We start from the raw sequence: 288,358 nt of genomic DNA, 5'->3' as shown, positions 1-288,358 counted from the left end.
CTGACTCACTGACAATCTAAGTTATGGGCATGTGAGTAGGTCATGCTGCCAATGGGTCACTATAGTTCTGGCTGTCTTGTCTAATTATCATTTGAAAAAACCCTGCTAAAATGGAGTAAATATCCATAGTGATTTTACAAAGAGGGCCATTTCAATAGATGCCTCCTACAGTAGAACTCCTGCCACATTATATAACAACAAAAACAAGCCTTTAGATACTTTTATTTAGTGCATTCCATCCTTCTTGATGAAATAGGGACAATACAATAGCAAGGAGGCAGCAGGTCACCCCAGTATTTCTAATATTGACAGTAATTTATGATGCGTAGCTAAAGCATTACTCTCAAATTTCCATAAACTAATTTTTACCATGCACCTGACTGAGCCTTGAATACCTGTGGCTGATCCTGTGTGCCTTGATTTCAATCGATATAGTATCAGGACCCTGATGTCTTCCCTCAGAAAGGTAAAGAAGCCTCCTGAAGGGAGAAGAAACCTTTTTAATGTGAATATTAGGTTTGTAAGAAACCTAGAGCCTGGAATAGGCAACTCAGTATTAAAATGAACAATAAATACTCATGAATCCTGGGACACCGTGTTCAGATAGGCTGCCCAGGGAATCCCAGCAAAAACAGCAGTCATTTGCCATTATCAATATTTCATGTTTGAGTTTTGATATGTGTCATATGACAATGGTAAAGAATTACAGTCACTTTCTTCTAACACTGAACAGTGAAGTTTATTGGAATAAGAAAAGCAACCTGAGAACATTCTCTCTCTCTCTCTCTCTCTCCCAAGTATCTACTGCCTGGCTTACTGTTACAGATAGAAAGAAATAGTACATATATTTTCACACAGTTGCACAGATGAGATGTGAGTAAATGCTTCGCAGAAGCTTGGCAAAGTAATAAAAAGACGTACAAGTCTGAAACATTTGTTAGAGAGATATACTTGTGTTACATCTATACTTCTTTCAGTATTTAATCTTCCAGTATTAAAGCGGAGAAATTATGCAGAAATGATCTGTCTGTATCAATTATATGGAACTGCTACATTATGTCCAGAACAATTATGGTAATGGTTTCCCACTAAATTATTTTCAGAGTCAGTTAGTCCTTGGTCGTGGTCATCATTTGTGAAATAATCATGGACTGGAAATATTGTTCACTCCTGGATAACTGTGACTTTGCCACGTTTACTACTGGAACTAGGGAATCAAACCCTGTGAAAATCTCACTTCTGTTATTTAAACAATAAATCATTTCTACTCATTAGCTGGTGCTTACAATAAGAGAAACATTTTCAGTCGGCCTCCTTAATTGTATCTGCAATGTTTGAGTTCATTGTGTATACAAAACTTTACTTTTGTGTAAGCAAACTACCACTTCTATGTGAACCCTGAGTGAGCACCTTTAGCTCCAGCTACTTGATACATACATACGTATATGTCGTAGTTTTCATGCACAAACACACATGCATTCAATATTGTGGACAGCGTTAAGTATATTAATTAGGTCGTGAGAGTGAATCCATGATGGAGCTGAAGAAAGTATCAAGCTGAAGGAGTTCATTTACTGAAATATGAACAGAAGGTATTGGTATGGTGATGTGATTAGAGCTGGTCAAATTATTATTTGCAAAGAATATTAATCATGAATACTATTTGTTGTAACCTCAGTTATTTTCCATTCACAAACAAATCCCGATTTCTGTGAATATTACATTTTGTTTGTTATTCCCAAGCATTCATCAACTAGTTTATGTGAACAAATTTCAGATTCTCCTTTGTTCACCAAAGATTTGATCCTGCACCCTCTGAATCAATAGGAATACTACCATGGAAGTCAATGAGAATGCAGGAACAGACCCCCAACAATACACTTCAGCTATTTGCAGTGTTTAATTTGTAATGAAAGAGATGCCAAGGCTCAAGCAATTATATGCCAGGGCTCAAGCTATATTTTACATTCATAACTGATGCAGTAAGTGCAGAGGTGCGGGGGCTCTGAATTGCTAAGCCTAGCCTGGCAAGACCTGGCATAAATTAAGCATTGGCTATTTGGTATTTGTAATTAATTATATGTGACTGGTCAGCTAAATTCCATAATATTTGTTTCTGCTCCCTACCAAATAACAAACAATACATTTCTGGTATGAATTTTTCAAGCATGCTAAAACTCAATTTTGGACATTTACACATGTATGTAGCAGCATCTAAATATGAAATATATGATCCTACAAATAGGAGTGAAGCAAAAACTTTGCTTCCATTTATGAAAATATTTTAAATCACTTATTATTCAACTAGATCTATACAATTTGTCATGTGTTTCTGCAGTTTTCTTCCCACATCATCATTCTGAGGAGGAAAAAGCTGTACTATATAAACTTCCATTTTCTGTAGATTGTATTACATCTTATACACTCAGTGTCATCTAATCCACTTACTAACCCATGGATGATGGTCCTTACTGAATATTTCCCAGTGTTATTTCTAGCCTTCAGATGTAAAAATATTTAGCTACTAACCCCCTTCCCACGCCAAACCCTCCCCCCCACACACACACTTCAGCAGTACATTCTTTTCAGGAAAACACATGTCTGAAGTTAAGCACCTGCATAAGTGTTTTGCTTCATAGGGATGGACTTCAGCATGTGCTTAAATTGCTTTATTGGAGTAAAGACACAGGAGAAAGAAATACCTTTTGAAACCATTCACTGTGATTCTTTTGCTGGCCATAAGCTAGATGTGAAAGAAATTTTCAGAGCTATTTGAAAAGAATAGACAATTGAAGGAAACAACTTTTCTAAAAAACAACGAGGGGTCCGGAGACAAGGAGACTAACAGGTTTTTCTAAAAGTTCCTAATCAAGAATAGCTCTGGCCAAAATAGTTCTAGGTCATATAATGAAACAAATATGCACTATATAGCAAAGAGAAAATAAGGGATGAATTTTTTTAAAAGAGTGATAGATGCCAAAAAGTCTTTGTATCTTATGTTTGTTTCCTTTCATTTCTGCATGATTTGACAGCACACATTTGTTTCTCCTCTGGCAGAAGAATGTCCAATGAATGCCAAGTTGCTTACAATTGGAAACTATCCCCTACCATCCACCTCCCAATAAAGCTACCCTGCGGAATTTTAAACTAGAGACTTCACATCATGAAGAGCCATTGTTCAGATTAGATTACCACATCAAAGCATGCCCCTCTAATTTATTTGTCATGCTGCTTTAGCCTACACAAATTCCATCCTGAATGATATTAAGCACCCTGGCTCCATTATGTCTGCATTTTTTAAAAAACATTTTCAAGAAAAATGGAGTCATTTAATGTAAAGATTTGCTCATGTAGCACAGGGTAATCCATTAATGTAAATGATTTGTTACTGCACTCCCAGTGGGCCATCATTAACACTGATGATTTGTTACCACACTGCAAGTATTCCAACCCCCCTGGCAAAGTGATGGTAACCTTGGGCATACAGTGCTGTATGGGAGGAGGCCAGATCATGAAACAGGCACTGTGGAGACTTTTTTATATGCAAAACAGATGCAGTAAGGCAGAGTGTTTCATCATCCTAAAATTAATCATTTTATGGCCTACATCCTACTGCATGCTATTGGTACAATCAGACATAAATAGGGGAGTAATCATACCCACCTAACCACATATGCAGGAAGTGTTATTGTGAAACATAAAGGGGACATTAATCTAAGCCATATTATGCTGTACTTTCAAGATACAGATCCCTATTTCAAGTATAAAGAAAAGGAGTACTTGTGGCACCTTAGAGACTAACAAATTTATTTGAGCATAAGCTACAGCTCACTTCATCGGATGCCACAAGTACTCTTTTTCTTTTTACAAATACAGACTAACACGGCTGCTACTCTGAAACCTATTTCAAGTATAATTATTATGCTAACTAAATTCCTACACAAACATTAATTGAAAAAAGAAAGACAGACTGTGACATCCTCTAGCTCACTTCATCCTCCTACAGCAAAAGGAGATGACAGGGAAGGGATGTGGCGGCTAGCGGACTGTCCCTTAGGAACTGCTGTCTGCTGGTACAATAGACTTGGAGCTTCTTGAGCCTTCTCTAGGATAGAGCTTAGGAAAAGAATAAACAGTGTGAACAGTTCTCTAATATTCCCCCCCCACCCCCCCAGTCTGTGCTCAATTAAGTGCAGCAGAGACTCCACACTTAAATCCATAGTAAGGTTAACTAAAGAAAGATTCTAGCATGCAAAACCTCTTAAAATTCAAAACATTGTTGCAAAAAAAAAATCCATTCAGTTACATGAATCTCTTTTGTTCATGGTACAGTAGCAGCTACTACTGAGTGATACAGTCCCTATGGTATCAGATGTCAGTGCAAATAAGAACATCCCTGTCTCACCTGCAAAAGAACATCTCTCTATAAGATGAGCACAATAAGTTTCAGATGAGGACACTTTAACATCCTTGTAATGGGGTGGTCATCTACCTCTGCCAGAGGGGCTGAAAACAGCCCAGGAGAGGGCTGTGGCTGGGGGGGGCCAAGTAGCTCCCAGGCTGATTGGGGAAGTAGGCACAGCTGGGGCCATGCCCCAAACAGACCACAGCTGGCCCTTATAAAAGGACTGTGCCTTAACCATACAGCTAAGGGTAGCCTAGAATGCCTTTTTATCTGTAAGGGGTTAAGAAGCTCAAATAATGTAGTTGGTCCCTGACCAAAAGAACCAATAGGGACAAAAGATACTTTCAAATCTGCGGGGGGAGAGGTTTGTTTTGTGCTCTTTGTTTGTGTGTTCTCTAGGGAAAGCAGAGAAGTATCAGGTCAAAAAAACTCCTTCTCCTGTAAACCATCCTGTACAAGTCTGATATTACAAAAAGAGTAAGTAAATAAGTCAAGGTGTGTTAGATTACCTTTTGTTTTTAACTTGAGAATTTTTCCTTTGCTAGAGGGAGGTTTATCTTTTTTTTTTTTTTTTTCCTCTCTCTCTGTAACTTTGAAACTAAAGCTACAGGGGGTTCCTCTGTGTTTCTGAATCTGCTATTCTGTGAAGTATTTACCATCCTGACTTTACAGAGATGATTCTCTTACCTTTTCTTTAAATTTCTTTTAAGAACCTGATTGATTTTTTTCATTGTTCTCAAGATCCAAGGACTTGGGTCTGTGTTCACCTGTACCAATTGGTGAGGATATTATTCTCAAGCCTTCCCCAGGAAAGGGGGTATAGGGTTTGGGGGAATATTTTGTGGGAATAGGACTCCAAGTGGTCCTTTCCCTGATTCTTTGTCTAAATTACTTGGTGGTGGCAGTATACTGTTCAAAGACAAGGTGGAATTTGTGCCTTGGGATAGTTTTTAACCTAAACTGGTAAAAATAAGCTTAGGGGGTCTTTCATGCAGGTCCCCACATCTATACCCCAAAGTTCAGAGTGGGGAAGGAACCGTGACCAGCTCTGAGCCAGACGCTCAGACAGAGCTTCCATCTGTGGAGAGAGATGGGCCTAGTTGCTAGGGAGCGTACCAGGGTACCTGAGGTGAAGCAGGGCTGGGGAAGGCCAGAGGAGCTGGGTGGCTCCAGGCTGGAAAAGCCCCAGGCTGCAGGCCTGGCAGATGGCCTAAGACAGGGTACCGGGGTTGCAACAGAGCAGCCCAAGGGTAGGCGGAGGCAGCAGGTACAAAGCCCCCTTGCCTGTGATGAGTGGCTTGTACACTGCAGTCCATCCCAGTGAACAGGGGCTAGGTGGTGACTGGCAGTAGCCATATACTGAGTTGAGGTGGGGATAGGGGGTTCCCTGGGGAGGGAGACCCCAAGACTGGGAGGGTACTGCCAGGGGGCAGGACCCAAGGGAAAAGGGCATCAGGGCCCAAGAGGGATATGGGGGCAGTGACAGGCAAGACACCGGCTGACGGAGGGCACTCCGGAGGCTGGCGAGCTAATCCACTGGGTGATCAGCAGGAGGTGCTGCCGGGTGAGTCTCAGGCCGCTACAATACTGATCTGATGGCTCAAATAACATGTTGGAATGTTGCCTTCTTGCCCCACCACACTTCCACCGTAACCTGCTTAGTGATAATGGCTAGGTAGGTAGCTTGTTCATGATTCATTTATATCTCTTGTTCACTTATCTCATTTAAATTGAAATAGCTCAGAAGTCTATTCTGAGAACTACTAAAGCTGATACAAGCCAAACAAAATCTGTTACAGATTTGATTCAGACACTGCTGCAGCATCCTAGGAAACCTGTTGCAAAATTGAACTCTTAGAAGAAGGCAATGTCCTCCATCCTCTTTATCTGTATAAAGGTTCACCTTGAGCTTTGTATTAACTCTGACAGAGAGCATTCATGAATAATCAAGTAGTTAGTTAATTACTCTTTCATTAACCTTTAGTCTCAGTTTCCTTCTTCCGGTGTATCTAGAATAATGGATTTTGTGGTCAATTCTGTAGAATAATGAAGGCACCCTTTACTGTATTAATACCAGGATTCTACAATGACTACGGAAAATGGATGGGTAATACTAAATGTCTGATGTTCATGACATTCTAGTTCAGATGACTGCACAAAATATCACATGAGGAAACTAATATTCAAGTCTGCAGCTATTAATCTGCAGAAGACTCCAGGGTGAAGAGCTGTTCATGACTCCTATCTCTCTGAATACCCAACAGGTCAACAAGCATAGCTAAAACAGCCTCATCCCATCAACTAAGCTGGTGACATATGAACGACTGTCCTCTCATCCAAATTAAAAAACACAAGTAATGAATAAATTTTGGAATTATTTAATCAAGATAACATCCTAATAATCCCACTGCCCCATCCCCTGAGGAAAAGAACTATTAAACCAATAAATTTAAAGATGGATGAACAAAAATGTTTTGAATAGAAGTGTTCAGTAGTTGGAAACAGCCCACATAATTATCTGCCACACAGAATTGTTGGGAGGATTAATTAGTTATTGTTTCCAAATCACTTTGAAGGAAGAGGACTAAATTCTGTTCTTAGTTACACCAGTCAATTCCACCAAATTTAGTGGATTTACACTGACCTAACAAAGCAAAATTGCATCCTGTAAGCACTAGGTGGTTTGGCATTCAATATGGGTGCATGTTCAGATGTTGGTGGTTCTGATTTTGTCTTTCCTAGTATTACTAGGAATGTGTTTGTGGTTCAAATAACAAATTAATTATGTAAATATAGATTTATCTTACTTACTTAAACTGAGAAGTATAGCAGTTTCCTTTAACAAGCGTCATAGTCAGTTCTGGGATGTGTGACAGAATACACTGCTATACTTACCCCCTACACACTATTGTAATCTTTGAACAAGATATGCATTGTAAAGTATCATTTGAAAACTAATAACTCACTGGCCAATACTATAATGGTGAAATGTATGTAGCAATATTATAAGTAAACTTAAAAACATAAGCTGAAATATGACTGAAGTGTGTTTACTAGGCAAGTCTGGTAAGTGGATAAACCTATTTTTCCAACACAAAGGCAAAGTTGATGCCATCAAAGCTGAGTGGCCCTTCTTTGGCAAGGAAGGGGGTCAGGAACAAACAAACAGATCTGATCTTAGCAAATACAAGCATGAAACCTCTCCTCCACCAGATTCTATGTCTCCTTGCTCTCAGTTGGAAAGAACTTCATCTAAGGAGTTCCTTCCCCACTCTGAACTCTCGGGTACAGATGTGGGGACCTGCATGGAAACTTCCTAAGCTTACTTTTAGCAGCTTAGGTTAAAACTTCCCCAGGGTACAAACTATTTTACCTTTTGCCCTTGGACTTTATCGCTGCCACCACCAATGACTTAGGCTTGAATAGAGACTGGGAGTGGCTAAGTCATTTATGCAAGGTAACCTATTTCCCCTTGTTTTTTCCTACCCCCTCCCCCGATCTTGTTAAACCCTGGATTTGTGCTGGAAATGGCCCACCTTGATTATCATACACATTGTAAGGAGAGTGATCACTTTAGATAAGCTATTACTAGCAGGAGAGTGGGGTGGGGGGAAGTATTTTTTCATGCTTTGTGTGTATAAAAAGATCTTCTACACTTTCCACAGTATGCAGCAGATGAAGTGAGCTGTTGCTCATGAAAGCTTATGCTCAAATAAATTGGTTAGTCTCTAAGGTGCCACAAGTACTCCTTTTCTTTTTCCCAAAGGGTTGTGACCCTATGGTTTCCTGGTGTCTGACCAGATAAAGCCATCATTCATTTTTGTGTTTGATAATGAACCAATCATTTTACCAATAGTGAAAGAAACAGATGATCACTTCTAAAATAGACAACCCCTATGCAACAAACATCATTTTGTGGGCCAACTGTTCTTAGTTATCCTTACACCTGTTCTTATAAAAATAGTATCTTAAATACACAGATTAGCTGGATCACTAATAACCAACATCAGCTTATTTTTAGTGGTCCTAACCAACTTATCATGATTCTGCTGTGGCTACCTTAATAGCTATCTGTCATTAAGGGCCTTATCCAACTCAAATTGAAATCAGTGGAAAGATTTCTGCAGGCTTCAAAGGAAATGTTTTTGGACCCATCAAGCTCATATTGGTGAAAGGGTAGAAACGGTGGTAAAGAAAGTTATTACTACAGAGAAGAGAGGAGCAAGGAAGAAAATAGAAATAAAACTTTGTGTAACCTCTGTTATTTCTCATCTTCTATATTTATTTAGATTTATCCTAAGCAACATTATAATAACTAAAATATCCAATACCAAACCAAAATTGATAGTACATATTAAGCTACCCCTACAATATCACGACAATAGCACCCACCATAATAATAATGTTAACAACATGACATCTGACCACTCAATAGGCCTCCACCTACCCAAATGCCTGAGGAAAAAAGGTAAGGTTTGTAACATTCCAGGAAGATCTAGGTTGTAGCAAATTCCAAAACTGAGGATGCGAATCATAGAATCATAGAATATCAGGGTTGGAAGGGACCCCTGAAGGTCATCTAGTCCAACCCCCTGCTCGAAGCAGGACCAATTCCCAGTTAAATCATCCCAGCCAGGGCTTTGTCAAGCCTGACCTTAAAAACTTCCAAGGAAGGAGATTCCACCACCTCCCTAGGCAACGCATTCCAGTGTTTCACCACCCTCTTAGTGAAAAAGTTTTTCCTAATATCCAATCTAAACCTCCCTCACTGCAACTTGAGGCCATTACTCCTCGTTCTGTCATCTGCTACCATTGAGAACAGTCTAGAGCCATCCTCTTTGGAACCCCCTTTCAGGTAGTTGAAAGCAGCTATCAAATCCCCCCTCATTCTTCTCTTCTGCAGGCTAAACAATCCCAGCTCCCTCAGCCTCTCCTCATAAGTCATGTGTTCTAGACCCCTAATCATTTTTGTTGCCCTTCGCTGGACTCTCTCCAATTTATCCATATCCTTCTTGTAGCGTGGGGCCCAAAACTGGACACAGTACTCCAGATGAGGCCTCACCAATGTCGAATAGAGGGGGACGATCACGTCCCTCGATCTGCTCGCTATGCCCCTACTTATACATCCCAAAATGCCATTGGCTTTCTTGGCAACAAGGGCACACTGCTGACTCATATCCAGCTTCTCGTCCACTGTCACCCCTAGGTCCTTTTCCGCAGAACTGCTGCCTAGCCATTCGGTCCCTAGTCTGTAGCGGTGCATTGGATTCTTCCGTCCTAAGTGCAGGACCCTGCACTTATCCTTATTGAACCTCATCAGATTTCTTTTGGCCCAATCCTCCAATTTGTCTAGGTCCTTCTGTATCCTATCCCTCCCCTCCAGCGTATCTACCACTCCTCCCAGTTTAGTATCTAGTAATTTAGTACAATTTAGTAATTGTAACTATGGCAATGTTCCACAGGCACAAAGAAAGAGAGGGGGAGATTCAGGTAATGATCTCAGAATAGGGCTCACTTTACACTCTCCCCCAGGACTGCATACAGTGTTGAAGCCATAGCTCCACACGCAGTATATTACCGCAGTCTAGTGCAGAGATGACTGCAGCAAGGTTTACATCTGAGAAAAAAAGTTGCACTATTCTTTGAATCTCTGTTACAATAACAGATGCGCTTCCTCGGTCAGGTAAACCAACATAATCTTTGGGAGCTTTTCGGTTTGTTCCTCCAAACCCACCAGCATTATTAAAATCTCAAGCAGTTAAATCTCATCCAAGTTGCAGCCTCATTCAGATACTTCACCATTCATTCTGCCAAACTCACCTGATTCCACTTAGTAATTTTGTCCTCATTGAATAGAAAGTGAAACAAACGGTTGCTTAAAACTGCCCTCTTGGACATCTCTAAAAGACAAGAGTGGAACAATTCAAGAGTGACTCCATCTACACCTGGTAGCACTGCAGATATGTCAACAGCATTGCATGATCAACAGCACCAGAGGCAGCTGACAAATCCAAAAGAGTGTATTCAGTTTGAACAAACACATGGAAATATATTGCTCTTGGCACATCACCACCCATTAATCCCAGCTTGATTATTATTATTAATTATTATTATTGTTGTTGTTTGTTTTAAGTAGCATCTTAAGGCCCTAAATGGGATCAGGGCCTCATTGTGCTAGGCACTTTACAGACAGAGTGAGAAACCACCTTTGCCTTGAAGAGCTTATAATTTTAAATATACAAGAGAATGCAGGGCTGGTGCAAGGATGTTTTGCACCCTAGGCAAAACTTCCATCTTGCACCCCGCCTCCACCCTGAAGTGCCCCCCCTGGGCAGCTCCCCTCTGCCCTGAGGCGCCCCCCCTGTGGCAGCTCCCCACCATCCCCTCTCCCCTAAGGGAGCCATGTGGCAACTCGCCGCCCCAGGTCACCTCTGCTCTGCCTCCTCCCCGAGCACGCCACCACTTCTCCCACCTCCCAGGCTTGTGGCACCAATCAGCTGTTTGGGAGGGAGAGAAGAGAGAGCAAACCTGGGAGGGAGAGAAGCAGAGCGGGGCAGTGAGCTCAGAGGAGGTGGAGCAGAGGTGAGCTGGGGTGGGGAGCGGTTCCCCTGTGCGCCTGCCCCCACCCCCAGGTTACTTGCTGCAGGCGGCCCTCCCTGTGCCCCTCTGCCCCAACTCACCTCCACTCCACCACCTCCCCAGAGCACACTTTTGGCTGCCCCAACCACTTGGCGCCCTAGGCGACCACCTAGTTTGCCTAGTGGTTGCACCGGCCCTGAAAGAATGTGATAGTTGGCAAATGTTTAGTTAATTCTATGATTTTTTTCTGGTGGAGTAAGCTTTATTCATTTCTATTACTGAGGGAGTTTTGTTGGGCTGGGGTGATCAGCTGAATGGAAAAACAAAAGGAAGGGAGGGAGACATTGAAGGGATAGACATAAGAGGGATATTGAGCGTAGAAGAGAGAAAGAAGGGAAAAGCAGAGGATGGAGGGCATTAGAAGTTAGGTTGAGCTGAAGAGACTGCTAAGGGTAGATGTTTGAAAAAACCCACCAATCAGCATATGGGAAAGAATATTTGGCGTAAACTTTATCCATCCATGCTAAACAACAGTTGTAGATATTAGAACATTAAAGGAGAGTCAGATTTTCAATTTTTGTGGAGAAAGAATTAGCAGGATTTGGTGACATCCTAATAATGGAGAAGAGTAGTTCTGTCAACACTAACAGGAAAAACAGAAGAGAGCTTAGGAGAGGAAATGATGAGGTCAGATTTTGTCATGTTAGGCTTGAGTGAATGGCCTTTGAGGATGGGGCAGAAAGATGTGCAGAAGCAGATTTGTGAGACATCAGCACAGCATGGAGATGACAGTTGAATCCTTGTGAGCAGTTGAAGCCACGCAGAGATAAAGTGTAAAGGAGAAGAAAGGGAGACTGACAGCCCGAGGAGAAAGAAGGAGGAAGTGCACATACTATAGTTTTGTTATCATGTGATCAGGCAATTAATAAAGTGCACAGTGTATGCCTCTTGTTCTGAAAAAGGTAAGATTAGATCTGGTTGGAAAATGGGGACAGTTTAACAAAAATTAATCAAAATAATTCATTTTCAGCAGAATTCCAACTTTGTGTTATAACCCCCAAAACTAAAAATTTGGGGGTTTTCTTTGTTCAATGTCAAGTCATAATTTTTTACATAAGGCAGACACTCCAGCAGAAAATTTTGTTTGGCCAAAACACAATTTTCTAACCAAAATCACTTTTGACATAAAATTTTTGACCAAACCTATGTAAGATAAACAGCTGACCAGAAGAATTGTTGTCTAATGGACAGAGCAGGAGACTGAGTCATTACTCCTGCTTTCTCTTCCTGGATTCTCCACCAAGCAGCTATATAACGTTGGACAAGTCATATAACCTCTGAGTATCTCAGCTGACCTACCTGTAATGTATTATTAGGTTATTTGTAAAGCGCTCTGTCATAACCATACAGCTAAGGGTAACCTAGAATTCCTCCTTACCTGTAAGGGGTTAAGAAGCTCAAATAACCTGGTTGGCACCTGACTAAGAGGACCAATGCGGAAAGAAGATACTTTCAAATCTTGGGGGGTGGGGGAAGGCTTTGTTTTGTGTGTTCTCTTGGGAAGCAAAGAAGCATCAGGTCAGAAAACTCCTTATAAACCATCCTAAAAGTCTCTCATATTACAAAAATTGTAAATAAAAGCCGGCAAGGCATGTTAGATTATCTTTTGTTTTGCTTGTGAATTTTTCCTTTGCTGGAGAGAGGTTTATTCCTGTTTTTTGTAACTTTGAAACTAAGCCTAGAGGAAGTTCTGCTGTGTTTTTGAATCTTTTGTTACCCTGTAAAGCTATTTTCCATCCTGATTTTACAGAGGTGATTTTTACCTTTTTTCTTTTTAAATAAAATCCTTCTTTTAAGAACCTCACTGATTTCTCTATTGTCCTAAGACCCAGGGGTCTGGGTCTGTGATCACTTGGTAACCAATTGTTAGGATATTATTCTCAAGCCTCCCCAGGAAAGGGGGTGTAAGGGTTTGGGGGGATATTTTGGGGGAATAGGAACTCCAAGTGGTCCTTTCCCTGATTCTTTGTTAAATCACTTGGTGGTAGCAGTGTACCCTCCAAGGGCAAAGAATTTTTGCCTTGGGGAAGTTTTAACCTAAGCTGGTAGAAATAAGCTTAGGGGGGTTTTCATGCAGGTCCCCACATCTGTACCCTAGAGTTCAGAGTGGGGAGGGAACCCTGACACACTCAGATCCTCATATGAAAGCATGATGGACAAATCTTTAAATTCCTACTCTGAGAAAAGTATCAGAGAGAGCTTTTCCTGAAAGGGTCTCAGTGAAAAGTGAATAAGAACTTCATAATTTGGCCTTATAATTCTAAATTACCACCTTTTTTGGATTCAGGCTGCCATTAGAATTTTCCTGGTAAAAAAAATTACATAACTAAAGGCCAAAGAGGAATATCCTGTATGGTTAAATTTATACATGCTGTTCAAAAAGGATGATCTTCCAGCAATCAATGTTGAAACATCACAGAAACATGGTTTTCATTTTACCTTTTAAATAAGGATCAAATGGCAGCAGGAAGGAATGTGACATTTCAGGTTTTGGAGCATCTAGATGTAACCATAGAAGCAATGGTGCTTCTTCTGCTATTATTTCTGCAGCAAGATTTCCATTTGCTTTCAGTTCCAGATTAGTTTCAACCCTCTCCCCACTCCTTCCGTCCTCCTGGCAAGAAGTGAAGATATCTGATAAGTGATAATACCTGGTTTAAAGATGTGTCATTCATTTCAGAGTGACTAGCTGAAGAAGATAATGCTTGTGAACAAACTGGCTATCAGATTTCCAATAAGTGAAGGTCAGGCCAGCATCCCTTTGTACCTAGGTGCTGTGCAAACTTAGTGACAGTTTGAACAAGGATGCTGTTTCAAAATAAACCAGTCTAGTGGATTAGCTAATGTAAATATTTTGAATAAACTGGTCTATGAGTCAAAAGAAGCAACTTTGATTAGAAGGATGTTTTAGTGTGGAGGGAAAATATTCATTCTCCCCAATTAAACATTATATATCTATTTTCTGCACTGTCCTTCCATTTTTGCCAAAAGACTTTTGATTTTTTTGTCATCATTCTAGAGGTTTCTCAAGAGGAAACATGAATCTCTTTTCTTAAAATATAGTGAAGGAATACACAACAAGAAAGATTGCTTTCCGGTTCTGAGCAGAAACTGTATTTATTTTACTCTGAGGCAGAAACCTTGTAGCACACTCAAATCCACACTGCAGTTAGGGCTTCATGTGCAGCTGCTTCTTTCAGCTTTAATTTAATTTAATTTTGGTTAGAACAGACACTCCACAGATATAACCCCAAAATGCCATCTTTAATTATTCTCGATTTAAACTTTTTCCTCTGTGGATGTCCAGTTTAAAATCAGCACCTTTTGCATATTTGGAACAGTCATGAATTTTCCTCCCTCTTTCGTCTCTCTGTTTTTCCTCCATTCCCAGAATCCCTGGTAGCTTTGGTAAGAGCTGACACACTGAAAATTAATTATCTTTCAGACATAGTCTGCATGAGGAATTAAGACATCAGTTGTGGGCTGGAAATCCAGCACTTGCCAAACCATCAATTTGTGCCCAAACTCTTGACCTAGCTGTAGTGCATAAAGATTAGACATGATATTTGTTAGTGTTTTAGTCACACTGATTGACAGCTATGACTTTTGCACATGAATTGTGTTTGGGTACTCATACATACAGAACAATTACTTTGACATTCTCATTAACTGGTTTAATTTTAAAATGTTGCTTTGCTAAAAAAAAAAAAGCCTCTTGTGTATTGTAATTTCTCTTCTCTGTCATTCAGAGTGTCAAATGTGTTTCCCCCCCCCCCCCTTAGCACCCTATTCTCTCCAACTGCATAATTAAGCTTCTTTTAGGGAATTAAACCTTTTACTTTACTGCACTTAACTCTACCAGCTCACGGTGGCTGCTGATGACTGTCATTCCTGAGACTATAAAGAGGCATAGCCCCAAGACATCCTATAACAAGAGAAAACAAATGGGACACCACAGATAGCAGAAAGTACGCTTTCCACTCATAAAACTGAAGATGGACAGGAGTCACGCTTAGCTGTGGCAGCAGAGGAAGGATATATAGGAGGTATTGAAGGGGTGTAGTGTACTTAGTTTTAACAGCCTCCCACTTGACACATACACTGAAATTGTTCCAGTGCTAACATGTCGCATTACTCCTGCCCTGGTAAACCGCAGGGCAACACTATAATCTGAAATCCAAATTCAGCTTTATTCAGTAGTTCAAGTATCCCATTTCCTCTCATCCAACAAAAGAAGGCACAAGCAAGATCTTATTTTAAGCTAAGTATTGAATGACATAGACTCCCAAGAATGGAACACCATGGTACAATGAGAATCATTACGTGGAATAGAGGGCAACTCCTTGAGGTGAAATTCTGGCTCCAATGAAATCAGTGGGAGTTTTATCACTGATTTCAATGGTGCCAAAATTTCAGCCCAGATATCTCACCATTGGGGAACAGTCCAAGAAGTTACAAAACAACCTTACAAATTTAGGTTGATCCTAGTCGCTGGTAACTGGGCAGAAATACACATTGCTTGAAACACAGACGAAAGGACGACGTAAAAATGTTCAACCATATCTGTGTCCTGAACTCCCCCATAGGTATGATTAGCTGGTAGGTTGTGACAAACTTGGTTGACATACACTCTGTGTAAAATGTATTCCTGTGTGGAAAGCCAACACAAAGCCTATTAAGTGAGATTTTTAATTGTCTCATAAGCCTCCTTCTATCTGTCTGTATGGGGTGAATTTCACTCTTTCAGTCTAATGATGATGGGCACATTCTGGAATACAGAACGGTTCCATATAGACTTTTGCAGTCTTCTTTGGAGGATGCATTGGATGCAGGACCTTATACCTATGTACACACCGTTTGCTACAACTCTGCTTTCAGCCTTAGGCTCTTATATGTCTTTGTACAATGTAGCTTCTGGTGATTATGACGATATAGTGTTTGTACACTTCTGCGGGCAAAGTTTGTTATCCTGCTGCTGGTTTCTTCATAGATAACGCTGCAGATTTTTCAGCTTGCTAGCTCTTCTTCATGTATTAGCGTCATCAAACCCTGACTTAGTATTAAAGGGATGTTTTCTTAGGATCGTTCATGTTTGGCCTGATTTTGAAATAAAACCAGCTGATGCAGCAGCTTGTTTTTTTCACTATCCAGAGATGAGATTTGGCTTTTTAGCTATTATTTTACAAGTGCCATAATAAAAAAAAAAAGTCATGTTATCTGTTCGGCTGTCACACAGCTATGGGGAAGCATTAACACAGTGGCCAGTGCCCCCTCTACCTAGCAAAACCACAAAATACAGTTGGGCTGCCATAAAACATTTGCTAACAAGCTTTTTCTCAGGCTTTTCAGGTTTACGATACAGAGTGAATCCAGTAATGAAAATGAAAAAGCTCATATAACAGCAGTCTTGGAAGGCAATGAAATCCTGAAGATACCCAATGCCTCATTAGGTGTTTCTTTAAAAGTAATATGTAGAGGACACTTAATTATAGAAAAGATTCAATACATATTTCTCACAAAGTCAGTGTTCAGCAAAAGCTGATTCCCAATAAGCCCTGTTTCTGTAGGCTCAGTAAAAGTTATATGACTGCCTGCTAGAGAAATTCTTAATCAAATCTATGACATATAGTAAATAATTCAGAGAGCTTTCTGTAAATTTTTCAAAAAAGGGACGCTACAGTAAGCTTATGATTGTGGTTCTGCATTGTAGTCAACTCTTTCTTCCATGACTGCTGAGTCCAGGCCAGGACTTCTGCTGAAGGATTTGGGGTGTGACACTAGGCAGCATAGGTTGTGTTTTATAAGTCAGGAAACTAATAAGAGCCAGAAAGAACTATGGGTCTGTCCATACTCCGAGTAAACAAGACCCTCTGTATTAATTATGGGACAAATGAGTCTCATCTCATCTCTACCATGAGCGACACTACAGGTTCCTCTAATAAACTGAAATCTTCAAAAGTGATTTTCTGTTATCCTGGTAATATTTGCTAAGGAAATGTTTGCTAAGGTCATGGGCACTCTTTTCTGTGTGTGGGTGCGGGTGGCAGGTATGCATATACCACAGTAATGAAGGCCTTATAAGTACTTGCATAGGTAGAGACACTTATTGCATTTCCGACATGTCCTGTTGCTCAGGACCTTTGTATGTTAGCTCTCAGCCCAGCCCAATTAAATGCTTTAACACTGTACACTAACTAACATTAAGATCAGTACCACCGAACAACTGGTTAATACCTAGAGGTTGGACGATAACTTTGAAGGGGATGTTGTGGCAGGGAGGAAACCTAACTGCAGGCCTGAGACTGGGACTTCTGAGAGAGCTTACCCTCTTGCGGTTACCTCCCCAATTCTATAACCTGCACTCTCTCATCATAACTTGCCTCTCCCTTCTACCACTTCCTGTTGCCTCCCTCAGGCTGGGAACCAGAATGGGGAAAGTGGCACACAACAGAAACTGAAACTGGGATTGAAGAGCTACTAGCATTGATCTCAGAGCAGTCCTGTGGAGAAAGGTCAGCTAGCAGGTAAGGTTAAAATTTCCTGCCGGGAGGAGAAGGACCTTTTCCATTGCTCATGAAGGTGTGTGGGTGGCTAGTGAGAGGACTGCATTTCATGATAATGGAATATGGAGCCTTTCATTTTAGGTCACTGATTCATATCCAGCCCTGTTTGGCAGTAGCCAATAGTCAGTACCAGCTGGTAGCTAAATGAATTGGTCCTCTGTCTGATTCCTAGTGAAAACTAGTGATTCTTACAAATAAAACCACATTGTATGAGGTGACACCTCAATAGAGTGGCCAAGGACTAAATGGACGTTGATAATAAATCACCATTTCTCCTGTAGAGGTGGTCCCTGCAGTAGGAATTTGAAGCATGGTAGTGGGAAAGCTTGCCCTGCTGCTTTTCATATTTTATCTGTTGTCCTGGTAAATAAAGGCTGTCAGTCTCCGGGGCTGCCAGTTTGGCACCTTTCATAGATTTTAAGCACAGAAGAGACCATTATGATCATCTAGTCCGACCTCCTGCATAACACAAGTCAGTAGATCATCCAATAATTTCTGCATCAGTGTGACAGCTGCTGTTTGAGCTCAAGCATCTTTTAGTGGATGAGAAGCTGGACACGCGTCAACAGTGTGCCCTTGTTGCCAAGAAGGCCAATGGCATTTTGGGATGTATAAGTAGGGGCATTGCCAGCAGATCAAGGGACGTGATAATTCCCCTCTATTTGACACCGGTGAGGCCTCATCTGGAGTACTGTGTCCAGTTTTGGGCCCCACACTACAAGAAGGATCTGGAAAAACTGGAAAGAGTCCAGCGGAGAGCAACAAAAATGATTAGGGGTCTGGAACACATGACTTATGAGGAGAGGCTGAGGGAACTGGGATTGTTTAGTCTACGGAAGAGAAGAATGAGGGGGGATTTGATAGCTGCTTTCAACTACCTGAAAGGGGGTTCCAAAGAGGATGGCTCTAGACTTTTCCCAGTGGTAGCAGATGACAGAACAAGGAGTAATGGTCTCAAGTTGCAGTGGGGGAGATTTAGGTTGGATATTAGGAAAAACTTTTTCACTAGGAGGGTGGTGAAACAGTGGAATGCGTTACCTTGGGAGGTGGTGGATTCTCCTTCCTTAGAAGTTTTTAAGGTCAGGCTTGACAAAGCCCTGGCTGGGATGATTTAATTGGGGATCGGTCCAGCTTTGAGCAGGGGGTTGGACTAGATGACCTCCTGAGGTTCCTTCCAACCCTGATATTCTATGATTCTATGATTCTATGCCCTGGTCTACACTAGGACTTTAGGTCGAATTTAGCAGCATTAAATCGATGTAAACCTGCACCCATCCACACGATGAAGCCCTTTATTTCGACTTAAAGGGCTCTTAAAATCGATTTCCTTACTCCACCCCTGACAAGTGGATTAGCGCTTAAATCGGCCTTGCCGGCTCGAATTTGGGGTACTGTGGACACAATTCGACGGTATTGGCCTCCGGGAGCTATCCCAGAATGCTCCATTTTGACCGCTCTGGACAGCACTCTCAACTCAGATGCACTGGCCAGGTAGACGGAAAAGAACCGTGAACTTTTGAATCTCATTTCCTGTTTGGCCAGCGTGGCAAGCTGCAGGTGACCATGCAGAGCTCATCAGCAGAGATGACCATGATGGAGTCCCAGAATCTCAAAAGAGCTCCAGCATGGACCGAACGGGAGGTACGGGATCTAATCGCTGTTTGGGGAGAGGAATCCGTGCTATCAGAACTCCGTTCCAGTTTTCGAAATGCGAAAACCTTTGTCAAAATCTCCCAGGGCATGAAGGACAGAGGCCATAACAGGGACCCGAAGCAGTGCCGCGTGAAACTGAAGGAGCTGAGGCAAGCCTACCAGAAAACCAGAGAGGCGAACGGCCGCTCCGGGTCAGAGCCCCAAACATGCCGCTTCTATGATGAGCTGCATGCCATTTTAGGGGGTTCAGCCACCACTACCCCAGCTGTGTTGTTTGACTCCTTCAATGGAGATGGAGGCAATACGGAAGCAGGTTTTGGGGACGAAGAAGCTGATGATGATGATGAGGTTGTAGATAGCTCACAGCAAGCAAGCGGAGAAACCGGTTTTCCCGACAGCCAGGAACTGTTTCTCACCCTGGACCCAGTACCCCCCGAACCCACCCAAGGCTGCTTCCTGGACCCAGCAGGCGGAGAAGGGACCTCCGGTGAGTGTACCTTTTAAAATACTATACATGGTTTAAAAGCAAGCATGTGAAAGGATTACTTTGCCCTGGCATTCGCGGTTCTCCTGGATGTACTCCCAAAGCCTTTGCAAAAGGTTTCTGGGAAGGGCAGCCTTATTGTGTCCTTCATGGTAGGACACTTTACCACTCCAGGCCAGTAACACGTACTCGGGAATCATTGTACAACAAAGCATTGCAGTGTATGTTTGCTGGCGTTCAAACAACATCCGTTCTTTATCTCTCTGTGTTATCCTCAGGAGAGTGAGATATAATTCATGGTCACCTGGTTGAAATAGAGTGCTTTTCTTCAGGGGACACTCAGAGGAGCCCATTCCTGCTGGGCTGTTTGCCTGTGGCTAAACAGAAATGTTCCCCGCTGTTAGCCACAGGGAGGGGGGAAGGTTGAGGGGGTAGCCACGCAGTGGGGGGAGGCAAAATGCGACCTTGTAACGAAAGCACATGTCCTATGTATGTAATGTTAACAGCAAGGTTTACCCTGAAAGAGTGTAGCCACTGTTTTATAAAATGTGTCTTTTTAAATACCGCTGTCCCTTTTTTTTTCTCCACCAGCTGCATGTGTTTCAATGATCACAGGATCTTCTCCTTCCCAGAGGCTAGTGAAGCTTAGAAAGAAAAAAAAACGCACTCGCGATGAAATGTTCTCCGAGCTCATGCTGTCCTCCCACACTGACAGAGAACAGATGAATGCGTGGAGGCAAATAATGTCAGAGTGCAGGAAAGCATAAAATGACCGGGAGGAGAGGTGGCGGGCTGAAGAGAGTAAGTGGCGGGCTGAAGACAGGGCTGAAGCTCAAATGTGGCGGCAGCGTGATGAGAGGAGGCAGGATTCAATGCTGAGGCTGCTGCAGGACCAAACCAGTATGCTCCAGTGTATGGTTGAGCTGCAGCAAAGGCAGCTGGAGCACAGACTGTGGAGCACACACCTTTACCTCGCTGCAGCCCCTCTGTAACCAACCGCCCTCCTCCCCAAGTTCCATAGCCTGCACACCCAGACGCCCAAGAACGCAATGTGGGGGCCTCCGGCCAACCAGCCACTCCACCACAGAGGATTGCCCAAAAAAAAGAAGGCTGTCATTCAATAAATTTTAAAGTTGTAAACTTTTAAAGTGCTGTGTGGCATTTTCCTTCCCTCCTCCACCACCCCTCCTGGGCTACCTTGGTAGTCATCCCCCTATTTGTGTGAGGAATGAATAAAGAATGCATGAATGTGAAGCAACAATGACTTTATTGCCTCTGCAAGCGGTGATCGAAGGGAGGAGGGGAGGGTGGTTAGCTTACAGGAAAGTAGAGTGAACCGAGGGGCGGGGGGTTTCATCAAGGAGAAACAAAGAGAACTTTCACACCGTAGCCTGGCCAGTCATGAAACTGGTTTTCAAAGCTTCTCTGATGCGTACCGCGCCCTCCTGTGCTCTTCTAACCGCCCTGGTGTCTGGCTGCACGTAACCAGCAGCCAGGCGATTTGCCTCAACCTCCCACCCTGCCATAAACGTCTCCCCCTTACTCTCACAGATATTGTGGAGCACATAGCAAGCAGTAATAACAGTGGGAATATTGGTTTCGCTGAGGTCTAAGCGAGTCAGTAAACTGCGCCAGCGCGCCTTTAAACGTCCAAATGCACATTTTACCACCATTCTGCACTTGCTCAGCCTGTAGTTGAACAGCTCCTGACTACTGTCCAGGCTGCCTGTGTACGGCTTCATGAGCCATGGCATTAAGGGGTAGGCTGGGTCCCCAAGGATACATATAGGCATTTCAACATCCCCAACAGTTATTTTCTGGTCTGGGAATAAAGTCCCTTCCTGCAGCTTTTGAAACAGACCAGAGTTCCTGAAGATGCGAGCGTCATGTACCTTTCCCGGCCATCCCATGTTGATGTTGGTGAAACGTCCCTTGTGATCCATCAGAGCTTGCAGCACTATTGGAAAGTACCCCTTGCGGTTTATGTACTCGCCGGCTTGGTGCTCCAGTGCCAAGATAGGGATATGGGTTCCGTCTATGGCCCCACCACAGTTAGGGAATCCCATTGCAGCAAAGCCATCCACTATGACCTGCACATTTCCCAGGGTCACTACCCTTGATATCAGCAGATCTTTGATTGCGTGGGCTACTTGCATCACAGCAGCCCCAACAGTAGATTTGCCCACTCCAAATTGATTCCCAACTGACCGGTAGCTGTCTGGCATTGCAAGCTTCCACAGAGCTATCGCCACTCGCTTCTCAACTGTGAGGGCTGCTCTCATCTTGGTATTCATGCGCCTCAGGGCAGGGGAAAGCAAGTCACAAAGTTCCATGAAAGTGCCCTTATGCATGCGAAAGTTTCGCAGCCACTGGGAATCATCCCAGACCTGCAACACTATGCGGTCCCACCAGTCTGTGCTTGTTTCCCGAGCCCAGAATCGGCGTTCCACAGCATGAACCTGCCCCATTAGCACCATGATGCATGCATTGGCAGGGCCCATGCTTTCAGAGAAATCTGTGTCCATGTCCTGATCACTCACGTGACCGCGCTGACGTCGCCTCCTCGCCCGGCATCGCTTTGCCAGGTTCTGGTGCTGCATATACTGCTGGATAATGTGTGTGGTGTTTAATGTGCTCCTAATTGCCAAAGTGAGCTGAGCGGCCTCCATGCTTGCCTTGGTATGGCGTCCGCACTGAAAAAAGGCGCGGAATGATTGTCTGCCATTGCTCTGATGGAGGGAGGGGCGACTGACGACACGGCTTACAGGGTTGGCTTCAGGGAGCTAAAATCAACAAAGGGGGTGTCTTTACATCAAGGAGTATTTCAGGCAGGACTTCATGGAGGGTTCCAATAAGAAATGGTACACCAAAGTTATTGTTCTTATTGGAACAAGGAGGTTAGCCTGGCCTCTGATTGATAAATGGCTAGATTTACCTCGCTGCACCTTCTCTGTGAGTGACTGCAGTGTGACCTAGAAGAATGAGTCCCCTAGACAGGGGAGGAGGCAAATGAGTACAAAACAAATCTGGTCTATTTCTTGTTTTGATCCACTCCATCTATCTTTTACATCTTTGGCTGGCAGCAGACGGTGCAGAAGGACTGCATGCCATCCACATCTCATGGCTGCTCGGCAGATGATGGTACAGTACGACTGCTAGCCATCCTCATCTGTTGCCTGCCTGGCAGAAGATGGTACAGTACGACTGCTAGCCATCCTCATCTCTTGCCTGCCCGGCAGAAGATGGTACAGTACGACTGCTAGCAATCCGTAACGCCTGCCTGCTCACCATAAGACGGTTCAATAGGACTGACTGCAGGACTAAAGAGAATGACCTGATCAAGTCACTCCAAATTTAGTCCCTGTGCCCATGTCTGCCCAGGTGCTCCCACACGACGTGGCCAGGAGCACCTCAGACACGATGAGGATGGCTACCAGTCATATTGCACCGTCTGCTGCCAAAAGGCAATGGGTTGATACTACTGTGTAGCAATGCCGTACCGCGTCTGCCAGCACCCGGGACACATAGGGTGACGGTTACCTGAGCGGGCTCCATGCTTGCCGTGGTATGGCGTCTGCACAGGTAACTCAGGAAAAAAGGCGCAAAACAATTGTCTGCCCTTGCTTTCACAGAGGGAGGGAGGGAACGGAGGCCTGACAATATGTACCCAGAACCACCCGCAACAATGTTTTAGCCCTATCAGAGTGCTCCATTGTGACTGCTCTGGACAGCACTCTCAACTCAGATGCACGATTGTCTGCCGTTGCTCTGACGCAGGGCAGGGCGATTGACGACATGGCTTACAGGGTTGGCTTACAGGGAGTTAAAATCAACAAAGGGGGTGGCTTTACATCAAGGAGTATTTCAGGCAGGACTTCACGGAGGGTTCCAATAAGAAATGGTGCACCTAAGTTATTGTTCTTATTGGAACAAGGAGGTTGGTCTGGCCTCTGATTGATACATGGCTAGATTTACCTCACTGCACCTTCTCTGTGAGTGACTGCAGTGTGACCTAGAGGAATGATTCCCCTAGACAGGGGAGGGGGGGAAGCAAATGAATACAGAACAAATCTGGTCTATTTCTTGTTTTGATCCACTCCATCTATCTTTTACATCTTTGGCTGGCAGCAGACGGTGCAGAAGGACTGCATGCCATCCACATCTCATGGCTGCTCGGCAGAAGATGGTACAGTACAACTGCTAGCCATCCTCATCTGTTGCCTGCCCGGCAGAAGATGGTACAGTACGACTGCTAGCCATCCTCATCTCTTGCCTGCTCACCATAAGACGGTTCAATAGGACTGACTGCAGGACTAAAGAGAATGACCTGGTCAAGTCACTCCAAATTTAGTCCCTGCGCCCATGTCTGTCCAGACGCTCCCAGCCGACGTGGCCAGGAGCACCTCGGACATGACGATGACGGCTACCAGTCGTACTGTACCGTCTGCTGCCACAAGGCAAGGGGATGCTGCTACTGTGTAGCAATGCCGTACCGCATCTGCCAGCACCCAGGAGACATAGGGTGATGGTTACCTGAGCGGGCTCCATGCTTGCCGTGGTATGGCGTCTGCACAGGTAACTCAGGAAAAAAGGCGCGAAACGATTGTCTGCCCTTGCTTTCACAGAGGGAGGGAGGGAACGGGGGCCTGACGATATGTACCCAGAACCACCCGCGACAATGTTTTAGCCCCATCAGGCATTGTGATCTCAACCCAGAATTCCAATGGGCAGCGGAGACTGCGGGAACTGTGGGATAGCTACCCACAGTGCAACGCTCCGGAAGTCAACTCTAGCCTCGGTACTGTGGAAGCACTCCGCCGAGTTAATGCACTTAATGCACTTAGAGCATTTTCTGTGGGGACACATACACTTGAATATATAAAACCGATTTCTAAAAAACCGACTTCTATAAATTCGACCTTATTCCGTAGTGTAGACATACCCTATGAGAAAGACAGACCATCTTAAAGACTGCAAGTGATGGAGAATCCACCACATTCCTGGTAAACTGTTCCAGTGCTTAATTATGCTCATTGTTAACAATCTGCACCACACTTATAGTCTGAATTTGACTAGCTTCATCCCCAACCACTAGATTTCATTTTGCCTTTTTCTGCTACATTGAAGAGCCATTTACTATCAGAAATCTCTTCCTCACATAGGTATTTGTAGACTGTGATCAAGTTTTTACTTAATCTTAAACTAAATAGATTGAGTTTCTAATGTCTCACATTATAAGGCAAGTTTTCTCGATCTCAAATATTCTTACTGCTTTTTTCCAACCCTTTCCAATTTTTCAACATCCATTTTGAAGTGTGGACACTGGAACAAGACCCAGTATTCCAGTCGTGGTGTCACTAATGCCACATACAGAGGTGATACAAACTTCCTTACTACTACTTGATATTTCTCGCTTATGCATCCAAGGATTGCATGCCCTCTTCAGCTACAGCATTGCACAGAGAGCTCATATTCAGATGGTTATCTAACATGACCCTAAACTCCTTTCTAGGGTCACTGAATTCCAGGATACTGTATCCCATCTTGAATGACCTACACTCTTTGTTCATAAATATATTACATGGCATTTAGATTAATTAAAACACATATTGCTAAATGAGCCCCCCTTACAAGCAATCCAGACTGTAAATCCAGACCTTATTATTACTGGTCATTATTTGCCAATGCACCATTTTTTTTGTCATCTGCAAAATTTACCAGTAATTATTTTATATTTTTTCCAGATCATTAATAAAGATATTGAATAGCATTGAGACAAGAACAGAACCCTGTGAGACCCCACTAGAAACACTCCAGTATGGTGATGATTCCCCATTTAAAATTATTTTTTAGATGTATTGGTCAGACAGTTTTTAATCCATTTAATATGGGTTATATTGTTTTTATATGGTGTTAACTTTAAAAACAAATCACTGGCATAGAATCATAGAAGATCAGGGTTGGAAGAGACCTCAGGAGATCATCTAGTCCAGACCCCGCTCAAAGCAGGATCAACCCCAACTAAATCATCCCAATCAAGGCTTTCTCAAGCTGGGTCTTAAAAACCATTAAGGATGGAGATTCCACCACCTCCCTAGGTAACCCATTCCAGTGTTTCACCACCCTCCTAGTGAAAAAGTTTTTCCTAATATCCAACCTAGATCTCCCCCACTGAAACTTGAGACCATTGCTCCTTATTCTGTCATCTGTCACCACTGAGAACAGCCTAGCTCCATCCTCTTTGGAATCCCTCTTTCAGGTAGTTGAAGGCTGCTATCAAATCCCCCCTCACTCTTCTCGTCCACAGACTAAATAAGCCCAGTTCCCTGAGCTTCTCCTCGTAAGTCATGTGCTCCAGCCTCCTTGTTACCCGGGGTTCTTTCAACCCAAAGCTCTCGGTAACTTTTACTCTATGAGAGGTGGTGTCAGGAAATAAATCAGGGGAGTCACGGCCGTCCGACTGATAGATGGCTGGCACAAATAGGACAACACAAGCGTGCTTTCACTTAAAGCTGCACTTTACTTAGTCTCAAGCACTTACACACATGTCTGCAACAGGTTAGTAAAACATCCCCAACTCTCGATAATTACCAAAGCTGAGCATGGCTCTCGAGTGGCACAGCAGCAGCCCATCTGCTGCCGGGGACTGCAAGATGTATCCAGAGGGAGAGTCCAGAAGAGTCCAACTACCTCAAACTTTCCCCCCTTATTTGTACATTAGTAATAGAATTACATGTCTCTTAAAGAAAACTTGTTAAGCAAGCAGTTCCAATGGTCAAGCAAGAGGTTCCTTCTGATTATTGATTAACCAGATGTGGGTTTTTCCCAGAGTTTGCAGCCTTGAGATCCTGTTAGACACATTCCTGAGGAAACATCCTGCTCTTCTAAGATGCATGTATCAGCAACTTCAACACAGTTCTTATGAGGAAGGACGCAGGGTTAAGCTGCCCTTTCTGTGGCACCCAAAACCCCCTCCCCTCCTGCCTTGGTCAAGTTGTGGCTGCGGCATGGCCAATTTACAGCATGCCGACTTGGCTGCTTTTAGCAATAAGCAATGGTTGGTTTCAGGCACTTTACTGGTTTGCTGACATCTCCCTGTACACCCTAATCATTTTTGTTGCCCTCCGCTGGACTCTCTCCAATTTGCCTACTTCCTTTCTGTAGCGGGGGCCCAAAACTAGATGAAATACTCCAGATGTGGCCTCACCAGTGCCGAATAGAGGGGAATAATCACTTCCCTCAATTTGTTAGCAATACTCCTACTAATGCTGCCCAATATGCCGTTAGACTTCTTGGCAACAAGGGCACACTGTTGACTCATATCCAGCTTCTCATCCACTGTAATCCCCAGGTCCTTTTCTGCAGAACTGCCGCTTAGCCAGTTGGTCCCCAGCCTGTAGCAGTGCATGGGATACTTCCATCCTAAGTGCAGGACTCTGCACTTGTCCTTGTTGAACCTCATCAGATTTCTTTTGGCCCAATCCTCCAATTTGTCTAGGTTACTTTGGACCCTATCTTTACCCTCCAGAGTATCTACCTCTCCCCGCAGCGTAGTGTCATCCGCAAACTTGCTGAGGATGCAATTCATCCCATCATCCAGATCATTAATGAAGATGTTGAACAAAACCGGCTCCAGGACCGATCCCAGGGCATTCCACTTGATAATGGCTGCCAACTAGACATCGAGCCATTGATCACTACCCGTTGAGCCCCACTATCTAGCCAGCTGTCTATCCACCTTATCGTCCTTTCACCCAATCCATAATTCTTAAACTTGCTGGCAAGAATACAGTGGGAGACCGTATCAAAAGCTTTGCTAAAGTCAAGGTATAGCACATCCACTGCTTTCCCCATATCCACAGAGCCAGTTATCTCATCATAGAAGGCAATCAGGTGTGTCAGTCATGACTTACCCTTGGTGAATCCATGTTGACTTTTCCTGATCACCTTCTTCTTCTCCAAGTGCTTCAAAATGGATTCCTTGAGGAACTGCTCCATGATTTTTCTGGGGACTGAGGTGAGGCTGACCGGTCTATAGTTCCCTGGATACTCCTCCTTCCCATTTTAAAAGATGGGCACTACATTAGCCTTTTTCCAGTCATCTGGGACCTTCCCCAATCACCATGAGTTTTCAAAGATAATGGCTAATGGCTCAGGAATCACATCAGCCAACTCCCTCGGCATCCTCGGATGCATTGCATCCGGTCCCATGCAGGACTAAGTCAAATACCTTACAGAAACCTAAGTATATTATCGTCACATAGTTATCTTTATCAAACTGGAATTTCACTGAAAAACAATATCAAGTTTGTTTGAAAAGATGCATTTCTCCATAAATCTATGTGGACTAGTATTAATTATGCTACCATCCTTTAATCTTTTACACATTCTGTCCCATATCAGCCTATGATATTCTTTTAATACTCTTGTGTGTACATTATCTGGTTCTCATGATTTTAAAATGTTTAATAGTTGCTGTTTAGCATCCTCCTGTTGTTACTGATGGAAAAGAAAGTATTTCTGAATCACTGGATGATCTGACTACACTATCCTGATTCTTTCCAAATACAGAATAGAAATATTTATAGACTTCTTGTCCCTTTTCTGAATGGTAATTGACAATTTTACCATCCTTATCTAGTATCAGATCTACAGGATTTTTATAGTAGATTAGTATTTCATTAGTTCCCAGTATATTAAAATAATTCATTGCCCTTAATCTTACTGGCCATATACTTTCATTGATGCCTTTAGCTTATCAATTATCTGCATTTCCGAATTGGCAATTTGTACTCATCACTATCAACTATGCCTTTTTTACATTTGTTATATATATATATATTTTAAATAATTGCTATATTCTCTTCCCTTCTTAGCCAAAATATTCTATTCATTTTTAATAGACGACTTCTTATATGATTGCTGAATTGTGTTTTTATTTTCCCCTGGAATCTAATAAAACACTCTTAATCAATTTCCAATTATCACTCACATTTTTGTTTAAACATTTCCTCCTATTTAGTTTTACTAATGATTGTTTTCAGATTTGGGAAATCGGCCCTTTTAAAATATCTAGTATCTCTATTATGGGTTGGAGTATATTCTGTTTGCACATAAGAAATGAAACTAGGCCATGATTAAGGCTATGGTTTAGTCACGGGTAGTTTTAGTAAAAGTCATGGACAGGTCACGTGCAATAAACAAAAATTCATGGCCCGTGACCTGTCCATGACTTTTACTAAAGGTACCTGTCTTTAAATGGGAGGGGGCACTCTATGTGTGTGGGGGGGCTTCTGCTGGAGGGCATGTCATGGGGGGCAATGCTGGGGGAGGCGTGCCTGGGGCCAGCGGCTCTAGCTGCCAGGGCCCACAGACTGCAGCTGCTCCAGCTGTCTGGGAGGGGATTGCTGCCCAGAGCCATGGACGCTCCGGCCAACTGGCTGGGGACCACTGCCCGGGGCTGTGGATGCTCTCGTCAGGGACCGCTTCCTGAGGCCACAGACCGCGGCTGCTCTGGCCAGCCGGCTGGGAACTGCTGCCCGGGGCTGTGGACTGCGGCTGCTCCAGCCATCCAGGAACTGCTGTCCCGCCCCCCTTTATTTTCAGAATGTTTTGTCCACTCTTCTGAATGTCACAAGCTCTAAATGTATAAAAAGAAAAAAAAAAGAAAAAAGAAAACATGAATTCAGTTGCAGAGAGAATCTAGAGAAATAGTGAGCATGTATCTTCTTAGCTGATACCTTTTTAAACAACCTTTCAGTACATTAAGTTGTTAGCATGCTTTCTTTCATATTAGACTGGACAGAACATTACTTTGTGGGATTTTAATGAGTCTTGGATTTTAGCTTGACCAATTATTGAGATTTGGCATCAGCATGCTATTCAGGGCCAGCTCCAAATTCTGAAAACTGCCAAAATTCGGGGTGTTTGGATCTGTGGGGTTTGTTTGAGCCAACATTGAATGAAGACTTGGTATTTTCTACAGTAACATTCACAACCGGAGGTAAGCAGATATCAGCATGAATACTCCATAGTATATACTCAGTCAGAGTGATTTACAGGCCTGAAAAATTAGGCTTTCAGTGTTTGCACTGAACTAAAGGAGAAGCTCCTGTAGTTGACACCAAGAAACACTTGTCTCTTCTGCACTCAGCTCCTCATAAAATGACAAGGTATAACGACAAGGCTGAATCTTTCAGGAAGATCTCAGTCCATGGGAGGGAGTTACATCTCTAACTAAACAGTTCAGGATTCCAGTGTGACCCTGATAAAATGTCATGAAAATAATTAACGGTGTAATATGTGTCTTTTAAAATTAAACTTTCAATCATGTTTAATTCCTGTGTAATCCTGGTATTTAGACATGAATTCATGAAATTATCTTCAGAAATACAAATGCAGATTTTCATTACAAATTATCTTACTACATATAGTTTATAGTGATAGAAATTAATGCACTATGTTTTCCTTTGTTTACATGAAAATTGATCACCATGCTTAGACTATTTAAGTATCACTGAATCTCTGTTCTATTAGCTGGAATTCTTCATGATGACCTTCCTTCTAATAACACCTCTAAATATGACATATTCTGAGGGCATGTCTACACTTGCCATTTAAAGTGGAAAAAGTCCCTTTTTTGCACAAAAACCATGAGAGCGTCTACACTTGCCAATGACTGTTTGGGGTGAAACTCAGAAGTTTCACCACAACAAGGAAATCACCTCAATGAGAGGTGCACAGCCATTACCAGTGATGCTTTTGCAGTGATATGCAAGTGTAGACACGTTCTTCCTGTTTACACAGCTTTTAGCCTCCTGAAAATATCCCCACAGTGCCTAGGTGACCACTCTGTCCAGCAGTTCTGCTGCTCTGATGCCAGGTAAACAGACACCCCCCCCCCCACTCCCCCTGTAAAGCCCCAGGAACTTTGAAACGCCCCTTCCTGTTTTCTCGGCAAGTGCTCACTTATCCGGCCAGGTGACAATGCCTGCTCCATGGAGCAAACGATCCCCTGCTTGGAGCAGTGCTGAGCTACTGGCAGGGGTGAAAGTAAAATGTGTCTCTTACTGGTATGGGGGGCCTAGGGTGGAAGGGGAAGAGCGGGGGCGGGAGGGCGAGCGTCTCCCAGCCAGCCCACTTGCGCCGCTCGAGACTCCAGCCCGGGCCCTTTAAAATCGCAGGCCCTGAGGTAGCTGCTCCTTTTGCCCCCACTCCTGTTGGCAGCCCGGGGCGGGGAGCGGGGGCAAAAGGGGCAGGGATGTTAAAGTACTTCTGCGGCAGTGCTTTAAGCAGAGTCCTTTTGCCGCAGTAGCGTTTTAAAGGACCCTGCTTATAGCGCTGCCATGGCAGTGCTTTAATGTCGCTGCCCCTTTTGCACCCCCCCTTCAGCGGCCCTGCCAGTAGGGACCCAGCAAGGCCGCCGATAGGGGGGCGCAAAAGGAGCAGCAATGTTAAAGCACTGCCATGGCAGCTCTTTAAGCAGGGTCCTTTAAAGCGCTGCCATGGCAGTGCTTTAAAGTCAGCGGTACGGGCCAGTACAGGCGGCCACTTTTTACCGGTACGCTGTACCGGCCCATACTGCCTTACTTTCACCCCTGGCTACTGGAGCTGACCAGCGTTTGGGGAGAGGAGGCTGTGCAGGGACCCAGGATGCCCTGTGATCATCCCTCACTTCCCACAAGACCCATTATCAAAATGGAGAGAGCTGCACTGTGAGATAAGCTGCCCTCAGTGCACTACTCTCATCCAGGATGGAAGTGCTGCAAATGTAAACACCCTCTGACGCCTGTGGAAGCAAGTGAGTACACAAACCAGTGCTTTTCTTTCACAGGCTCACTATCACTGTTGAAACTGACAGCACAAAAACTCTGCAAGTGTAGACATAGCCTAAGTCATTTGTTGCCAAAGAGTTTAATTAAACTTTCTGAGGTCAACAAGAAATATGTAATTTAACACCCGACATCAGCTCAGATTTCTAGGTTTCAAAGTTCTCACCATCAAGCATACATTCAGTACTTTAACTTGAAAGTTAAGATTCAGACTCTTCAACATCAAAGGCAAATACTTCAGAGAGCTTTTAGTTTGTCACATATGCTCTGGCTGACACAGCTAGAACAAAGACTTTTTTCTTGCTTTTCTAGCTCACCTGAATTTGTTTGAATACTGCAATTCAGTAACAACAATCTTCCTCTCTTAAGCACCCCAACTGTCTCTTCTATTTTACTTTAGCTTTTGCTATTTCTTATGTTCACACAGAGACGTTAGATAATATACTATACTCTGGCTGAAAGGTTGCAAGGTAACACTACTGTATTTCTTACAATTCAGAGTGATAAGACACAAGACCCCCAAAACAAAGAGACACACACTCTACCGTACTGTAGGCTGTCAGTCTGCAAAATGACGGCTGTTTACACAGTTCCCTACAAAGCCCCCTGACTGCAAGCAGGACCAGGAAAAAGCCCTGAGAATTTAAAGTGATAGATCATAAACTTTAACACGGTTTTCAACACAATTAACTATTCTATGCCCATTTCCATTTATGATCTTGAATTGTCAGCAAAGCCATTGAGGCGAATGCTAGGTCGAAGTGAATGTGTCACATAACATACCTTGTTAGCATAACATTTTATTCAGTAACTTTTTCTGGTAGACATGTGGTCCCCTGTGTTACACAGTCTGCACTTACAAGCGTGAGGCTGGCATGGGCACTACTCAGAAAAGAGATCTCAGCTAAAAGTCACACATCTAGATTCACCAAAGCTCACTAGAGTGATGACTTACAGTGAAAAGGGGCATAAGTGACAGGGACAGCATTCACTAAAGTTAGGCTTGGAAGGACTAGATTTGTATTGGTAAATGTTAGTCAGTTTCACCACACACACAAACCAACAAAAAAATATTTCCATCGACAATAAGAGAAATTTACAGATAGGCAATGAAGAAAAATGCTGCATGAGAACTTATTAGAGTTGATGTAAGAATATCTACTTCGTATATTTTTCACATGTGATATTGACAATTCGTGTCTTAATGGCATAAAGTTTTAACTTTTTGAATCGCAACATCTGTCATTAAATAACTCGTCTGACTCTCCCATTGTTTGTTCCGCCAATAATTTCCCACAACTATAAAAATTTAAATTTCATTTAAAAAAATCTACAAAAGTGCTTAAAATATTATCAGTCAAAAATCATAAAAAAATACAATTCTGCCAAGCCTAACTAAAGTATTGATGAAACTGTAGGCCTATTAAAGCATTGTGCTTGTTGAAGCAATTGTCTGCATTCTTCACTCCCGTAAGTATGTTTTCTCCCTCTGACATACACTGCTGTTTTTATACTAAATAACATCTTAGCACATGAACAGAGAAGAATTTTAACATAAAGTGATGTTCAGAGCCACGTTCTGGCTTCAGATACATGTGCATCACATTCTCTGACTTCATTGAGAGCCGTGCATGTATCCAAAGCCAGAATATAATCCTCTCTCTTTTTAGGTCTGAATATATTATTCAGACCAGACATCTCTTATTGAGAGAGCTCTGTACTGGGTGATGAATCTCCAATTGGATATTTTAAGCCCTAAAAATTGATAGGGAAATATCCTAAACACTAGTCTAACCCAGCATGATTGTACAAGGGCAGCAAGGAAGATTCTATAGGGTCTTCCCCTATACATTTTCTTAGCCTGCCATAATCTCAGTGAGAAATGCAGGCTGCATTAGGATAATGCCAAAACTGGTTGCCTCTGCAAGAGGCGTGTGTGTCATATATAATGGCCCTTGGTTCCTCCATCCTCTCTTGCCTCCAATCCCCACATGCAAAACAGGGCTGCAGCTAAGCTCCTAAATTCTGGAGGAATGGTGTTCTGGTCTATGTTGAATACCAGATGAGAGGACTCAGATAATGGAGTTGATTCAGCTGGTTCTAGGGACAGCACTGTACACCTAGCCCTATTCCTATTCCCCCCCGCTCTTTGCCAGGACCCATCTGGTTCTCCCCCTCCTCAGCACCTTGCTCTGTCCTGGATACTGAAGCTCTACTTCATATCAGGTTATCAGCTGTGCAGGACACCTAAGTTGTGCAGGAGTAAAGTTCTCATGTAGCTGAACCCCTGTTTACTGAAAAGTTTTGGATGACCCCAGATACCATCAGATAAACAGGGTTCACCTGCACCAGCCTTGAAACAGAGCAACTGTGCAAGCTTCTCTGTGGTATGGTAGTTGCACTAACTGCTCTAGAAGCTGGGAAGCCAGAGTCAAAGTCCCATCTCTGCCAATATCTCACTGCATGTCCAAGCTTCTTAATCACTTTATGCATCAGTTATATCAACTTTGGTAAAGCACTTGAAGTTCATTAGATGAAACACTATCAAAACTGAAAGTATTATAATACGAACGTCTTAAGTAGATTAGAATATATAGCGGGAGAAGCTGGAGCGGGAAGCTACATTGCAAGGAAACATCTTAGACTGCGCATTGATTAAATAACTTGCCTGTCATTAGTAAAAGAAATACCTCTTTGTGTTTTGTACTGAATCCTTCTGGTACAGGTCAAATATGATTTTCTTTAGGACATTATTTTCTGTCACTGAACAGAACATTTCTGCTTGAGAAAATCCATCTCCCTGCTGTGTATCATTTCTATTTCCACAAATAAAAAGAACATTTCTTATCCTGGTTAAATGTTCTTACTACAAGATTACGTGTTCTAAACAGCCTGTACTGCATGTTATTGATTCATCAAGAACTATGCCTACCTTCTACTGTGGGAGTCATTTTTAAAAAAGCAGAATTTCTCTCTGGTAAAAAGCATACAGTGCAGGTTTTTGTCTGTATTTTCCACCTCCTTGTTTCCTTATTTCTGCTGTTTAATAAGAAAAAGGTTGAGATGCTGTTTCTCATTTATTTTGTTATTAGGCTACCCCCCTCCCCACCGCACCCCACCCCACCCCACGTGCAAGCTCCACAAACAGCATTTTTCTCCAGAGAATGGAATTTAATAGGCAAAAAGTACTCAGTGCCACTGCTGAGCCCCACACACATAGAATGGCTTGTGTTTAGACAATATCACTCTTATCAATTAGCACTTTGACAATTAGCCAAGAGCAGGGTGCAGGCCCCCTGCAGCAGCTGATGCAAAACTTTCAATTAAATCTTTCTATTTCCCACAGCCCAGGGATGAATTAGTTATTCACTCCCAGAATGCCGGTGGCAGCAGTGATAGAAACAAAGATATGGATTAGATTTTAGTAATGAAAAGCTTAGTCTGAAAAGGAAACCTATCAGGGAACAACAAAACAGGACAGCCCGCAAACTTTTTGAGATGCAGGGCTGGCTCCAAGGTATAGGCTGCCCTGGGCAAATTAGAAAACACTGGGTTTGATTTATAAACCACCTTACATCTACTCATGGCTAGATGCGGGCCTTTAGAGTACTGTGCTCCTGCAAGTCCAAGTTTCTATATGTATATATATAGTGGAGTGTACACAAAGTAGATGCACATTTTCTGACTGAAAATCAGGCCTTATTTTATATATAAAGTATATATAATACTTAATCTGTACCTGTAAGCCCTTGCTGCCATTCACACACTAAACATATTCTGCATTTATGGTAGAGCTAGTTTTGGTCCCTTAGACAGAACCAGGCTGATGTTTGTTGTCAAGGCCTTTGTCCGTTTTAATCCCAAAGACATAAATGGTTAGTAAGGACAAGAGCACCTTTGAATATTTGAAGAGCACCTAGCATAGCTCAGGCTCCTAGGTGCTTTGGTAATACAAATAAAGACATAATAATAATTGTTTATTTTAGAGAAGGTCAGGTACATGTATTATAGGGGGAATTACTGCACAATTTCTTCTTTTCCTCACAAATGCGAGAGTGATGGAGCTCTTAAGTATAAATAAGTAGGAATGGCCAATCCAGTCAGGGTCCATCTGAGTTCACTCCCTTTGTCATAGGATTTCACTCAGCACTGCTGGCAGTCATTTCACTACGTCTGTGCTCATGAGAGACAGCATCACAAGTTAGCGCTGGGTGGAAAAGGAAAAAAAACCTCTTGAAAAACGATCCTCAGAACTTGTAAAAAATATCACAAAATGAATATGAAAGTGTCATTTAAAGGTGATTTTTGAAAGCCTGGGAGAAGTTTAAAGTAGAGGAGGCTGCGTGTAGTGAAAGGCACTCCTGCCAAAAGGTACTCAAGGTGAATAGCATTTGAAGGGGGCAAAGGAGAAAATAAAGATAAATAATTTAGCATTCTGAGTGAGGGAGTTATTGGATATTTTTGTTTCTTTGTTTTCTGTACAACTTGAGACTTCTGGGTTTGCCGGGTATTGACCGATTCTTTTTCCGCTACCCGGAATGCACAGGTTCACAGACTCTGGAGCTGAAGAAGTATGTTGTTTATTTGCTGCTCCAGTGAGTGATCAGTCCACTGAAACAGGGCACAGCACAGGGTTAAACACAAGCACACACCCACATTCAGATGTGTGCCTTAAATACAGTGTGACAAAGTTATTCACTATATATTGTATAGACACTTTTCTGCCTAACACCAAGCTTAGTTTGCTAACTCAGTTGTTTACCCGATCAGGTTGCAGGCCCAGTTGTTTACCCGATCAGTTTGCTGACCCAATTCACCAGGCTGTTCTCTTTCCTTGCCAGAGAAGCACACATCTTTTCACATGTTCCCAAACACAAAATATACATTCTACATATCACATCCTACACCGGGCTGTTCTGATTGCAACAAACCTGAATATTACAACAAGGAGCCCATCTGCAAACAGTTTGTATGGAACCTTCCACATTTTTCCTGTATGGTGGTTGGAATTTTTAATTTCAGATAAAAAGAAAAGGAGTACTAATGGCACCTTAGAGACTAACCAATTTATTTGAGCTTATTCTCAAATAAATTGGTTAGTCTCTAAGGTGCCACTAGTACTCCTTTTCTTTTTGCAAATACAGACTAACATGGCTGCTACTCTGAAACCCTTAATTTCAGATGAAATTTTACAACAATTAGATGACTCCACCAATTTAGCTGGTCTAGAGTGAACACAGAGAATGAGTAGGGGAGGGGAGAGCATAAGTCTAGATAGTCCCATGAAGACATCTTTGATCATTCGCATCACATGCATGTCTCTCATAAAGGGAAATTATTGAGAAGCATTCAATGAAGGTTACAAAGATCAGAGTAAATGCAAGGAAGGAAGGTCTTACTGTTAAGGCACTGGAGTAGAACTTGATCCTTGTCTGCACCTGGGCACATCACTCACCTCTCTCTGGCACTCAGTCTGATATCTGTAAAATGAGCATAAAACTTCCTTGCAACCACTCTTTGTCCATCATGGCTATTTAGCCTCTAAACTTCTCAGACAGGGACCATTTTTTACTATGCATTTGTACAGTACTTAGCATAATGGAGCCCCAATATCTGTAAGAGTCTCTAGAATCTGGCATCATCACTGGAAGCCAATTAATAATAATAAATGCATCTTCTTTTTGCTTATGAAGCTCTTCTCTTTTAATAAAGATTGATTTTACTCATTGTTTTCATTCAGGCAACCACAAATTAGTGGGCTCGCTCATTTTATCCCCCGAGTTTACCATTCCAGCTTTCATGCCTGTCTGTCTCCCGGTCCTATACTGAGAAAACTTCTCTTCAGATTGAAAAGAACAATTTTCAGAGTCATCAGTGCCATTGTTAAGTCAGAAGGGTCACTGCAGAGTGACAGAAGGTTCTTCCCATCCCCCAGCACTGGAGGGTCATTTATTGAATTACACAAATCCAAGGTGAAAAATTTGAGGCATGCCAAAAGAATGTTTGCTCTCTTAGCTGGAGATGCAGAATGGCTGCTTTCCTCTTAAAAGCGCTCAGGGAAGTGACGCTGTCCATGCAGAATCCAAGAAGCATATTTGGAAAAAAATCTCACATTGTAATTTATATAACTCAAAAAACAACCCATGCACTTTATTACTTATAACATTTGTTTTTGATTAAGACTATAATAATAAAAATGTAATTAATCCTCGTCTAGCTTTCTTGAAATGCTTCAACCTCAACATTAGCAAAAGAATTGCCAAGTAAAATGGGAAACAGCAGGTGGCATTTTAGAGCATGATTTTAATACAATCTTGCATATATACAGGCATGCTATAGTGAAATGGTAATCATGGGCCATTTAGCAGGATAAAGCAATAACTTACTCCCTGTATTCTATCCTAGCTCAGCTAACTCAACAAGCCACTTACCTCAGTGACCAGAAAGAAGCGTGCTATCAGGATAGCTTTGTCATTTCAATTTTTCATACAGTGGGGGTGTGTGTTCTGTATCTCTAATCTCCCCAGTCTCCTGCCATATACATTAGTTTGTAGCAAATCCCTGTATATCAAAAATGTCAAACATAATGAAAAAAGGGGGGGGGGAGACACTAAAGAGAAAATTAGCCACAGACTCTCTTAACGGTTTCCATTCTCCCAGGCTTTGTAGGCTCTTTTGGTTCACCAACCAAACCCAAGTAAAAGCTAGTGGTAAGAATTCTTCTCTGTCAGTTATTGTTATTCTGTCCTACTTTAAGCGTTTTTATATTGCTGGAATAAAAAGACCAAGGGTTATTGTTCAGATAAAAAAAATCAAACAAAAATCAGGAAGTGCCAAATAGACTAGTCAAATAATAAGAGGCAGCAATACTTGTTGCTGCATTTGTTCCATTTCAAAATGCTTTACAGCATATTGGTAGCTTGGGGAAATTCTTTTCCCTCCGGAAGGCAGCAGGACTGCCTAGGCAAAAATCAATCTCTCTGAATTGGTGAAGAAATATATAAACACTATGAAAGGTCTATGTATTCAAGAAGAGATCTCTATCTACCTAGGTATGTTTACACTGTTGAGAGAGAACTGGATTTGACATAATCCGCAGCCATCTTCTGCATTTAACCCCCCACTTAAACTGGAAGCAAGGACACCACAGAGTCAGGAGAAAAATCTGGCCTTGCTTAGGCAGAAAAAACAGCTGCAAGCTGCAGTTTTACTGACTGGGATAGATAAAGTGAAAGAACAGATTCATGAGAAGGAGGGGAAATGTGGAAAACTGACCTTGATTCTGGTTATCTGTGTTTATAAGTTTTTTTGCTGAGTCCGCTCTGCTGATAAGGAGAATAATGAACTGTTACTGGCTGTTGCTAGGGAAATTGTTAGCCTATTAGGGGCTATTTTGAGTTATGTGCTTTGTTCAGAGAAATTCTATAATGAGTTTAATTAGAAAGTGTGCTTTGAAGCAGTCCGAAGAAACTTTTCTTTGGGCAAGAAACTGACACCTATACTCCCCAGCAGCTGGACAGAAGGAGGGCCTCCAGGAAGCCTGGCTGTTGATCACTCTAAACCATCTCAGACTTTGGGTAAGTATAAATATTTGGGGTGCTCTGAACCTACTGCTACAGAATATATGTGTGTGTGCGCTTGAGATCTAATAAAAGAGGTGTTTTTAGGTAAAAGCCCTGTGTTTGTACCAATCATTTATCAGACAGAGGAGCTGTGTTCCCATTGATTTATTCCATATTCTCACCATATGGAGAGAAACTGTTAAGTTCCCACTGCTTTGGGTCCAGGAAACACCAGGTAACAATACAATGCCCAGCACCCTGGCATGTGAGCATCTAAAAATGGCTTTGTTTCACTAAAACTCTGAAGAATATCCTTAGCATTAAGCATGAGCTTCTGTCCATCCCTATTCAAGAAAGCATTTAAGCACATGCATAACTTTAAGCACATGCCTGTGCCTGAGTCCCATTGGAGTTCTAAAGATCCACCTCTACTTAAGAGGTGTAGTTAAAGTTGTAAACACATTCATTAATTTAAAGCAACATTATTAGATCATTGATTGTAGTTATCCAAGAAATTCCCCAACAACCCTAACTGTGAACCTGAATTTCCCTTCTCTGTCTGTATGTAGGGATATTGCTATTTTATAAGTATAGAAACAGTTTTAGAACCTGGTCCTATCATTAATATTAAATGAAAATGTAACATTCTATACACATCTCACAGTAAATTGCAGTGATTGCTGTACTCTGCCATCTGGCGATTCAGATTTGAAATCTCCCTTCCAATCTCTGTTGGAATTTGGATTAGAGGTTTGGATTTGAGCTTCCAGTTTTGACCTTTGACTAGTTCTAATAAGAAGGTGAAAAATGTGTAGTTTGGCCAAAGTCATCATTTTGTAACAAAACAGCAAATTATATCAGGCTTTCCTGAGAACTACTTTAAATGGAGGGTAAAAATGAGCCTAAATAATTATAAAAGTATGCTACATATATTGATTATGGGAAATTACCACCAAATGATTGGATCTGGCACACACTACATGTGATTCACCCTACCTGTTCACTTTAGATGAGGTTCAAGTAATTCTAATGATAAGAGATTTATTAGGGACTTTATTCTTTTTCTTTTACTCTGTGTGTGTGTGCGTGTGAGAGAGAGAGATGTACTGTAAATCATTTTATTAAAACTTGTGGCATATTTACTTAATCAGCAACATACTCTGTTTATTCTTCCAATCCCTAGTCTATTTTAAATATGACTATGACTACTGAACTGATTCATTGCCCGATGCATGTGCCATCTGGTCTCTGTGCATGAAGAAAGAACATACACGTTTAGGGACACACACTGCCCTACATCCATGTGTACAATTCCCACTGACCTCCATGACAGTTCTTGCACTGGATGCAGGGCAGTTATAAGTCTTGGGAGTCATTATCCCATACAGATTGTGGAGTGAAAATATATTCACAAAACAGTGTAATTTTAAGCCTGTAGAAGTTGAATTTTATACTCTATAAAATACGATGATAAAAAGTACAATATTAGATCAAGTTTGTACAACTACCAACTGAAGAGGGTGCCCTCTTTTGGACCACAGTTGATGCTTCGTGTATTTGAAATGGCTGAGGGTTCATGGATCTTAACTGGGCTGAAACAGTTTGGATAGAAAGCTCTTTTGTGCCACCTTGTCTAGGAAATCCTCAAATAATTTTTGAAACTCTTCCCCTTCTACAGAAATAAAAACTACATATGATGAGCAAGAAATAGATGACCTAACCAACTAAAAGGCATGCTCTCTGGCTCTTGCCTGTGCATTTGGCTGGCTAAGTAATAAAGAAACCGTCCACTTGCAGTGATTTGTATTTTGTAATGTTGAAAAGCCTTCAGCTCAGAGCGTATGAGAAGAAAGTCGAGTTTAATTCACTGCAGTTAGTTATTGTTCAGGATAATTGCTGCAGTGGAATAGTACCTTTGGGATGTGTGTGTGGAGATAGCTGCCTGATCCTCGGTAGGAATGCAACTTCCCATCTTGTATATTACAGTAAGAGGTGGAAAAAGCTCTTAAAAGTCCAGATCCAGGAAATCTTAATTGTAAAAGAATCATTCTGAATGAAAGCAACAACCAAACATTGTTAAACAGGATCTCCACTACAATTTTGGTCAATACTCATTGCATTGCAGCATTTCCTGTTTTTATTTGAAAAGATCAAAGGACAATTTTGCCTAATGACTACATCCATGAACCCTGCAAAATCAGTATTCCATTCGGCAGCAGAGCTTTTGGCACTGAACATTACCCTGGCACTGTCTCTATGTCGGCAAAGGAACCTACACTTTAGTACCTGTTGTTTAGCTGGAAGCAAATGGTTCCCCAAGACAAGCCTCCCTGTTTATCTGGGGAAAAAAAAAAAAAAAAAGCATGGCCTGGACTGCCCTTTGGCCCCACTTAGCAGCTGCTCTTGAGATACTATTAACAGCCTTCTGTGCTTCAAATGTACAGTAATGTAGGTGCATTAGTAACAACTGAGCGAGCATGGAGGGATTCTGTGGGTAATCTAACATCATCCCCTTTTAAGCAGTATAGGCATCCACTTTATGTGACTGTGTGAGATCAGAACATCCCAGTGTGGAGGCTACTGAGCTAACTGAAGAAAACAAATCAGCCTGTGAAAGAGAGGAATTTCGAGAGAAATACTGGCCATGGCCACTAATGCCCTGGGATAGCTGGAGGAAGAACTAAGTTATATGCCTATGAAGCAGCAGATGCAAAGGCTTTAGGTAGATTTGGAAAGGTACTAAAGGAGGACAGGAGGCATGTCAGAGATGGTCATGTAAAATACTATACAGGTTTGGCAAGTGTGTATGCAAAATGGACTCTCATCTTTTCAAGTCAGGAACCTCAACTCATGGCAGAATTCAGGAAACATTTTGGGACTACCTCTTCTCATTCCAAGCTCCCCTTTCTGCATTAACATACTAGAGGTGCTACAAATCTATCTATCCAGTATTTATATGCTGTTTATCCTGTCAGAAGACTCAGACAAACAGGATTTCTGTCAAGTTCACAATATAAACAGAATAGACAAGATGGTCTAGGACCTTACCACCTGCAGAGCTCAGTACGAAACTAATACCTTTGACATAGCTTGCCCCCCCTCAATAAGTTCTTTCCCCTTTCACATAGACACACACAAACAGACTAATTCCAAACCACCTGATAAACTACTCAAGCCACTTCTCTTACAGGCTGGAAAGAAAGAAAGACAGAGAGAGATTGTTACTGTTATTTATGCTTTTAATACCTGGGAGGTGCTTATATACTGGAGTGATGGAGACCACATAAGTAGATAGATGGCTGGATGCCTGGGGAGAATTTGGGGTGAAAATCAAAGAAACCCAGAGAGGAGTGGGGGGAAATGGGTTATTTGAGAAGCCAGGTGGGAAATCAAAGCAGATGATTTTATCAAAGGCAGGAAGCCCATTAGTTTGAACTTGTCATCAGGATGAACAGTTTGCCACAGCGGTAGCACGTGGATGGAGAAAACAGGATTTGTAATGAAGCAGCAAGTGTTTTCTTGTATCTTAGTTCCCTGCCTCAGGGAGAAGAGAGCTCATTTGGAACACACACTTTCCTACAAAGAAAGCAGATTCTGGAATTTCCACCAAACCTCTTCAGCCTTAAAGTAACTATTTTTAATGCATATCTCATAAATGCAATTTATTTCTCAAACAAAAGGAAGCACCTTTCATTCCAATTCTGTATCTTCCATTCGTTTGCACACACTTTTAGAGTGGTTAGTCTAAGACAGACCAAGGTATAGGTATTCATCTACTTGCCTAATAGTAGCTTCACTGATACTATGATTTTTATTTCTTTTGACATACTTATTCTTTCACAGCACGTAGAGACATGAAGCAGAGCTCCTACCTTCCATCAGCTAGATTCCCCATCACTGCACTATTTCTATACAGCTCTGTATACTACAAATCTTCTAATGTTAGATTAGCTTTGAAAATATTCATGACTACAAAGATAAGGATATCCTCGCGCCTTTCTGTTTTCAATACAGATGCAATGGCTTAAATGCAAAAATGTTTAAAGGAAAAATGCATCATTCTATGATATACTCACACAGCAGTGTCTTTTCATACAAAACAGTTTCTCATCATGGATTAGGGTGACCAGATGTCCTGATTTTACAGGGACAGTCCCAATTTTGGGGGCTTTTTCTTATAGGCTCCTATTACCCCCCCAACCCCTGTCCCAATTTTTCACACTTGCTGTCTGGTCACCCTAGCATGGGTAGAGCATGATTTAGCTGTCATCATGAGACAGCCACTTCTTTTGAGGAAGAAAGAGCAATAGTGACATCTAGTGCAGTAGTGCTGCATGGCGGGGTTTGGAATTTTCTTCCAGGTTTTTATTTATTCTACAGTGGAGGCAAAAGTTAGGGCAGGAAACTTGTCAAGATCCAAACTGCACCAGCAGTGCAGATTAATAGATCTGATCCAGAATTAAACTGCTAAGTGATACATTGGGAAATTATCCCAGATTTTTAAATCTCTCCTCTTCCATTAGAAGAATGAAGTGACTATTTAAAAAAATATATTATGCCTGAATATGTCATGATTTCCTAACAATGGTGCTAATACTGAAAAGATTCATTGATTCCAAGGCCAGAAGGGACTGTTGTGATCATCTAGTCCGACCCCCTGTATAAGTTCTCTTGGGTCAGAGAACTTCCCCAAAAGGTGCTGAGATCTCTCACTGGATAGCTCTCAATTCCACAAGTGATAATTGTAAAGTTTCCAATGAACTGTTAATCCTAGTCAGATGGTATTATTGAAGATGGCCCTTTCTGACGGGTATCTTTGTAATAAAAGGGCGTCTAAACCAAAACCTCCTTAACAATGGGTGGAGAAACAAAAGTATCAAAGCTTTCCAAGTTTTTAAGAGCAAGGAAAGGTACGCTCCATCTCTATCCCAACAGAAAGGACAGGCAGTGGTGGAGTCTTCAGGACCCTCTCCCTTCCCCCAGACCCTGCCTGCAGAAGAGGAAGCATTGTCTTGTGATTACAGCCATTGTAACGCTTCACTATAGACATTACTTACATTGATGGGAGGGGTTCAACTGTCTGCATAGGTAATTGACCTCCCCAAGAGGCTGCAGCTAAGTTGATGGAAGAATTCTTCCATCCACCTTGTGCTGTCTACATGGGGATTTAGGTCAGTTTAACTACACCACTAATAGGGGGTGTGTGAATTTTTCAGGGCCCTGACTGATGTACTTAAATGGACCTAATTTTCTAGTGTAGCCCAGGTGTAAAAGTCAGAAGTTCTGTATTGAATTCCTTGCTCTGCTATAGGCTCCCTGAATGATCCTGGGCGAGTGACTTAATCTCTCTGTACCTTAATTCCACACCTGTAAAATAGAGAGTGCTTCCTCCGATGCCTTTTGGCTTGTCTAGTTAGATTGACGTCTGCTCTACATCTAAAACCTCTATTGACTTAGTTATGTTGCTCAGGGATGTGAAAAATTCACACTGCTTGGAGTAGGGTGACCAGACGTCCCGATAAAATCGGGATTGTCCCGACATTTAGTTGTTTGTCCTGATATTTTGCTTCGGCGGCACTCCGGCTTTTTTTTTTTTTTTTTTTGCTGGGGCGGCAAAAAACCTAGAGCTGGCCCTGGTGGCAGAGTGAGCCTGTGGTTGCCCCTCCCCCCTCCTCCCCGGCCCATGTGTCCTGATACTTTGTCATCTGGTCACCCTACCTTGGAGACATAGTTAAGCTGACCTCAGCCCACGTATAAACACTGCTAAGTCAACAGAAGACTTCTTCCATCGACCTACCTTCCACACCTCAATGGGGTGGATTTACTACAGTGACAGAAAAACTCCTTGTCACTACAGCAAGTGTCGGCACCACGGCGCTGTAGTGTAACACCGTAGCTGTGCCACTGTAGCTTCTATAACGTAAAGCTCTTTGGGACAGGGACTGTCTCTTACTACAGCATCTAGCACAGTGGAACCCTGCTCTCAGCTGGGGCCTCTAGGCACAACTGTTATACAAATAACACCAACAGCATAGAAATTTCACAGCCCCAGCAAGGGGAGCAGGAAAACATTTACAGAAGTTTCACCCAAGGGGAGGCAGAATTCCCTGTCAAGCACCCAATGCTAGTGTGGTTTGGAGTCTAGAATGCACGCACTACTGCATGTAGATCTGGAAGTTGCTGTAGCAGCCACTGGTAGCAGTGCTTCACTTCAGGGGATTGGGATGCAGCCTAGGGAGTCTCTCTTTAGCACTGGGGTTCTGCAGGGAGAAAGGGAAAGGCAGCGCTCACCTCTCCTCCTCCCCATTCCCAGCAGGTGTCATCTTTTCATTAGCAGAGCACCACCTCTACCCCCATACCCCCCAATTCAGTCTCCACTATATTTAAACCTTTCAGTGCCACAACTTATGCCCTTCTCCCTAGGCACCCACTATACATAATCCTGGCAATGTTAGAGCACAGGCATAACCTTCCCTCCTCCATTCACTCCCCAGAAGATCAGCACACTGGCCCTGGGTCACTGACCATTTGAAAAGACACTCTTGTTAACTCCAGGATTGGTGTGTGCTAAACACCACTAGGAAGCTAGGATTCTCAGGTGTCTCATGATGTAAGGGAGTGTTTTCCCGCCCATATGTTTTGTGAGGGTATTAGATATTAAGGTCATACAATTTCTACTAACTTTAATTGGGAGTTTTAATAGTCACCCTACAACTGATAGAGCTAGAACCAATGCTGTGAACTAGCTGAAATGTTGTAGTCCCAGTTTGCTATTAAGTATTTATCCATAACTCTATAAGGAAGAGGGTTTTATTTGTTTTATTTTGGTTAATTATTTTATTTCAAAAGTACAAGCTAGAAAAGAAAATGATCTGCTTTCAAAGTGAGGGTGCTAGCTAATTCATTACCTCCTTTTTTCATCTGGTATTTTTGTAATTTGAGATTGACAGTGTAAAACTTTTTAGAAGTGTCACAGACCTTCCTTGTTCACCCTTAGCTGTGAGGTGATTCCCTCTCCCAGCCAAGTCTGAGAGGTTGTCCAAATCCCAGGCTGTTGCTGTTGGCATTGCAACATGCACTACAACTGCCGCCATGACAAGTGTCACACAGCATTCAGGAACAAAAATACTGAAAATAATAATAAATTAGCTGTCACTGATGCTTTAAGGGTTAATCTTTTGTGACATGCCAGGTACAGAGAAGCACTTTGGCAAACCACATATCCCTGCAGGGGCAACACAGTTGTTTAAGCATTGCTTATTTGCTGCCACCCAACAAACTCTGAAAGGGGAAAGGGTGAATTGAAAGCTTTGTAGGCATGTGGAAAGTGTGGATGGAAAAGAGCAAGACAGAACGGAGCAGACTGAAAGAGTGAGGGAGTGATATGACAAAGATAAAGAGAAAATAAGGATTGTGAGAAAATCACGGAAGAGAGGAACAAATACAAACCAGGTAAAGAAAGACAGGAAAAGAAGGGGAGAGAGGAAATGATCATTTAATATTACAGGGAAAATATACCGGAGAAAGTAGGAGGAAAAAAAGACACCAAAATATACAGTAGAAGATAAGAAAATATAATAAAACACTAGAAATGGAGGAGAGATACAAGGAGTGAAAAAGGAAGGGAGACATAGTAAATCTCATTGTTTAATGCCAAAAAATATTACATTGAAATGTTCAGAAATGTTATATCATAGAATCATAGAATATCAGGGTTGGAAGGGACCTCAGGAGGTCATCTAGTCCAACCCCCTGCTCAAAGCACGACCAATCCCCAATTAAATCATCCCAGCCAGGGCTTTGTCAAGCCTGACCTTAAAAACTTCTAAGGAAGGAGATTCTACCACCTCCCTAGGTAACGCATTCCAGTGTTCACCACCCTCCTAGTGAAAAAGTTTTTCCTAATATCCAACCTAAATCTCCCACACTGCAACTTGAGACCATTACTCCTTGTCCTGTCCTCTTCTACCACTGAGAATAGTCTAGAACCATCCTCTCTGGAAACACCTCTCAGGTAGTTGAAAGCAGCTATCAAATCCCCCCTCATTCTTCTCTTCCGCAGACTAAACAATCCCAGTTCCCTCAGCCTCTCCTCATAAGTCATGTGTTCCAGACCCCTAATCATTTTTGTTGCCCTTCGCTGGACTCTCTCCAATTTATCCACATCCTTCTTGTAGTGTGGGGCCCAAAACTGGACACAGTACTCCAGATGAGGCCTCACCAATGTCGAATAGAGGGGAACGATCACGTCCCTCGATCTGCTCGCTATGCCACTACTTATACATCCCAAAATGCCATTGGCCTTCTTGGCAACAAGGGCACACTGCTGACTCATATCCAGCTTCTCGTCCACTGTTGTCCCTAGGTCCTTTTCCGCAGAACTGCTGCCAAGCCATTGGGTCCCTAGTCTGTAGCTGTGCATTGGGTTCTTCCGTCCTAAGTGCAGGATCCTGCACTTATCCTTATTGAACCTCATCAGATTTCTTTTGGCCCAATCCTCCAATTTGTCTAGGTCCCTCTGTATCCTATCCCTGCCCTCCAGCGTATCTACCACTCCTCCCAGTTTAGTATCATCCGCAAATTTGCTGAGAGTGCAATCCACACCATCCTCCAGATCATTTATGAAGATATTGAACAAAACCGGCCCCAGGACCGACCCTTGGGGCACTCCACTTGATACCGGCTGCCAACTAGACATGGAGCCATTGATCACTACCCGTTGAGCCCGATAATCTAGCCAACTTTCTACCCACCTTATAGTGCATTCATCCAGCCCATACTTCTTTAACTTGCTGACAAGAATACTGTGGGAGACCGTGTCAAAAGCTTTGCTAAAGTCAAGAAACAATACATCCACTGCTTTTCCTTCATCCACAGAATCAGTAATCTCATCATAGAAGGTGATTAGATTAGTCAGGCATGACCTTCCCTTGGTGAATCCATGCTGACTGTTCCTGATCACTTTCCTTTCATGTAAGTGCTTCAGGATTGATTCCTTGAGGACCTGCTCCATGATTTTTCCGGGGACTGAGGTGAGGCTGACTGGCCTGTAGTTCCCATGATCCTCCTTCTTCCCTTTTTTAAAGATTGGCACTACATTAGCCTTTTTCCAGTCATCTGGGACTTTGCCCATTCGCCACGAGTTTTCAAAGATAATGACCAATGGCTCTGCAATCACAGCCACCAATTCCTTTAGCACTCTCGGATGCAACTCGTCCGGCCCCATGGACTTGTGCACGTTTTTTCTAAATAGTCCCTAACCACCTCTTTCTCCACAGAGGGCTGGCCATCTACTCCCCATGTTGTGATGCCCAGCGCAGCAGTCTGGGAGCTGTCCTTGTTAGTGAAGACAGAGGCAAAAAAAGCATTGAGCACATTAGCTTTTTCCACATCCTCTGTCACTAGGTTGCCTCCCTCATTCAGTAAGAGGCCGATGGTGAGATGTTCACCCTGGCTCCAGTCCCTGTACACTGCTATGAAGGGCCAGAGAAGGGTAAGGAGGGCCCAAAAGCCTTGGTTGTGAGCAATAGAGCGTTCCCTGGCAAAGCAGAGAGAGCTGAAAGGCTGCTTCCAAGGAACCCCTGACAAGCATGCCTGGGTCAAAGGGGAAATGTTGAGCTGAAAATAAAAGTGTAAAATGATTCTGAAAAGGAGGAGAAAATCCCCTTTGAAAAGTAATAAATTAAAACACATTAAAAAAGGACGTATTTTGCGGGTCGTGCGGGAAGGGGAAGGAAGGGAACTAGACTTTGACCTTGATAAATACTGATGGGTATATTAATGCCAAGAATAATGTAGTGTAAAAGCATTTATGGTCAATGCTGTATTTCTCTTTCATGCTGCTTCTGCAATCTGTATGCTGCCAGAATAGGAGTGGCTGTGAAAATTTCTAAAAATTCACCTTTGGGGCTGAAACTTTCCAGCACAAATATGAGATTTTTTAAATTAAAGTTTGAACAAAAATGTTCAGTCATTTTTTAAAGCAAGGAGTGTGAAGAACATGCTTGTTCCATTATAACAGAAATATCTGTGATTTTTTTGAAGTGCTTTAATGACAACATGGTAGAAAGTTGAAATTTTAAAGAGCGACTGGAAAGATTGGAAGTGTTTAATTTAGGGAGGAGATGAATTAATGGAAGACTGAAAGAAGTCTACAAATAAATGGGAAGGTAAATCAGGAGTTTCTACATTCTGTTTCATAATTCAAGAACAAGCTGATATTCAGGAGAATAAGCTTTGAAAACTCCCATGTAAATAGGACTGAAGAGCTAAATAAAGGGATAGTGTGACTGTCTGATTTTTTAATATTCTGACAAGTTTGTCACCCTAGTTATAAAAATCTGTGCCCCAAGCAAAATTAAAAGCAGGCTCTGTTTAACAGCACAACAAGTAGTAAATCATAGGACAGCTATAACAAACCCAGGATATGTGTTTCCCTAAATTGTATGCAAGGTTCCATGCACACATGCTTGCCAGCTGGTCAATAACCTCTCTCCTCAACCAGAACCTTACTGCTTAATGGAATTCTAAATTAAATCCTCAGCATCCTCTCGCTGATTTCACCATAGCAGCCGCCTTTCACTGCTCGTGACTCGTTAAATCTGCTCACAGCAGGAAGCAAGGCAGGCAGACATAGAAACCTTTGCACAGGCCCCTCGATGTTTAACGAGTGTGAAGCTTTCACTTTTTTCCTTTTTATAATTGATTGTTTAAAGCTTTCACTTTTAAATCCTGCTGTGCCTGAGATTGTGACAGTTTTTAAAATGTGGGTTTCTCTTGTCGAGTGTGGTATGCGCTAATGGTTCAAGTTATACATGACTGCTTCACACAACACACAACCTCTTCCCCTCCTTGATACTTTTTTCAGTTTCCTTTGATGTCACTGCGATCCCCTTTGCCAACCATGCTCACAATCTGGGCTCATATTTTACGAGATACTTTCTTCCTCCCACTTCCAGGCTTTTGTCATATGCTGTTGTATTCTTCTGCTACATCTGTCAGGTTGATGCCTTCATCTCCATACCTGCCGCCAACCCTTTACCCACGTCTTGGACATCTCCTGCCACAACTACAACTTCCTTAATCTTTCTGGCTTCCTTACATCTCATTTTAACCTCTCTAGTGTACAAAGACACACAGACTTACATAGCTAAATTCCATCTTCCTTTCTCATCACTGGTTTCAGAGTAACAGCCGTGTTAGTCTGTATTCGCAAAAAGAAAAGGAGTACTTGTGGCACCTTAGAGACTAACCAATTTATTTGAGCATGAGCTTTCGTGAGCTACAGCTCACTTCATCAGATGCATACCATGGAAACTGCAGCAGACTTTATATATACACAGAGAATATGAAACAATACCTCCTCCCACCCCACTGTCCTGCTGGTAATAGCTTATCTAAAGTGATCATCAGGTTAGGCCATTTCCAGCACAAATCCAGGTTTTCTCACCCTCCACCCCCCCACACAAATTCACTCTCCTGCTGGTGATAGCCCATCCAAAGTGACAACTCTTTACACAATGTGCATGATAATCAATTTGGGCCATTTCCTGCACAAATCCAGGTTCTCTCACTCCCTCACCCTCCTCCAAAAACCCACCCCCATACACACACAAACTCACTCTCCTGCTGGTAATAGCTCATCCAAACTGACAAAATGCACATTGTGTAAAGAGTTGTCACTTTGGATGGGCTATCACCAGCAGGAGAGTGAATTTGTGTGGGGGGGTGGAGGGTGAGAAAACCTGGATTTGTGCTGGAAATGGCCTAACCTGATGATCACTTTAGATAAGCTATTACCAGCAGGACAGTGGGGTGGGAGGAGGTATTGTTTCATATTCTCTGTGTATATATAAAGTCTGCTGCAGTATCCACGGTATGCATCCGATGAAGTGAGCTGTAGCTCACGAAAGCTCATGCTCAAATAAATTGGTTAGTCTCTAAGGTGCCACAAGTACTCCTTTTCTTTTCTCATCACTGTGATCGTATAACTCTTTCCAATAATTTCCCTTTCACTTTCTGCGTCAAATTCAAGGGTCTCATTTTCTCCTTAAAGGCCCTGTGCATATCTGTCCCACCTCACAGCAAAAATGTAATGAAACCCTCACCTTCCCTCAGTTTTGGATGGGGGTTGCTTCACTTCCAGTACTGTCCAGGAATGTGGGGGCATTGTGGGACTTTGTGCCCAATCACCTCTTTTTAAGGCTGTAACACTTTCACCACTTGAGTGTTATACAGCAATTAACAGTGTTTCATGACAGTCTGTATCAACAGTTCCACTATTTGTGGACTCTTAGCTGATAAAGGTGCCTTCCTGCTTCAGGGTGTGATGTAGTGTCAAGCCCCACTGTATGCCAACATGATTTTATTTTCCTGAGGACCAAACATTACTCCAGAATAAGCCCATTTTGCCAGGACAACTCTCTTACATGATATTGGGCAAACTGCTCAAGGCTATTGCACGCTAAAGGAGGATATATCTGTGTTGACAAAGGCAAGCTGGAGGTACTCTGAATACAAGAACTGCATGCAGTGCACCTCTGCAATTAGGGATGTGCTATCATTGCTTCCATTATGAAACACATTTCTTGGGAACATAATACATTGTATGAGTAGTGTACCAGGATGGAACTTGGCATTAAAATTATGGGCTGAGGGTCTAAATTGTTGTGCCAAATTTCAAAAAGACTATTTTGGCCCTTTTGAGTTAAACAATAGTAAAGACAGTATATATCTAATACCTTCAGATGTCTGGTTCTTACATGCTCACTGTCTTTTTTGGGTTTTTTTTTTAATGGCTATTTTTCAGGACATTAGCTTACAATGAGGAGTTGCATCTCTGAATTAATGCAAGTTGTGTCATTTAAAAATGTACTTTACTCTGCATGTGTACCCATCTGATTTCTAATCAAACTTTATAAAGGCTTTTCTGCATAGACAATTCCTCTGATCCCTCTGATTCTCAGACATACAGGATCTTGGCTTAGACAACACATCATACTCTGCCTGCTACTCTGACCTGCCCTTGTACAGAATGTGGGGTGTCAGAGAATTGATTGCATAGCGTAACATTTTGAAAAAATGCATAAGTGGCCTGGGAGGCTAAGCCTCACTGCAAGTAGAGAGGATTTAGGCTCCTGACTCATGTAAGCATTTTTGAATTTTTTTTACTCACAATACTTTGCAGGAAGGATTTGATGTGACTGTGTATTTCAACGATTTACAGCTTGGAGTTTTTGGAAATTCCAAAATATTTACCTTTCCTCTTGTAACAAATGCATATCCCCCGAGAGTGTTGCTGTGGTCCCAGTGCTCCATGCGCTGGCCATTTGAAACTTTGCCGTGGTTGCTGGGCTAAAACCTCAGACGCTTTTGCTGCAGAAGCTTACCACTTAAGCTAAAGGCAAAGCTCCGTTAGATGTCTGAGGTTTATGAAACCTAGTCAAGCAGTTCTGATTCTAACCAGTAGTATGTACACCAACCAGCTCATTTACTACAGGTTACTGCAGATCTACTGCAACTGTGCAGGTAGGGGATGATTTGAAAAGATCCTAGATTCACAGGCATGATGCATGTATTTAAAATGATCCAGCCAACATCTAAGGTAAGTAGTTAGTGCAAGTCCCTATTTTACAAGTGTGCTTGAGTTTTCATTGCAGCCTAGTATTAAGAACAGAGACCAAACCCAAACTCAAAGCTGAAAAAATAAACCCTGAATTCATTTAATCTTTGATTAGACAAATACCTTAGTCAAACTAGCCCTAATCTCCTTCCTTAGATATTTTTAAGGACAGGCTTGACAAAGCCCTGGCTGGGATGATTTAGTTGGGAATTGGTCCTGCTTTGAGCAGGGGGTTGGACTAGATGACCTCCTGAGGTCCCTTCCAACCCTGAGATTCTATGATTCTATGATTCTATGACTGTGGGGGCGGGGGGGAATACTATACTTTCAGATAGCTTTGCACCAATGGAAAAATCAGGCCCTTGGTTTTAAGAGGTACTTAATTATCGGTAGAGCCATTCACAGTCATATATATGAGGAAAGTGTCTTGTATACTTTGGATATAAGCAAGGGACAACTTCTCTATTTATTGCATTGTATTATATTTATTTATTTAAGAGCTGTTATTTGCTTTTAGTTCTCATTTATAAATCAGTCTAAAGTTCTGATCTGAGTATGGTCATGAATCTGAGTAAGCCTTGGAATAAGCAGTTGTTTGTGTCTGAAAAAGGAAGAGAAATTTCTATTCAGCGTAAATGAAGGTAGTTTGTCAAAGTAATGTAAAAGTGTGTACACATAACAGTATGCATTCATTCAACCTTTGGGCTCCCCGCCATACCCTATCCTGCTTTTACACGCAGACAGAGAAACCCTGCTCATTTATAATAATCCCATTCTCCAACATAAAAAAGAAAACTCGTTTATTTAACACTGAAGAGAAAAGGTGGCTGCGATGCAGAAACAGGATGAGAAATAGAGAGAGAACTTTTCAAAAGCAGCTTTCGAATTTTGGCTTACAATTTTACACATCTTGTTCTCTTGTTCCTTTACACATGTAAAGCACAAAACATGGGACAAAAATTTCCACATGCAAAAACTTGGACATGAAAAATTGTGAGTACAATTTAAAAGCTGGTTTAAGGTCCTTTGCAAGATTGGGTGAGAAATGTATGTCGGGTTTACACAGACCACACACGACAAGCTGTGGACACCTAGGATTTCATGGTTACCACGCATCCATTTGGAATTTCATAGCAACAGCAGGAATATAAATCTTAACCTTCTGCTCCAATAGCACACGCTCTGCTACCATAACTAAACGAGAATCTTGATGTTGTAAGTAATATGATACACAACTCAAATTGTAACCAGTAGAGCGCAGTAGTAAAAATGCACCTTAGCCAATCACTGTCGAATTATGCAGTGTTTTCCCTTTGGATTGCAAATCATTTTGGAATTTTTCCTTATCTTTTTTTCCTTCCTGCAACTAAGTTGCTGCATTTGAAGTGGCATTCACACCATCAAAGAACACAGCTTTTAAAGGCCTTTATTATTTTTAAAGCAGTATTCATACCTTGACTTGGAGTGCCTTCCTTAAGGCCTTTTGTGATATTGAAGAGTTAAACTATGGCTTTGTCCCAAGCAAGGGGCATGGTGTTGCTACACTGTCCCTGGAGTAGCTGAAGGAGGCGATTGTGATGTGGAACATCACAATTAGAGCTGGGTGAAATTTTTCATGCAAAATCTTTTTTTCAGGGAAAAAAAAATACAGATTTGGGTAGGCTTCACTGAAGTGTTTAGAGAAAAATGAAAAAAAATCTGAAAAAAATCATGTTTGCAATGAAATGCTTCAATCTCAAATAACTTTTTTATTGTAATTTCACTGCAGTTTTGTACCAAAAAAAAAAAAGTGTTAAACTCTCCCAAATGAAACATAATATTTTGTTCTGGTTCAAACATATTCTTTTTCAACTTTTTCTGGAAAAAATCAAAATCTTTGTTTCAGGTCAATCCAAAACTAATTTAAAAAAATCAGTTTGGCCATCAAACTGAAAAATAAGTTATTTGCACAGCTCAAATCACAGTGTTCGTCCGTGTCTCCTGGCTGTTGCAGGGAGAGTATGAATGGCACAGGGTACATACCCAATGCAGCAGATAGTGCCTGAGGCGCTCTCACAGCTCCAACTCTGGACATGGAGCCTGAAGGGAGTCAGGATGCCGCCCACTCTACCCATCTGTGAAAAAAGGAGGGAAATATGAGCTCTGCTGAGACTCTCCTGCATTGCTATCTGCAATGTGGGGAGCTGGTGTAGTGGATGTCTTATGCCCCATTTCCACCATGCTTGTGGGTCACCATTTGGCTGTAAATCTTCAAATAATAAAAATCCTTCTTTACATTAATACTGCTAAAGCTGTATTAAAGTAACATGGAAACTAGTTGGCAGTCTCTGATGTTAGGCTTCCGTGTATTGTACCTTCAGAACAGATGGCTACCACCCCGGCGAAATTCAGATTTGACACTTCAGCCAATGCTTACTTTTGAAATCTAATTATCAGGGGGCCACATTCCATTTTCAGTTATACCCAAGTACCTTTTGACTTCAGTGGGTTTGCACAGACCTAGCAAAGCCAACCTGGTTTCAGTATATTCCAAGGAGAGGAAGTTCCCTTCATTGTGTGAACATTCAGTATCTGGTGCTGGGGAAAAATGGGGCTAGATTTCTCTTTCTGTGTTGCAAATAAGTGATGCCTACAAATTGGGTGGGAGGGGGGAATTCTGCCCTCCATTACTACAATGCAACTGAGTTGAAAGGAATTGGAATTTGGCCAGTGATACTAATTTTTAAATAAATACCAAGCAGATTATCTAAATTTCATAATCTCCAGACATAGGAGCCTCCAACAACTTTAATATTTCCCCAATTACAATATGCAATGTTGAAAATATTACTACAAAACTGTTCAACTGAAATGGGGCCCAGAGAATTTTGGAATACAGTTTAAACCATTTCAGATAATAAATCAACAACAACAATTCCCTTTTTAATTCTACCCATCTGCTATTTGTTATGGCACCAGGTACTGTACTCAGCTAACATAGTGCACACCACCATGGCAAAAAACAGCCAGGAGAACTATAAAGAAATCTGTACAACCACTTTCAGTTCTTTCAGTCCCTTCTTACTACCTTGTATTTGGGCTGAGAGGAATTTGGGTGACCTCAAATCCCCAGTAATCTCAGCTAGAAACATTTGAAAGTGTTAATGACATTTATGAGACTCAATTTTAATTAACTTAGTTCAAACAGACTGTTTGATTCCTTTTTCCCAATGCCCCTTCTTTCTCCACTACACCTGTGGGAGATGATCACTGTATTAGCGATTCTTAATCCAGCTGGCTTTACCAACTGATCCCCAATGTGTCTAGTGTAAAGCTGGCTGAGCCACTGCCCTAGCAACTTGCTCTGCTTTCCTGAAATACCCTTGATTAACTCCCCGCCGCAACCCATAGAAAACAATTAGGCACGAACAGCAGGGCATTCAGGCCACTTGGACATCATCCAGCACAGCTTCACATCTAGAACGGGGAAGCAGTCACCATATTAATCTGAAGACTAGCTATCTCAAAGATTATAACAAGATGCTTGTTTAACTGAAGACTTCAAGAAAAATTGGAGGTTACAGAAATTGGAGGGGTGTGTGTGTGTGTTTGGATTGGGTAAACTGTATTCTTTCATCACTGAGGAAGAAATGCATTCCAAAGTTATTTAAACACATTCATCTTAAGCCTGAAGTGATTATTTATGGATTTGTAATAGCATTACATACAGGATTATGAGTTAACTGATGGGAGGACTGCAAATTTCCAAGTTCTTCTGTTAAAAAACATTTCAGCTATTCCTTCACCACTCACAAAAGTGGCATTTATATGTTAAACGACCTCAGACCTGATCCTGCAGTCCTCACTCAGTTAAAAATCCCTGAGTTTATAAACCCGCATTGCGGCATGCCTACCTGTTTCACTGATGCACAAGTATAAATATCAAGCAGAAACATCTCAAAACTGCCTTCAAGTCTGATCACAAAGGTATTCATTCCACACATGAGCCCAAACCACCTCCTTGAAATGCATGGCTCTCATTGGCTCCCTATGGGAGCAAGAGGGAGCCCCAGATCACTAACAAAGAAAAGTCCAAATCTCAATTAACGGTTTTATGCTATTTGCAGACTACGGCGAGCCTTTACTGAGGGATTTTTTTTTCTTTAACTTGGGTGATGATTTAGGAGAGTGACCTATGAGATCAAACCTTCATGCAGAGGTAATTGCCACTTTCTATGTTGTATTGCTTTAAACTCTTAACAAAATTGAAACTGGTGCTTCATGAAAGCAAATCTCAGTAAAGATGTTCTCTTTCCAACCCACTCCGCTTAATAAAATGGGAAATGACTGGCACTAAAAGAATAACTAGAAGTATGTGTTTGGGAGATGTAAGAAATATTTCTTGGAATTAGTTTACAAGTCAGTAGTGGATTTGTTTTGGCTTATTTGGCTTTTACAATTTATTCTATTGTGTTGCTGGAGTACGATCAGCTAATTATGAAACCCCGAAGAATTACATATCTGTGGTTTGTGTTTTAATCCAAGCTTTCTGCACACACAGTACAGTGCTCTAAAAACTATTCCAAACTAAAACCCAGCACAGGCAAACAAGGTGAGTCCATCATGATTTAAAAAGTTGAGTGAGTCAAGTGGTGAAAAAATGTCCAAACATTTTAGTTCCCGCAGAGCTTCAGCAATAATCTATACTGCATTCAAGAGTCTGAAAGTAAAACATTAGCTTCCTATTCAGTCCCTTTCAAAGTTCTTAAGTACACCTCATGCTTTTTGGAAAGACAGGATAAATGAAAGAAAATTGGAAATAAGTACAAATAACATCTCTAACAATAAATACAACACAACACAACACAATAAATAGAAGGGTTTATCCTTGCTTATAAGTTATATCCAAAGCAGGCAAGACACATTCCTCATACATATAATGTCTGTGGATGGCTCTGTAGATCATTAAGTACCTCTTAAAACAAAAATGAAGTGTGCAAAGAGAAGCGAGACACCTAAAAAAACCCAAGACCCTTGTTTTGAATTTTGAAATACACACTTTACAAGAAAGGGGTGTGGGCTAGTGGTTACATGAGGTCAGGAAACTTGGGTACTATAATGCTCTCTGCCACTGACTTGCTGCTTCACCTTGAAATAATCCCAACCTCTCTGTGCCTCGGGGCATATGACAGACCCCTCTCAGGGTTTCGCTAGGCTTAATGAACTAATAGTAAAACACAGATCCTCAGACAAAAATCTTATAGAAACATAAACTGTAGTTACAATTGTGCACATGGTTGAGCTTGAGAGACTAAGATACAGACGCATAGAAATGTAGGGCTGGAATGGACCTTGAGAGGTCATCTAGGCCATCCACCTGAGCTGAGGCAGGACCAACTAAACCTAGATCATCTGTGACAAGTGGTTGTCCAACCTGTTCTTAAAATCCTCCAATGATGGGGATTCCAAAACCTCCCTTGGAAGCCTATTCAAGTGTTTAACTACCTTATAGTTAGAAAGTTTTTCCTAATATCTAACCTAAATCTTCTTTGCTGCAGTTTAAGCCTATTGCTTTTTGTCCTCCTTCAGCAGATATAGAGAACTATTGCTCCCTGTCCTCTTTATAACAGCCCTTAACATATTTAAAATCTATCAGGTCCCACACTCACTCTTCTTTTCATAAGACTAAATATGCCCAGTATTTTCAGCCTTCTCTTATAGATCATGTTTTCTAAACCTTTTATCATTTTTGTTGCTCTCCTCTGAACTCGCTGTTTAGCTACATCTTTCTTGAAGCGTGGTGCCCACAGTAATCCAGCAGAGGCCTCACCGCTGCAGAGTACAGCAGGGCAATTGCCACTTATGTGTTAAATAACTACTCCTGCTAATACATCCCAGAATATTAGCCTTTTTAGGAACTGTATCACATTGTTGACTCTCATTCAATCTGTGAACCAGCAGGACTATTGCCTAGCCAGCTACCGTCTTGTAGCTGGGCATTTAATTTTTTCTTCCTGAGTATAGTATTTTGTATTTCTCTTTAGTGAATTTCATCTTGTTGATATCAGACCAATTCTCCAATTTGTTCTGAATTCTTAACTTGTCCTCCAATGTGCTTGAGACCCTTCTTAACTTGGTGTCATCCACAAATTGTATAGGCATACCCTGCACTCTTTTATCCACGTCATCAATGAAAACGTTGAATAGTACTGGAACCAGGACAAACCATTGCAGGACCCCACTAGATACTTGCCCCCAGTTTAACAGTGAACTATTAATAACTACTCTTTGCATATGGTCTTTCAAGCAGACCAGTTATGCACCCATTGTCTAGTAATTTAATCTAGACCACATTTCCCTAGTTTGCTTATGAGAATGTCCTATGGGACTGTGTCAAAAGCCTTTACTAAAATCAAGATAAAGCATGTCTTCAGTTTCCCCCCCTTCCACTAATACAGTAATTCTGTCAAAGAATGCAGGCTGGAAGGGCATCTCAAGAGGTCATCATCATCTTCCTTTGCTAAGGCAGGATTAGGCCTGCATCTGAAACCTTATGGTTGTCAGCTCTTCAGAGAAGAAATGTCTTTTCCTTTTTGGTCAAAATGTTAAAGCCCTGCTTTCCTTCTTGTGTATATGCCAGTATATATTCTTGTGCATTTTGTCGTGAGCATTTTCAAAAGTTTTCTTTGTTGTTTATATTTTTAACGAAAATTAGATCAGATACATGCACATGCAGGTCAAGTGCTGTGCCTTCTGGGGACTGTGAGGGTGACCTAACTTGGATTTTCAAGAGGGTTGTGAGGAATCATGTATCCTTTCCAAAATGCATTCTCAGTATTGCTCTATCTTTCTGTTTCTATGCAGCTGGTTTGTGAAGTCCTGTTTGATACAACTAAAGTAACACTAACTTAGCTTGCATCTGTTCTGCTGCAAGTATAGGAACATGTTCTCAGATAATTTATCTGAATTCTTATTTGCTGTGTAAAATCAATTCTTTTAATCAGAAATTCCCAATAATGTTTTAATGGAAGCTATGCAGACAGGACTCTGGAGTGTGATCAAGCACTGCTATGGGAAAACAATTTTTTTTTTCTGGTTTGTATGCTACATGCAGAAAAGAAATCACTGGCTGGTGGGAGGGGAGTCTGGGTTCACTGGAAGGCTGTTTGCTATGCAGGTTCTAAATCCACAAATACTGTATGTTTGCTTACAGACCAGCCAGGCCAGCAAAAACAGAAACCCACTAGTTGTTGCCTTCACCAGCAGTGGAGTTATCTTACCAAACAAGAGATCTTATACAATACAATGAATGGTTGTCTAGTATAATATGCCCTGGAGCTCTTTGAAAGGATAAGTGGAGATATTAATGTCAGATGGTGTGGGTGCACAAAAGGTCACTGGTAATCAGGGACTTCGACAAGGGGCATTCTTGTAGCAGATGGCAGTGTAGGATGTTTAAGAGGCCACAGGAGGGTGCTAGTGGATATTAAGAAGATGTGGAGAGCACTCCAACCAGGATGTCAAGAAGAGTGTGGCCAACAAGGCTGTGGCTAGGAAGGCAGTTTTGACCACAAATTAAGGCCCAGGGCTCTTTCAGAAGAGGAGACAATGGAGGTCCGAACTGTCCATGGAGAAAACGTCCGTGGGAAAGGAGTACTGGACACCACTCATGCTGTCAGTGAGGTGGCAAGAGTTCAGAAATTGTTGTGCTATGATGTAATTTGTGCACTGGATTGTGTGCTTTGCATTTGAAAACTGTTTTATTCCAATAGCTTCTCCTTATCCTGCTCCAGGACACACAGTGGGTGGGCTCTTTCAGATTTGGTTATGGGATAGGAAGTTGTGGAGAGTTAGTTCATTTACACAAAAGAAAAAAGTTCTCAGAATGCAAATGTATCTCTATTAAGATTACAATTTACTCTTAGCCTGTAAATGACTTGGCATCTATTTCCTTTGACAGTTAAAGATTACACTGAATGTCAGAGATGTGTTATTAGTCGATTTGTGGTGTTGAAAAACAAGCCAATGAACAGTAATGAACCCTTTTAATTCAGGAAGGATATTGGGTGATAAACTGTAGGGATCAAATTCTGGCCTATACAACTCCTTTGGACTTCTGTGTAGCACCTCATCTTGACAGCTGTCCAAAAGACTATGAAAACTGATTTCCTCATGATCCCCAGGCAAATAGAATGATTGACAGGTAGATAAATAAAGAACTAGAGTTCTGAGAAATATGGACTAGACTATCTGAATTACAGGCATTGAGAAACACAAAAGAAGGCCCATTCCTAGCCTGGCTGAAATAGTAATAAATCCTTAGATTAAATAAATATCAGAAGGAAGGGAGAAGAGTAAATTATTCTAAATCATAGTGTTCACCAAACTCTGATTAGGAACCAGTAGTCTTCAGGCAAGAGCACAGATCTTCTCTGAAAATTGGGCTTCAGTAAAATTAGAACAGAGATGGGTAGGTTGCCAATGAGAAAAATATTTGTTTCTTGGTTCTGAAGATAATAAGGTGGTCTAACAAATAAATTGCACGTGGGAAAAAAAGGATGATGTGCTCAGAGTACTGAGACACATTCCTTAAATGAAGCCCCTTAGGCATAAAAAATCCTCAGTCCCTAGATGAATATTTATGAATTCATTTAGATTTCTCTGAATATGTACAAAAATACTTTTCCGTTCACAGTAGCTTTGAAGACTAAGAAGTGTGGTAGGGAAAGGCATAAAAGGACTTCTTTTTGAGCACCTTCAAAGAAAAATTAACCATAAAACAACATTCTATTGTTGAGTTTTCATAGAATAGAGATCACAATGACCATAGAACATCTGTGGAAGGTACTGCTGCATTTTTCACTGGCATATGCTTCAGTCATGACATAATGATTGCGTGTAGAAAAATCCACAATGTCCAAGATACGGTATTTCCAAAGGCAGTTTTATATTTTAAGTAAAGATTTCTAAGGGAGACTAATTATCCTGGTGTCTACAGTATGTTTCACAACTGATTTTGTTTGCTTGCTTTTGTTTGTTTTGGTTTGATTTAACCATGTCTTGTTTTTCCTCAATAAATTTGAGAAATAATAACTATACTGTTGTGTGGAAGCATTTCAGGTAATTAGTTTTTGAATTTTCTATTGTTAATACTAACACCCTGCTATACTTCTAGTAAATATAAATTTAATTTCATATTTGTAGATTATATTTTCTTTTTAAGGGACACCCAGCAAGAAGAACAAAAATCAAAGTTGAGCATGATCCTTGGGTAAGTCCACCACATTTTCTGTAATAATTTTTGATGTATATTTGTTTACAATGTAGAGGAGTAAGATAGTTAAAATGGTTTTCTCTAGTGATAGTGCAAATAGCTGAAGCTACACCTCTACTCCATATTTGTAACCATTGAGCTTCCATTATCACCCATCAGGACCTCTGCTGTGCTGTGTGTATACAGGATAGCGTTGTTGTCCTGGATCCAGATGAGAAAGAGATCGGGGGAAAAACTCCAGGCCTATGGTGCTTGCACTTAATCACACACCTCTCAAATGGATGACATATGGAATGGTGCCCTGGCATGGGCCATGAGTGTCTGTGATATATTGATGTCTCTATATTATCATCAAGGGAAATCTGAATTCACTGGATTTAGAACAAAAGCAAATAAGTATATGATGTTAAAGCCTGACTTTTGAATTCTGGCAGGCTTTGCCATCCATCCACCAAAGACTACAAGATTTAGAAAAAGGTAATGGATAATGAATGTCTCATGAGTAGAAAAGGGAAGAATAATGTACTAATTTCCCAGAAAACATCTGCAAAATTATTTTCTCACTGTCTGAATGTCTATGGAAATATGGGAAGGGAGCCCATTAGTGTGCTAGAGGGAGCATGGTTGAGTGGACTGACAACAGGACTTTACTTGCCTTGTCTAAGATCAGTCCTGTCAAATTGTTTCAAGCTGTGAGGAGGCTTGATGATGCGGACAAAAGCTGTGTGGTGGTTTAAGATGCCTTCCACATTCATTTGATTTGTTACTTGAGCCATACCATAAACCAGAATGCCAGCAGTGAAAGGTTGGCACATTGTGAACACATTGTACCAGTTAGCCCAGAAAAGAATTATTTAGTTTTTACATGTATATGATGCATCTATCTATAATCTCCAGGTGGATTTAAAACAACAGTTAAAAACAGTTCAGGGCATCAGTGAACCAGTGCTACAGTAACTACTGCACAAATAGGTCTCCCCAACCCCTTACTGCTTCAGACACACACATCCCCCCACCCAAAAAAAAGTCCAGGTAAACAGATTGGTATGATCTGCAGTTCAAGAAAACTGAGTTTTCTTAGGAGCAAAATAAAGAGTTGTGAGCCACCTCTGCCTCACCCTTCAAAACAAACATATTTGAGGACTATCGGATCAGATGTCTCAGATAATCTCAACTATCCAGGCAGGGAATGAAGAGAGAGAGAGAGGCAGATGGTCTTTAAAGTGCACTGGAACCAGACCATAAAAGGAATTTATAGATCAACTTCTTGAATTATTGATTTACGCCCTGATCCTACAAACAAATACTTAACTGTAAGCATGTGAGTAGCTCCAGGAAGTACTCTTTCTTAAAGTGAAACATGTGCAATAAAAGTTTGCAAGGGCAGAGCCTTAATGGAGAATGAAATGCTGCTGCTGTTGTTTTTTTTTTAAAAGTTAAATAAAAACCATTGTACTGAAAGTTCCCAGGCATGTAAAAGCAGAACAGAGGCAATTCTCAAAATTTCAATGTGATCTTAATGAAATAAGATGAGGCAGCTAATTGCATTAAAACTAACTCATGTTTGGTGAATCTGTCCCAGAATACCCTCCTCAAAACACAGATACTTTGTTTCAGACATTAAGGCAATACACAGAAGCAGCAAAGCCAAAAAAAAAAAAAACAACCCACCATGCTACCTACCATAATTTTGTTCAAGATTTAATCACTTAGTTGGTATGAACAAGATCTCATTTACCCAAGCCCACTTTTGCAGAATTAAATACAGCTGTATGGAGAAGATCATTTCACTCAAAGGTGATTTCTATTTCTAATAAGATTTCTAATAGGAAAATAAAAGTAAGTTAAAAATGATAAATGCTTTTCTGCGCAGATGTGTAGTTCAGCAAAGATATATGACAAAATACAAACTAAGCAAGGGTGGGGATGTAGTTTGGAGAATACTCTAGTTCCTTGACAAAAGTGTATTATTTGTGCCAAAGGTTCATTTCATTAAGTACCTCTAATGTGATGAGTTTAACTGCAAACTCGTGTCTGATTTTCGCAACTTTTTTTTTTAATGTAAAGAAAGAAAACAGGAAACTAAAACAACAAATATTAAGTATTCCCAAGTCACAAGTATTTGAACCAGGAGTATTTAACATGGGTCTATAAGAGGCATATACATCACTCCGTTCTGGATGTACAGCAGACAGTAAGGGTGATGGCAGTAGTGAACATTTTTCATTTGAACGCTATTTCCAGAGACCATTTCACTTGAAACAATCCATCTCGCTTAGGATGCACACAGCTGTTCTTCATTCAACAGCTTCACCACCACAAGGGATTTTCGAACAACCATTGGGATATTTTCCATGATCTTACAGCAATGAAAAGCATGAACAAAAAGAAAAAAGACTTTCTCTTGTCTTCCAGAATTGATGACACCACCACATTTAATCACCGCTCTTTCATTCTTCAGCTTTTTCTCTCTCTCTCAACAGTGCTTCTCGTTTTCAACTTCTGCTTTGACACTGTCAGCCTCAAATGTTTTTTTAAAAGATAGATCAAGACAAATCCAAATAATTTACAACAGCAAAATATGAGACTCGAAAGTTGTTTTTCCTGCCACTTGCTCTTTTTCAAGGTCATTTGTTTTCAAATTTCAGATAAAAGTACTGAATTTGTATCTTCCCTAGTCAGCCTCTTTCAGTAGATGGAATATATCATATTCAAGAAAGGGAATACTGGCAAATTCTTTCACTGTATATTGCATTTTAAATAAATGAGGCTCTTTATAGCAAACACTCTGAGGTCTGTTTTAAATGACCACTCAAAAGAGGGACAGATAAAACATTGCTTGTCTAATACAGCAGGTCACTCAGTAAGCAAGATACTGGGATCTGGCCAAGAAGCAGTAAATGCAAGTCGGGGGGAGTGGTACAAAGGTGGCTTACTGCACTCCCAGCTCATAGTGCCACTCTGTGCCGGTCATTACCAACTGTTCTAACTTGGGCTGGCTTCCAGAGGCTCGAAAGGGCAATTATAACAGCCTAGCAGAGGGATACCCTGCCCAGACTCTTTTCTCCCCATCCACAAACCCTGCAGCAGCTACAGGGAATGCGGTGGGGATCGAAGTCATTAGGGTGCGCCTATCACAGGAGGTTCCACTGGGGGAATCCTCTGACATCTGGTTATGGTGGCTGTTGGTCTACCAAGAATGAGCAGAGTGGCACAAAGCTATCTTAACAATACACATTGGAGGATCTGGCCTAATATGTGTTAGGGGAAACTTTGATGTTGTCTCTTAAGGCAGGATGATGCCTAATAAAGGTTTCACTGTATTTTAAATTATATCAAACATTAATCTCACTGTATCTTGTAATTATGTAAAGAAAACATTCTTATATGACTAATAAAGCAAGTCATTATTTATTATCTGGGTATGCGTCTTCCTGCTTTAAGTATAAATCTGAATGCTACTTTAGCTAAAGATCCACTTTGACAGTCAAAGCAAGATTTACTAACTGCTGATTATCCATATGAAAAGGTGATAACTGTCACCAGAACAGTTTAACATTTGAAATTTGATAAATAAGTAAGAATGCCATTTATTCAAAATTATACAAACAAAAAGCACCAAACCTTTATTGGTCATGACATATGCTTCAGGGATATCTGAAAAACTAATGCTTTTTAAAAAGTGTGCATCTGAAGGGTGTCTAATTCCAGAAGTAACACTATAATAGTGACTCGCAAAGTGAATGTAAAGTGTATGATTCTGTGTCTTTCATGGTATACATCAACATATCTAAGAATTATGCACTTTATGAAGTCACTTTAATGTATAACTCTGCTCTACAAATGACTCTTCTAGGATAGAAAAAATAAAAACCCTTAAGAGACATAGAATACCTACTTTGTTATTAATAGTACACTAGATTATATATTAACAATATTTCCTGAAATTTGCTTCTAGACACTACTTTACAGCACAACACTGTTTCCCTTAGTATGCCTCAAGCTAGTCCAAAGAGTTCTGACAAATAAGTTAAGGTAGAAGTCCCTTTCACAACATCTAGCATTTCTTCTATTCTTCTCGCATACATTTTTTAAAAAATCAAAGATACTCTTAATTTGTCTAATGCATTTTGAAGTCTTTTCTTAGTTTTTACTCATTGTAAATTCTCAGTCAGGGTTTCCAGTTTAACATCACTGGCCTTTGTGTGGTACAACATCCCTTGCTCAAATTTCAGAGTTTCATGCTTCTGGCAGTTCTGTGATATCCAAGTGTTGGATCCACCTATAACCCCCACTGCCACAGCAAACTGAAGAAATGGTGTGTGTGGGGGCGGGGGAGAGGGAATAGTTAAATAAACACAGAATTAAAAATAAATTACAAGACTGCGTGGCAGATTCTGCAGTTTTCAGAAAAAATGCACTGATAATTAAGAAATGTTAACTGAAAGTGTGATAAACTTTGAATAGAAATGAATAAAAATAACCTTATATCAAGTAATTTGGTCTATAACATGTTATTAGTGGGCAGCATTTGATGCTACACCTTGCATATTGTTGTCTAGTAACAGAACTTAGGCAAAAACTGTACCATTGGGGTTAAGGGTTCCATTAACTGATGAACTGGAACAGAAGGATGGACCAATGTGGGAGCTGTGAATGGATATAAAGTGTTTGAATAACTGATAGTGTTTCATGTGTACAAAGCACTCCAAAGATTTCACTTACCTTGGACTACATTACTCACAGGCAATTTCAGGATCTTTTCTTTGAGAATAAATATAGTGTTAAAATTTCTCACAAGGCGTTCTATGCTTTACAGATAAATATCATACAAATGTATACTTAAAATGTGGAGACTTTAAAGGGTAAATTTTCAGTGACTAATAGTGGGAGGCAACAACCTCCAATTATTAATAGGTATTGTGCAGTTATGTTACCACACACTAAGCTAAATATGTACTCATAAAATTTCCCCAATATAAAGGTTCTCTTCACATCATGAGAAAGGTCTTTTAGCTGTACAGCTAAAGCCCATTTCTGAAGGATTTATGAGTTCAGATTAGCATGTTAATGACCATTTTATGTGTCATTAGAGTCAATCTGATGATCAAATGCATGATTTGGACATCCTTTTTAAGTCCCCACATTTGAAAGTTGGGCCCATGGTGTTGCAGTCCAAAGGAAGTCACAGGGTGAAACAGTGCTCTGATAGTACCGCAGCACTCTTACAGCACCATGTTCTCCTTAAAGTCCCATCATGTAAGATAGAGTACAGCCATCTATATACTCTGAGGCAGACTACTGGCAGTAGCTGAGAGTAGGGAGAAGGGCTGCCTCAGCAACCCATTCCTCTCTCCAGCACCCACCACCTCTCTTAGCAGAGTCCCTACACAGCCACAGCACTGAAAATGAAGGTGATGTAAAACAGTAACTTTGCACGGCTGTCCCAAACACTCAACAGGTTAGCAAAAATTTTAAATCAAGTTTAGCAGGTTCAACCATTTTTTTCTTTTAGCTGGAGAATGTCATTTTTAAGGTAGGCATAGTACACTGTAATGTTCCTAGCCTGAAGTGGCTACTGAAAATCATATCGCTTTTAAAGTTTGGCCCTTAACTTAACCCTATGATGCTGACGTGACTTGCAACCACTTGCTGTACTATAGGATTTGGGTTTTTTTTATTCTCTGTACTAAGATGGTTGAAATCTTAAAAGCTGTATTGTGTTCTCTTTAAAATACCCTATGCAAAAGAGTCTTTTTTTAAAGGGAGTCAGAATTTTCCTACAGAACTCAACATGGCTTTATGATTAAGGTGGAGACTGGGGAAGGGAATTCTATTCATGGCTCTACCTTAAATGTACTATGTGGCCTTGAGCAAGTCAGAAAGAGCCAAATTAATACAAAAATGTGTCCTTTAATTTAGAATGCCTCAGGTTTTGGAGCCCCAAATTGAGACATTGAAGGCCTGATTTCCAGAGGTGCTGATCACCTGGATATCCCTTTGACTTCACCTCCTTATGCCTGTTTTCTCATTTGTAAAATGGGGCAAATAAGACTTATCTCCCTTATGGGGATCTTCTGAAGCTACGTTTGTTAATTTGTAAAGCACGTGAAGAGTCAAAAATGAAAAGTGCTATATGAATTTAATCCTGTACCACTCAAGTAAATGGAAGCTTTGCCATTAAATTGATCAGGTGCAGGATTGAGCCCTATAAGTCCAAACTATTACTATTGCCATTATTTAGTATACTAATAGCTTGATAACTAGAGCTGGGCAGAGAAAGACAATTCTGATTCCCAGAAGATTTTGTTATTCAAAATCTGGTTTCATGATGATTAGGAACAAAACTTACTTAGTGGGTCAGGAGAGCTAAAGAGTAAGGTATTTAATTTCCCTTTTGCTTCAGTCTTCATTAAAAAGGCTACTTGTGACTAAATGCTGAATATGAGAACATAAGAATGGCCATACTGGATCAGACCAAAGGTCCATCTAGCCCAGTATCCTGTCTTCTGACAGTGGCCAATGCCAGGTGCCCCAGAGAGAATGAACAGAACAGGTAATCATCAAGTGATCCATCCCCTGTCGCCCATTCCCAGCTTCTGGCAAACACAGGCTAGGGACACTATCCCTGCCCATCCTGGCTAATAGCCATTGATTGACCTATCCTCCATGAACACAATGAATATTAACAACAAAGGGTAAGGAACATAAGCCAGAATAGAGAAAGAACAGGTTAAAGAATATTTAGCTAAATTAGATGTATTCGGGTCAGCAGGGCTGGATGACGTTCATCCTACAGTTTGTAAGAACCAAACTGAAACAATCTTGGACCCATACGAGATAATCTTTGAGAATTCATGGAGGAGAATAATGTCCCAGGGGACTTGAAAAGGGCATAGTTTAAGCATCTTTAAAAGGGGAGACTAAATGGACACAGGGAATTAAAGATCAGTCAGCCTAACCTGCATACCTGGAAAGATACTGGAACACAATTACACAATCAATTTGTAAGCAGCTACAGGTTAAGAGGATGACAAGTAACAACTAACATGAATTTGTCAAGAACAAATCTTGCCAAACTAACCTAATTTCCTTCTTTGACAGGGTTACTGACTTTGATTACCTTAATTACAACATGCATAAGAACATCTGTGTTACTTCAACTATCTCTCTATATATTTGCCCCATGAGCTAAAATTGAGATTTCTAAGGGGAAAAACTGAAGAACTGCGTTATGGCATTAGTTATGCTAGTAAGCAAAAGGTAATTCAGGATAAGCCATTTTTCTTTTCTTTTTGTTTTGAACATGGGTTGGGTTGCAAGAACTTAGCTCACCATACAATTCACTGACTTGAAAACAGATCATTTTTATGTTGTCTAGAGTTCAGATGCAGTTTCAGGGATGACAAAGAGTAGTGACTACCCTACACATCTAGCTAATTCCATAAGCCTTCTTTAGCATAGATGGAAGCAATATAGTACAAAGCATTCTAATGCATATGAAAGATTAATTGGAGGATTAGCACATCTGTTACACAAGTGTTGGTTTTAAACTGTACATGCCTTCACTCAGCCTCTGTGAAATAAAATACTTATAATGTAATTCAGCCAAATTCCATTCATCATTGCATCACTGCAACCACATAGGCTTTGAAAAAAGCCAATGGTGTTGCCAGGGTAAACAGAGGGAAGAACTTAGCCCACTAAGATCTCTTTCTTTTTATAAATTAACTATGTATCTCTTCATTCTGGTGTAATTATATTTTTAATCCTCTGTTCAGTTTTTTTGCTCCTGTCATTGCAATAACTTTTGTATGCTAGATTTCATTCTTCACATTTATATCTAATTAATTTTACAAGCATCTAAATGAAAAACAGCAGTGATGCTTTAATTTCAGCCAATTACTAACTTAAGAAATCACATATGCCTTCATTACCTTACTCTGCCACCCTTATTCATGGGGCTTGATCCAACACTGAAGTCAATGGAACAGTTACCATTGAGTGCAGTGGACATTTGATCAGTATTGTCTATACCCAGCTCTCTGGAGCAGGGTCTATGCTATTTGTTTGTACAGTGCCAAGTACAGTGGGATCCTAACCCCAATGTGGGATCCATAAATCCTACCACAACAAATATATTAATAAATAATAACAACAACAACAGAAGGGCTGGGTGACCACTCTCAAACTGTGGCCACACGCAAATTGTAATGAGAAGGTGTGGCACAGGGACTACAGGGCCAATATATAATGCTTCATCTTGAGCTGAACAGAAATCGGTCAGTTCAAGAGTTAGCATGGCTTTTATTTTATGAAGTCAACAGCAATTTCCTCCATTTTATAAAAATTAAGCTTGGCCCTTGCTCTCCTGACAAATTGCCAATGTAGCCCTCCAGTGCAACAAAGTCTGCACTCGATTATTTTAATTATTTAAGCTTATAAAATTTCAGCTTTTTTAAATACAAAACCAAAGTTATAGTAATGTTAAACATCTGATCTGGTCGTCACCCCACGTGTAGGTCACCATACAGTAGTTAGCCATTTCATGGTTCTCAGAACAATGTGGAATTATTCACCAAATGTGTAATAATACAAGGACAAATTGAGGACAGAATAACTACCTCACCCCAGACTAACCTCACTTTTGTTAGTTGCTGTGAGATCTTGAAGACCGATGTAATAAAATAGGTTGAATTTAATTGCCATTGGTTGTGTATTATATATATAACAAATTAAGAGGTGAAAACCTTCCAGGGATATACTCCCCCTGCTTATTTGAATATAGTGTTAACTTGACCAATTATAATTCTTTTACAGGAGGACAGGGCCAAGGCCCAAAGCCTAAGTGTTTGGGCTCTATTTAGGAAGAGCAAGGAGGGGCTAGGGAAGTGAAATTACTCCCCTAACTCCAATGTCCAATGTACTCCAATGTCAAGAAGCATAGCAGCCCTCTTTCCCCTCCTACACCCACAGTTGCTATTCCAGTATGTGTCTCAGCCCCTCTGTGCCAAGTATGCACAGAGATGGAGCTACTGGATATGTGGAAACATAGCTCCTGTGGCTGCTCCAAGACTGTACCCCATCCCTTGCATATTGCAGCTTTCTGGATGGACCCATCTGAGTTTGCTCACTTCTCTCCTCAACTTGCCCAGTCTAAGCTGTCTTCCTCAGAATGGAAGTGACTGACCACCCCAATTGCTCACTGGAGATTCAGACATGAAGGAGCCCCTCCCTACATAAACTGGGATGAGCCTACCAAATAATCATCCTCATCGTGGGCCAAATTCTGTGGTCAGAAGAAACTTCACCAAGTGGGGAAATGTGTAGCATGTTGGGGGAGGAAAAAAGGATTGAAATTCTCCTGTGTGGTTAGGGCAAATGTTGTTCAGTTTGCACTACACAGAACTTAGTAAGAAAATATTGTGATGGGACCAGAGGGCAAAAGTTAATAAGGGAAAAAAGATTACATGCAATGATGTGGTGTGAAAAGAGCCCAGCAACCCTGCCCTTTATCCCCTCCTCAAACCCTTCTTCTAGCCCTTTAAATATGTTATTTTAATAAAATGTTTTCTCCATTCCAGAATAGAACAAACTATGCCAGTATATTGTGCATTGAAGTTAAAGCATAGTTTTCTGCTGCATTAAGTTTTATGACAGGAGTTTGTACGGAAAGATTTTGGAGCAACTCTGCTCCACTCTGCCAGTTTATGTTGTTCATTTCTTCTTGTGCAAGCACCCTGAAAGACGATCCATAGAAAAGTAAATCCATGCAATATTAGAAAAGTACAATTATATCCAAAGGAGGAATAAAAATGATTCATTCTTTGAACTTCACTTGTGAGAGTTTTTTGGAAGGGAAAAGGGAGATACAGCAACATAAATCAGTGGTTAATACAGCCAAAGACGCCTACACATGTGTTCAGTTTTTATTTTTGTAAAAAAACCAAAAAAAAAAAACCCCCACCAGATTTATTAGTGCCAGTGAATGTTCATGGTGAGGTAACAGGAACTAAGCTAATCTGGGTAGCAACTTACATCAAAGGATATCAAAATAATATTTCTTGTAACATTTCATTTTAATTCTGTTCTTGCTGACTAGAAGTCCCACTTACCTGCCTATGAAACCTTTAAAGAAAAGTTGCTACGGTAAAGCAGGGTTCTGGCAGAACTTGGCACAATTTAACCGTTCATCCATACAACACCTCTCACCTGTCTGGAGCACTCATTCATACATACTTACATAATGCATATACATCATGACTAAAGCCATGTATGGCCTAAAGCACATAGAATAGTTCATTCTAAAAGTAACATATTTCTACATCAAAAGCAGGTCACTGTATTTACAGTGGATGATCTAAGCTCTGCAGGTGGGTTTTTGCTTGAAGATCTTTTCGTTGACATACATTAAAACGTTCAAGTTGTCAAATTATTTATCAAATTAAAGATGTATCTACAGGAAGATCTGTTTGATCATGTGCAAGAATTCTAAGGCAATAGTAGTAGTTGTTCCACAGGACTAGTGCTGCCATTGCAATGATCTCGTCATACGCGTATTAAGTCTTTATTCTTCAGATGCAGCCAGGCATAGTGAGACATTCATGATCTGCAGGTTGTTGGCTCAAAGGTCTAAAACGTCTTCATTGTGTGTTTAATGTTCATGGAATAGCACCAAAGAAATTCTCTTTCAACAACAAATCCTGTTTGTTTTTTGCCATTATAGAAATTCTTATTTCCAGAAAACAAATTATATTGTTCTGTCAATGGGTTGAGAAACGTTTCTTTTGGGTACTACTTTCAGCTTTGTTTCTGATTAGCTAAAACGGATAATTAGCTCGTTCATAAAATGTTCCAAGGAAATACGAGTTAGCAGCAGTTATGATTTTACTACTGAAAATGAAATCAGTAATTGGAGTTTCAGATGATTCTTTTCATGATTATTTCTGTTTCCCAGTGGATAAAGATTGATTTACAACAGGTCTGTTAAACATTAACTCAGTCTCTTATCGGGCTCAGTGCAAAATAAGAGCACATCATCAGTTATACCTTACTTAACCGATACACTTGACATTTTCAATTACTTACTATCCAAATTCTGAGTGTACTAATAATGGCGATGAATAAAATGTTTCAGACTTTTCAATATGCTGGTAAAATGAAATCAATTATGTTTCAGGAGATGTGATTTTCCAGTTTCAAAATATTGGTAAACTAACAGGAGAGATGAATCCCTACAAAAGTACAGACCAACCTCAGAAGACTTTCCCATTTCATATCTCCTTTTATGGTCTTTGCATGCACTGTATCCTTGATACAAAGCAAAAGCAATTTCAATAAGATATAAGGACAGTTTTCTGAGTGTGTGACCTGAAGGAGCATTTTTTCTCCTGGACCAGATAATTTTCAGAAGGAAGAACAGTCTGCAAGGTCACTTCCACTGAATTTAAGTGATTGAATCTGCAAGCATCTATACAAACATCAAGCTGGAAACAAAAGCTTTTATAGTTTCCCTGGAAGCATGCAATGCCTTTTCACCAGCTTTGCAGAGACAGTCAAGCATGGAGCCCACATGTCATCACCATGTCCATTCCATTGGGATGGGTGAAAGTTTCATTGTGAACTAAAATGTTTCTGGTCATATACATTTTGCTTCCAACTGAACCTCTTATATAAAACATTTGTGCTAATAATGTCAGTAAAAAAATACGGCTTCCTTCCTCTCCATCACACTAACTCTCTCTCTCTCTTTCTTATTTTCTGGCATAGAGGTTCTTGCGTTATTTTTTGGTGTGAACACTATCTTGATATTTTATACTTCTGTATCGTATATGAAATCCTTTCTTGTTGATTGTATCATCAGTATGAAAATGGAGTAAAACGGCATCCCCAGCTGAATAAATTTCTTCTGGTGGCTAGGATAAATAAGTACATAAATAAAGTTATTTTTTTCACCTTTGACTCTATTAGTTCTTTTTCAGTTAAGATATTTTCTTATATGGATTTTTTTATTCCTCTTTAAGCAGTATAATTTAATAGCACCATTCACAGTGGATAGAACCAATACCACCATTCAAGGTGGATGCAACACCTTTACACAGGCAGCCCTTGGTCTTAGTCTAGGTCTTAGTCTAACATTATAAAACAACGGAGCAACACATTTCAGAGACTCATACAGCATTTTTCCAGAACAACATAGTGAAAAATGTAATAGGACTATACACACTGGAACAGACCCATAGTCTATCTTGTTCAGTAGCCTGTCCTTAACAGTGGTCAGAACCAGATGCTTTAGAGGAAGATGGAAGAAACCCCACAGTAGCCAGAGGTGATATAATCTCCACTCCAAGAAGACTCATCCTAGCCCCCAAGAGGATAACCCTGAAGTATGAGGTTTTAACTTTTTTTTTTAGTATTAACTATTATAACTGGATATTCTTGTTATCCGTCCAGTCCCTCTTTGAATCTTAAATTCCTGGCATAAATGACATCATGTGGCAATGAGTTCCACAGCCTAGCTATGTGTTGTGTAAAAAAGTATTTCCGTTTTCAGTTTTGAATTTGCCACCTTTCCATTCTATTGACCGTTTCCTTGATTTAGTATTAGGAGGCTGGCAGAACTGAAGCTCCCAATATATCTTCTCTATACCACTGATCATTTTATGTACTTTTATCACGTCTCATTTTATTCATCTCCTTTTCAAAGTAAACAATCCCAATCTTTTTCATTACTCTTCACGTGAAAGTTTTTCCATGCCCCAAATCATTCTCATCACCTTTCCTGGACTCCCTCTATTCTGCTGGTCACCCTTTATGGGGTGACCAGTAATACACACAGTATTCCACATGAAGATTAAACACTGGTTTATATAATGGCATTATGTAATTTTCTGTATTATTCTCTACCCCATTCTTATGGCAGCCTAACATTTTGTTTCCTTTTCTCACTGCAGTTGCACCGTGATCAGAGCTTTGTTGAGCTGTCCACAATGATGTTCAGGTCCTTTTTCCTCAGATGATACTGTAATATAGAACGCTAAGGGTATTAGTAGATTGTGTTTTTTCCTCCAATGTTATTACTTTCCATTACTTTGCATCAGTACTGAATTTCATCTGCTATCATGTTTCCCATTCACCTAATTTGAGTAGGTCTCTCTGAAGTCTACTCTGGATAGACTAACCTATATAATGAAATTATAACAATTCAATACATCAAAACACAGTGGCCTAAATTCTGCTTTCCACTGTACTGGTACAAATCCAGAGTAACCTCACTGAAATCAGAGGGGATAGTCTGGAATTATACTGCCATAATGGACAGCAGAATATAGTCTAATTTGGATGCTCTGCTAAAAATCTATCCTAGTACAGTAAAGTCTAGAAAAGCCAGATGGCAACTAAACTGTGTAATGTAGACATGACAAACTAGTATTGCTGTCCTCAAGAAAACTAGCCATGGGTAAATTTTAAAAGGTTAAAACATTCAGTGCAGTTAGAATGCTTGTTTGGAGTGGATCCAAACTTTTATATGCCTACTCTTTCTATCTCCACAATGGCTCCTACTTACCACAATTAACATGACCACCCCTATCTTCTGATGATCCCATTGCTTAGCACCGCAGCTCTATTGGGATCTGGTTTATACTGAATTCAAATTTTGCCCCGCTTGGGGCTGTGCTCCCAGAGTGCCTGCAGTGCCCTTGACTGCGTAAGATTTGTAATTATTGGTGGTCACACTAACACTGCAAGGAGATCAACAACATGTGTCTAACTGTAAATGCAGACAATAGGGACAAGTGAGCGGAAGGCTGGGACCTACTAGAGGGTCATAGCTTAGGAAGGATTCTATTATCTATAGGAACATTGCAGCATAGGGAAGTGAGCTTCAGGTGTGTTGGGAGTCTAAAAGAAGAGTTAGAGTCCTCTGCAACCTGCATAAAAGGTTTGAAGCTAGGTCAGCAGGTCTAGGCCATTTTTTTTTCTGAACCTCCTCTCCCTTTATTAAAGGGTGGTCAGTTTAATATAAACTAAATATAAAATCTGGAGCATGCCACTTGAAAAATATTTAAGATTTTTATTAATGTAGCCTGTGCTGTTCCTTGTACTGACAGGTCAGTTATACAAATGATGGACAACAACACATCTGGAGCTTATATACTACACTATGATGTATAAATCAGATGGATCAGACAGTATCATTTTTATAGCAGGTAATAGCAAGAAGGATGAGATGAGTGAATTGCTTTAGAGAAAGCTAAAGCAGTCAGAATATTCACCCATGTCATAAAACTATGAATTGTGTCACCCGGAGGGTGGAACAGGGCTCTGTTCTGACACCTTTATTCATATTTTGGGTCTACTGCCAAAGGTACTGAGGTACTGCTCAGTGTAGAATGTCAGAATTGGGCCCCAGTAGTATTTTTGTTGTTTTGAGAGTTAGTTAGGGTTCTATCATTCTCTCCTTTCCTTTCCCTCAAGCCTAATATGCTTTAAAAGGGGTTGATTTGGCTCTGTTCAGAGCAAGTCAGCCTGAGGTGAGACATCTGGATCCTCATACTTCTTAGGGCTTGACTATTCTTGGTCCCAACATGGCCATACAGGGGAGTAAATGCTCTCTACCACCTCATGTCCGATCTTGTCAAATATTGGCTCTACGTGCAGTGAGACAAACAGAACAAGAAGCAAGAGCTGTACACCAGATACTTACCTTCTTCCCCTGTCAGCAAATGCGTGGAGCCCTGACTCCCCTTTCCTCAACACACTGGGCCTGCAGAGCTAGGCCATTTGAAAGGGAGACATAAGATGCACCCTTTTAGGGTGGCAGTAAGTTATCTTCTCCCAGGAGCCACAATTCCTTTTCAGAGATCCTACTTGGGTGGCACAGCTATGGAAAGCCTCCTACTTAAGCTAAAATTATTCTCTCATTCTAGGCCTATATTTCTTTAGAATCAGATTAGAAATTAGAAAGGAACAAGAGACCAAACCACGTGACAGATGTTAATCACATTGCTTAATGCAGTACTACGAAGTGCCCAGATACTTAAGTGACGAGTGCTTAACAGAACAGACTAAACAATTTTACTTTCAACTTCATATGCACTAGCATAATGATGCAATAATCTGGCTACAAAGACTACAGAATACTTATTGACTGAAAATATTTCAACGGAATATTTTTTGAAATCATAGAAACATGTCTATTGTTCCAAGATGGTAAAATATTTTATTTATTTTTGACAAAGCTTACAGTTTGGAGAAAACTACCTGACAGGGACCCTGTAAGAATTTTTATTTTGTAGCTTTTCTGTCCATAAATATAAGCTTCAGTTACTGATTACTTACCCCTGATCCGCAAAATCGACCAAGTCTCACACCTGTTGTATCATGGCCATCAAAGAGTTCAACATAGTCATAACCACAATCTGCCTCTTCTTCCACCTCAAATGTCTGAAATGTTAACTCTACTCGGTAGGCACGCTCTGATACTAACAACCACTCACAGTCCATCTGAACTGGGTAGTTGTTGTCACCAAACTGAGCATGAGAGTACAGATCTCTGGGCTTCATTTCAGCTTTCAGTCGACCACCACACTCTGCATGAAGGAAACAAAGAAAGAATAAGGAAAAGCTTTCTTCAGTACAGCTCATCATTCCCTTTTCCTGTAAGGTTAGCCTTGCTCAGGATGAGTCGTTCCTTACCCCACAGACAGGTCTACGGAAGTTAATGGGACTACTTTGCAGAATGAGGTACTACTCTGAATAAGGGTGGCAGAACCTGGCCCATAATTTAAAATTTGTTTTTTAAAAGTCATAGGGATCTAATTCTGCTTACTGTCCCTAAGTAGTAATTTACAACTTTAATGGAACTTCTTGCCTATAAGGTACTAAAAGAGAGCAAGGAAACCCTTGTGCCCTGCTAAGGCCCAAATGTGGAACTGAACGTGCAGTGAAGAATCAAAATGAGAGTCCAACAAATTTAAATTGTAATAAAATGCTGCAGAATTCATTCCTTTCATCTTGTTATACCCTTAGATACATCATTTCCCATTATGTAAATAATTTTTAACAAAAGAGGATAGCAAATTTGCAGAGAATGTAAATAAACTGTGTGATATCCTTCAAAATATACATTTGAGATGCACATAAGGGCAGCCAAATCAAGCTTTATGCTGGGGCATTACATACTGTATGTCAATATTTTCATAATATATGTATCTATATGAGTTAGTAAATTTCTAATTATATGGTTTACGATACATTTTGTTTTACAGATTCACTCAGGTGTAGCTCGTCAAAAAAAATTCCGAGTTTAAAAATATGTATATTACATTTTATAGAAAAAACTGTTTTGAATAATGTTACATTTCACTTCATGAAAAAGAATGTTTAGACCCATAAACTGGGCTACAAACAGTTTGCTTGACAGAAGCAGCTATTATTGTATATTTGAAGATCAAAACATAACTATTTTACTTCTTCTGTTCTCAACGTTTTAACTAGTTTGAATTAATAAATATTTGTTCTTTGTTATGCATTTTCATTGTGTTTAGCTTTCTATACTACATTGGTGAATTAGAATTAAAGTTAAAGGCACTATTTAAAAGCAGCTAAGAACACATGTAAAACTATATTTTGAAAAAACACTGCATTGTTGTTTAGATTTCTAGGGGAGCTTTGGCTGGGATCTTTTAATTTTAACACCTATGGAGATTTCAATTAAAATAGATCACTTATTTTTACGGGTTCATCTGCTCCTTATTTCTCACCAGGCCAAATTCTTCTGCTTATGACATTCATTTCTACAGTAACTATATCAAAATCTACAAGGAGTTCAGTGGCACCTTAAAGACTAACAGATTTATTTGGGCATAAGCTTTTGTGGGTAAAAAACCACTTCTTCAGATGAGACTCCTTGTTGTTTTTGTGGATACAGAGTAACACGGTTACCCCAATACTTTATACCAAAATCTGTTTATGTTAGGCTCCTCTGCAGTGGCATTATATTTTATGATGAGCTAAAACAAATCCCAGAATCCAAACACATCTGAGCTCTGGAGGAGGGAGGAGCTGGTCATGAACTCTGTGGATCAGGCCCAACTTTAACAACAACAAATTGTGATGTCATATGCTGAAGATTCTGAATTCAGGTAGGAAATAATAATAGGAACACATGGATGCTTAAAACTGCACTTTATCGTATTCATGAAAATGTATCTATTAAGAATCAAGACAAGCAAAACAGAAAATATTATATAATATGTAAGTGGAATGATTCTATTAAACTTGATTTATAGCTCAGCATAGAATTTTAAATTTTTCTAGAAAAGCATGTACCATTTTCTGACAAAAACAGAAATCCCCCCATACCTGGTTCACAGGATACCTTCATGAGGTTTCATACATATGTACTTGTGTGCATTTTTTGCACTTCACAACTGCGCATTATCAAAGCTACAGATGAGATGCCTCACCTGGGTTCAGTTTACTGTTTATTCTAATTTACTGGCTACTTCACTTTTTGGTGAATTCAGTTAAGTTTTTGCTTTTGACTGGAATAAGAGGGTAGGTTGTAAGAGGGTTTACACATTTAAGACATAGAACAGCTGTAAAAAAGGAATACTTTTAATCAACTGTATGTACTGTTTCCCCCATATATGCTATGTTTTCTATGAGTTTAAAAGAAATCTCCATCCATATTACCAGCTGCAAAAATTTTAAAGCAAGAATTTCTCACATTTATAAAAGGAGAACCAATTTAAAAAATAGAGAGGAATTTTTCACAAGATCTTAAGTCCACTTTTCCAAAGTGACTGAATCACTTAGGAACCTAAAGCTCATTAGAAATCAATGGGATTTAGGGTCTGAAGTGCTTATATCACTTTTGAAAATGCACACCACCCCCCCGGTCAGCCTTTGAGATGGGGAGGCTTTGTTAGGGCCATTAGGGGAAAGAAAACACTTGGCTCCCGTAAGGATTGACCCTTTCTTGTTTCCTCCCCTTCCCATGGGCACTCAGCCTCCTTGTGAGCTTGAGGAGGGTAGGAAGGGGGGCTCCTTGACTGGCTGGATGCAAGGCCACAGCATAAGCCTATTGGCTCTCATGCACACAAGCAAAGGGCTTATAAACCCTTCTCTCTGCCCAGGGCACAATTCTGCACACTGATCAAAATACCCCCCCCACTCACTGTGAGCATCATCCTAGTCACCTTTTTAGCCAGATTGGCCTGGGCAGTGTGGGTTTTTTTGCCTTCCTCTCAGCATCCCAGGAACCAGTCGATAGGTTGCACTGCAAAATTCATGTTGCAGCTCAGCAGGTGCCCAGTGCAGCTACTTGCTCAATGGAGTGTCCAGTTCCCTGATAAATTGGAAGTGCACTACTAGAAGGCTTGTCCTAAAAAAGGTGGGGAACGGAACCAGGACTCCTAATGTCTGGTACAGTGAGGAGACAACCCCACTTATATGAGAGAAGATGGTGGGGTCCCAGCAATGGTGCTGGGACCAAGCTCACAGAGTGGAGGGCTGCCTGCAGCCCTCCCCCAGGTGGTATGGGTTACAGAAGGAAGGATGACCTGCACCAAAGGAGTTATTGCTGGATAGTTTCCAAGTGTGTTATTCAGTAAAGCTGCAGCCTAGTGTCATTCCTGGTGTCTTGTCTTTCTTCCTGTGCCATCGAGGACAATGGGAGTTATACTATTTGGACACTTAGGTGCTTTTGAAAACTTTACTCTAGGACTCATCTATGTTATGTCAAAACTGTGGTAGAGAAACTGATTTTAAAAGTTGTTTAAAATGTGTTCAGGCTAATGTTTGTTCTAGAGTATGGAATTCACAACCATTTAAAAACAATGTTTAATCTCCTGGCAGATACATGCTTTTTAAAACATGCTTCTAAATAGTTTACACCCCTTTATTATGGGCAGGAATACATTAATTTTAAATTATGAGTACATTAATTTTAGTTAAATACTAATTTTTTAATCTGTGCTGCAGACATGGATTTTTAGTCTCAGGAAATTAATATTTTAAATCCACTGGAATTGTTTAAGAAATTTAACATATTCAGCTCCCAAAATACTCATCACTTCTCAAGTCTGATAAATGCAAACAAAAATAAAATGCAAAAAACCAACCAACCAAACAAAAAAAAAACCCACACAACCGAAAAAACCCACCAACCACCAAAAAACCCAATTGTGATTGGAAACCTTGCATCAATTCACAGGATCTGGGGAACTGGAAATTGAATATGAGTCAGCAATGTGATGTAGTTTCAAAAAAGACTAATATCATTCAGAGATATACTAATAGGAGTGTTATATGTAAGGCATGGGAGGTAGTTATCCCACTCTACTTTGCACTGGTAAAGCTTCACGCAGAGTACTGTGTCCAATTCTGTGTGCGACACTTGAGCAAAGATATGGATAAATTAGAGAGAGTCCAGAGGAGAGCGACAAAAATGATAAGAGGTTTAGAAAACCTGACCTATGAGAAACACTTGTCTGTTAAATATTAGGGAAAACTTTCTAACTATAGGGAAAACTTTCTAACTATAAGGATAGTTGAGCTCTGGAATAGGTTTCCAAGATGGGCTGTGGAATTCCCATCAGTGGAGATTTTTAAGAACAGGTTGGACAAACACCTTTCCGGGATGGTCTGGGTTTACTTGCTCCTGCATAGGAGTTTGGACTAGATGAACTCTCGAGGTCCCTTCCACACCTACATTTCTATGATTCTATAATTGTCCAGAAAATCTGGAAGGGAATACAAAGTTTAGTGGCATGATTCCGAATTCAGCTTTGGATTCCGTATCAGGCTGCTCATTCTGGGATTAGTAGGCTCATTCTGGCCTTGTGGCAGGAACTGTAAAGCCAGAAGATTGTGTCCAGTACAAGGAGAGAGGGGAATGGCTCCTTGAGCTCTTTCTGCCTGTCCTTGCAGTCATGTAGAGTTAGGTGTAATGCCGACAGACCCCGGTCATCGGCAGGCGAGATTGAACGAGGGACCCCTGGAGCTTAGTGCATGAGCCTCTACCGCATGAGCTAAAAGCCAACTGGCTGTTAGCTAAGGCTGTAGAGAAGACTCATTTTATCTCTCTCTCTCTAAGTGGTCTCGATGCCACTAGATGGGACACAACACCACACCCAGAAGGTGTGTGGGTTACATAGGCACAAGCTTTTCACTACCACCCCTGATCTCACCCATGGAATCTAGCCTTTTAAAATGACATATTATGTATTACGTTATGGAAGCAATAACATGAAGAAAAATAATATATGCTTTGAAAACTTTGATTATATATTCAAAATGCAATATATATATGCAATGATTATATATTTGATTATATATTCATAAATGCAATGTCCATTCATTTGTGTCCATTCACAAAACTCCCACTAAAATTAATGGTTATGCTTTCATCAAGACTGCAGGATAAAGTCCTTATTCTGTACAAACTGTACATACAAACTGTATCCCTATGCTATCACTCGCTAGGCTTCTCAGTTACCTTAATGGACATTTTGTGAAACATTTTCCTTCAAAAATTCACTTTGAATCATATATGAGCAAAAATACACCTTTTTTTTCCTTCATTCTTAAAAAAGAATCGAGCAGATTCTGTTTTTCAACATTCTGAAGGAAAACACTGTACCTGTGCTGAGATATCATACACAAAGTTTCCACATTAAGTGGAAGTTATAAACCTCTTCAAATAGACATTTATAAGGGAAATACCAGCAAGTCATTAACTGTACAAAATGATTAGGGGGCTGGGGCACATATAAGGACCTATAAGGAGAGGCTGAGGGAACTGGGTTTATTTAGTCTTCAGAAGAGAAGAGTGAGGGGGGATTTGATAGCAGCCTTCAACTACCTGAAGAGATGTTCCAAAGAGGATGGAGCTCGGCTATTCTCAGTGGTGGCAGATGACAGAACAATGACTAATGGTCTCAAGTTGCACTGGGGAGGTCTAGGTTGGATATTAGAAAAAACACTATTTCACTAGGAGGGTGGTGAAGCACTGGAATGGGTTACCTTGGGAGGATCTCCATCCTTAGAGGTTTTTAAGGTCGGCTTGACAAAGCCCTGGCTGGGATGATTTAATTGGGGTTGGTCCTGCTTTGAGCAGGGGATTGGACTAGATGACCTCTTGAGGTCTCTTCCAACCCTAATCTTCTATGATTCTGTGAGTTTATGTAGCAATGTAACTGGTAACACTTAGAAATACTGCGGACATAGATTTTAATTTCCTTTATGTAATGACTACTGCAATTGTGTAAATGGAAAGAAACTACATAAATCAGTAGTATTACAACACCCATCTTTACCAATAGTTTTGTTTTTTAATTATTTACTGTAAAATTGTAGTCAGGACCAATCAAACCTTTTATATATAATTTTGTGAAAATCATAATGGTCATTGTGTGGTAGAGAAGACTGGAGAGGGTAATACAAGTGATCTTGTAGGATTTGGAAAAGATGAAATAAAACACATGATAATTTTTTCAGTCCCTCTTAAGAGTTAAAATGTACATGTGACACATGTGGTTGTAGATGTACAATTGCAGCTGATACAAAGGGAGATAAGGAAGGGCCTGATCCAGCAAACACATCGTGAGTGTACTACTAAGTGTTTGCAAACCACGTCTCATAACACGAAAAAGAAGTACACTGAACGTCAGGGTAAACAACGCTTTCATTTTCCAGCATCAGAACACAAATGGTGAGAAAGAGCCCAGGTTCTGATGTCTGATGACTATGCCAAAAGGAGAAATTAATCACACAAAGTATCAAGGATTATTTCTCCACAAAAATGCAAGGGGAAAAAACCAAATTTGAATTTTAATATTAATTTATAATGATTTGATAGTTGCACATGCACTTTTATGTTGCATGTGATGTTTTAGATAATGTTAAACTACATGGATAAAATATAGACTACTCATTCTTATAATCAAGATTAGGGATTTGTGTGCATCTGCAAAGCCTCAATATGCTGGAAGTCATATTTATATAATATCCGCTTTAATATGCAGTTTGAAAAATAATCCCTGAGTAAGAATTGATTGTGGTAAGTGAAGAAATATTATTTCTTCTGTAGAGATTGGGGAAATATTATTCTATTCTACTCTGTAACATAGGTGCTGGAACTAGGGCTACTGCCACAACCCCTGGCTTGAAGTGGTTTCCATTATATACGGGATTTACAGCTTGGTTCAGTGGCTCTCAGAACCCCCACTATATAAATTGTTCCAGCACCCCTGCTTTCTAATATTTTTGAATGGCTTCTCCTCCCTTTCCAAATAACGTCTTGGAGGTTAACATTTTTAGAGTCACCACTAGGGGTCATTGTAAACCAAGCAACTTCAGAAAAATAATGTTTGTAAGATGGAAAATGTCCTAAGCAACCGATTAATAGAATTTCAGAACATATTTTGAATGACAATAATTCCTATCAAGGACCAAAAGTAACTGCTAAGCCTGAAGGAGACTTTTTAAAACCTTGTTTATTTTAGCAAGACTGTCAGTTTTGTTTTGCTTACTTTTACCTTTGCTTACCATTCTTTTTTACTGTAGAAGAAATAGTGTTACCTGTTAACACAAATTCCCATGTTTTATTTAAAATCGTAGAAGACAAAAATCAGAGACTATTTTGGTACACAGCACACTACATTACAATAGGTCCACTGGAAATGAAATTAGAGGCCGTTGAATCTTTTATAAGTATAGTCAGCTATGGCATCAATTATAAGAATACAAATTTCTTGAAAACCTGTTTCCCAAATCTGCTGAATTTAAAAAGGAATCATAGCTTTCCTCAGGAAAGAATTCAGCATTGCCTTCCTTTTGGCTTTTACTAGATCTTTTTTCAAAGTAACTGATTACTTTTTAATGACTGTCCGGCAACAACATTAAGGTTAAAAAAGAAAAAAAAAACCTTCCAAAAACAAAACAAAAAAAGTAATAAGATTGCAAATAAGAGTTAATTCTAGAATCCTGACAATATTTCCTTTCATCTCTGAGTTTAGATTTCATCTACTGCCTCGAAGGATTTGTTCAGCTTTATTGGTAGCACTGATTTATCTACTAAACAATTCTGCTCATAGAACATGAAAATCCTGAATGTCTTCATCAAGGGAAAATGATCAGTAAATAACATCCTGATTTCCTAACCTGTAGAGTGTGTGGCTTGGAAGCCTTTTCTTTGTACTGATGCATCAGAAACAAACCGGAGGAACATTTTATTTCCAGTAGCAACAAGAGGATCTGGTATCTTATTGCCACATAAACGTCCCAGAATTGGTGACTTTTCTGTTTCTCCATCAAACACTTCCAAGTGGTCATAAGCACATTCCTGATGTTGTTCAATCTCAAACTCATTAAAGGTCTGAAAAGAAAGCAAAATAGTGTGTTAAGAAGGACTCCAATACATATTATATCTTATACATAACAAACATTTACTTTATATAGGTTTCCAGCATACAGCCTGCATGCAATTGAGATAGCACATGTAATTTTGTTGCGGTTATAAGCTTGGACCTTTGAATGACAGACGCACTCTAAGGAAGAAGAGTAATAATAAAGACAGTGAATTTTAACGTTGGCAGGGCACCGCTTCACCTGAAAGGGACTAGGAGAACACTTGTGTCCAATGAATATCAACGGCAGAACAGAGCAAATCTGGAATACCATAGGCATTCCGTTGAATTCATACAATTAGTTTCCAGGATTATTCCAAATTTCACAGAACATCCAAAACCAGCCAGAAAGTAGGAAATCTCTTGGTTCCTTTTATAACTGGGGCCCTGCAACATCTCTGAGATGTTGTGCTTTTATATATGTGCTTCTTCAATACACTTTAAACCAATGAAAACGACATTTCCACATGACCCTTGTAGGTAAAACATATACAGCACAGTCCTTTGAAAATTATGCCATATAAACCAATTTTTTATAACTACAATATTGGTTATATTTAAGGCTTCACTCAGCAAATTAAAATAATCTTTCTCCAGGAAATCAGTCTAAGAAAGCTGCAAAAAAGGGTTTTGAGTGAATTTGTAAATAAATCCCAACACAACTCACTTTTACTTGTCACCAACTCTCAAAGAGAGAGGAAAGTTGCAGAAGTTATCTTAAAGGTCACAAGTATTACTTACTTTCAGGTCTGTTGTATATTTCTTCTCCACACAGCAACACTTATTTTAGTGTTTATCTGAGCTCCTAGAGACTCAACTCTCCTCAATGCCCTGGAGAGTGGAGTCGAGTTGTCCAAGATTTTAAAAAGTGACTAGTGATTTTCAGTCCCTCAATTTTAGGGTACTCAGCTGAAGACACTTTGAAGGTGTCTGATTCCCTGAGTCTGGCCCCTACCCTCTGAAAATCAGGCCCTTTAAACTGTCTGAAGATGGGGGCACCCAAAAATCACAAGTCACTTTTTACAATCTTAAACTTATTTGTCCACAGAACAGGTAGCTCACAGGTAGGGGGAGTTTCTGAACCATATCATCAGAACCTAATCTTAAGGGACCACTTCCAGGAGCAAGGGATGGTTCAGTCTCCGGATCCTTCTTGTCTTCTCCATGGAGACTGCCACCTAGTGTTCCAACTCATGACAAGTGTGCTATTTATGTGATATATGGATGCTTCTCTATTCAGGAGTGGACTGAGATCACCAAGCTTATTACAAATGGGACATCAAACAGCCATGAGATATAACTTCTGGTCACTACTGAACTGGGCTAGATTTGAAAGAGGAGCCTAATGATGAAAGGTCATAGAGAATTATGTATAAGCATTGAGAGGCTGAAATACTTCTAGGCTTCTCTGAACATTTTCACAATTAACCTTAAATTGAAAGCTCATTCAGTGGAATTTATTTATTATTATTAATTAGTAATTTTATGGTTCTCAAGTTACGTTTTGTTAATACAATAACATATCACAAAAGCACTCTAGGAATTAATGCTCCTAACTGTACGCAGTGTATTTCCAGCAAAGCAAGCTAAAAGATTAAGAAGCAATATTTAAAAGGAATAAAAGCAAACAGTCTAATTCTGAGCACACATAATAACTGATCATTCTGTCTGGTACACCAAAGCAAGTCTAATCTACTGAATCCCTGATGGAAGTCAGCCAATATAAAATGTGATGGCACTTTATATTACCAGCTGTCCTAAAGGAATTGCATATAGCTAAAGCACTGATGTTTTGGCAAATGAGAAAGAATACTCAGAATATCAGTTTTAGTTCACAAAGAACTGGAGAGTGAAAAGATAGTACTGAACGGACACAGATTCATTTTATAGGAAAAGCTGACATTTATATGAGCGGAACGAAATCATTGATGCAATAAAAACAGGAGTGCAGCAATCCCCATTGCCACTCTAAAATTTCAATCAACCATCCTATCTTCAGACAGCCAGGTATGTGTTGTCATTGGGCCCCAAACAATATCTGATTAATTACAAAAACAAACAAACAGACAAAAACCACTCAGAGGCTATAAGAGCTGGTTAAATATACAATTCAGTGAATCCACTGTGAATATCAATGGGAGTTCTGTATGTGCTGTAAGAACAGTCTATAGTTCTGAGTTTGATTTTTAATTTTTTGTTTTGTTTTTCAAAGGAAAATCACACTGTATTTTTTTCAGTTCTGCAATCTGAAAGGTCAGTAGTTCAGAAGCACTCCTTACAATCAACAATCTGTGAAAGCTATTATTTTAAATGTTTGAATTACAATTAGGATTTATGAGAACTAGAGGATTTAAGAAAAAGCAAATATTATATGTTAAACTATTTAAAACATTCAAACAGTTCAAGAAATATTAAACAAATTAGAAATTGGCTTAAAGTTTTATCCATAGCATCCCCACATTTCAAGGGACACAAAGAATTTGCTTTTCAGCTGCCTTTATTATTAAGGTTGGTAATAAAATTTTGAAATAAAAGAACTTTAAATACTCTTTGCATAATTTAAATCAGAGGAATCATAATTTCTATCAAGATGAATAGAGATTAACAAGCATGTGGACAAGGAGGATCCAGTGGCTATAGTGTACTTAGATTTTCAGAAAGCCTTTGACAAGGTCCTTCACCAAAGGCTCTTAAGCAAAGTAAGCTGTCATGGGATAAGAGGGAAGGTCTTCTTGTGGATTGGTAACTGGTTAAAAGATAGGAAACAAAGGGTAGGAATAAATGGTCAGTTTTCAGAATGGAGAGAGGTAAATATTGTGTCCCCCAGGGGTCTGTACTAGAACCAGTCCTATTCAACATATTAATAAATGATCTGGAGAAAGGGGTAAACATGAGGTGGCAAAATTTGCAGATGATACAAATCTATCAAGATAGTTAAGTCCCAGGCAGACTGCAAAGAGCTACAAAAGGATCTCTCAAAACTGGGTCACTGGGCAACAAAATGGCAGATGAAATTCAATGTTGATAAATGCAAAGTAATGCACATTGGAAAACGTAATCCCAACCATACATATAAAATAATGTCGTCTAAATTAACTGTTACCACTCAAGAAAGAGATCTTGGAGTCACTGTGGATAATTTTCTGAAAACATCCACTCAATGTGCAGCAGCAGTCAAAAAAGCAAACAGAATGTTGGGAATCATTAAGAAAGGGATAGATAATAAGACAGAAAATATCATATTGCCTCTATATAAATCCATGGTACGCTCACATCTTGAATACTGTGTGCAGATGTGGTAGCCCCATCTCAAAAAAGATATATTGGAATTGGAAAAAGTTCAGAAAAGGGCAACAAAAATTATTAGGGGTATGGAATGGCTTCCGTATAAGGAGAGATTAATAAAACTGGGACTTTTCAGCCTGGAAAAGAGATGACTAAGAACAGATATGATAGAGGTCTATAAAATCATGACTGGTATGGAGAAAGTAGATAAGGAAGTGTTATTTACTCCTCATAACACAAGAACTAGGGGTCACCAAATAAAATTAATAGGCAGCAGGTTTAAAACAAACAAAAGGAAGTACTTCTTCACACAACGCACAGTCAACCTCTGGAACTCTTTGTCACAGGATGTTGTGAAGGCCTAGTTCAAAAAAAAACTAGATACATTCATGGTGGATAGGTCCATCAATGGCTATTAGCCAGGATGGGCAGGGATGGTGTCCCTAGCCTCTGTTTGCTAGAAGCTGGGAATGAGCGACAGGGGATGGATCACTTGATGATTACATGTTCTGTTCATTCCCTCTGGGGCACCTTGAATTGGCCACTACTGGAAGACAGGATACTGGGCTAGATGGACCTTTGGTCTGATCCAGTATGGCCATTCTTATGAACTTGGGAACTTTTAGGGGAATAGGCTGAGCAAAATTATTGCAGTTTTCTTTATCTCATTATTTTTTCTGTTATCTATATGCATTTCCAGGCATTTGTTCAAAAATCATCTTTATATATGCAATAGGGTGTTCCTCAAATTAAGCTTCACCTAGACTAATTTCCAAGTGTCAAGTGAGCTTTTAAAATCTCTCTCTCTCTCTCTCTCTCTGTGCCATATGTAGACAGTTTCAAAAGCATTTTTTTTCATCTGGACATCTAGTTTAAAAATTCCACAGTGCACGTCCATTGTTTCCTGGAACCCTTGATTACACAGAATTCTTCACTTTACTGTTACCAGGAAAAGACTTTGCAATGATTTATCAAAACTAAGAGCACTCACAGGAAAAGATTAGATACACTGAACTTCAAAAATAATGCACAGCTTCAGGACTCATATCTTTTCTGTTCATTAGGGCATAGTAAAAGTAGGAATGAACTTGAACTTAGTTTGGAAGCAAAATAGGAAATATTTATAAAATGGAAGTTTTGCATTAGTCTTGTTGGTATACGGGTCAAATACAAAATGAGTGATAAGCAGCTAACAAGACTGTGAACAAAATAATATAGTGTGTTATCTTCCCATACAAACATTTAGCACAGCTGGGAATTTCTAGCTGTGAAATGTTTTGCTAATGAGTGTTATACTTATCCACTATACATGATGGTGAGATTTTCAAAAGAGCTTAAGGGAGTTAGGTGCTCCACTCTCATTAACTTTCAGTGGTTGCTGAACACTTCATTAGATAAATAAAGAACCCTGTTTTGTTTGATTAACAGAGTTTCACTATGCAGATCAGAATGGCTGTTAACCCTTTAGCTCTGTGATTTTTTCAAGGATGGAGGACAACATTTTTGAAAACAGCTAAGTGGTTTAGGGGCCTAAACCCCATTTTCAAAAGTGATTAGGACCAGATTTTCAATAGTAATTAGGTACCCAAAGATGCCGGTAGTACAGCCTAGTGGGATTCTCAAAAGCTCCTAGGCAGGTTAGGCACATAACTCTCACTGACATTCAACTCTCTCTTCCACTGACTTTCACTTTTGAAACTGGGCCTCTGGGGTGCTTTTGAAAATGTTTACCCAGATTCTATTTCAAATGAAAAAGGAACAGTTGATAAAGATTTAAGAATGGTTTCTTCTGGAAGAGAGAAAACTAAAATTCAGCAAGGAAATCCAAATGCAAGTGCTTTCCTCCTGAGTTTACAGGCACTCAAAGTGCTTTTATAAAAATCCGTCTGTGCCTCTGGCTAGATAAGATATACACAAAATAAAAGTTGTTCATATGGGAGAAGTTCACTTGCTGGGAATGAGCCAGCACAGGCCCACCCTCCCTCTCCACTCAACTTGAACACTCACTGAACCCAGTGAATGGGCCGAGCATTCATCCCCTCTTTGCATGTAGGGTTTAAGCATTTAGAGCCAGATCCACAAAGGGACAGAGGCATTGCTTCTTTATGCCAGGGAAAAGGGTTGAAGCATAAAGAGGTCCTAAGAGTTCAGTAACTGACTGAAGAACAATTCTCCTGGCACTAACACTGCAGAAGATGGCTGTAAGTACCTGAGTATCGTTTCACAAGCCTTACATATAGGGGACATCCCAAGGGTTGGAAGGGCATGTTGGGTTGGGGCCACAGCATGCAGAGCTGAGGAGATGCTGGGCAGTGCTATTCCCAGAGGGCAGTCCAGGGAATCTGCCATAACTTAAACAGGCCCCAGGGCTGTTTTACCAGAGTCCTCTCCAGCGCCTGGAGCAGCTCAGGGTCAAGAGGGCACAAAGCTGGCTTAGGCTATGTCTACATTGGATTCTGAGGTATGACTGCAGCACAGATAGACATACCTACACTAGCTCAACCTGCACTAGCAAAGCTAAAAATAGCAGTGTAGACACAAGGGCATGGGCTTCAGCACAGGCTAGCAGCACGAGTATGTGCCCAAGGGATATGGACCCATGTATTTATATAGCCCACTCTGAAGCATCTGCTGCCATGTCTTCACTGTTATTTTTAGCCATGCTAGAATGGGGTAATGCTAGCGCAAGTATGTCTATCTGAGCTGCAATCAGACCTCAAATTGCAGTGTAGACACACCCTTAAATGCATCCCATCTCTCAAGCTCAGTGCTGTACCATAATAATGTGGGGAAATCTAAAAAAAGCTGAGAACCAAAGTGCAGAAACCTTGTATAGTGAATCTGCAATGTCCATGTGAATTATGTACATGAACGTGTCCCAAGCCCCTGAACCAATTATATATAATCAGACAAAAATAATACTCCAAACCAATATTTGAGATAAAAGAAATCAGACTTTTTAAATTTTCATTTAAGTATTATGGAACACTTACTTAACACTCTTAAAATAATTCTTCATTGAAGGTTAAACTTCATATTAATCTTTGTTTTAAAACGTTGATATCTTTACAACACATTTTAGTAAATATTCATTATTTTAAAAATAATGTTTTTTATTTTAAAAGTCAGTGGATTCTTACTAACTAGTGTAACATAAAGGGCATACTTTTTGGCTGCCAATTGACCAGTGAACATAGATCAATCTTATTTTCATATAGTGGCCTGTGAAAGTAGCTGGTCAGCTCAGGAGGAAATTTGGTGAAAAAAAAAAAACTTAAATAACTTACTAATTTGACTCTGTGACCAGGAGTGGCACTGATTTCCCATGTGCATTCCTTCCTACTTGGGTATTTGTCTGGCCAGTTAGGACTTGTGATGACTCCAGTCGGACTATGGATCTTCTGTTCACACTCAGCTGTGCCAACAATGATAGCATCAGTTAGTTTAGAAATCTATGTTAAGATGTAGTTGGAAAAGCAGACTTTTTTATCAACTGATTCATTGAAAGGAAAGGATTTTCAGGAAGCTAGCTAATTACCTCCTCAGTATCCAGTATCATGTTCATCACCTTTGGCAAATACATCATGGAGATTAATCTAGCACTGCTTGTTTACTGATTGACCATTACATTTACAGTGTTGTTTACAATGGATCACATAAACCTTCTATAAACAAACTATATATATGAATGATATGCCTAAACCTTTTATCTAAATGAAGTCAATATTTTGCTATTCCCTCTACTAAGCCTTCCTCACAAATAAAATTAAGTAGAAAAACCCAGAATGGAATTCCTGCCTGAAAATTTCATATTTTGCTTTTCTGCCCTCCCGCTAAAGCAGGCATTAAAGGTATTGAACCTTGATTCTGGTTGGTAAACCACGATTAATAGAAAGAGAGAGATACTGTTGTTGGCAAAAGACTGAGAATGAATTGTGAATATCTACAGAGAAATGTCTGACTATACAAGGTCTTTTTTGTCCTAATGGAATTAGTATAAGTGCCTCTCATTAAATAAAAACTAACATTTAAATCTAAATAAAGCAAGGATAAAATGATAAAACTACTCCACCTTCTTAAGTACTTTCCCTTCAAGAATCTCAAAAGACTTTATAAACATCAGGGAATTAAGCCTCACAATACTCTCTGAAGGAAGGTAAGGGCTTGTCTAAATGGCACCACAGTACAGACTAGAGGGATGTGATTTGTCGAGTGCTCTAACTGTCCCATGTAGACCCTGCTGGTTTGCATTAAAAGGTATGTCCCTTTTCTACATGATTATAACTTTCTACAGAGTTGAAGAAAACCTTCTATAAGACAGCCGGGTCGCCTCTACTATCCGCTGTTCAGATGCCCTAACCCTTACCTTCCTTGCAGTCATGTTTATTTTCATGTAGTACAAATCCATTGCGGCACTGACAGACATAGCTTCCTATAGTGTTGATGCATTCATGCTGGCAGCCACCGTTGTCCTTAGAACACTCGTCCTTGTCTAAGGGATACACAACATGGTTCTGTGAGCATCACATCTATAGCTTGTAGAATGTAGACAACATTTTTATATTAATGTTTAAGTCCAGAAAAGGGTAAACCAAGGCACAGACCTTATTCTACTCAGTATGGCAATTTAATTGTACCTTAGTTCTACCCATTCATTGTTCAGCCTGCAACCTTGCACCATGGCACTATTCTTTTAGTAAATTCCCATGGAAAGTGAGGTCTATTTCTCAAGAGAGACAAAAAAGTTTCAAGAAAATAAAGGATATAGAACAAATGGCTAATATTACTTTTTCAGCTAGTTTTATTGATATAGATTTCATAAAGTATCTCTTCAGTGGCTACAGTTCCATGCACAACAAGGAGTTTTACTATTTGGACAAACACATAAGATATTCCCACCTCACACCAGTTCTACAACGTACGCAGATTGGATGTTCAGGCCAAACAAGGTTTCAAGCTCTGCACATGTTGATATTAAAAATAATTTACTCAGCATAAACTTTATCAATTCGTTGTTTTGTTCCAGCGGAGCGAAAAATGTGCTTTGATTTTAATGAATCTGGACATTACAAAACATCTCAAAAAGGAAAATACATTGTTAAAAAGCAAAGAAAAGAAACGGATGTTAATTATTTCAGGGAGATATGCTATATAGCATGCAGTCCTGTTTATTAACAAGTAATCCTCTCTAAAAGAGCTTTTAGTGTGTTAGAAATCAACCAGACGGTAGGGGAGAAAATATGAGCTACATTACACAGCCACCAAATTCACTGCAGGGAAAAAAGGCAAACTAGATTAACAGGCAGTCATTACAGCAAAAGGCATCAGCTGCCACCATTCTGTGTCATTTGGCTGTTGTCATTTTAGGTGGGGCTGGTCCATTAAATCAAAACTGGCAGAGTGTTCCTGACATACATTTATAAAGCCATATCACACCGACCTCTGTCGTTTCAACACGCAAAAAAATGAGAACAAATTATGGTCATATCAGAAGTCAGACTGTTTCAGAACTGGAATGCAGAGCATGCATCTCATTTACCCTCAGATTTCCTAAGACATACGAAAGGGAGTGTTATTTCTTAACAAAATTAATATGCAATATTTCAGACCATGTTTGGTTCAGTAGGAATTTCTACAAAAACACAAGCTGTCATATATAATTTAAGCTTCTTGTTACTATTTTACTCATATTGTATTACTTCTCGCTACCTTTGTTGAAGCGCATATATAGTAATACAGCAAAATAAATCTTTATTGTCTAAGTACTTACACACACCTGAGCTTTACCTGCCAAAATGTATGTGAAGCTTGACTTGTTGACTTGCAGGCTCTTCAATAAATTCTATTTGTACTTACAATACATTGCTGTACAGCAACAGCAGGATGATATATATTCATAGCAAAATCCTGCAAGTCCAAACCAAGTTTCCACTGCATTTTCATTTGTACTATAAATCTCAAATCTGTTTGCACTGAGAGTACGTGGGAGCTTCCTGCAGATGTGAACAGAGTTGAATGTGGAGGAACAGTTTAAAAGTAAACACACTTCACAGAAGCGGTTTATATTTGTGATCATTTAGGAAAGCATAAAAACTCAGAAGGATACTTCTTGCAGGCTTTCTAATAGGAGCACAAAGTCAACATCATGCATTATTTAATTTCAAGCAAAAGTTTTAATCTCTCATCTTTTCAAAAGCAAACACTAGCACATACTCCCTATTGCAGACTTAGAAGGATGACAAGCAAATGAGAAATTAGAATGCAACGGACAATAACAGAAACTCATTAGCATTTCCTCTCCTATATAACCGAGCGAAAAGAATGGAAGGTAAGCTCAAATGCTTTCATGAAAGGTAACAAACAGGGACATTCTAGTAAAGTTTTGTAATAAATAAAATAAAGGCCCTTTCCAGTTCCCCATCTACCAAATTATCTGAAACAGAAAAGTCTACCTCACATTAAATAAGTATGTCTTATTCTGAAGAATAATCGCAAAAGGGACGTGTGCATAAAGAAATGGGCCTATGATGGATCCCTTCAAAGATCAGCTCTGTACAAAACAATAATCAAAAGGTAGAAGAGATAAGCCTAGTGACACTAGCATGGAAATAATTAATTGCACACTTAAAGAAGGATGCAGTTGTTGAACAAACCTGACAGATGTTGAATAAATCAGTATGGATTTTTCCATCATATCTGTAGCTCAGTTTCAAAATTAGTCTGTATTAGTTACAGAAACAAATATTTTGCTTAGTAAAAACAAAATCATTTGTTGTGCTGACAGATTGAAATCAGTCTCCCAATTTTGAATGGATGCTTTCTTCCTTTTTGTTTGTTTCAATACTCAGCATAGGGAAAGATCCATTCTCAACAAAATGTTAGATTTTAACAATTTAGAGGACATGTGGTCGTACCTCTGAGACCCCCAGAGGCCACCAGTCTGTGAATAATACGTATTCGGCCTGAGGGGGAAACCTGTATCAAGTCCTTGCATGATTCAAAAACAAAAATTTTCTCTTTGCAGGCAGTTTTCTTGTCTGTGGAAAAAAATGTACCAGGATAGTGCCAGAGGTGAGTGTGTGCTCCAACATGAATCTGCTCAAAGGTAGAAACATTTAAGCTTTTCTTTTTAACTGCTCACTGAATCATAACCCACCAAAAAAAAAAAAAGACCCCTGTAATATTCATTCTTATCATGCATCAGACACAGTGACTGTTTTAAATGAGCATGCAAAACATCATATTTATTTAAAACCACAAAAATAACTCTAGAGCACATGATAAATGGAAGCAGTTTAACAACAGGTTGCTACCAGCGATTAATCATTCTATTGTTTAAGAACCTTATTCAAAGAAATGATTATAGCAGCTCCCATGACCATCACCTTTCCTACACAGAAAATCAAACATTGTTTTTTTCTGAAGCAAGGCCATGTTGAATGATTCAGTAGCCTATTTTTCCTTGTGTGCCCACAGCAGCTTGCAATAGGTTGCCCAATTATTCACATGAAGGGCACGAAACTTGTAATAGGAAGTTTTATGCTTAAAAACTTAATATTTAATTTTAAAAAAAATTCCAAAAAATATCAGTTACCTGTAGCCCCAAGATGGTTTTAAATTATCCCCTCCCCCTCCTCAAGACACGACATTACATCTCTACAACATCTGTTCTGCTACTTATAGAAAATCACCTTGAAACATCCCTCAAGTGACAGCACATGAATACACTCACACACAAGCATTCCTCGCTAAATTTGTGCGCCCTGGAACACGAGGAAAATTTGGATGCTGATTGCTAGTGAAGAGATAAGAATTTATTATTAGAAAAAATGGATGTATGAATGGAATTCAGTGGTTGACTCAGTCTCTCTGATCCCCTAAAATGTATACTTTTCTATGACCGTGTTAAACTTGGTGCATAAACCTTTGTTTTCAAAACTCTCCACTCACATTTTGTTATGCATCTACAAACACTTATTAACCATGGCAATCATGCAAGGTTATCGTTTTATCTTGTGTTTCTGAGATTCCCAGACTCCAAAGCCAGACGGGACCATTGTAATCATATAGTTTGATCTCCTACATGACACAGGACAAAGAACTTCCCCAAATAATTCCTAGAGAATATCTTTTAGAAAAACATCCAATCTTGATTTAAAAATTGTCAGTGACGGAAATTCCACTAAGATCCTTGGTAAATTGTTTAAATGGTTAATTATTCTCACTATTAAAAATTTACACTTTATTTCCAGTCTGAATTTGGGTAGCTTCAACTTCCAGCCATTGGATCATTCTATACCCTTCTGGGCTAGATTGAAGAGCCAATTATTAAATATTTGTTCCCCATTTAGATACTTACAAACAGTAATCAAGTCACCCTTACTTAACATTCTCTTTTTTTTTACGCAAATAGATTGAGCTCTTTGATTCTGTCACTGTAAGGTATGTTTTCTAATCCTTTAATCATTCATGTAACTCTTCTCTGAACCCTCTCCAATTTATCAGCATTCTTCTTGCATTGTGGGCACCAGAACTGGATACACTATTCCAGCAGCAGTCACAACCGTGCCAAATATAGGGGTAAAATAAACTCTCTGCCCCTACTAGAGTTCCTGTTTATGCATCCTAGGATTGCATTACCTCTTTTGGCCACAGCGTGACACTGGAAGTTCATGTTCAGCTGATTATCTACCATGACCTCCAAATCTTTTTCCGAGTCACTGCTTCCCAGGATAGAGTCCCCCATCCTGTAAGTATGGCCTACATTCTTTGTTCCTAGATGTCTACACTTACATTTAGCCATAATCAAAGTCTTGATTGCTTGAGACCAATTTACCAAGCAATTTGGATTGCTCTGAATCAGTGACCTGTCTTCTTATTTATTTACCACGTCCCCAATTTTTATGTCACCTGCAAACTTTATCAGTGATGGTTTTATATTTTCTTCCAAGTCATTGATACAAATGTTAAATAGCATATGGCGAACAACCAATCACTGCGGGACCCACTGGAAACATACCCACTCAATGATAATTGCCCATTTACTATTATATTTTGTGACCTATCAGCCAGTTTTTAATCCATTTAATCTGTGCCATATTAATTTTATATTGTTTTAATTTTTAAAATCAAAATGTCACGTGGTACCAAGTCGAACACCTTAGAGAAATCTAAATATATTATTACCTTTATCGGCCAAACTGACAATCTCATAAAAAAAAAGATATCAAGTCAGGTTGACAGGACTGATTTCCATAAACCCATGTTGATTTGCATTAATTACATTACCTTCCCTTAATTCTTCATTAATTGAGTCCCAAATTAGCCACTCCATTATCTTACCCACAACTGATGTCAGGCTGGCATGCCTATAATTACCTGTCATCCCATTTACCCTTTTTTAAAACTGGCAGTTGAGACCTGACTGTAAGATGCTGAAAGGCTTGTACTGGCACAATTCACTGTGTCTGGATTTTTGGATCAATATCGGCTTAGCAAGAATTGTTTGTGGGATGTGATTGTCATAATTTTGTCCACCAAATTTGACTACATGAGATGTCTCATACAGAAACAGTCAATTTGTTGCTTGGCAATTCATAGAAACATCCTACTGGATCAGATTAATAGGCCATGTAGTCCTGTATTCTGTCTCCACTACTGTCCAGGATCAGCTGCTAAAGAGGAAGGTACAACAAAACCCCATAGCAGCCAGTTGTGGGATAAGCTGCCCGCAAGGGAATTTTCCTACCAAAGTCCAATAGTTAGAAATGGCTTTATGCCTTAAATAATGAGTGTTTATATCCCTTCCAAAACTTTTTCAAAAATATATTTACTAGTCTAACTGGATAACTCCACATAAATGTCTAATTTTTTTTAACTCTGCTCAGCTTTCAGTTATCAGTTAATATGCCATGGCAATGAGTTCCATCATCTAATTATGCATTGTGCAAACAAGTTTTTTTTTTTTTTATTATTATTTGCTTTGAATTTGCCATCTTTCAAATTCATTGAATGTCCCCTTGTTCTTGCATTTTAAAAAGGGAATAGAAGCTCCGGATCTACTTTTCCCAAGCAATTCATTATTTTGTGTACCTTCATCATGATCCTTCTCATTCATCTCCTCTCTAAGGTAACCTGTCCCAATCTTTTCAGTCCTAGAAGGCGTTGTGCAGTGTTGCTTTTCCACTTTGCTCATTCCTGGAGGGGAAGAACTCAAAGAAGGTGGCTGTGGATACTTACACATCTTCACCTAAGCATTCCATTAGATCCCATATATTTGTGAAGTGCTTGGTGAGAACAAACGGAATGGTGGTATCACTGGAATGCTTATGTTTGAAAAGAAGGCGTAATGCTGTGTATCTGCCCATTATGTAGTATTGTTCAGCTAAGACTGTTGAAACCATTCCAGGCACGACTGAGGTGATGTTCCTAGGTAAGACTAAGTGTTCTGCGGAACTTATTGGCAGTATGTGCATGCCTGTTATTCTGACAGAATGATTAATACCTGTCAGACACATACAAAAGTGTCAGTGTGTGTGTGTGTGTGTGTGTGGAAGGTCACACTCAAATATTTCTGATGGAGCTCAGTGTTTCCAGATTGTATGGAAAGTTTCCTCAGACATAAACCTACCCCAGTCATACTAGACTTTGTCAGCTGTAAGGTAGACTACTGTAATGTGCTTCTAATTGGACTTCCTTCAAATTTGTTCCATTGACGGGAAATGTTACAGAATATAGTTGCTTGTTTGTTCCTTCAGTTAGCACCTGGGAGTCTCTTACACCAACTTCTAGCCAAAGGACACAATTAAAGTTGTAATATTAGACTATAAAAACCTTCATAATTTAGGTTGTCTCTTTCCCTGTACTCAACATTTACAATCCGTTGGGGTGGGGTCCACTCACAGAATTTAGGCTCAGCCAATAATGAGCTAGAAGGTAGGCAAGATTTTCATGGCTGAGGACTCCTGGTTATAAGAACATAAGAACGGCCATACTGGGTCAGACCAAAGGTCCATCAAGCCCAGTATCCTGTCTTCTGACAGTGACCAATGGCAGGTGCCCCAAAGGGAATGAACAGACAGGTTATCATCAGCTGATCCATGCCCTGTCACCAATCCCAGCTTCTGGCAAACAGAGGCTAGGAACACCATTCCTGCCTATCCTGGATAATAGCTATTGATGGACCTATCTTCCATGAATCTATCTAGCTCTCTTTTGAACCTCGTTATAGTATTGGCCTTCACAACAACCTCTGGCAAGGAGTTCCAGAGGTTAACAGTGCATTCTGTGAAAAAATACTTCCTTGTGTTTGTTTTAAACCTGTTACCTATTAATTTTATTTGGTGGCCCCTTGTTCTTGTATTATGAGAAGGAGTAAATAACACTTCCTTATTTACTTTCTCTATACCACTCATGATTTTATAGACCTCTATCATATCTCCCCTTAGTTGCCTCTTTTCCAAGCTGAAAAGTCCTAGTCTTATTAATCTCTCCTCATATGGAAGCCGTTCCATACCCCTAATCATTTTTTTGCCCTTTTCTGAACTTTTTCCAATTCCAATATATCTTTTATGAGATGGGTCAACCACATCTGCACTCAGTATTCAAGGTTTGGGTGTACCATGGATTTATATAGAGGCAATATGATATTTTCTGTCTGATTATCTATCCTTTTCTTGATGATTCCCAACGTTCTGTTTGCTTTTTTGACTGCCGCTGCACAGTCTTTAGCTAGCTGTTCTTCGAATTCTTTTTTGGTCTTTCTAATTATATTTTTACACTTCATTTGCCAGAGTTTATGCTCTTTTCCATCTTCCTCATTAGGATTTATCTTCCACTTTTTAAAGGATGCCTTTTTGCCTCTCACTGCTTCTTTTACTTTGTTGTTTAACCACGGTGGCTGTTTTTTGGTTCTCTTACTATGTTTTTTAAATTGGGGTATACATTTAAGTAGAGCGCCTATATGGTGTCTTTAAAAAGTTTCCACGTAGCTTGCAGGGATTTTACTTTCGGTACTGTATCTTGGTTGTGGAATTCCCTCGCAAAGGAGTCCCAAAATAATCCCTTGGATATCTATAAGAATGTTATATAGGATGGTACCCTTTTTCTTTTTTAAATGTCTTGGCTCTCGCCCCCGTTTTATTAATCTACTATCTTCTTGCTTAGCACTGTATGTACCTTTTGCTGGTGGGTGGATTGCCATACAGATATTGGGTTTGCCCTTTTGCTAGATTTTTGTGGTGATGACGGGCTGTATAATTAGAATGGTGAAGTTTTTAAGAGGTTATATTCATTCTATTATGATTTTAGTGCAATGCTTAAAGGCCTTCCAATACAACTTTTAAATGAAAAATAATAATAAATACATGCCTAAATTCTCTAATCTATACATTGTTTAATTGTAAACTTTGCTAAATATAGTCTTGTATTTTTCATAAGGCATAATTAAATGAGGAATTAATGAAGAACATAGGGTCAGGCCAAACGATGATCTAATGTCAACTTTCAGAAGTCAAAATATATGTGCTGAAGATTTCAATACATATACTGCCCTCAATGCCTGGATCAAGAGCACACGTTGTCTATAATGATGGATTTCTAAATCTTACTCCTTTTTTTAGCAGTAATGAGAGAAGAGGGTGACTAACTGCTAGTGCGCTGATCAAGAAAAAAACAAGCTTCTTTTATCTACTTTCAAACTCATTTGCGCATCTGGGATTCAAAAGTTTGACTTAGACTAAAAGATTAGGAGGTGGGTGTTCTGTGATAAAAGGAACAAAAGCAAGTCACATAGAAGAAAACAACTAAATGAAAAAGGATGGGGACAATGGAACAGAATGGCAAACAGGGTGAAAAGTAAATACAGACAGACTGTGAAAAATGAGCAGGGAGCAGAATGGAAAAGAATTCCAATGAAAAATAAATGCATACTATACAGTGAATATGGAATACCCATGTGGGCCATCCAGTTCTTTTGAAGGGTCAGAGAGAGAGAGAGAGAGGGAGAGAGAGAGAGTTTTCTATCCCCACTATGCAAAACAGGTTTCCCTTTAACCAGAAAAACATTTTGGTTCAGGTTCATCCCTAGTATAAATTCCCTGACTTTAGTGAATTTAATCCAGAGATAAATTTAGCCCTTTAAAAGAATTGTGAGTTTAAATTACCAGGAAAAAATGGTTTGTGAACTAAGTTAGTTTTCAAAACAGAGACCAAAGAAAAATAATAAATAAATAAATTGTCACAGAGGTTGACAAGCCCATCCTTTGAACCCCACGAACAACAACCCTGGTCTCTCCCCACCACACACAGTTGTTCTGAGTTCTTTTTAGTACAAACTATGACTACTAATAGGGTTAATATTCTTTAAACAATTCATCAACACTTAAAATGCAGAAAAAGAGATTGCTTGTTAAACCAACTCTATATTCAATATGTTCATCATCCATAACTTTTGGGCTACAGCTAAAAAGCAGATTACAGTGAATACCAGGGCTATTTTTGCTACCTAGCACCCCTATAAAGGTATCAAAATAATAGGGCTTAACTCAGAAATATGTATACTGTGTACTAATATGTATACTGTGATCTGAAAATGTAGGACTAGATCATGCTAGCCACTAGCCCTTATTTACAGGATAATACACACTGCCTTTAATGGGTAACCCTTCAGCATGTAAATAAGGACCATTCACTCAAGGGTTCGCAGGATGGGACCCATACGTTTCATGTGCATAGATATTTAGGTATAAATACATAGTTAACCTTTAAAGCTTTATGACAATAATCTAAAATGGCATTTTACAAGGAAAAGTAACCTTCTGTGACCTTAAAAATGTCATTTACATAAACCAGAAACTGATCTCAATGTCTCTGCCTGCAGAAATGTGATTATCAGCAAATACAATATGTTTAAAGGTTTCAGGAGGTAAAACACGTGTTAATATCTTTGTCTGATATATGGGAAATACAATTTACTTTGCTCTTTCCTCACTGCTAGAATAAACCATCTGAGAAGCCATAAAAGAAAACATCAGACTTCCTTTTGGGGCTGCTAAACTTTAAACTTCTTGTCTACGTACATTACAGCTTCTGACAGATATTTTTCCCACTTTGTAAAAGATCTAAGCAACATCACTTACATAATATGCTGGACCATGCTGTTTAACTTTGCTACAAAATGTATCATGCATGCGTCAGTTACTGAAACTATCCAGAGCAGAAACTGCATTTACTTAGGCTTTTACAATATAACATTTAGCCAAAAGCACAATAATAAAGTAAGCTAGTAAAACATTTGTTACATACTAAACTTAAGTATATTTCTAGCTCTCAAGAACTTTAAATTCTTATCAGAAAACGAGAGGGTAAAATTCAACTCCTAGATATAGTAACTGATATTTTTAATTATACAAGAGTGCACAAGAAGAATTCTAGTACTATTAACAGAATGTATCCTGCCACACGGAAACATGGTTATAACAGAGTCCTAAGTGGGTGATTACTAGGGCTGTGATCCTCAAAACATTCGCGTACATGCTTTACTCATATGAATAGTCCCATTAAAGTCAACTATGCACATCCTCAGTTGGTGTAAAATGTCATAGCTCCATAGAAGTCAATGGAACTATGGCAATTTATACCATTTCTGATTTACCACATGGAAGCTACCCATGTACTTAAAGATAAGCAAGTTCCTAGATGTATGCAGAATCAGGGCCTGTTCTTCCACAAACCTTTAAAACATTCAAAATCAGGAAGAAAGATTCTACAGTATTTAACAAATACCTAGCAAGAGACAAGTCATAAATAATGCAATTTAATAAGAAAAAGAGGTAGCGAAAGCAAAACACAAATGTACTTATATTTTGTAACATATTATTTACATCACATTATGACAGGGATTGTAAACAAAGAAAGAAAGAAACTGGAGTAACAGAAGTCTGTTATGGTAAATTTTGGGCACACTGTGAGGTTTCCCTTCTCTTTTACCTACCAGCCTGTGTATATCTGTAGAATATGTTTCTGGATTGTTAGGGAAAAACCCCCTCCTATTTCACAGATTTCCCACAATATACATATATTTCAATTCAAGATAACTATTGTTATATTTTATTAACTTATTAAATTGAACCGAAAATTAAAACTGTAATCAAAAGGAGAGAGGCCTTTCACATTCATCGCTGGTGCAATGAAGAACACAACCTGTGAAAAAGATTCACTGCATCTAGATATTCTATACTCAGAGGTATCCATAGTACAGGAGTGATTTTTAATACCTGAAAAGAAGTGAGCCTTGAAGCCTTTCTTTGAGACTGTGTTGTCAGATCTGAACTCAATTCTCATATTGTTGTATTGTGATGTGATAACTTCAGGCACTTCTGTACCACAAAATTTACCATGCAGTTTGGAGTCAGAAGAAAGGCCACTACGAAGCTCCACGTAATCATATTTGCAAACCTAGGAAAGCGAAAGATTTTTGTATTAGCCAAAAATAGATTAAAATTCCATATAAATGCCTCTACACTTAAAATGTAATATCTTCTGTTGATTTATGTTACGAAATTAATATTTTATTGACTTTTCAATATTTAATATTTTTGCATCTTTTCTGATACTCCTTTATAAATGTTTGTTGATTTTGTTTTAATATAATTTTAAACACTACAACATATTTAAGTTCTTAAATGATATGTTTTAAGACAAAGTTCATGCATGAATATGTAGTATCTACATTTTCTACATTTTAAAGTGTTTAATAGCTCAGCCATTTAAATTAAAAAGGAAAAACTCTGAAGACATGAGACAATGTTCACTTTGAAGAATAAAGCCATCTCTGAATCATAAACATTTATGGGTTATGTATGTTTGTGGGTTTGGTTTTAACACCCTATAACCTAAAATATATTACCTTGAATACAGAAATTCTGTAAGCCAAGTCTTTCCCATTCTAAATTTAAGACCACATTATTTTCTTATGAAAGTACAAATCTGCATTGTTAATAGTGTCACTTCCTTCTCAACAGTGGCACTGATATAAATTAGAGGACTAATTTGTGTCATTTTCATTAGGAGGTTTAAAAAAATCACCCCTTATGCAAGGCCTACAACCCAGGATAATACTTTCAGTGCATAATCCCATGTCTATATAAAACCTTCCACCCCAAAAACTTCTAAGCTTCTTAGGCTCAACTATCAATCATTTAATCAAAAATTTTCCAGTTGTATGCAATTAATAGTTTAAGAGAAAACAGTGGCCGGGGGATTCATACAAGGCTTAGATTGTGCATGAAATGAAAGCATGAGTTTTATAAATCACAATCTTTATTTTTTTAAACTACACAAAAATATTATTTTGGCTTTTGTTGCTATCTTTTTATGGACTATAAAAATGATTTCCAATGTTTTGCCATAATGGAGGGAAAGGTTTAAAGTGCTTATAACTACTGGAATCACTTTCACATGTTACCGCTGTGGAATGCAGCTAATTCATAATAACTCCACTTAAATAATATTAAGAGTCTTGCTTAATGTAACAGGCACAAGGAAATACTGAGTTACAACTGGACGTCTACTTTAACTCACCTGTGTTAAATTCTCATCTTGATACCTGGGATTTTCACATGCTAAGCCTATCAGCATGACTTAAGGTGAATTTTAATGCTTTTGTGGGTTTAAATTAGACATGTAATATTATTCGAATGTAGGCTTAGTGATATAATTTCCGTTATATGGCAGTATATAAAACATTAATAGAAGTACAAGTACATTAAAATTGTATTGATTAGCAAAGATGTATACAAATATATCCAGCTAATTTAAAATTATTTATTCAGCAAAAACAATTTCATGGTTAACTAAGTCTCAAAATAAATAAGTATTTAAATCATTTCTAACATGTGGACTTTTAGTACCCATTTTATGTCTGTATTTTTAGACACTATATAAAATGTATTAGTGGCCTGATATACTATAAGAGTTTCTTCTGGATAACAAAAGTATTGAAATTCACAACTTCTGTTAGTACTATCTATCTAACATCTATTTTTAGCAACACAAGAGAGGAGAATGGTCTTATGATCAAAACACAGGGCTGAGAGTTAGGAGATCGACAATTTTTCCCCACAATCTGCCAGTCATATATCCTGTGTGACCTTGGACAACTGACTCAGTTTCCTCATCTGAAAAATGGAAACAAAAATTAGAGCTGGCTAGAAAACAAAGAAGTTTTTGAGGAAAAAAAGTTTCCTTCATTTATTTTTCTTCTAATAATGACATTGCTTTATTTCATAGAGATTTGTGAGGTTTTAGTTATTAATGTGGGGGGGGGACATGATAAAAGTCTTCAAGTAAGTAGAAGGTTGTTATAAAATGGAGGAAGATAATTTTTTCTCCTTATCCACAGAGGACCAGATGAGAAATAATGGGCTTAAATTGCAGCAAGGGAGGCTTAGGTTGGACATTAGGAAACACTTCCTGTCAGGGTAGTTAAGTACTCGAACAAATTACATAGAGAGACTGTGGAATCTCCATCATCAGAGGGTTTTAAGAACAGATTAGACAAATGCCATGTTCTATGGGTATTATCAAGACCATTTAGAGATGATCTAGCCAATAGCTAGTCCTACCTCAGTGCAGACTAGATGACCTATTGAGGTCCCTTTCAGTCCTACATTTCAATGATTCTATGTCTGTAGACTAGACTATCTAAGACTGAGATGCTGTATAATTAACTATCTGAAGCCAAGGAACTTAAAAATAAAAACAAAAAATCATAGAGTTCATTCCACAATCCAAGTAGGAAGTTTATTTTAATATTCAGACTACATGCTTTTTCTTTACTTATTTCATTCCATTGCTCCTTATTATACTTCCTTTTCCACTCCAAAAGTTACTTTCCTTTCTTAGGATTCTCACCTTGAAATGGTTATAGATGGCTATAATGCTCCATTACTCCTCATTTAACCAAGTTATATATACTCAATACTTTTATTCTCTACACATAATTCAGTTCCTCCAGATTTTTGTCTTGTCTTGAATTCTCTCCAATTAATGGCTCATCCATTTGTTTTGTTTTAGTTTGTTTACAAAAAACCCAGCTGAAGTTCAGCAAAGGCATTTCTTTTAATACATATACATTATGATATTCATATCTTTAAAAGAGAGCAAGCCATGCTATGTATGTTTTGAAAGACTCTAGAAACAGTCCCAAACTCAAAGTCAATGAAAACAAGAAGTTCCATGGAAATTGCCAGTATTTGAAGCAGTGGTGTTGTATGAGACAATTGCTATTTTTGAACAATCCTGCAACGGTTGACTAGTTTGTATAATTTTCAGTTCATGGTTACTTACTTCATTCCCTTCTAATTCAAAAAACTCAAACTTCATTGAAATTCTGTATTGAGTGGGAGCAACCACCTGCCACACACAGTTTTTGTTTGGAGGATATTCTTTGGGCCATCCTGGTGTTGTTATAGTCCCATTTAGCTTTGTCAGAAGTCCCCCACAAGCCGCTGTAATGTAAAATGAAAAGGAAGATTCTCACTTATTTGCAGACTCCCCTGAAACCACATTTTGTTATTAACAGAAACATATTAAGTAAGAGATTCAGCCCTCTCAGACATTATTTGTATTACGGTAGCATCCAGAGATACCGATAACGATCAGGGCTCCATTGTACTATGATACGAACACAAAGAAAGAATAGTCCTTGACTTCAACATCTTACAATCTAATTTAAGATATTTGAGTGCACTGAAACACTACACAACACTTTATCACATTCACCCTTTTTTCTTTCACCCAGTTCCATATACCCCCACAATCCTCCTAGCTCCTGTCTCTTCATCTGTATTTCCCAGGCTCCATGGGATGCATCACTCTCTGCTTCCCTCACCCCTTCTCCTGAACACACTTTGTCCCTGATGCAGAATCTGAAAGGGTGAAAGATTTCAGCTGTCCTTTCAGCATACGTTATATAAATGTGCCTTCTCCTTACCAAAGGGTCTCTTCACCCAGGGATTTTAATGATCTGAATGATGGGATGGATTGCACCCTCAGGATTTTCGCAGATGACACTAAGCTGGGGGGAGAGGTAGATACACTGGAGGGTAGGAATAGGGTCCAGAGTGACCTAGACAAATTGGAGGATTTGGCCAAAACAAATCTGATGAGGTTCAACAAGGACAAGTGCAGAGTCCTGCACTTCGGATGGAAGAATCCCAAGCACTGCTACAGGTTGGGGACCAACTGGCTAAGTCTTTTCTGCAGAAAAGGACCTGGGAATTACAGTGGATGAGAAGCTAGATATGAGTCAACAGTGTACCCTTGTTGCCAAGAAGGCTAACGGCATACTGGGATGTGTTAAAGTAGGAGTATTGCCAACAGATCGAGGGAAGTGATTATTCCCCTCTATTCAGCAACAGTATGGCCACATCTGGAGTATTGCATCGAGTTCTGGGCCCCTTGCTATAGAAAGAATGTGGACAAATTGGAGCGAGTCCAGCAGAGGGCAACAACGATTTGGGGGATGGGGCAACAACGATTAGGGGGATTTATGAGGAGAGGCTGAGGAAACTGGGCTTATTTAGTCTGAAGAAAAGAAGAGTGAGGGGGGATTTGATAGCAGCCTTCAATTACCTGAAGGGGGGTTCCAAAGAGGATGGAGCTAGGCTGTTCTCAGTGGTGGCAGATGACAGAACAAGGAGCAATGGTCTCAAGTTGCAGTGGGGGAAGTCTAAGTTGGATATTAGGAAAAACTATTTAGCTAGGAGGGTGGTAAAGCACTGGAATGCTAGGGAAGTGGTGGAATCTCCATCCTTAGAGGTTTTTAAGGCCTGGCTTGACAAAGCCCTGCATGGGATGATTTAGTTGGGGTTGGTTCTGCTGTGAGCATGGGGCTGGACTAGATGACCTCCTGAGGTCTCTTCCAACCCTAATCTATGATTCTACAGTGCCCAGGTATTACTCATGTACAAAGGTTACTTTTGTTAAAAATGCAGTTGTTCAAATAATATGGTGAAAAATTCAGAACATATCTGGGAATAAACTATCCAAATTCTGTTCTACACTCTCTCAGTCTTGGCAATATACTGAATACAGACAGTTTCATTGCTTCACCTTTTTTCAGAAGAATTTCTGCTAATCTCATTAGTCATTCATTATTCTCCTGTTAAAAAAATTCAATCACCCAACCAGGCAGCAGAACTTTACCATATGACCAAGCATATACCACAAATAGCAAGGAGTAACTAAATTTTCAGCCTGAAGGCCAAACTCCTATTTCAAAAAAGTCAACTCAAAGGGCACGAGCAATATTTTGAAGGCAGATTCTTTACCTTGCTTCACTCCATTTGTGAAACACAGGCATTGCTAAGGGACCAGAAACCACCTATATGTATCCCCGCCCTGCAACCCAGCATGAGGGTATAGAACCAGCATATCAGTTCCTAGTGGTGCAGAAGGTGAGTTGAAAGCTGGATGTTGGCTGGAACATACTGCACTCTGGTTATTTCCATCTGGTTTACAGAGCCTTGGGGACCATGGCCAGTTGGCACAAGTGATACAGATCCCTAAGCTGCTCTAACAAGAATAAGGGAGCTGTAAGTGGCTGTTCATCCTCAAGTTCTCCTTTCTTTCCCCTCTCCTGGATTACCCTGCTTGGCTGTGTCGGGAAGGAGGCAATGGAGTAGCCAGAGTTAGTCTCCTACCTTCTCTGAAATACAGTCAGAGGGGAAGTTGCTGAGCAGGTACATCATGGAAAAGACAGCAACTCTCATCAGAGCTGCTCCTGGCTCTGTACGGGAGCACTGGGAGGTAGTTTCTCCTGAACTGTCTGTTTTAGGGGGTTTTCTGCAAGACCTTCCTCTCTTCCCTAGTCTTTACTGATTGAGATAGGCACCCAGACAAAAAAACAACAACATTTTTTTACAATTGGATTGGGATACACCTATTCTGGCTTCCAGTATGAGTCAGCAGACAAGCCCTGCATCTCCATGCAGGATCCTGGAACCAGACAATGAGCTATGCATGTTCTCAGTATGCATGTCAATGAGCTATGCATACTGAGAATGTCTCATGCATTTCTAATACTATCTTTAAAATAAAGCTCAAGGAAACTAAATACAAAATACATAATGAATGTTACTGTCATAATTCTGGTTTAATCCCACAATATCATAGAATTCAGAGATAATACCTACTAACTATATCTAAACAGAACCACGTCACTGGGCAATGTTCTCAGACCACTAACAATACTTAGGCAAAATAGATTAAATAAGGATGGTCTAAAATGTCTCATGTCTGAATTTACTGGTATTTGTGAATTAGCATATGATTATCGCTATTTGAATGACCGTAGTACTGAGCTTCATTTAGTGTGCATATATTCAGTGTTATGGGCAATGAGATATCTTAATCCAATCCTAGTTTTGCAATATCTTCCATGTAAGGGCCTTTTTGATTTCTTCAGACGATTATTAAATCTAGTTTCTTTGCTTTTAATAAAAAGCTTTGATATCCGATTATATTTCAAACATGACTTTTTTAAATGAAACGATAAGTAAAAGGACACTTTAAAATAACAGTAGAAACCCATTGCAAATCATTAAATTTTGGCAAATGAGAGAGCAAGTCAACAAATGTAGTTATAAAAACAAGGATAACATATCACAAACTGGTATTTCATTCATTTGACAAGTGAAGCTTAGTTTAAATTACAATACATTGTAGCAATGTATATTTATGTATGTAGTAAATTTATGTCAGATAATTTTATAAGAATAATGAAGTCTTTGAAATATGAGATCTCACTGTGTTGCTATGCTGTTAAATCCTTCCTAATACACACACAGAAAATGCTCTTTTCTGAAGGCAAATTATGTAGTGTATGGATCAGTGAAGTGTGAATAAACAAGGTTCTACTGTATATAATTTTCCAGTTGACTAACAATAAAACTTGAACGGGATGAATTAGTAATTAATACTAAAATGGATAAAGACTATTATAGACAGACATTGTACAGTGGAGGATATTTTTCAAGCTATATGATAATACCTATACTCACTAATGCATAAGCTTTAGTACACAAAACATGGCTTTATAAAATGACATACCTATAAGTTTTAGGACTTCTTTAAATTAGCAGCATACTATACCTTCACAACTCTTTTTGTCAGGCCCAAGTTCATAGCCAGGATCACAAGCACACTGATAACTGCCCAAGGTATTCACGCACCGCTGTTCACAGCCCCCCTTGTCAGGTTTGGCACATTCATCTTCCTCTATGAAGACATAAAAGAATGGAAAAGGCATTAATTAAAAGTCTTTATCTTCCTCATCTCTAATTGTTGAACAGATTGATATTATCTGCAGCAAGTGGTGTGCATGCCATTGAACTTGTCTGTATAGCACATCATCTCTACTGACTGGAGCATTTTTAAAATCTTAAAGACCTGAAACCGGGTCAATAAAACGTTATGTTCTTCTTTTTCATTACAATAGCAACTGACAGCTACAGACCTAATTTATAAGCACTTTGTGGCCAGCATACAATGATTTAGGCAGCAGCAATCTAAAGGTTGTGTAAAGTACTGAGAGAATGATTGGAAATCCTCAGCAGGGTCACTTGAAGGGCACTTTTATCTCCAACAGAATGAATTTGTACATTATCCTGAATTCATACTCAAAACCAGATTAACAGAATCCTCAAATCCCAGTTTTCATTCTACTGATATTAAAGGAAACAAGATGCATCAGAAAAAAACGGAATACGGCATTATCTTTGCTAGCCGTGAAACATGCTCATAATATTCATGCTCAAATACGCCTGAGATGTAGTATTTAGCATTTCCTTGCACAGTGGCAAATATGAAGAATATTCTCATTTGAAATAAACACTGACAATTATCTTCTCCTCCCCCATATCTGTACAGAGTGAAAACTGATGGTAAGGGCAGATCATCACTAGCCCTTTGTGGCTGGGCAAGGGAATAAGGGGGAGTAGGTTACCTGTACCATGAGCTCCAGAGGGGAATCCAGGTCCACACAGCTTCTACATCCACATGTATGCATTTGTAGTCATTTACATGTGTGCAAAGTGAGTGTAAAAACACTGCCATTTTGATTGGTTAACATTTTACACCCAGTTTGCCTAGGTACTGATGACTGAATGAGAAAGAGGTAGTGAAAGGTAGTGGAAAATCAGGCACCTCGACTCTAATCAGACCAGAAACTAAAATAATATTAATTTTTTATTCTACCAATATTACATCCTTAATGCTCTTTGTAACAGAGCAGACAAACATTGTAATTCTTCTATATTTCAATACTATATGAGAGTCAATCCCCATATAATACATACCTTTAAAAAAGTTAGCAGCAAACCCTGCTTTGTTAACTGTTCCATCAGAAACAAACTTCATCCACAGGGTATTAGAGGTAGATCTAATATCTTCTGGCTTATCATAGCCACAGAAATGGCCAATCAAACGACTATTTTCACTGGTTCCATCTCGGACTTCTAAGTAGTCATAGGCACAGTTGTCATGTCTTTCGATCTGTAAATATACAGCAGTGCTCTGTTTAACCATGGACTAACACATAGCTAAATAAAATTCCTTTGTGTTAAATGGAATAGAAAATGTTCTTTCCTTTGGAAGTCCATATCTATTGTCAAAAAGAGTATAACAACTGATGGGAGAAAAAAAAAAGGTTCTTTATAGGTCTGCGTGTTACTACACTCACTTTCATGAACAGAAGCAAAATCTGTTGAGATGTTGAAAAGATACAATAGCTTAATTGCAAAAAAAAAATTCTGTCTAAATAGCTACAAAGCAAGGCCCCATGTACTCCACAGTAAGCTTGATCTAAACTCTATGAAAGACCTGGTTTCTGCACAATTTAGTGCAGAAGACTAGCAATGCAGTGGCAGTTTTTGACAAATGAAGTTTAAATTTTATTGAACTGAATATAAAAATGAACTATAATCAGGAAAGTATTATTTTTGTGTTCTTTAATTTGATGTTAAATTCAATTTATTTTATGCTGTCTCTTCATTTTCACTGTGGTGCAAAATTCTGCATTAATGCATTCACCCTGCATAACTACATTCTAGAATTTGATGTGGGAAGCTAGACGTACTGGCAGTGAATAGAGTTTTAGGCACCTAGACGGTGTGGGAGGCAGACTGGAATTACCCACATTTGCTGCTAAAAGGGTGAGCAGTGAAATAATTAATAGTAAAATGTCATCATTACATCTATGAAGCTGTTAAGTTTCCTGTTTCACTTGGGAGACTCCTGATTTCAGGTGACGTCTCTTGACTATTCCAGGCAGCTGACTGAACCTTTGCCATATAATGGGAGAACCCTAGCTGGACTAGAAATACGTGGGTAGAGCATCTCATCCACACATCCTGCCAGAAGACCTCAGAGCATAGAGACTATTTTGTGTAGGTCTTAGGTTAGAATGCTTCACACTCCCTACCTAGTAGTGTGTGGAGCACCAGTCAGAGTGGGAGTTGCAGCAGAAGGTAAAGCAGCAGCAGGACCTGGAGATGAGCCTTACGATCTTATATCTCAGGAACTGCAGTTATTAGATCTCAGATAGACTCCCAAAGAAAGAGAGAGAGACAATCTTCCCCCTAATGCAACCAGAATTCTTACGGCTGCTTTACCTTAGATTACCCCATGGTTTTAGAATTATGGAATACATGGAATCCTGCCTATAAATAAATTAACTAAATCCAGGAGAATAAAATTATATCTCTGAGAAAACCGGTTATACAAATAAATGGCAGGATTTCTGTTTTAAAAGGAAATTTCTTAGATAAGGAGAAGGCTGAAATCAAATCTATTAACAGAACCACCCTTTTAAAAAAATACAAGCAAACTAAATCTCATCCCCAAATGGAATTTTTTGTAATATGGAATTAAACCTATTAATATATTCTATGACAGTTTTGCTGTTCATTCATTGGTTGCTGAAATACTATACCTGCTGTGTATTATGAGCAGAACTAAGAAGCTTTAGCTTAGTACATTAGGATTTCTGATTATTTTATGCTCAGTTTTGTTTATTTCATTTTTTTTAAGAAAAAAATTGTCCCTCTTGTACAAAACTTGTCCATTTTCTTATCTAAGGCTCCAATACGGCATACACTTAAACATACATGTAATTTTCCCAGTGCAAGCAGTCCCATAAAAATGAGTGGGATTACTCACATGAGTAATGCTACAGGGGCTTTTGTGTTTCCAAGCTCAGGGCCTTAATTAATTACGAGATCCATCTAAACATTTTGATCATGAGTAGCATCAGAACCAGAGTTAGGATGGTGAGTAAGAAATATAACAACCTGGGGCACAATTATCGCTGTACTGACTTCAGTAGGAGTTTCAAGTGCACAACTAATGTTGTGGTCATGCACGTGTCTATCTGCGCACCAGTTTTTCAGAGGTTTAGAGAGTAAATTTTAAATGTACTTCACATTCCAATTTTTTGTTCAAGTTATTAAATTGAAATTTTTTTATTGTTAACAATTATAATCTGCAATTCTGCTAGCATTATTGTATTAACAGCAATAGAGTAAAAAGCTATTGCATTCAGACGTAGGGGCTCTTGACCTGTTTCAAAGCCCATTAAAATCAATAAAGGGTCTAACTGTATTATTTTTTGTCCACAGTTCATTTTTACAGGAAAATAAGGTCATTCAGAAATTCAATTTTTTTTCTATGATAGAGGAACATTATTCCACTCTATAGGGGAGTTTGGAAAATATTTTTATGGGCCAAATTCAGCTCTAAATTACATGTGCCCAACTCTCATTGAAGTAAAACACAAGAATTTCCTTTCGGAGCATCACCTTTCATTTTTGGCAGAGGAAGAAAGATAAAAATCTATTTTGGGCAGTAGTAAGTTGCTAAACATCTAAGATTATAAAAATCAACCAACTTATAAAGTGTTATTGATTTACACCAAACATTCAAGTAAGGTGATCATTTGACTAATTTATTTTTAGTTCAATATCACTGCAAGTGGTTCCAATACTAATAATCTTCAGAGATTAACCTGAAATATAAACCAGAAGATAAATATAGTGTTTTTGGACAAGCAATAAGTAACTTTAAAACCCTTTGGCAACAAATAAAAAGAACTGGTTTGAACTGTGTTTTCCTTATCTGAGTCTCATATTTTAGGACATTATGGTGTTGTGTTATCTGGCAGCGCTGCTATGCAAAGACCTGCTATGCTAAACTACAAAAGTCTGCTATGCTTCCCAGTATAGAGTTTGATCCAACACCTATTTAAAGTAATGGAATGACTCTCACTGGGCCCATAAACCTTGTTTATTGGAGAGTTCAGATGTCATTCTTTCAGATGACATGTGGGTGAAAAACATGCAAATTGTTATTAAATAAATAAACCATATTTTAATTTTTACAGCAAAAAAATGTAGCTGTGTTGGTAGCATCAGCAGCTGAAGGCTCCCGAAGAAAGTCAGGGCAGCATGACAGAACAAGGATGAAGGAAAGCCAGAGAAACCCTCTTGATGGAGGCAGCAGCAGTGGCCAGAATGGGGTCTCCAGGTTCAGGTGAGATTGCTTGAAGTGGCCATGGGGACCCAGAGAAAGTGGTTGGATATGGTCCAAAAGAGGTTACAACAGGTGGGAACTTGGCAGGACACTGACCCATCCTCCCAGACCAACATATTCTATATTATCTCTTCCCCTCATGCCCAAATAGTGTCCCACAAGATGAGTTAGAGGAGGGTTCTTACCAGATCTAATGGTCTGGTGAGACAAGCAGGCCTCATCTTTATGAGCCACAGCTCAAGTCCAATTCACCTTTCTCACATTTAGGGATGCACAGAACTCCAACTTTCCTTCCCCATCTGGAGGTAACACGACTGGCAGAGCAGTCTAGATTCTTATTTTCAAAATTTTTACTGTCTCAGACAGTTTCTCAGAATTTAATTTTTCAGTCCCAGAATAGTCAATAGCCTAGTGGTAGGGCTCTCACCTTGGATGTCGAAAATTCAGGTCCAAATCTTTGCTCTGCATGATTTGGACTAGCAACTTGGGACTCCCACATTGCAAGTGAGTGCCCTACCACTGGGCTATAAAGTCTCTCTCTCTCTCTCTCTCTCTCTCTCCTGACCAAATTATTTATATAAAGTAGAGTATCTCCAGCTGGAGAGACACAGAGAGATTGCGAGAGAGACTGATTAAGTGGAGTTAAGGATGCTAATATTTATGCTGCTCTGCCTAAACATCACATAGTCCAATTCCTCTATCAGTGAGCTAAAGAAGAGCAGGTAATCCTACACTCTGCAGAAGCTGCAGTGCCCACAGCAGGCAAAACAAGATGACTCAGTGATAAAGTCTGAAGTTCTTGGCTTTTCTGGGGGTTTAATTATAGACTTGAGGTTATTTATAAAATTATTCCATTGCATTGTGTGCAATCAGAATTTCTGACACATAAAAGCACCTTTCAAAGGACAATCAAATAATTTTCTCACAAACACACTGTAGTAACTTCTGTCTGCCCTTTACTATTTTTGGACACAAGGACTTCTGATTTTTAAATCACTTTTCTGTTTTGCTGGGCAATGCACCAAGTATATAGAAATAAAGTGACACATTTGAACTCATATTTGAGATCATTTTGCTATCGTATTGTTAACTATTTAAGGATATTTGATACCTTTTGTCATTAACAACAGAACATTCCAAAATTTTCTTTTACGGATATAAGTGCTGACTACAATAAACCCTTAACGCTCATGAATTAATACATTTGGGGGGAGTGGATTACAGCTCAGCCATAAGTATATCCAATATTGATTACATTTCTTTTTTTTATTTTATCTATTTCTTTGAAATCTTTTCCAAACACTTGCTATGTCTTGAGTTTTCAGCACAAGAGGAGGTAAAGCAAAAGAAGGAGTGACACCAAGTTATCAGTGGCTTAGTAAACTTTGCTGCCAATATAAGCTTAAAGTTGGACATTGCTTGTTTCATTTATATGCAGCAAAGAGATAATCTAATTTTTTGCTATTTCAGAGAAGACAAACTGATTCCTCATAGGTAGTAATAAAAATCAGAACCACTGCTCTATATTTTTGTTAGTATAGCTATTGCAGAAAAGGCATTCCTTGTCCATTAAACAAAGTAATCTTGTTTAACATCAGATTTCATAGAGCTGTCCTAATCAATCCTGATCCATTATAACAGACTCTCTGTATTTTGATATAGAAAGGGATTATTAAGAACTACAGAATTACTAAAAATACTGTCCATTTAAAACAATTTTCAACTCTGAGCCAGGACAGTGAAAGCCTAACTAGCATTCAAAATGATCCTTGGGTAGCGGAAGAGCTCATGCCTTATGTGGTATGGGACATTAATTTAGGACTGACAAAAAGATATGAGACTGCAGGTAACACCTATGAAAGTCTTTTCTAATGTTTATAATATATGGTCATTACTGATGGTAAATGTTGCCACTGAGGCCTGATCTTTTGATAATTCCATGCCAGAACTCCCACTGATTTTCAAGGGTCATACATCACTTAATGGTTGCAAGACCAGGAACAACAGAGATGAAAGAGACAGATGCACAAGGGACTTGGGCACTGCAATGCTAAGAGTCACTTTTAGGCAAATAGGAAATCAAAGGAATACCACTGAGATCCACAAAACCTGAGTTAGGCACCTAAGCTCCCTATAAAATAAATGGAGGGAGATAGAGACTGAAGAATGCAGTCCACAAAAGCCAGCACAATGGGCTGGGAGCCACCTAAAATAGCCCGTAAGAAATGTAGATTGCAGTGGAACCAAAACTGGAATGTAGTCACCTAAATGCAAGGCTTAGGCACCTAAGTATGTTTGTTAATCTGAGCCATGGTTCCTAAATTCATACTCTAGTGAAATATTTAAACAAAAATTGTAGACAGAATGAGTATTACTAAACTTAGCTGTGAACTTCAAACCAGCACGTATAGTATATATAATGGGTTGTATGAAATATCGATTGCCTGTGTTAGGGACAAGCTTGCTGGCCTGTACCATTCAATAAAAATGTTTATAGAGATCCATTACAGATATGTTAAATTTGAAAAATATGGGCTTTAAGACCATTTTATGAATTTGGCTTTTTAAAAAATACAGTACTTGTTTCTGCATAATAAAAACAAAAAATAGTGATTTCTTTCCAGAAAGGCATTCCTTTTTTGTAGCAATTAGATTGAGAAAAGAAATAACAGCTCTATTATTTAATAGAATCCTAAAGCAGTCTTGCAAAACAGGATTATGCATTTGTCAAAAGAAACTATTGTCAGTATTTAACACATTCCAATTCAAATAGCACAGATAACATAAAACCCCTTTAATCTTCTTGAAAATTTCTGCAACAGGAAAGGTCCCAAGGAAAGGAAACTTCAGCAGTAGACTTTTTTTTTTTCTTTTCTTTTTTTTGTTGGGGGGGGGTGGAGATTTCTTTGTTTCTTCATTGGTTTAATGAGGATTCCCTTAAATGGCACTGTCAGTTATCCACTAGATGGTTTGCTGAATCAGTTAAATGGCTTTACCTCAAATGCCTGAAAGGTTAATCCGACATTGTAGTTCTCTGACACTGTTATTTTCCACACACATTCCTTCATTGGTCTGTAGTCATCAGGATAATTAGGAGACTGTATCTGGCCTTCGTTTTTGTGGATCTCACCTCCACAGATTGCTGATGAAAGCATAAAACTCAATCTAAGTATATTTTCAGGACTGACATTTTCCCCTCTTCTTGAATTGTCATATTTTGTGTGGTGATGAAATTATACAAGAAAAAATGTACACACTTTAAAAAGGTCAAATTGCTGAAATCAAGCTTGGTTGTATAAACTACTGCACATTTTCAGTTTACACAGAGTATTTAATGTTTTTAATAATGCAGTACCTTTAACACTGGAGAAGACTCCAGAATCATTGACATTTATGATTTGTGACTGCTTTAAAAGGCATTAAAATTGTCACAAAATAATATCACTTTTTATATGCTTTTAGGGTTATGTAAAATACCCATCAATAACCATGTCCATATGTAGTTTATTAGCCTCAGTAAAACAGAATATTGAGACAGAAACTTCATCCTCTACATCTATGAATTTTTACCTACAAACTACGCTCTGAGCCTGGAAACACACACATTTTGAGTTCAGTGAAAAAACTCACATGAGTAAGGTTACTCAAATGCATAAGTGTTTTCAGGATTGGGGCCTACCCTCATATACTAAACATCTGTGGGCTCCATTTAAATCACACTCTTTTCTACTCAACAGTATTAAACTGGGCTACACTGATTTTCAAGAAGGTGTCTGTTAACGTTCTCCTTTACGTAAACTACAATACATGCAGGAATAGAACCAGATTTTGCGAAAGAAGGTGGGGAAGTATGGAATTAAAAGTATAGAACAAAACATTAAATACATTTTCTCTTCAGCGCTGCCTCTTAAACAAGGTATCCAACAAGAAATGTGCAAAACTCCCCGCTCCCGAAACTTCCCATGAGAAAAAGATAGCCACATTAAATTTCCAAAGTGTCATTAACAAAATGGACTCAACACACTTGAACTAAAGGAAAATGGAAACTTCCCTGTGTTTGGAAAGCTCTGTGCAGAAATGTAGGTATGTGCTAAAGAACAGATCTCAAAATCTATTGAAAACGTTTAAGAGAGTTTCCAACTCTCATTTAATTGAGAATTTAAAAATGTGTATGATATACTTATGATCACCATTACTGATGCTATTAGAAAGGATGACGTCTGTAATGTGATCATATCAGCAATTTCAAAATTACACATCTATGAAGTTGATGGCCCATACCAAAACTGTTTTCTTAAAAAGTAAGAAACTAATTTCAGAGGAAGTTAATTTAACTCTTTATCAATGCCCACATTTGTCAAGATATTAATGTGTTTCTTGTTCATCTTTATCCATCTGCTTAAGTCATCTTTAATATTCACAGGGACTTGCCTTCATAAACTGCTGCAAAACCTTTTCCTACCCAATTGCTGCTGCTGCGGAACTCTATCCACATTCGGCTGTCAGTAGATGTGAGTACTTCTGGCAGTTTGTCACCACAGAACCTGCCTAAAAACAAGCAACGAATAAGCATACTTTATGTGCTCTTTCCGGCCCAAACCGTACAAGCACTTACGTGTGGGTTTAACTTTATAAACAGGCTTGGAAGGATTCGATTTTTATCAATAAATGCTGATTTCACCATACACACAAATCAACAAAAATATTTCCATTGATAATGATAGATATGTACAGATAGGCAAAGTAAGAAAAAATGTTCCTTGAGAACTCATTAGAGTTTGATTTAACAATATTTACTTTGTACATTTTGACATGTGATGTTGACAAGGTTTAATGGTTATAAATGTTTTACTTTTTAAATCTCAACAGCTACTGTCATTAAATAATTATTGCCTGACCCCACCCCATACTTTCCAACCATGACAATTTAAATTCAGTAAAAATGCTTTAAAATACATTGTAGAGAGATAGAGAGATTTTATTATAATTTTGTTGGTGCTATTTTTCACAATTCCCAGGCTCCTTTAGTACTATGAGACCACATGTAAAAGTCTCAGAGGGATTGAGGGGCAAGAGGGTGTTCCTCTTTCTAACCACAATGAGTCAAATGATATCATACTTTAAGCCTGTCACTGATCTGGAATTGAGCATTATGCATCCTGGACTTCACACTGGAATAATGTCAGCAAAAGTCAAGGAAGAATTCCAGTTTTGTGGGAGAAAAAATGCTAATGCTTCTCAGTATATATATATATATATTTTAACTTTAAAAATGACAGCTTTTTGAAGTAGATGGGATTAGTAGGTAGACTGCAGGTATGGCGGACAAAGACACATAATATATCTAATTTATCATATGGATCTGCACTTTATCACATGGACATGAATACCACTACTATATTTGTGGAAGCATGCAATATGTTTCTCAAATTCCACAGAATAGCTCAGGCCTAAATTGTATTAGTTAAAAAGGCCAAAAATATATAATCTCCGTTTTTTTTAACAACTCTGTTGCTGTTTGCCTACACTCTACTGAAATACAGCCTGAAGCAATAAATACCCGTGCCCACCCTTTTCTTGAAAAAGGATGTTCATGCTACACACCCTACATATCCCAGCATGCCACGGCCTGAGCATGGCATGATGGAGTTTCAAATCTTCCAAGCTACACCTCTATCTTTTTTTAAAGAAAAGGGTGTCTCATAGGCTGCATTATTGACTTGCAAGAAGATATTGGTGTGTTGAATGTCCATTACTCAAACTGAAAGTTCTCCTCTCGTAACCGCAACAGAAAAACTAGAGCCCAAGCTGATGAGTAGGACTCTACAGCTGGTGTTCTAGTCACAGCAAGTCAATTACCAATTATGCAGACTGGCAGTGCTTGTGCCACTGACTACTTCCCCAAAAAATTATCACTAAAGTTCTACCATCAAATCTAAAGCAACCTCGTTTTTTAAACACAGAAATACCACAGGAGCAGTTATTTTAAGTACACACATACTCATCTGTCATGCTCAGATTCAAGCATCTGCTTAATAACGTCTTGCTCCACTGAGATGAAAGTTTATTTCCTTTTCTGTTTGTTTGTATTTGTTTGTTTTCTGAAGGGGGAATTTTTATTTATTTTATTTATTTATATCTCCTGAGAATTTTGCAGCTTTTCAAAGACTTGCAAAGTTATTGTGAATAGCAAACAAGGAGTTCAATTTCTGCATGCAAACTATACATCGAACAAGAGCGGAGTGGGGAAACAGTTTCATACCAAGCAGAGGTGATTTTCTCCAGTAGCCATCTCTTACTTCAATATAGTCATACCAGCAGAGACTGCTCTTGTACAGGTCCATTGTAGTAAAGTTTAAAACAATCTGCAATGCAGAGGAGAATAGCATGCCATATAATTCACTTCGTTGTAGTTAGCACTAGAATATAGACCGCCCAAACAATATGCCGTGAAACCGAAGTCATAGTGATCACCCTTAAAGTCTTGCCAATTGCCTAGATAGTTAAATAGCTACTCCTTTGGCAGCATCCAAGTTATTTCCTATAGTAAGTATAAGAGAACCCTACAGGTTCTGCTGTAACTTTGTGTAAGGTAAACTGGCAGGCTTCAGGTTGACCACTTTAGCTTAACAGTTCCAGGGTGTTTTTACTAAGAAATCCGAATGTGAAAGTGACAATACAGTAAAATGTTGTTCTAACATCATCACAAGACATTATTGGATGTTACTTCATCCCAAGCCGTGCTCCATTCAGGGAATAGGACTTTGGGTCATTTCTAACATCCCAGGGTATAAATGTTATTTATGGACATAAAATCACCACTGTTCTCTTTCCCTTACTACTTTGAGAACTTGCTCTACATTCCAAAAAACATAGGGTGTGCTTTCAGTGTGATGGCGTGCCCTGTGTTGGAAACAAGACCATTTAAAAAAAAATTGGATACACTGTTACTTTTCGAACAAACCCTAAATAAACGTATAGCAATATCAGAATTTGGTGTATACATGAAACTTCAGAACTTGCAGTCTCTGACTCATGCTGAAAAGAACTGAGTACATCCATAAATACACACACATTTTTTTAGTTAATGACACAAGCACTGCTGGAGGAGTGTTCAGAATAATGCATCAGAGCATCCCATTTTCTCCAGACTTATTATAGCCAATACTATCATAGCATGTAGCTTTTCAACTGGAATAGAGTTAACTGAGGCCACACATTCACAATGGCCACAGGTTGGTTCCTAGCTCACTAGCACTGCCTTAGCAATCTGGCCCACTCTATGTGAAGCTAAGTATATCTCTCTTGTAGTGGTGACATTGCTGTGAAATAACGGCTGTAAACATGTAAAGCATTAGGAGCTTAAAAATACATATTACTGTAATCCATTGCTAAGGTCAAAGTTAATACATTTTGGTTTCACTTGGAACTTATTTTTGTATCCTGAAATTAACATACTTTGTAAGGGGGATAAAGGCGAGATAAAGGTAACAATGATTCTTACAACCAGGTCAGATTTAAGAGAACGTCAGCAAAACAAGAAGATAAAGCATCACTCATTTCACGTTTAGTCTGTAAAACAGTCTCTAGAATTCATAGGCTTTCATTAGCTTTCATTTTCCTTCTTTGCTCTTATTCCTTTTTTGAATCTAGGAAGTTTGGTTCCGAACATTCAAACTAACCCTGGAAACAGCTTTGCATATGGTTAACTCTTCATGATTTCAGTGGAAGTTACACTACATGTAAATAAGGGTAAAATTGGACCTAGTGGACAATGGGGAAAGCAGCACACTTTACTTCCTTGCAACAGCGTTTTGTTGAAGAGATCAAAAGTCTTTTAAAAACAATTCCTCACTGTACGTTACCAAATATTCAATAAAAAGACTGATCCGAAGCACACTTGCACTACAACTGAAAAAGTCATTACAGACCCTGTGCGACAGACCATTTTTGCATGTGCCATGTGACTTTAATACTGAGTACTCAAATTTTAAATATGCTGCTAGAGAGGAAACATTTACTACTGAGCACTAATTTAGATTTCACACTACTACAATATATTCCCATGGCAGCCACGTACCAGCTGCATTTGTCATTTAAAACTGTCAGGGAATCTCTCTTACTCCAACTGTGATAAGAAAAAAATAACACTTTAATCTGAACAATGGACCCAAATAGTCACTTAAAGGTTTATTTTCATTGCTTCAAGGTGTAGTATATGTCCCTTTTTGAACATACAATACAGTATTTATCCACAAATCACAATCTTTCCCAGGCAACTTGATCTTGTAATAGAAGATAATTAGATATTGTAGGTAAACTAACACACAGCTTAAATATAAGTGGCTGAGAGCAATTGAATACCAAGAAAAGGAAAGAAGTTTCAAGTAAAGGAAAAAATAGTTTCTTCCTTATTTTGAATAGCTCAACTTAAAAGTTAGGCAGTATTGGGAAAAAAGTTAGACGGACACTCATTTAAAACACTGGATAAACCTCCCCAAGAAAATGAAACAATGGGATTAAACAAAATCAAGACTAAGTGCACAGGTGCACAATCTAGCCATCTTTTAACAGCTAGATTGTGCCTTTAACACAGTCCTGCATCGAGGTGGTTCAGAGCACCAGGGGAAGCATCAGAAACACTTTCCCAGAGCTCCCTGGTGTGCTACAGGGAACTTGAACTGCCATGCCCCCTTCATGAGTGCAGCAGTGCTCTGTGCAGCTGTCCAGCTTTGCTGGCTGGCAGTTTGGGATGGAGGGGGAAAACAGAGCATGCTTCTGCCTGCTCCCTATCCACTTAGGAATATTATAAGCTCTGTGGAAAGCATCTTGAAAACAGACCTGCACCCCTTTAAGTGCAACAAATCGGATCAGTCCTTACTTGATCTTTGTGTCCCTTTCCCCTTACTATATGGGACAGCCAGAATCTAGCATTAAATTACTCAATCTGCAAGCAAAGAATTAATGTTTTCAGTATAAATTTGATAAATTGGAAAACATAAAACATTTAGGTCTTATTTCATCATCTCACAAATTAATAGTTGTAGGAATTCTGGGTCATACAGTAGAACCTCAAAGTTACAAACACTTCGGGAATGGAGGTTCTTCATAACTCTGAAATGCCCATAACTCTGAACAGAAAGTTATGATTGTTTTCACAAGTTTACAAATGAATACTGACTTAATACAGCTTTGAAACTTTACTATGCAAAAGAAAAATGCTGCTTTCCCTTTGTTTTTTTAGTAGTTTACGTTTAACACAGTACTGCTGCTGCCTGATTGAGTACTTCTGGTTCCAAATGAGTTTTGTTGCTGACCTGTCAGTTCGTAACTCTGGTGTTTGTAACTCTGAGGTTCTACTGTAGTTATTTCAGAAGCTAAGATCTGTAATAATGGAATATTAATCAAATTATATGCTAGGCTTAAAACCTGAGCCGAGGGATCGGAACTGAATATTTTAAAATCAGTCACAATTGTTCCTGAATCTGCGGTACGTTTTTCTTAATTACTCTAGTAGTTAACATCTTTTTAGAGAAATGTATTAATTATTTGCATTGGAAGGTATAAAGTTTTAGGTAATATTTTATCTACTTTTTCATACTTCAGCTATCTATTTTCTATATATTGAATCGCCTTTCCATGAACTTCAAAAATAAAAGTAAATATAGTCTTAATGGAAAACTAGTTCTAACAATCTCTTTCATTAGGTCAGAGGTGGGCAAACTATGGCCCGCAGGCCACATCCGGCCCTCAGGACCCTCCTGCCCAGCCCTTGCGCTCCGGACTGGGGAGGCTAGCTCTGGCCTCTCCCCTATTGTCCCCCCTTCCCTGCAGCCATGCCGCTGCACGGGCAGCAGGGCTATGAGCTCCTGCCGCTCTAAGCGGCATGGTAAGAGCACGGCAGTGAGAGAGTTGGGTAGGGGGTTCCAGGGGGCAGTCAGGGGACAGAGAGCGGTTGGATGGGGTGGAGGTTCTGGGGTGCTCAGGGGTCGGGGAACGGGGGGGGTTGGATAGGGCGTGGGAGTCCTGGGGGGGCTGTCGGGGAGGGATGGAAAGGGGTCGGGGCAGTCAGGGGACATCAACATGAATATATTTAAGATTCCATTTTGCAACTCTGCAGAAATCCATAGAGCTGGAGACAAGGCAGAACAACAGTTCAAGGGGACAGGATGACTGAAAGTCTCCAGAGAAAGACAATCAATGAACATTTGTCAGCACAATTAAGAAATTATTGGTTACGTAAGCAAAGTCAGTCATGCCATTGCAGCCTCAAATAGAATAAAATATATCACACCTCTTACTTGCTGAGACAAGAAAGAACAAAACACATTGTGGAAACAGAGCTATTCTATATATTTCTCCAAGGATTTTTTTTAAATTGAATATTACTTTTGTAATAACTGAAGATTAGTTGTCCTATTTAAGCATCCATATAAAGGCTAAAGGAAAAATAGAGAGTAATATTACATATTCAAAGGGCCAGATCCAGAAAACATTGGTACAGGTTAGCCCCCTATGCTAACTAAATCCTCGGAGCCAGAAAGCAGGGGTTCACCCTTCAGATGGCAGTGTTTTTTACCGATACCACACTTGCAACCTCATCCCTCATAATTTCCTACCACCAATGACCTCATAGAGGGTTTGTGCTAGCATAAATCAGTGTGGATTCTGAAATGAAGATAGGGAAAAAGTAACATCCCACCAAAATTCCCACCAGACTATGCTGAAACAATATACTGTTCAGTCCAAAGAAACCAGAGCGTGAGAAGCCAGGAAGTTTGGAGTTAAGACTTCTCAGTCCATCATTAGATCACACCTTATTTTAAAGGCAAATGAGTATGCATGCAAAATCCCAAAACAGATGGCACTTAACATTATTGTAAGTTTATTTCAGTGTTTAAAAGCAAAGGAAGTAAAATACAAACACAATTATGTCTCAATTGTTCCTTCATAGGGAATGCAAGGAATAAGAGACTGATATTCTACCATCATCCATAGATTTTTCATGAAATGGACCTAAATATCTGTTTCTGAGGCATTGAGTTGTGTACGTCAATTAATTCTTAGACCCTGATTCTGCCAACCCTTGCTCACATTAAGTACCTTACTCTATAAGTATTCCCATTTATTTCAAGTGTTCTGGGCCAAGGTGTTCGAAGCACCGCAGGCCGACAGAGGTACTCTGGAAAACGAGACCCAGACGCAGCTAAGCAGTGAGTTGTTGGCTTTATTGAAGGTTAGTGACACACCCGCAACGGGGACTCCAAGCGTTGGTGTCACGGCGGCGGAGAACCCAGCACACCGGAGCTTTGCCTGGGACGGAGTCCGGTGAAAGAGTGACCAACGAGCCATAATAAGCAATACACACAAACAGCTCATGAATATAGAATTAGGTACTTCCCTGAAGGGGCTTTCCACGAACTGGCAAAGGGCCATACAGGGCAGACAGAACTGGCCTAAGGCCGGTTATAGCTGGTTATCCATGTCCTACAGTGACCGGGTGGCCTTGAGAAAGCGGAAGTTCCCCAGCTAGGCCGTAACAAAGTCTTCCACAGTCCCTTACATCAAGTAAGGTACAACAGAGTGAAATGAGGCAGAAATGAATCCTTTGATTTTAATACATGGAACACTTACACAAAATGTGTATATTCATTCATATATCTCAGCTGCTACAGAAATCAATGGATATTGTTTCAGAGCCTCAGGGTGGAGTTGAGACTGATAAATAGTATATGTCATATCAAAGTATATTTAGGGAATCATTCTCTGTTCTTCATCTGTTTTTTGTCTTCTTACACTGTAAGATCTCCAGGACAGGGGCTCTCTCTTACTATGAGTTTGTACAATGTCTAGCATAATGGGCCCCAAGCCTTAGGGCACCACAACAACATTATAAATATATTATAATAAACCTACGGTCCTTAGATCCATTCATATGAAATTGCATATGTGCTAGAAATCCTCAGGAAGAACCACTTTCTAAGTTAAACAAAACAGCGACAATTAAACCCTAAAACTTTATATATTTATTTATTTTACTGGAGAAAAGAAAATAACGTTGGACATTACATTTTTGTGACAGTAGCATTAACTGTGTTGCAGTGCAGGTAGTGGGGATGTAAAAATTATCCCTCCAGATGTATTTGCTTTCTTCATGCAAACCTTTTCCTATTCAGCCGTTTCTATTTGCCACTCCCTACCAGCCTGCAGTGCCACCATCAGCCTCCAAGCATTTGAGGCTGCTTATTTTTCATCCTGTTTCATGTGCCTGCCAACAGCAGGACTAACACATTCCAAAAGGCTTTGCTTTTATTCATAACAATGGCAACAGCTCTCACAGCCCTCTGGGATCTATCAGTGCATCAGAAAACAAACATGTTCCTTAGGCTGCAGAGCCACAGACCTTGAGAGAACTAAGAATATAATAATTTTGTTTTGAGAGAAGGAAGCCTAGTACTGAGTGGGAGAGCACAGCATGGTCTGAATGCAATATCTGGTGGAATATGGTGGCTTTTGGGGTTTTGGGGGTTTCTGACTCTAGTATGAAGGGTGCTTCTTGGTTCTTATAACTCTCTCTTCAAAACTGTATCAGTTTCTTAATATTGCCCTCCTAATACCTTTTCCATCTCTTTAAAATGTACTTGTGTATTTCTTTCTGCACATTTTGTCTGTGGGAAAACTCTCCCTTCATCCCACTGAATCTGTTTACTTGGAGGGAGGTCAATATCCTAGTAAATAAATGAGAACAAAATATGGTAAAAGCTGGAATGCCCTAGAAAAGACGAGCAGGCTTGTGCCTTCAATATCACAGAACCTTTGTGAAAGGAAGCCTCATTTCCTTCCCCTACTTAGTACCAGCCCAATAATTTTCTCGGTCCATTTTTTTCTAAAATTTACACCCAGGCTGAGAACTTGGACTCTGCTTCAGCCTCATGCAAACTTTCACAATGAAACTTAAGCTCCCAAAATCAAGGTATACAAATTCTCCACTAGAACAACACCAGAGAAAGCTTACAAGGATACTTTTAAAACTCTTGTAGTTTCTTCTTACTTTCTATTGTATTATATTCAATTTACAAATATAAGCCCACCGACTGCATTAAAAGTGCTGGTATTGGGTAGGCCGCACAGTCAGTCTAGGTTTTCCCATGCTGTACAACCAGTGTGCCTCAGCCCCATCCTGGAAGGATCATCCACGCAGATGAGAAGGTATTTGAAACTCCATGCCCATTAAACCCATCTGCCTCTAGGCTGAAGCTGTCAATGGGGGCACAAGTTTTGATGGGTTTTTGTGATATGAACATCTACCTACTAAGAAGTGGACTAAAGCCATGAACTTATTTCACTTAAACAATCATCAGATGGCAACAACTTTGAGCATCTAATAACATGGGCCAAAGTCAAATCAATTGCCTACAGTTCAAAATCTGTAACATATTCGCTCAAGGGATTGAATCAGTTCCTGATATTACGCAAACTTTTGAAAAAAGTAAAAAGAAAGGCTAAATAATCAGGGAAGAGTATCTTTTAGAAAAGGAATGCTTGTATTTATTTTAAGGGACAGAGGTGGTGAAATAATGGTTAAGTACCTTCTCCCCTGGGGTAACAGAGATTCGCCATATACAGTGTGTGTAGGAAGGATAACCATTTGGAAATCCTGGCGAGGAAAAGTTGCCTGTAGATTCTTGCAGTGTTTCTCCACATGCTGTAAAGGAACAGAACATGGTAAAAAGAGAGAAATTCATGTGTCTTATAAATATAAGGCACACAGGAAGAAGTGTCTCCTTTACAATATTTATTTAGAATTGATTTGATTCAGTACAGAGGCAGAATGAAAAGTAGTCTAGTGATGTTATGATTTAGTCAAAAGCAATGATTTAAACCAGTCTGCTATGCATTTTGGTTTTATACACCATTTTTTCTTTCCATGAACCCTTTCACTTATGCGCTGTGCAACTGACAAAACCAAAATTGCAAGAGTCTTAAAAAATGTTATGGCTGACAATCACATGGCAAAATTATTTGCCTTTATTTTGCCTTTATTTTGGTACAACTTTCTGAATTTACATGCAGTATCCACACCCATACCAACATTATCTAAGAAGAACTAAAAGAAAAACACAGTGCTTAAGTGATTGACATATGAGAAATTAATCAGCGGTTTCATTTAATAATTTATATTGTCCGGCATTAAGGCTAAATATGAACTGATGTCATTCATTCATATTAGAACAGAAAACCTAAATCCTAATTTCAACAAAATCTCTTGCACAAAAATGATTTGTGGAGGTACAGTAATAATAAAGAGAAACAAATGTAAAGACCCATAATACCAAAAGCTTTGATATTCTATATTACAAAAGCCTTTATCTTACCTGTCAATCATGCTGCTAGCTGCTGGGTTACTGATTAATAATTCTTTCTCCCCACTGAGCTATATCATCACAAGCTGCTGCCATTCTCTACCATTAAAGCTGATTCAAGTAGGATTCCTACAGTCAGTCATCTTTGTGACCTTCAATCAACAAGTTGTTTCACCTACTGATTTTGTAGGTGTGATCGGAGAGATGTGAACTTGAGAATATTACCCCGTGACTGACAGTGTAATCAGATCTGCAATACTTTTAAATTACAGGGCTATAGCTGCCAGCAGGTGAACCACTGTATCATCAAAATCTCAATGAATTATAAATGATCTGGAAAAACCTTTAGATAAGAGGGTACAAAGGAGACTCTATTTTATAGACAGACAATGCAGCTATAAAGTTAGATGCTGCCTTGTTAAAATGTGTCCAAGATGTAATCTGATAACTGCATTGTAACAGCAGGTTTAAACTCCATTCAAAGTAGTAAGCATGACTTCTGAACATTTAATAGTGATTGTGATAAAGGTGGGGGGAGGAAAGGACTCTCATTCCTTAAAAAATCTTCAAGGTCAAAGTGGCATAATATTGTGTCCTTTAGGAAGCAAATAGAGAAAAATCTCTTACTGCTTTTATTTTAAAAATATGTTTCTCTCTTTTTAAAAAAATTTACAATTATGTAAAATTACATACACAGAAAAGCTACTTAAATATTAAATAATTACTTCTGTACAAGTCCTTTTTAGAGAAAATTCTCTACCATAATTAACAAGAGTTTACTTTAACGCAGCATAAGTGAAAGTTCAGATAAATTGCAGAGAACTGTACTGGATTTCCCTAGTGCTGACTGATATGAAACCAAAACTTTGCCTACAGGGTTTAAAAGAAGCCTCAGGACACAATAATATTGCTTCAAACGCAACGAAGCAGAACCAGAGTGGTTCTGCCCATGAGATCTGTGTGGAATTCAGGAAATCCACTGGATCCAAAGGTACTGCACACTATCTTCAGAAGCCCTGCTCGTGCTCCTCCACCACTTTCACCTCCCCACCAGTGTGGTTTCGATGGGATTACACTGCCAAGGCTTCTCCTTTTAGTTGCTTCATCTTGAACCTCTCTTGAAGAGAGGAAGTGGTGTTCTTACATGTCATGGAGAGGATGTATGTAACGCAGATCGGGCTGCCTTTCATATCAATCTACCTAGGTAGGTATATGGCCCCCATCACCATAGGAGCTAAACTTCTTTTCAGCAGATCACCCATGAGGCCCGTGGGAGGATAACATATATACTACATCTCCCACCCATTCCCCCAACAACCATACACTCCTCAAACTTCTCTCACCAGCTGCGAACCCTAATCCTGTTAAGAGCTCCCTTGGTAGGATGGAGCTACAGGGGTCTCCTCCTCTTTCACACGTACAAGAGATCAGTATGGAAGAATCCAGGCCTTTGCTTAAAAATAACCTTTCATGGTAAATTACCAAACCATGTATTATTTACCCGAGAGACACAAACAACTATCTTCAAATAACAATGCATTTCCCAGAGACCCTGAACTGCTGTAGTCTCCCCTGCTTCATTCCTATACATTTAGGGTGTCTGTTGTTAACCTACAATATAGTTATCATTCCAATAATAACTACATAACAAGTTTATTGTAACTAAAAATACCTAAGCAATACATTTAACTAATACAGTAACATATAAATATTTCATTATCATTACAGTCCATACATCGAGGCTGAGTTACTAACAATATTGCAACTTGTAAGGGGTGTTTGTTTACACACAACCTTAACTCTGAACCACAAAACATAATTTAAAAAATCATTCAATAATTCAGTATATATCTATAGATAGATGTATACACATTACCATGTAACATATATAAGATGACTGAAGTGCATAAGGTATATAATGGAAGGCAGTTACGAACTCCACAGTGTATCAAAAATAGAGGGGGACACTGAAGTAACATAGGGAATCATCAGAGTCTAGCAGCCCAGTAAAGCACACAGAGCTAAGATATGGAGATTTACTCTATTCAGATCCTTAAATTACATTGTTATAAAAATCAACCTCATCCAGTTAAACACAACAGCTCCTAAAATTTCATTTAAAGAATTTCAGCATCTACCTGGCTGAGCTATGAAATAGGTTTGGTTTTTTCTAAACCACCTCTCTGAAAAGAGCTAATAGTAAAATTTCAGATCCCAGATTTGGTGGTTGATTCTCCAGTGTGGTGAAGTCACTTCAGCTGAATGTAAATGGATCAAAGTGATCTCAAAGTGGCTCAAGTTTGCTCCTGAAGAATTTCTCCTGTAGCTTTAAATTACACCCAGGCCAGGTGCCTGACAATCACGGAGTCCCATAACGGGACAAACCAAAAACTCCAAAACTTTAGATAGAGTGAGGGGAGAGTTTAAAATCAGATCTTTTCTAATAAAATTTTATATAATTGATGTTTTAAAATACTCTCCTGTGTCATAATATTTGACAATATTTACTGTTTAAGTTAAACATCCCTTGTCAGCCAAGAAAAAAAGATTGTAGATTAACCTCTTCTACTTGTTAATCAAAGTCATGTATTCATGTGATTTGATCATTTTGCTTTACTTTATTCTGAAAGCTGAATTAGTTTAATGATTTATTTGTTAATTTGCTATTGTAACATGAACAAATTGAGCCCCAAGTAGAACAAAGTGGCCAACGGCAACTTTCATCTCTAAAGACAATGTTCACTCAGATTAAACTAGAATAGGATGACATACTCCATATTAAAAATAAGAGCAGATAGAATCTACTCCATATGTCACACAAATCAGACACAGCCTTTGAGTCCCTGGACAGTTGCCAATGCTGCTTTTGACTGGGCAATATTTGGGCACCCCCCTTGTTTAAAAGCACATTTCTTTTCAATGGTTCAGTGGTTCTTGAAGCAGTTAGTTAAAATTCCATCACAAGAGAATTCAGAAGGTTTCTTTCCATAATTGGACTGCTAACAATTACATTATTTGTGATTAGGCTTATGAAATGCTTCACTATAAACTATTTCACTGACCATTGCAGTCCATGAGTAATGGGCTCCACTATTAAAAAGAAATGTGACCATATGATACAATTAAATGTATGGTGACTTATTTATATTTCCTAAGAGCCAATTTTGGTATTTTTCATGCCAGAATAAACTAATTACTACCTCTATGTTACACACCTTTGTTTTTAGAAAGATCACTTTTACTCCTTTATGAAAGGTTAACATAGCTGGTATTTCCTCTATTCCCTGGCTTCTCTAAATGTTATGCCCTATTTCAATTTTATTAGGTTAGGCATGTAGTAGAAACAAAACTGCAGTCCTTCCAGTATGGAATGGCAATCTGTTTATTTTACAGCTCAAGTAGTTTGCACTTCTAACACCCCTTATAGAAACCAAGGGAGTTCTGTGGGGGGGGGGGGGGCGGGGGGGTGAGAAGAGGGGAATTATTTCTGCCTCTTCCTTATGAAGATCAGCAATTTTTACAGATAGCAAACAGATAAAAGGATATGGAAACGGTCATGTGTGTCACACCATACACACATACAAAGCAGTGAAATTTGTCAACATTTCATTAACTATATAGCATGGGTTAGCAAAACCCCAGCATGTCTGCAAAATTTTGCTGACCTGATCTGCTCCCTCCCTGATTAAGAGTCAAACTGAAATTTGAAAGTTACAAGGCCGCAAATACGTGAAGCATATCACCACAATAAAAGATGCCTTTAAAATACTTGCAACAGATAAATACTATATCTTTAAACTAAAACAACCAAACCATAATCAGTATTTGCTACATACAAGTGTTTGAGATGCTGCAGTATCTTCTTTTACAGTTATGGGGGAAATACTAAAAAGAGTCTCAGTACCACTGTATGGTAAATGTGTGTAAATGATAACTGATTTAATGGTGACTCTGCTCTGATTTAATGGTGGCTTACTTGTATAAAAATGTTAAGGAAGTATTTTAGTTTCCTGCACTGAAGCTGGACTGGAGAATAGTATTGGTGCTGTACATATGTATTTCAGGTTGCAAAACCAAAAGCTCAAAAATTGGGAAATGCCTAAATTAATTCAAGTGCATGCATTATGATACAGCCTTTAATTACATGATCACATAATATTTTTTCCACAGGACCACTGCCTCATTCAGTTCGTAAGATGGACTGTTTTTACTGAACGGGTAGCTATTCAATATTTTTTTTTATCCTTCTATCCTTTTATCATTCTGTGTGTGGCCCCCGTGGACTTATTTGGCACACACCGTTTAAACAATGCACTGAATACAGAATTATTCGTTTCCTTGTGGGTTTTTCTATGGCATTTATCATCACAGTATATGAGTTGTTCAAACAGTAATGAATTTATCTTTACAACACCCCTGTGAGGTAAAGTGGTATTAAGTATCACCAGTTTATGGGTGTGAATATGAAGCACATGAAATTAAGGCTACAATTGTCAAGCATCCACTAATTTTGGGCTGCAAACCTGATATGCCTACGGCACGATTTTTCTGAGTACTTAACATTTTATATGTTCAAAACACAGCTCCTATTGACACCAGTTGCAGCTGTGAGTGCTCAGCACTTTTGCAAATCAGACTCCAGGTGTCTCAAGTTGGGCATGAAGAAAATAAGGAGTATAGAATTAGTGGCCAACTATTTTTGACCAAACTGGGAGGTCTGGGCCAGGCCCCAGGAACAGCAGGGTCTTCCTCAGCAACAGCAGGAATGGGAAAGGGAGAAGTTGCGGCCCGCTCCCCCTCCCAAGCCTCAGAAGCCTCTCTTCCCCCTCCCTGGACCAATTATACAGTGTACAAGAAGCAAAGCTGGACTTTCCAGGGATTAAATCTAGGAACAGCAGAGACCGCTTCAGCAGCAGCAGGACAGGAAAGAAACTGGACCTCCCCCTCAAGAACTTCACAGTCCCAGTACACCAATGATGTGATGAGACTGCTTTTCATAATTTAAACTCTGGTTGTTTGGCAAAACTTCTCTCCTCCTGCCTCTTTCCTTCCTAAACTCTCTACTGCCAGCCTTGCTCCACCTGCTCCTCTCCATATTTACCCCCTCCTTCCTTTCCCCCTTTTTTCCTACTCATCTCTCTTTTGCTTTGTACCTATCAATGTCCATCTTCTCCTTCATTTATTTTTCCTACTCCTTTTTTTTCTTAATCATATATGTGTAAAATTTCAAAGACTCAGAGTCTGCACACCTGAGCCAAAATGCTGGAAGAGTATTTTCTGTTTACTTAATATTAAGAAGTAACCGTGCCAAATCAGTAGCTGTTTTCTCCTGGACACAGGTCACAAAAACCACAATCCAAACTAAAAAGTACAAACGATCAAACTCCTATCTTTTAAATCTTATAGTCCTGGCACCTTCACACCTGGTGAAAACAGGACATATCATTTTATCACCCAGTCTCTCCAAAGTTGAAATATGTCTCTCATCCTGTAAACACTTTCTAGGGTAATGACACTAACTAAACACCAGTGAGGCTGTTTTCCCACAGGCTAGAGAAGCTGGAGAAACAGGAATATTCACCCAGCAACTCTTCAGGTGCTTTATTCTAAATAACCCTCAGTACAGAGTACTGATCATGGTCAGGATTCCACACAAGTATTTGTAATCCCTCAGAAGCAATAGATGGCTTCCTGGATAGCCTCTGTTTATAGGACTAATTGGAGATTTGGAAGTGCAAATATCAGGATGAATACAGTCAAGTACATAAGAATTCCTTTAAAAAGCTCCAAGTTGAATATATTCCATAAAAATCATGTCATTCAAATGATTATCTTCTGTGTCTATGTTTTATTTTATTAAAATTAATGTAATTAAAACATAGAAGTAGAAAACTATGCAAATATTCACACTATTAATAACACTGTTGTTCTACCACAAGCAAACATTGTGATTAGCATTTTCCAACCCATACAGGTAATATAGCATAGCTATAAAATACAACAAACATCAGAAGTTTCATAGCCTGATATATTAACATGATCCCATGTTGTTTCACATGAAACAGAAAACTTAATATGTCTCTATTAACTCTTAATATTCCTTACCGTCTGCAGTGAAATATATTTTAATCACAATAGTGTACCAGTTTCTGAAGGTTGTTTTGTTTATTATTGGATGTTAATTTTTGAAATCTTTGCTGTATGTTTTGCAATTTAAGCATTTTTTCGCTTTCAATATTTTACTAATGGAGGACATTACCATTTTATATTAAATAATAATATTTTACATTTAGAGCTAATCCTGTGGTTTTACTCACATGAGCATTCTTACTCATTGTGATAGGACTAACTCATGCAAGTAAACCAGATTCTTATACAACAACCTTCGGCCCAAAATTTGCCAAAGTGTTTCACAAAAAAGGGACATACTCCTGCATCTCTTACTCATTCAACTAGTCCCATTCATAACAATGAGTGTATTAGTCTGTCAGTGCTGCAAATAATAGCTACTATTTTTCAAAGCATATTGAAAACAGAAGCACTGTATGATATTGTAAAGCCAGACCTCTGCAGACCCAAAGATCACTGCAGAAAAAAACACCGACAATATCTATGGCCAGTTATGAATAATCATCATGGCGAACATAAAAACTTCTTGTCCCTGAACATTTGTTTTGAGTTAGTTTTAGTTTTCAACCTATTTTCCAAATAGATTAAAAAAAACAAATGCATGCCTAGGGTGTCATTCAGATGTACTACATATTGTCAGAATATAATGAGGTGTTTACCTCATTCATTTTGATCACACAAATACTGACTGAACGCACAGCTTTCTTGGCTCTACTGACTCTCTTCATCTTCAAGAATTTCGCTGGTGCCTGTAGGTATATATCATTCCTAAGTGCTTGTAAGACAAAAAGACTCTCTTCCCCCATGCATATTTTACTCTTTGGCAATCTATTGAGTAGTGCATAATGTATTTATGCAAGTATCTTATTTATTGAAACCTATTTATATTGTAAAAAATTACAAATAACATTTTAAAAATTGCTCCTAAAGGGTTTTTCAGGCTGTTGAAATTATTTTAAAAGGAAATTATAGAAGATGGTTTCCTTGGTCACCCTACAACTCTGTACAGTGTACATGGAAGAACTTCTTAATTCACCAAATCAATGTATAACTGTTAGCCAACTGATAACTCTCATGCCACTTACTTTGTGTTGTGTGCATTCACACATCTTTTGCCAGATTCTGATCCCACTGACACTAACGTAAATCTCAAGCAATCCACTGGCTCAATCCTGAGTCCTTTTGTGGCTCAAGTGGTACAAAGTGGCCATATAACTGGCTTCAACAATCATGTGGGAATTCTCCCAGCCATCATGTCCTTCCTAGCCCACCATATGGGGCATGGTGAGAGCATGCTGCACTCTGGCAAATTCTGGCTGGTAGATGGCCATTGTGGTAACCCTGAGGCTGCTCTAAATTACACTAAATTTTGAACTGGCCCCAGCCAAACCCATAATTGGGAAATCACAGCCTGCTCTCCCATCTCTGACACACATCACAGTGGTAAAGGACTGAGCCCCTTGGCTTAAACTGAGTTGCTCAGATTTACATCAGTGTCTGAGAGATCAGACTATAACTCTACTTCAAAACTGTTTTAAAAGAATTGGGATAACTAGGCTGATGATATTCAAATACTGACTATAATAGACATGTAACTGTATCTGATCTTATCAGTGCACTTATAATTCATTTAATTTGTAGTTTTAAATTGCACATTTTCATATTCTGAATAGGCAAAATGTGTCTACAAGATATAACTCACTGCAGGGGTGTAATATGTTTATTGATTAAAAATGTCATTTCTGCACTCCATTCATACTTATGTGCACACAAAAATGTTGAGAATGATCCTTTGGAGGACACTCAGATTCCAATGTCGTGTTACACTACAAATCGCTATAATCTATCTAAGTATAGCTCGGGTTTTAAATTACAAAATGTAAATAAGAACTGACAAAGTATTATGTTATTTTTTCCAGTCACTGAAAAACTAAACGCAAGCAAGAATGGAACTGTCACATGAGTAAATTCAGTTTCAGGCAGTTTATCTACATGTAAAAGCTTTGCATTCCACAGTCCTCACCTGCAACATTTTTATGATCTGATTCTTGACGTGTACACATCACTTGCCAGCATGGAAATGAATTAGTAAACAGCTACTGTAAAGATTTATTATTTCTCTTCAACAACATAGTGAAGCATGCTTGTGTGTGTGTGTTTTTATGGTGAAATACCTGGACATCTGTACAGCTTTCTTGCCTGTGCAATATCTCCTTTACTTAGACGAGTACGCTGACCAATGGCAGGTCGTATACCATTATCATCACGGGAAGGAAGAATTGTATCCAGAAACATACCCCTAAAAAAAAAAAAAACCAACAAAAATAGACTCATAAAACCTTAGCAATTTTTAATAAAACTGTCCTTGTGTTTATATTATATGATATTTATTTTATAAATAATAAACATATTTGGCATAATTAAAAAGGTAAAATGCAAAATATGAAACAAACAAAAGAAAAGAAAAAGTGAATGGAAGAGAAAAATTCCCCAAGTTTAAAAAATGGCTTAAACAGTAGCAATGATATTAGAAAATAGTCTTGCTGTAATGCAAACTGGCAACTACTTTTGTATTCTGAATAGATAATAACAGCCCAGAAATTTCCTATTCAAATTTAAATTAAATGAAAAAGATTGTTGGGACCTAGCACTTGTCACATTGAAGACAGGATCTGTTGTTTGCTTAGCCTGTTTTGTCTGCCTGGCAAGGAGGACACGCAAATTCGTGAAGCATTCCATATTTAAAAAACACAAACAATTACACATTGCCTTGTTGTGAAATTCTTCCTCCAAAGTCCCTGTTCTGAATGAAGTTTCAAGGAGGTGTTAAAGGTCTTAGTTACAGCCATGAAAAGCAGGGTGATTCAGAATTAAGGTTGCCAATGCATCTTTAATTCATGCAACTGTGCTAAGCTATTTCAATGTAAGGGTATGTAGTAAGAGCATTCTTCTGTTATGTGTTAGATCCCTGAGCTATCCTGCTGCTGCTAAGACATGAATGGTGAGCCAAATTCTGCTTTCGATTACAAATCCATGCTAACTCATTTGACTTCAGCAGAATTACTCCAAATGACTCTGATGTACCAGAGAACAAGATTAGGTATTAATCTTATCTCAGAATGTCCTTGGTTTGATGGATTTACGTCTGATTTTTTAAAAACCTGATTTTTCATGAGTTAATTTTGGTAGTATTAAATTAATATTAGGAGAAATATGAACAAAGAAATATGTTCCATTAACATGCTACAGAGTCTGAAAACCTTTGAATTCTGATGTCATGTCACTGGGCTTCTTACACATTTTGCTAGATTTTCTTTCTTATTTTTGATACTCATTTATACTTGTAGCACATACACCGAAAGCTAAAATCTTGTATTACCATTTATCAGTATTGACTGCATAATGTGGTTTCATAATACTCAGTGTTAAGGCAGAAATCTGAGCCTAAGAATAGAGGTTGCTTTTTAAAGTACACTAGATTGGCCATTTTGAATGTCTGGCCTATATTCTGCTGTCATTGCACACATAAAACTCCCGATGACATCACTGGAATTATTCCATAAAGACAGACTGTAGGAAATACTTCTATTTGAAATATTAGAAGAAACAGTTCAAAGTACTAACTGACCACCTGAATAACTATTTCTAGGAACAAAGCAGAATTTTTGTAAAACAAAACAGCAACTTTAACGAGAAACAATTTTATTTTTCCACTGGTATAACCTGAAAATGACCAACCAAGTGAATTTAAAATTTTAAATTCCTCTTTTGCGGTCTCCAGCACCACCTTAAAAAGGCTTATGGAAACAACAAGCCCTTGATAGTCTTAATACTTATCTATATGTTGTGGCTATTACTTCATGAAGTTTTGTGGTCTTTGTTGACCTGGTCCTGGTGACTAAAGGAAATACTAGTTTCTAACAGATGGTAAAGTTCCACACTGAATAGGATTCCCCCTCTGAACATAATCAATGGCAACCCTTATTGGCCTTAAGGACTTCTGTAAGTGATACAAAACACTCTCTTCTGCCTAGGGGTAGAATATGATTCCCCATACCACTCTCAGTTTCTGCCAGACTGGAGCATCTGAGACTAGGATCAGAAACCAAATCTTCATGTGGTAGTAATTACAGAGCACTAAGACTATTGGTTATTCTTTTCTATTCTATATAAGTTCTTATGCCACCCTCCTCAACGTAGTATCTGAGCACCTTCTAGTAGTGCATTAAATAACATCTGTCATGTGTGTTTCATTCCCACACTCATCTTCTTCCTGAAGGAGAATTGTGTGTGAAGTGTTCTGTTTTGGTAGGCTGGTTTTTTTTAATGTACATGCTGCTATGTGCTTATATTAGAGAAGGCAACTGAGGCATACAGCGGATACACAATTTGCCCAAGTTCACACAAAGTCTGGGATGGAAAAGGGACTTGAACCTGAATCCTCCTCCACAGACTTTACCCTTGTGGGTTCCATTAGCATTACACTGATAACCTTTTTATAGGGTGGTTAGTGGCTGAGCTACAGGGTCTGAAATACAATCAGCACTATGGGTGTCAGACCCTTTCCCACACTCAAATTTCATAGACGGGCTGTGCAAGCATAACCAGCAGTGGAGCAGCAATGTGGGAGCTCCCAATGTGGGAAAAATGGGATTCTTGATTGTGTGGCTCTAATGTCACCAACACCATGAGCAGCACAGAATGAGCTGCAGTCTCTAGTCTAGTTCAGCCCTTTCCCATGGCCCTGGTTTGTGGGGTACATTTTCCAGACTTATATCTCACTCTCTGTACCCACAGAGGTACACAAATTACATAGACTTTATGTACTGACATGAATTTCACTCTAAGAGAAAGGAACACATACCTAAATATTTCATTTGCTTGATTCTTCTAAATTTAACTTTTTGCAGCATATGAGGTTTTACAAAATAATAGACAGCTATTATGAAATGAGGTTTCCAGGTTATCTTTACATTAAATCTAAATTAAAATAAGATTAAAAGGCTGTTTTGAAATTGAATATTAAGAGGGGACATTAAGCGATGTCTTTCTAAAAAAATAATCAAATTATCCTACATAGTTGGATTTAAAGAAAACCAACAAGCTGTGTTTTGACTTCTGTTGGAACACTCCCTGCGGAAGGAATATAATATTTTAAAGCTGTTCTGGAAATGCCATTGTTAAATCTATGATTCTAGTTTTCACATACAGGAATGGAATTAAAAGTCAAAAGGTATAACCTGAGACTCCAACCTTGAGAAGGTGTTCCTGGCATAGTGCATAATGCTGTCAAAATCATATGGTTCCCCAAGGGAGTTCACCTCTCCAGGCTCCATCTTCAGGAAGTTGTATTCCTGACCTACAAATGAGTCATAAGCAAAGTCTCAGATGAGTCTTTTGATAATTGGGAAGGGGTAAAAGAGCTACAATGCCATTCACAGAAACTCATGGATCTTAGTGAATCTAGCGCTTCAGAGTAGTTAATTTCTTTTATTAACTGGATGAATGGAGGAAGATCCATGCACCTAGAACACCCGCTACTAACTTTATTCTACTATACATATAATTTAGCTGTTTCATTCACCTGTGCACTGTAAGTGAATAAGACACAGAACACCAACTTGTGATAAACATGGAGGCCACAACATTCATTAACTTAGCCATCAATGATAGAAGAAAAAAATACACCCCTCCACAAACAGTCCAGCAGATAGCTGTTCAGTGGGGATTCCACAGGCTGGCTACCAAAGTGACTTTGCTTAAGTAGAGGCTACCCTTTCAGTCCCCATTTACCACAACAGCTATTTGGGCCAACTTCCAGCTACCCCTCCCACCCTAACCTAATGCAACTGTTAGGGGCACATGTAAGGGATGCCTGGATCTGTGTAAGAAATAGAGGTTCACTTCCAGTCCTTCAAGCAACCACCGGTCCCGGCCCAAAGCCACTGGTCCTTGTCAGTATACAAGTATGCAAACTGGCTTTTGCTCAAACCCAGATCCACTGGACTCCTGTCAAAAGTTGTGACCTTCATTAACAAACAATACTGGCCAAACTTCCTGGATACTAACAGAAAATCAAAAACACCCTCACTGCACATGCCAATTTCCTCTTGATGGAAATGCCTTTCTGACTCCAATTACCGATGACTAAGCCCAAAGTGTCTGACAAGAAGGGACATTAGAAGCTTCAGCTAGGAACTAAGGAGGAAAGTGGAAGCTTGCAAGGTGAAGGGTGGGTGGCCTGAGAATGGCAGGCCCAACCCAGGAGGAAGGTACATACTGTACCCATTCACATGCAGGTCCAGGTGGCAACAAGTTCTCCCTCTGACATGAATCCACCAATCACAGGCAAAGCCTGAAGGAGGACAAGGAGCAGTTACTGCACCCAACCCCTTTTAGCACACATAGGAGTCCAGGATGCAGCACAAGGAAGCAGGGAAGAGCACATGTGCAATGTGTGGACTCAAAGGGTAGCGGGAGGAGTCTGAACTTCTCTCAATCCTTCAGAATAAGATCCATGAGAAGTGTCTGTTCCCTGCCAGTCCTGCTCAAAGTCCCATTCTAAGGAGTATGGTGGGAATCTTAACAGCTTCATTGCACCACTGATTAAAAAATGTAAATATTACTTTACGACCAAGAAATCATACAATGGCTTTTTCAGGGTACAAACTTTAACTCTTAGCCTATATCAGTTGCATGTAGTGTAACACTTAAAACATAACGAGACTGACTTAGTTTAAAGAGATTTTCGAAACTGCATGTTATGTTGTGTGTGTTTAAGAGCTGTGTAATTTAGTTTCTTGTTTTACCCAAGCCATCTGGTAAAATAAGGCACTAAAAGCAAAATAAAACACTGCTGCACAAACACTGAGCAATTGGTTAACAAATAAAACAAAAGCACTGTTAAGATGAAAGCAGAAAAACCCCATATACTGAAAAATAAGTTCTCTTTATTTTATCCTGTTAGGCTATTTATTTTGTAGGACTCTAAAATATCCTATATCTGTTTAATCTGTACCTTCATATTTCTTTTGAGACTTGAGCCGTTATTATAATTCCATTCTGGAAATGTTTAAAAGGGATTTAAGTTGGCTAAGTGTGACACCCTCTCCCCCAGTGAAAATCCTAAAAAGCTAGGATTGCCAAGTTATAGCACCCTTCTTAGACCACACAGGATGTTTCCACTGACAGCAACAGATTGTTTCTATCATCAAAAGAACTCAACTCCAACTGTAAAGGAAACACTCTACAGACTACACATCTCCCTCACAGTACAATGCAAAACTTTAATTACAACCTCATACTTCCCCCACAAACACCTAACACATTGCACATTGTCAATCCTGTATATGTGAAAAAGTTGCTGAGGATGTATTTATTATTTGTGTTTATTATGTATGTATTATTATTCAAATGTAATTAAAAATTATGTGCATGTGTGAAAAAGTTAGGGAATAATCATAAGTTATCAAGTCATCAGTGCATGAGCAATCAGGACAAAGTTAGGTAAGGTATGGACCTTCCTTGAGCAAGCCAACATTTGCACTTCTAGTACAAACCTTTGCTTAAGGAATATAGCCCAGATCCTCAAAAATAATTATGTGCCTACTGCCCATTCAAATCAATGAGAGTTAGATGCCTGTATACCTATATGCTTATTACTGTGAGTAGTGCCAATGATTTTAGTAGGCAGGTTTTGCGGACTGGCACAATCTGATTAGTGATTGTCAACCTATATTATAAAAGGGGATAGACAGTGTCAGGGGGGAGAGAGAGCGAGAAAGAAACTGACAATGCAAGTTTGTTCTGCCTCAACCTGTTGTCAGGAGAGGGAAACTAACAATCTGATCTTGCTATAAGGCAAATTAAAGGAAGAAATATTGCTAAAATATTATGTATTAGGCATAAAAGAAGTGACAAAAAAATTAGATTAGATCATAGCTGTCATCTGTCGTCTCTTGCAGAATGCTCTGCTGTTGTGACTGGAATAGCTAATAAATAAATATAACCCTTTGCTCTTGCATAGTATTTTTCATCTGTAGATCTCCACATGCTTTCCAAAGCAGCTAAGTATCATTACTTCCATTTTACAAATGATGATACTTAGGCAGAGTGAGATGAAGTAACTTGGCCAAAGTCACCCAGGTCAGAGACAGAACCAGGAATAAACACAGGCATCCTGATTCCAAGGCATGGGCCCTAGCCTTTAGATTACATTGCTTCTCATGCTCAGCATGATAGTCCACATTTGATAATAAAAATGAAAATTGCTGATAAACCAATTTAAATTGCTTGTGAACTATAATCTATATTTTACCAAAAGCCATTTTTATCTCCTAGAAGTTTAAACATAATTTTGTATTTCAAAATTGTTACTGTGCCATGAAGAAGTCACCTGAACTAAATATGAGTAATTTGTAAGAATAAATGCATCTGCAGCAACATAAGGTCTAGGCTTCTAGAATCAAGCACAGTATTTGCATGCTAGCAGAAGCAGCGATTTTTATTCTTCTCAGAGATGCTCTTCTGTCCTTGTCACTGTGGGCCAAAATCAGCTTCTGTAGCCCAACTCTGGTTCCAACAAGAACAGGTCAGACAAGCATTGCCAAGCATGGTTGATAAGAATAAAACTGTCAATTGTATGGGCCAGATTGTAAACCTGATTTGTTAATGCATTTAAATATGGGTGTATAAATGGCTAATCAGATAACACATATCAATTTGCATACCAATATTGGTTTTATGTATACAATCATCATTACTGTGCATGCAAATTTAATGCAAAATTGCATAGGCATATTTCCACATCAATATGGGCTTCTGAAATTTTGAAAATCACGCCTTTAGCATCTAAAACATCAACTTTGAAATACAGAGTCTCTGGAATCATAGGTTTGTATCTTGACAAGATAATCTCAACTTGCCTACTTCACAGTTAGGTAAACTGAGTATCATACAAGTCAGGACTTTCCGGGTGAGTGTCTTATTAAAAACTAAATTTCTAGCCTTTATGGTTATGAAGAAAACCTTCCAGTTGTGAACCAAGTGTAAACCAATGAAGTGATGTCTTGCTTAGTCTGCATAGACAGTTTCAGTGCTGCTACTGCTTGGAAGTGTTATCAGGCACCTGAAGCTGGTGTGGGAGGCAGCTGCTACCACTTTTAAGAAGCAGGGTTGTCAAGCAGGAGCCTACTACTTCTTCCACCTGGAGTAGAAGGCTTTGCAGGATGATCATGGTACATAGTCATGCGTGTGCCACTGCAGCAGAGGGTTTGTGGACTTGTACATGTGTGGAAAAGGGATGAGATCATATATTTATTTAATGAATGGGTAGGGAGAATGCTGTCCAGCAAGACTTTATTGTTGAGCAAAACAGCCTTAACTATTTTATTTAGGAGTGTGGGAAGTGGCCCAGCACTCATTTATTGGAGGCAGCATGAATTAAGTTAGCCGGTGTTATTTGAGTGGGCAGCACTAATTAGAAGAACTGAGTTCACCCAACAGACCCATGCCCAGTAGTATACAATCAGTAGGAGAACATATAATGGGGGGGTGGCTTGGTGCAGGTGAGGCTTAGGCACCAGTATAGTTCAACATGGTGAATAGGCTTAGACCCAGGGCAAGTAAGCATTGGATGGAGCTGGCTGGAAAGGTTCTCCTCCATGGAAAATGTTGACTTTTCATTGAAAAAAACAAACATTTTCTGACTGAAAACAGAAAACTTTTGATTTTTGATGAAAACTCAAATGTTCCCATATAAAGCAGACACTTGTCACAAAAAATGTTATTTAGACAAAAACTAAATTTTCTGTCAAAAAACAATTTCTGTTAATGTTTAGTTCATTTTCCAAGCCTTGTCACAATTGTACTTATCTTTAACATGAAACCACAGTCCTGCCTCCGCTGTATGAACATGAAAGGTCCCATGGCTCTTTTCATAAGACTAATGGTTTTCCCTGAAGTCCCTCCAGGTTGCTTAACTGGTTGTCTATTTGGCTGTTTCTCTCCACTCCAGTGGTATACTTCATACTTTAGTGGTACTGTATAAACTGTATATAGTTTGAATCATTTGGGGATCCCTCCAGATAAAAAAAATGGTGTAAATGTAAAAATGTTAATTTTGGCTAGTTTATTAGAATGTTGAATTTTCTAAGAACACTCAAAATCCCAATTACAATTATTTGAATTGAAAAGACTCATTTCAAAAATGTAAAAATTGTTACAATCTTCAATAAAACAAAAATAAACAGTGAAAGAATATAACCTAAGAACCCTTAGCAAATTGTCTCACCTGGCTGGATGTTTTCTCTAATGATGGTTACATGGTCATCTCGGTCTGGCCGTGTGTGTTCATGCCAAAAGCCTATCACATGCCCTAGTTCATGAACAACAATTCCAAATTTATCACAGTTCTTGCCAATAGATATAGCCTGAGGACCATTACCCCTTCGACCCACATAAGAACAGCACCTGTAATAAAAATGTCAATAGAGATTAAAACTTTCAAGAAAACGACTTAAAAATAAAATTTTGCTAGAGGGTAATTTAAAAAAAAAATCAATACAGTACATTACATGACAATGCTACAACAAGCTGAAGTTAGTATTTACAGTAGTTAATACAGAGTATTATTATATATAACTATTAGAATGAATTTCTTTATCCAAGGTGCCACTTGTGACCCAATGGGACTGTTATTTGTGTCCCTGGAGTCATTCTGAAAAACAAAGGAGATTTATACACCAAAACAAAGAAAATAAAATGGCTGTGATTAAAATCCATCTTTTTGCGTGTTGTGCTGCTTCTGTGCTGTCTTTCATATGAGAGTAGCACATATAACACCACCAGATGTGATTGGCCCTCTACTGCTCTGCTTGGGAATGGAGCACCTACTGCAGCCATCTCTGGATCATTAGGAAGTGCTGCCATCAGCTTTTTCAGATTCCTCTCCCACATTCCCTGAATAAGGATCCATGAAGAAACATCTTTTTTTCAGTAGAGGAGACAGTCCACACCAGAAACCCTCCACATCTTCATGCTTTCTGGCTTGGAGAGAGAAGTTGCCCTCACTCAAGAACTATGGACGGGGAATGTTCCACTTTAGTACGCAAAGAGCAAAACCTAGTTTAAAATCTAAAAATGCTTTCTATGACAAATAAATAAATAAATAAAAAAGAACAAAAGTAAAGTCTCCATGACTAACCATACTGGACTTGAATCTTCTCTCATGTAGTCTCCTCTCAATAGTAAAACACTAGTTTTCATACCACTGTAATTCCATTGATTTCACTGGGACTATTCATATGTTTAAAGTTAATCATGTACCTAAGTGCTTTGACAATTGGTGCCTAAATCACATCAGAAATTGAATTAGAAAACTATTGTGTCTACATCTATTTTCCCAAACCTTTCACCAGGCCCCACAGACTTGTGTCTCCATATAATCCCTCAACTCTAAAAATACACAATGATTCCCCCTCTATAGCATTCCTGTTGTATTTCTGACTCATTCCAGAACCACCAAATAGTCTGAGGCTGAACAAAATTTTCTTTCTAATAAGAACACAAAAGCTATGAGTTTGGTTCCAATATCTCAATCTTACAACGAGACTTATATAGCTGTGGGGGCGAGGAACAGGGAAGAGTGGAGAAGAAGCAGCAGGGAGCAGGGGTAGATTCCTGCTGTGTCTATCTCTGTTGTACTTCGTACCAACACTCATCCAGATTTCATAGTCACTCAACTCTGGTTGGCTACTAAGTAAATCTTTCATTTTTAATCTGAAAATTCAAGCTACTTCATTAATTATGGTTGCAGGGCTTTAGAAATATTAAATGTTAATGATACCATAACCCTTTGAAGATTTACCTAACATCTCACAGAACAAAACACAGAAGAGAGATGAATACTTTGTAGATAACCCTGAAATGGAGTGAAATGAGGTTTAGAATCCCATGATACTCCTGTGCTTAAGTAAACAGGAATGTCATCTCTCCCCCTCGCTGAGATTTTTCTGGGTATATGTGACAGATAATGTGGCCCACAAAAGTAATCTTTCAATACTGGGAGATTGTAGTCCAGAAATAAATGGTCTACTTGTTCTCCCTCTCCCTTCTTCTTGGATAAGAGTCTTCATCCTGAAGAGTCATATTTTTCTGAGGAGTGGTTGAAAAAAAAAAAAAGCCAGCTTCACAACTGCTCTCATTTTTCATGCCTTTTTTTCTGTGCTTTCATGATTCCAATGTAAACTAATGGAGCTGGTATGCCCTTTTCAGCATCCATACTCAGCAGTTTTCTGAGATGTCTGCTCTTTTGGAAGGTCTGGAAAAATGTAGTCTGCTCACTATGACAGGAAAAGGAAAGAATGGAGACTAAAGCAAAACCTATAGGGATGGAGAGATATTTGGGATCAAATGGTTGGCTGAGATTTCTGACACACATCTGTCTCTGTCACTTTATCTACTGCGTACAATATAGCAAGAATAGTAAGAGGTGAATATGACTCCATCACAAGCTCTTTAATGACCTTAAAATAAAAAAAAAGTATCCTACAAAAAGTGAAAACATGGATGAATTGCTAAGGAGCAGTTCAGAGGAATAGCACAAGGATGTAGAGAAAAAAACAGAAAGGCTAAGGCACAAAATGAATTACACCTAGCAAAGGACATAAAAGGCAGTAAGAAGAGGTTCTTCAAAAGTATTAGGAACAAAAGAAAGATGAAAGAAAGTGTACTTCTTCTACTTAGTGGGGAAGGAGAGCTAATAACTGATGACATGAAGAAGGCTGAGATGTTTAAGGCCTATTTTGCTTCAGTCTTCATTAAAAAGGTTAATGGTGATCAGATATCCGACACAATTAATATTAACAAAAAGGGATCCGATGAAATTCATCCAAGGGTACTTAAGGAACTACCTGAAACAATCTCAGAACTGTTAGCAATTACGTTTGAAAACTCATGGAAGATGGGTAAGGTCCCAAAGGACAGGGGAAGGGCAAACAAAGTACCTATCTTTACAAAGGAGAAGAAAGAGGACTTAGGAAATTAGAGGCCACTCCACTTAACTTGAATACCTGGAAAGATACTGGAACCAATTATTAAATTATCAATTTGTAATCATCTAGAGGATAATAGAGTTACAAGGAATAGCCAACATGGATTTGTCAAGAGCAAATTTGTAAAACTAACCTAATTTCCTTCTTTAATGCAGTAGCTATGATATATCTTGATTTTAGTAAATCTTTTGACGATGTCCCACATGACATTCTCATAAGCAAACTAGGAAAATGTGGTCTAAATGGAATTATTATAAGGTGAAGGCACAACTTGTTGAAAGACTGCACTCCAAGAATAGTTATCAATGATTCATTGTCAAACTGGGAAGGCATATCTAGTGGGGTGCTAAGAAGTCTGTCTTGTCAATATTTTCATTAATAACTTGGATAATAGAGTGGAGAATACGCTGACATTAGTGGCTGACACCAAGCAGGGAGGGGCCGTGAGCACTTTGGAGGACAGGATTAGAACTGGAAAGGAATTTGACAAATTGGAGAACTAGTCTGAAACGAACAAGATGAAATTCAGTATAGACAAATGCAAAGTACTACACGGAGGAAGGAAAAATCAAATGCACAACTAGAAAATGGGAAATAACTGGCTAGGCTAGGCTACTACTGAAAAGGATTTGGAGTTCTAGTAGATCACAAATTCAATGAGAGTCAACAATGTGACAGGTTTCAGAGTAGCAGCCAAATGTGACAGAATTTCATAAAAGGTTAATATCATTCTGGAGTGTATTAACAGGAGTGTCATTTGTAAGATATGGGATGTAACTGTTTTGCTCTAATCGGCACTGGTAAAGCCTCAATTAGAGTACTCTGTCCAATTCTGGGCACTGCACATTAGGAAAGATGTGGACACATTGGAGAGAGTCCAGAAGAGAGCAACAAAAATGATAAAAAGTTTAGAAAACCTGACCTATAAAGAGAGGTTAAAAACTGGACATGGTTAGTTTTGAGAAAAAAAGACTGAAGACCTGATAATAGTCTCCAAATATATTAAGGGCTGTTATAAAGAGGACAGTGATCCATTGTTCTCCATGTCCACTGAAGGTAGGATAAGAAGTAATGGGACAAGAGAGATGTAAATAAGATATTAGGGAAAAGTTTCTAACTATAAGAGTAGTTAAACACTGGAATACATGTCCAAGGGAGATTGTGGAATCCCAATCACTGAAGGTTTTTAAGAACATCTTAGACAAACACCTGTCAGGGATGGTCTAGGTACACTTGGTCCTGCCTCTTTGTGGACAGCTGGACTAAATAACCTCTTGAGGTCACTGCCAGCCCCACATTTCTATTATTCTAATCCTGCAGGCCCTCCTTGAAGAGTCTGGAAACCTACAGAAACAGCTGGAAGCAATTCAGGTGGTTATCTCTTCCTGTTTGCTGTACAGGAGCCACAGTCCGGTGGCACCTTAAAGACTAACAGATTTATTTGGGCATAAGCTTTTGTGGGTAAAAAACCCACGTCTTCAGATGCATGGAGTGAAAATTACAGGTACTCGCACAGATACAGACAGATATTTATGCCTGTCTTTTTATACTGCTAAATTCAGTGCCTTGCATGGTACCAAGTACTGAATTTAGCTGTATGAAAAAACTCGCACAGATACAGACAGATATTTTTGCCTGTATATGTAATTTTCACTCCATGCATCTGAAGAAGTGGGGTTTTTACCCACAAAAGCTTATGCCCAAATAAATCTGTTAGTCTTTAAGGTGCCACCAAACTGTGGCTCCTGTACAGCAAATAGGAGAAGATAACCACCTGATCATCATATACAGACTAACAGACAGAATCACAGACTATCAGGGTTGGAAGGGACCTCAGGAGATCATCTAGTCCAACCCCCTGCTCAAAGCAGGACCAATCCCCAATTTTTGCCCCAGATCCCTAAATGTCCCCCTCAAGGATTGAACTCACAACCCTGGCTTTAGCAGGCCAATGCTCAAACCACTGAGCTATCCCTCCCCCCCAAACGTGGCTACCCCTCTGATAGCTAGAAGCAAGAAGAGAGAAGAGGTACCAGCATAATGTGAGCAACTCCTCTCTGTAACCCTCAAGTGATCTATACACCACAGTTTTCAAAATGCAATCTAAGGAAAAAATAAACTAAAAATAATTTATAATTTATCCAAGATGCTACCATATTACTGCCAGAGCTCTGTTACTGGCGGGTTACATGACTCTGTTAACTCAATCGCAGATGAGCCTCAACAATGGGTAACTGAGACTGCATATTTAGGGGGGAAACATTTTTAAATAGAATAAAACACATGGATTGGCTATTTTAGTTTGAGTCAATTCCCTTGTATTTACAAAGAAGGCAACAGCACCTTCAGTCAGTATTATACCAGCCTATTTTGTGTCTTATATCCCACTGTCAATTACTTTTTCAAATCATGAGGCAATAGCATAGTCCTAGAAAATTCAGCCACAGGCAGTACTCATCACTGTTTTTCTTCTGCTGCTTCTTCTTTACTCTGACTGTCTCAAACAGAAACATAGAACCTTTCAAGATTCTGCTCTATTAGTTCCAAAAGCTAGGCAATGGGATTTGAAAAAAAAACTAAAACATCCATCACAGCACATAAAATCACATAAAATGTTTGATATGTAAACAAATACTAATTATTTGCCTTTGAATAACAGTAGTGTAAAATATTGTCCTAGGGAGCTTTGGGTTTTATATCACAAAATGAGGTCGCTTTTTACAGTATATTCCTTGATTTTGTGAAATTTTACTGCTATTCCCTTTAAAGCGAGACAATGTGGGCACGATTTTCAAAAGTAAACAGTAATTTTGGGTGCTCAACTTGAGATACTGTAAAGGTGTCCTGGCTTCAGAAGGTGAATGGACAGGCCTTTCTGAAAATTAGGCACCCTCGGGCATCTCAAGTTGAGCAGCCAAATTATGTTAAAAACAGAGTATCAGCCTATTTTTAAAAAATTGGCTGATTATGGCAATTTCTTAACTTTGATTACTAAATGGAGTTCAAGCACTTCACACAGATTGCAGACTAGCTCTTTGATTCTCTTTTTCTACTTCAAAGAAGAACAGCCATCAACAGTAAACACTGTGTCTTAAAATAACAGTAGTAGTATAGAATCCTCGGGGAGTGGGGGGTCATTAGGATTTACTGCATCGAGCGCCCTGCCATGCACACATCAGATTTATCCAATTAAGTTACAACATTCTGATCACTCAGACAACAAAATGGAGTCAAAGGGTCAAGAATATTACAAAGTTATACATCAAAAGGCACTGATTTGCAAGACCTTTGTTGTGACCACACTTTTACGTGCGCTTGGCACAAGGCCCAGGCATCTCTCTACAGTATGAGCACTTGTCATCCTTCTCAAACTCAGCCAACAGGCAGACTTTAAAGCTCCTGATCTCTTTAATCTTTATTGCACCAGACAGCAGTTGAAGATGGTAACTATTTATGAATCTCTAATTCCATGTAATCAGTCTAGCTGATCAATAATGGTGAGCAAAGAGAAACAACTGTCAGAGAGAAAGTGCAGTGATCACTACCGCTATTCTTTGAAAAATAAGGGCCCTTTGAGCCTCACAGAGCTGCCATAAAATGTGTCTTAAAATTGATGAGTGGGAAGGGGAAATCTCTGGGATCATAGTCTCAGTTTTTTGGCGGGTTAAACAGGTGCACACTACAAAATGTGATACTTTAAAGCACCCTATTGAATGATAATAGCAGTTCACCATGACATTAACTGCATGGTGCTGTGGATGAAAATGATGCAGAACTCCACAAACCCACTCGGATTACACCCTTTATTCTGGTTACATAGAGAGGAAAACAATCTGTAATTCACAAGAGAACTCAGCATGAAGCAATTTTGTTAATCACTTTACTGGTGAAAGCACACTCCTTCCATTCACAATCCAAAATGCCTCTAGGTAAAGTGGAAATTGGATTGGCACTCATACAGAAATAAAGTTAGCAATAGTGGTCTGCCTTGGACATTTTCACCAGGAATGAAATTGTAAGGAAAATTATTGTTAGCAGTTTTCTTCCACCTTCATATATAATTCTTGGTAAAAGGCTTGTAGTCAAAACCACATTATTTTCCTTACATTCTAATTTTGGACTATATATATACACAATCTTTTGTTCCATTTGTAGTAGCTTACTCATTTATTCCCAGACTAGGCTCTAAAATGGCACATGAATACAGAAGGCCAATATTTGTTCTAATCTGATGAATTTATCCCTTTTGGTCCTTTCCACAAATTGTCCACAAATAGATCATGATTTTTACTGATTTGTTTGATATTCAAAACTATTCTCTGAATAGTTTACTAGAAATAATTTCAACTTGCTAAATGTTTGCAAACTGTTTAGAGTGGGCATTCATTCGATTACTTAATATTCAGAAATGCCACCCACCCTCCTCAACTGGTGGGGGAAGTTGATGTTCCTGGCAGAGAAGGACGACAGCCTCAACAGTGAGGGAGGGAGTCTCTCACTGAGGGACACCAAGTAATTCCTCCTCACCATCCTTGGAGTCTCTGGCACTCATTGGGCAGATAGGTGGGGGATGGGAAGAGTGCTAATTGGCCAGCATCCCCAAGCTCATAAAATTTAACTTGGAGCAGGTGCCTGCACAGCTCCATTCCAGCAGAGAAAGGGTTATTTACCATTCCAGCAGCAGCAGCTACTGCCAATAGTATGCAAAGGAAGACAGGTAAGACCAATGGCCTGCAGATAACTGATGCAGATAATGAGTCAGGGGACGAGGAGAACAGGTGAGCAGGACTTCGGTGGTGGTGGGTCAGAGGAGTGCATTCCTCCCGGATGGGATCCTAAATTCTTTATACAGGTGGTCCATGGGTCCAAGTTTGGGGAAAGTGAGGGTCCAAGCCTCAGGAAGGTGTGTGGGTGGTGGCTCCTAGTCAGGCATTCTTCACCCATCTGGCATCAGGTTCTTCTGGAGTGTACAATTCCCACCATTGTCAGAATGACAAGGGAAATGAAAGGACATTTTAAAGTGTGGGAAAGATTTCTGGAAGAGTTTAATGGGATTTCAATATAACGTTTGGACTGGTTGCTCAAGACTGAACTGCAGATACAATCTGACATCTTGGGAGGCACAGGTTTACTTTCAAGGAAGGTGGTGTGCACAGAAGTGGCCAGAAAGCTGGGTGGCTCTGGCCATTACAAGAGACATTACCTTCCTCAAGGTTTTTCCTATAATGCTGGCAGTCACTCTTTGGGGAGAAAGCTTTTAAAAAAAGAAAGTACGTTTCTGGTGCAAAAAACAATCTGTGGTCCATATTGTAAATATACAGTTGGCTAAGACTGCTTAAGTAATGAAGCTGGTCAGGGCCTTCATTTTATACCTGAGCCTGAATGTCTACACTGTCATTAAACACCACCTTAGCCCAAGGTTCGTGAGCCCTCATCAGCTGTCATGAGCAAACTGTGGGTATCTAACTGCAATGTAGACATACCCACAGGGCCTGTGAGCAAGCCTTAGAGAATTCATGACATTTAGGGCTCAGGAAGGGCTTCATCATGGTTGGGCCATACCTACACACCAGATGGTGCAATATGGGGTGTCTTTGACCCACTGCAGGTTGGCTCTCTCCACTATATCTGGTGAAATAGCAGGCCTGTCCTACTCAAGTAGGCTGGCAGGTTTCCCAGATCCAGGCAGGCTTCGTTTTAGCACTGAAGCTCTTAAAAGGGTGGTACAGGAGGGGTTGGCACTAGAGGGACAACATTACCTATAACAGTGAAAACCCAGTCTTATTAAAGGCTTTAGGATGGGTCTGCAGCTGTGAGAGGGAGGCCATTTTATTTGGGTGGTATTCATTTTTGCCCTCTTTGGCACTTTTAAAGTGAGGGAATTGGTGCTTTTGGCAACTGTGGGAAGGTTCCAGTGAGCATTGAATTTAACAGAGTACGACAATCGACAGGAACAGTGGTCCCAGCAGTTAAGGTCCTCAAAAAGAAGAGAAGGGCATATGTGGCGTTGAAGGAATGTGCAGACAAACACTTGTGCCCTGTAAAGGCAGTGAAAGCCTTACTAAAAATCCAGAGCCTGCAGCCAGGCCTGCTGTCCACACACAGTGATGGCAACTTCCTAACAAGATACCAATTTCCTGCGCTACTGAGGAAAAACCTTGCGCTACTACGTTCTTGACCTAGGTATATTTGGTACTCATTCTTTCAGGACTGGGACAGTGACATCAATGTCTGCAGGGGCTTTGGTCCATGGAAAGTAGAGGTGAAAGGGCACAGGAAATCAAGGTGTTACAGGACGTATGTCTGCACCTATGAAAAGATCGCAGGGAACTGTAAAAAGCAACTAATCCCATAAGCTTTTTTGTTTCAGAGGATACCCAGAGCATACTCAATATTCAGATCTGAAGCACTCTGTAGAAGAGGGCAGCCAGGATGGCAGGCAGATCTCAGCTAGGTTTCAGGTCTGAAGCTTTTTGCGACCAGTGGTTCGGCAGAAGAGGCATGCAATGGGATCAGCTCATGCCACTTCTACTCTCATTGTTGAACAAAGCAGACCCCCTCGCATCCTGGCTATCCACCTCGGAGAATAATCTCAAGGGCTGCACAGGAGTCAATTTAAGGGATAGAATCTAGAGGGATGTTAGCTGGGTTAGGCAACTGTGGCCAGCGGTTATGTTAGTATGATCAGAAAAGCCCACAAGATGGGTTTGGCAGGGAGCTGCAGATGCAGCCTGCATGGACAAGGCAAGGAAGAAAGTGAACAGAGGTCACTAGCATATTCCTGGAGACAGGGGGTTCAGTGATACAGCACAGGGATATCTATTACAAAAGGCCTGAATTTTTCAGAGATTATGGGCACATCTGTCAGAAGGAAGCACTGACAAATGGTTGTGGAATGTGAGGGCCTGGATTGGGCAGGAGTTGTGGGGGTTGGGGGAGGAGAGATGGTGATCAAGATGGCACTCCCTGTTCCCAGTGGGGTTAAAGGATAAAATGAGCAGTTCCTAGAGGTAAAAACCTGGGATTTTGGTGAAGGCCCTTTGTCTTACAGGATATGGTCAGACTTTGTGGCCCTTGTCGGTTGAGGTCCTCACCCTTCTGCACCCTCTGTCCCCATCAGAGTGAGCTGAGTCCTGGGAGGTAGGCTGAGGAAAGACTACCCCGAGTTATGGACCCTAGAGTAGGAGTTCTGTAACACCTGCCAGGTATAGGAGCATATGGGTGATGGGTGGGTAGAGCCCCTCCCCTCTGTTTAGCTTTAACAAAAGTTACAGCCTGCCAGATAAAATCCATCAATGTGTCTATCCTCATTTCACCGCTAAGTCTACATCAATTTGCTACTTAAGCTGTACGACTAGTCACCTTCAGTAAGTCATATGCTGTTGTTTCTCTTCCTGGACTGGATGATTTAACTTTTATAAACTACTTCTCCTTTAGTCAGAAGTTAATTTCATTTCTTGATTAGACAAATCTTTGCTACGGGTTCAAAATTTGATTTCCTGTTTTATACCAACAAAACTTTGTACTCTCACACAAACTTCCAAGAAGCAAACAAAAAGTGGTACAAACATGACTGAATTAGAATGTGATTCACAGCTCACAAAAACCTTCAGTAACACTCCTCCTCCTCCCCCCTCCCCACTACTTATCCAGTTCTACTCATGCTTATGACTTGAAGGGTTATGAACGGTGAACGACCAGAGCTTCACTATGACCTAGCTTCTTCATGCATGACTGTGGTAGCCATTACTAACATTTAGAGACCTTTTAATATGATTATTTTAATATAAATATTACTTTTTTTAACTCCATGAAAGAACTGTATCAACTGTTTAAATAGCCAGTCATTTCTACATGCAAGTAATAAAGCTACTAAAACAAAACTTTAAAGCATAAGTATATTTTTAAAGACAGAATATAACCTTTATCCATTTTTTAAAAAATCCAGTCTGTAATGTCTAGCATGTAAACATGGCATTTGGTTCAAACAGCTTTTGACCATTTAGAAGCTATACAGATTAGAGCATATGAAACTCATGACATGAGTTTTCTTTACTTCAAACAACTTTTTCAAACACCCATACTGAAGAAAATCAACAGTGACTGCTCTAAATCACATGAAGTCTGCCATAAGAAAGTAGTTAAGTGTGCAGGTAAATAACAAAAATTGCCACGAAGATCAAAGGCATGTTGCAGCGTGAAAACACTGTGACTTATTGTTCCTTTTCAGACTCACCACATACAAAACAGACTTGCTCTTTTTCTCAGTGATATTTATTGTGAGCATGAGATTAAGTGCCACTTGGGACAGCTGAGCCCTTTTTTGGCTTCTCATACTGCATAATATAGTGACTGAATCTCCAAGCAGTTTCCACATACCACCCAGGAACCATAAGCAGCAATTCTTTAAAGAATATTACAGACTGTAATTACCAACTAGCGGTTTACACAACATGGCACTCTTTCAACCTGTTTAGAGATAAAAATTTTATATACCACAACCCAATAACTACATCCATATTTATTATTTATCCAGTGGCCAAGAATAACAATGTACATTGCTTTGGTAACAATCATAAACCCTATGCTATAAATCATTATTTTCCAGTGCTCATACTGCAGTAAAAATGACCACCATCCACTAACTATGGAATCTCAACTCACCAATGTTTGCCTTTTCAACTGTAATAGATGATGAAACAATACCTGGGTCCCATCTCAAACACTGTGTTAATTAAATGAGACATGGTGAGGATGAACCACAGTTCAAAATTGAAGCTAATAAAATGAATAATATGAGTAGAGGAAATTGCTACAAGCCTTCTGATGAGGAGATACCTGATCCATAGGTAATCAAAACCAAAAAGGTTGTGAATGGGCAAACAGTAATGAAAGCTTTGAATTACCCAGATATTAAAAAATAGAGAACATAAATGGAGATGAAGTTGAGGAGCTTCTAAGTAATAATTACAAGAGTACAATGTTTATTTTATTTTAATATAAGTGAGCAAAAAAAAAAGAATATGGATGATGACTATCTACAAAGTACATTTTGAAGTAAGTGAAAGAATGGTGGAAAGAGGTGGATGAGAAGTGGGATAAAGGGAAAGGACTAAAAGGAAAATTGCATGTATTAACAAATTCATATATGACCACACACTATTAGCATTAATTATAACAGAAACAAACAAAGGCCAATATGGAGAAGCAGAAGATGCAAAGAGTAAATCAAAAGTGGGAAATGAAACCATGCAGTTTTCTTCCCTTTGATACAATCTCTCACTTGGTAACTGTACCATCTATGTTAGTGATCATATTGTTCATAATGATATGCCATCTCAAAAAATTCTGAGCTGAATTTCAGAGATTCTGAGGAACTGCAGTTCCCACAGAAATCAATGTGCATTATATGTGCTCCCTACTTCTGAAAACCAGGCCATTTATGATTAAACAGAGATTAGAGAAGCAATGGATCAGTTGATGTGTAGATAAGATTAGCATAGCAGAGTGCTATACCTCAATATATAAATTAACATTTTTCTGTTTGTTTCCTCATGAAATTCATTATCATGCCATTTTGGGAAGATACTACAGATTTTCTAAACAGAAAGGATCAGACTCAGAAATAGCTTAGCACTTTGCCCCAAAGACTGCCTTTTGAGAAATAAGAAGGAACATGTTCAGATATGCCGTAAGAAACCTCTGTAAAAATATATGCAAAAATAAATTCAACTGCCATCTTTATGGAGATGACATACAGATCTATGTGTCTACTCCAGACCTGTCTCCTTCCATCCAAACCAAAATCTCAGCCTGTCTCTCTGACAACTCTTCATGGATGTCTAACCACCAGCTCAAGATCAACATGCTAAAACAGAGCTCTTAATTTTCCCTTCCTAATTTTCCCCCAAGCTCCCCCTACCACCTCCCTTCTTGATTACTGTGGACAACAGCACCGTCTCACCTGTCACTAGGGCCATCACCTGGGTATTATCTTTGACTCAGACCTCTCTCTTTAGGTCCTCATATCCAGGCTATGTCTAAATCTTGCCAATTCTTGCTGAATAACATCTCTAAAACACAGCCTTTCCTATCCATCCACACAGCAAAAACTCACTCAGGCTCTCATCCTCTCTCATCTTGACTACTGTAATATCCTTCTCTCTGGCCTTCAAAAATGCCATCTTGCCCCACTCATTCAGAATGCTGCTGCAAAGAGTATTTTCCTAGCCCCTTCCTTTAACCATCTTCTGTTGGTTCACCCTTCTCTGTTGCATCAAACATTAGCTACTTGTCTTCACTTTCAAGGTCCTTCATGGCCTATCCACACTCTACCTATCATCTCTCATTTACTGTAAGATGTCAACCATCATCTCTGATCAGCCCATGATAACAACATCCATCATCCACTTGTTAAATTTCCAAACAAGCACTTTTGAGCTTTGTCTCCTGCTGCCCCTCATGCTGGGAGGAGCACCTTGTAATCATCTGCAAATATTCATTCCAAAGAAAAAAAATGTCTTAATACTCTCCTTCGCCTACAAAAATTTTGACAACAGGTCACTGGCGTGATGCCACTGCTTAGGACATTGACCAATACTGTTTCATTGTTTCCTTGTATTCCCCTGTCTATTTGTACCTATCTGTTGTCTTTTGTCTTATTCTTGGGGTTTGTCTGCATGGTGATATAGTGTGTGACAAGCCAGGGTGTGAATTTGCAGCGTATTAGCCTGTCATGCACTAAATCGCTGTGTAGACGAGCCCTTGCATTATAAGCTCTCTGGGGAAGCTCTCTATTCTGTGTTTGTACAGCACATCACACAACAGGGTCCTGGTCGATGACTAGGGCATTCCTAGATGCTTCAGTAATACAAAAAATAAATAATAACAATTTGCTGACAAATCAACACAGCACAGTGCCATGGGAAAGAACCAAGGTAAATTCCCGATGTGTCAGTCGTGGAGTGGAGAGTGAATACAAATGGCTTGGTGTCTCTTTTGACTCGAGCCTTTCCACAGAAAATCCTGTGCCAGACATAGTACCAAAGTTGTTTGTACATACCAGTCCTTATTTATCCAAACAGTCTACTCTCTTATTTATCTGGCGAGGTGACAACCATACTAAAGTAACTTATGTTTCAGGAACATAAGAATCATTATTTGTCATTTCCTCCTTCTTCAGAGCTTCTTCAGCACTTTTAGATAGCTCAGAATGCAGCAGCACTTTTGCTCATTCATTTAAATAATTGTAGGCACGTAACACTCTCCCTGCAGTCTTTATAATTATCTGCTGATACCTGCTTTATAAATATCTGCTGACTAGCTCTTAGCTCCATTTCCAACAGTACTACGTTAACATGCACTGGGGAACTTTCAGTGCACACCACCAGGATCTACACGACCAGTTAGTGGACAACAAGCTAGTGTGAATTAGAATTTACACCCCAGATGGTGCAGACTAAGGCAACATGTAGACAAGCCCTAAGTATAAGACAAGAGACAACAGATGGATAAGGACAGACGGAGATTACAAGGAAACAATAAGACAATATTGGTCAGCCTGATCGGCTGTGTTTTAGCACACCAGCAGACTAACTGTTGTTTTCTTCTTCTTCTTCTTTTTTGTAGGCACCACATCAAAGGATCGTTTTAAGGATGATCATGAGTTAATTTGCAGGTGTTTACAGGGGAAATCAGCCCCAGGTGACGTTAATATGGCATATGCAGTAAGGTCATTGACTGATTTGTAAAATCCAGAATTCTTGTTCAGAAAACAACTGGAATAATTATCAACGGCATTTGTGAGAAGCATTTCAGGATGCAGTGAGGTAACTGGTCACAACGATCAGTAATAAGACATGTTTTGTTCACTGTATTACATCAAGAAAAGGAGTACTTGTGGCACCTTAGAGACTAAACAATTTATTTGAGCATAAGTTTTCGTGAGCTACAGCTCACTTCATCGGATGCATACTGTGGAAAGTACAGAAGACGTTTTTATACACACAAACCATGAAAAAATGGGTGATTATCACTACAAAAGGTTTTCTCTCCCCCCTCCCCACTCTCCTGCTGGTAATAGCTTATCTAAAGTGATCACTCTCCTTACAATGTGTATGATAATCAAGGTGGGCCATTTCCAGCGCAAATCCAGGGTTTAACAAGAACGTCTGAGGAGGGGGGGGGGTTGGAAAAAACAAGGGGGAATAGGTTACCTTGCATAATGACTTAGCCACTCCCAGTCTCTATTCAAGCCTAAGTTAATTGTATCCAATTTACAAATGAATTCCAATTCAGCAGTCTCTCGCTGGAGTCTGGATTTGAAGTTTTTCTGTTGTAATATCGCAACTTTCATGTCTGTAATTGCGTGACCAGAGAGATTGAAGTGTTCCCCGACTGGTTTATGCATGTTATAATTCTTGACATCTGATTTGTGTCCATTTATTCTTTTACATAGAGACTGTCCAGTTTGACCAAAGTACGTGGCACAGGTGCATTGCTGGCACATGATGGCATATATCACATTGGCAGATGTGCAGGTGAACGAGCCTCTGATAGTGTGGGTGATGTTATTAGGCCCTGTGATGGTGTCCAACAGGAGAGTGGGTTTGTGTGTGTGTTGGGGGCGGGTGTGGGGAGAAAACCTGGATTTGTGCTGGAAATGGCCCACCTTGATTATCATACACATTGTAAGGAGAGTGATCACTTTACATAAGCTATTACCAGCAGGAGAGTGGGGTGGGAGGAGAGAAAACCTTTTGTAGTGATAATCACCCATTTTTTCATGGTTTGTGTGTATAAAAACGTCTTCTGTACTTTCCACTGTATGCATCTGATGAAGTGAGCTGTAGCTCACAAAAGCTTATGTTCAAATAATTGGTTAGTCTCTAAGGTGCCACAAGTACTCCTTTTCTTTTTGCAAATACAGACTAACATGGCTGTTACTCTGAAACCTGTATTACATCAGTGACCTGGAAGAAGGAATGTGCTGAAAAGTCATGAGGTTTGTTTTTCAAACAAAACTAAAGTAAGGACAATCAATACAAGGAAAGAGTTAATATTTTGGATGATTAAGCTAGACTAGGAGAGTGGAAAAGTAAGTGTATTATGTAACTCACCATAGAGACAAGTGAAATTAATAGAGCTAAGAATAAATAAATAAACCCTATACACTAAAAGTATGAGAAATATCCACCTATATCTGCATTTTTCTCCATTTTATTATATATCCTATGTATCACTAATATACATTATGCACTCACACACGCACACATATATTGTACAGTGTATTCTTTATATCTCAGTATAAGTCAAGTTTACCTAGTGCTGTTGTATCTGTCTCAGTCCCAGGATATTAGAGAGACAAGGTGGTTGAGGTAATATCTTTTATTGGACCAACTTCCGCTGATGAAAGAGACCACCTCACCTATCTTGTCTCTCTAATTTTATCTAGTGTCACATACAAGAAAAAAGGCATAAACTTAAAATCCTTCCTGCGCACCATGTAGATTTTCTCAAGAGCCAAAAGTATAGACTTATAGTTATTAGAGAGCCAATTAGAATGTGTGCAGGATTCAGACACTGAATGCGTAGCTTTTCCTGTAGATGTTAAATTGAGAAAAAACTGACAAAGAACTTTAACAAATTGCTGTTTACTTCTTGATTCTCAAAGATATACAGTACAAATACCCATTAACACATGTACCTACTTACCCACAAGGTCTGTATGTAAATACAATATAACTTTCTTCATCACTTCGTTCAATGAATGTAACACATGTGTACTTTTCCCAGTGCCGCATAGCCTGTTTGAACATTGCTCGCTGGCTGCCTGGAAGAATTGTGTAACATGAAATAAACAAGGTTTTCAAAATTGCATCCTTCTTCTTGGCATTACATTTTAATCTTAGTATGACACAGTGCTGCAAAAACCTAGAGATTCAGTTGTTTTAAAATGTGAGAAAACGTTTACCTCAGGTTTTGAAAGGTAAGTGAAGAAGGCACTGTTTTTCAAATAATTTGTTCTGTAAACATATCTGCAATTTCAAAGTCCATGCACAAAGGGCCACATTTTTAAAAATCAGAAGCAAAGTTATATGTCCATAAACAGACAAGTATGTTTAATTAACTACACAGGGAAACAAAGTGTGCACCTGAGAGATCTGTACCTTTAAATGTGGGTGTGTGAGCCCATTTTTTAATCTTTATGTGGATGGAATTTAGACGGTTTTCTAACAGTTTGTCCACAGTCTGTGATAACAATTTGGAATCTTGGACTATGTTCTCTTTTTGCCTTTGTGTGCATGTGTGCGAGAGAGAGAGAGAGAAAATTTAGTGATCATGAAAAATACCAGACTAATATGCCTGGAGAGGGACAGTTGATGAGTGGGATTATCAAAAGCTTTCAGCATTAGCTTATCTCCACTCCCATTGAAATCAATGGAAGTTTTACCACTGAGTTTATTAGAAACACAGTTAGGCCAGCTTCTGAAAATGCCACCCTTTGTCTCTAGGACCAGACCAGAGAACAGAAACCACCTGGGCAGCAGCTGTGCTAGTTTCCTTGTACCCTTCCAATATGTTCAAATCCTGACCTGAAGGAATCATCTCAAGGGCGAGAGGAGGCAATTCATTCTCTATACCATTACATACTTACCTATACCATTACATACAAAACTGACAACAAGGTTGCAAATTAGTGTTGGTTGTGGTAGTAGTTTTTGTGATACAGAGACTTATCCAATGAGAAGATTTTTGAGACTAACATAAAAACTGAAGACCCATCATATGGCAATAATCGTTGGCCACTACCAAACTGGGCTGGATTCAAGTCATGACCTAATGATGAAAGATCACTGCTTCCCCTGTCTCTCCATCCTCCCACCTACCACCACCCCCCTTTTTTTTCCCTTAAACACACACAAGCGTTTTGGAATTTACCTTTCAGTGTAAGAAACTTGTAATGTGTGTAACATTTCACATTACTTATTATACTTAGTTGTTCAGCACTCTTTAATAAATGCCATTCCTAAAACAAAGGTCATGTTCAGTATAATGTAGTGTAAATATCCAAACTGGAAGTCTGACCTTCAGCTGTGAGCTTTGGGGAAATATTTTTGAATATTTTTTTAATCTTTCTTGACTACATTTCTTTTCCCAAGCTCTTTCAGTTTTCTGTATCCCCTTGAGGCACAATTAGCAAGATGTTATTGCACAGCACTGCTGGCTCTATATTTATCTCTATCTTTTTCAATCCTTTTTTTCTCCACTCCTTTTTTTTTTTAAATGTCCTTCTTCCTCCCCATTAGTATTTATCTGTTTGCAACTTTACAGGGTGATACTTATTTTAGGCTTTTATAACACTGTATTTAAAAATTATTAAATTATTTTAAAATTATTTCTATTAAGCAGTTACAATCTTCCCTCGTATATTTTAAAGTTCCATGGTTATTTCAAATAACATTTTATGTGCTCATCTACAAAGTACATTAAAGAATTACAGAACAGATGAATTGGGCCCAGTTTGTTCAATGAAGTCAGTTGAACAAGATTCACCTTACTACCAGTCAAGCCACTTATAGCCTTGTACTGAATATGCCACAATAGTTTTGAGCCAGATTTAATTGTATCCTGCTACAAATAAATAGCAAGAAATTAGACAATGAAAACAAACAAACATTCTCACCTCCTCTGAAACATCAGAGCCTAATTTTATATATAAATTGCCAGATTGCCTTTGGGAACAATTTTGTAATGTATCGATAAACATTTACAAAAAAAATTTACTTAGGACCTCACCCAAAGCCAAAAGACATCAGTAAGAGTCTTCCCATTGATTCCAATTGGCTTTACATTTGGCTCTTCATGAACCTGTTTTTTTTTTAAAAAAAGACATTCATCCTTCTTCTCCCTTTGTCTTACCAGTGAAATTTCCACCTATAAAATATGGAATGACACCCCCTGGCCATATTCTTTCTGTTCGTGACGTAGCAGCTCTGGGAAATCGGTTTTTCTCATTTTTCCCTGAGAATTTTACAGTTGATCTTCCCTTAGAAGAATTGTTTTGCTCAAAACCTGTAATGATATTTTAAAAAACAGTATATGAGACAAAAGAGTTCACAAATGAAAACATTTGTTTTCTGCAAGGCCAAAGCTCCATGTTTTCGTTATGCACTTTAATAACAGAACATAGTTTTTTACACAACAATTCAGCTTTTCAATGAGACGTAGAAACAATAATCTATTTGTTAGAAGTGCTTCAAATGGAAAGACTCAATCTTCAGTACTATAATTTACATGCAATGGGGCAAAGAGGCACTTTAACACCTTAAAGAGACATTACAAACATGATTACTTCTAGACTCTCCAATTAAAAAATATATCATTTTTCTAAAACTGCTTCCTCTAAGTAATATGCCTTGAGTTTTTTTTTAAAATACCTTTTAAAAATTAGGGGAGGGGGGGTTCTTCCCCATTGATGATGTTTAGAAGAGTCTGTTTGGCAGAGGCAATACCACCAAATGTATTCAGGCTCTGTTTCACTTCTATCTGGGCAAAGGTCTGCTTTTAGTATTAGCTACTTTCAGAGATAACCATATTATTGCAGGGCCTGGGAAAGAGCATCCGCATGCATTGCTGTAGTGAAGCACTGTTAGTTGACTTCATGTCTTTTGCGGCACTTTGTACACGGTCCATTTAACTTTTTTACTGATGGCCGGTCACACTGGAAGATTAACTCTTTCATTTGTAGTTAGTTATCTTAGGAGCTAATTGTAATAGCAATGGACATAAAATTTTCAGATGTAAATAGGATTGTCAAGTACTCGAGGACATAGAAAATATATTCTTCGGAAACTGTTTGGAATTCTATGGACATACACTATATATGCCTTAAATTGTCTTGAGAAAAAGATCCCTCCACCTTGAAAGGTATGGTGATATAAAAAATGTCTATTGTTTTGAGAGAGATTACCAGAGCCAATAGTAATCTGTCTCAAATAGGTAGAAAGTTAGGGTGGGATTCAAAAGGGAGATTTAGGCACTGTAATGCTCAGCATTGCAGCACCTAACTTTTAGGCACCCTGCCACCTGTGAAATCCACAAACCTGAGTTAGGCACCCACACTCCCTGTACACTGCATGGACAGAAATTGTTGCCTAAAAATAGGATTCACAGAAGCCAGCAAGCTGAGTGAAGAGCTGTCTAAGCTCTGCCCTTCAAGGGGACTTAGGCATTTAGCTCCAGGACATGGTGGAGGAATCTTATCTCCACTCCAGCAGTTAGGCACGAAAGCCAGATCAGTCCTTTGTCAAAAACGAAAAACAAACAAACAAAAAATGTTGTAATCTTGCATGAACAATAAAAGAAAATAGAAATAAGGAAACAGAGGATAAGAATGGACAAAGCATAAACTCACATGGCCTTGTAAATAACAAGTAGTTAACAGATAAAGAAACAAGAAGAAGAGTAATCAGTGATAAGCTTGCAGCTGCTGCCCACTTATAAAACTGGTATAGCATTCTGTAGGAGACCTGGATTCAATTCCCTGCTCTGACTAATGTGGAGCAAGGATTTGGACTTGGGTCCTCCAACTCCTAGGACAGTGCCCTAATCACTTGGCTATGTCTTTCTCAGTCATTTCTATTGAGACCGTCTACTATGTATAAATACTTGTATATTCATTGGCCCAAAAGGGACTAGAATCTGGGTCTCCCAAATGGGTGCCCTAATGCCCAGATTAAAGAGTCTCTCTCTCTCGCTCTCTCTCTCTGGTCCAATTTAATTATTATTATAATCTTTACTATTATTATGAAGATGAATGCAAGGACTTTCATACAATATAGTTACTTGTTTCCCTTTTCTGGAGCAATTTATAAAAGTATAAATATCATGGTGGCAGGTTAAAATGGACCTTTAGCAAAAGCTGATCTGTCTTATTTAATAGTGCCCAATTCTGCCACCTTCACTCCTGCTGAATAGTACCTTTCTCTATGAGCGGTCCCACTAAAACGTACTGAACATAAAGTAACAGTCTGTTAACTGGAATCCCAGACAAGCGAGGGATATGACAGAGAGACCAGGAAGGATGTCAGATCAGGACAGAAGCAACTGTGGATGAAAGGTAAGAGGCCAAGGGTCTTGGTACAGATCCGTAAGTTAGCAAAGAAGATACAAAAAGAATAAGGAAAGGTGCAAGAGCCATGAAAAAGGGGAGAAAAGTTTCAGAAGCCTGGGCAGAAAAGTCAGATTACTTATAGATTAACTCACTGTACAGTTTAAGCAACATTATAAACCACACAGGAAGTTGTTGGGCTTAGGAAAATGTTCTATGTCCAGAACACCTATATCTCTGTTCAGCAAATATCATTTTAAATTTTACATCAATCTTTTGATATTAAAATAATGAATTTGTAACTGAGAATTATTATACAATCTACAACACAGGTAATTATTAAAATGTAAATCAAACTTGGAATCCCAGACAATCATATGTACTTCTTCAGTACTGAATCATTTGATGATGATATGTGGGTGGCTTACATGACAATATGGTCATTTTTACCAGTGCTTATTCTTCCAACCAGCTTTGTACCAATTAGATGAAGGTAGACAGTTACGCAAAACTAATGTGCCTAGTTCTCAGATCAAGCATGCAGTTATATACCACCACATACCGGTAATGTCAGACACTACGCTGTGGCTACTTTTGCAAGATATGGAGTGACGCACTCCCACATGCTGAATTGTGTTTAAAACTGAGCTTTACATTTTCCTGCAGACGCTGGGGTTTAATGGCACCAGAGTTAAGTCATGGTGCACCAAACTTAGTGAATAAACTTAACTCAATATTAATGAAGATGCCATAGATACTGACCACTGAATTCTACAGAAATCTACAACATTTAAAAAATGTTTTCATGAGATGAAACACATCATAAATGTTTCACATGCAGTATGACTCATCACAGTATCCCATTCCCTACAAAACCAGCATAGGCCATTAGCAATTTATTGCCGCTATCCATTCATGCATAACACATACACAAAGAGTACTGTAATCTTAATGAAAATACATCCCAACTGCATTCATTACTGAGAATACTCTTGGGAATGAACACCAAGCAATTTTTTAACAATTTAAAATAAAACTTAAAATAATGTATTTTAGGATTTTCGCTTCCAGTCTGAACTTTTCTAGCTTATATGAAATATGAGCTCTCTGACAAAGCATAGATAGGAAAAGAGCTAATCTCTTCATTACTCTTGTTTTAATAGTTTACAGTACTACTGGTACAGACTGGGTTTAAGGTGTTAAAGTACTGTCATTAATGTTAAGTGTACATCACATCAGGCAGTCTGCTAATTCAAACAGTGAAAATACCAGAGCCAAATCTTCTTATCCTGTCTATAAGCTGATAGAGGGCACCTCGTTTTTTTGATGTCCCATGCTCACCAAAGCCACCTTTAAAAAGAAAAAGGAAATATTATGGAAGTTAAACACAGAACATTACACATATAGCAAATATCTTATAGAGCAAGATTAGGAATTACTCTGTAGGATATGCAATGAATCTTTAAGGAAGTTTAAAATTCTTTAATGACCTACATACAAATTCTTCAAGCATTTTTGACAATGAAACAAAAACACATTTGTAGCTGAAAGATTTTCTAACATGCATTCCAGAACACAAGCCAACGTGTCTTTGTTATTCAGACAAGTCATGACAATTACATCATCTAATTATTATTTGAAGCTTTTTTCTACTCAGTGACCTTGACATCCTTAGTGCCATATTGATTGACAGCTGGATACCCTACTTTCACAGAAATTTCCTGAATGTATACCACTATGTTCCCATATATAAGGGGGGAGGGGGAGAGGAAGGATGTTAAGACCCCAAGAGCAAACAAACAAACAAAGCAGCATGATTTAAAAAAGTAATACGATTGTTTTTTATCCCCAAAGCATTGCGGTTCTTTGTTAACTTGCAAATGGATCTTTAAAGCACAGTCAGTCACATAAGGGCTGCTAACCTATCAAATACCAAAGAATAGTAACATGACCTCTGAGGCATTCCTGTGGAGCTCCAATAATCAACGAGTGAGAGGGAAGCAGAAAAGCTAACCATCCAAAGAGGCAGCTGGAGTTTCATTGTCTGAATATTTACCATCGCACTTACAGGCATAAACCAGATTAATTTAAACCACATATGCCATCTATAGCAGTCTGCTGACTATTTCGGTTTCATAGTGGTTCTGTTACTTCAGTTATTATTGCATATCTCCTTTAAAAAACATTAGTAAGCAAGAAAAAAGAATGCTGGCAGTATTGTGGCGTGCAACGAATAACCAGAATGTCTGAAGAGGTTTTAGAGAACTTTATAGAATTCCTATAAGTGATTTTTTTAAACAAAGTAATATTTGCTGTGAAATATCAGTGTTTTCAAGCTACTGCAGCAGGAGGAGGTGGCTAAGAATAAAGGATTGCAGAAGTCATGATTAGCCATACTAGTTCCAACCAATAATTTCCTCAAATTCCCTTTTCCTCTTACTTTTTTTTTTTTTTTACAACAATTTCTGCAACATTAAAGGGTGTATTTACTAAACGGCAGTTCAAAAGGCAGATTACAAACTAGACAATGCCATAAAAGGCAAGTAAGTTAGCATGCTTACTCAGTGAATAATAATGTGCCTAATTATTTGGATTACACTGTCATATACTTGCTGGATCCCTTGAGAAAAATTTTCCAAATTTTTAAAAACATTTTAGGAAGATGAGGTAATACTTCAATACATTCCTTCCCAAGGAATTATTTGGTTAGCTATAGTATATGCCATGCCATATACATACATTTCACATTATTAATGCAATTATCTCATGTTAGCATTTATTTTGCAAAATTACATATGGAGTAAAAAAATCCAGACAATTGGGGGTGGGGGGTGGGGAGGAAGGAAATCTTTAGAAAACAGGCAAATGTGAAAGAGATAACAGTAATAGAGAGGAATCCATGACCTTATTGATACAGGAAGCTATTATTTCTTTATTATCTATAGTTATTACAACAAAAATATGGAGTAAGGTAGTACACTAGTAGTGGTAATCTAATAGCACACACTGTGTATTCGGTTTGGTGTACAAAAGGACTACTGTCAAATAAGAAATTAAATACAAATATCTTAAAATAGCTAACCTGACTTATTTTATATGACTAATGCATACACTATAGAGTGTAAACCTCAAGCCACAAGCTAACCAAAAGTGAATTTAAAAAATCTACATGTTTTAAGTGTGGGGGCAGGGAAATCGTATTTTTGGCAGTTACGTAAAAACTATCTACATAATAGCTCTTTGTTGTTTATTAAATTATTATTACTTATACAGCACAGTGTATAAATGTTGCTTTACAGGCCAACAAAATGACAGGGCCTTGCCCTGAGGAGCTCATAAGGTAATTGTCTGAACCTGCAAATCTATGTAGATAATCCTTACTCAACTGAGTAGTCCCACTGCTTGAGTCAGAGTTTGGAAGATCAGGCCCTGCACTATTATTTACAATGCAAAAGCCAAACCCTGCAAACACCAGTCTAGCTATTATACTCCCCCATGGCTAGTTTTTCCCACATTATATCACATTGTCTTCAATAGACATGTTTATAGGAACAAATATACACAATTACACAAGTAACTATTTGCTTAATCAGGACTGAAATTATAATTATTTTATTTAATTGTGACAAAAATCTGTATATAAGGCTTTTTTTAAAGATTTTTTAAATTGCACTGGTAAACAATAGCAAAATTTTAAAGAATAAATATAGTTTGAGTTCAGAGATTTTAGTTTAAACAGGCAATTTCATTTTTTCTATTTAATAACTGTTTGCACTTTCTTTTCTCAGCTGCTTGGTCATGTCACTCTAACAACCAGATGGCAGACGAACGAAAAGGTAAACACAAAGGTTCTGATTCAGCAAAGGACTTAAACATGCACTTAACCTTCAGCACATGCTTTTTGCAGGTTCATAGATCCTACAGCCAGATAGGACCATTGTGATCATCTAGTTTGATCTCCTGTATTGCACAGGGCACGGACCCTCCCCAAAATAATTCCTAGAGCAGAGCTTTCAGAAAAACATTCAATCTTGATTTAAAAATTGTCAATCTTGGAGAATCCACCATGGCCATTGGTAAACTGTTCCAATTGTTAATTACGCTCACTGTTAAAAATGTAAACCTTTTTTCCAGTCTGAATTTGTCTGCCTTCAACTTCCAGGCATTGGATTATGTTATATTTTTCTCTACTAGATTGAAGAGCCCATTATTAAATATTTGTTCCCCAAGTAATACTAATAGACTAATCAAGTCACCCCTTAACCTTCTCTTTGCTAAACAAAATAGATTGAACTCCTTGAGTATCAATATAAAAGCATGTTTTCTAATCCTGTAATCATTTTGGTGGCTGTTCTCTAAACCCTCTCCAATTTATCAACATCTGCTTTGAATTGTGGACACATTATTTCAGCAGCGGTCACACCAGTGCCCAATACAGAGGTAAAATAATCTCCGCAATCTCATTTGAGATTTCCCTGTTTATGCATGCCAGGATTGCATTACCTCTTTTGGCCACAGTGTCACACTGGGAACTCCTGTTCAGCTGATTATCCACCATGACCCCCAAAATCTTTTTTAGAATCACTCATTCCCAAAATAGAGTCCCCAATCTTTTATGTATGGCTACATTCTTTGTTCCCAGTTGTATATGTTTATATTTAACTGTATTAAAATGTGTATTGCTTGCTTGCACACAGTTTACCTAGTAATCTAGATTGTTCTGACTCAAGGACCTATCCACTTACTACTCCCCCAATTCTTGGTTATCTGTAAACTTTATCAGTGATGATTTTATCTTTTCTTCCAGGTGGTTGAAAAAAATGTTAAATAGCATAGGTCCAAGAACCGATCCCTGCGGGACCCCACTGGAAACACATCGAGCCGATGACAATTCTCCAATTGCAGTTATATTTTGAATCCTGCCAGTTAGCCAGTTTTAATCTATTTAATGTGTGCCATGTTAATTTTATATCAGTCTAGTTTTTAATCAAAATGTAATGCAATACGAAGTCAAATAACTAACAGAAGTCCAAGTATAATATACCAACACTACTATATTTATCAACCAAATTTGTAATCTCATCAAAAAAGATATCAAGATATTGCAGTGAGTGGCAGTTAAGCACACATTTAAGTGTTTTGCTAAATATGGGCCAAAGTGCCATTATATTATATATACGTAATAATCTGAATTTAGAAAAATCATGTATTTATAATGTAAAATGAGACCAACATTTTCAAGCTTAATACTCCAAATCTGTCAAAACAAAAGTGCATGTTTTAAAATGATCACTTAGGGTCCAGTCCAGCTCCCACTAACTGTAACAGAAGTTGAATCAGTGCTTTATAGGAATAATAGAAATAGAACCAGGACCTAATCTCCGAATGGGGACTACCGGAGGATTATGGTTGACAAAATCTGGTCCTTAACATGGTACCACAATCTGTCCCTGAAAAGAATACTCCAACTTGTCTATAATAATGCACATACCCCAACATAAGGAGGAAAAGAAAAGGAAACAGTAGAACATTAAATATGAGAAGAAACAGCTTCAAAAATTATCTTGCATCTGTCTGGCAATCACCAGAAAGATCTTTGTCACTTTCAAAGACATCATCAGAGGTATTAAAACAAAAGTCTTCAGGTCAAATAAATCACTCAACTACAGTACTTTAAAGGGAAATTACTGACCTTGCTCTCTATATTTTATCAGCAAAACCAGGACCTGAAATACTTCAAAGCCCATTAAAATGATTTGTTTGAGAAAATGTTAATAAGAGTCAGTGAATTTTTTCAATCCAATCTTGATCTAGAAAAGATCAAAAATGATCCTGCCTTGAACAAACAGGTGGCTTAAGAAGAAAGTAAAAGAAAATGCCAGGATAATATACAGATATTCTAATTATTATATGTAGTTACAAAGAAGAGTAAATCCATGAAAAAAATATTTTAAACATATTTATAAGAAAAAATTAACAATTAAAATGGCCATCTTCATCTGAACTCGCCCTTTCCTTTAAATCATTCCTCAAGACACACTTCTGTTGCAACATCTATAAAAAAAACCCACCAAATTAATATTGGCAGAGATAGACGGTCAGATGGGGGAAACTGAATTTACATGTATATTTTAAAAAGTAAATATATTTTTAAAAATTTGTTTGCATATATCACTTTTCTACACCCTTCCTATGTCACTTGTCTTTTAAATTCCATTTTCCACAAACTAGCCCAAATCCTACTAGAGAAGACTGCAAGACTGGGGCCTACAGCTATGCAGCAGGAACTTAGTTTTCCTATGTTCATGTACTATGCCTAACACAACAGAGAACTAAGCCTGATTGCAGCTTCTTGTACTTCTGCATTATAAATACCTACACACATAAATACATACATAAATAATAGCAGACATATATATATATATATATACATATACATATACATATATACTCATACTTGTCCAGTAAATATTTATTTGGCTATCTCTAAGACCAGTCTTGCAGTCTAACATTGAAACAAATAAAGAATTTAACAAATAATCAAGCCCCATGGTATTTTGACAAATTCCTGGAATCTTCCGTGGAATGAACATTCTAGGATGCAACTCATACAGGAAATCACATTTCTCTATTGAAAATTCCATATGGGCAAGATTGTAACTATATGCTCTGCCCTGAACAAGGCACAACATGTTGTGGTGTATCTCCTGGAGCAGACTAAGGGCTTGTCTACACCAACATTTTATAGCGCTCTAATTTGCTGGCTCAGGGGTGTGAAAAATCAGCCACGCTCCCAGAGTTTAGAGCTAATCCCCTCATGGAGGTGGATTACCAGGAGCGCTGGGAGAGCTCTCTCCCAGTGCTCGCGCACAACCTCACTCGCACTTCAAAGTGCTGCCACGGGAGCGCTCCCGCGGCAGCGCTTTGAAGTTTCCAGTGTAGCCATGCCCTAAGAGGGAGACTGTGATTCACTGAGGAAAATCTCCCTTCCAGTTTCACATCAGTATACATTCCCCAGCAGGTCAGTGCAGTTGTGCTAGATGGCATGTGAAGCGGGAAAGTCAAGACTTCACCCATTCCTGAACCCGTCCTGCCCTCTGCATGGGGCCTTACTCCTCCTTACTCTCGTATGCTGCTATGTAAACCAGGCCATGATTTGGCCCCAGCTGAACGCTAAACTTTATTTTTATGTTCCAGAGAAGACTTTTCATTAGAAATACCAGGAATAAAATCAAAATTCTATTACTTTTCATTGCCTTTTAGAAAGCAAACCTGTAATGATTAAACAACTTTATAAAGTTTAAAACCAATATTACCCCTAGATGATACCATGTTTTGTAGGTTTAAAATGAGGGTTATGTTCTGTGAATGAATAAATAAATATAGGTTAAAGAAATTTTAAAAGTCACACCTTTAACATCATACCTGTGTTATGTCCAAGTCTTTCATTTGAATGCTGCGTAAGGTCAATTGTCCTGTCAATTTGAAAGATTTTTAAGTCTTCATCATCTAAGGCAATATCTCCCCAAAAGACAGCTTTAAATAAAAGAGAGCTGAATTTAATTAAAGCATTTACTTAAACATTAAAACCAATCTGAAGAATACATTGCCATGTCACAGCTCACGAAAAGATTTTTACCCAGATTTTATAATGTTGACTAGCTCATAAAAACCTAGGGAACATGCATTCTAATCCATTCCAATATTCCCTCATTTACCTTTCATATCCCTTTAGCTTTATTTATTTATTTTATGGACATTTTAATTTTGCTGTTGAATTGAATAGATGCAATCATACAAACATGACAGTAATCTTCAACAAATCCTTCTATTTTTCCCTCTATAAGCACAATAAAAAAAAATAAAACAGTGAATTAAAGTCGTCGTTTTTTTAATATGAAGTCCATCAAAACAGGAGATTCACAAAGATACAGCCCATAACATAATATAGCCTGGAAAATGAAGCCAGAAAACACTATTTTGTTTTTAATATGTTTAGTGCATACTTTATAATGTAAAAAGAAAAGGACGACTTGTGGAACCTTAGAGACTAACTCCTTTTCTTTTTGCGAATACAGACTAGCACGGCTGCCACTCTGAAACCTGACTTTATAATGTGTTATATATACTCATCAGATTGTTTATCTGTTTCACAAAGACAAAGAGTTTTCTTTCCCATTATCCTCCCGCTTGACCTATACATTTCCTTTACATGGTTTAATCCACATTTTGTGTTCTCTTGCTACTTTGGCTTTCATGAATTTATGGTCTCCTAGTTTTCTTCCTACCCCTCTGTTAGTTTCTGCTTTGGCGGCTCTTCCCTTCTACTTTTTCCTGTCCTCAGTAGCATTCTCTCAGGTGTTTGTTCTTGGTCTCCTCTTCTTTCCTCTGTACACTTATATGAGCTCATATATCTTAAACTGTCACCCCCTTGCTGATCTGAACCAAAGGGCCAGGATCTTTGAACAGCTAATGGTGAAAAAGCTAGATGTGTGCTCATCTGTCTTTAGCCCCATCTCTCCCTCTCTTCAGGATGAAATATCAGAAAAAATAGATGCAAAACTGATGTCCAACTCAAGCTTGTGGCAAAAGCTAAACTCAGCAGGCCAGACCCTCACCTAGTATGTATGAAATCAATAGATCTTTGCCAATTTGCACTAGCTGAAGTTATTGTTTATGATCTTTCCCCCAAATTCGTCCTTCTCTCAGCCTCCACCATCTCTGACAATAACTCCATTATCCACCCTGTGACCCAGGCAAACAGCCTGTGTCATGTTCAACTCTTCCCTCTCCTCTTGCCCCATATACAGTATGTCACCAGTTTCAGTAGGTTGTTCCTTTATACAGTTTCCACGGTAAATCATTCCCTCTGTTTCCCTACAGCTAAAACCCTTGTCCACACTCCATCTACTGCAGTACTTCACCTCTGGTGTCCCTATATGTTCATTCAAATCCATGCAAAGTGTTTTTGTTAACGCCTTCCTTTCCTATCACTCTAACGATGTGACTCCCCTAGAGGAAACCCTTACTGGCTTTTACTTGCTGTAAAGATTATATTTTCTTTTGTTTATTGCTGTTTGTGTTATCTGTTATTTAATCAATTTTGCATCACAGAAGTTATCATTTGTAGGGTGTCTTTGCTGGGGAACTCCTGTGTAGTGCATACCCATTCCCTATATCCACAGCACTCACTCTTGAACCCAAGGCTACTAGGAAAAACATATCACATTGAAAATAACTTCACTTTTTTTTATAAATGGAATGGCCACATAGAGTAACCATCATAATTTGATATACATGTTACAAAGGCTGAGTACTTTACATATTAAAAAATTACTAAAAATCAGTAACAAATAAATAATAAAGGGCAGAGAGGCAGATAATACCAAGTTGGAGGTGAAATAACTCCAGAGTTATAAACCATTTTTAGTACTTGGTTCAAAATTAGGAGCTGAAGTACCAGCCTCATCTTGCCAGTTTTGTAAGCATAGTAAATTGCTTCCTTTATTCTTTAGGGAAAAAATGCCAGAATACCTACACTACGGGGTGCAAATGAACTCATTCATTTTAAAACAAAATATTTTAGAACCTTATGAGTAATGTATTTTTAAAGTTTTATTTATTACATAAAATAACAGCCTTCTGGAAACAGTTTGTGTATCTGAGGGCATTCCAAACACCTTTGAACTATTCAGTCACTCTCTCTATCTATATATACTTTGAACGTCTTCTTCCTTAGAGGCACTGATTCAGCAGAAACATTATCCCTTCCAGTTCATATAGTAGTACATATAATGGACAGCCATCATTTTACCAGTGACCATATAATGGACAGCCATCATTTTTCCCGTGAGTAGGATTCACTATTGCAGGCTCAGTGTTACCAGTGGGAAACTGAAGCACAAAGAGATTATGTGATTCGCTCAAGGCTGCGTAGGAGGTCTGTGGTAGAGCCAGGAATGACACCCAGACCTCATAGATTCATAGATTCATAGATATTTAGGTCAGAAGGGACCATTATGATCATCTAGTCTGACCTCCTGCACAACGCAGGCCACAGAATTTCACCCACCACTCCTACAAAAAAACCTCACACCTATATCTGTGCTATTGAAGTCCTCAAATTGTAGTTTAAAGACCTCAAGGAGCAGAGAATCCTCCAGCAAGTGACCCGTGCCCCATGCTACAGAGGAAGGCGAAAAACCTCCAGGGCCTCTTCCAATCTGCCCTGGAGGAAAATTCCTTCCCGACCCCAAATATGGCGATCAGCTAAACCCTGAGCATATGGGCAAGATTCATCAGCCAGATACTACAGAAAATTCTTTCCCAGAAAATTCTTTCCCAGGTAACTTGGATCTTACCCCATCTAAAACCCATCACAGGCCATTGGGCCTATTTACCGTGAATATTTAATTACCAAAACCATGTTATCCCATCATACCATCTCCTCCATAAACTTATCGAGTTTAATCTTAAAGCAAGATAGATCTTTTGCCCCCACTACTTCCCTCGGAAGGCTATTCCAAAACTTCACTCCTCTGATGGTTAGAAACCTTCGTCTAATTTCTAATCTAAATTTCCTAGTGGCCAGTAAGCCCCTGTACAGTACCTTAACCACTAGACCATCCTTCCTTTCTAATAATATGAAGGGTTAATATTATGAAGGGGTCTTCATCAATGGAATGAGTTATAGAAAATGATTTATAACGACAAATTTCTTTGCTGATACTTAGTAACCCTTAATATTCAGTAGTTACAAGGTGTATCTGTATCTAGACCAAGGTATGGAAAGAAAACCAAAGACAAATGGAGCTATGGAAAAGGAGATAACAAAGAAAACTATAGGTGAGAAGCAGCCTCTCTTGAGACCTGATATACCTCAATAGTGGAGGGAAGCTCAGAAGGCTGCAGACCCAGGCCTCCGCTTTTCTGCGGGACCTCTGATGCTTGTCTATACACTAAACACAAGGGAGATTATGATCATATTTGTGCTAACACTAAAAAGAAAAGAAAAAAATCATGTATACCCCCTGATGATACTAATTTTGTCCCAGTTTCTTAAGCTTTCACAGCTCATATTTAATATTTTTCAGACTTTCAGTTGCTGGTGACAAGGGTGCTAACTGGCAGCAATAATTGCCACCTGGTAATGACAGCAACGCACAGTACTTGTTTAGCATTGTTCTATGAGACGTCTGGCTGACAATTTTTAAGCAGAGCAGCAAAAAGGAAAGCTAAATTATAAAGAGAGAAAATTGTAAGCAAGTTACTCTAACTTACTAACTATTTCTCTACTAGTACTGTTTCAGAAAATCATCTTTCAAAGACACTGAGCGACCCTCTCAAAAAATGATAACCAAAGTGAAGATATGGATATGAATTTGTTCCCGCCAGAAAGAGCAGAAGAAAAGGCACATGTTTCTGAATTCCAGGACACTTTTCCTATCACCTCTCTATACAGAAGGCAGAGAGAATAGTAGTGATAAAGAGGATAACTTTGCCATTAGCATAGCACAAGATCCAGCCTTGTTTGATAATGGAGGAGTTTCATACCCTGTGTATTGACAAAGGTCTGTTCAATATTAAGAATTTCAGTGACAAATTTATAGCTTCCAAGTGGGAGTACAAACTTAAGAAATGGTATTCCTCACCTAGTTTTTGAATGAAAACTACCAAATGTTATCAGAGGAATTGATTGATTATTGTATTCTAAATCCACAGGAGCAGTATTGCTTTGCCGGCAAAGGCTTTTCATCACCTAACAATCTTAGCACCTTCATGACCCCAGACATTTCTGACTGGAAAAAAGCAGGAGAAGACTTGTTCTCATGCAAACAGCATGGAACATTGCATTGCCATGGTTGCATGACTACCACAGTAGCAAGGCAAGAATCACATAGACAGGGAGATGGTACAGTTGCTTCTAATGCAAACTGCTTTCTGGAAGGAAGTTTTAAGGCATATTGTGACAGTTGTTGAGCTTCTCACTGAACACAGTTTAGCATTTAGAGGAAGGGAGGAAGTTATCATCAGCTCACCTCTGAATGGAAATTATGTAAGTATTCTTGAAGCCATTGCTGAATTTGACCCGTTTCTAAGTGAGCATATCAAATGCTATAGAAACAAAGGGAAAGGTCACCTGCCCTACATGTTGAAAACCATCTGTGATGACTTTACTGAGCTAATGGGATGTAAGGTTTGTGAATTCATTGTAAATCAAGTCAAACAGGCAAAATACTTCTCTTTGATAGTAGATTCAGCTCCTGATATCGCTCACGTTGATCAGTTACCTATCATTTTACAATATTGCTTACATGGTGCCACATATGTGCATTTCCATGGGTTTACACCAATTGAAAGCCACACAAGAAAGTCACTTTTCCAGACTGTGACGTCTTTATTGGACAAAAACAACACTGCTATTGAAAACTGCAGCAGTCAGTCATACAATAATGCAAGTAACATGTATGGAAAGTATGAAGGTCTTCAAGTTCAGATCAAAAGACTAAACCCAGTAGCTGTGTATGTGACATGCACAGCTCATTCTCTGGAACTCACAGCACTGATTCTTGCAATCAAACTTTTTAGTTTTCCAGAAACGTTTTTTTGTGTGTCTCATCACCCAGGCAATGACAGCTTCTGTGTAACAATCTTACCTCGAGTGAACAAGGAGCTCTCCTGGTCCGAAAAAGCCCTGTCTGATATGAGATGCTGTCATGCTGAATCTTGTAAAACAATTGTAGTGAACTATGAGGGAATTCAACACTGTTTGAAAGAAGGAATGGACAACGCCAAGGAAAACCATGAAACTCAAAGTTAAGCACAAATGTTACACAAGAAAATGTGCCAAATGAAAACTGCATTTATGAGTATTGTGGGGAATGTGACACTAGAAAGATTTGACAAAACTAGCATAAAGCTTCAAAAGCCAGGTCAGGATCGTGTTGTTGCTGTTGATTTGCCAACTTCCTTGGAAGAGTTTGTCACAAGCTTACAGTCTCAGTTCGATTATTTTGAGGTGATAGTAAAAAAAAAAATTGGGAAGTGATATTGATGAGTCCAACCATGAAGAATACAAATGTACTGTAAAGCAAAAATGACACTATATTTTGAGGAAGAAGGAAATTTGAGGTTAAGTGCTGTATCTTACTCTTGACAAGCTAAATTCAGAAGTAAAAACAAGGGCATATTGTAAGGAAGCCATACCTTGTGGATAGTTCAGCACATCTCTTGATCAAGTACAAAGTGAAGAGGAGATAAAAAGATTCACTCAGGCACAGCTTAACACTTACCTAAATGAGCTAGCGCCTGAGCTTTTCACCAAAACGTATACATTTTCAGGATTTATAAGATATTGTGACATGCAGGATAAGAGTACTACCTGAATCATCACATTTTTGCATGACAAAGATCTAGGTGATGTCTTCCTGAATATTTTCATTGCATTGAAATTGTATTTGACTGTAACCATTGCTAACTGTGAAGCAGAGTGAGCATTCTTTAAGATTGCTTTAATAAAAAAATAATTTTCGGTCAACTATGGTAGAAACAAAGCTTAATCCTCTTGCTATCATGTCAATCGACTGGGAATTCCTTCACACACTTTTTGAGGATAGAGTAACATTTGCAGCACTTAAAGCTTGCAAGATGCCGGTTTAAACACACAGCATTTCATTTGACTCATAACATTTAATATTTATCCAATTAGTTTATAACCTGTTCATTGCCACTGATTTGCTTTTGTTGTTTATTCAGTAATAAACATGACTTGTTGATTGTCAGCAGCTGGGGTACCTTTTTGCTTTCATTAATAACATGTTCACAACAAAAAAGGGGCCCCTGAAAAACATTAGTCGCAGGTCTCTAATCTGGTTAATGCGGTCCTGTCGGATTGTCCATCCTTTGATGCTTCTTTTAAAGTATAAAGGGAGCAACTCCCTGATAATTGCCTTTTTCTGACAAAAAGGTTGGGACTCTCATGAATAGAAGGCATAATCCTTCCAGTAATTTTTCAACAAAACTGCAATGGGAGTTTTGCTCAGCAATCAGTGAAACATATCCCTTAGTTAGCAAAACTAAACAGAATATTGCCACCATGAATTTCTGGAATTTTATGCAAGAGTAGAGGTACCAGTGCTGAATGCATATCCCTCCCCCAGTTTTAAAATTCTTAGGGACCAAAAATATTTCAAGAATGCAATTCAGGTGCTGTCTTCTCGTAGAATGCCTCCCTTGATTTTAGTAAGAGTAAGCAGAGGACTCCTTGCGTGTATGAGGTTGGAAATTGTGTGGTGAGGAGATAAACAGTTAAGAATTCTTTTGACTCTCCTTTTGCAACTACTGGCAGGACTGACTTGTTTGGATATGTGTGTCTATCACTCCCTGTAAAGATAACCGTCTCTTGATAATTTTGCTCCAAGAAATGAGCAAGAATCAGATCATTTATTGCTTCAAAACAAAAAACAAAAACTGTGGAACAAAGCCTGCGAAATGACCAAAACAAAACTGGAAGACTTGGAGGTATTTGTATCGGGAGGCAATCTCAAATTAATCTAATTTCTTATCTTGTATACCATTTTGTTAACAACAACAAAAAAGGAACCCTAAACTTGCTGTTTACAATTTATTCTCTTCATTTGAAAATGTTAACACTGAAATGAATTTAGAGAAAGTACTGTAAGTTTTTTGTATCTGAAACAATAGTCACAACAGAAAAAAAGTACTTCAGCTATCACATTATAAACTAGCACATTATAAACAACCTTTTAATGGAATCAGCATCCATAAGTCCATCAAAACTCCCATGGAAAGAGCTATTGGATCTGTTTATGTAAAAGTTAATAGAGAGCAGATCCTGACTAGTTCTAGTGCAATATGTATTTTTAACGTATTTAGTGTCATATTTAGCCAATATTCACATTGGAACTGAAAGTTTATGCAAAATGTACATAAACCTTATTGATGGAGACCACTCACACAAACCCTGATAGATTCATTGATGAGGACAAGCCCACATAAAATCTCCAGCAGGAGCTACAATTTTCTGTCACAGTGGAGAAGCGTTCATGCACACAGGGTTCATGCTGTTGCACTTTTGCATCCCTACAAATCTGCATTCTCACCCACTCAATCAAGTCTCAAAGAACCCTAGAAAATGAATACACAAAAAGCAGTGAAGCAGTTAGCATTGCTACACACACACACACATATACACCTACCTGACTTGAACCGACAAAAGCGAAGAAATGAGACATTAAGCCACCTAATGATACATATACTCTTTTCCTCTATCCATAGGCACACACACCTTAATAGCACGACAACTACCACGTACCACAACCTTAATTTTGTCCCCCTAGGATGCCAGCCTCTTATTATCCCCTTTTACTACTGTATTGCACACATCTCTTTACCAAGTTACCTTCCCTCAACATGACCAACTAGTACACCAAATAGCCACAACAAATATCTAGCGTTGGGGCAGGGAGGGGGCAGGCGTTATTTAGTAAAGGGATTTGTAAAGAAGAAAAAAAGGGGGGAAGAGTTAAGGCTGGAATGTGTGGTAGAAACCACACATAGTTCCCAACAAAATTTTGTGTGTTGACAAGCATGCGCACACGCACACACAAATCAATATTTATATTAAACAAAGACTGGATGTTTTTCTAAAAGATATGCTGCAGTTCAATCACAAGTTATAGGTTTGGAGTAGAAGTGATTGGTGAAATGCTATGGGCTATGTTATGCAGGAAGTGAGACTACATAAACATGACAACCCCACCTCCAGCATTAAGATCTATGAACATGTAAACAAACTTAATATTTAATGTAAACTGAATACCAACAATTATCTGATGTGAAACTTGTTTGGTGTTCATACTAATGTTTTTGCAATTCATTACCTATTAAATAAAAAGATAAATCTAAATGTTCACAGCCATTTTTAATAAGAAAAATATATTAGAGACAGTACTAATATTGACATGAGTAAAAGCATATATGAGAAAAGGTTGTTGGCATTTGACCCTAAAACACATTAGTTAACACCAAACTAACTATACTTAGTGACACTGCAATTGACTTACTTAGGTACCAAGGACAGTTGTCTGGCTATGCTGAAAGAATGACAGGAGACATCAGATATGGGTTTAATCAGGCTGCAACTTTATTATTAGATGTCTGGGACTAACCTAAAATGTGTAGTGCAGGTGCAAAACTTATGTCCTCCAGCAGATCCACTGCCGGGACCTTCCATTCCAGACAATTTTTTGTGGGGGGGCTTCCACCAGCTCCCCCACCTTTTCATCCAGGTCCGTCAACCAATTCCCTTGCCGGGACCTTAAAAATTACAGCCAATTCGGGGGGGGGGGGTTTCCACCAGCTTTCCCCCCCCCGTCCCCCAACCCTTTTCATCCAGGTCCCTCCAGCAATTTCCTTGAGGACAAAGTCACAAAGTTCAGCCACCAGGTTAGCCGTGACATTATCGGGGATACTGTTTCTGACAGCTTGTAGTCCATCTTTGTGTGGAATGTTGGTGTAGAGGGCTTCTACATCCATAGTGGCCAGGATGGTGTTTTCTGGAAGATCACTGATGGATTGTAGTTTCCTCAGGAAGTCAGTGGTGTCTCGAAGATGTAGCTAGGAGTGCTGGTAGCATAGGGCCTGAGGAGGGAGTCTACACAGCCAGACAATCCTGCTGTCAGGGTGCCAATGCCTGAGATGATGGGGCATCCAGGATTTCAGGTTTATGGATCTTGGGTAGCAAATAGAATACCCCTGCTAGGGGTTCTAGGGATGTGTCTGTGCGGATTTGCTCTTGTGCTTTTTCAGGGAGTTTCTTAAGCAGATGGTGTAGTTTCTTTTGGTAATTCTCAGTGGGATCAGAGGGTAATGGCTTGTAGACTGTGGTGTTGGAGAGCTGCCTAGCAGCCTCTTGTTCATATTCCGACCTATTCATAATGACAACAGCACCTCCTTTGTCCGCCTTTTTGATTATGATGTCAGAGTTGTTTCTGAAGCTGTGGACGGCACTGTGTTCTGCACGGCTGAGGTTATGGGGCAAGTGATACTGCTTTTCCACAATTTCAGCCCGTGCACATCGACAGAAGCACTCTATGTAGAAGTCCAGTCTGTTGTTTCGACCTTCAGGAGGAGTCCACCCAGAATCCTTCTTTTTGTAGTGTTGGTAGGAAGGTCTGTGTGGGTTAGTAATGTTGTTCAGAGGTGTGTTGGAAATATTCCTTGAGTCGGAGATGTCTAAAATAGGATTCTAGGTGACCTCAGAACTGTATCATGTTCGTGGGAGTGGAGGGGCAGAAGGAGAGGCCCTGAGACAGGACAGATTCTTCTGCTGGGCTAAGAGTATAGCTGGATAGATTAACAATATTGCTAGGTGTCATGGCTAACCCGGTGTCTGAACTTTTGTCCTCACCCATAACTATTTTACATTTGGGGACAATGTATACCTTCAAATCAGTGGCACTGCTATGGGTACCCGCATGGCCCCACAGTATGCCAACATTTTTATGGCTACTTAGAACAACGCTTCCTCAGCTCTCGTCCCCTAACGCCCCTACTCTACTTGCACTATATTGATGACATCTTCATCATCTGGACCCAGGGAAAAGAAGCCCTTGAGGAATTCCACCATGATTTCAACAATTTCCATCCCACCATCAACCTCAGCCTGGACCAGTCCACACAAGAGATCCACTTCCTGGACACTACAGTGCTAATAAGCAATGGTCACATAAACACAACCCTATACTGGAAACCTACTGACCTCTATACTTACTTACATGCCTCCAGCTTTCATCCAGACCACATCACACGATCTATTGTCTACAGCCAAGCTCTCAGATACAACCACATTTGCTCCAACCCCTCAGACAGAGACAAACACCTACAAGATCTCTATCAAGCATTCTTACAACTACAATACCTACCTGCTGAAGTGAAACAAATTGACAGAGCCAGAAGAGTACCCAGAAGTCACCTACTACAGGACAGACCCAACAAAGAAAGTAACAGAACGCCACCAGCCATCACCTTCAGCCCCCAACTAAAACCTCTCCAAAGCATCATCAAGGATCTACAATCTATCCTGAAGGATGAACCATCACTCCCACAGATCTTGGGAGACAGGCCAATCCTTGCTTATAGACAGCCCCCCAACCTGAAGCAAATACTCTCCAGCAACCACACACCACACAACAGAACCACTAACCTAGGAACCTATCCTTGCAACAAAGCCTATTGTCAACTGTGTCCACATATCTATTCAGGGGACACCATCACAGGGCCTAATCACATCAGCCACACTATCAGAGGCTCATTCACCTGCACATCTACCAATGTGATATATGCCATCATGTGCCAGCAATGCCCCTCTGCCATGTACATTGGCCAAACCAGACAGTCTCTACGTAAAAGAATAGATGGACACACATCAGACATCAAGAATTATAACATTCAAAAACCAGTCGGAGAACACTTCAATCTCTCTGTTCACTTGATTACAGACCTAAAAGTCGCAATATTACAACAAAAAAATTTCAAAAACAGACTCCAATGAGAGACTGCTGAATTGGAATTCATTTGCAAACTGGACACCATTAAATTAGGATTGAATAAAGACTGGTAGTGGATGTGTCATTACACAAAGTAAAACTATTTTTCCATGTTTATTCCCCCCCTCACTGTTCCTCACACGTTATTGTCAACTGCTGGAAATGGCCCATCCTGATTATCACTACAAAAGGTTTTTTTTCTCTCCTGCTGGTAATAGCTCACCTAACTGATCACTCTCGTTATAGTGTGCTTGGTAACACCCATTATTTCATGTTCTCTGTGTATATAAAATCGTCCTTCTGTATTTTCCACTGCATGCATCCGATGAAGTGGGCTGTAGGCCACGAAAGCTTATGTTCAAATACATTTGTTAGTCTCTAAGGTGCCACAAGTACTCCTGTTCTTTTAACTGTACTTAGTGACATGGCAGTTGACCTACTTAGCTACTAAGGACAGTTCTAAGAGGGTTGGGTTGTAGTATTTCACTGTGATCCAACAAATATTTTTGCAGATGTAGACATTAGTTTGATTTCTGTATGTGTTAACCAAACTTTCCACTCAGGTGGAAAAATGCTCCTATTTGGAAAGCTATTCTTAAAACGGGGTTACAAACTCTGGAATTGCAGCATAATGGAGGCATCAGCAATTCTTTCTCAAATTAGGCTATAAACGAATTACGTGGACAGTACTGAAAATAGGTGCACAAACTGAAAAGTAAAACTATGATATGTTCTGAAAAAACATGCAGAATTTTGAGAAGGGAGATTATTCCTAAATATTTTGTAGAAATGACAACGTTAGGCTTGAGGAAATTTTAGAAGATGACAACATTCTTAAAGACAAAACCCTGAACTTTGTTGTGGTGGTAGAAGGCACAAGGAGCTGCGCTCTCATCCTCTTCACAGCAGCCGTAGAAGACTGTAGCGTAACATTAAAGAGTGCTTTGTTGAGGGGCTAGCTACCACCCTCGGCCACAAAGAGAATTATCTGCTGTTTTAGGGATGTAGTGAGGCCCCTAGTTCTTTACTGCATACTGGGCCAGATCTGAGAAAGTTTTAAGCACAGTCAACTCCCAACAGCGGGAGTGGAGGGTACTCTGCATCTTGTAGCTTTGGGCCTACTAACTAAACAGCAGGTGCTAGACAGGGGTACACAGGAGTTCAAAAGAGCAGTAGGGTCCACCCCTACCTAGTCCTCATGAGCCATCTTACCCAGTAGCACCTGCTCTACAGTACACTCTCCCCGTTGTGATTCTGACCAGTAAAAGGAAGATTTTGACCCAAGTGTGCAAAACTGATTCTAACTCATTACAGAATATGACATTCACTGATTATATTTATCTTACACCCCTGGTTTAAAGTCACATACTATGTGGGAACATGTCCCTTCAGTTCTGCACTTAACTTATCTCAATAATCTTAAGAGATGTTCTACGCAAATTAAATAACAAGAAAGAGAGAGAGAGAGAGAAAAGAAAAATTGCAATTGACATGGAGGCCTATGATATCAAATTGACTTTTTAGTTCTCAGGACAAAGTCTGGGGTGGAGGAGGATTTGGATGTTTTCTTTTTGTATTTTGTACACAATACCTATTGTGACTAATTTTTATTTTTATTTTGAAGGTTTTATTTAATAAACATGAATAAAGGGAAAGTAGAACAAGCATTAAAAACAATAATTAATCCTCCTAAATGTTCGTATTACTTAAAGTCAGTAAGGAAGAAGTTTAAATATTAAAATGAACAAAACCAAATGAGCATAATAAGCCACAACAATATTAATATTTGATCTGAATTTTAAAAATTGTTTATAAATCCATTCAAACTACAAATGTTTCAAACTGGAACTTCAGTGGTGGCAAAACAATTAATTTTCTTAGCTACCGGATATCGATTTTATGGCTTGGCCTTCAATAGGCTGACTTTCCTTGCAGTACTATTGATTGGGAATATAAAAAATCTGAAGTGGAGTCAAAGCTATTTTAGTTCTTAAAATTACTGGATTCAGGATCAAATCTGTAATTTTCCCATCAAGAGTGCAATGCATGGTAAAAGCCGTTAAAACAGTACTTCTGTATATCTGTGAAAAAAAGCCACACAGCCTGGTAAAATTAGTGTTTTAACCCTGCGCTTCCAACTGCATATAATGCATTCTAAGATATTATTACTCGTAGTTACTAATATGCAGTCATTAATGCCAAGACAAAGCATTCTAAAACCATGTGTCGGACCCCCCAAAACTATGGTTTAAAAAAATGAAGTTTAGAATCACATTGTTTTTCACCTGCCTTCTGATTTTTTTTCATCTTTAGGTGGAAGCTGCACATCCCCAATTTGTGTGTGATCATCTTAGGGTCAACATTCAGCCTTAAGTACAAATGCAAAAATCTGCAGAGCTCCTTGTTCACTATTTGGAGTGTCCTCTACTCTCTCTCTCTCCTGTTCCCTGAGGTCCAGGGAGCTGCCATTTTGTCAATATTCTTTCTGCCCTAAATAGGACAGTCACCTGCCTCACTCATTCTCTCTCATAGTCTCATGTTCCCTACCCACACCTACATTCACTTACCCCCATATTTTCCTCCCTTTTCCCTCCCAGTCTCCTATCTACTGTTTTACCTTGACACATTCCCCTACACCTCCATCTATCTGTCTCCTGCTCCCCATATTCTCCTGTCTCACAGTTTTTTAACTTATTTACTAACACATATCCCTCCCTCCTGCCCATACCCTCTAATTCGGGGGTTCTCAAACTGGGGGTCAGGACCCCACAGGGGGTCGCGAGGTTACTACATGGGGGGTTGCGAACGGTCAGCCTCCACCCCAAGCCCAGCTTTGCACAGAGCATTTATAATGGTGTTAAATATATTAAAAAGTGTTTTTAATTTATAAGGGGTGTCACACTCAGAGGCTTGCTATGTGAAAGGGGTCACCCGTAAAAAAGTTTGAGAGTCCCTACTCTAATTCTCTGCAGTTCTACAGTCCCCCTGCCTGGCCCTCACATAGTTACTAAAGGGCCACCATTTTATCTGAGAACCACCTAACTTCTGCACCACTGGAAAAATGGGAAGTGATGGCCACCTTTGCTTGGGGCAACCTCACTTTAATTAGAATAGATTAAATGACCATGGTAGTCCTATTGCTGAGGCTTCAATCTCACTGAGAGCAGTGCATGTTGGTGGCCATTCTGGGTAAGTTCAAACTTAAAAAACTTGAAAGTAGGAATCAGAAATTCACAAAAACCCTTAAAATTACCACAGACATTGTGAGACTTGGCAATACTGAAGATGATATGGTAGTGAAGGCCCAGATCAGTTCCCTTTTGCAGAAAGATCAGTGGAGACAGGAAATCTCCATGCAGAAGGCCTCAAAGAAATCCCCCATAACTCGTCACCCCATTATGACACCTATGGTTTGCCTGCCCCATGGAACAGTCAATGTGGTCTGTCCCCAAACCCCATAGATCTACGCAAGGCTGGACCTGTCCATGAAGACACCGTGTGTCTTGCTTCCAATCACCCATTAGAGCAATACTTCCAGAGTCTTCCACTGACCACAGCTTCCCCCAGGACTTCCAGAAATCAAGCTGGGGGGAAGCAGGAAAAATAGTACTGTATTATCTTTTTGGACTAATTTCCATAGGGCCATAGAGGGAGCAATGTACACTCCCCTTATCCTTGTCCCCATGCTCAGCACACCCTGGGCTTCATAGTCTGCCCCAGTATAGATTCCAGCAACACGGAAAGGCCTCTACAAGTTTTCAGAATGGTGTCACAGTGTTAGCAGCAGAGTCCTCTACTTGGAAGGGGGGCATCTGTGCACAGAGGGTAAACTCTGTGTACAGATCCAGGAGGGAATTTTTTTTTTGTAGACATTGCACTAGACATAAAAATATCTGAGACCCATATGTATGGACACAGCCATATGTTAAAAACTGACTACAATGGTCCTGGCTAACTAAAACTTTAACAAATACAAATCCTTCCACAGCTATATGTGTCAAGAGAAATCAAAGTGTATTCTACATTGCTATTGAAATGTAATGTGCTAAAAAGACTCTTTCATAGAATCATAGACTATCAGGATTGGAAGGGACCTCAGGAGGTCATCTAGTCCAACCCCCTGCTCAAAGCAGGACCAATCCCCAATTAAATCATCCCAGCCAGGGCTTTGTCAAGCCTGACCTTAAAAACTTCTAAGGAAGGAGATTCTACCACCACCCTACGTAACGCATTCCAGTGTTTCACCACCCTCTTAGTGAAAAAGTTTTTCCTAATATCCAACCTAAACCTCCCCCACTGCAACTTGAGACCATTACTCCTTGTCCTGTCCTCTTCTACCACTGAGAATAGTCTAGAACCATCCTCTCTGGAACCACCTCTCAGGTAGTTGAAAGCAGCTATCAAATCCCCCCTCATTCTTCTCTTCTGCAGACTAAACAATCCCAGTTCCCTCAGCCTCTCCTCATAAGTCATGTGTTCCAGACCCCTAATCATTTTTGTTGCTCTTCGCTGAACTCTCTCCAATTTATCCACATCCTTCTTGTAGTGTGGGGCCCAAAACTGGACACAGTACTCCAGATGAGGCCTCACCAATGTTGAATAGAGGGGAATGATCACGTCCCTCGATCTGCTTGCTATGCTCCTACTTATACATCCCAAAATGCCATTGGCCTTCTTGGCAACAAGGGCACACTGCTGGCTCATATCCAGCTTCTCGTCCACTGTCACCCCTAGGTCCTTTTCCGCAGAACTGCTGCCTAGCCATTCGGTCCCTAGTCTGTAGCTGTGCATTGGGTTCTTCCGTCCTAAGCGCAGGACCCTGCACTTATCCCTATTGAACCTCATCAGATTTCTTTTGGCCCAATGTCTTCCTATGTCTTCTTTCCTATGTCTTCAAGAAACTTAATATTTTTGGATTTTCCCTCCTCTTCTTTTTAAACTACTGTTGATTGGAATAAAAAAACAAATAAAAAATTAAGTATTGTTAGACAGAGCAGGCAAAATTTACAAAATCTACAGAAGTAGATAAAAGTACAACTGGCACTATGTTGAGGTGAGAAGACATCATGTTCTTGTAACTCTTGATACCTCAAGGGAATGAGCAAGAACAACAGCTATACCAAAGTTCCTCTACATCTAAATATTAAACCATGAGGATTTCTGTGGAAGGGACAGAATTTGGAGGCAAGGCCGTGGTGTATAAGAAAAGCAACAAATAAAGTGGAGTGAGAATTAAAAATTATTTTAAATACAAAAGAGTTAGGGTTAACTATAACTAATAAAAATGATAATAGAAAATGGCAAGTTCTAAATACAAAAAAGGCAAAAGCTGAAAGTTTTTTTATGTCTAGGGTTAAACATTATTAAAATACAGATACTTGAATACACAAAATCACAGTATTGTATGTCAGTTAAGGCTGGACAAATGGTTATGTATCTAACCAAAACCTCAATAAGCAAGTAAATTTAAAGTGATCCTTGTCCTCCTTCACTCAGAGATACGCATTTCACTACTAACACAGCTCTATACCCAACTCATCCCAGCCTTAACTCTGCTCCAGTAGGGATGCCAACTTTCCCCAAAATTCCCACCATCAAACACTATTGCCTTCATTCCTACAAGTGTTCACATTTGCAGAAGAGGTGCTGGAAGACTAGTTACAGTTGTGGTGCATTGTCTGTGGTGTAAGGTGATGGTTCTATCATTAAAATGTGTTTCTTGCTTGAGGATTAAGGGTATGTACTGCTAGATGCCCTAACTTTTCATTTCTTTGTTTTTGTGGTTAGGCATGCTTTGTGTTAGTATGTTATGTGCAGACCATCCTAAGTGATGCACAATGTTGTAATAATGTCCCACTTCTTATTTTTTTTAAATTAAGGAGGTCTCTGACCCTCTCTTGCTCTCAGATTACTTACACACAAAAAAGCAGGTTCTTTGTGAAAGTGCCCAGCCAGCACAGGAGTTCCACTTACACAAAGAGGAATTTTCATGAGAACCTGCTCTCTATGAAAGTAGCCACTGCTTTGGTGAAGATCTTCCTCTATGGCACAATACAGATGCTGATGGTACACAAAAATCCATTTATTTCCACTGTGTTAGCCCCAGTTTCATATGAACACATGTAACAACAGTATTGTATTGCTCTTCTAAAGTCACTGAAGGAAAGCTGATTAAACATTTTCAAACAAGATTTTTCCCATGACAAAAGTTGTATTCTGAATACAAGTTTTCATAAACCATTTTCTCAAAAAAATTATTGAAATGTTCATTTTTGTCCAATTTTTCATTTTTGTTTAGTCAACTAAACAAAAATGAAAATGATTTAATTGGGGATTGGTCCTGCTTTGAGCAGGGGGTTGGACTAGATGACCTCCTGAGGTCCCTTCCAACCCTGGTATTCTATGATTCTATGAACTAGAAAAGAACAGGATCTTCAAAAAGCAAAAGCTACATTGATGAAACAAGGATCTTAGTTAAAGCATTTGGCTGGAACGAATGCTCTGCTCTTGAATCATCTGAACAGTTTCGTGAAGAACAGGATGTTCAACAAAGAACAAGCTACTGCGTCAAAGACTCTGTTGGTCATTCAAAGGTTCAGCCAATTCAGGCTGAATATTTTCACTAAGAACCTGGTCTTCAAAAAAGTTTTCATTCCTTTCTCAAAGATCTTCAGTACAACACATATGTCCCAGGACTAGCAAAATCCAATATACATCACTGTGGTAACTGCCAATTTTGGATTCAAGGAACATCAATGGGAGCATGTCTGTACAAAGTGCAAGCTGGTCTCCATATTGGAAGAGAAGATTGAAGGTCTGGAGCAACAGATAACGACCCTGCGTTGCATACGAGAAACTGAGGATTTTCTGGACAAAACTCAGGATAGGCTTCTAGGGGCACAAAGCTCTAAAGATATAGAGCAGGTTGCACAGAGGAGCCAAGAGGCCAGTGAAGAAGCTTGGCAACATGTGACCTCCAGAAGAGGTAAGCGGAATGTCCGGGTTCCAGTAACACAGACACAGGTAACTAACCGCTTTCATGTTCTCTCCGCAGGTACCGTTGCGGAGAGTGGACCAGATGATATGTCTGGGGCGAGAAAGCAGAAGGAGACTCCGCTGGTTGGAAGGCATGAGATGCGATGTCCTGAGGTTGGGGGTTCCACGACCACCACTCCCAAGAGGAGAAGGCGGGTGGTGGTGGTCGGGGACTCTCTCCTCCGGGGGACTGAGTCATCTATCTGCCGCCCTGACCGGGAAAACCGAGAAGTCTGCTGCTTGCGGGGGCTAAGATTCGCGATGTTACGGAGAGACTGCCGAGACTCATCAAGCCCTCGGATCGCTACCCCTTCCTGCTTCTCCACGTGGGCACCAATGATACTGCCAAGAATGACCTTGAGCAGATCACTGCGGACTACGTGGCTCTGGGAAGAAGGATAAAGGAGTTGGAGGCGCAAGTGGTGTTCTCGTCCATCCTCCCCGTGGAAGGAAAAGGCCTGGGTAGGGACCGTCGAATCGTTGAAGTCAACGAATGGCTACGCAGGTGGTGTCGGAGAGAAGGCTTTGGATTCTTTGACCATGGGATGGTGTTCCATGAAGGAGGAGTGCTGGGCAGAGACGGGCTCCATCTTACAAAGAGAGGGAAGAGCATCTTTGCCAGCAGGCTGGCTAACCTAGTGAGGAGGGCTTTAAACTAGGTTCACCGGGGGAAGGAGACCAAAGCCCTGAGGTAAGTGGGAAAGCGGGATACCGGGAGGAAGCACAGGCAGAAATGTCTGTGAGGGGAGGGCTCCTGCCTCATACTGGGAATGAGGGGCGATCAACAGGTTATCTCAAGTGCTTATATACGAATGCACAAAGCCTTGGAAACAAGCAGGGAGAACTGGAGGTCCTGGTGATGTCAAGGAACTATGATGTGATTGGAATCACAGAGACTTGGTGGGATAACTCACATGACTGGAGTACTGTCATGGATGGTTATAAACTGTTCAGGAAGGACAGGCAGGGCAGAAAAGGTGGGGGAGTAGCACTGTATGTAAGGGAGCAGTATGACTGCTCAGAGCTCCGGTACGAAACTGTAGAAAAACCTGAGTGTCTCTGGATTAAGTTTAGAAGTGTGTGCAACAAGAGTGATGTAGTGGTGGGAGTCTGCTATAGACCACCGGACCGGGGGATGAGGTAGATGAGGCTTTCTTCCGGCAGCTCATGGAAGCTACTAGATAGCATGCTCTGATTCTCATGGGTGACTTTAATTTTCCTGATATCTGCTGGGAGAGCAATACTGCGGTGCATAGACAATCCAGGAAGTTTTTGGAAAGCGTAGGGGACAATTTCCTGGCGCAAGTGCTAGAGGAGCCAACTAGGGGGGGCGCTTTTCTTGACCTGCTACTCACAAACCGGGTAGAATTAGTGGGGGAAGCAAAAGTGGATGGGAATCTGGGAGGCAGTGACCATGAGTTGGTTGAGTTCAGGATCCTGACGCAGGGAAGAAAGGTAAGCAGCAGGATACGGACCCTGGACTTCAGGAAAGCAGACTTCGACTCCCTCAGGGAACGGATGGCCAGGATCCCCTGGGGGACTAACTTGAAGGGGAAAGGAGTCCAGGAGAGCTGGCTGTATTTCAAGGAATCCCTGTTGAGGTTACAGGGACAAACCATCCCGATGAGTCGAAAGAATAGTAAATATGGCAGGCGACCGGCTTGGCTTAATGGTGAAATCCTAGCGGATCTTAAACATAAAAAAGAAGCTTACAAGAAGTGGAAGGTTGGACATATGACCAGGGAAGAGTATAAAAATATTGCTCGGGCATGTAGGAATGAAATCAGGAGGGCCAAATCGCACCTGGAGCTGCAGCTAGCGAGAGATGTCAAGAGTAACAAGAAGGGTTTTTTCAGGTATGTTGGCAACAAGAAGAAAGCCAAGGAAAGTGTGGGCCCCTTACTGAATGAGGGAGGCAACCTAGTGACAGAGGATGTGGAAAAAGCTAATGTACTCAATGCTTTTCTTGCCTCTGTTTTCACTAACAAGGTCAGCTCCCAGACTGCTGCGCTGGGCATCACAAAATGGGGAAGAGATGGCCAGCCCTCTGTGGAGATAGAGGTGGTTAGGGACTATTTAGAAAAGCTGGACGTGCACAAGTCCATGGGGCCGGACGAGTTGCATCCGAGAGTGCTGAAGGAATTGGCGGCTGTGATTGCAGAGCCATTGGCCATTATCTTTGAAAACTCGTGGCGAACCGGGGAAGTCCCGGATGACTGGAAAAAGGCTAATGTAGTGCCAATCTTTAAAAAGGGGAAGAAGGAGGATCCTGGGAACTACAGGCCAGTCAGCCTCACCTCAGTCCCTGGAAAAATCATGGAGCAGGTCCTCAAAGAATCAATCCTGATGCACTTGCATGAGAGGAAAGTGATCAGGAACAGCCAGCATGGATTCACCAAGGGAAGGTCATGCCTGACTAATCTAATCGCCTTTTATGATGAGATTACTGGTTCTGTGGATGAAGGGAAAGCAGTGGATGTATTGTTTCTTGACTTTAGCAAAGCTTTTGACACGGTCTCCCACAGTATTCTTGTCAGCAAGTTAAGGAAGTATGGGCTGGATGAATGCACTATAAGGTGGGTAGAAAGCTGGCTAGATTGTCGGGCTCAACGGGTAGTGATCAATGGCTCCATGTCTAGTTGGCAGCCGGTCTCAAGTGAAGTGCCCCAAGGGTCGGTCCTGGGGCCGGTTTTGTTCAATATCTTCATAAATGATCTGGAGGATGGTGTGGATTGCACTCTCAGCAAATTTGTGGATGATACTAAACTGGGAGGAGTGGTAGATACGCTGGAGGGGAGGGATAGGATACAGAAGGACCTAGACAAATTGGAGGATTGGGCCAAAAGAAATCTGATGAGGTTCAATAAGGATAAGTGCAGGGTCCTGCACTTAGGACGGAAGAATCCAATGTACCGCTACAGACTAGGGACCGAATGGCTAGGCAGCAGTTCTGCGGAAAAGGACCTAGGGGTGACAGTGGACGAGAAGCTGCATATGAGTCAGCAGTGTGCCCTTGTTGCCAAGAAGGCCAATGGCATTTTGGGATGTATAAGTAGGGGCATAGCGAGCAGATCGAGGGACGTGATCATTCCCCTCTATTCGACATTGGTGAGGCCTCATCTGGAGTACTGTGTCCAGTTTTGGGCCCCACACTACAAGAAGGATGTGGATAAATTGGAGAGAGTCCAGCGAAGGGCAACAAAAATGATTAGGGGTCTAGAACACATGACTTATGAGGAGAGGCTGAGGGAGCTGGGATTGTTTAGCCTGCAGAAGAGAAGAATGAGGGGGGATTTGATAGCTGCTTTCAACTACCTGAAAGGGGGTTCCAAAGAGGATGGCTCTAGACTGTTCTCAATGGTAGCAGATGACAGAACGAGGAGTAATGGTCTCAAGTTGCAGTGGGGGAGGTTTAGATTGGATATTAGGAAAAACTTTTTCACTAAGAGGGTGGTGAAACACTGGAATGCGTTACCTAGGGAGGTGGTAGAATCTCCTTCCTTAGAGGTTTTTAAGGTCAGGCTTGACAAAGCCCTGGCTGGGATCATTTAACTGGGAATTGGTCCTGCTTCGAGCAGGGGGTTGGACTAGATGACCTTCAGTGGTCCCTTCCAACCCTGATATTCTATGATTCTATTATTCTATGTGACAAAAAGCAGTGTTGTATTCCTCATCTAAACTGTTCAAAAAGACTTCTGCACGCCACATTGGAGAATGGAAGTAGCTAACATAATTCTTATTCTTTATCACTAGCCATTGCACATAAGGATTTGGTTATGATGAAAATTGAACAAATTATCAAAATAATTACATAAATCAAGAGAGAATCCTACCTCTGCGTGCTAACTTTCACTTTGTACACATGTATGACTTCCCACTTTCTTCTGCTTTTAAACTAGAAGGGTCCAAAAGTCTTGAGACTCAAAATGTGAACTTTTCTTAAGGACAATTTTTAACTGATTGGAAGTGAGAAACCTGCAGATTTTCTTTAAAAGTTTCCAAAAATCCATATTGTGTGGTGAACATTTGGGGTATTTACATTGCATTTTCACACAAAAAGAGGGAGTTGAATGTGCACTTTAAGTGAAAATACAACCCAGCCTTAACTATGGCATCATTCCTACTCCTCCATAAAACACACAAACACCTCAGATGGGAAATCAACTGTGACATTTCACTCCATATTCTTTATGAAAACATGCTTATGATATGAAAATGACATAACTGAGATGTACTTTATTCAAGATGGGTCTTGTAAGATATCACTGAAAAGATAAGATGGGTCTTGTAAGATATCACTATAATTTACTGAACTTGATTATCCGATTTGTATGCCTGTATCTTTTCTGTATCTCAATTTAGGAATATTGACTATGTATCTGCATTTCCACATCAACTTTGGGTGACGCCCACTGCTAACACTTCAGATACAACAATGGAAAAGCCAGACAGGGCTGATGGCCCATTAGCGAGGACAGTGCGCTGTGAAAAGACTTGGCCTTCCTGTGGACGCTTCATACTGCCACTGACTCGTGGATGCTGTGATACCACAAAATCAAGTGGTGTTGTCACCTGATAATAAACATTACCTGCGACTTCTTGTAACTTTCCACTGGAAGGGAACGGGGGGTTAAGTTTGGGAAACAAAGGATTCCCGCCTTATGTAAACCCTATTTAAGAAAGGGGAGGAAGGCAAACGGGGCTCCTCTTCTCCATGGCCTGTTTGCCCAAGAAGAAAGACTGCTAAAGGCAACTGAAGGGAAAGCCAGGGGGAGCCAAGACTGAGATGGATCTCTGAACTGAAATATAACTGGAACTCTGAACCACAGAAACTCTGCAACCAGCCTAAATAACATTTAGAGTGAGAATTTACATTTTGTAACTTGTTTCTTAAGTATATTGAGCTTAGCTTGCATGTTTTGCTTTATTTGGTCAGTAATCTGCTTTGTTCCATCTGTTATCTCTTCTATTCACTTAAAATTCACCTTTCATGGTTAATAAACTTATTTCTTGTTTATAATATAACCCAGTTTATGTAATTTCTAACTGGGGGGACAAGAAGTTGTGCATATCTCCCTTCACATCGAGGGAGGAGGTGAATTTCATAAAACCTTTGGATTTGCGCCCCTTAAAGGGAGTGGCCACCAAAGTGTTGGGGCAAGCCCCTAAGGCTGAATCTTTCCAGAGCGGATCTCTGTCTCTTTGTGCAGCTGGGTGTAGCTCTGCCTGTGTGCTTGGCTGGAAGAGGCTTGTGAGCCTAACCCAGCAAGGCCAGGTAAAGGGGATCCAGGCTGGCAGAATAGGCTGACTCAGTGGCATCCCAGAACATCAGGTGACATCCCAAAGGGCCCAAACCTGTCAAAATCACATTCAGCTTCACTTTTCAAACTGATTCAAGACACCCACCCAATGTAAACCAATCAGGTGTTTATAAAAATATCCATATTAATGGGGCTACAGAAACACATTGCTAGTGTACTGTTTATGTAAAAATGGACAGAGAGCTATAACAAAAGCAACAGTACAGTGAAAAAAAATACTGTAATTTTTCTCAAATATGTCCACCAGCTATCTTAGGTGTAAAAATATCATGACTGTAAGAGTTAATTTCATCATAGCACAGTGCCCCAGTTGGTCCCATATAATAGACATGCTACAATAAATCATATTTTTATTTGCTTTTGAAAGCTCACATTCTTGGAAACACTTTTAGGGCCAGATTCTGCAAAGTTATCATCTGAGTAAATTTACCTTTGTGAGTGAGACCTAACTCCATGGAGAAAAGTCCTAGCCTTTAAAATGTAATCATTTTTTAAATTACTTTTTCTGACAATGAAATCCAAAATTAGATCCATGTCTTCAAAAATAAGCTGCAAATAAAAGAATGAAAAAATCCACAGCAGAAACAAACCTTTGTGTTTTTCATTTGCCACCTACATAAAACAGCTGCTGTAGCTAGAAGACAGACAGAGCAGCTGTTGCAAGCTCCACTTAAAGATGCAAGTCACAGATATTTTTCTTTCGTCCAGAAAAAAGACAGTAATTTCACCAACTCAATCAAGATGACTGTCAAAGCAACTGCTATTACTCTATGCAAGGATAAGGGTTAAATAGAAAGTTCTAATTTTTGTTAAGAAATATTTTGTTGTTACACCATTGTTAATCAGCTATAATATGCTGGAGCTGTGTAATGTGGGGGGAATCTGGGTGCAGTGTAAATTCAGGCAAACAATTCTTTTAATCCAAAACCAATTTATTATTTAGCATTTTAAGAAACCCTTTTAACTGTACTTTTCTCATCACACAACAACTGGATCAAAAATCTGAAGTGTGGGTGAAATCTGTTCATAATATAGAGTACACAGTATCATGCACAAAAATTGCATTTTATCTTTTTATGATCATTACGAAGATTGTTCCTTCCAACCTATTCATGCTTACTGCATACTATCCCTATGCAAGCTTATATTATCCAATATGACGTGAGGCCTTCTAAACCTATTATTTACTGAGATTTATAATACAATTGTGACTACATATGAAACACAATCTGTAATTTATCACCACATGATTGTAAGTTCTTAAATTGCAGTGCTTTATTTAATGCTTTAACTATCTCAAATGAAGCACAGTCTTGTTTTCCTGCCTCCATAAACTCAGCACTATTACTGAAGATGCTCCTTTTGCTTGGCAACTTTCCAGGTTTATCTTTCTTCAACCTGTGGAGGTTGAGCAGGCTACTGAGAGCTGTAAATCAACGTTAATGGTGGAGCTGAATTAGGCCTAAAAGGTCTGTGCTGCAGCAAACACTGAAACATTAATAGGCAGAGTAGCGGCAAAGTGGGGATTTCCAAGAGGAAGAAGGTTTAGTGTCTGTACTCTGACAGGTCACAAGTGTAGAAACACTAATCAAGTAAATGAAACTGTGATATAGAATGGATACCACAGGAACAAAGTGATCTGAAGTGGAAATTGTGAAAAGCTCATTTTTGAACAAAGACCAGCAGAGCAACATTTGTATCAAAAGTGCGTGCTCGTTCTTCTATCTCTAGGAAAAGGCATAGGAGTTCAAACAGCAGCTGAAAGAACTAGAAAGAACCAAGGAAATCGAATTAAATGAAACACAAAGAAAGGAGCTATGAAGGACACCACTAACTCAGACGATGGATGAGAGTTATGGAGCGACAAGAAAGGAGGTGAAAGAATGTGGCAGCTAGGAAGGGTAGTAACCAAGCAGAATGAAAACATCTATGGAGCATTTCATTCTAATCCCCAACAATGAGCATTCTACTCTTGAGGAGGAAGAGCAGAAGCAGACTGAGAATTAACCAAATATATGCCAGATCATTACCAAGATGACAGACAGAGAGCAGGAATGAAAGGGAACCACCAGCAAGAAAAAAAAAGGCAAGTAATCCCCATTGGGGGTGATAATCCTTCATTCTGCAGAACCCTGACCAACACTTCTGTAGCCCAGATTAAAAAAAGATGGTGTGCTGCATCCCTTGGGCCAGGATTTACATCACAATAAGGGCGTAAAATATACTGAAGGCTCATGGGGAATTCTCACGGATTGTAATCCATATGGAAACAAAGCACTCCAATGAAGGAAGATTTGATACAGAGCCACTTCAGGGCTCCATGCAATGCACTTTAGGGCTCTACCATTGCCAGGTACGACAGAAGAAAAGAGAAGACTGAAAGACCATCTGATGGATTCAAGCATTTTGGATCACAGGACAGAAGAATGCCTTTTGTGAAAAGAGACAAGGGTGCGACAGTGGTCAGACAATTAAATACGTTATTGCAGTGAGACACTGCAGCAGACAAGGCCAAGATAATTTTGGTCTCCACAAACAAATCATTGCATCACAGAGCAGGGAGTTAATGTTATTATATGGCTTTCATCCCACTTCACCTAATAACACATTTAGTTCTAATGCCCTCATTGCCAAATTATAAGACGTTCAGAGAATAGCAAAATCCCATTTCCCAGGAGTACTGGGATTTCACTTGAAGATTAGGCGCTAACTATGTTTAGTTTAGCAAAGCAGCAACTGAGATGAGAACATAACAGTTTTGGCCACAATAAGGTATATTTAATTTCCCAGGCTTGTGTTCAAGTGTGGAGTGGAAATTATTAGCCCTAATGTGTTGAAGGAAAAGGTTAATATTTGTCCATTTTTAATGTATTTTCAAGTAATTTGTGGTACATGCACCTTGAGTTTCTGAGGAGCACATTTTGGAAATCAAAACAAAAAATATAAGTACTTGAAGGTTGTAAAACAATGAAGAGAGAGAAGGTTATTTAGAGTGATACGGGGAAGCAAAACTAGGGATGGCCATGGGATGAAATTAAGTCAAGGAAAATGTAGACAGAGGAGCAAGAAAAACTTTTTGACAGCAAATTCTGCAAGTATTAGATTGGGGAATAGCCTCAACAGTGGTAGTGGAACACCTATCACCTAGAATATTCAAAGCCATATTGAATAAAGTATTAGAAAATGTACTGTAGGGGACAATTGTACACTGGCAGGGGATGTATTAGAACAGGGGTTCTCACCCTGGCAATCACAACTTCCTGGGAAGTTACAAACAGATATCAGGGATCACAAACGTCATGGCCTTCCCATATTGCTAAATGGGAAGGGCTTATTGGTATGGAAAGGAGGGTTGTGGTATAGAAAGTGTTGAGATCCACTATACGAGATGACTTAATACATCTTTGCCATGTTTAATTTTTATGTTTATGAAAATGACAGAGAACAACATTTAAAAAAAAAACCTTGGCACTAGAACTTAATAATGAGCAAAAATAATACTAAAAAGAAAAGGAGGACTTGTGGCACCTTAGAGACTAACCATTGAGCTGTAGCTCACGAAAGCTTATGCTCAAATAAATTGGTTAGTCTCTAAGGTGCCACAAGTCCTCCTTTTCTTTTTGCGAATACAGACTAACACGGCTGTTACTCTGAAACCTAAAATTAATACTGTAGCTCATCAGCATCAACCCAGACTGAAGTCCCTTTTTTTAAACCTTTTTACATTCACAGATAAATGATAGATAATTTATTTAATTTTCTCTCAGAGATATTCCAAGAAGCAAACTAAAGCAGTATTTCTAAAATAGAAAATCCCTAAATAACCATTAAATGATACCAAAGAATATTACAGAAAGTCACACAGCAGAGAATGGAAAGTGTCTATTTGGGGGATAATGTGGCATTCAGGATCATGGTTCTCTTCATGCCACATGGAGTAACTGTTGCCCCATTTTATACTGCATTAAAGTTGGACATAGAGAATTATTCAATTAAATCTAAAGAAAACCTTGTTAGGCTTCAGAAATTATTTCATTATCAGCTAAAACTTCCTGCTTCAGTAACTTTTGTCATGTCCCTCATTTAAGTCACCTTATCCTACCACATGGCTCTGGAGAAAGGACAAGGAAAAGGCCCTCATTTTTCATAATGCCTTTTATTTTTACTTTTTTGGGGGTGGGGGAAGTGGGCACTGGTTCTGGGCTTACGATGACAGGTTCTGAACCTTGGATCATGACAATTTTTTTATCCCCACCTATATATTTAGCAAATGTCTCCAACTCTGTTTTCTTCTAACTAAGGCACAATTCTGGTTTCTACAATAAAGAGGATGAAGCACGAAAACTGTACTTTGCATCATCCAGATCATGTTATGGTTTAAAACAGCAATTATAAGTCTCCCTTTTTTGCTGGCCCATTCCTAACTACTGATGTTTTCAACATTTGCAATTTCAGTGTTTTCCATGGAGACTCTGCACAGCTGCTGACTGTGTTTTGGATATGGCAATAAAACAGAAATTGCAAAGAAATTCAGACTATTCAGTCAAGCAACAGTAAATGAACAATTGCTGGTCTGAACAATCACTGCCACTTTTTAATGCCCAATAATGAGCTAACTACCAGGGCTAGAAATGAGTATTGTACATACATTAACTTTTCAATGGTATATAGCATTTTTTCTAGCCATGATGGTTCATGAAATCAGACTTTCTATCACATAATTCTGGCATCTTGTCTTCCCTGCCACAGACTCTTCAATTTTGACCTTATTTTAGTTTTTGCTCTCTCAAGAATCACTGCACTTACTGTCGAACCAATGCTATGTATTATCTGAAAGCTTTGGAATTACAGTTTTCAAAGGGTATTAAGCAATAACCTCTTATGAAAATACTGGAGTAAGCAGGTGGAGTTTCCACCCTGCTCTAAGAAGAATGCATACATGCTTATGCACAGTGCAAATTTACCCCCACCCTGGGATTAGGCTTTGCTGGGAACTCAAGTGACACTAACAGAACATAAACTTCAGCCTAAACTTCCGTACTGAGGTTGGTTGTTCTACAGTTTCCCTGCAAGACCTCATCTGTCCCAGACCCTCGACACACCAAGCCCTCCTATCTTTTGGTTGGTGCTAACAAGCTACACCTGGCACATGACTCAGAATTAGTTATGCTATATTTTATGCGGATATAAAACTCCTGACTAGAGGGTGACTTAGACACAGTCAGGCTGGAAATAAGACATACATTTTGAACAGGAAAGGCAATTAACCTGTGAAACAGCTTAACAAGGGTTTTGGTGAATTCTTCATCACTGGCAATTTTGAAAATTGTATGTTTTTTCTAAAAAATATGTTATAGTTCAAACAAGAATTATTCTGGACAATTTCTATGACCTGTGTTATACAGGAAGTCAGACTAGATTACCATAATTGTCCCTTCTGGCCTTAGAATTGATGAATTTATGAACAGAGAGGCCTTGAATTCTTATGTAGGGTCTTAAAGTCTGCCGCCTTGTTACAACTGACTAAAATCTGGCTGAATTGAAATGAGGCTGCAGAGGAAAGCCATATGATAATCTAAATAGCCTGATTTTACTTTTACTTCACCTATTTTTATTGAGATATATTTGCTGTGTCCATGTTAACTATGTAAAAGTTCAGGAATTTCATAAAACTTAAAAGAAAGCAAATACTTTCCCCACTGCTACAGTTCCCACTCTCAAAGTCCGAGTCTCTCACTGATCCTGTTTTCATAAGGAATTCTTGTTTGTATGTTGGAGAAACTACAGTGGGCCAAATAAAATATTGGATTCTATCTTTTTCACCAACTGTGTTATCTTCTCTGCTTGCCTTCATCAGGCCATGATAGTTCCTTTTGAACTACTTACAACAGGGTTTCTCAAACTTTTCCATGGTGTGGAGTACATCTTTCTATGAACACAATCACATACCCCACTTCCCATCCCACTCATGATACATACCACTTCCCCTCTGATTCAAAATTGCATAACATCCCTATATCAGCTACAACTGTTGTTTGCATAGGTACAAGGAACAGTAATATTAAGAAAGTATTTAACATGTTTTAGCTGTGTGGCAAGGTCACCATTAACCAGGCACCACGCTGTGGCCAAAGATGTTCCCCCCTCTACTCCCTCTCTTCAGAGTCCCTAAGAATCAGCATATGGTCTTTCTCGGGGCTATCACCAGCCTTCCCTTGAAACTGGATCAGAAGTCCAAATTAATTCAACACGGTCCTTAGTGCCCCAAACACAAGATCCATCATAACAGCACCACAGATCATACGCCCATCTCCAAAACACTTATCGTCCACAGAGACCTTATTCCTCTTAGCAGAAGTCTAACCTTCTGGCTCATGCTGCCTTCTTCTGTCTGCCCCACCTGCAGCTTTCTTTTGCCTTTTATATTGGCATCACCTATTCCTCTCAGTTTAGTCTCACTCATAATCAGGGCTGGCTTAGCTTTAGGCTCTCTAGCCCTGGGGCAAGCCACCCTGTTACAAGCTGTCTTTTAATACACTTTAGCAACTGAAAATCAGGAAAAGATCCAGATGTGATGTGACCAGGCAGCTCGCCGTGGACCACTAGCAAGTTCTCTATGGAACACCAATGGTTCGTCTTATGGTGCTTGTCATAAATATAAAGGGAAGGGTAAACCCCTTTGAAATCCCTCCTGGCCAGGGGAAAGCTCCTCTCACCTGTAAAGGGTTAAGAAGCTAAAGGTAACCTCGCTGGCACCTAACCAAAATGACCAATGAGGAGACAAGAGACTTTCAAAAGCTGGGAGGAGGGAGAGAAACAAAGGGTCTGTGTGTCTGTCTATATTCTGTCTTTGCCGGGGATAGACCAGGAATGGAGTCTTAGAACTTTTAGTAAGTAATCTAGCTAGGTACGTGTTAGATTATGATTTCTTTAAATGGCTGAGAAAAGAACTGTGCTGAATAGAATAACTATTTCTGTCTGTGTATCTTTTTTGTAACTTAAGGTTTTGCCTAGAGGGGTTCTCTGTGTTTTGAATCTAATTACCCTGTAAGGTATCTACCATCCTGGTTTTACAGGGGGGATTTCTTTATTTCTATTTACTTCTATTTTTATTAAAAGTCTTCTTGTAAGAAAACTGAATGCTTTTTCATTGTTCTCAGATCCAAGGGTTTGGGTCTGTGGTCACCTATGCAAATTGGTGAGGCTTTTTATCCAACATTTCCCAGGAAAGGGGGGGTGCAAGTGTTGGGAGGATTGTTCATTGTTCTTAAGATCCAAGGGTCTGGGTCTGTAGTCACCTAGTCAAATTGGTGAGGCTTTTTACCAACCCTTGTCCAGGAAGTGGGGTGCAAGGTTTTGGGAAGTATTTTGGGGGCAAAGATGTGTCCAAACAGCTCTTCCCCAGTAACCAGTATTAGTTTGGTGGTGGTAGCGGCCAATCCAAGGACAAAGGGTGGAATATTTTGTACCTTGGGGAAGTTTTGACCTAAGCTGGTAAAGATAAGCTTAGGAGGTTTTTCATGCAGGTCCCCACATCTGTACCCTAGAGTTCAGAGTGGGGGAGGAACCTTGACAGTGCTGCAACTGTGATGACCTCAGATGGCCCCTCAAGATTTTTCTGGAACAGGAACCACAGGAGAGGTACAAATATTAAGCTTTCCTTTATGTTTGGATATTTTATGCAGTTAACATTCAATAACAGAACAAATGGACCACAAGAAATATTTTATTAAATAAGTTGACCTCTACCCTTTAGGATCCAGTATTTCAAACCCATCAGTGCTAATACTACTTTGGAAGTTGTGTAAACTTTCAGAAAAAATATTTCTTTCCTAGATTACGGCTGATTGGCATCCCAAATATGGCTTCATTCTTTTAAGAGCAATTCTTCACTACCTACATAGGGGGAGGAGGAAGGTGGTAAGGGAATGTAAAATGTCAAGTAAATTAAAAACAAATGATCAAAGAAGAAGATTCTTGCCCACAGAAAACACATATAGGTACATTGTAAGCTCCTTGAAGAGAGTCACTGTTCTTATTGTGCATATAATGCACCACGCAAGCCCAGATGCAATGTCCAAATGGTATTATATGGCTAATCATATAATATCTGAAGGCATAGTGCTGTAAATATTTGGATGAACACTAAACACATGCTAAACACATGGAAAATATTTTTCACAAAAAACACAGACCTTGTACACCCATCTCTATCTTGCCAATAAAATAATATAAATAGGTCAATCTAGGGCTCTCTCTAAGGTTAAAATCTTACTCAATGTTACTCAGAACCATGGTAAATTTTAAATAATTTAATATCAAAAGCAGTCTCACAGCTGTGAACTCCAAGGTGTGTTGAACACAAAGCACCAACTAACTTTAAATGATCAAAAATACATGACAGCTAATAAAAAGGAATCAGTTTAAAGAGTGCCTGAAGAAGCTAGGCCTGCCTGAGTCCCCATCACAGGATGGGCTTTAGGTAAGCTAGACATCCATGTAGACTGTTTTAATATCCTTTTCTCTAAATGCTTTATTCCTATTGTTCAAATTAAACACTTCTGTTTTAAAAAGGCCATCTGGTCAAAGGGAAGAACCACAGGTGCTGAACCAAGTCAGATGTGCTGAATAAGTATGGTCAGTAAACAGGGTGGTATAGCCCACAGCCCAGTCTAAAAGTGGAAAAATAGTGGAATTGCACTCCAGGATAGGTAAAGGCACAAGGGGGCCAAGGAAGGGTGGTACCTTCAGAGACCAGACCAGTATCGGGGCAGAGCAAGCCCTACAACTGTAATGAGGTTTTTCAGCTTAATTTGTTGTAAAAACCTTTATATCATATCACATTTTGAAATAGCTACCATTTAGCAAGATGAAGGCCATCTAAAGTTACAGAGTAGTTTGCTTGAATTATTCAGTTTGTTATCTATGAGTAGCCTGTTTTCACTGTAAAGTGTTCTTTTGTTTTGTTTTTCACTTTCAAAATTTAGTACATAATTCAGCTTAGGAACTCACAAAACTCTTCCCCAGTGTTTAAGCAGAGAGCTCAAATAGATCTAAAGAGTTTATCCAAAATATAAGTCAGCTGTAAATGGGCACCATTATTATGGGGTTTCAAAATGTAGACCATACATTATTTGGAAAATGTTTGTGTGGCAAACAGCTCTTATTCTCAGTATTCAGTTTTAAAAAAAAGCCTAAAGAAGATACTACTCAAATTACACAAGTGCCTTTGCAGACACATACATTTTTCTTAAAACATTCAACAATAAACTTCAGTACTGCATTCAATACTATATTTAAAGGAGAAAGTATTCTTTATAGTCAGGGCCCTCTGATTTCCCTAGTTCTGCACCCACAGAATAGCCTGCAAAAGCCCTGCAGAATACCAAATTCTCTCATCAGCTTGGAAATACATCCGAACTCAGACAGGTCACCTGATGGGTCCAGAATTAAGTTTTGGGAATTGTTCCAGCAGCATTCCCTGTGACTTTTTCACCTCTCCACACCAATTTACTCAGGAGAGAGGTGAACAAGCAAGGGAAAGAAGAAGGAATCATATATTTCTTCCTAGTCCCAAGAGAAAGATTTCTGGGAAACAGGAAGGAGGAGCAGAAGAAACTGTGTGCTTGGTCCCGCCACAGCAGAACAAGTATACCGGAACCAGGCAGAGGAGAGGAGAGAAGCAGATGCATGTACCTTCTTCACAAAAGGGACAGTAGAGAGAAGGAGCTATCATGACTCCCTGGAACAAAGACTGAAGAGCCATTTAAAAGAAAAACCGTGAAGGGGCACTTCTCTATCCCAGCTGCTAATTCTCCCTACTCCTGTAATAAGCACCCCAACTGCCTCAGTCTGACCTCCAGTACCTCTTAGGGTCAGTCTAGACAAGAACAAAGAGTGGGGTTTTTTTAAAAGAAAACTCATTAGCCAACATATTTTAGCTAACAAGTTGTATGTTAACAAGCGATAGCTGATCAAGGAGAACCTTAGCCTCATGTTAATTAACATGTTTATAAAAAAGTTTATCCTAATCCAGATAGACCCGTAGCTGCCAAACCTGCCACTAATTGTCAACAGACATGGCTCTCCCCACACCCACCATAACGGCAGCTCACTTCTATTTAGCTTGCATTCATTAGGTTGAGCTTTTACCTCTCAACAGTAAAGCTTAATCCTTTTCTCCCTGTTTTACATGAAGTTTTCAGTCTCCTAAGGAGTAATAAATAGAATAGCATTTAAGAAAAATACACAATGGAAACAGAATATCTCCTTGTGATCTCTGTCACATTCATTTTCAAATACCCTCTTGATCTGGCAATGAGTGTGCTCTCTCAAACATGCCTTTAAAATCATCATGATTCTGAAGAAATGATCTTGTCACCTTTGTGACCATCTGCTCCTTTACAGCCTCCTAGATTATCTTCTGTCTGGTTTTTGTCCCATTTATAGTACTCAGACTCCTCTTTTCCAGGTAGTTAATGACCTATTTCTTCCTCTAACCACAATACTTCTCTTATCTTATCCCCTTGAGCTCAATGTGGCTTTTGTTGATTGCTTTATCCTCCTTGAGTGATTGGAGCAAGAAGCTGGTGTCTCCAACATTTTTCTTTCAAGGTCAGAACCTTATATTTCTAATCACTCCTATTTAATTGTTGGTTGAGACCTTACATCTTCTCTTCATCACCCCTGCTATGGAGTTGTTTGAGGTCTTTGTTCCCTAGTCCATTTCTTTTTCCCTCTGAGACACCTCACTGTTAACTTCAACTTTGTATCATTTCTGTGTAGATGGCTCCAACTCAGCATCTATTGGCATATAACCTGACCACTTAATCTCTCCTTTGGATGACTGTCTGGACAGTTTCAGCTTCTATCTACCCTGCAACTCACTGTCACTGACTGCTTCAATCACTGAAATCTGCTTTGTTCTAAGAGTCTGACTTCACTATAATGCTTCTTATCTTACACCTGATTATTATTATTTTGTACTCAGATTTTTCTGAAATGTAGTCCCTTTTTAAAATATTAAGCTAAACAGTGCCATTCAGGTATAGAATCTGGATGCAATGCAGAGCCACACCATCACCCGGAAAGCTCGGGTGCTCAGGGCCGTTGCAGCTGCTTAGCTCACACCACAGGCTTCTTCTCCTAGTGCACCTGGCTGGCTCTGTGGGCTGCTATTGTGGGAAAGCAACATAATGACCCTACCTCCTCTTCACCACCTTGGGTGATGTGCAGCCCTGGGGCACACAGAGGGAACAGTCCCTGTACTCCTGAGTATGAGGATTACAATTTACCCGGGCCTTTGCATGGAGTGCAGAAGCAGGAAAGAGGGGGGCAAGGCTCCTTTAGCCCCACGGCTTTACACATCCACACTAGGGTAATCTAGCCTATGGTCTTAAAGCCTTCCCTTTTAGTTTATATTTGACTTGGTCTGTATAAAGCCTTCTGTATACAGTATGGACACTACTGCATCATGTCATCTAACGAAAACATAAGAACATGTCACTAGCAGAACTAGGCAAAATATTTTCAAAGGAAGACTTGCCCACCTTGTAACTTTTAGCCCAGTGGTAAGGGCATTCATCGGGGATTTGGGAGACCAGCTCTGGATGAGGGATTTGAATCCAGGCTCCCCCTATCATGTGAGAGGCTGTAGCGGGGTGGGCAAACTACAGCCCAGGGGCCGCATCCAGCCCTTCAGATGTTTTAATCTGGTTCTCGAGCTCCCGCCAGGGAGTGGGATCCGGGGCTTGCCCCGATCCAGCGCTCCAGCTGGGGAGTGGGGTTGAGGGCTTGCCCATTTCCACGTGTGCCGTGCCTCCACACGGCTCCTGGAAGCAGTGGCATATCCCTCCTCCAGCTCCTACGAGTAGGGGCAGCCAGGGGGTTCTGCACACTGCCTCCGGCCCAAGTGCCACCTCCGCAGCTCCCATTGGCCTGGAGCCGCAGCCAATTGGAGCTGCAGGGGTGGTGCCTGTGGACCGAGCAGCACACAGAGGCACCTGACAGCCCCTCTGCGTAGGAACCAGAGGGGGGACATGCCACTGCTTTTGGGAGCTGCTTGAGGTAAGCGCCACCCAGAACCTGCACCCCGACTCCCTCCCAGGCCCCAACCTCCTGCCCCAGCCCTCATCCCCCTCCCACCTTCCGAACGCCTCCATCCCAGCCCAGAGCATCCTCCTGCACCCCCAACCCCTTATCCCCAGCCCCACCCCAGAGCTCGCACCCTCAGCCTGAGCCCTCCCCCTCTACCCGGAGCCTGCACCCTGACTCCCTCCCATGCCCCAACCTTCTGCCCCAGTCTGGAGCTCCCTCCCGCACCCTGAACTCCCATTACTGGCCCCACCCCAGAGCCCGCATGCCCAGCTGGAGCCCTCACCCTCTCCCGCACACCAACCCCCAATTTCATGAGCATTCATGGCCCACCATACAATTTCCGTATCCGGATGTGGCCCTTGGGCCAAAAAGTTTGCTCACCCCTGGACTGTAGGCTACTGTGGGGTGTGTCTCTATTTCTCCTGTAAAAGCTGTTCCACTTTGTATAAATAATTAAATATTAATTGGAGCAGAGCTATAGAGTCACCCTCACTCTCTCCCTGGCTCAATGACTCTGACATATTTCATTCAAGCCAAAACGGACTTTTTCAATTGGCCAAAAATTTTCTGAATTTTCAGATTCAGTTTGACACAAACCAATTTTTTTTAACTGCCACCAACCTGAAAAATCAGTTATTTAATCTGCTCTACTCACTAAAGAGTTACAAAAATAATGTTTTCTTAAGAGTGCACAGTCCAGTGTTTTTAATTCCAGCCCAGACGTACAAAAATAACAGATTATATTCAACAGATTATATTCTTTTCCATTTGGCAAATTGATATTTCCCTTTCTCTATGTTTTGAACAGAACTGAAATTAACAGGATTAGTTTGTTTTGTTTTACTTTATCTTATTGATTTTTTCTTTTATGCAACTCCAAAAACACAAATACTGAGTTGTTGCAAACATGAATTATGAAACACTGCCAACAATAACCTAATCCATAAACTAATACACCTGTTATTTTTTCCAAATTGGTTTCCAGTTTTTCCTCAGCTAATCTATGCCTATAATACAATATAATATCGACGTCTCCGACTCAAAGAATATTTCCAACACACCTCTGAAAAACATACTAACCCAGAGAATCCTTCCTACCAACACTACAAAAAGAAGGATTCTGCGTGGACTCCTCCTGAAGGTCGAAACAACAGACTGGACTTCTACGTAGAGTACTTCCGTCGACGTGCATGGGCTGAAATTGTGGAAAAGCTGCACCACTTGTCCCATAACCTCAGCTGTGCGGAACACAATGCCATCCACAGCCTCAGAAACAACTCTGACTTCATAATCAAAAAGGATGACAAAGGAGGTGCTGTCGTCATCATGAATATGTTGGAATATGAACAAGAAGCTGCTCGGCAGCTCTCTAACTCCACATTCTACAGGCCATTATCCTCCGATCCCACTGAAGATTACCAAAAGAAACTACACCATCTGCTCAAGAAACTCCCTGAAAAAACGCAGAAACAGATCTGTGCAGATACATGTCTAGAACCCTGAGCAGGGGTATTCTACTTGCTACCCAAGATCCATAAACCTGAAATCCTGGATGCTCCATCCATCTCAGGCACTGGCACCCTAACAGCAGGATTGTCTGGCTATGTGAACTCTCTCCGCAGGCCCTAAGCTACCAGCACTCCCAGCTATATCTTCGAGACACCACGGACTTCCTGAGAAAACTACAATCCATCGGTGATCTTCCTGAAAACACCATCCTGGCCACTATGGATGTAGAAGCCCTCTACACCAACATTCCACACAAAGATGGACTACAAGCTGTCAGAAACAGTATCCCCGATAATGTCACGGCTAACCTGGTGGCTGAACTTTGTGACTTTGTCCTCACCCACAGCTATTTCACATTTGGGGACAATATTTACCTTCAAGTCAGCAGCACTGCTATGGGTACACGCATGGCCCAACAGTTTGCTAACATTTTTATGGCTGATTCAGAACAATTCTTCCTTAGCTCTCATCCCCTAACGCCCCTACTCTATTTGCGCTACATTGATGACAACTTCATCATCTGGACCCAGGGAAAAGAATCCCTAGAGGAATTCACCATGATTTCAACAATTTCCATCCCACCTCCAACCTTAACCTAGACCAATCCACACAAGGAGTCCATTTCCTGGACACTACTTTGCTAATAAGCGATTGTCACATAAACACCACCCTATACCGGAAACCTACTGACCTCTATACTTACCTACATGCCTCCAGCTTCCATCCAGGACACATCGCACGATCCGTTGTCTACAGCCAAGCTCTCAGATACAACCGCATTTGCTCCAACCCGACAGACAGACACAAACACTTACAGGATCTCTATCAAGTGTTCTTAAAACTACAATATACACCTGCTGAAGTGAAGAAACAGATTGACAGAGCCAGAAGAGTACCCAGAAGTCACCTACTACAGGACAGGCCCAAGAAAGAAAATAACAGAACGCCACTAGCCGTCACCTTCAGCCCCCAACTAAAACCGCTCCAGCGCATCATCAAAGATTTACAACTTATCCTGAAAAATGATCCCTCACTCTCACAGATCTTGGAGACAGACCAGTCCTTGCTTACAGACAGCCCCCCAACCTGAAGCAAATACTCTCCAGCAACCACACACCACACAACAAAAACACTAACCCAGGAACCTATTCTTGCAACAAAGCCCGATGCCAACTGTGTCCATATATTTATTCAAGTGACACCATCATAGGACCTAATCACATTAGCCACGCAATCAGGGGCTCGTTCACTTGCATATCTACCAATGTGATATATGCCATCATAGACCAGCAATGCCCCTCTGCCATGAACATTGGCCAAACAGGACAGTCTCTACGCAAAAGAATAAATGGACACAAATCTGACATCAGGAATCATAACATTCAAAAACCAGTAGGAGAACACTTCAACCTCTCTGGCCACTCAGTAAAAGATCTAAGGGTGGCAATTTTGCAACAGAAAAGCTTCAAAAACAGACTCCAACGAAAAGCTGCTGAGCTTGAATTAATATGCAAACTAGATACCATTAACCTGGGTTTGAATCGAGACTGGGAGTGGCTGGGTCATTACATATATTGAATCTATTTCCCTAAGTTAAGTATCCTCACACCTTCTTGTCAACTGTCTAAATAGGCCATCTTGATTATCACTACAAAAGTTTTTTTTTCTTCCTGCTGATAATAGCTCTTAACTAATTAGCCTCTTATAGTTTGTATGGCAACTTCCACCTTCTCTGTATGTGTATATCTTCTTACTCTATGTTCCATTCTATGCATCCAATTGAGTGGGCTGTAACCCACGAAAGCTTATGCTCTAATAAATTTGTTAGTCTCTAAGGTGCCACAAGTACTCCTGTTCTTTTTGTGGATACAGACTAACACGGCTGCTACTATGAAATCTATAATATCAAAGTTAACCACAGTTCAATGACACGTCCAATCAAAAATGTACTTTTGACAGAATAACCCAATTGTCAAATCTTCCAGTGAGTTAGCTGTTTTTAACAAAACAGCTCTTAGGATTTAGGTCTGTAGTTTTGTTAGTTTGGGTTTTAGTGGTTTTTATTAATTTCCTTACACTGGACTGCTAGACTTTCAAAAAATAGATAGTAATTTGAATTTAGAGAAGTTTTTCCATCATATTTTACAAGTTTCAAGGCTGGATGAGTTGTTGCTCTAAAATACCTTGACAGCTTTACTTTAACTCATTAAGCTCATAGTAAAACCCTTGTGTGAAGTACATATCTATTGTTTCAAAATGTTTACTAAGCACATTTAACTGATAACATGCTTCATGCCATGTTCCCATCTGCAATGTGTTAATGGGTAAAGTCCTAATTCACAGCAAGATGCAGCCAGTTGATGCTAAAACTACAGGCTAATGTAATGAAGAGAAAGGAATTCTTTCATGAAGACATAATGATAACAGGGGGTTAGCTTATCAGTACTAATCAGACAACTTTAAATTCAGAGATAAATGTATTTTCCACTGCATGCATCCGATGAAGTGAGCTATAGCCCATGAAAGCTTATGCTCAAATAAATTCGTTAGTCTCTAAGGTGCCACAAGTACTCCTGTTCTTTTAGCATTTTTTAAGATATCAGAATCTCCAGTTTAAGATAAGATTGTGTTAAACTGATTTTGGCTTTCAATTTGTTAGCTACTGTCCAGTTTTATTACAGAAACTAAAGGCTTTTCTATACCCACTTAAAGCAATTACATGTACATTAGTAGCATTATACAAAATTGATTACATCAAGATAGATTAAAACCTGGCTAGCTGACACATGAAGATATAGCTGATACAGTAATCACTGAATCTGTCTAAGCCCAAAGCTACTCAACATTTTTATCAAAGAACTGGAAGAAAATATAAAATCATTGCTGATAAAATTTGAAAATGACACAAGATTGGTGGAGAAGTAACTAATGATGAGGACCGTTTATGAATGCAAAGTAATCTGAATTGCCTGGTAAACTGGGTCCAATGAATTTTAACATAGCCAAAAGTAGGTCATACTTATAGGAAGGCAGAGGTAACATGGAAATCAGTGCCTCTGAAAAGAATTTAGGAGTAACTGGTAAACAAAGAAGTGAACATGAGTACTCAGTGTTATGCTGTGGCCAAAAAAGCCAACATAAACCTTACATGTATATAAAGAGGGGCAGAGTAGAAGCACAGAGGTTATATTATCTCTGCATATAACACAAGTGAGACCACTACTAGAATAACATGTCCTGTTCTGACGTCTACACTTTCAAAATGATGTTGGAAAACCTGAAGGGGTTCCTAGAAGAGCTACAAGAATGATTTAATATGCTGCAATGTGAGACTTAAGGAGTTCAGTTTATTTAGCTTATCAAATCACATTCATGAAGAAAAGCTATCTAATACTTGAGAGCTCTTTAATCTAGTAGATGAAGGCCAATGGATAGAAATTGAAGTTAGAAATATTCAGAGATGAAAGAAAGGGGCAAATTTATGAAAGCAAAGGTAATTAACCATTGGAATCACTTACCAAAGGATGTAGTGGACTCTCCAAGATTTGATTCTTTAAATCAAGACTGAAGGTCTTCCTAAAAGATAGTTCACCCATAACGGATTGAGTTTGATGCAGAAATAACTGGGTAAAATTCAGCAGGTCAGGCTAGAATTCCAGGGAGGAGCCAGCTCCAGAGACAAGAGAAATTCTCAAGCCATCAGGAGCAGATACAGTAGCAAATGAATGAATGAATAAATAAATAATGGGACTATATGGCATTCACAAATCATCGCATCATTCATTCTACTTGTACATTGTATTTAGAGCTTCTATTTTTCAGAGTTTGTTAATTTCATTTTGGGGGGATTATTTTTAGCTACTAACTTTTGGAGTTTTATGTAGCTGTCCAAACATTGGAATTTTGGGGCACTCTCTTTGTGTATACTGTAATGTGTATACCATACTATTCATTAGAGTAGTTTATACTATAATGAGTCATCTCTTTGTAACATTCCCCAATGTGCCTTAACATAGTACTGTTGCAAACAGCACTACATTAAAGTGCATTAGGGAACATTTAATGCACACCAGCAGGGTCAACAAAGACCAATAAATGTGCAAACTTTAGTGCGTGTTAGAAATAACACCCTATAGTGTACACTAGTCCTCCATGTAGCCAAGCCCTTAGTTACAAGCTACCATTTCCAGTGTTTATTGGATAAATGCAGATTTTGTGTGTGTGTGTCTCAGGGATATTTTATTGGTGTTTATTGATTAAAATAAAAAATCAGAAGCCCTAGTTATATCCCGTTCTGCGACCCTGTGTCTTTCCAGTCTATTTAGATTGTAAGTTCTTTGGGGATGGAACTATCTGTTTTTAGTTATGATCTTATACACATCATCTAAAATCTTACACAACAGGCAGATGAAGGCACATCTCTTAGATTGTATGGCTGATGCAATTAGTTTCATGGCTCACATTCTCAGTTTAAAGTGGTAGACTGGAAATCTGACCTGTCTTATTCCTATCACACTCTACGTGTTTGTGTGGGTAGAGTGGATAATGTGAGAACAACAATTAATTTATCTGAAAATGTGTGGGTTTTGTTTTTTGGGGTTTTTTTTGTATCTTGAAGACTGGAGAGATGTGGGGAGGGCAAAAGGTACAGAAATACAGTTTATTCTAGTGATGGGAACTATGCAGCACTTCAGACACATCTTTAATTAATGATCCCTATAATTTACAATGGGGTAAATTTGGGCAGGGAAAGGAGGAGAGAGAACACCTCACATTTCCATAAGAGCTAAGGGCCCAAAGTGTATCATTGATATGAGAGCTATTAAGGCATCATGGGAGGAGCTGGATTCTAGGTGCACTATGTTTTTTGGGAAATCGGGCAAGTTGGGAGAAGGGCCAGGTGTTTTGCCACTGTGCAGATCTGGTCATTCTTCATGCCATTCCCCACCCCCAAAAAGCCTTATCTTCATGGTTCAGCAGAAGTAGTACCTTCTCTATCTTTTTCTGGCCACTGTGAGTCGTGTACTTCTAGAGCCTCAGACTAACTCTGATAATTTGTAAGTTATTTTCAGACAAATGTAAAATATATACTAAAAGTAATCCATACGACTTGTATCTAAGCAAACAAAAAAAAAGGTTAAAAACAGGGAAGAGGGTCTTTGCTGGTGTGGCAGGATCACAAAGGCATGGTAAAAATTGTCCTTTCTATGTCCTAGTTGCACTAGTGTAACCTGCTGGAATCCAAGTAGCACCAGTCTCAAATTACTAAGTGAAGAGAAACAAGTTGCATTATTCATCAGACCCATCAAGCCAACAATGACCAAAGACTCTCTTAAAAAGATACGGTGGTAGAACTTAAGTCAGGAAATATCTTATATCTTTTACTTAATATAGGCAAAACACAAACCAGGGAAGCATGCAAGATGACATTGTCCCTGTAAGGTGACTCAGTCACCACACTAAGATAGACAGAACTACCCTTGTCTCACCGCTTAGTGTGAGGCAGATAAAGAATTCACCAGAGGAAAAAGAGTATTCAATGGAGCTAAAAGTTTGCTTTCTCTTGGTTATTAACTGCAGCCTGACATCTACAGAAAGGGCTCAACCTCACCATTAGTCAGTAGTAAATGCGGCAACCAGGCCTCAAAAATAGGAAGCGTAATAAATCTCACAAGAAAACCTGTTAAGAAGATTCTATGTCCATTTTTTTATAACAGAGTTTTGGCATAAGTTAGAATGAGGTCCAAGAAACATCTATACTGCTCGGTACTTATCCATTCCAAACCTTTGAAATATCTGTCATTTGCCCATTAATATTTTTGCAGCAGAAGGTGCTTACAATATATAATCACGTAATCAAAAAAGAGAATAAATTACTAAAATACATTGTCATATTTTATAATGTATGGTATACTCAACTGTTTTGAGCTATGGAAAATTCCTCTGCACAAATACATGTTTTTTCCTATAGGCCTAAGATAAGGACACTAGACAGTTTTTAAGGTCAATGCAAGTAAAAACGTGTAGCAAGATCTGATTGTGTGGAAGTGTTTAGAAAAGCAAATGTCTCTTGGACATAATCAGCAGACATATGAACAATTTGATCTGTTCACTACTTCTTTTTCCCCTCTTCCTATTCGCTCTGTCAAAGTAGTTTGTGAGTGAAATAAATGGAGCTTTTAAGGAATGGCATCTCTGGTATTTCTGCCCTGGTGCACTAGTATGGTTTTGAGGTCATTCTGTATTTTCATAATCAATTAAGATGACCATTAACATACACAGCACTGCATTTGTATACACTGAGATTGTTAGTGCATCACTAGGCAAATTATTTACAAAAAATGCAACTCCCAGAAAGGGCCATATACTTCAACAGAAAAATACTGTAACAGGGCAAAAATTCCATGTCAGCACTCAGCAGGAATATGGGAAGCACATGGCTAAGACTGCCTCTGCCTTGTCAGTGAATAAAAAAAAATAAGAAAGCAAGTCCTTGACAAATTAATTATGTCATCAGGAAGAAACAAGAAAAAATTGAAATCAGGTTTTAAATGTAATAATGTTTAGTAGTAAACACCTGCCAAAGGTAATTGGTTCCCTCCCCCCGTAAATATTAGTTAATTTATACTGATCTCTTTCCCAGCATACATATACATTTCTCACTTGCTGCTCCTTTAGAGTCAGCTTCACCACTCCTACATTACACAAATACCTTCTGGGCTGGACAGTCTTTAGATTAACATTATGGCAATTTTCTCTAAGAAAGTAATAGTTTGTCCTTTGGGTGTCAGTGCCTAGAATCTATTACTTTGAAAGCATTTTTAAAAATCATCATTGGATTAGTTTTGGAACAGGAAAATTAGTTTAAACTTGTTTTTAATACATATGCTATCTTGTGTCAGGTTTGGATCCCAAGTGTAACAAAAGTATAACTTATGAAATTCTGACATTTCAAAAAAGCGCTTTAATGCTACATTTCAAACACATACTGTTTTAATTTGTGAGAATACCACTTTATGGTATGCATTTCAAATCGTTAGAAACTTGAAGCAATGTGTACTGAAATCAGTTATTAAACTACAAACTATCATTTTTGGTGCTTCATCAAATGCCATGTAATGATATACTAATATGATTTACTATATTGTTCTATATTTCTTTTCTGCTATTTCCATTCTATATTATTCATTTAAGTACAAAATGGGCAGATTAAATCTGAACATCAACAACTAGAGGTAAATTGACTACAAAATTATAGTGCTGCACAAGCCTAGTTGGAAAGAACACAGTCACCACTGAAATGTAAATTAAATATTAAAACCATTCAAAATTTTAATACTGATGCTTCCTAGATATCACCCCATTTTTTCCCCAATGTTCACCACATTAGATAATTTTTCCACATCTTTTTCCTCACATGATTGGTTTTGGGGGGTTTTCCCAACAAAAGCTTGTTCAGATGTGCCAGCGTTTAGAATACATTTAATTATTTTTTTCCTGTGCACACTTTCATATTTCTGTATACAATTTTAATACAAATAACTATTAGTAGGAAGCATGAATGAACAGGAGTGTGTGACATTTCCAACTAAGTGGCAGGATGCAGACTACCAGGAAGAGATAACTAAGTCAATGGTGAGTGCTTGCAAAATATAAGCAAGTTTGGCAGAACCCAATATTGTACTGCAGTCGGGAAACTAGATAACAAAAGGTTGGCAATGTGCATTCTGCTCTTTAATAGAAAAGATGATATCTGATAAGCAAACAGCCAAATATCCACATCATGTCTTTCCTAACAATAACATGGACAGGAATACCTGGCAGTGCTAAAATTTCATGGTATTTTGTTTGGAAAAAAAATCTACTTTGAACATTTGTACACTACGATGAACTTTTGTTTATCCAAAGTTATAAAAACTACCCCCACCCCTCATAAAAGCCAGCATAACTCATTAACAAATTACTTTTTTAACAGTATTACTTAGTTAAAACTGTTTGCAGTGCTGTTGAAGCCATGTTGGTCCCTGGATATTAGAGAAACAAGGTGGGTGAAGTAATAGCTTTTATTGGGCCAACTTCGGTCGGTGAGAAAGACAAGCTTTCCAGCTACACAGAATTCTTTTTCATATCTAGGAAAGGTACTCAGAGTGTCACAGCTAAATGAAAGTTTTGGTTAAAACTGACATATAGAGCTCTATTGCTATCCATCTCTTCCTCTTATTATTTAATTAGTGTCCCTTGTTAAAAATGACATGGGTTTATGAATAATACTTTTAATTTTCTCTTCCTGCCAATAAAATTAAAAGGATCTATTCAATGAGCAGGTACAAGAACACTTCTGGCAATGCGTATTGTTCCATTTAACTTTAATTCAGACTTGTTTTCTGTGTGAATTTTAAATAATCCTGTTAGTATACTTGCACCTACATGCTGATGAAGAATCCTCCCCCCCACCACAAAGTTTTCCCCAAAAATATTACAAAAGAAAAATAAGTGGGTTTATAGGGTGAAGTTAGGTGTGTAATTTCCTTATAAAACGAATGGGGAGAGGTAGGTGCCTAAGAATTGGATCCATAAAAGCCAGCATGCTAGGTGGGGAACTGCCTCAGCTAGCCAATGGAAATGCCAGCAAGAGGGGTATGTCTCCGAAACAGACAGCTAAATCTGGGCTGCAGGGAGGTGCCTATCTCTGCTAGCAATCCGCAAACAGGAAGCCACCACCAGGAGTCAGGTGCCTTAGACACCTAACATGATTTTTGAGGGAATGATTTAGGCGCCTGCCTCGTTCCACATAAAATGGTCAGAGGTGGTGGTGGGGCCAGTGCCCAATTTATAACTTGTTGCCAGTGATTAGAGCACTCACCTGGCATATGGGAAACCCAGGTTCAGTTCCCCCTTCTCTGCCAGAAGAGGGTCTCCCACCTTGTAGGAGAGTGCTCAAACCACTGAGCTATGGGATATTCTCATGTGGGACTCCCACTCTCTCTCTTGTTGAAGCTTTTCCATTGTGGATGAATCATGAAAGAGTGGTTGGCACAGAGGGACTGTACCCAGGATCTCTCACCTCCCAGGTGAGTGTGCTCACCCCTGGACTTCATTCTGGGTGTTTTAATTAATTTTAAAAGTTACCTCTTCATACATACATTCCAGGAAAGTGAAATTTATTTTTCTTTTCCCCTTCAAATTTACTGACAATTTGACAATCACCACCACCAACAAAAAGATGGTTTTACCAATTACCTCTTCTCTGTGATTTCACAAGACTCTTTCTGTAAAGCAGGACACACCAGTATATCCCTCAGATTGATCAGTTCCAGCCTGACTTCTCTAATCTACCACAATGATGTGCAGCCTCCCTCCTCTGGGGAACCACTAGCCCAGAGCCACTCTTTTATATGTGAGCTTTCCAGACTACCAAGATGGCATCTATCATGATATGGGTCCAAAAAAGTGTAACCTTTCGAAAGGTTTTCATTATAAAGCCACCAGTTCAGTGGTCTTTTTACATCGGATAATGACTGCAGAGTTTAGCTCTTTGCATAGCACAGTTACTATTATTAAGAGGATAAAGCTGGTGCTAGGTCCCAGCAGGAAATCACAATACAAAAGAGGTTTATGCAGAACTTTAATGATAATTTTATTTTCCGATAGAAACATTAGCAGGTTAGCTAAAGGTGTCAAAGCTCCTTTTTCATATAGGCAAGAGGGAGGCATCCAGGAGACAGTGACACAATGCATGATGCTGCAGTTCCAGTGACCTTGGGAAATACCATCCGATTCTCTTTGCTATCTTTAGAAAACTTATATTGCTTATTGATGTTTTTGGCCACAGCTATATTGAGCATCAGGAGACTTTCAGCAGTTTTTGACCATATTCTGGATGGTGGAATGGATTTTTCATAATTGTATGCATGTAAAAAGAACAGGAGATGCTTTTCTTTCAACTTTTCCAATGTTAATGGACCTGCAGGGCACTGGAAACATCTTTAAGCTCCACCTACATGAGATTATTTTGGGGAAGGTTCTTGGGTCTCATTCTAAATCTCCGATTCCTTACTAAAGTCTCCCTCATTCCACACATAAGAGGGAGGTAGGGAGGAAGGAGCTGTGTGAGCATTTTTCTTTTTTACTTGAGGAAAAATACACTTACCGGAGGATTGACGGTGAGGCGATCGATGCATCAGTGGTCGATTTAGCGGGTCTAGTGAAGACCCGCTAAATCAACCGCCGATTGCTCTCCCATCAACTCCTGTACTCCACCTGATCGAGAAGAGTAAGGAGAGTCGACAGGAGAGCGTCTCCTGTCAATGTTGCATAGTGTGGACCCTGCTTAAGTAGATCTAAGCTACGTCAATTTGAGTTACGCTAGTCACATAACTCAAATTGCGTAGCTTAGATCGACATTTCCCTTTAGTGCAGACAAGGCTCTAGATACCACTGAAGAGGGACATTCAGAGCACCTGAAGAGTTCCTCTTAACATGCTGGATCCATGGCTTAGTATGCTGGGCAAGCTTCAAAGACTGAGTCTAATCATCCAATAATCCCTTCAAGGATTCATAATTCTCCTCAAATGCTGATGGAGAAATTAGCACTGTCTAGCAGTCCTCATCTAGGTCTATCAAAGAATCATCCTGAATTGGAAAGCAGGCTAGGTGCTTGCTGGGAAATGGAGACAATGAGGAACAGACTTTCAAGTGATGTTGGCAAATGTGCATATGCAGTGAAGAACAAGTATACAATGGAAGTCTGGCAGACCAAAGAGTGAAAAGAAGTGGTGCACCTCTGGCTTTTTTCTTCTTCCTAGAATCCATTTTTCAATTTTAGAACTAAAATGAACTTCAAAGGCAGAAATGAATAGAATCAGCAAATAGCTGATAAAAGGTACTTAAAAGAGAATGAGTGAAAAACAACAGATTCAATGCCTTGGGCATAACTACTTCCACTTACCTGTAAGGAATCAAATAAAACAGGAGGACTACTGCAGATAAGTCAATGAAGCCAAAAAAGAATGGGGGAGGGAGGCAGGGAAGGAGGGAGAGAACAAAACAAGCAATACAACTGTTGTGACCCAAACTATAAGTGAGGCAGCTCGAATCAGGCTGATGATGTGTGAGAAGTTGCTAATATTAAAGCCACAGCTGGCTGTCCCAGAAATCTAGGTGAATAAATGTCAGTTTAAAGTGTAACAAACTTACACTGATCAAGAAATTAATACTGCATTGTCATACAATTCACAGAAATCATGTCTCAGAAGATGCTGTCCTATATAAGGATGACTCAGAACAATAAGATCTATGTATTTCCAATATACACATCAATATGGTACTACGTGAGTATTTTTATATCATATGGGCTATGAGATCTACATATAACTCTGAATTTCAACATTTCATTTGAACTCAGCAGTTTCCATATATGTAGGTCATAACAAATAATAAAAGAATAGATGTTATAAATAATTTCAAACTTCTAAATATATGTATTAGCCTTCGGTCTGAGATAAGTGTATCTCATATAATAAGCATATAATAAATTCAGGCTAAAAGAATGAAGTATAGAAGGAATTCAAACCTTGGGTTTAATATATGAAAACTATATATCAACTTTAACTAAGAGCACAAACATGACTATGTAATTACAGAAAACAGTGTAAAAGCATTAAGATCAAATTCAGAGATAATATACAAGGTGGTATAAGTTAGCTCCTTGATAATAAGGCCTGGTCTGCATGGGAAAATTTTACCAGTTATACCAATAGTTTTCCAGGTATAGCTATATCGGTATAACGCCCTCCTCTTCCCAACCCATGCAGCAACCCTTAGCCCTACTTACACCTACTCTACCAGCGAACAAAGGAATCTAGGGCCTTGTCTACACTGGTAAGTTTCTGCGCAGTAAAGCAGCTTTCTGTGTTGTAACCCCCGAGGTGTACACACTGCCACGCCACTTAGTGTAAAAACTTAGTATAAAAAAACCATCCCGACGAGAAGGGTACAGCTTTCTGTGCCAGGGGTACAGCGGCGTGGTGCCAGTGTAGACACCCTGATTGATTACAGCACTACGATTGGCCTCCGGGAGGTGTCCCACAATGCCTGTTCTCGCCTCTCTGGTCATTGGTTTGAACTCTATTGCCCTGCCCCCAGGTGACCAACTGTGATCCCCACCCCTTAAATTCCCTGGGAATTTTGAAAGTCCCCTTCCTATTTGCTCAATGATGCATGCAGTGGTCTCAGTGCATCTTTCCAGGTGACCACGCGTGCTCCATGCACCAGGCGATCCCCCGCTTGGAGCAATGCCGAGCTGCTGGACCTTATCAGCATTTGGGGAGAGGAGGCTGTGCAGCCCCAGCTGCGCTCCAGCCATTGGAATTATACCACCTATAGACAGATTTCATGATGCATGACAGAAAGGGGCCATGACCAGGACACACTTCAGTGCAGGGTCAAAGTGAAGGAGCTGCGCAACGCCTATCACAAGGCATGGGAGGGAAACCGCCGCTCCTCCCGCTGCCGGTTCTACAAAGAGCTGGACATGATACTCGGTGGCGACCCCACCTCCACTGCAAAGACCGCTGTGGCTACTTTGGTGGCTCCCATGCCAGTCGAGAGTGGACCAAGCCAGGAGGAGGAAACCTTGGATGAGGATATGGAGGGGGGGCCCAGAGGCAGAGGACGACTTGAGGTCAGAGATGCATGCAGCCCGGAGCTCTTCTCTACCCTGGAGGAGCCTAGCCAGTCACAGCAGTTGGATCTTGGCTAAGCACAAACAGGAGAGGAGGCCCCTGGTAAGTGGCTTTGATTTTGGAAATTGCTGAATCGAGTTGTTGGGGGCAGGAGGGTTGCAGAAAGCAGGCTTGTGTCTGTATGATGTGCATACCACCACATGCCTAGTCTGAGCGGTGGAACAGGGTGTTGATAGACTCCCTCACTTCATGGGAGTCTCTCTCAGAGATCTCCAGGAAACTCTCATGGAGATACTGGGCAATCCGCTGCTGCAGGTTCTTTGGCAGAGGTGTTTTGTTTCTTGGCCCATTAAGGGTAACTTTCCCGCGCCACTCTGTCGTCACTTTGTTATTGCCAGCTGAACAGCTGCGCAGAATTAGAAAGCAGTCACGAAGAACTAAAGAGGACTTTCTGCATGAGGTCATGATGCACTTTTGCAACTGAAAAACAAAATTGAAGGAGTGGCAGGACAGTGAGAAGAGGGACCGAAAGGAGAATGCGGCATGCCAGAACAAAGCCACGGAACGCCTCTTCAACACTATGGAGTGCCTCCTGGACCCATCTATACCTGCGGCATTCCACTCCTGCCCCGTCACAGTCCAGCACTGCGGACTCTGACTATCCACTACACTCAATACCCACTCTTCTACAGTTTAGCCCTGCTGAAGTACAGTACCCGCTGCATTGTACTCCAAAGGAGAAGGTTGAATATGATACCTGGACCTACACAAATCTTTAGCCATCCCAGGACCCCACCTCCTCCTGGGACCTTCCCTTCCCCAATCCCCTGCACTGCTGATGTGTTTTTTTGTCTGTCTCTCTCCTCCGGTTGTTGTTTTTTAATAAAAGAATTGTTTTGGTTTGAAAGCAATCTTTGTTCTATTAATTGAAAGAAAACAGAGCCCTGCAAAGCAACAAGCAATTTTCTTACACCTTCATAGTGCATCAACTGCACCAATCACAATCACCTCCTAGAATTACAAGCACTGCACTCCCGAGCATAACAACAAATATTAGTTGCTTTCAGCTTCAAATTGCTGCCTCAAGGCATCCCTGATTCTTACGGTCCCATGCTGGGCCCCTCTAATAGCCCTGGTCTCTGGCTGTTCAAATTCAGCCTCCAGGTGCTGAGCCTCAGTGGTCCAGCCCTGAGTGAAGCGTTCACCCTTCCCTTCACAAATATTATGGAAAGTACAACACACTGCTATAAGCATAGGAATATTGTAATCGGCCAGATCCAGCCCCCCATATAGGCAGTGCCAGCAGGCCTTTAAACAGCCAAAAGCACACTCAACAGTCATTCTGCACTTCCTTAGCCTGTTGTTGAACCTCTCCTTGCTGTTATTAAGGTGCCCTGTGTATGGCTTTATAAGCCATGGCATTAAGGGGTAGGCAGGGTCTCCCAGGATCACAATGGGCATTTTGACTTCCCCTATGGTGATCTTCTGGTCCGGGAAGAAAGTCCCTGCTTGCAGCTTCCTGAACAGGCCAGTGTTCCGAAAGATGCGTGCGTCATGCACCTTTCCGAACCAGCCAGCATTAATGTCCGTGAAACGGTGGCTCGGTGGCCAGAATTGGAATATGCGTGCCATCTATCGCCCCTCTGCAGTTAGGGAAGCCCATTTGTGCAAAGCCATCCACAATGTCATACACGTTGCCCAGAGTCACAGTCTTTCAGAGAAGGACGCAATTAATGGCCCTGCACACTTCTGTCAACAGTGTAGACATACCTGCCAGTGTAGACATACCTTAAGTTACTACAACTCAAGCTCAGTGGAGCTGGAAGAAGGTGATAGTTACAATAGTCGCTATGTACTCTGATGTGCAACTATATTCAAGCAGAGTATGAGAAGGAACATCATCCATTGGTTTCAGTAGGGCTTAAGAGTCAGGAATATAGGGTTGTATTTCTAACTGGTCTTGGGTAATTTGCAGTGTTGTTGCAGCTGTTTTGGTCCCACCCACTATGTTTCACTAATATCTCTTATTGGACCAATTCTTGTTGGTGAGGAGGCAAGTTTTCAAGCTACACAGAGCTCTTCTTCAGGTCTGGTCTTGGATAAATCATTTAACTTATTTTGTGTCGCAATTTACATTTTTGGGAAAAAAACAGTCAACACTCCAGAGGAGCACTGTAAGGCATAATATAAATATTTATAAGATGTTTGAGATCCTCAAATGAAAAGCAATATCCTGTATAACTTTAAATTTGGGTTATTATATTACACTAATTCTCAACTGGTACAACTTCAATGAGATTCAATTTGGATAAGCAGCAACTTAACCTAGATGCTGAATTGCTAATTTGCCTACATACAAGGAAATAAGTAGTCACACTCTTCCAATAGTGAAAGTAGTATTATCAAATGACACATACTTGTAGGTGAGAACAATTTAGCGTGCATTGAAACTACCTCCTGAATTGCAGTACTTCAAAGCAAAGCTTGAAAAAAATTAGCATATAAGTTATGTTGGCTCCTGAACAGTATTCCCAAATTAAGTGTAAAATCCAGAAGCTAAAATACATAATCCTCTTACATCTTTATTAATCCATTTTATTCAGAACAATGAGGTTACAACTTAGTTTATTCCTTAAAGACAACCACTAGGAAAAAGCTCATGTTTGACAAATAAACAGCAACTTCATTAAAACCACATTTTCTACCAGGAGGAAAGTGAAACCCATTTGAAACACTGCCTTGGGGAGACAGGCTTAGTAACATTTATTTAATCAACACTGTTAAACAAACTTGTTTAACAATTCTTCCCTCATCAACATCTATTGTGAGAATCCTTAACTCAACAATGTTGTAAAACACTGAACAGAAACTAGTCAAGATAAAAGTGTAAACAAACTAATACATAGGTGGCAAAAGTGCTAATGAAATTAACTCATTTACAGAACTGGTAACACATAAAACTCAGAAATGCCACACTTTCATCCGCAGCACCTTAAAGCAACAGGATATACTTAGCACTATGGTATTAAGGGGATTTGAAGCAGCAAGACCCTTAAACCAAAAATCTGTTTAAATTGTAGGCAGTCATACAAAAACAAAAAACAAAAGAAACAGAACACACAGTCATAAAGGCCAGCTTAAAAATAATCAAAATCCAGCCAGAGTAAGCAACATGTTACATTAGAATGCAATAAGACATGTTCAGAAGCAACCTCAAAACTTGTATGCTCTGGGCTACGTTTCCGAAGGGATGGCAGAGACTCTAAGTGGTTTATTCTCCCTTTGATATGTGTGATTAAGTCCCATTAATGTCAACGGAGGTTAGGCACACAAATGAAGGGGGAAAATAGCCCCTTAACACAACTGCCGGTTACACCCATGCTGCCCTGGGATTAACAGAGAATGAGCACTGTGATGGAGGCAGCAGCTGTGAGAAGAGAACTGCAAAAAATATATGCATCAGAGAAAAATGACAGTTCCCAGAACATGAGTAAAGCTCACCATGTCATTGGGACTTAATCACACATATTAAAGTGTGAGCAGAGGAAGTGAAGTGGCCCCTAACACAAATAGTATGCTAACCAGCAAAAGGTAAAAAGAGACTGAAAAATAAATTCTGGTTGTATAGCAAATAATGAACTGTGCAAGTTTCCATCATTTCAAACTCAGTGGTGTAACCTTTTCTTTGAAAAAAATGACAGCTCCAAAATGAATCAAGTAACTGGAGTTAAAACAATGATCAGTTCTGTAATAAATAACTGGCAACATTTCCACCAATTGGTCTTTAAGAGACCTTTGATTATTTTACATGAAAGAAAAAAATATTTCATAGATACTAGGCTAAATTAATTAAAAGGGAAAACAGAATATATTTGCTTGTAAAAATGTTGACAGATTTCTCTGATACTCAATTCCTAAACAAATGAAACTCTAGAAACTGCACATGTGGATTTTACCTACATACAAACACAGAAGAACAGATTATCGGAGTCCAGCATGTGGGTCAGAGAAAAAAGTTGCCCTCAAAACTTCATGGGTAAATGTATCTACAAGTACAACAGCATTTTTCAAACTGGGGGTCCCAACCCAAAAGGTGGTCTCAAGCCTATTGAAGAGGAGTCGCAGTATTGCCACCCTTACTTCTATGCTGCCTTCAGAGCTGGGTGACCGGTGAGCAGAGGCTGCTGGCTGGGAATCCAGCTCTGAAAGCTGCGCTGCTCCTGTTGAAGGATCTGCCTTCAGAGCTCAGCACCCATCCAGCAGCCGCCATGTTCCAGCTACCCAGTTCTGAAGGCAGTGCAGAAGTAAGAGTGACACCCTTCCACACACAATAGCTTTGCGACCTCCTTTTGGGTCGGGCTCCCCAGTTGGAGAAATGTTGACTTAAGGGCTTTACATGTTCGTATTTTACAGTTTTTCAATACATATTCATGCTTTGTTACAACACCATGAAATTTAAGATTTAAATATCTGAAATCTTAAAATTCAAGATTTTTAAAATGCTATGACCATGAAATTTAAGAAAATGGACTGTGAATTCAGTAGGGCCCGACTCATCACGCAGCCCATTCTCCAATAAGCATTTCAAGCTTATCACTCAGTGGATACTTTGCCAGTATACGGCGTGTACCAATAGCCTCACATAAAGGACCAGCTTTTCCTCATAGATTGCCTCTTCCATGCAAGTAGAAAAATAAATGTACATAAATCCTGGGGAAGGCACACATACAGAACACCAGAGTTACCGACTGTCTAACTATTATTCTGAGAAAAGATTTTTGCCCTAAAATGGAACAGTTAAAACAATCTATCCATGAGCACTTTTCATTTAATAGATCCATATATATGTGCCTCACTGGGCATTTTGCCTGTGTAAGGATTTACAGACCCTATGAATAAATGTCATCCTCATTTATTTACTTTCAGATTTTAAATAAATTATTTTAATTTCTATTTCATTATTCATCGCAAAGCAGTTCATGTGTAGATAACAGCATGCTTTTATATTTATGAATATATATGATAGACACTTTACAAAACTATTCAAGAGAATTCCTTACTTGCTTTCTTTGAAGTAGGGGATGTTTCTACTGGTGGTGGTGTTTTGGTGGTTGTTTTGTTTTAATGGTTTGAGGACTATGGAACACATTGTATATATACAAAAATAATGAAACTGGCATAATTCACCATGGCTACTCTGACTTCAATGGATTATTACAGCACCTGATAATCTAGCCCTGATCTTTGACAAGGGTTGCCTGAAGCTTGATTGAACAGGTCTCAAATATACGATGTACCCAGGGCCGTCCCTAGCTATTCTGGGGTCCTACGCTGTCCCCCAACGGGGGGGGGGGGTAGGGGGGCAGGCCTCCGCGGGGGAGGAGGGGTTGGCTTGGGGGACAGGGGGGGACCGCCCCCCAGCACTCACCCGCATGGCTCAGGCCAGGACGCTGCATTTCCTGCCGCCGGTGAGTGCAGGCCCAGCCCTGCTGCAGTCCTCTGGGGCTTTGGGGAAGGGAAAGGGCTGGGGCGGAGCAGGGGCGGGAAGAGGCAAGGATGGGGCAGAGCAGAGGTAGAGGCCATGGGGAAGAGGCGGGGCAGGAGTAGGGGCTGGAGCAGCACGCAGCTGCGCAGGGCACCAGGAAATTTGGTGCCCAAATTTCCTGGTGCCTATGCAGCTGCGTACTTTGCATATGGGTAAGGACGGCCTTGGATGTACTGATGACTGTGTGACATTTATCTTTATCTGACATAACTCACTATACTAATATATCAATATAGGCCTTGATCCAGCAACATCAGGGCACAAGAACAGTCCCACTGAACTCAAGGTGAAATTCTGGCTCCACTGAAGTCAATAGGAGTTTTGCAGTTGATTTTAGTGGAATTAGGATTTCACCCTCACAGTTACTCATGCACTAAGTGTTTACAGGATCAAGGCCTATTTTAGTTTATTAACAACATGCAATATGAGTTCAAGGGAATTATTCATGTTCATGAAGTTATGTTCATAGCATTTGCAGGGCTTACTTTAGTAACAAAGATAATGTGGCTAAATCTGGTAGTCAAAGAATGTAAGAAAAATGCATGTTAGTGTTATTCAGTTACATCAGCCTGGGAGCTCAATCATAATGAAATTAATTTCACTGAAAACCTCTTTTCAGATCAAATAATGATGTAAGTTAATGGAAACTTTTAAAAACATCTTATCTTTATGTGCCCCTATTCGTAAGATTAGCAGCAAAAGGACTTCTGATTTGAAGTACTTGTTTGTTTGTTTTTTTCAATTAAACTGGGTCAAATCGTGTTCATAACAAATAAAAGTCTTCACTGTAAAAACTAGGCAAAGTAGCTTAGTGAGAGCTAGCCCTGTGCAATTTAAAAGAATTAAATCTATTCCTAATGCATACAGAATATTACTTTTAATTTAAAACATGTGACCTTGGCTTTTATAACATATGAAAGGTTTTAATGTATTTTAATGTTATGTCAACCTCTAAAATAAATGTGTCATAGAAACAAGTTGCTCTTTAGACAATTTCTCTCCAACCAGCTATAACTCATTCAGATTAGTTCATGTTCCACATAGTCTTTACCACATGCAGGTTGCCTCCTACCCTATTGAGAAGTCTTTGTATTGAGATACTATGGTCAACTGCCTGTATAACTCACACAACACTCCAGTTTGGTAAATATGTTCTCACAACATCCCAGTTTTATGAGACACTTTTTATCAAAACACAGACTTTGATCCCACCTAATACTAAACTAATTTAAATCCCAGTAAAACTACAATCTGTGTTAGCCTATTCCCTTTTCTGCGAAACAAGGTCATCTCAATGGAGGCATTCACTCATTTTCTCTTGATTTCTTCTGAAAAAATTGGATTGCTTGATCTGATGAGCTAGAATATTTTTTAAAAGCATGTTCAGGAGTTGAATGTCACAAAATCACACTAATGTCATTTGTTTAATGTAGTCTTTTGGATCATATATGATAAAACTGAGAAACTTTATGCAATTTAACAAATTGCTTTCAGTAATTTAACTTCAGATCATGTATGAAGCAAATTTACTATTGTGTATATCTGTTTAGTAAGAAAATTTTAATAGATATTATAATTACAAAAGTCCTTATTCAGGTTTTTTGGAACTCCTGGGGGCTAATCCTCTTTCCAGATCCTTAGCACACATGAACATAACTTCAATATAGAAGAAGGAATCTGGAAATGGCCTAACCTGACGATTACTTTAGATAAGCTATTACCAGCAGGACAGTGGGGTGGGAGGAGGTATTGTTTCATATTCTCTGTGTATATATAAAGTCTGCTGCAGTTTCCACGGTATGCATCTGATGAAGTGAGCTGTAGCTCACGAAAGCTCATGCTCAAATAAATTGGTTAGTCTCTAAGGTGCCACAAGTACTCCTTTTCTTTTTGCGAATACAGACTAACACGGCTGTTACTCTGAAAACTATTTGGGCAATGTTTTAAGTGGTTTTCAATGGAAAACATCTCTAGTTTAAGTACAGAAATGTATTTTGCATACAGTGGATTGTACTTAAATACAGATGGCACAGGCAAGATGGACAATATATTTCCTTATATTTACTTCTTCAGAAAAATCCTACTGTTCTGTGAAGTATTCTAGACATAACGACTATACACCATTCTATGTTTGTACTGCATTATTTTGTTGTGTGGTATTTGCTTGGACCTCTCGTTTGGCATAGTTCACATAAAGTTAAGTGACAAGTTTCCAAATCCACGTTGAAAAATATCAGATTTTCTGGACACTTTTCCTCCCTTCTTTCTGCAGCTTCCACCTTTCAGCCTATACTCCCAGGCTAGCTACTTCTTCCACTACAAAGCATTAAACAAGCTCCTGTTTGGGAAAGATGATTTCTGAAGGTAAGAGAAAGAGATGTAATTCAGTACAAGAGCTTTTAGCCTTGTCTACATGAGAAAGTTGTACCAATTTAACTAAATAGGTTTAGAAACTGGTTTAGTTAATAAATTGATCCAAAGCCCTTGTTTAGAGAGATTTATTTGGTATTAAGTTTAAAACATAAAGTAATCAATATAAGGCTCTCGAACCAAAATAAGGGTCTATAGAAGATGGTTGCATTGATTTAACTAAATTGATCTTTAAAACAATATAGTTAAATCAGTACAATTTTTGCATGCAGACGAGGCCTTTGTATAGATGTGATGTCTTATAATGTACGTATAGGATGACCAGATGTCCCAATTTTATTGGGACAATCCCGATTTTGGGGGCTTTTTCTTATATAGGCACCTATTACCCTCCCACCCCCGTCCCGATTTTTTACACTTGCTATCTGGTCACTCTATGTATGTAGAGCTTCAAGTATAGCATGAGAAGAGAATACAGTTAGGACCATGCACCTTAAATGAGTTTCAGGTTAGGTAGACTAACTGGGCTTTCCCTGACCTCTCTCTTTTAACCAGCTTCCCCTATATTAACAGCTGTCAGGGCTGCTACACTTGCATGACAGAAAAGAACAGACTTTTTACTAGGCAGTGTACAGACTAAGGGAAAAAGCATGATCTGTCAATCATGTAGCAATGTATGTGAAAACTTAGATGAGGCACTACCAGGTAAACTAAGATTTTTCCCATGTCTAGACAAAAACAAATAAAGTCTTCATTCCACCAGAGATTTTTAAATTGAGAATCCAAAAATTACCTTTCCTTTGCCCATGTCATTAAGCAAAATAAACAAAAGCATGTCTTTATGCAGCCAAAATTCAAGTGCAAGTACTCTACAAAGAAGCCTTTTCCAGTAGCATTTCTCCTTTCCCACACATGAGGATCTGGATCTTAATGCAGCTTCTCAGTGCACACTCCTCTTACAATGCCTTTAGAGGAGAACATAATTCACTAAGGCTGGGCCCCACCTTACTTCCCTCATGGGCAGGTGCCTGACAATCCTCGCACTGGGGGCACAGCTGTGGTTCTCCCTCTCTTCTGAAAGAGAGTTAACACTGTCCGTGCCGACGGCTCCACAACCCTAAAATGCAATCTGAATGAGTCCACACATCCTTTCATATGTAATTTCCCCTCCTTTTTTAAACTCATAAACACCTATTTTTTCCCTATCCCTTTATGTTCATACATCTTCCCTGTTTTTTGCATGTAATCTGAAGGATGACTTCTTTAACCTGTCAGTTTTCCCAAACTGTTTCTCTTTTTTCCTCCCCTATTCTCTTCCTCTCTCGTTTTCTGTTTATTTTTAATCTCCCATATTTTCTCTCTCTGCTTTAATTCTTTATTTTCTCTCATTTCTGCTCGTCTTTACACTCCCTAGCTACTCTCTCTACCTCCTCCTTTCTTGTTTGCTCTATTTTCTCTTCTTTTTCTTGCATTATGATACCTTGTTTGCATTATACTCAAGAGCAACCAACATCAAGATCCCCCAAAGTCAGAGAGGAAAGAGGCCACTACAAAAAATACAAAAATCCAAATCTGAAAGCTGATCTGAATTATGACCCAGCACCTCAGACTTATATTCAAATACTTCATCGAGTGACTATTCCATACTAAAAGGATGCCTATTATTACAGGACTATACTTCTCCTGCGTGGAATGCCTCTCCTCCAGAGATCATCAAACAGGATTCACCATCTCCCACAGTATGTTTTAGCATTTCGTTCCTCCCCTCTCTCCTTTAGGGAAAAATGAATACCAAAATAATCTCAATATAAGAGCTATCATTTTTCTTCTTCGTTTTTTCTATAGTATCCATCACACATATCTCAGTGTTTTGGAATTATAGCAAAATCTCCTCCTTTTTTTGGTTTAGCGAAAAGAGGGAAGATTATTTAATGGTGAGCACTTAGAGCAACTAGTACATAAATGACCATATCTTGCATATTGACAGTCTCCAATGGAGCTTGATGTATTTTTGTACAAGCATTCCCTTTCACTCCCATCAACCAGATTATTTAAGTTCCATTACTGAGATAGCTCAGTGATATCATTCTACTAACATTGTCCTATTTTCAATAGAAAAATTGCTCTTCTTGCAGTCTCCTCATTGTCATGCATAGTTAGATAAAAAGGGCCCAAAATATTCCTTAAAAAACCCTCCAAAATGTCTATTTGCTTTTGTGCCATTTCATCTATACAGCACGTATGCGGACCAATATCCATGCACCACAAAGGGCCAAATTCCAAGTAGTACTCAGTTCCTGATAAACACCCTGTGATAAACACCCTGGGTTTCTGGGACTGTCACCTGATGTGCTAAGATTACCTCTAAGCTCATTTTCTATGCCAGTTTGGGCCTTCAGAACCCTGTCTTGTTGAGCCAGATGCGCTAATCTGCTGCAACACAGACCCAGGGTCTGAACCACGTCCCCAAAGCTGCAGACTTTACTGAAAATGGCTGAGCAAGTGCTCCTGTCTCTAGCACCCAGACACCCAGCTCCCAATGAGATCCAAACCCCAAATAAATCTGTTTTACTCTGTATAAAGCTTATACAGGGTAAACTCATAAATTGTCTGCCCTCTGTAACACTGATAGAGAGATATGCACAGCTGTTTGCTCCCCCAGGTATGAATTGCTTACTCTGGGTTTGTTAATAAACAAAAGTGATTTTATTAAGTATAAAAAGTAGGATTTAAGTGGTTTCAAGTAATAACAAAGTTACCAAGCAAAATAAAACAAAATACGCAAGTCTAAGCCTAATATAGTAGGGAACTGAATACAGGTAAAGCTCACCCTCAGAGATGTCCCAATAAGCTTCTTTCACACACTAGACTCCTTCCTAGTCTGGGCCCAATCCTTTTCAGACCGACCTTGTGGCTTATGGCGTGGGTCCAACAATCACTCACACCCCCGTAGTTACATACCTTTGTTCCAGTTTTTTCAGGCCTCTCCACCCCAAAGAGATTTTTCAGGCCTCTCCACCCCAAAGGGGTTTCCACCCATAAGAGAGAATATAAAAGGCCCTGGAAGCCTCTCCATTTTGTCTTCAGCTAAATGGAGAGGCTTCCAGGGCCTTTTATATTCTCTCTTATGGGTGGAAACCCCTTTGTTCTTCTGTGCAAAATCACAGCAACAAGATGGAGTTTGTAGCCACCTGGGCAAGTCACATGTCCATGAATGATTCAGCTTTTTGCAGGCCGATGCCACTGTTTACACGTTAGTCTAAACTTTCCCAGGAAAACTCAAATGTGGATTGGCGTCTCTCAAAGTCCATTGTCATTTAAGTGTTTCTTGATTGGGCACTTACTCAGAACAGTCCTTTCTCACAAAACTAACCAAATGCTTTACTGATGCTACTTAGAATCAAAATCATTGAGATACAAGTACATAGCCAATATTCATAACTTCAAATACAAAAATGATATACACATACAGACAGCATAATCATAACCAGCAAATTACAACCTTTCTGTAGACACCTTACTTGACCTCTTTTGTACAAGACTTGGTGCAACTATAGGACCTTGGTTGCAACAATGATCTATATGGTCACAGTTCATGTCAATAACATCACACACCCACAGTTCCACTGGCATCAGTCATAGTTTTAAGCAATCAGCAGGTCTCAGGATTTGGCTTTGACATTCTAAGCCAGTGGTTTTCAACTGTTTTTCATTTGTGAACCCCTAAAAAAATGTTAAGGGAGGTGTAGACCCCTTTGGAAATTCAACCTGTGGTCCACAGACCCCTATCATAGAAGTCTTACACTGATAAGAGAATTCAACTATAAAGGCTTGGCCTGATGTGACACAGCATGAGAAAAGACGGTGAACTGTGAGCTTCTATGGTAACGACAACACTTCCAGGTTTGATCTGTAGATGGGGATATTCACATACTTTTGATTGATCAGAAAAACTGAATATGCCTTTTCTGGGATCATAGTCACCTTTTGCGGACCCCTTAGACATAGTCTGTGGTCCCCCAGGAGTCTGCAGACCACACATTGAAAACCATTGTTCTAAACTCTTCAATACTAATATAACTGGATAAATACCTCCCACCTTATTACTAGGCCAACCAAATTCTCAAATTCTAACTTCATTTTTACATAAGCAAACTCCAGTTTACTTCACTGAGAGTTTACCTGAGTAAAGGCCAAGTAAAAGCTAAGTAAGGAACTCAGGATCTGGCCCATTTATTTTACACATTGCATAGATATGCATGGCACTTCACAGACAAATTAAAGACACAATCCTTGCCCTGAACAGCTTAAAATATGGATGACAACAGACTAAAGGGAAAAAGCAGGAAGGATTACCCAGTAATATATTATGAAGTTATTAGTTTTCAAATTGCACGTATCACAGAGGTGGGCAAACTACAGCTCGCGGGCCACATCCGGCCCGCGGGACTGTCCTGCCCGGCCCTGGCGCTCCCGATCGGGGAGGCTAGCCCCCAGCCCCTCCCCTGCTGTCCCCCATCCCCCACAGCCTCAGCTCGCTGTGCCGCCAGCGCTCTGGCGAGCTCCTGTCACTCTGAGCAGCATGGTAAGGTGTCGGGGAGTGGGGGAGTTGGATAAGGGGCAGGGGGTTCCAGGGGGCAGTCAGGGGACAGGGAGCAGTTGGATGGGGCAGGGTGGTCATGGGATGGGAAGCAGGGGGGGTTCGATAGGGGGTGGGGTCCCAGGGGCGGTTAGGGGCAGGGGTCCCAGGAGCGGACGGTCAGGGAACAGGGAGCAGGGGGAGTTGGATGGGTTGGAGGTTCTGGGGCGGGGGGCAGTCAGGGGGCAGGAAGTGGGAGGGGACGGACAGGGGCAGGGGACAGGCTGTTTGCGGAGGCACAGCCTTCCCTATCCGGCCCTCCATACAGTTTTGCAACCCCGATGTGGCCCTCGGGCCAAAAAGTTTACCCACCCTGAGGTTATCACGTTGTTTCCTTTTGTGTCTGTATGTGTTTTTTGGTAGGTTGGTTGGTTGGTTAAGCTGGAATGGGGAAGGGGTGCAGTGTTGAAGCGATAATTGTCCGAAGTGGGTTCTCAGAAAAGGTTTGAAGACTACATAGTGTATGGGATTCAGGAAGCCATTTCAGGCATAAGGAATGCATTAGCAAACGACCAGAGTCACTTGAAAGGAGACAGAGAATGATGCAGGTAGAGAAAGGAACCTTGAACTTCATTCAAAAGCAATAAACAAACACATAATAAATAGCAAAGGTCAACATTTGAAAGAGTACTCTTTTGAGCTCATGAAACTAACTGAAGAGCTATAATTAACATCAAATTTGCAGGAACACATCTTCTTGCTGCAAAACTTTTATTTGTCTTTGATTGTCTATGCTAGAACACACAGCTCTTGAACCCATATAACAAAAACACTGTTCATTCTTTGTGATAGTATCTGAAAAATATGCATCAGGCTTTCCCAAGGTGCTATATTTGTGGACAGCAGTGGCAAGGTCGCTGAAGTGTTTTGGCATAGAATATACAGTAACAATGCATTCTTTCACAGCACTTTGCTTTTTAACCCAGAGCTAGTGTTGGAATGCAGCCACCAGAACTGTAATAATACTTTGAACTTATAGGGCCAAATTTTCAAAACCAGTTTCTAATGCTACATGTGAAAATTTGTGAATATAATTCTTTGTGTGTGTAAACACTTCCATTTATGTATGCAACAGGCCTGTACATACGAGTTGGGTAGTTGCTGCTGGTGTCTATATAATTTTTCATGCCCAAATGTCCATCTATAAATGCAAGATTTTCATGTGCAAAACTTGCAGACACACATTCAAATGGAGAGTTGAGGTTAGCTCTAAATTTGGCCTATACAATGCATTTTATTTGAAGATTTTAAACCACTGGAGTCCTGATTCCCATTCCCCCACTTGAGCCATTAAACAACACTCCCACACTTTAGTAGATTCTTCTCCTTAGCATACTCCTTCACCTGATAGTAGACTCACTATTGCTGCATATCTTTTTGAACTTCTTGGGCTCAATCCGGCCATAAGTGCACTGCTACTTACAGCATCTGTCAGTCTCTAAGTATAGAAACACAGATATACCTAACAACCAGTAAAAAATACCTTGGGAGATATTAAATATGTGCCTAATGATTTATACTGCAGACCAGTGCAAATCTACTAGGTTACCACACACTGTGATACTGAACACTATGAATTTTCAAAGGGGTTAGCACAAAGATATTTAGCACAAGTGTTCTAGCAATTATCATTCAACGGAAGAAATTCAAAAGGCCAAATTCTGGCTTCATAGAACTCAATGGCAAGACTTCCACTGACTTTTATGGGGCTAGGATTTGACATAGAGTGTTCAATGGATCTCAGACTAGTGCTTCTATTTGTTTGATGTATTTGTCTTGTGTTAGCACACAAAGCTGCAATAAAGCTAACTTGCTAACTTTTAAACAAGAGGCTCCCTAAAGAATTTCTACCTTAGTTGGCAATGGTAAAACTATCTTCCCCCAATACTCCAAAAGCCATCATTTTCATACTTTTCCTTCATTAAGAAAATAATCTATCAATTCCATTCATTCCTCCTCTCCAGCAACTCATGGAGTTTCTGCTTTAGGAAACTCATCTATTTTGCAGAAAGAAAAGGAGTACTTGTGGCACCTTAGAGACTAACCAATTTAGATGAGCATAAGCTTTCGTGAGCTACAGCTCACTTCATCAGATGCATAAAGTGGAAAATACAGTGAGGAGATTTATATACACACAGACCATGAAAAATGGGTGTTTATCGTACACATTGTAAGGAGAGTGATCACTTAAGATGAGCTATTACCAGCAGGAGAGTGGGATGGGGGGAGAGAAAACCTTTTGAAGTGATAATCAAGGCGGGCCATTTCCAGCACATTTCCAGGAGTTAACAAGAACGTCTGAGGAACAGTGAGGGGTGGGGAGGAATAAAAAAGGGGAAATAGTTTTATTTTGTATAATGACTCAACCACTCCCAGTCTCTATTCAAGCCTAAGTTAATTGTATCCAATTTGCAAATAAATCCAATTCAGCAGTCTCTCGTTGGAGTCTGTTTTCGAAGTTTTTTTGTTGAAGAATAGTCACTTTTAGGTCAGAAATCGAGTGACCAGAGAGATTGAAGTGTTCTCCAACTGGTTTATGAATGTTATAATTCTTGACATCTGATTTGTGTTCATTTATTCTTTTACGTAGAGACTGTCCAGTTTGACCAATGTACATGGCAGAGGGGCATTGCTGGCACATGATGGCATATATCACATTGGTAGATGTATAGGTGAATGAGCCTCTGATAGTGTGGCTGATGTGATTAGGCCCTATGATGGTGTCCCCTGAATAGATATGTGGACACAGTTGGCAACGGGCTTTGTTGCAAGGATAGGTTCCTGGGGTTAGTGGTTCTGTTGTGTGGTATGTGGTTGCTGGTGAGTATTTGCTTCAGGTTCGGGGGCTGTCTGTAGGCAAGGACTGGCCTGTCTCCCAAGATTTGTGAGAGTGATGGGTCGTCTTTCAGGATAGGTTGTAGATCCTTGATAATGCGTTGGAGAGGTTTTAGTTGGGGGCTGAAGGTGATGGCTAGTGGCATTCTGTTATTTTCTTTGTTGGTCCTGTCCTGTAGTAGGTGACTTCTGGGTACTCTTCTGGCTCTGTCAATCTGTTTCTTCACTTCCGCAGGTGGGTATTGTAGTTGTAAGAATGCTTGATAGAGATCTTGTAGGTGTTTGTCTCTGTCTGAGGGGTTGTATTGTAGAGCTTGGCTGCAGACAATGGATCATGTGGTGTGGTCTGGGTGAAAGCTGGAGGCATGTAGGTAGGAATAGCGTCAGTAGGTTTCCGGTATAGGGTGGTGTCTATGTGACCATCGCTTATTAGCACTGTAGTGTCCAGGAAGTGGATCTCTTGTGTGGACTGGTCCAGGCTGAGGTTGATGGTGGGATGGAAATTGTTGAAATCATGGTGGAATTCCTCAAGGGCTTCTTTTCCCTGGGTCCAGATGATGAAGATGTCATCAATATAGCGCAGGTAAAGCAGGGGCATTAGGGGTCGAGAGCTGAGGAAGCGTTGTTCTAAGTCAGCCATAAAAATGTTGGCATACTGTGGGGCCATGCGGGTACCCATAGCAGTGCCGCTGATTTGAAGGTATACATTGTCCCCAAATGTGAAATAGTTATGGGTGAGGACAAAGTCACAAAGTTCAGCCACCAGGTTTGCTGTGACATTATCGGGGATACTGTTCCTGACGACTTGTAGTCCATCTTTGTGTGGAATGTTGGTGTAGAGGGCTTCTACATCCATAGTGACCAGGATGGTGTTATCAGGAAGATCACCAATGGACTGTAGTTTCCTCAGGAAGTCAGTGGTGTCTCGAAGATAGCTGGGAGTGCTGGTAGCGAAGGGCCTGAAGAGGGAGTCTACATAGCCAGACAATCCTGCTGGCCTACTTTGCAGAGGCTCCTCACAGTCAAATGCAGTAATAGTAGTAGATGGGTCACCCAGCAACCTCTGCTAGCAGTAATGATGGCAAATGGGCAGCCCTGCAGGCAGTGCTGGCAGCAGTGGTGGTAAGCAGACCCTCCTGCACCATGACAGAGTGGCATGATTAGTTGTGTGGAGAGTGGGTCCTTCTGGTAATGGGAGAGATGTGCAGTTGGGGAATGAGATTCCTTGGTTCTTGATGTAAGTGAGCCTTCCATCACCACTGGTAGTAAGGAAGTGAGTGAGGGATCAAGTGGGAGAGCAAGTTCCCCCTGCCTAATATGCTGGTTTTGGTGGGGCAATGGATCTTCCCTGAAAGGCAGGAGAAAGTCTAAAAGGAGCAGGATTCCAGACTACTTCCCAATAATCATCAGGAATCCCTCCACGTAGATGATGATTCTCTTTCATGGATTGTCCATTTCAAGTTATCTGTGGGTCCTCTGATGGCTGATAAGGCCTATTCTGGAGCTGCTGACTCTGCAACATTGCAGACGCGTTTCTGAGCAGGGCATGTGAACCTGGAGTATTGGTTCGGTCCATAGCATGCTCTGTCACTTCCATTTTTCCATTACACGTAGTTTCATCTGATTCTTGAAGTGCTGAGTTCCCTGCCTCAAGCAGTTCCTCCACTGTTGTCAGTCCTGAGTTATACTTTCCCATGAGTTGATGTCAATATTGCATTTCCTCATATTAGCCTTGAGGAAATCCCTATAGCATTATTTCTGTCCTCCTCTGGCATGTTTGCCTTGCCTGAGTTTAGAGTATAAGATTTGTTTTGGCAGTCTGGAATCAGGCATCCGGACAACATGGCCTTCCCAGTGAAGTTAATGATAAATAATCCTCACCTCAATGCTCATAATATTGGCTTATGAGAGGACGCTGATGTTAATGCGTCTAATCATCCCATTTGATTTGGAGAATCTTATGCATACAACATTGATGATATTTCTCCAGCGCTGTAAGATATCTCCTGTACGTTGTCCATGTTTCATCCCCATACAGAAGGTGGGTAATCGCAACAGTTGTGTAGACCATGAGTTTGGTTTTGGTTCTGATGTCGCAATCTTCAAACAACCTCTTTCTCAGACAACCAAAAAGCTCGGCTTGCACATTTGAGCCAGTACTGGATTTTTTCATCAATATCAGCTGTCTGAGAGGTGGCTTCCAAGATATGGGAAATGCACAATTTTCTCTAGAGGGTTATTGTGGAGCTGTATTGCTAGTGCTGGGAATTGTGCACCAGGAGCTTGCTGGTGGACGACCTTTGTCTTTCTGTCTGATGTTAAGTATCAGTCCCATTTTCTGATATACTTCAGCAAAGATGTTGATGACTGCCTGAAGATCTATTTCCAAGTGAGCACACGCTTCAGCGTCATCTGCATACTGAAGCTCGACGGCTGAAGTCACTGATGTTTTGATTCTGTATCGGAAGCAGCCAAGGTTGAACAGCTTGCCATCCATTCAGTAGATTAGCTGCACTTCTACTAGGATCTTAGCATCTCTAAGTTCATCTCCCCATATAGATGGTCCAAACTCCAGCTCCAACCTCAGATATCACTGATGAGTGTGTGTAACAGGGTTCACATTGGGGGTGCCATGAGGCTGGGTCTGGGGATCAGCGCTCTTCTGGCCTAGCGCCTCCTTCCAGCTCTCCCTCCCCCATGGATCTCTCAATCTCCATGACTCAGGGTGCTCTTTCTTTGTGACTCAGCCCTCTGTCCAGGTCACTGTACAGTCTTCTTCTGGGGTACCAAAGTCCCACCGCACAAACTCTCCAGATGCTGTCTTGGACAGTCCTCCATGCCAATTCTAAGTCTGTGCTACTCTCCCAGGGAAATCCTGACCCGCCCAATCCTCCAGGTTCCAGCCCAAGGACCCAGCAGCAGCTATAATGATATATCATTGTTATAGTTAAAAATAAAAGTTTGAGGATATCTTTAAGCTCCCTAACCTTTTTCCGCAAAAGTGGAGCACAGCTGCGTGTTCTTCACAAACCCGAGATCAAATTACATCAGTTCATATCTGTTTACATTTTCAAGGTCATCTTTGCAAGGAAAAGAGCAAAAACCTGGAGATTTTTTAAATTAAAGTTGAGATTCTGACTGATGGGGATCTAAGGCTGGGTTTGTTAACAAGCAGCTAGCATGAGCCCAAACAAATTCTCTACAGCTCATCTGAGCAGGTAGTAGCATTGAAATATAAAAAAATGATAGTATGACAAGAAGCTTATCCATGTTTATACAATATTAACTGTAATAGCTGGACACCTGATGAAAAGTTTTTCCTTTACACTATATTCACTTCTTGGTGTGTCCAACAACTTTTATAAAAGGAACAATCAAGATATTAAATGATACCAAATTTAGACCTATATCCTGTTATCATTCCACATATGGAACTGTTGCTGAAGGAAGTAGCCATTTTGCTTAAAAATCAATGCTTGTGCATAAATTCAACCATTAAGTCTCCTTAACGACAGCCAAGCGAATTCTCAGTATGCCAAAAGTATACATCACAAGAACAGGTGAAAAAATTATGAGGGACCTTGTGACTGGGATAAGTTCATAACACATACATCCACTAGCATACCCTGTTCTATTTACCTCCCAATACTTCAGTTAAAGCTTTGCATTTATTTAATTAGATAACTTGTCTATTTCTCCCTTAAAGACAACAAAATATATTTTAGAATTATATAGTGCCTTTCAACACTAGAGAGCACTTTTAGAAACTAAATTTACACACTTCTTCATTCAACTTATATAGAGAATTTCAATTTGACTATGTTCTTTTCCCTTTCACATTTGCTTTCTGTGAATATCCTAGAATTTGAGATTTACTAGTATAAATACTGCTGAAAAGCAAATTTTAAAACTCAATATTCAATGACACCAGATGTAGAATTGTATGCATATCAATACTACAGTGTTGGGTTAGTTGTATAAATTATCCAACCAGAGAAACAAAACAATACCCCATGACTTACATAATTAACCATCTTTGTATAAACTGTGAACATTGTAATGAACTGTATACAAACAATCTGCAGAATCAGGATTGTTTGATGAAGAAATTGCAAATTCTTTTGAATAACTGATTAAATTTTAGAATTTTTTGATCTGTTCATGGGCATTTCTGCAACAGAAAATAATTTAAATTTGTCAAACAAATTATCGGTTGCAATTTGCTCAGGTTTTGTTGAGACCCATTTACTCTTTTTATTTGAACATTTTATTTTAAAATAATTAATTTGGATAGTTCTGGGTTAGTCACTGGGAGAGCTATGAGAAAGGGAAGACAAAGATATGCTTATATATGCTTTTAGCATCTCCAACAGAGCTACAATAGCCTCCATTCTGGGGCTAAAGGGAAAAAAAAGAATGGAAGACTCTGACAAAGATGCAATGCTGGAGATCTGCGGCCCAAACCAAGGTCCTTTGAAATCAGTGACAGTCTTTCCATTGACTTCCATTGGTACTAAAGAAGATATTGTAAAACTAAAGTGTAGCTAGAACCCCCCCAAAAAAGCAGATAAAAAAATGTCAAGAATGAGTGAAGTGAAATAGAGGCAAAGTATTTTTATAAGCTCCAAGAATAAGGCATCCCTGACAGTGCTGGTTGTGTAGACGCAGTGAAATCCATCAGAAACAGGGCAATCACCCCAACCCTCACTTTAATCTGCAGGCAGAATTTTAAGAAGGATCTTTCTTAGAGCCCACTCCACTGAAAAGAGAAGAGAAACAGACTAAGGACTATCTGAATGTGTTTGCTTGGAATGGAACTTTTACAATTTTGAAAACTACACTAACCGTAAATAAAGAAATGCCGATAATTCTACAAAGCTATAATATGTAAGTATGGGCTGTAAAATGGGCCATTATGGTTTTATGTAGTGTTTGTTTTCCTGATAGAAAGCAAAGGTCAAATCCACGCTACAGAAATCTTAATACTGTAGCTCAGGATTCACAAGTCAGGGTTTAATCTTTTGTTGTCTGGGAACAGGCTTTTACTAACAATCCTCCTTTGTCTGAGACAAAATGAAAGGGTCATGATCACCTATTTCAGACTACCTGTGCCCAAAATCCACAATTATATCTACATAATGTGTACTCTTGAGAGAGATGTTTGTTATAAACTTCTGGGCCAACAAAAACTTCCAGGGACTATTCAGGAATGTGGTGAGCACAAGTGCTTTCACTATCTGTCAAGGTTCCTTCCCCACTCTGAACTCTAGGGTACAGATGTGGGGACCTGCATGAAAAACCCCCTAAGCTCATTTTTACCAGCTTAGGTTAAAACTTCCCCAAGATACAAACTATTTTACCTTTTGTCCTGGACTTTTTTGCTGCCACCATCAAGCATCTAACAAATATAACAGGGAAAGAGCCCACTTGGAAATCTCTTTCTCTCCAAAATCCCCCCAAGCCCTCCACCCCCTTTCCTGGGGAAATCCTCACCAATTTGCATAGGTGAACACAGACCCAAACCCTTGGATCTTAAGAACAATGAAAAAACAATCAGGTTCTTAAAAGAAGAATTTTAATTGAAGAAAAAGTAAAAGAATCACCTCTGTAAAATCAGGATGGTAAATAACCTTACAGGGTAATCAGATTCAAAACATAGAGAATCCCTCTAGGCTAAACCTTAAGTTACAAAAAGACACAAAAACAGGAATATACATTCCATTCAGCACAACTTATTTTATCAGCCATTTAAACAAAACAGAATCTAAGGCATATCTAACTAGATTCTTACTGACTTTTTACAGGAGTTCTGACCTGCATTCCTGCTGTGGTCGCAGCCAAAAAAAACACACAGACAGAGAGAACCCTTTGTTCCCCCCCCCCCCTCCAACTTTGAAAGTATCTTGTCTCCTCATTGGTCATTTTGGTGAGGTGCCAGCGAGGTTTTCTTAGCTTCTTAACCTTTTACAGGTGAAAGGGTTTTTCCTCTGGCCAAGAGGGATTTAAAGGTGTTTACCCTTCCCTTTATATTTATGACACTATCAAATAAAAGATTTCCCCAGATCTCATGCTACTAAATATAAAGTCAATGACCAATTATTTCTAGATTTTGGAGTTCCATGCCAAAGCAGAATGTAGAGAACTTCTAGGATTAATTAAAGACTTTTGCTGAATATTTTAGCATCATTGTTTAGAAAGCACAATGCACATGGACGAATAAAAAGTCCCAGTCTGCTGTAGTTAAATGAGTGAGCGAGTTAGAGAGACTGTTTAAAGCCACATTGTAAAGACAAGGTATCTTCTTTAAAAGTGACAGAATGTAACTGTTCCTTTATCTAAGTTCTAAAACTCTGTCTGGAAAAAAAGATCAATCAGCAGTCAAGAAAGCTTTTGTCAGAGGAAATAGACAAAGGACAAACTTCTATACTTAGTAAAGCTAAGCGTATTGTACCAGAAAATTGGGTCATGGAATTTGCAATAAAAATTCTATGAGAATGAAAGCTAAAATCCATGCAAAGAATTCTAACAGTAAAGTCTTAGATGGTGGATACAACACAAACTACTATTGTTTCAGTGTTGTAAAGCAATCGTAAACTGTTTCTATCTTAGTGCAGTGCTCTACTCTTTAAAATGGTTATTACATGGCCCCAATAGGTTTTGTGAGTGCATAGTCTGACACTTGTACACACAAGTGTTTGTTGAAATTGGCCTCGCTACTGCAGGTTTTTGCCACTTTAAAGTGGACACACAAGTGCATACAAGCACAATTCTGCATGCACACAAATGGAGGTTGCCCTTTGAAAATGTATGCCTAAATACAAAATGTTGTGCTTTGTAAAGACAAAGTAGAAATGAATACACATCCACTGTGCCTGTAAAATCCATGTTAGTGACTGCAACTTGGACACTTGATTGGCATGAGCTCATACCTGTTTGCTTATGCAACTCTGGGATTTTGCAGGCACACCTCTACTGCACTTTGCCTTGAAAATTTGTCCCATAAAATAATATATCAATACATTTACTAAACAATTTTCATTTTGCTGTTATTAGATGGTCATGTTTTATGTTTGAATTAATACAGCTAACAGCTCATCTGTCCCTTGCAGTCAATTTGGTCTTGTCCAAACTGCTATGAATCAAAGCTCCAAGCCAGATTTTGCCATTGGATGTTAATTCTTCTCCCACTGACTTTGCACATTCCCATCTGAGGGCAGAATTTGGACCTTAAGCAGTATATGGGATGTTAGCTGGTGTAGCTACTAATACAAAACCTGTAAGACTGCTTTCTATGTAAGAAATGGTTTAGATACAGCATATTTATGACACCAAATAATTTATACAACATCCTTGTAATTTTTATCCAGCATTTACACTATTTATTTGCAATTCACTCCTGTATGGCTTGTTTGATTATCAAATGAGTTCCTATATCACAAGCAAATTTTTTTTTAGTACAGTATTTGGAACAAAAGAAAGACACACTTTGTTTCCAGGAAAAATATGCATGATACATACAACAGTGAGCTTTTAAAGCAAGTCTTCTTCAAACTGTAAGTCCCCCAGGCAGATTTTACTACTCTTATTTTAATAATGTTAGGCTATTTTAAAAGCAATGAAAAGTTGGCAAACAATTCTGCAAGATTTTATCAAGAACATATAGTGACAGTAAATTTCTCATTTTTCATTTATACTATCAAATTCCAGAAAATCTCCACAATGAAAGCTCAAGTTCATGCACTTCTATTGTCTACAGATTATTTATCAACCATCTCTACAATAACATATACTGTAGCTACAAGTCCCACCAGTCTCTAAATTTAATTGTCCATTTCTGAGAATAGAGCCCTAATGGAACCCATACAAACAGGATGAAGTCTCCCTTTGTAATAAAGTATGTTATTCATTTCAACAGCATGAATGAAAGACAATTTTACTAGCAAGACATGCTGATTGTTGATTCAGTAAATGTCCCCATTCTGATCTGAATTGATCAAAAACATGGACATGATTACACATAAATGTAAGAAAGAAAATGAATTCAAGTAACACACATATATTAAAATCAGATTTTTAGAGCCATCAAAATTCTTGAAATTCTAATCTTAACTTCCCTGTTGAACACAACTGTCATAGCTCCTGCTAGCGTTATTCACTCAAGCAGTTCTGCTTGGATCTATTTTTATCTCAACTACATCAAGTGTAAGTGTAAGTCTGCACTCTTACACTGGTGTAAATTAAATCTGTACCTGGCTCATTGACTGCAGTGGGACTGCTCACCTGAGTGTGGCCAGGAAAATCTGGACTCCCAAATCTAAGGCCTTGTCTACACTACCAAGAAAATTCAATCGAAGCTACGCAATGTGAGTTACGTGAAGAGCATAACTCAAATCGACGTAGCTTAGATCTACTTACTGTGGGGTTCGCACTACACGACACTCTCCCGTTGACTCTCCTTACTCTTCTAGATCCAGTGGAGTACAGGAGTCGATGAGAGAGTGATCCGCAGTCAATTTAGCGGATCTTCACTTGACCCGCTAAATCGACCGCTGATGCATCAATCACGGCTCGTTGATCCCCCAGTAAGTGTAGACAAGCCCTAAGATAACCTAATGCATTGAGAATTCCCAATAAGGATTCATCATCTACTAGAGCTATTATATCCAGGGAAGTTCTAGTGATATTTAAATCTTATGTTAATGTTTATTGTATTTAATGTTGTAATTATTGCTTTATCCACAATTCTCCATGGAGCAACGTTCTTATGCACTAATTACTGTGCTTACAGTTTTCAACTTAACTTGAGCATTTATTTAATTACTTATTGCTAGATTTACCAGTGTTCCTTATCAACATTTCTTTGCAACATGTCTTCAGCATGTATAATGTCTAATAAAATGTAATACTTTATTATCACTGGATCAAAAAAGATCATTCCCCAAGTCAATATACAAATATCACATATGTACAGGAGATATATCTACCCACTTCGGATTTGATTTATTGTGTCTCTACTGAAAAGTTACTGTTACCTTTATAGGCCAGTTAGAAAATCTTTGTGAAATTATGTAATATAGTTCTTTGTGAAGTAAAGGAATAACAAAAACATTAAAAGTACACACAATGAAACATATATATGTGGTATATCCATGGACATAAGATGTCATACAAGGAGTTCAACATGATTGGATACATATCACTGCAACTAAACAATATGACTATAGCTGATTTCACTCAAACACAATGGGCCAAGATTCAAAAGCACAGCTACTCCTCCCTGAAAATTCATTTGTAACTTAAGCATCCAATATTGGATACAAATCCACTTTTCAAAAGTCATAGCACTGGAAGAATGTAAATATTTAGGCAAAATTTTGCTCTGAGAGCCCAATGGCTAACACTTCTGCAACTAAGGGCAGAATGTATTTCTTAGCTAATTTTTCCTCCTTTCTGCCATAAGATACACCCACTTTTCACACAGGAATTCATGCAGTTCATGAGAAAAGAGAGGTGGCAAATGCTTCCCAGATATAAAACAAACAATTGATGCATAACAAAAAACAGACACAGAATCTGGCACCACATCTGTAATTATTTAGCATGGTCCCGCCATGCTTTAAAGGAAATCCAGTTTTAACATGATGATTCCCTAGACATCATCTGTTCAGACAGCGTTGCTAAACAAATGAAACAACAGAAGCACCAAATAATTAATATTACTGTCTACCAAATTCAGCCCTTGCATAATCAGGGGCAGTCTGCACTGAAGACAAACGAAGTTACACAAACATCCAGTGAGGCTGAATTCAGCCCTGTTTGTCCATGTAGAATTACCCTTGGTTCTTCAAGAAGCTACCACCATGAATAAAATAACTATTTTGTCTTTATGACCCTACACTGCAGATGCTTTAAAGCTGCATTTTGTGCGTTATCTGATCTTTCCCAGTTGTTACATACTTGGCAATTTATTTCCACGTCCACAGCTGAAAGCATACTTTATTCTTATTCTTCCCTGAATAGTTCCCTGAACTGTACAATGTATTATGAGCTTCAGCGCTTTAAAAACTATATTCTTAAAATATTTAAAATTAGTCAGTTTTCCATTATCTTTTACATATAACCAACCAAAATGACAACATACTTTCTTAAACTAGTGACCATACAGACTTGCAATCTTAAAATGCCATTACTTTCTCCAGTAATGTAATTGAGCTTCTCTTCCTCCAAACACACTTACCTAAACTTATACATGTTGCACAAGCCCTTTACAATGGGACTTTTGAGACCCCTAAGCACTCAGGTGATTTTTTTCACCAATTAAGAAAAATTTATGGCTGAAGTTTAATTGCGGACAGTGCCAATATTGTCACGGGAACTGTGCCCATCAACATTCCTCCAATTTATGAGCTAAATCCCACACATTTGTCACCTCTAAAAGCTAGAGACGAATTAAAAACAAGTTTCACACAACTACCAAGTTCTGTGCAGTTCCATATGCAACATTTCTCAATAGTAAGAAAAACAGTGGGAGCAGGTGTGGGGGAAGCAGGAGTCTATTCCCCACACTCTTCAGAAGCAGGGGGATTTGTAGCCAGGGGGAAAGAGGGAAGCCAGTGGGCAAGCAGCTACTGGAGGGAGTTAGGGCAGGGCTATCAGGGTGGAGAAGCTAGGATTTCGGGAGCAGTGGGAGTTGCCAATCTCAATCAATAAAAATCACGAGTCAGGCCCCAAAAATCATACGATTGGTTTAAAAAAAATCAAGCACTTTAAACTATAATAGATTTGGGATTCTTTTTTAATTGGCAATAGGTTTGAGTCCTAGGGGTGCACACCCATTTCCCATTTTCAAGTCCCCCACCCCGCAATCATGAGGGCTAGCAATTTCCTTTATTGTTAAATAAAAGCTGATATTTTAATGCAATCTCTTAATTACAGGAGCTGGGGCTGTAAGAAATATACCCAAACTTGTGAGACTCACAATAAAATTACAAGAGTTGGCAACAAATTACAAGAGTTTGCAACAATTTGCCTTTACAGTCTAAAGAGTTGGGTTTCGGGGGGGGGGGGGTCAGTGGAAACAGACTGGAAGGGGCCATTTTGGAGCCTCCCCCATTCTGACCCTGTACTCCCCATTTCATCCCACTCTCCATCCCAATTGCTTCATCTTCAAGCTGGCAACGCACAGCAACTGCCATCTCCTCCTCCCCTAGTTCCATGTTCCAGCTTGGCCAGGCGCCAGCAAGGCAAGCAGGGAAAGAGAACTAGAGGGGCTGCCTAACTGTGTGAAATCTGGTACTAATAGCCTGAGCTATGGGCTCCATGCAGAGCCCCACTGTGGGGCGCTAACAGCCCTGGCTGTTGGCTTTGCATGGAGCCCAGGCTGTCAGCACTGGCACTGAGGCTCACAGCTGTGAGCTCCGAGCAGTGCTAACAGGTGATATATGTAACGCACTGTCCACACAGATACTGCGTCGCCCTAACTACATTGACCTAAGTCACCTAAGTGCTACAGCTCTCATGGAGGGAAAGTTATGAAGTTGTTGTAGTGCGGGACTTTACATCTGCCTGTAATGTACCCTGTAATATACACCTGGCCCATGTCTCCTTCAAGGGATAAAGCAGAGACGTAAGTCAACCACGGATCTCCTGCCTCTTTGTGTCTCTAGAATCCACTGGGTCAGGAAAACTTACTCAAGAACTCAGCTCAGCCCCCAATTACTCCCACTAGAGAGGAAAGTTAGTGCGGAAACTCTGTGAGAGGAATTTACATTTTCCTGACTCGGTGGGGCCGACTTCTCAAGTCTTTTTTGCAATATAGTCAAATTCAAAATATTCAAGTTGACAGTGTCCTTTGAACTGAATGTTTGGCTCTGTGGCTTTTCTTTAATGTGCAACTAAGATTTATTTGTCATTAATGTTTTATTTGTTTCCTCATACATGTTAGGAAAAGAGTGCTAGATAGAGATAATAAAAGGACAGAGAATGGGAGAAAAAAAAATCTATGCACGAGGCAATGGGGAAAAAAAAGAAATATATGGCATCAGTATTTCCTAATATTGTGCCTCTTATTTACCTGTTTCACAACACTACATTATTCTTACAGTGCATACAATTTTTACCACACAAGTTTTATTATGTATAATGTAACTAAAATTAAAACATCAATATACATACTAGTTATCAGAATAAAACAATCAAAACAGCAATTTAATTATCTATTTTAAAGCAAAGATTTTTTTAAATGTATTCAATATATCTGTCATATTTTATAAAACATTTCATGCTATTTTGCATAGCACTAGAGCAATGTCTCCAATATAAAAATACTGTTCCTTGCAGGTAGGAAAAAATGTACAGTGAGACTTAAAACAAGAACTACTTTTGCTCCAGAGGAAATAAGTGGTGGATTTGTATTAATTGCAAATTCCACCCTCGCACTACACCCTGAACCCCTCTCACAAAAACACGTACAAGTATGTATAAGGAGACATATGAGGCCCCACAACCCTGCAGTGTGAAGGAGGAAGTTGCCTTTCCCACTGCAGGCCGAGTCCTGCTCTCCCAGAAAGTGAAAGCCTGCATTCAGTACCCTCCCGACCCAGAAGAGCACCAAGCAGGGGATCCTCCAGTACTGCAGGATTTGTCCCAAAGCACTGTATGGAGCACAACTGTCAGAATGCAGCTAAAAGGAGTAATTTAGCAAACTTGCCAGCCAAGCAGGAAAGTGTTCCCTTTCTTCTGCCATTCATTGACATCTACAAGGAAACTGACACAGGAAGTCAGACTTCCAGATAATAGCAGTGTTCCTAGTGATGTACCTTGGCTCTGATTTAGAACAGTTCCTCTATGCTCAACCTCACTCCAAATCTCCTTTTTATTCCACTCCCTGTGGAGAAAGGGTAAGTGTTCTGTGTTAATAGTGACACAAGTATTTTAAATCAGTTTGCATCTGTGTTCTATATAAAAGCTCCCCAGCAAAATAACTAATACTACTATCCCCTCTTCCTTACTCAGACAAGCAATATTCATTTTAATTAATTGTTTCATATATACTAGTGATTTGGGGATTAATTTAGCATCAAATGAATGTAATGGCAAAATTTCCAGGAGATCAGGCGCTAAGTCTTGAATAGTAAAATATTCTAGTTCGAGGTGAGATTTTCTTTCTGCAATGTTAATGTATTTTGCAAATTCACAAACCACAGGAAAACTGGTTTCAAAGGAGATAAGAGAAGAATTTGGAGCTGACAAGCAGCAGCACTGTGGGTCACATTCACCCCAGGATAACTCTATGGATTTTCAATAAGGTTATATGAAGAGTGAATTTTGCTCTGTAGTTAAGGCAGTCAATCAGTGGGTCAGATTCTTCAGGGTCAAATTCTGCTTCCATTAAAATCAATGACAGAGTTTTCATTAACGTAATTGGGAGCAGGACAGGGACCCAATGGGATTGCGCTGGTGTAACAGAGAGGAGAATTTGGTGCACTGTCTTGAGCGTCTGCGGTGGGCAGTAGCATATAGACAGGCAGACACACATTTGTTTGACTATGTTAATATTTTTAAGTGAATTTAAAAGGTGATGAAATCACTTCAATTTTGTAAGGAGCTCACTATTTTACTATCAATAAGGATAAATTTCACCTCTCCGATGGGTTCACTGTACTGCAGACAAGTCTCCACTGTGTGGTCTGCACCAGAGCCAAACTCAGGTAATCTCATGCCATAGGCACACAATGGTATGGGGTTTCCCATAGCCATGCCTCTATACTGTGGCCACATCCCCCACTAACGGCTTGTCTACACTTATAATAGTGCTGCCATGGCACAGCTGCACTAATGCAGCTGCACTGCTGTAATGCTTAGTGAAGACGCTACCTACACCAGCAGGAGAGCGTCTCACATTGGTGAGGTACTTCACTTCCCCAAGAGTCAGTGGTTATGTCAATGGGAGAAGCCTTCCCGTCAACATAGTGCTGTCTATACTGGGAGAGTAATTTGGTATCATACGATTTTTCACACCCCTGAGCAACTTAGTTATATTAAGTTGGTAGTATAGACCAAGCCTAAGAGTGGTGGTGGAAGGGCTCCTCCTCCTCTCCTATAGAGATAGTGGTAGTGGTAAGGAACCTCCTTCTCTCCAAGGAATGGCAGGTAGGGCCCCTTCCTCTCAGGAATGGAAGAGCACCAAGCAGGGGATCCTCCAGTACTGGTCCTCCAGTATTAACCCCATGCGCTGGGGTGGATGGACCAGTTCCACATCACTTCTGGGTTCACAGCTCTCAGAGCTGATATCTGAGGTTGTCTGCAAACTCTGGCAAATGATACTTCACTGATTAAATTCAGGTCATGTTTGCACACTTTTCCTCAATACCATGAGGGCTAGGAACTTACACTTCTTCAAAAAAAAGCTAAGATTCTGATGTAATCACATGAGTCTAGGAGCCGTGACACTAGGTGTGTACCTATAGTGATATTCCTTAACCCAGCCCTGGGATGCATGCATTCTGTATGTGAACCTCCCAACCATATCCATGGAATGAGTGAAAAATATGCAGTACTAAGCCATACTAAAGACAAAAGATCCATAGCATTCACTGGAAAGGACATTTGATATATTTGTATTTAATTGCCATGCTATAAAGAACCACAGTAGAAACACGTAAATTCCTATCTTTATTTTGATTTTGTTTCATCAAAATTACAACCTTAACTCACAAAGTGAATAACAGAAAATGATTCAATCTCCACTTAAAAAGGAAAGTGAAACTTCTCATTTTTGATAACTAGGACCAAATATCATTGGCAAAAAATAAAACAAACCCGCACACAACACCATTCTAACTTTGCACATCAGCCTGGTTTAACAAAGAAATTTGAATATCAAAGATATTGTCTGTTTTATATGTCCAGTTTGTAAAAGTACATAGCCAGTCCCCAACATAGACTCCTTCCCTGTCAAATAGGCAAGAAGAAACAGATTCTGAAGGTGGCAGAAGAGGATGTTGCCCTGTGCTCTTCCCTGCCCCCTGGGAGAGCTAAAAGCACCACACTGGAGCACAGACAGCAGGAACAAGATGGTGCCTCCCTGACATCCAGGACAGAAGTGAGTGGCAAAATGACTAAAAGAAATTAGAAAATATTAGGACATACCAGTGAAAGAAAGTTGTTTTGTTTCTTTAATATTTGCAAGTGGCATCTTAAATCTTGTGTCGATTTTTGCTGATTTTTACAATAACAACTTCTTCCTCTCATTTTTAGAAGATAAGGGAGCATTCTCTGCCAGTGTAAACTGGCAGAGCTCCATTGAAGTCAATGAAGATGTGCAACGATGCACCAGCCGAGAATGTGGCTTAGAGATGTTTCTTTCTACATTCAGCAATTTCTTTTTCCTCTAACTACAGTTTCACATATAACTCAATGTTTTGCGTGTGGTTTTTTGTTTGTTTTCCCTCATGGCCTTTAAACTCAGCCTTTTCATGTTCAGGAAAGACGCAAGAAAGGTTTACATTTATAAGCAAGTCTTTCCAAATAATTCAGGAAACCTTTGGAGTTCCTGTGCATACCCAGGCCCAGTAGGACTATCTGAAAAGTCAGCATAAACACGCTATCCATGACTGAGAGTTTTTTATCATGCCCCAAAAGTAATCTAATGGGGATTTTTAATTTATATATGGGAAAACTAAGGAAAAGAAGAACCTAATCAAATTTAATTCATCCAAACTAAGAATTCATCATTATTTTCAATGGGCGCTATGCACAGATGACTGAAATCATTTTAAAACAGTTTGCATTTTTCTCTAACACAGAGCTATCTCTCTCCTGTAATCCACATATGTGGCATCTCAGGATCTGAGCTCCCCTCCATAACTGCAGAGGTTCCAATATTATAAGCCAGGTTTTCATACTTTCATAGATTCCAAGCCAGAACAGACCACTGACCACTAGTCTGACCTCCTGTATGCCACAGGCCATAAAACTTTCCCAAAATAGCTCCTAGAGCATATCCTTTTTTAAAATCAAGATTGGATGTTTTGCTAAATGTCAGGGATGGAGAATCTACCATGACCCTTGGTAAGTTGTTCCCGTGGTTAATTACGCTCACTGTTAAAAATGTACTCCTTATTTCCTGTCTGAATTTGTCTAGCTTCAGGAGCCAGCTGTTAGATCATGTTATACCTTTTTCTGTTAGATTGAAGAGCTTGTTATTCAATATTTGTTCCCCATGTAAGTACTTATAGACTAATCAAGTCGTGTCTTAATTTTCTCTTTGTTCAGCAAAATAGATTGAGCTCCTTGAGTCTATCACTATAAGGCACGATTTCCAATCCTTTAATCATTTGCATGGCTCTTGTCTGAACCCTCTCCAATTTATCAACATCTTTCTTGAATTTTGGACACCACAAATGGACACAGTATTCTAGCAGTTGTCACACCAGTGCCAAATAGAGAGGTGAAATAACCTCTCTACTGCCCTTTGCAATTCCCCTGTTTATGCATCCAATGACTGCATGTGCCCTTTTGGCCACACCATCACACTGGGATCTCACATTCCGCTAATTTTCCACCATAATCCCCCAAAATCTTTTTCAGAGTAAGTCCTTCTCAGAAAAGAGTCCCTATCTTGTAAGTATGTTCCTAGATGTCTCCATTTATAATTAGCCATATTAAAATGCATATTTTTGCATGCACCAAATGATCCAGATCTCTGTCCTCTTCATTATTTACCACTCCCCCAATTTTTGTGTCATCTTCACATTTTATGAGTGATGATTTCACGTTTTCTTCCAGGTCATTAATGAAAATGTTAAATAGTGGATGGCGAAGTACCAATGCCCATAGGACTGTCTCGAAACACACCCATTCTATGAGGATTACCATTTACAATTTCATTTGAGACCTATCAGTTAGCCAGTTTTTAATCCATTCAATGTGTGCCATGTTAATTTTATATCTAAGTTTTTAATCAAAATGTTTTGCAATAATGGGTTATGTGACTGTGGTTCAAGCTCCATATATCGTTGACTGTAACTAATATTCAATTCAGCTATTACCAACATTATGGAGCAAAATGTTCAAAATGGTCTCCACTCAGTCTCTGATTCTGCACTTACAATTGTGTGTGTAGAAATGTTACACCCCCAAGAAGCCTGCACACACAAAAACTATAAGCACAGGCTTATAGGCTTATTTTTTAAAATTAGCCCACAAAATAAAAACATAGTATATCAGGGTACCCATAAGTGCTAGGAAGCAGAGCCCACTACTTCTTCCATGCAGGGTAAATCCTCAACCCACAAGAACAATGTAATACAATTCCATTAGGAGATTGATGAAGAGAATTTCTTTCACCCAGGCCTCCTCCAGCTAAGCCATTTTCATGTATGATGTTTAAATTCTTTCCTAATAAGGATCATAGGATATGATTATAGCTAACAAAGCACTTGTAAGAAAATGTAACAGAAAGAAACGCTGAAGTTTAAGAATCCTAAAACAGACTGACTAAAAATAGGATTTTGAAGTGGGTGAACTATCACATATGAATTACATTCTCCATATTCTTCTCCATCTTATCATTTTGTTAACCCTTTTATTTTTTACCATAACTGCACATGTGTTGTCATGGAGCTGTCTACAATGATGCCCAAGTCCCTTTCCTGAGATGATACTGTTAATTTAGAACTCTAAGACACATGAGTAGTTTACTTTTCCCCGCTAATGTGCATTACTTCACATTTATCAACAAACTCCATTGGCAATCAAGTTGTCCTTTCACCCTCTGAAGCTCCTCACAGGCCCCTCTGGTCCTGCCCAACCTAAATAACCCGGTGTCTCCTGCAGATTTTATTACTTCACTCATACGCCTCTCCTCAGATCATTAGTAAATTGCTACTAAACCACATGGGATGTAGTAAAATCTTGAGGCTGACCGTTAACCTTTTGCATGATGAAAATTGTCCATTTCAATCCTACACTTCATTTTCTCTCTCTTAGACAATTTTTGATTCACGACAACACTTTGCCTCTCACCCATGGCTATTTAGCTTCATTAGTAGCCTCTTGTCTGGGACCCTGTCAAAGGCTTTTTGGAAGTCTAAATAAATCATTTAACTAGTTCTCCTTTATCCACTATTTTACTGACATGTTCAAAGAATTCTAAGAGACTAGCAAAGCGCAATTTTCCATTACAGAAACCATGCTGGTTAGACCCTATCATAACATGATCTCTCATGTGTTTTGTTACTCTACTTTTAATTACTGTTTCAACCAATTGGCAGGTACAGATGCAGGGATTATTAGTCTATAAATTCTCCAGATCATCCCTTTTTAAAATAAGGTACAAGATTTGCTATCCTCTGCTTACCAGAAAAGTGGCTGAGCAGGGTGTGTTTTGGGTATTTGAGGGATAGCAAGATTTTGATATGGTCTGTAATGTGTTTTTGCTATTTGATGACAGTGCTAGGGGATGGCCTTTTGGTTTTATAAAGATTGTTTCACTCTATCTTTAAATTATGGCAAAGGGATCTGGAAACTGGGATAGGCCTTCTTTTATGTGACTTTATTTAAATTACAGTAAAGATATAAGACTACATTTGTTTGGAATGTAGGTTTGTGAAGAATGACCCAAGGTGCTTACTCAGGACCAGATTTCAGTAGAACTCTTTGTGGAATAAGATACTAATCAGCATGAGTACAGATATCAGAATCTTGCCCTCCGAAGTCATGGTAGCAGTAGTAGTTGTTTTCTTAGTCCTTACTCAGGCAAAAGCATCTCTCTGTAATGGTTTTCACACCACACTCATCATCATATCATATGGAGTTATAACTAAATAAAGACTCCAGGATTTGGTCCACTATGGATTTGTCTTGAATATCTGTGTGTTTTAGAAAAAGAATAAAAACTTCCTGAGGAGAGTAAGGTATATAACACTTAGACACTGGTACCAAAAAGCATAAAAATCACAGAACAAAATACTGAGTGTCTGTAATAGGATAGCAACATTGAAACACATCATCCTCTCAGCAGGTATTGATCCCTTGGAGAAAGGGATATGGGGATTCTCCAGTCAATAAAAGTAAAAAATCCTTACATATCCGTTTGTCCTCCAGTATCCTGCACTTTGACTAGGAACATACATAATGGGTTATGTTAATTATAGAAATATTCATCAACAAATAAATTATTGGTTTAATCAACTAGGCCAGTATGTGGATAAAAATCCTCCTGTAAATAAAAGTGAGCCAAAGAATAAAATTAAAGTATCAGCTGTGAGAAAGAAACAAATTCTATTTGATGGGTGCCTGTATGCAAATTTGTTATAACTGCAATAAGGGAATTTTACCAGATGGCAAAATTGGGCAGTTGATCATCATCATGTTCTCACACCCACTGAGTTGTTCTAAAACTACTTTTTATGAAACCAAATATAATTGGCTTGTGTTAGTAAACTGCTAAAACAAACCTTGATATTATGTAAGGACCATCTGAAATTCCTTTCATCGCTTATTTGCGGATATCATATGGGAATATGCAGAAGCCATGCAACTTGGACATTATTCTTGACATTATTGTACCTTATTCAAAATTGTGCTTCTTTGTTCTATTAATTCATTTGCAATGGACGTGAGGAATTCCTGCCTGTTCAGACTGACACAAAATTCCCATTGATTTTACTGAAGGACTTGGTCCATATAATTATTCACTTTTGAGCACCCAAAAATTAGAGAGGTACCTGACATCTTAAAAATAGTGATCTCATGTCATTAACAAATTCTCTTAGTGATCTCATGTCATTAACAAATTCATGTTTTTGTTAAAAGATGTTATAAGAATGTATTACTTTTAATATGGGCCATGTGGTCCATTTGTGTTATTCCTTATGTATATTATTCTAATTCACTGTCCATGCCTCACCCTGTCTTCCATAATCTGGTATTTTAAACTACAAGGTAAGGCTGCAATCCTGTAAAGAGAACTACCAAAGTGGAGACCCATTAGTTCCATCAGGGTGCAGGGATCCATCTGTGCCTTATCAGGGCCTAAATGTACATTAAACTCACAGAGGATAGCAGCTTTTTAAAGCCTCAGATTTTTGCTCTCAATTGCAATGAACATTTATTTTCAAAATTAACATGTTATTGCTTAATGTTGACATTCTTGAAGATTCCTTGCTGATTAGACAACACATTCAGTGCTTATTATTCCTCACTACATTTTTAAAAGCACAGAAATTGTCAATAACATGTCAGAATAGTGACCAAATGAATCTTTGAACCCTGAGGAGATGTGAAAATACAGATATTCTGTCACATTTTAGGACAGACAGTTATAATCATGGTGTACCAGAGGTAAAACTTTTCCCCTGGGGTAGTGTCTTTTTCTTTAAGTCTGATTTATATCTATTTTTAAATGATCTCCCCCCCCCCCACAAATATACATGTTTCTTAGACAATAGCTTTTAAAAATCTGTAGATCTGTTTCAAGCAGCACAGGAATTGTAGGTAAGAGCATTTAGATATTTACATGATTTGGAAAACATCTAAAAACAGATGTTGAAACCTTATGAAATAAAATTGTTTGTAACATAATTTATAGTCATTGGTGCTAACACAAACATTTTAAAATCAATTATGTATTCAATTATTGGTCCTGCTGTCAAAAGATTTCATCTTAACAATGTAAAGTCTTCAGAGTGGCTGGTTAAAAAAAACAACACACACTGTGCATCCCTTAGGCATCATTTTTCACATACCTCAAGAAAAGAAGATTCCAGGAGCTATTTAGAGCAAAATTGATTTTTGGCTCTTTTAATCCTGACAATTTGTGTTTTTAAATATTGAAGGGAAAAAACCACAAGCCTGCATTTTGGTGTCTAATCACTGTTTGAGAGCTTGTGCACGTATGTCAAAGGCATGTGGCTCAGATCCAGGCATTCACATGGTTTAAATCTGCAAACTCCTACCCATGCACATAGTCCTACTGAAACAAACAGGATGATTTGTATGAGTAAGCATGGTAAATGTAGGAAAAATCATAATCAAACTGTTCTCCGTGGAACACTGGTGGTCCACAGAGCACAAGATGGTGGCCCTGAGCACCTCCAAAATCTGGCTGATCACATACTACTGTCTCCTCCTCATGGTTTCCAAATGTTTTTACAGTTGCCCAGTCTCTTCATTGCAAAGAAAGGTTGGCAGGCCTATAAAAGCAGGTGAAACAAAGATGAAGAGCCAGCCTAGTTGCCTGTACTAGGAGGAGACAATGTTACATAAGAGGTGGTGAGGAAACAGGAGCAATCCCTGGGAAGTAGAGCTGCTAGCCACAAGCAAGAAAGGGAAATCCCGGGAGCAGGGTGGAAGGGAATGGAATATTTTGACAGTTTGTCAAGGGGAGCAAGGGGAGAAGAGGACAAGGTGGTTGAGCAGTATGAACTGAGAGAAAGCAACAAAGGGAAAGGGAAGCCTGTGCAGAGGGAAAGGAGGAGCAGGCAACAGTGAAGTTTGTAGAGGAAAACAGTGGGAGAGGAAGGGACAGAACAGATCAGATGGGAGGTGGAGATGAAATGAAGAGCTAACTTTCTTCACAAAGAACAAAAGCTTAAACGAAAAGAGAGCTAAAAATACCAAAATACTTTTCTAGTGTTACTTTTCTATGTAAGCAGTTGCTATAGTTGCAAAAGAGTTGTAATGCTAATGTAAATGGAGGTTGTCTGTGATTAAGAATGGAAGGGGAGGAAATCTGTACAATCCTGAACAGAAGGAGGAGAACTATACAGTTGTATATGGGAGGAAACAGGTCCATAAGACACACTGTCAAATGTGGTCCATACTATGAAAAAAAATTGAGAACCTGTGGCTTAGATTTTTTCTTTTTCTTTTTGAATTTGGTAAAAGCAGCTAGATTGTTAAGACTCAAGCAGACAGGAAACAATTCTGCTCTTTGAATACTCCAAGAATGTTCTCCCCACCCTTGACAGGTTTAAACCAATGTCTGCTACAGTGTCCCTTCCAAGAAGTGCAATTTCACTATAACCTTGCACAAATTATTATAAATCTTATTTTTCATTAGTTTATAACTAGTGATATGACATCACTTATTTCAATGGAATCCCTCTTGATTTACAGTGGCATAAGCACATTCAAAATCAAGACCCAGTGGAAAGTGATCTGAATGTGAAACTAAGGCCTAGTCTACACTACAGTTTGGTTGACATAAGGCAGCTTACCTTGACCTAATTATGTCAGTGTCTACACTACTGCCTTGTCCCACCAATGTAAGTGCCCCTACTATACTGACATAGTAACTCCACCTTCATGACAGGTGTAGGGCTTATGTTGGTGTGGTTAGGGCAAGGCAATGTCTGTGTAAACACTGAGTTACTTCCATCTGCAGTTAGCTCTCTTGTCAATTTCAGGGCTCCAGCAGAGCCCTGAAATTGACAAGAAAGCTGGGCAGCCAGAGCCCAGCTGACCTCTGCTCCCCTGGAGAGCTGGGTGGCTGGACCCAGCTCCTGGCTGGGAGCCAGGGCGAGAAGCCTGGGTGATTAGACCCTGCTCCCAGCTGGGAGCCAGGGCGAGAAGCCCAGGCGGCTGGACCCTGCTCTTGGTGAGGAACAGGGAGTCAAGAAGCCTTGGGTAGCTTCTTCCCTGCCCAGACTCCCACCTGGAAACATTGTCTGTTTTGTCAATTTCAGGGCTCCAGCATGAAATTGAGCCTGAAATTGACAAGACTGCCTGGCTCCTGATGGGAAGCAGGTGGGGGGGGGGGAAATGGGAGGGACCAAGACACCCCGGATGGCTCGATCCCACTTCCTACAGGGAACAGGGAGGCAAGAAGACCCGGGCAGTTTTCTCCACTCCTGGCAGGGAACAGGGTTAGGGTTAGGCTTCCCAGGGGGCAGGGCAAGTCTGCCGGGAGCCTGGAAGCCTATGGGGCAGCTGGGCTCCCAATAGGGAGCTGCCAGCAGAGCTGAGGGACCAGGCTCTCAGATCCCCACACCGCCCCTTTTAGGTTGATGGAAGCGCTCCTGGTGAGGATGCGCACCACCGACCCAAGGAGGGTAGTGTAGACCGCAGTGGCTGTAAATTGACCTAATATAGGTCGATTTAAGTTGTTAATGTAGACACGCCCTAAGTCTTCTGCATGACAGGGTGGACATGTAGCTGAAATGTAAAACGCTTTTTTCAACCTAGCTTTCCCAAAATATTACTACCAACAAAATCCTATTAACTAAGGGATGGAGGTTGGGGAGGAGCGAGAGATTGATGGTCACACATATATATAAATTGCTGGATTCCACAGTGATGGGCATGATATAATAGAAAGACAGAATGCTGAACTGCAGGAACAAATCTGATTTAAAATGAAGTTTGTTAATCAATCAAAGTGAGTCCAGATCAAAGCTGAGAAGCTATGCAAGGGAGCTTACTACTGTTCTGCTGCCTATCTTGTATCTGTCCTCTGGAAAAATAAAGGACTTCAGACTCGAATTCTGTCCATCTGGCATATATTATGAGCATTAAATTCTCTAAATAAAGTGATTAAATAGTGCATAGGACTGATCTCATCATTTCCAGCAACACTTACGTATATAGAGAAAGAGCTTCACCATATAAATTACATAACAGATTCAAACGTGTAATAAGTTACTTTAAAAGACTTCCCAATTACCCAAGAGCATAATAGTGTGTTTACAGTACATGAAAAAGAAAGACATGTATGCCAGAATACAAGGCACAGCCCAACAACAGCCTTCCAGCCAGCATACATTTCATAATCTCAAAAAACAACTTTTGCAAAAGGTGTTGTTATGACATCAATAGACAAGAACTAGACTGCAGAGTTACAGATGACACGTTATAATAATAATCCTATTATTTTGTGTTTTTCATGCTTCTCATGCTCCAAGCACTTTCCAAAAACGTTATATAATCAAGCTTCACAACTCAGTGAGGTAAGAAGTATTATCATCCCCATTTTCCAGATTTTTTAAAAATGGAAAAAAGGAATCAAGTGACTTGTTTAAGACCTCAAAGGAGTCAGCACTGGAAACAGTAATCAGGATTCTTGATTCTCCTGCTCCGATCACTAGACTGCCCTCGCTCCCCCCCATCCCCACCTGCTCTACACACACTATTTTTAACCAGCCACTCTCAACCTCATTTACTCCCCAAAACTACCCATCTGTAAAAATGATTATTGTTCTTATTCTTTGAAGATAATTATTCCATGCTATTTTCATTAGCAAAACAAAAGAAAACACCTTCTTGGGTGCCCAAAATCAAAGCAAGCTATACATGCACTGACTGTGTGTCTTAGCACATACCTGCAGATTTTATCTGGTGTGTTTATTATAAGCTGGTTTTGGCTGCTTTTTAAATATGCTGCTGCTATAATAATCAGCCAAAAGAAAACAACAGCAACAAACAGGACTCCTGAGAAAAAACTTTTAAATAAATGTCCAGATGTGACGAGGTGGACGGTGCCCCTTTATTGCTGACTACTGGACTTTGTTTCTGGAGTAACAGCCCATTTAGACAAAGCTTCTTATTCTAAGATGTCCATTCTTAGATTCTTCACCTTTACAGGATTACTGCTGCTATTGTAATGAAGACTGTCTCAGTATTTCAAGTTTCAGAGTAGCAGCCGTGTTAGTCTGTATCCGTAAAAAGAAAAGGAGTATTTGTGGCACCTGGGAGACTAACAAATTTATTAGAGCATAAGCTTTCGTGAGCTACAGCTCACTTCATTGGATGCATCCGATGAAGTGAGCTGTAGCTCACGAAAGCTTATGCTCTAATAAATTTGTTAGTCTCTAAGGTGCCACAAATACTTCAGTATTTCAACTTTCAACTAACTAGATCTGGAAGCTGAACCTAGACTGCCCGATTGGAGTTTATGGGCAGCATGTTCCTCTCCGGTGGAGAAACAAGGAAACATGTGAGGCATCAGAAGCACAAAAACTGTGCTACATCACATCCCACTGTTTCAGCATGCAGGGTGCTTGTCAGAAGGGGAAGCGACATGAATCAAAATGCACGCATAGGTTACAGGTCAGTAGGGAAACTCACTAGAAACCACACAAATCACAAGCTTAACATGGCCTCCTTACAGCACCATCCTCCACTCATAACCCAGCATCCCTTTTCCCCAGACCCATCTGCCATTGAGTCCATTTCTGGTAGGGTTCTCAGGGTGATCTCAACAAAGTAATGCTATGCTTTCCTTGCACACAATATCTGAAGTTTGGGCTGTAAATGCACGTGAGCTAACAGTCACCAACATGACTTCTCCCTACCAACCCAGGCCCTTTCCACATGTCTGCAGAACTTGTGATGTGTGTATTTCTGCTTTCATTAAGTTGGAGTGATGTGTCATAGTGCAGAGGTACTTTCCGTGTGGGGTATTTTTCCTCTTTCTATAGCCTGTTTCTGTAGTTTTTCACCACACAAGCCATGGAAGCATATGAACCTAGCTAGTAGTGTCTTCAGTGCATCCCATTCTTCCTGCTTCCCTGGAAAGAAATCACATCTGCAAGAAGATTCACATTCACGCAAGCACCTCAGAACAAAACCAAAAACCATTGACCTCTCACTAGTGCATTTCCAGTACATTTCGCTAGACCCTTCCTTAAGAGTATATCCCCCCTCCCCCCCCGATATTTTTGATACTGTAGTAAGAAGAAAACCTACTAAAAGACGCAGGGGGGGGCAGGGGTGAAGGATTAACTTCAACGGACCTATGACAATTTACGCCAGCTGAGAATCTGCCTCATGGTGTGCACTGGATCATGAAATTATGGACATTTTCCTATATATTTTTATGAAAACACAGTGAGCAGCTAGCCATAAAATGACAGCACGATGATAGCGGCTGACTGGGAGAAAAGCAGAATGGAAATGCCCACTTTTATATTTTAAATCGAACATGCAGCTAAGCTTATGTTTTGGTGCAGAAACTAAGTTTTATGTGACAAGTTAAGCTTCTGTAATCAGCACGTCTTCCAGCTGAAAGGATATTGTAAAGTGCTCTTATTTATTTCATGTTCCTCTTCTCCTCCCTTTGCTCTTGTTTTACAAAAGGAACTCCCAAATACTGAATTCATCCTCCACATTCTCACAAACTACAACCAGTAATGTTACTCTGCTAGCTCTCCTAAACCTGCTATTTAATTTCTAAATATTTGGAGTATGTTACTCTGTAACATGGTAGTTGTTTTATGGTATTTCTTCATGTAGAAAAGTGAGCGGAAAATCATGGGACATAATTCTCCTCTTCATAAACATTTATATAAAATAATTGTGTACTCTTAGTTATAGTCACTGAAAGTCTAGCAAAAAAAGCTAACGTCTACCTTAATTATATCTAATGTACATACTTAGTTTGCAATTTATACATTTCCTGGATGAGGTTATCTTATTTTGTTCTGTTGCTTCACCCATGGCACATCCACACAAACCTGGATGTAAAAGTTAAGTCTCATAGTTCCATGCTCAAAGCCTGATTCTGGCACCCTTCCTTACATTGGGTGGAACTTTACTATGGAAGTAGTCCAATTGACTTCAATAAAATTACCACTCAACAGGAATAAGGACCAAGAGAGAATAAAAGTTTAGGATATAATCCTAAATGGTGCTGAGCATCCATAATTCCTATTAACTTCAGTGGGTACTCAGCAATGGGTAATCAGACTATCATAGTGTTTAGGGAAGCTCAAAGACAAAAAATTTCAGTGAAACTTTTTCAGGGGTATCGGTCTCATTTTGATACATGGAGAATTACTCATGTATACACGATTAGAAAAGAACCCTCAAAGATATGGTACAAATCCAATATAAAATGGTATTTATGTTGCATTTGGGTTTTCACAAAGTTACTGTACATTCAAAAACTAAAGGGGCTATTCAGTGTGTAGAGAAATATGGAGGTGATTCAGTTTAAGATTAATGGGAACTATACACATGTAAGTCTATCATGCATCTATCTATGTATCTTAGTAGTTACATGGTTCTCATCACTATTATCTGAGCACCTAAAGGAGAGTAAGATCCTAAGTAGGAGCAAGGCTCATTTTTAATCATTATAATGACTGAATGTATATTTATGGCTGATTTTACATGAAATATTAAATTGGACCCAAATAGTCACCTTCTTTCTGCCTTCTCAAAAGTAAAACAAAATGGAACAAAATAGAGAGCTGACACATTTAACACATTCCAGCTGTCTTTCAGCCACAACTCCTTTTTCCCCTACCTATGACACTTATTTAAAACTCACACATGCATAATTTTATAAAATGAAACAAAAAGCACAAAAAAACCCTAAGTATTTCACTTCACTAAGTGTAGACAAAAACATTTCTTATGAAATAAAAAGTGAATGAAATCTCACTTAAAACCTGTCCCAGAAAACATCAAAAGAGTTCAGATCAATTGTGGTCAGAATGTAGGTAACTGTCTTTTTTATACAAAGTTTCTTGCATGTTTTTAATTGGAGTAAATTAAGATTTGTTTGCAGCTAATTCTACTGTTTTTGAACTTGTACATTCCTCAGCTCTAAGCAAAGAATATTAGCAATGCACACCTCAGAAAGGAATAGTTTTGTGATTAGAAAAACATAGTGTCTGCATATTTGGCATATATATTCACCACATTCTCCTCAAATTCAGCAAACCCACATACACACAGAGAACACAACCTTTGGCTGAACTAGGTTTCAGGATACCGAATAACTAATTAATGCAAAGGAGACAGCTACAAAACTAAAGCACTTATTTTACACCAAGGCTGATGTGAATCAACAACCATGACTTAGAATAATAATGTTCATAACAAAATTTGCAAGTAACAAGGTACACTCTTTCATTTAAAAAAAGAACAGGAGTACTTGTGGCACCTTAGAGACTAATTTATTAGAGCATAAGCTTTCGTGGGCTACAGCCCACTTCATTGGATGCTGTAGCCCACGAAAGCTTATGCTCTAATAAATTGGTTAGTCTCTAAGATGCCACAAGTACTCCTGTTCTTTTTGCGGATACAGACTAACACGGTTGCTACTCTGTAAGTAACTTGTGAGCTTGCTACTGGTTCCAATGAAGTCAATGGGAGTTTTGCAATTAACTTTAATGGAACTCACCCAGTCAACAAATACTATAGAAAACCAGGTCTTCCTTTTGCAAAGGGAAATTACAAGAAGTCTAATTGGGAATAAAGAAAGGAGGTTATTTCTAGAGACAGATCACTAGACAGCCCAGATTTCTATTTGGCTGTGACTATCAAGCTGACTACATTGAACCACAACAAATACTAGTCAACTATATAATTAATACAACCAAGGCATGTCGTTTACATGTAGTAATCCCCTCACCCACCCCCATTCACTCTCCTCCCCAGCTCTGTCTGTGTAAGCACAAGCATAAATACTCATAGGGAAACCAGTCTGAAGAGACCATCCAATGGACCATCAAAGTCAATCCACAAAAAGAGCTGCTCTTTAACTAAAAGCCCGGCACAATTGTGATGGAAAGCCGGGAGACACTTTCGACTGGTAGCCGAGGATGGGGAAAGAGAGGCCGCCCATTGGAGGTGGCTCTTTAGTGCAAGACCGAGAGAATTACAAGGGAAGTGTATTGCTCCGAGTAATCGCTCAACGTGAGCGCTGGCCGTTAACAATGGAAGAAAGAGAGAATGGGTCAAGAAACAGGTTGAAAGAAAAGAGAGACAGCCAGACAGGCTGCTGAAAGGAAGAGGGGGCCACAGGAACTCTCCTCACGTGGTGGCAGCCTACAGCATGCGCGAGCAGCAGCAGCCGGGAGGGCTAGCTCCAGCCACCCCAGGCGCTCAAGCAGAAGCCAACAAACCTACAGCACGGTATGTGGGGCCTGATCCTGCCTTTCTGGACGGCCAACATTCCTCCTGCCTTCAAAGGGTAGTTTTGGTTGTGCAAGGAAGGCAGGGCGAGGCACGTTAGAGCTAATCTCACTGGAATCATCCACTTTCCATATTTAAAGTGGCCTTGAAACTTCCAAGTTCTCTCAGCTGTTCCCAAATCGAGTGGCTGCCGATGGGAAGCAGCAACAATATTGCGCTGTAAATAAAAATAAGCGGCGGGGGGAGAGGGGGTGTTTGCACTTAGCGATCAGCCTTGTGGACCAGTTATTCTGATAGCGCTACAATAAGGAATGAGGTTGTGCCCAGAAGCCTCTCTACAGGTTTCCTTTCTACCCACCCCAAGACTTCAGTGCTTGGAAACACCTCCTAGAGAGCAGGGGAAATGAGCCCAGTTCTGGGATTCAAGGCTTTCTATTAAACCATGGCGGAGGAAGAAGCATATGCTAAAAAGTGCACTGAAAGCACTTTGTCGTCCAAGCACCGTTGTAAAGTGCAAGGAAAGTGGAAACGCTAAGCCCCGAGAAAGCAGGTCCATAGAAATCCCACCGAGTGACACAGCAAAGCCCTTGAGCCCAACTCCACTTGCTGCTGCTGCCCAGACTTCCCCTTGGCCTCGCCTCCCAACGCGGAGGAAGCAGGTGAGCTCTCAGCCTACACACACAGATCGGAAAGAAAAAGAGACCAAGTCACCACCGGGGGGGGGGGGGGGTTAACAGTGTTAGCCTTGGAAGTCACTTACCGGCTTTACAGGGATCCTTATAATCTATCGCTTCAGCTTTATCTTCTTCATTGAAATCGTAAGTGTAGTCATAATCAAGGCCAGAGCAGGAGGAGAGCTTCCCCCAGGCAGTCAACCCAGCCAGCCACAACGCCAGCCTCCAGCAAAGCATTGTCATCCTCTACCACAGAGGTGGGCAAGGGGGCAGAGAGGAGCTAGGACTGAGCTGCTGTCCACGCTGGACCGATACAGGAAGGCAAGGGATGGAGGGGAAATTTCTCTTCTCCTCCGCTGAGATGCTGTGGTCTCTAGGTGTCCCCAGTCATATGGACATACCATAGAGAAGGAGAATGTTGCTTCCCCTTCTCCACCCCCTCCCCTTGCAGGGGAGAAGTTGCCGGGTGGGTGGGCGCAGGGCGTGGGGGGGGGGGGGATGTAGTCTGACTAGGGATCTCGCCTGTCAGGGCGTCTTCTCGCCTCTGTCACCCCCCAGCCAAACTTTCCACCGCTGCTGCCAGGGCTCCGGGGCCGGGGCAAGTCGGATCCTTTCCGCCGGCTGCCTGCTCCCAAGCGCTCCGCTGATCCCGTTGCTGCTGCAGCTGCTGCGGGAAGATGGATCCGGTGTGCACATCGGCAAACTGCCACCGGGCGAAAGAGAGAGAGAGAGAGAGAAGAGGGGTGCTAACAACAATTTCCACTACAGCAGACCTCAGCGCCCTTCACAGTGATGGGTAGAAGCAGCAGCACTGAGGGGAACAGAGAGAAAAAGTGCAAGGGCTTCCCCCTTTCCCCCCTTTGCTCTGTGTCTCTGGTCTCCCCCCCCCCCCCTCCTCCTCCCTCCCAGCTTATAAAAACCTTACAGGCAACTAACAATCGTCAGCATCCTGCTTACTTATTCATACAGTCAGGGTCAGGATCCGGGCTGCTTCTGATCTGCTCTCTTGATAGTCTTATGAAAACACATACGCACTCACTGTATGCCTCTCTCTCCATATAGCTGTCTCTACAGATAAGCAACGCATGGTATTTCTTTCTTTCTTTCTTTCTTTCTTTCTTTTTTAAAGAGGGGGGAAATCTTGCGGGAATCAGATGAAACACCACACGGGCCAACTCTCAGCAGCGAAGGAGACTCGGGAGAATCCGTGAGGATGAAATGAGGATGAGAAATCACTGCACTCTTTCCCCCCGTCTCTAAAGAAGTGCCTGTGTGTTTCTCCCTCTACTGCTACCGCGCAGCGTTAGCCCCATGAGTGGGGGTGGGGGGAGTTTAAGCGTCCATAGTTTGTTTAAATACGGGCAGGAGATATAAAAGGTCCATTGATCTCCAAAGGTCAGCCAAGGAGCTGGGGAAGCAGTTCCAAAATGAAAGTAAGATACAAATAAAAAGGCAAATGCAACGTAAAATTACAGATTGCAACAGGCTGAGACCTTGGGAGTCCGGCTTTGCTTTTTTCACGTGGATCTGAAGGAGAGTTGTAAAGGTTTATTTTCAAAAGTTCCCGTAGAAGCAGCAGCGCCAGCTCGCTCTCTTCCTCCCTTGGCTTCAATGCGCGACTTTGTATAATTCAGGCTGAGCATTCAGTCACTCGCAGGCAGTGAGGGTGAGTTGTTGGTGGGTTGTTGTTTTCCTTAAAGCCAGACCGAACGGATCAACACGGAGAGCCTCCTTTCAGCCGGCCAACCTGAAGAAAGAAAACGTGCTGCTGGAATAAAACTAAAGCGATAAAAATACCATGTGTCTATTTAACTCCCCCTCTGAGACAGAGTGATTCCGATCCTGCAGTCACGCCTCAAACTGTAAACTAAGGTGAGATTTTTTTTCCCTAACAAACTCCTCCTCCTTTTACAAATTTCCATGGAAAGGAGGGTGGTAGAAAGGAGGAGTAGGTAGCTGGGAGTTTCTGCTGTTCAAATCTCGTTATGGTGTCACATTTAACACCGGCTTTTGAAAGGGCTGTGAAGATGCTGTCTTTATTTTACATCAGAGCCCTCAAAAGGCTGGTATGTCCTAACAACTTCCCCAGGCAAGAGATAGTCCCTTATTCCTTAGCATGTGAACAAGATGCATGCATCTGCTCCTGTGCGGTGCAGACAGGGGGACACAGTCATCATAAATAAAATCAGATTGGACTGAACATTTATTCGTGCTTGCTTCATTTTCTTACACTTCAGTACTATAGCAAATGCTGTTTCTCAAGGTTTAGTGTTTGTAAAGTTAGATGTGTGATCTACCTTTAAGCTGTGGCTGCTGCTGATTAGAGCTGTATGAGAGGAAGGTATGCAGTGTTGTTATAGCCCTGTTGGTCTCAGGATATTTGGGAGACAAGGTGGGTGAAATAATAACTTTTATTGGACCAGCTTCCAGTTGGTGAGAGAGACCAACTTTATACAGAGCTCTTCTTCAGGTGGTGGAAGTTTGGGGAAGAGGAGCAGGAGACACAAATGTGAGACTGGGGGTTGTGATTCTGATAGCCAAATCTGGATTAATTAAAAGAGCCCCTTGTCTTCACTGCAGTTATTAATGTATTTTCTGTGACTACATAATCCTGACTACTAAAAAAGAAAAGAATAGTCACATCTAGCTGTCCGCTATCCAGTTTATGTCAATCTATTTTATTTGAGCCCATCAGTGTGAGATTCATTTATTCCTCAAAAATGAATGGTGGGTGTTGCTCTGGTGCAGTGCTATAGATAGATACCCTGCCCCCCCAGTTAATGCAATTAAAACTGGGAAGGAGTTGGAAGTGGTAGCTTGCTGCCCTATACCACATTCAGTGTCAAACATCAATTAACGTCAACATTTTCAGAAGCATTCATTAATTTTGTATACCTCAATTTCAGGGGACCCCACTTAAGAAATTGTGTGCCTTATTTTCAGAGGCGACGGGGATCGACAGCTCCCTCTGGCTTCATCTGGTCTAAAATTGGTCAACCCAAAGTTGAGACCTCAACATGAGTAAACACTGCTAAAAATTTGGCTGCAATATTTCTTAAAAGGTAATTTGCCAGCACTTCAGTTTACTGTGGGTTACAGAAGCCTGCGAACAGCATGTTACATCAGCTCACAAACAAGCCTGAAAAAACTTAGCAGCTATTTTTCTCCTTTCAGCATAGTTTCCATGACCAGCACTCATAACAGTTAACAGTTCTGAATACAGGCACATCAACTCACAAAGAGGAATCAGAAAACGTTTCTATTAAAACCATCAAAGAAATGCTAAAATATAATGGCTTGTCTTTATCCCTGTGATATTTTGGACTGTGGTGGGCTGTATCTATTAACAAATACAGTATTCTACAGAGCGGGCTTGTGTGCCTTGATCAGAACAAAAACCTAACTTCTACTATTTTATATTATACTATATAATATTTGTTCTAAAATGTGACTAGTCACTTTTTTAGTTCACAAATTGGACTTCAGTAATCTTGTCCCTGAGAAAAACAGATTTCGTTTATTGTCCTGTTAATCAAACCTAGTTCTGTATACAAATATAAATAGATATACCTACCTTTGAAACAATGATTTTCTTTGTAAGTGCTGTGGATCCCAAACACAAAACAGAACTTGTCTTAAACCTATAAAACACATTTACGGACACACCCATGTATCAGTAGAGTGTTCGTAATCTTGGTATTTGCCTGTTCTTTTGTAGCCATGGGAAAACAGTGTACAGTATGTGATCCCAAATGTGCCAGTCTTCTCAGTGAGATGATTATTAGACTGTCTCGCTCTCTTCCAGTGGGAGATTAACTCTCTCAGCAAGGTACGCACTGACGTCACCCTTAGCCTCCAGCCGACAATCTGCCCCTGACCTCAGCGTCACCAGAAACATCAGAACAGCACTAGCCACTAACAGGCTTGAGGACAGCTTGCCTGGTAGAATTCTAACCAAGATGAGAAAGACACCCAGGCATACACCTGTGCCAAAGACATAGAAATAGATCCTCTGTGCTTGTCACAGTAGATGGGGATAAAATGTAAATGTATGATGTGTGCAGATCAAGTAGATGTGATTTACAGGTTCAGGACAAGATCTGCTTTGTGTTTGTTATCCATAACAACTACAGATTAAATTAATGATTCCGATTTAAATTTAAAGCTCTTGCCATTTATAACAGTTCATAGCACTTAGATATCACAGTGATGGGTATTCTAGAAAAACGTAAGATAGAGAAATAATAAATGTATACTACTACTTGCATCAATCACTTTAGAAAATCCTTAATCATTAATAGAAATTATTTTCACGGTTTACTTAAATCATTTGATTACATCATCATTTCCTAATAAAAACTTTCAGAAGTGTAATCGTCCCCATATTCAATATAGCTTGTTTGTGGCTGCACAATTTAAAAAACACCACTTTAAACGGGGGGGAAGGGAGGGAATATCACACATATGTCTCTACCACTCCAAAATGCTCACAGTTCTGACAATCCATGTGACAACACAATCAATCCATCAAAATCCATCCTACAGCCGTTTCCAAAGAAACCAACACATAGCCAAAGAGACAGACCGCATAAGCTGGAAGGAAACCAACCAAAGGAACACAACAGCAGTGGCAACAACAAAAACCCCAACCTGCAGCATTTCCACTTTTCTCCAAAATGTTGAATATGTTATAAACCAAACAATACTGAAAATGCTACAGTGTAAATGATATACAGAATAGGTGGTAGTGGCATACTTCTTTCATCCTGTCTCAGTGTAATTCACTGGAGCAGGGCTATCGAGGTTCTCTTCCACCACAAAAAGTATTAACAAAAAACCCCAAAATAAACTAACAAAACCAAAAGAAACTCACCAAACATGGAACTGAAAAGATAACCCTGAAACATTACTGCTCAATCATTTTTGTCACACACACCCCTCCTCCTTTGTCTGTGTGTCTGCTGCTTAGGCCTCAATTCTGCACTGAGCTCTGAGAGTATGTTTATACTGCAGCTGGGCACACGTTTCTCAGTGAGGACACACACACACTCTCTCTGCTCAAGCTAAGGGTAGCACAACAGTGGCTTGGGCCAGTTGCCCAAGTACATACCCGGGGTTGGGTAGCGGTTGTACTCAGGAAGGTGCTCACACTACAACTGGTTCACACTACAACTGGCTCACACTACAACTAAAGTGTTCACACTACAACTGGCTACACTGCTATTTTTAGCATGCTAGCTCTAGCAGAGCAAGCATGTCTCTCTCTACCCGAACTGGGTATGTGTTCCCCTGCATATCTGCAGAGCACAGTACAGTCCTATTGAAATCAATGGGATTACTTACAGTATAAAGTTAAGCACATGCCTAAACCACTGAAGGATTGGGGCCATAAATCATGAACTCCTTGGGGCAGAGTTGCATCCGAGAGTGCTGAAGGAATTGGCGGCTGTGATTGCAGAGCCACTGGCCATTATCTTTGAAAACTCGTGGCGAACCGGGGAAGTCCCGGATGACTGGAAAAAGGCTAATGTAGTGCCAATCTTTAAAAAAGGGAAGAAGGAGGATCCTGGGAACTACAGGCCAGTCAGCCTCACCTCAGTCCCTGGAAAAATCATGGAGCAGGTCCTCAAAGAATCAATCTTGAAGTACTTGCATGAAAGGAAAGTGATCAGGAACAGCCAGCATGGATTCACCAAGGGAAGGTCATGCCTGACTAATCTAATCGCCTTTTATCATGAGATTACTGGTTCTGTGGATGAAGGGAAAGCAGTGGATGTATTGTTTCTTGACTTTAGCAAAGCTTTTGACACGGTCTCCCACAGTATTCTTGTCAGCAAGTTAAGGAAGTATGGGCTGGATGAATGCACTATAGGGTGGGTAGAAAGCTGGCTAGATTGTCGGGCTCAACGGGTAGTGATCAATGGCTCCATGTCTAGTTGGCAGCCGGTGTCAAGTGGAGTGCCCCAGGGGTCGGTCCTGGGGCCGGTTTTGTTCAATATCTTCATAAATGATCTGGAGGATGGTGTGGATTGCACTCTCAGCAAATTTGCGGACGATACTAAACTGGGAGGAGTGGTAGATACGCTGGAGGGGAGGGATAGGATACAGAAGGACCTAGACAAATTGGAGGATTGGGCCAAAAGAAATCTGATGAGGTTCAATAAGGATAAGTGCAGGGTCCTGCACTTAGGACGGAAGAATCCAATGCACCGCTACAGACTAGGGACCGAATGGCTAGACAGCAGTTCTGCGGAAAAGGACCTAGGGGTGACAGTGGACGAGAAGCTGGATATGAGTCAGCAGTGTGCCCTTGTTGCCAAGAAGGCCAATGGCATTTTGGGATGTATACGTAGGGGCATAGCGAGCAGATCGAGGGACGTGATCGTCCCCCTCTATTCGACATTGGTGAGGCCTCATCTGGAGTACTGTGTCCAGTTTTGGGCCCCACACTACAAGAAGGATGTGGATAAATTGGAGAGAGTCCAGCGAAGGGCAACAAAAATGATTAGGGGTCTAGAACACATGACTTATGAGGAGAGGCTGAGGGAGCTGGGATTGTTTAGCCTGCAGAAGAGAAGAATGAGGGGGGATTTGATAGCTGCTTTCAACTACCTGAAAGGGGGTTCCAAAGAGGATGGCTCTAGACTGTTCTCAATGGTAGCAGATGACAGAACGAGGAGTAATGGCTTCAAGTTGCAGTGGGGGAGGTTTAGATTGGATATTAGGAAAAACTTTTTCACTAAGAGGGTGGTGAAACACTGGAATGCGTTGCCTAGGGAGGTGGTGGAATCTCCTTCCTTGGAAGTTTTTAAGGTCAGGCTTGACAAAGCCCTGGCTGGGATGATTTAACTGGGAATTGGTCCTGCTTCGAGCAGGGGGTTGGACTAGATGACCTTCAGGGGTCCCTTCCAACCCTGATATTCTATGATTCTATGATTCTATGATTCTATGATTCTATGAGACTTTGGCTGGATTTTCAAAGGAGCCTAAGAGAGTGAATTCAATGAAAGTTCTCTCTCTCTCTACATCACAGGCAGGAGTAGAATTCAATTCTCTAGGGTAGCATTTAACTGTCTTAACCATGAGATTGTCCTTTCTCATTTCTACATACCTTCCAACTTCTGCAACAAATAAAGCACTGAATCAGTGAGGGGTCCTATGGAAAAAATAGTATGTGATAATGTAATTAAAGACTATCATCATGCATATGAACAAGGGGACCAAATTATGGTTGCACAGGCAACTTTTAGATCCATCACACAGATCTCTGCCACCTGAAGCAATGGAGTAATTGATAGCAGTAGTAGTCTGTCATCCTCCATGTGGACCAGCACCAGAAGAGGATGAGATGCTTTGCCAGAGGGTTTCACAGATATTTGCTGACCGCAGAGGAATGGTGACATTCAGGAATCTTGGGTTTCATTCCAGGCTCTGGAATGGAGTGTAATCTATTGGACACAGACTCTTCTGCCCACTCCCTCTTTTGCCCTATCCCTGTCCTGTCTCTTCCCTACCCCTGGCTCCTCAGCCCAGCCCATTCTCCTCACCTAGTCACTCCCAATCTCCACTAAAAAGTCTGATCCTAGTTCTTGCCCAGCAAGTCCTAGTCTCATCACCTCCACACTCCCATTGTCAGTCTCCTTGTCCAGCCATTCCCAGTTCCACCCCGATCCCACCACCTAGCTCCTTGTCCACAGCCTCTGTGCCTAGCAACCCCATCACCCTGGATCCTCACTGGCTCCCAATTCCAATCTCCCTGTCCAGGCTCCCTCCCCAATCTCAGTGCCCTTACACCCCCCTACTCCTTATCCCAATCTCTTTGCTCAGTCAGTGCCAATTCTTGCCACGCACCTCAGTTCTTCATCGGATCCATCTCCCCTCCCCCTTCACCTCTTCCTCCCTGCCCCATTGTTTTTCAGTGTCAGTTTCCTTGCCCAGCACAGCACAGGCTCCCACCACACCCCAGCTCCCAGTTTCCCTCTCCTCTTCCCACCACCTTCCAGCCCCAGTTTATTACATGCCCCCACCAGGCTCCTTGTCCCAGTCTAGTCTCCATACCCCTTCTGCCAGTCCAGCTCTTGTCCCCTCTATATTCAAATCAGGCAGCTTCCTCTTCCAGGCTGTCTAGGCCCAACAGGTGGGTCACTGAGAGCACAGGAGAGAGTCTCCCTGCTCTCAGCAAAGGTCCCTGGACCTACCCCTTGCATGGCCAACTATCCAGATCTACAATGGCAGGGAAAATCCTGCTCATCCCTGAGCTGGAGCACACCCAGTGCAGATGGAATCTGCAAGGAATTTAGCCCCTAAAATCTAAGAAGTTTCTACTGAGCATGTGCAACAGATTTTTCAAAGGTTTATAACTTGACCAAATTTGGGCCTGTTTTCATACGGATGGCAAAAGGCGCATCCCTGACAGAAAGGCCACCCGCATGCCAAATGTCAAGTCCCTGTTCCAAAACATGGTGGAGCTACAGCTGTTTGAAGAAAAGGTCACTCATTTCTAACATGGGCAAAACTACATCTTTTTCCCTGACCTCATTCTAAGAAATAGTTGGACCATATTGGCTGATATTAAAAAAAAAATCAGTCTGAGGGAGACACCCAGCATGGAAAATTTCAGCCCAACTGCTTAAAGTTCAGCAAAGTTATAAGAAAGTAAAAACAAAGTCTAATAATAGGAAGTGTCAGGCAACCTTAATAATGGGCAGTGCTCCCAGCTATACCTAAAATATGATGATTGTATCCTCTCTTCATTTCTTATATTATATAAAATGTAAAAATAAACACAAGATTAGCTGTAAAACTTGTGTGGATGGTAAAACAAGCAAATAAGCATAAAACAGATTGTTTAGTACAAATATCTAAATCAGAAACCGCTGTTCTCTGGTGTTTGGTCAGCATCCCTGACTCTCCTCAGGGAATAAATCAATTTGCAGCAGCTGTGGACAGCTATTTAGATCCAGGGCCAGAAGAGCTTAATTGGGAAGCAATGTTCAAAGTTAAAGGGGTCAGATTATCTTAAGTATACGCTTGTCTGGAGCACACTCACAGATCTGTATTCTGAGTTTTAGGAGACAAATTGCCATCCTTTTAGTTAATAAACAGTGGGCATAAATGCCAATTTTTGCTGATTTGTTGTCCTTCATTAGGTTTTCTGACTCTGAAAGGAAATGTAGATTGCCAGATAAAGAATCAAATCTAAATATTTGCTCAGTGAATTTAATACACTTAACAATGGTTACTAGTAGACTTATATTATTTTAACCTCTGACACATAGCACACTCAGGCTGATTCCTGCTTACCTTATTCATGACGCCTATAGAACTATTTGTGAAAATATGTAAAGCAAGCAAGATTTGGCTCTCAACCTTTACCTAGTCCTGTTGCCTCTTAAATCAATAGCAAAATGTCCACTGACTTCAACAGGACCCGGACAGGACACCATATTAGCTATTTTGGATTTTGAGTTTGTAAACTTTGTCATTTCTTTGGGAATACAATGAATGTTCTTCCATTTTGGAATAGTCCTAAATTATGCCTATAAAAATGGTGCTATGTCTATTGTTCACTTTTACAGTCACAGCACTGTGGTCCTTTTAAAAAGTTGAAGACTCATTTTAATGTTGAAAAAATGGCTTCTGTAATAAGTTTTTAGTCACAATTCTAGACTATTCAGTACTAATAGCATCCTTTCCACAAAAATATTAATACTGAGACAACAGCTTAACCCTTTGGCAAAAAAATCAATCTTGACTAAGTCTGAACTGAACAAATGTTTAGTTAGTATACTTAATTATATGTCACCTTCAAGCAATTACTGTAGAATCTACAATATTTCAAATAGTCCAAAGGAGTTGAATTGGAATTATCTATTTCTCGAGTAATCATTGAAATCTTAATTGCCCGCAAGCAACAGAACATTTTAAACCAACTTCATATTCAGTCATGTTACTATATATGAATCATAGACTGAGAGTGGATGCTGAATTTAGGCTGAGTTTGCCACGGAACAAATGTGTGCAATGCCAAGCACAGTGACAGTACTCAGTAAATAAACAAACAACAACAACAACAACAATTGTAGGGTGAAAGCAACCTATGTCTGTTTCAGCCTCAGTAGGCTAGATTCTGGTGCTCTCACTTACATAGAGTAGCATCAACAGAAGTGGTTCCACTGATTTCACTTTCAGAGTAGCAGCCGTGTTAGTCTGTATTTGCAAAAAGAAAAGGAGTACTTGTGGCACCTTAGCGACTAAGTGAGCTGTAGCTCACGAAAGCTTATGCTCAAATAAATTGGTTAGTCTCTAAGGTGCCACAAGTACTCCCTTTCTTTTTACTGATTTCACTGAGGCTTTTTGTGAAAAGTGATGCTCAAAGTGAGTGAGGGTGGCAGAATCTGGCCTACCGAGGTTTTACCTGATTTTTTAACTCTTATTTATTGCCTATCAGGGTTATACTGAGTGACAACAATATGGCCTCAAATAATATGTGTGAAAAGAACATTAGTTTAAGTAGGTATGTTTTGAATTCTGTGCACTCCAGATCTATAATTAAACATGTTATGGGAATGACGAGTAATGTACAGGGTTAATTCTTCCCTTCAGTATTCAGCATATTGTCGAAATATCAATTTCAAAAAATCAAACCTAGTGGCTAACCTTTTACAGGATAAAACCCACAATGGGCCTGATCTCACAAGGTACTGAGCACTCCCAACTTCCAGTCACTTCCTGGTTGCTGAGGATGCTCAGCACCTTGCAGAATTGGATCAGCAGTTTTGAGCGGAATGCAGTTCAGATGAGAACCTCTAACTTGATTTGCATGATCAAACTTTTGGATATTAAAATAGGCTATCAATAAATTCGTTGATAAATATTCTAAAGAAAATAGGTGTATACAAGGAAGCTTGCCAAGAGATTCCAGATGTGAAACCAATATAATTGGAGATATTCAAGGCAAAACTAGGAAAGGAAGAAAGTTATGAAAATAATCCTGCAGTGGTGCCTGGGGACAGGAAGATATCCTCTCCAACTCTAGTATCTATGAATGAAGATGAGAACTTCAATATAAATAGGGTAGCTAATTTCTAATTAGTCCATCTGAACAAATACAATGGACTGTTAAAACTCCAGATCACCAGTAATAAATAAAGCACATCACTACCCCCAGAACTGGGAAGACTCTACCATTGTCTTACGGTAAAGGTTGAGAAAATTAGATAAACACTTTATCAATGACCACAGTGTCATCTGTTGTGTGTCTTGTTCTGCTGGCAGCAACAACATTTATATAAAGTTAGCTACTCTGCAATCTCTTTCTTCTCTCACATACAATAGAAATTACCTAGACATACATTTGACTAATACGGTGCATGAGGCCTTTTGGGCTCAGAACGCAGAGCTCTGATGATTTTGTTCCAGAAAAACATCATATAAATGGTGTGACTTAGGGTACGTCTAGTCTAAAAACAATAGAGAGGCATATCTGCAGCACTGTAGACCCTACAATGATGGAAAGGGTTCTTCCATCGCTGTAGTAAATCCACCTCTCTGAGAGATTGTAGCTAAATTGGTGGAAGAATTGACCTCGCGCTGTCTACACCGGGGCTGAGGTCGGCTTAACTACATCTCTCAGGGGTAGGAATTTTCCCTCCCCCGAGCAACGTAGGTAGGTGTAGCTAGGTTTCTAGTGTAGATCAACTCCAGGACAACTTTTTCTGATGTACAAATACTGTAAAAATCATGAATGTCTATGGCAAAATTAATTTAAATGTTATCCATAGAATCCAGCTGCTCTACAGTATTACTTGTACTGTGTGTATTATTCTCCTTTATTATTATGGGCCTCTTTCCTAGGGTGTGCTGTATAAAGCTTCTTTTATGAGACACTAGTGTGCCAAGTGCTAATAATTAATAACCTGCATCTGAAGATTTAGGCATTATACTGTAACTCAGAGATAGATTTTTTTTCAATCATCAAAGCAATAGTTTTGTGCTATATACCCAACCACCAAGGAATATCTGATGTAAACTATACATATAATAACATACACACATAAAATGTGTATAGTCTATACACATATTGCAGAGCCCAATTATTCTATTACTTCAGTGGCCTTCCGCTTTGAGCAGCTGCAGAACTAGGTCCATACAGTTTATGAAAAATATAATTTTGAAATATTTCTTTTTTACCTTCCTATGAAACTACACATTGGAGGATAGTAGAGGTGTCAAAGAAATATGGATGATTGATGGCAAAGAAATACCAATACTATAACTGGCCCAAACCAAAATCTGATTTCCAGACCCACCCAGAATTCAAATCCTGACCTGGACACACATTTCACATCTAGTCTGTATCTCCATAATGTGTTGAACTGGAGCCACAAATCAGAACCTAGGGCTTTCTGAAATTTGGGTCAAGATCTAAAATTGGCATTTGAGTCTATCATTTTGTAAAATGTTACCACAACAATCAGGAGCAGCTTTTTAACTATATTTATACTGAAATGCAATAGAAACAAAAGGATTGTGATGTTTTGATTACTCGGGCATGTTAGAAAATTCACTTTCTATACTTTCCAACAAGTAGAAAGCACTAGCTTCATGTTTGATTCATCCTGCCACAGTGCAATCTGTGATTTCTGCGGATACTGCATTTACAACAGCAACAGTCATGAGTTGCCAGTAACAATTTACAGGACAGGCTACATGTAAATGTTCTAAAGCACAACTTCAAACAGCAAATAAAGGACAAATTCTAACATAAAATCCCAAATTTCACCTAGGTTTCCTAAATGAAATACATAACAGTGGGAATTGACAGAAATCTTCCTGCTTTTAGGGGATAAGCTTATCAAACTCTGACACTTTGGAGTCACAAGAATCATCCTCAACTTGTGAAAATATGTCATATTCCCCTCCCCCCCCCAATATATTTATCTGTGTATACACAGGCAGATATGCAGAGGTCTGCTATTTTTTCCCCTCTCTCACCTCCCTTCAGAAATCCGAGTCTTCTGTTCATTCATTTTCATTCTGATACTTAAAAGAAAGAACATGGTGAATTGGGCCAGAATATATTTACTGAAAGCAGCATCTGACATTTTGATATTCAATAAATTCAGAAAAGGATAGCTTGGTGTATTGAGATGATTTCCCCACCCATACTCCAAATTCTGTTTTCCTCAATTAAAAAAAAGACCACTTTAGTTTCATTCTCAACCTCTTGTATATTTGTATCTGTTTCTATCTAGTATTTATATAGCCCCCATCACTACAGTGACTGAGTGTCTGTTTCCCTAGGATATTAGAAAAGCAAGTTAAGTCTGTTATTAAAATGACAACCTTGTAGTAGGAAAAATACGGGATTTGTTTTTAAAGTAGTGAAGAAATATAGAAACTCTCTCTTTTGAGAGCCTTAGCTGGGATTGTGTTTTAATATCAATACCTTATAAAGTAAATGGTTAGAAATGGAATTGATCAAATATTGTATAGAGGAAGTCCAAACGTGCTACTCAGATACCCTGCTCTAAAATTGCAGCAACAGCAGTGCCTCTGAGTGACATGATCCTAAGAGAGACATCTGCATATATGAACCAAATGTATTATTCATTTACAGTTGTGTGTGTCACTGGTTACTAAAAATGACATTATATGATATATGGAGTCTGACCAAATCTTTAGTTAATATCCTGATTAAATGCAGCAGCAAAGAAAATCTCTCTCCTCTGTGCCAATTTGAGAGATTTCCTGCAGTTGATCTACTGCATATATCTGTTAAAAATCAGATGCCTTTTCCCAAGACTTCAGGCTAATATTCTGCATACTCAAGGTTTCATCTAGAACCAGTGCCACCAGGATAGAGGAAAATGTATGGCCCTAATGTGCTGTCCTAATTTACGTGCTTTCCAAAGGATTACTCTCAGTTTGCAAATGATTGCATTCAAGCTGCTTTTCACAGATTGGGTATGGCAGCCTTGTCCTTGCTGGCAGATTGATTTTTTGACATCCTGCGACCCCTAGTGAAAGCCAAAGGTTGTCAACAGCAGCAGGCTCTTCGCCTCCAGCCTCTGCTCCTATTGTACCTGCCTGGGGACTTCTCAGGGAGCTGGCAAGCACAGTGAGGTCCTTGCAATGCATTAACTATTTCCAGGACACAAGTTGGAGAAGACAAAAATGTACCAGTAGTAAGTTACTGAATAGCTACTAGAAAATAATATCATTAATATGCTGCCTCTAGTCTTATTAAAAATGGTTTTATTATATTGCAACAGTAGAAAAAAATGTTTATACAACAATGTTGTCAGTGAAGAAGAAGTGTGAGGAACAAAATCCACTCTTTACGTTAACATTAATAAAGGAAACTGTAGGTTACACTTCAGCAATCATATCTATGTAACTAGGTCTGTGCACAAAATAATGCCTATGCCTTTTCAATAAGGCCTTAATCTTCATTAGGAAGACCAGAAAAGTGTTTACTTGGTAGTGTAACAAAAAAACTCAGACCATAAGTTCATTTTACTGCATCCTAGATTGGAGGTCAGTTTTTCCACCAGTATGCTCCCGTCCAATTCCATCTACATTAATGGAGTTACATCTGCTTATGACAGAGGCTTCTGGTTCAAAAATATACATGAATGGCTGAAAATTTAAGCCATAAAAGACAGAAAAGTAAAAATGAGATTTCCCTTAGCAACCCAACTTGGTCATATTGAATATATTTAGCATTTTTTGTTAGGTACACTGTTACGCTTTGATTTAGTATGTATATACATATACAACCATGGGTGCTGAAACCATGGGGGAGAGGGATAGTTATTCTTCTCTACCTCTCAGCCAGGAATATTGATCTGAAGCCTTTGGGAAAATGGGGTCTTGGATGAAGGAGGAGAGAGCCAGTTGGATATGCCTTTAAAGAAGACATGCCCTGTGAGATCTTTAAGACTCCAGGTGACATAATTGTACTATGGTCAAGCATTTTCGTCCCATGAAGTAAAAATGAACAGGATTGTATTGTAATGTTTTTGTGTACTATATAAACAATAATTTGGAAAATGTATGTTGATTAATCTAAGTCACATTTTCAATATTCTGATTGGCAGATTAGAAAACACTGCCGGTGTGTTGCTAATTTCCAGGTAAGGAGACTCTACACTACAAATCTACCTTTCATTCAGAGATAAGTTGTAGATCTAACATCTTTTATTATTAAATGGGTATTATTTGGGATTTTTTTTCTTTTATCTTGTTCAGAATTTTGGCCTTCCTTATTATGTGGAAATTTCTATAGGCCTTTTTCTGTAGGGCACAGAAGCCATAGAGCAGCAAATCCATTATCATTCTGTACGGGGGAGAGAGACAAACCATGAAAAGGCTGTAAAACTGGACTCTGCATACTTCCTTAGGGCTATTGAGCCAGGTTCTAGCTTGATACCCTCTGCTGCAGCATGCAGGGAGGATAGATGGGAAGCTGGCGAAGGGGCAAAGTTGCCCATGGCTACCTAAATTCACTTTCAAAAACGCCTTCACAGAGTAGGGAATGGTAGACAAGTACATTACTACAACCCCATGAGCTGCAACAGCCCTGACAGATGTAGTATGCTATTTCTGTTGTTGACTTAGGTGGAACATTCCATCCCACCTGGTCCAAGCATAGGACTCCTGCAGAAATCCCATTTACTCAGTCTATGTTTAAGAGACCAAATATGGCACATACCAATTACTGAATTATGTGTTAATATCTGCTAAGAAAATCTGAACTGATGAAAGTCAATGAAGAATGATATTATTTGTAATGTATCTGATTTTGTTCCAAAAGATTTGATCAAATCAACCAGTGATTCACTTAAGTAAAAAGTCCTGATGTATATAGGACCAGATTTTAGCAAAATAATCTAGATTATCATGAGGCTGTCTTGTGCCATGCAAGCATCCTGAAATATTTTAAGGATTGCAGCAACATCACCATCTTAAGGCAGGATGACAGTGCATTGCAACTTGATAATGTTGTGTTGTGTTGTCATATAGATCTTTACTTTGCTCTGGTTGTGACATAACAAATTTGGCCTGGAGTTTGTCCCTGGTGCTGTCCAATAACATTATTAATGAAGACCAAGTGCTATTTATAGCCCATTTAAGAAAAGAACACAGGGAGGTAAACAGAGCAAGAAGCATTCTACAGTAATGGCTTTAACATTTATTTAGAGTAGAAATGCCATTATGATCTGCAAGTGCCAAACCACTAACCTACAGGGACACATCAGAGTTTTGACTGGCTCAGAACCAAAATTCTGAGGTGCATTGTATTTTAATTCATCCATGGGTTTCACCCTTGACATTTATTTGAATATAAATTACACTTCAATATATTGTACATTTATGTGAAGATACATCTTCTTTAGAAAAAAATGTTTTTAAAGATTTGTTTAAACCATTATGCTCTTTTTCATTTTCCTCTCTTTGATAAATGTGTCTATAAGATGCGGCTAGCTGTACAGATTTATTTTTAGGTTGTATCAAAACGTACTTAGAAGCTCCTATTGGTACAGTAGACTGCGGAGTTTTCTGTAACTCTGCAGCTGCAGAACCTTGTCTCTCCTGTACATTTGCCCTTGGGCTGTAGAATAAACAAAACAAGTATTTATAGCCATCCCCATATAGACAGATCTGATCACTGAAAAAGAAGGCAAGAAATTACATGCCACTTTCTGTAGCTATCTGGAGTTGTTTCTAATATTATTGTCAAGAAGATTGATGTCATCTAGCCTATCATAATCTCCTCTTCTTCTGTACATCACTGGTTAGGACTAGGAGAAGATTACTGTTTTAAGTGTTTAGTTTAAGAGTTATTTTTACATGTAATTAAATTTATTTCCTTTATCTGACCAATTTAGAAACATCTTCCACTTCAATTACACTGTATTGCTACTGTTGACGTAGGGTCACCAAACAGGAAAGTCAGAGATAACACCTATAATGGGATTCTGTCCAACTGCAATAGTTTAAGGAGCCATTGAATACTTCCATGATTTCAAAAGATGCTTACACATTGATCTTGCATTAATAGATATTAGAGATGTAGAAGACCACCATTAGGTTGTCTAGTACATCTATCTGCCAGAGCAGGCTTATACCACAATGTCCGTTTCTAGCAGATTATTAGGGTTTTAAAAAGTAGACTGACTAAAGCACTAACCATTTTACAATAGGAAACAATTGTGCACCTAGAGGATAGACTATAGAACTTAATAAACCTTTTCCTTATCTTTTTTTTAATTCTTTACATCCAGGAATCCTTACTCAGGGCCACACAGTTACTTTTAAGCCATGTCCTGAACTAGGGAGTGCAGTCTGGCTGTGCTGCAGCAGGGGACGGCATTCCTCCTAGATCTCCCAGTTTGCACACAGCACCATCACTCTTTCATTTGTGCAGAATACACTCCCCTCCGTGCTCAGCTAGCTTTGCAGGCCAGTGCCGCACATGGGACCTCACCCTCATTTTGAGGCTTCTTTTCAAACCAAGATGGGGTGTTTTTCCTAAAAGATATACTTTAGTTCAGACAGGAATTAATTCAGGGCGGTCCTATGACCTGTCTTACACAGGAAGTTAGACTTTAGATGATTATAGCAGTCCCTCCTGGCACTTTATTCTTTTCAGACTTTGGGGGCATCTACCACCAATGAGTGTGCCAGCAAGGAGAGTGCTTGCACTTCTCAACTGGATTGTGCCTGGCCCCTGTGTGGGAGTTCAAAGTGATTGGGTAGGTTCTTTGCCTACTGCCGGTCCCACTCCCCATCCCCTATTGTGCAGCCCAGGTCAAGTGCTAGTCGTGCTAGTGAGTAATTATCTGAGGACCGACCTCCAGTTTTGACTCCGATTGCATAATTCTCCAAAGCAGATGATTAATCATCTCTCTTAAAAATCAGGCAAAAAGCCTTTCTGACTTCTGTAAAATTATCAGAATTTGTCCAGACTCCATCAGAGGGGGTGACAGCCTGTCTCTATAGTGCACTATCACATTTCTTTACTTGCCCTGTCCTTCCACAACAGAACAGCTTTGAGTGTTTGAACGAAAAGCCTTTTTAAAAATTGAATACAAAGTTGTTCGTGATTCTGGAGAAAGTCAACACCGAGCTAGAAAGTGACCTTTGAAGCACGGCTGGACTTACTTATGAGGAGAGACTGAAAAAACCAGAACACTGGCTTGGGACTTCTAAACTTTTGCCATTAATTTTATGATGTCCTATGTTAAGAGACCCAGGGATCATTTGATGAAGTTAATAGTCATTTTAAAACAATGGTAGAATTTTAGAAACCTCTTGATATTATCTAAAAGAAAATCTGTACAGAAAATAATATAACAGTTTTAAGGTCAGATATCTCGGGGGCATCCAAGACTATGGATGATCTTGGACATCTAGGAATATCCCCTTTGCAGTGATATACAGTATAGCAAGGTATCAGTCCTAAAACTTGTCTCTAGTCAAGGACTGACTATTGCCTCACTTGACCAGTGTAACTTGGGAGAAAATCTCCCTTTGGAGCAGGCACTCCCTCTTACTATGTGTTTGTGCAGTTCCAAACACAGTGGGAACCCCACCTCAGTTGGTTAGGCTCCCGTGTAATAAAAACAATCACAGACGCCAGAAAAATGATTCCTTATTTATACCAAATGTGAGAGAGGAGAATTAAACTTGGTGGCTTCACTTCACTGGTGGTTAAACAGATTTGTAAAATAAGGGGAGTCAGGAACACTCACAGGACTCAATTACAATAAGAAGATTATAATTGGGCCAGGTGTGAAAGATGTGTGTGAAATGTGATACTGGTTATATCTGGGAGCTGTTTATTTTGTTTTGTTTAAATTCCTTTACAGATCAAAGTATGCTAGATAAAGTTTCCTTTTAAACCATTTGAAAAGGAAGTTCGTCTCAAGTGTAGTTTGATACGTAGTGAATACTACAGCAGGAAACAGTGTGTACACAAAACAAATTCTTAAAACAAGTTAGCAAAGGTAATTATAAAGTCATTTACATTGGACTGTGCTTTGTGTTTTTCTGTAACAATGAGTGTTGAAGACTAACTTATTATGGTTAGTAAATGTATTTGTTTGATAGCTAGGAAAACGCTATACACACACATTACATACAAAAACATTGAAAGAACATAAAAATTGCAAAGTCAAGCACTCAAAAGTTAGCAAATGCCAGAATTACGTTTCTTTGAACAATTCAGGCCCCATGTGCATATGCATTA

The 288,358-nt window shown here is 39.7% G+C and overlaps 1 protein-coding gene across 1 annotated transcript; it reads right to left on the bottom strand.

The window, feature by feature from the left end:
- Nucleotides 1-73,791: 73,791 nt before the first annotated feature.
- On the bottom strand, nt 73,792-269,343 carry TLL1 (tolloid like 1). The gene is made up of 21 exons (XM_077814504.1): nt 269,187-269,343; nt 174,384-174,494; nt 168,228-168,308; nt 164,768-164,920; nt 162,560-162,677; nt 146,086-146,264; nt 141,048-141,153; nt 137,969-138,093; nt 128,892-129,007; nt 121,565-121,667; nt 119,734-119,850; nt 118,299-118,444; nt 112,074-112,269; nt 110,869-110,994; nt 107,062-107,222; nt 103,989-104,169; nt 93,080-93,205; nt 92,001-92,128; nt 85,184-85,397; nt 77,354-77,604; nt 73,792-73,926 (listed from the first exon to the last, which is right to left on the bottom strand). Exons 1-21 carry the CDS (start codon nt 269,341-269,343, stop codon nt 73,792-73,794), a joined length of 3,030 nt encoding a protein of 1,009 aa, XP_077670630.1.
- Between the last annotated feature and the right edge of the window lie 19,015 nt (nt 269,344-288,358).

This window comes from Eretmochelys imbricata, chromosome 4, assembly GCF_965152235.1.
Source record: "Eretmochelys imbricata isolate rEreImb1 chromosome 4, rEreImb1.hap1, whole genome shotgun sequence".
NCBI classification, from domain to species: Eukaryota; Metazoa; Chordata; order Testudines; family Cheloniidae; genus Eretmochelys; species Eretmochelys imbricata.
This window is presented reverse-complemented; position numbering and strand designations above follow the sequence as displayed.

Excerpts from the sequence above, each read along its gene's own strand:
- TLL1 (XM_077814504.1), bottom strand. The coding sequence starts at position 269,343 with ATGACAATGCTTTGCTGGAGGCTGGCGTTGTGGCTGGCTGGGTTGACT. Across the intron at positions 164,921-168,227 it reads GATAAGAAGATTTGGCTCTG|GTTTTGAGCAAAACAATTCT; the intron begins GTATTTTCACTG and ends ATATCATTACAG. Across the intron at positions 92,129-93,079 it reads TAAACATGACTGCAAGGAAG|CTGAGTGTGAACAGAAGATC; the intron begins GTAAGGGTTAGG and ends TTGTTGGCACAG.